Source organism: Cetorhinus maximus, chromosome 26, assembly GCF_964194155.1.
Source record: "Cetorhinus maximus chromosome 26, sCetMax3.hap1.1, whole genome shotgun sequence".
In the NCBI taxonomy this organism is placed as follows: domain Eukaryota; kingdom Metazoa; phylum Chordata; class Chondrichthyes; order Lamniformes; family Cetorhinidae; genus Cetorhinus; species Cetorhinus maximus.
The window spans coordinates 8,515,255-8,758,542 of record NC_135904.1 but is presented as its reverse complement, the minus strand read 5'-3'; the positions used below and the strand labels follow the sequence as shown (position 1 = coordinate 8,758,542).

The 243,288-nt window shown below is 45.2% G+C and overlaps 3 protein-coding genes across 3 annotated transcripts; 1 reads left to right on the top strand and 2 right to left on the bottom strand.

Moving 5' to 3' along the window:
* Positions 1 to 4,288: 4,288 nt before the first annotated feature.
* LOC144668263 (ceroid-lipofuscinosis neuronal protein 6 homolog) lies at positions 4,289 to 22,879 on the bottom strand. The gene is made up of 8 exons (XM_078530069.1): positions 22,753 to 22,879; positions 20,625 to 20,795; positions 14,507 to 14,621; positions 13,658 to 13,756; positions 12,763 to 12,951; positions 11,215 to 11,270; positions 8,923 to 9,045; positions 4,289 to 5,801 (listed from the first exon to the last, which is right to left on the bottom strand). The coding sequence occupies exons 2-8, from the start codon at positions 20,672 to 20,674 to the stop codon at positions 5,531 to 5,533; spliced, it is 903 nt and encodes a 300-aa protein (XP_078386195.1). The 5' UTR covers positions 20,675 to 20,795; positions 22,753 to 22,879; the 3' UTR covers positions 4,289 to 5,530.
* On the top strand, positions 22,775 to 39,997 carry fem1b (fem-1 homolog b). Its single transcript, XM_078530068.1, has 3 exons — positions 22,775 to 23,466; positions 30,362 to 31,775; positions 35,370 to 39,997. Exons 1-2 carry the CDS (start codon positions 22,910 to 22,912, stop codon positions 31,731 to 31,733), a joined length of 1,929 nt encoding a protein of 642 aa, XP_078386194.1. The 5' UTR covers positions 22,775 to 22,909; the 3' UTR covers positions 31,734 to 31,775; positions 35,370 to 39,997.
* A 9,444-nt stretch (positions 39,998 to 49,441) lies between these two features.
* itga11a (integrin, alpha 11a) lies at positions 49,442 to 188,111 on the bottom strand. The gene is made up of 30 exons (XM_078530067.1): positions 187,822 to 188,111; positions 170,289 to 170,400; positions 136,454 to 136,563; positions 135,575 to 135,666; positions 123,114 to 123,228; positions 122,777 to 122,904; positions 120,762 to 120,910; positions 117,950 to 118,100; positions 117,259 to 117,424; positions 115,949 to 116,022; positions 105,625 to 105,769; positions 103,360 to 103,508; positions 102,388 to 102,528; positions 99,349 to 99,552; positions 91,417 to 91,547; positions 90,694 to 90,860; positions 87,811 to 87,953; positions 86,642 to 86,752; positions 84,170 to 84,255; positions 83,322 to 83,463; positions 81,555 to 81,653; positions 77,497 to 77,573; positions 72,604 to 72,693; positions 70,493 to 70,583; positions 65,371 to 65,484; positions 63,761 to 63,865; positions 60,772 to 60,885; positions 57,693 to 57,788; positions 54,152 to 54,265; positions 49,442 to 53,206 (listed from the first exon to the last, which is right to left on the bottom strand). Exons 1-30 carry the CDS (start codon positions 187,910 to 187,912, stop codon positions 53,117 to 53,119), a joined length of 3,597 nt encoding a protein of 1,198 aa, XP_078386193.1. The 5' UTR covers positions 187,913 to 188,111; the 3' UTR covers positions 49,442 to 53,116.
* Between the last annotated feature and the right edge of the window lie 55,177 nt (positions 188,112 to 243,288).

The window sequence follows — 243,288 nt, the reverse complement described above, 5'->3', positions numbered from 1 at the left end:
TTACTCTGAGAGATTGGGTCAATTTAAGTAAGGCTTTTGTATTTTTAAAGGTAGGTGGTTAGTTTATTTCTCAGACGCTTGTTCCGGAGGTTAACGAAAACACACTGTCTCACTCTCACGACTCACCCACACAAAAACTAGATACAGTTGGAGGTAAAACAGTAATTATAAAAATGAAATTTAATTCAGTCTCTATTTCAGTGCAGGCCTGATGTTTCGTAGTCGAGTTGTTTACTTTAGCTGAAGTGAAGGTCTCGAAAATGCAGAGATTTCTCCGTAGTTGTGATGGTTCCTAGAGTTGATCTGCCTGGAGGTTGTTTTCACAGGTTGGCTTGAAGAAGGAACAGATTGGAGGAGAGAGAGAGGCTTAGTTCCTCTTTCAAGTTTTTGAAGGTAGTTTATTTTCTGCTTAACCGGCTGTAGCAGTCGATGACTTTACCTGTCTCTGATGGAATTCTGTCTGTGTCTCTGAAGATGTCTTTGAAAAGCAGTTTGAATTATCTGCTATATCTGTAGCAGGGAGACAAGATGGTCACTGTGTGATGTGACCTCACATCACTGTTGATTCATGGTCCCACGTAAGGGATTGTGGTAATTTAATTAACAGTCTAGAAGTCTTCTCCCACTTGTAGTGTTTTGGTGGCTAAAGCCTTTAGATTTGACAGGGCAAATTTGCATTTTTACAATGATGGTGACAGAGTTTCATTTGTCCCCTGCTCAAAACTATGAGTCAATATCAGAAAAGGTATCTTTGTCCTCTTGAGAAATAAGATGGTGTAATCCACAAAAACTGTCTGGTAGCTCTGAAGAGCCATCCTAAATTCCAGTTTATTTTTAAAATGTAGTCTTTTAAAATATGTCTCATACAGATCCTGTGTCATGACACTTCACACTGAAGATAGTTAGCATGTGCCATTCTCTGCCACAGAGTCTAGAAGCACTTTTTTTAAAAAGAGGAAAGTGAATATGTTGGTTAGCAATGGGAAATATTTAAACAGGATATGGAAAAAGAGCACACCATCCCCCTCCAATGCTGCTCCACTGACATCTAGCTAGCTGAGACTGCACTTACCCTGTTCTGCTCTTCCCTCTCCAGTCATAGCCAGAGAATTACCTGCAATGGCTTCTCCTCCCGCTTCTACACCGTTATCTCGGGTGTCCCCTGAGGATCTATCCTTGGCTCCCTCCTATTTCTCACCTACACGCTGCCCCTCAGCATCATCATCCTAAATCACAGCATCTGCTTTCACCTCAGCAAAAACAGAAACAGAAATACCTGGAAAAACTCAGCAGGTCTGGCAGCATCGGCGGAGGAGAGCACATTTGACGTTTCGAGTCCTCATCAACTGTGCTCTTCTCCGCCGATGCTGCCAGACCTGCTGAGTTTTTCCAGGTATTTCTGTTTCTGTTTTTGTTTTGGATTTCCAGCACCCGCAGTTTTTTTGCTTTTATATCTGCTTTCACCTGTCTGCTGATGCCACTCAGCTCTACCTCACCATCACCTTTCTCATTCCCGCTACTGACTCTAAATTGGCAGGCGGCTTTTCCAACATTCTGTACTGGATGAGCAGAAACTCTCTCCAATTAAATATTGGGAAGACTGAAGCCATTGTCACCAGTTCCTGCCAAAAACTTCATTCTCTATAGCCAGCAATTCTCTCCTTGTCCCTGGCAACTGTCTGAGGCTGAATCAGACTCTTTGCAACAGTGTTTGTATTTGATCCCAAGATGAACTTTCCAAGCACACATCCACACCATCACTCTGTAACCTCGCCCCATCTCAGCTCACTTACAGCTGAAGTCCTCACCATGCCTTTGATATCTCTTGAATTAACTATTCTAACACACTCCTGGCTGGCCTCCCATCTTCCACCCTCCCTGAACTTCAGGTCATCCAAAATTCTGCTGCCTGTTTTCCTTACTCACAAAACAAAATCCTGTGCTCGCTAAGTTGCATTGGCTCCTGGTTAAGCAATGCCTTGATTTTAAATTCTTGTCCTTGTTTTCAAATTCCTCCATGGTCTCTCCCTTCCCTACCTCTGTAACCTCCTCCAGCCCCACAACTCCGTGAGATATCTGCGTCCCTCCAATTCTGGCCTCATGCGTAGCGCCGATTTTAATCGCTCCACCATTGGTGGCCGTGCCTTCAACTGCCTGAAGCTCTGAAATTGCCTCCCTAAACCTCTTTGCCTCTCTTTCCTCTACGAAGATGCTCCACAAAACCTACCTCTCTAACCAAGCATTTGGTCATCTGCCCTTTATGTGACTCAATGCCAAATTTTGCTTTGTAACCCTCTGTCTTGAGTGCATTTACTACATTAAAGGCACTATATAAATAGTTCTGTTCTGATGAAGAGTCATACGGACTCGAAACGTTAACTGTGTTCCTCTCCGTAGATGCTGTTAGACCTGAGTTTTTCCAGCTATTTTCGTTTTTGTTTCAGATTTCCAGCATCCACAGTATTTTGCTTTTAACTATATAAATAGCATTGGTTAGTTAGTTCCTTACAAGAGGTTATAGTATAGGATATGGGGAAATAGGAGAATGGGACCAGTCTTAATGATTCAGTGGAGAGAGACACTGGTGCAAAATTGGTGGTGGATCTCCAATGTTCTATTGGGTGAATGTATTCTGAAGCGTGTCATGGGGAGCTGACACCCTAGTTTAATGGGTGTGTGACCACAGTGTCTCTGAGCTAGTAAGGAGAAAAGCTGATGGAAATAACGAGTGTAGATAATTGAGTGGGGTCAACATTGAGGTCATGTTTCCTCCGAATCATAACTTCCGTTCATAAGAAAAACAAAGTTTTGATAGGGAGGCAGAGGGAAGAATATTCGGGTTGGCAAGGGGGGCGGGGTCCACTTGCCGAAGCGTAAAATGATGCGTAGTGATGTCCCGACGTCACCGCGTGTCATTTAGATTGTCAGTTCGACGGGCGCACAGCCAAGTCAGCTGCAGGCCCACCGACCTGTCAAAGGCCTATTAAGGCCATTAAGAAAGTAATTAAAGTTGTTAAGAATGCTGCCCGTCCAACCTTAAGGTTGGCGGGCGGGGGGCAGGCGAAGAGCCCAGGCAGCTTTCACATTTTTCATGAAACCTCATCCACGGGCGGGATGAGGTTTCATGAAAGGTTTATTAATTAAATAAACATTTTTGAAAAAAATTAATGGGCATGTCCCAGCTCATGTGACAGTTTCACACAAGGGGACATGTCCTTAAATTTTTTTTTAACCTTTCTTCAATGTTTCATAAGTGAAAGTAATCTCCCTGAGGCACCGACTCAGAGATCCCCCCCCCCCACCGCCCGCACAGGGAGCACACAGCGCTTCCTAGCAGACGTCATGCTGGGCGGGCCTTAATTGGCCCGCCCATGTAAAATGGCAGTGCGGTGCTGATCGGGTTCCCACCCGCCCGGGTTCCCACCCACCCGCCCCTTGGGGCTGGGGGGGGTGGGGGGGGGGATTTCTGCCCAGAGCCACCAATGAACCAAGACCTGTGCCCATGCATGCCATAAGTGGGGCATAATGGCAGGAGACTAATAGTTACCACTTGACTATGAAACATTGCAGCAGCAAACATATGGGATGCATACTCCGTTTTCTTACCTACTCTGAAAGGTGGTAATATCATAATTGTTGGGAGTCAGGCCAAAACTAATGGTCAGATTTATTGGCGAATGAGATAAGTTACGAAATAAAGCGGTAAAGCACCATCAAGATATAAATAAATAGAAAAATTGAAGATTGAACCAGCCCACATGGGCTTAAATATCCTCTTTAGGAGGAATTTCTTAATCAGTTTTGATAATCTGAACTATTGGATGAAACACACTTCTGTAGACTTCCTGAAAAAGAGGTTTAGACACAGTTGGTGCCTGAATCTGTCCCTATGCATCACAATTCAAGTGAAATAAGGAGTTACAAGCAAAGCCCTCCGATCTCATACAAGTTCTAGGTCTCCAAAGATAGGTTAAATCCCCCGCCCCCTCCAAAAAAAATCACAGAGGATTATTGCATGACACATTAGTGAGTGATTAGATACATCTTGTGGCTCTCACATAAACAAGGCCATTAGAAAGTTACATTTTGAAATTCTCCAAGCACAAAATCCTCCTGATCTGCCCGATTAACAGATCAAACAATCTGGCACATTTACACAGATAACCCGGGCTACGTGCTCTGATTTGAAGTTTGGTAAACAAATCCACGGATGCCATTTTGATTTATTTTAAGGCAGCACATCATGAAATACAGAAATATTTCATATTTTGATGCAGGACAAGAAGTCTGGTTTTGTCACAGTTTTTTTTTTATTTTTTTAGGATTCGGGTGAGCTGGGTGTATCTGGCCCTGAGATGTCTCGTTCCATGCTCGAGATTAGCAACTCACAGCACACGGTCCCAACAATTCAATTCGGATCACGTGAACAAAGTTTAAGGTTCTGATTGCTCTGCAGCAATTGGCAAAACAAACTCAGCCGTGATCCCAAATTCGACATTCTCAAGCAATCGGCATAAAAAAACAGCAGCACAGAAACTTCCAAAACAAATCCCGTCAACAGAATAGAGACATGAACAAATAAGGTTATTTTTTAAACACACTCCAAACATAGAAATTACTATAGTGAGAGAACACACTGGGTAAACCTTCATTGGTTCAGTGATGGTGGAGTTGGCAGGCCTTTCTATCTCTCTTCTGATTTATTTTTATTGACTTTACTATCACCCATTTTATACTACTGTACACGGTCAAGATTGACTCCAATCTGTCTGTATATGTCTCTCTGTTCTCCATTCCAGTGATGTGTTAACCCAACTTAAGCTAATGAGTTATTGCATCTGTTAAAATAGCCGGCAGGAAAATGGTGGATGAACAGGTTAAGGACTGGATCACTAAGTATTGTCGATAGCAATTTCTGGCCTAAAGGTTTTAATTTCACAAGAGATGTTTCAGTCACCATCATACAGCACTGAAGGAGGCCATTCGGCCCATCATGCCTGGGCTGGCTCTTTGAAAGAGCTAACCAATTAGTCCCGCTCCCCAGGTAATTCGCAGTTACTCGCAGCCTGGATGTGCTTTAGTGAGTGAGTCAAGGTTTTCCCCCGACTCTGACTTGCTTTTACCATAAATGCAGCAAGGGCTTTTTCCAGATATTAGAAAAATTGCATAAGAAATTGTATCAAGTTTTTTGGGGTGGGGTGAGGTTGGGGTAAATAAAAAAAAGGGAGATTCAGTGGACCACCCGGAACACTTCTGAAAATGCACCAATTTTTGCATCAGACTGGTGTTATACTGCAGCCAGTACAAACTTGAAGCAGTGAGAAGCTGCCTCCTGCTGGGGGTCGGGGGTGTCTCACATCGCTTGGCACAAATTATACTGCCACTATTTGCATCAATGCCTACCTGAAACCACTGTGAATTGACGTGGTAAGAGTATAACTGCACCCTAGAGAAACACTCAACTATCAGTTATTTGGGGGGAGTTGGAGAGTTGACTAAAGCAGCTTCAGAAACAGCACCTGGCAAGAAACTAGGGTGTTTTCTTGATGTGCAGGGTGTAATATGCCCAGGGTTCTGGCACGTACATGACTCCGGGATACTTTTTCCGGAGAATTTTGTCATTCCACAGGAAGGCGACCCAAGCAGAGATCAGGACCAGCGCGATGCAGAAAGAGTAAAACAGGAAGAGACCGTTACTGTCCATCACCAGCCCTTTGCGTTTCTTGTGCATTACTGTCGCCATCATAGCAAAGGTAGTAAAGATATAGAGGACAAAGATCTGACCTTCAGTCACCAGGTACCTAGAAGAGAAAGAGATAGGGGTCAAAGGGGTATGAGGACTACAATCTTCATTTATAGCCCGGTCCTTCAGAGAGTCTGACCAAGAACCTCGACTAAGTCCCACTCCCCTGACATTAACCCTTGAACTCTTGAACCGGCAGCTTACATAGTATGGTTTAAATTCAATTGGGATAGTCGGACAGGTGGACAAACTAGTAAAAGGTAAATTTAAAATGGATAACGGGAAATGCTTCATCTCTCAAAGGGATGGGACCATTGTGACTTGGGAACGATAGCGGTAAACAGATGGTAGCGGGTTGACAGCCTGTTTTACATCTATCCTGATGACATCATTGGAAATAAATTCCAATCCCCCAAAGAGTGATCAACACAAGAGTGGAGGCAAACGTCCTTCGAACCATTTAAGGACCAAGCGGATGTTGAAATGGGGAGACTGAAGATCTTTCAATGGAATTAAGATGGACTGAATGGACCTTCCTCACCCATAATCAATTTGAGACACCGGAAGTATTCAGCCAATTGACCATTCTGTTAGCCTGGACAGCAAGTGTCTGCATGCTATTTGGCCAAGGGGGTTGTCACACCTCGTCCAGCCTGAGGCTTACCTTCCTGCAGTTACTGTATAACCAGCAGGAACTGCAGCTGATTTTTCTCCCACACTTTCATTCTTGGGACATGGGTGCCATTGGCAAGGCCGATGTTTATTGCTTACCCCTAATTGCCCTGAGAAGATGGTGGTGAGCCACATTCTAGGGGAACGGAGTAGTGGGTTGATACAAGTGAGTGGCTTGTTGCACAATTCCAGTGGATAATTAGGACGTGGGACTGGAATCATGTATAGGCCAGACCGGGTCAGGGTGGTAGGTTTGCTGTTGGGTTGAACTACTTTGTGTTTGTTTTTTTAAAACTGACAATCCGACAGCTCTTTGGTCATTTTTTTTACTGATGTCACTTATATTTCTTGATTTATTTATTTTTTTTTTAAAAACATAAACTGAATTTGAGCTGCCACAGTGAGTTTATGAACTCACATTCTCTGGATTATTAGGCCAGGTGTCTAGATGACTGGACCAGTACCATAACCATTACAGAATTGTACCTGTACCCCAGAATTGACCAAGTGATGTTTAGGGGAGACAAGAAAGACTTGCATTTATATAGCGCGTTTCCAGACCATCAATGTCTCAAAGTGCTTTACAGCCAGTGAAGTACTTTTGCAGTTTAATCACTGTTGTATCGTAGGAAACATAGCAGCCAATTTTCAAGCAGCAAGATCCCACAAACAGCACTGTGGTAATGACCAAATAATCTGTCTTTTGAGATGTTGGCCAGGACACTGGGGTGAACTCCCCTGCTCTGCTTCAAAATATTACACACAAACATACAAATTAGGAGCAGGGTTAGGCCACTTGGTCCCTTGAGTCTGCTCCATCATTCAATAAGATCATGGCTGATCTGATATTAACCTCAAATCCACATTCCCGCCTACCCCCGATAACCTTTCACCCCTTGCTTACCAAGAATCGATTTGCCTCTGCCTTAAACATATTCGAAGAATCTGGTTCCACTGCCTTTTGAGGGAGAGAGTTCCAACGACTCAGGACCCGCAGAGAAAAAAATTCTCCTCATCTCTATCCTAAATGGACGACCCTTATTTTTAAACAGTGATTCCTAGTTTTAGATTCTCCCACAACAGAAAACACCCTCTCCACATCCACTCTGTCAAGACCCCTCAGGATCTTAAAAGTTTCAATTTGGTCATCTCTTACTCTTTTAAACTCCAGCGGATACAAGCCTAGTCTGTCCAACCATTCCTCATAAGGCAACCCACCCGTTCCTGGTATGAGTCTAGTAAAACCTTCTCTGAACTGCTTCTAATGCATTTACATCTTTCCTTAAATAAAGAACCAATGCTGTACACAGTACTCCAGATGTGGTCTCACCAGTGCCCTGTACAATTGAAGCATAATGTCCCTACTTTTATATTCAATTCCTCTTGCAATAAATGATAATATTCTATTAGCTTTCCTAATTACTTGATGTACCTGCATACTAGCCTTTTGTGATTCATGCACTAGGACACCCAGATCCCTCTGAATCTCAGAGCTCTGCAATCTCTCACCATTTAGATAATAAGCTTCTTTTTTTATTCTTCCTGCCAAAATGGGCAATTTTACATTTGCCCATATTATACTCCATTTGCCAGATCTTTGTCCACTCACTTAACCCATCTATGTCCCTTTGTAACCCCCTTGTGTCCGCTTCACAACTCACTTTCCTACCTATCTTTGTATCATCAGCAAATTTAGCAACCATACCTTTGGTCCCTTCATCCAAGTCATTTAAATAAAACGTAAAAAGTTGAGGCCCCAGCACTGATTGATGTGGCACTCCACTCGTTACATCTCGCCAACCAAAAAAAAAGAGACCCATTTATGCCTGCTCTCCGTTTCCTGTTAGTTAGCCAATCTTCTGTCCATGCCAATATGTTACCCCCTACACCATGAGCTTTGATTTTCCACAATAACCTTTGATGTGGCACCTCATCAAATGCCTTCATGAAATCTAAGTACAGGACATCCTCCAGTTCCCCTTTATCCACAGCACATGTGACTCCTTCAAGGAATTCCAATAAATTGGTTAAACACGAAATGGGGCCATGGGACCTTTTACATCCACCCATGCAGGCAGATGGAGCCTCAGTTTAATGTCTCATTCAAAAGACGGCACCTCCAACAGTGCAGCACTGCCTCAGTACTGCACTGGAGCCTCAGTACTGCACTGGAGCCTCAGTACTGCACTGGAGCCTCAGTACTGCACTGGAGCCTCAGTACTGCACTGGAGCCTCAGTACTGCACTGGAGCCTCAGTACTGCACTGGAGCCTCAGTACTGCACTGGAGCCTCAGTACTGCACTGGAGCCTCAGTACTGCACTGGAGCCTCAGTACTGCACTGGAGCCTCAGTCTTGACTTTCGTGGTCAAGCCCTGGAGTGGGACTTGAAGCTGGAGCTTTTTAACTTAGAGGTGAGAATGCTACCAAACGAGGCACGACTGACACTAAAAAGTGGAATGAAATAAAATCATGACTATTATTTTCTAAATATTTGCTTATCTCTTACCAATAATAGAGACTACTTGGCCCGAGGAGCAGCCATGCTGATAGAGGCATTCTGCTGTCCCTGCTACTGCGAGTGAAGCAGCCAGTGAAATACAGGCTGAAAATAATGAAGAAAGGAACATACCTGCGGCACAAAAATAAGCACAACTATTAGTCAAACAGTCCTCATACTGCAGTGACCGAAGTAACAATTCGTACTGCAGCCTCACAAGCAGACTTTGTACACAAGCAACAGTTCGTCAGGCATCAGGGAACAAGGAAAGGTAAAACGTTCCTTGGAACACCAAGCTGCCTCTTGCATTGGTATATGAGGGACTCAGGAATCTCATGGCTGGGACCAGGTTTCCACAGGAGCCAGGATATTTAAACATGGGCTGCAGCATATTATGGCTGATGCAATCCAATCCTTACCTGATAAATAAACAAACTAACAGACACACACACACTCACACACAGTGACGAACAAGCATACATTAATACACATGTCACACTCTCACTTGTGCAAAGGTACATGCAAACATACACGCACTCGTGTACATAATCACAGGCATACTTTTCAGCAATAATTAAAAGTAAATACTGGACAACTTTTTCCCCCTCAGTCCAGGAGCTTTGAGATCAATGGGATCAACCAACTTAGCACAGACCGAGGACAAAGGTGAGCCTTTCCTGACCTCCCTGGCTTAGCTACCAACAGGGATGCTGCAGTTTCCCCACGAGTACTGTTGCACTATTGCCTGAACTGCAGCAATGAATAACAATTCATCTTGTTATTTGGGTGATAAAAGGAGTTTATTAAAACAAAATAACAGGTAGAGCAAAGTGCTTGGTAGTTTACCCTTTATACACTGTCCCAGAGAAAAGCTCGACTCAACAATGGTGCCGATTTTAAAGAAAATGAGAATGTGAGACTATTGCTGTGCTTCCAGGAATAGCGCCTACATTACTGGGCAAGCCTTAAATAAAGCAATGAAATCCACACAGGGATTTCACATGAAGTACCACCTGCATTCGTGGAAATAGGCAATATATTGTACACCATCCCATACCCCTAGGTCTGTGCCCACCACTATGTTAATGTATCATACGATACATCCTTTCACTGCTGAGTAACTGGATCCCTGAGAAAGAGAGAGAGAGAGAGAGGCGGGGGGGGGGGGGGGGGGGGGGGAGAGAGAGAGAGAGAGAGCGAATGGAAGTGTGTCAGGGAGCAAGAGTGAGCTCAGTGAAGGGTGAAGTGGACTAAGAGCCAGCTCATGTGTTTAAATTAATGTTCCACTTGATAGTTAAGCCCAAGTTTCATACAATCATCAAAAGTTAATGAATCCACATGAATGCTGCTCTGTTCAACTTTCTGCAGCAATGCTGCACTGAAACAAGATTGGGGGTCATTTCAGCCAAACCTCCCTCATTTTGAATGGGATAATTGCAGTGTTGTCGCCCTGCAGATACTGCCCTGCTGGGAATGGAGAATTGGTGGCTTTACTTCATAGTGTCCTGAACAAAAGAATAACACACGGACTAGGAGCAGGAGTGGACCACTCGGCCCTTCGAGCCTGCTCTGCCATTCAATAAGATCATGATCCAACTGTAACCTCCTGCCTACCCCCGGTAACCCCTTGCTTATCTAGAATCTATGTCTGCCTTGAAAACATTCAAAGATTCTGCTTCCACCGCCTTTTGAGGAAGAGAATTCCAAAGACGCACTACCCTCAGAAAAAATTCTTCTCATCTCTGTCTTAAACGGGCGACCCCTCGTTCTGGAACTAGAACATACAGGACCGATTCCAAATCTATTGTGGAGAATGCTGACACAATCTCACACACAGACTTGACTCAGCAATGGTCTAGTCTGACCAGGAGTTGCTTTATTTTTCAGTTGTTTCCCCCCCCAGCCCCACAACTTTTCCCCAGTTACAGGCAGCTGACTAGCCTGAAGGAGTCGACTCATACAGGAATGGGACACAACCATGAGACCTGGTGACCAGCCTTCAGGTGTGAACTGAGACATTGGGTAATCAGAGAAAACAACCAAACTCTCAAATTCCATGTGCCCAGGTGTCACTGGTGGAGGAACCCCATCCAGTACCCACTCCCCACTCCCTAACCCAGGGAGCTGAAGCTAACTACCATAGACATAACTGCTGCCCATGCTCTGAGCAACTGGCTAGGCAGAATGGGTCCTTCCCAGTTTATAGCAGGTGGCACCGTCAGCCACTGGCCATCAAGGCAGACTCTGACTGCCTTCTCTACAGTGATGGATGGCCATTAATTTATTTGTTAATTTACTTACCACATCAAGTGACCCAAGGATTCATCGTAGTAATATAGCAGCTCAAATGAGTCAATCTGTGGGTTTAACAAGAGAAATTACAACTTTTAAACTGTTGGGTTTTGTGTGAATTTTGTGCTGGGTATGGGAGGGGTGGCGATAGAAAATGGAACTTTACCAGCTCAAGCGCTCAGCATTAAGCATCCCAGTTGAAAAGCAGCCTGGTTGGGTGTACTGTGACGCTCCCTCTTCCTTGGCCCTGTAACTGTCTCAGGACAGTGACCCCAACACACATCACCAGTCACCCTGAGACTTCCCTGATTGAGATTCCTGAACTGGCTGAATGCCAATTAAGGACAGTTTTATGCTGTCAGCGCCATAACCTTCAGAGCTGGACTGAGGCTACCAAACTTCATTTCTTACCGGTAAATTTTCATAGTTCTTATAAAGGGTCAACCACTCTGAAACATTAACTCTGTTTCTCTCTCCACAGATGTGCCTGGCCTGCTAAGTATTTCCATCATTTTCTGTTTTTTTAAAATTTCATTTCATACAGGGGGAGGTGATGGCGCAGTGGTATTGTCACTGGACTAGTAATCCAGAGACCCAGGGCAATGCTCTGGGGACTTGGGTTTGAATCCTATCATAGCAGATGGTGGAATTTGAATTCAATAAAATATCTGGAATTAAAAGCCTAATAATGACCATGAAACGATGTCAATGGTCATATAAAAAAACCCTAGCTGGTTCACTAATGTCCTTTAGGGAAGGAAATCTGCCATCCTTACCCGGTCTGGCCTACATGTGACTCCAGACCCACAGCAATGTGGTTGACTCGTACATGCCCTCTGAAATGGCCCAGCAAACCACTCAGTTGTATCGAACTGACTGCAGGTTCAAGAAAGCAGCTCGCCACCACCTTCTTAAGGACAACGAGGGATGGGCAGTAAATGCTGGCCCAGCCAGCACTGCCCACATGCCATCAATGAATAAAAAGAAATCATGCAGATACCTTTCAACCATGGCCAGAAGATATTTTCAGTTTAGCATGGATTTGAACAACAGCTTGCATTTATATACCACCTTTCTATACCATTTATATACCATCTTTAACATAGTAAAACGTCCCAGGGCACCACAGAAATGATATCAAGCAAAATATCAGTCACTGAAACAAAAACAGTAAATGCTGAAAAACTCAGCAGGTCTGACAGCATCTGTGGAGAGAGAAACAGAGTTAACGTTTCGAGTCCGTATGACTCTTCTTCAGTCACTGAGCTATCTAAATAAATATTAGGACGATGACCAAAAGTTTGGTCACGGAGGTAGATTTTAAAGTGCGTCTCAAAGGAAGAGAGAGGAAGAGGAGGAGAGGTTTAGGCAGGGAATTCCAGAACCTAGGACCATGACAGCTGAAGGCATATCTGCCAGTGCTGGACTGATTAAAATCAAGGATGTGTAGAGGTGCAGTGTCAAACTCTCTGCAGCACCCAGTGCCCTTGACCAAGCTGAGCTTGCATAGGATTAATTTGATTGAAGCATTTTTCTTGCCGATGTGATGGTGCTTACCAATGTTTCTGGTTTCAAGTCCTTCATAATCGGGTTTTCTCGCACAGACAAATGGAGCTGGTATCCACTTAAAATCAGACGATGATTCACTGAATCACCAACAAGGTGAATGCTGGCTCCCATAACAAATGTTATTATACAGATGTACACTGCTGAGATAGGGAGAGTTTTAGGAGAACGTTCGATAAGCTGCAACAGAAGGTATTAAAGATTGAGTGAACACTTATGTACTCCTGAAATAAGTACTACTGAGAATTGACGAGCTTTCAATGCCAATCCTTATCATCTGTGACATGTGTCTATACAATGGTCTAATTCTGCCTCTGTTTTCAACCATTCTTTGTCCTTTTGCTGAAAGAGCACAAAATGGTTGCAAGATCCCTGGGATACTGGGTAAGCCTGGGATCATAAGCATCGGCAAACTATTCAACTGTGAAAGGCGACACAGGCAAGCCTGGTCCTGGCCTCTGCAGCAGAATTCACCCGAAAGCAATCAGCACTTGGCTGTATCGCTTCCCTCCTTAAAGGCAGTCACAGCCAGGATTGGCCAAGCACGTGGGAAGTCAGGAGATTTTCATGAATGCTTCCACAACACTATTTTTGGCATCGCCTCCCCTTCCTCAGGAGGATCCTAAATATTCCCAGACCTTTTTGGGGAACCTGGTCGCCCCTGGTTACAGCATCTCCAGTGCTAAACCTTGATGAAAATCCAACTCAGCAAGGGTTGTGAATCAAAGTTGGAACCTTTGTGCTCCTCAGGACCCAGGTCCAACACTGTGTTTGGTTGGTCAGTAAGCCATCAGGCAAGGTGCAATGGATTCTGCAAGGGGACAGTGGCTGTGTGGACACTCTTATTTTCCCCAGTCACAACGTCTGCAGCAGTCAGAGACCTTACCTTCAGTAGGAGGAAAGGTGTGATGATGTTATAGGCCATGTGAAAGTAATCACCAACACTCGGTTTATTCAATGGGAACCACTCCACTGGAAGGATAATCTATAAAGGAGCACATCAGACCCCTGTCAGTTTCTAATGAGAAAAACAGCAGATCTAGTATAAATTATAAATCTTCCCCACCTCCCCCATATACTCTTCCCTCCTCTCCCTAATGAGTTACCTTGTACACCTCAGGTGGTTTGCTAAAAAAGCCATTTTTCAAGCATAAAACCAGACACAGTGTATTAGAGCAGGAAGTGATTGGGAAATATCACAACCAAACACACCCAATGTCAACAGAATGCACTTTCCAGGTGGATTACACAGTACGTATAGCACAGAAACAGGCCATTTGGCCCAACTGTTTCATCTGAGTACTTATGCTCCACATGAGCCTCCTCAACTCAACCCATCAGCATATCCTTCTATCTCTTTCTCCAATATGTGTTTACCCAGCTTCCTCTTAAATGCATCTACACTATTTATCTCAACTACACCTTGTGGTAGTGAATTGCACATTCTTCCCACTCTCTGGGTAGAGAGGTTTCTTCTGAATTCCCTATTGGATTTATCAGCGGCTGCCTTATATTCATGGACCCCTAGTTCTGGTCTCCCCCCACAAGTGGAAACACCTTCTCTACATCTACCCTAACAAACCCTTTCATAATTTTAACATCCTCTATCCGCCCTCTGCCTTCTCATTTCTAGAGAAGGAGCCCCAGCCTGGGGTCTCTGGGTTGTGGGTGGGAGAGTGAGACCTGGCCCCTTTGTTTCTATTCAGTTAATACAATTTGTCAGTTCATGACTCACCATCGCAATAGGGCGGCCAAAATCCAGGATCCAGTTTTGCACCATGAAATAAAACCAAAGATCTAGGTGAAACTGAGGTTTTTTATCCACATTCTCCGGCTCGCTCCCTACATTCCTGTGAGATAAAAGGACAATGCATCTTACTTGGAGCTAAACACGCCCTTTAAAAACCGTCTCCCGCTTGATCTGTCGAGATACAATCGAGAGATGCTGCACCCAAACCTCCTAGGATTCCATCACTCGTGCCAAACTCCGGCAAAATCTCACATGTAGAAACGTGTGTTGACATATTTTGGGAGGAGGAATAATGAGAGGACGACAAACAATAAAGGGTAAACTTTAAAAGGAGTCGAGGTGTCTGCTGTGGCTCGGCCAATAACACACACACCCCACCGAGCTGAAAAGTTCCAATCCCACATCTTCTACCTGAGCAAATGATCAAGGCTGAAGCTTCAGAGTTCTGAGACATTAGACTGAAGAAAGGTGGGGAAAGGGGAAGCCTATTTAGACAGAGGGTTATTAGGTTGTGGATTGCCCTATGACCAACAGTGGTGGAAGCAGTATCAGCACCCGCTTTCAAAAGGAAAGTTGATCTTTATTAAGAAATAAGATTTTAAAACTACTTGGACAAAGGCCAAGAGAATTAGCTGCATGTTAATAAACACCAATGATCATAGCTCTCGGGCCATAGGCTGTGGTGAGTTTAAGGGGATATGGAGTCTGCAAACCTTTAGATGTCAAAACAGATGATAGATGTGTTCTAGATGTCACAAGAATCCAATGCCCATTTGTATCATGAATAATACATGTTAATCCTTTAGTCTTGCTTAGCTTTGTTAACCTGGTCCTCAAGTACTGTGGATTTACAGCCCACTATGCACTTGTTCTGATGCTTATAGTCTGAGTTAATACCTACATCAGTAACCCACCTACTGATCTACATGGGCCAGAAATTTCCCAGCCCCAACCCTCCATCACGCTGAGTTAGCTAATTTCGGTCAGGAAAAGAAACATTAGGAACTAAACCCCTGCTGGAAGCAGGTGTGAGCACACAAGCTGGGCTGGAACAGGATTGGGATCGATTGTCCTGTCTTCCAAAGCTCAATGGCAGAGCCGAAGGGGATTGGGATGGCGGGAGGGAGGGGGGGGTTAATCCCCCATTCATTTTGGGGTCAGCCTGTGCTGAGGACTGTCTCCATGTTGCTCCTAGGAATCTCTCTGGTCTCTAAGCTTCGGTTGGCAAGTCCGTGCAGTTCCTGGCTCGGGTTATGGATGATGTATCTCATCATTCCCCAGAGCACAGCTCCACCCCTTCCCGGTAAGTTGGCCAAATCTTGATTTCGACCCACCTCCTCAAGTTGGCCAAACCGAGCTGCAGCACTGTCAGAATTCACTGCCTAGGTTCACATAAAGACTGGCGATGTGGACAAAATGCTCCAAAGGCTGGTAGAACTGGACCTTAACAACAGTAACAGCCTTCAGGAGCTGAAAGGAGGAAATTAGGGCATATAATTGTAGCGTGCCTTTGTCACAGACATCTGTTTTCGGTAATAAACACTGGGGTAAGAATCTGTCTCCATTTTTGCAGTCACATGACACAATCTCATCACCACTGCTTACATCATAAAGGTTAAATCATCACCATTCCTGTCATATTTACTGACCTCGAGCACTCACTGTAGGTAAGTTGCATTTATGTTTTTATCTCTCAATAACCTGTACATGAGTTACAAATAATAAGTGAGCTTTATCCATTTGTGAAAGACTTGATGCCCAATTCTGGGGTTTAGGAATCACTGCTTTTTAAACATTTCAATCCCCCAGTGGCCTGAGGAAATGAACTCACTGTGGGTCGATCCTTGGTTAGTGCTGAGTTTGCTGTGCTCAGCAGGGTGATAGGCAACCTTGTTCTTGGATCGCTGAAGTCCGTGTGTTGTAGGTATGCCCACACTGCTGCTAGGGAGGGAGTTGCAGGATTTTAACCAAACGACAATGAAGGAACGGTGATATATTTTCAAATCAGGAATGGTGCGTGACTTGGGAAGTGATGGTATTCCCTTGGATCTGCTGCCTTTGTGCCCTAGGTGATTGAGTTGTGGGTTTGGGAGGTGCTGTGCCTTGCCTAGTTGCTGTAGTGTATCCTGTAGATAGAACACTCTGCAGCCACTGTGCACTGTGGAGGGAGTGGATATTTATAGTGATGGATGGGCTGCCTATTGAGTGAGCTGCTTTGTCCTGGATGGGATCTATATTGAATAGTTTGAAATATTTTTACACTCATTATTACACTATGCTGCAAATATTGTAAAATTAGTTACAGGTCTGTGACAGAAGTAGGTAGATGATCAGGGGAGTTCTCCCTGGTATCCTGGCCAATATTTATCCCTCAATCAACATGGCGTTAAAAAAAAAAATCTGGTCATTCTCACATAGTCACTTGTGGGCGCTTGCTGTCTGCACTAATCTTCAAAAGTACTTCATTGGTTATAAAGTGTTTTGGGACATCCTGGGGTTGTGAAAGGCACCAAAGAAATGCAAGTCTTCCTTTCTGAGAGGAGGTGCTTGTCCAGGTGCAGAATGTGGAGGAGCAGATTGAGCATCCAGCCCACCTTTCAAACAAACAGTCCACAAGGCTGCACTGCCAACATTTAGACCAATTCAGCAGTAAAGACTTGAAGAGGAACTCGTGCACTGTTTAGCTATCAAGTTTGTTTGCTCTAATAGGAAATTAAAACTCAAAGGATTTGGATGTCTGATATCCATACGAGAATGCCAAAATAACAAAAAAGTTAATTTAAGTGCAACATTCAATACAAACTACATAAGCAGATCATTTAATAACAACCATATTGTTGTTTACTATTTGCTTCTGATCATAGAATCATACATCACAAGAGGAGGCCATTCAGCCCATTGTTCCTGAACTGGCTCTTTCAGAAAGCTTCCAATTAGCCTCACTCCCCTCCAAGTATTTATCCAATTTACTTCTGAAAGTTTATCAAATCTGCTTCCGCCACCCTTTCAGACAACACATTCCAGATCAAAATAACTCAAGATCAAAAAGAAACTCATCATCACCACTTGGTCTTTTGCCAATTACCTGGTTACTATCTCTTCTGCCAGTGGAAACAGTTTTTCCTTATTTACTCTTATCAAAACCCTTTACAGTTTTGAACATCTCTATTTCAAACTTAGGAGGATGACTACATACACATAATTAAATACTAATGCTGTGCATCTAGAAATCAGCCCTGCAAAGTCAGAAAAAGGGCACTGTTCTGTTTCAGGGACCTTAACAATATGTATTCTCCTGTAAGCGGACCTGACATTCCCAATGAACAGGAGTGTGTCTTTATCGAGATCTATGTAATGAGACACAGGTGTCAAAAAGAGAAGTCTTGCCATAATACACTGGCTTATGGAATATATCACATGCTACATTGTGTGAATGGAAGAAAGTACATTCTGATTAGACTATGGCATGGCTATAAAGTAACAAACAAATTAATTTAACAGGTTAAAAGGAGAGTATTCTGTACAGTGTATTTACAAACATTGCTATTCTCTTCAAAATGTCAAAGCAATAAAGATACTTCTCATGTGTTAACCCTCAACATGCAATTGATTCTTAAAACCTGGTTGCTCACCTTACTTGGCAAAATGCTACTACAAAGCTCAGAATAGCTGCATTCCCCTGACACCCTCAGACTGGTGAGCTAAACCCAAACAACCAACATGAACCCCCAGTTAGAGGTTCCTGGCCCCAGAACTGTCAAAGAGACCATGAAGAATTACTGGCCAGGTTTTCACCCCCAAATGTATTTGTTAACCAAGCCCACAACACCTTTCCAGGGGATTAAAAAAAAACCCCAGGACTTCAAATCACACAAGATGCAAGTTCCAGCAACTTTCTATCATCCATGATTGCCGGATATTAATACTTTGCACACTCCTTGACGTAAATGGCTCTGCATTCAACAGATATTAGTGCACTAAGTCCTTTGTTTAACAGCAAAGGACATGCCACAGTATTGTGATAATGCCTCTGGTATTATCCAGCACTAGTGCATATTCAGTGAAAAACAAGCTGGCAGTAACCAATTTTAACCGTGTGTGTACCATTAGCAAGACGGAGGAATAAGATATAACACCACAAGTGAGGAAAGCTCGATTTTTGTCACAGCCTTGTCAGCTGAATAAATTCACTGGTCTGCATAATCTTGCTTCTGCTTCCCGTAGTCTATAGTAGGATTAATATCCTTGCCTATTACTTGAGCAGTTAAGCGGTTGTTAAACCATTTGAAGGCTACAAAACGAACATTGATGCAGGTGGCTAGGTTTCTGTCAGAAAAACAAATCGAATTACGGTGAGCAAAATTAGTTCTTGGAAAACTGACAGAATTAATACTTTCATAACAGCTTCAATTAACATAAAACAGATATCGACAAGGGATGCACTTGTCTTTCTGAAAGTAGGAAACAATGAACTAAGTGGGCAAGAAACAACTTCCGAAAGTTGACAGGGTGAATGCTGGAAGGATGTTTCCCCTTCTAGGGGAATCTAGAACTAGGGAGGCATCATTTCAGAATAAGCAGTTTCCCATTTAAGATGGAGCTATGGAGGAATTTCTTCCCTCAAAGGATCATTGATCTTTGGAATTCTCTATCCCAGAGAGCAGTGGAGTCTGGATCATTAATATATTCAAGACCGAGTTAGACAGATTTTTGAGTTATAAGGGAGTTGAGGGTCATTGAGAGGAAAATGGAGTTAAATCAGTCATGATCATATTGAAGGGGGAAATCAGGCTTGAGGGGCCAAATGGCCAACTCCCACTCCTGTTTCGTATTTTCTTATGTTCTTAAAATGCTGGAAAAAATTTAAGGTCTATCAGTATCTGAAAGATAAAGCAGATTAATTCTCATTTCTTTTCTCCTAAGAGGCTGATTGACACTGATGTGTTTTTCCAGAATGTTAGTTTTATTTATTTTTCAGATTTCTGGCATTTTCTGTGATGGTACCCAGAGGTGAATAGCTGACTGTTTGAGCTCCCTTTTTTAAAAAAAAGTGTGGTCACATAGGCGAGATACTGCGAGAGTGAGTGGAGCTGCAAAATTGGTCTTGGATGCAAGTGCTACAGGAACAGTTGCAAACTGATAGCTCGTTTTGCACTCCGCCAGTATTTTTCCCCTAACAATCAATGCATTATCACCCAGTGGCTGCTTTCAAGGAAGAGTCATTTCATCCCTAACGTTACAGGAAAAGTGGTCAGCCAAAAACAATATTATTCCCGACGTCATCATTCCTATTCATATCAGACTAGGGATTTGAAGACTATAAAAGGTAAAGGGAAAAAATCTGAGACTATTTTCTACAATAGCACAGATTAGAAAAACAGAATTAAATCCCATTTCTGAGCCGCATTGATGTCACTGCTAGGGAGTGCAGAAACCAGCCCAATCCGAGGTTTTTTTTTAAAAAAGGAAGTTAATATTGGGATGATTCTGGTTGTGGGGCCAAGTTTATCCCCGAAGCAAGGATTAAACATTGCGGCTCAGTGAGTAGGACTCTCGGCTCCGAATCAGGTTGTGGGTTCAAGTCTCATTCCAGGACTTGAACACAAAATCCAGGCTGACAGTCCAGAGTGTCGGAGCTCTGTCCGCAGGGGGAGGGGAAAGGGGTAAAGAGTTCTGCCCCATGTCTTGGCCAATATTTATCCCTCGATCAACATCACAAAAACCAGATTGCCTAGTCATTGCTGTGCTGCTGTTTGTGGGAGCTTGCTGTGCACAAATTGGCTTCTTGCATCCTACGTTACAACAATGACTACACTTCAAAAGTACTGTAACTGTATAGATGGTGGTTTGCGATTTCCCAGGCAGCTGGTTCAGCCAGTGCCGATGGAGGCGAGGCAGAGCTGGAGGGAGGAGAAGCTACATCGCTTGGCGAACATTAGTGAATTAACTGAAAAAGAATAAACACAATTGAATTTGCTGACGGGCCACATTAAGTGGGTTGGGTCTGTCCTTGGGCGGCTGCTGGTTTCCTCGCTGCGCTCCCTCCCTCTTAAAAAGCAAAAGCAAAGGCAACAACGAGCAAAATTCATCCCAGTAGCCAAACCTGGGGAGGAAGAAGGGAGTTTGCAGAGAAGGCGATTGTCGCTTCCGCATGTTGGGCTGGCTGCTGCCAGTTCCTTTTCCGTCTCTTGCTTTATTTTGTTCTCTCCTGTCTGGAAGGCACCAGCTCCCTTGTTACGAACAGAGTTTCAATTTTGCTTCGGTCTCTTCCTCGCTACGAGATCAGATTAAAACCCCCCACCCCCGACCTGTAAAACCACATCTGCAGCGCATGTGACTGTGGACCAGAGCAGCCAGGCTCAAAGTGACTCGCAACAAGCAAACGCCGGGCGTCTCCCGAGTTACGTTGTATCCATCAATATTCTCATTGATTTACACTCGTTTCCCCTTCTGCAGTTCAGGAAAGATTCAAAATGCAACAAAAGCAACCCAGTGGCTTTACTCCACTGCAAAGTGAACCCTCTTGTTGTGCTGCATCCGCTATATAAACGCCCTAAATCTTATCAGCTCTGAATCAACAACAACCCGTATTTAGGTAGCGCCTTTAACGTGGCGAAACGCCCCCAGTGACTTCCCCGGCACGTTTTAAAGCGAAATTAGACACCGAGCTCCATACATGGTAGTGTTAGGGCAGATGGCCAAAAGCTTGGTCAAAGAGGCGGGTTTTAAGAGTCCTCTGAATGGGATTGGGGGAGGGGGAGAGGTTTAAGGGAAGGAATTCCAGAGCTTAGGGCTCAGATAGTTTAAGGATAATGCTGGAGCGATTAAAATCAGGGATGCTCAAGAGACCTGAATTAGATCAGGGCTGAGAGAGGGAGGGTTGTTGGGGCTGCAGGAAATTACAGAGATCAGGGAGAGGAGGGATTTGAAACCAATGGTGAGAATTTGTGGATGAGATTTGTGTGAACACGTGTGCCATTGTCCTGTTCACACCATTCACTTTGGAAGTAATTTTTGGTATGTACTTTCAATTACTCTTCCTGATCACCATACAATAACTTCAATTAGACACTAGAGGACTAGATTGTGCTCAGCCGTGAAGCCCCTTTCAGTGGAATAACTTGATGTCCCTCATTGTCATAGCCTCTGCAGCCTTGCAAAAGAAAGTTGATGGGAGAGAGCTTGTGGTGAGGATGGGTGTGTATGGAGAAGCAGAACAAATACCTGGGTGAGCATACTGTGGAAGGGGAAAAGGTGAGAGAACAATAGCTCTGCCCAGAATTGATAATAATTGCACATGGTGTCTGATTTTTGGCAGTAGTTTCCATTTTGCATGTGGTGTACTCAATGGTTGCAGGGAAAGCATCATACTCATGATCAGGATCTGTGTAGGTGCATTGGGTATCAGTTGTTTCTGACATCCTTTTTTGTGGCTCTAGTGAATTATGGGGTGAGAAAACATTTTCAGGGCTATGAGGAGAGAGCAGGACAGTGGGCTAATTGGATAATGCTTATAAAGAGCCAGCACAGGCACAATGGCCTCATCTGTGCTGTACCATTTCATGGTTTTGCATTCAGATGTTTTTTGTCTTGTACGTGAAGGCTGAACAGGAGTTGGAAAGATGACATTTGCGTACAAGGTGGGCAGTTGGCAATCCATGCGAGCGACAGCGTTTAGACTATACACCAACATTAATCACTATTTGTAGGGGAATTGGGGTTGCCAACCCTCCAGGATTGTCTTGGAGTCTCCAGGAGTTAAAGATTAATCTCCTGGATGCAGCTGTGAGCAACCAGAGAGAACCAACATAAAAACATCCCTAAAAAGATGGTGTTTTTATTTTTCATTTTACTTTGAACGTTTTTGATTATTTATTACAACAATATTGCAGATCTGGAAAAAGGGAATCTTTGGGTGGCAGTCATGTGATGATTCCTCCAGGAATATGTCCAACCAGAGTTGGCAAAGCTGCAGGAAAAAGGAAGAGAAAGAGGAGAAAAGGTTTATTAAAAGTGTAAAGGGAGAATTTAGGATTAGGAAAGTGTAAAGGGAGAATTAGGATTAGGAAAATGTGCTTAAAAGTGTAAAGAGAGAATTAGAAGATTTATTCAAAGCATAAAAGGGGAAATTAGAAGGTTTGTTAAAAGTGTGAAGGTGAAATGGTTTGTCAGAACTTTGGAGAGTGAAGGGTTTGTCCCCCCCCGGAGCCAGTTGAAGGTTACACACTCACCTTCCGGAAGTGCCATGGGGAAGGTTAGAGGCGGTGCACCAGCGACGAAGAGGGGGCCGGAAGTGAGCGGGGTTAAAATCGGACGGGATGGCCGGCGGTGGCGGCGGCCTGAGGCAGTGGCGGGCGGCGGGGAGATGAGGAGAGCGGCCGGTGGCTGATGGAGTCGCTGGCGGCCTATGTGTACAAGGCGGCGAGCGAGGGCCGGGTGCTGACGCTGGCCGCGCTGCTGCTGAACCGTTCGGAGGCCGAGAGCCGGCGGCTGTTGGCGCAGGTGAGCCCGGGGCCTGGGGCCGGGCCTGGAGCCGGAGCCGGGGCCGGGGCCGGGGCCGGCGGGCAGAGAGCCACCCCCCTCATCGCCGCCGCCCGCAACGGCCACTCCAAAGTGGTGAAGCTGCTGCTGGAACATTACCGGGTGGAGACCGAGCAAACCGGCACCGTCCGCTTCGACGGCTACGTGATCGACGGGGCTACCGCCCTGTGGTGCGCGGCCGGGGCCGGACACCTGGACGTGGTCCGGCTCCTGGTCGCCAACGGCGCCAATGTCAACCACACCACGGCCACCAACTCCACCCCGCTCCGGGCCGCCTGCTTCGACGGCCGCCTGGACATCGTCCGCTACCTGGTGGAGAACCGGGCGGACATCCGCATCGCCAACAAATACGACAACACCTGCCTGATGATCGCCGCCTACAAGGGGCACGCCCAGGTGGTCAGGTAGGGGAGGGATCGATAATGGATAGAGGCTGTGGAGGGAATGGGAATGGGAATGGGGGTGGGGTTTGGAAGAGTGGGGGCGGGGGCGTGGGGAGCGATTGGGGCAAGGGGATGGATGCATATGGGGCGAAGGGGGGGGTGGGGGAGGAGGTGGGTAGGGGGTGTATGGAGGGTATGGGGGCGTGGGGTGGGGTGGGGGGGGGCTGAGGAGCAATTGGGGCAAGGGGATGGAGGCATATGGGGCGAGGAGGGATGGGGGGGCGATTGGGGCGAGAGTTGGAGGCATATGGGGCGGCGGGGGAAGAGGAGGTGGGTAGGGGGTGTATGGAGGGTACGGGGGCGTGGGGTGGAGGGGGGGGCTGGGGAGCAATTGGGGCAAGGGGATGGTGGCATATGGGGTGAGGGGGGATGGGGGGGCATTTGGGGCCAGGGGATGGAGGCATATGGGGCGAGGGGGGATGGAGGGGCTGGGGATGGGGGGGCGATTGGGGCGAGGGGATGGAGGCATATGGGGCGAGGGGGGATGGAGGGGCTGGGGATGGGGGGGCGATTGGGGCGAGGGGATGGAGGCATATGGGGCAAAGGGGTGGATCGGGGGCGAGGGGATATGGGGATGGATGGGTTGGGGATGGGGGGGCGGTTGGGGTGAGGGCATGGGAAGGGATCTGGGCGAGGGGGGATGGGGGGGTGATTGGGGCGAGGGGGGATGGGGGGCGATTGGGGCGAGGGGGGATGGGGGGGCGATTGGGGGCATATGGGGCGAAGTGGGGGAGAGGAGAGGAGGTGGGTAGGGGGTGTATGGAGGAGGGCATGGGAGGTGGGGAGGGGGGTATGGGGTGAGGGGGTGGAGGAGAGGGTGCGGGAGGCGGGTTGGAAGAGAGGGCATGTGATAAAGCTCTTTGTGTCAACACACTGAGTGATTCTCAGTCCATAGGCATAATTAAGGGTGTCTATTTGAGAATATCATTACATAGACAGGATAGGAATTGTGAATGTTTCTGATTAACAATATGTTAACCCTGGCATTTGCTTCTATATACTAAATGGGCTAATGCTGTTAAAATAATGGTGATCAGTAATTCAAGCTACAGTCACAGTGAAATAAAATCCTCATGTGCACACATACTGCAATCCTCGTGATTGCAAAATTATGCCTAAACATATCAAGGGCACAGTACAGTGATAGCTGCAAATAGCTGTGTGTCAAATATAGAGCCTCCTATTGGGTCAGTGCTCTTTGTTTATGGATAGGTGCCATACATAGATATTGAATATTTTCAGCAGCTGAGCTAAATATGCTGTTACTTTAAACAGTAATTTTTGTAAAAATTCTTATTTTTGTTTTCAAATCCTAGCCATGTAATCTCCTGTCTAATTTTGGCCTGTTGAACATCCCCAGTTTAATCACTCCACACTAAGCGTCTCTCTACCCCTACCTCTCGTTCCTTCTTTAAGATCCTCCTTAAAACTTACCTCTTTGATCAGGCTTTTGCTCTGACTGACTGTCCCTCTTCCAATGCTTTTTGCATGCCTCAGTATCCTTGAAATAGCAGGGTCCGCCATTAGGGCTGAAGTCCTTGATGGAACTTGTCCTTTTATATCGACATTGAAAACCACATTTTATTTTAATGCTTTGCGTGCATTTTTACTTTGGATGGACCAATTATACTACTGATGCTTCCTTTGAATAAAAAAAGAGTATTACTTGCCCTTGGGTATTGGCATATTGTGCATGAGATTTTTATTTATCATGCCTTTCCTCTATAGAAGCTCCATTCTCTTGTCTCTCCACCATTAAAATGGTCTCCTTTTTAATTCAAAAGTCACTTAATTTGTAATAGCCGCTGATTCAATTTTTTAAGCAAGCACAGGAAAGGTAAATGCTGTTCCAATTAAGTTGCTTACTTTGACTGCATACTCCTGTTGTTTTTTGCGTGCAAAAGGACAATTTTGAATTAACAAGAGCTTGCCCATCCACTGGGGAGCAGTTGGATATGAAAATAATGCACCAAGTGGGGTGAGGTTATAGCTTGTTAGCTGAATATTATTGCTATCGCTATAATTGCTAATTATTTTCATATATAAAAACCCACTGCTTCTAAGTCAGCACTACTTTTTCAACCTTGAAAAGGTTGCCAGTGGCACTGAAATAAACACTAATGTTGCAGTAATAAAGACACTAAAATGTTAATGATAGTCTAGCTGTAAATTTAACCTCTAAAGCAATTGTGTAGAAAAGTATTAATCTGTTTACGTGTATTTATCTTGTTCCCCTTTGCCTTCTCTCATTTTTTCTATCCATCAGATCTCCAGGTCACATTAAGGATGTTGTCTTGTTTTATGCATGTTGTAGTTTTATATCGTATGCACAATGCATTCTGTCAATGTGGAGACACTTAGTTGGACACTTAGTTGGACACTTGGAGTTTAATTGCTTGGCTAGAGGATTTGTTCAGTTGTAAATGCTTGTCCATTTAGTTTTCATTATAGAAGTACTTGGCATTCAATATTTGCTTTTCTCTTATATTGATTTTTGTCTCTTTGGAGCCTCTAGTGCAACAATGTCTGCACTTGAGAGCATACTATTTTTATACAGAAGCTTCAGCTCTTTGGTAGCATTCTTGGTCTTTGTGTCAGAAGGTCATAGGTTCAAGCCTCAGCCCAGGGGAGTAACACATAATCTAGGCTGATATTTCAGTGAGGTGCTAAGCAAGTGCTGATTTACTGGAATTTCTCAGATGAGATATTAAACCAAGGCAATGTCTGCTTGTTCAAAGGAACACGGTACTATTCAAAGAAGAGAATAGCAGTTCTCTCTATGTCCTGGCCAACATTTATCCCTCAATCAAAAAAAAAGCCCTGATCAACTGGTCCTTCTCATTGCTTTTTGTGGGACTTTGCTGTGTGTTTGTTGGCTGCAGGGCTTGCCTATAAGTCATCAGCGACTACATTTTAAAAACAACGCAATTTACTGTAGAGCAAATTGGAACATCCCAAAATATGTAAAGCGCTATGTAAATGTAAGTTATTTCTTGTTTTTTTAGACATTACAAACTGGAGGTTGTACTGGTGAATGTTACAATTGGGAGGAACCTTTTGTTTCTCCGAAGCTAGAAATGTGTTTTTTTGGGTCACTTTTGCAGACAGTAAACATCTTCTGTTTGGAAGGTTGACTTGTGTGGAACTAAGCTAACCTCTGCGCAAACTGCATCTGAACCAAGGAATGCTCCTGATGATTGAGCTCATGGGAGCCTCACAGAGCCCAGCAGTGTCTGAATACACTAGAGTATTTGGACCCACAATCAGTTTATGTAATACTGAGAGAATGCCACATAGCTGGAGGCAAGATGCTTTGGATGGGATGTTAAGCCAAGTGTACGTAAAATTCCATGGTACCCTTCAGAGGAGAGCTGAAGAGAGTTCACCTGGTGCCCTGGCCAATATTTCCCTCTTAACCAGCACTGTCAAAACCAGATTCATTGGCCATTCGTCTTGCTTACTGTGTGCAAAATGGCCATTGTTTGCCTACATAGCAACAATGACTACTTCAAAGTAACTCATTAGTGTGTTTGGTGGCAGATGTGAAAAGGTGCTATATAAATGCAAGCTTTCACAACTTCCAGTGTTTTGTTGGGTTAACTGTGGAATTGTTCAGTTAAAATTGTTGTTCATAGTTTTGACCTAAGTTGGGAAAGAAGCCCTGCAGATGCTTTAAACAGTCTGAGATCCGTTGATTACAACTGTAATAACAGGAACGCAGTGATTCCTGTGAGCAGTTACACTCTCGGCCATATGTTTTGAATTTGTTCCCTTGGTGTATTTCTCCATTCTGCCACAATTCATAGTTTGAACCATTTTAACTAGAATATTTTATATGGAGTGGGGGCGGGAGAATGAAGAATGAGCGCTTGGTGTTTTCCTACTTTTCCCAAGATGGGGCTTATCTGCTCATTTATTTTCTGTTTCATAGAAGTCTGTGGTAGTGGGGCATCTTTGAGTTTTGCGTTCTTTCCATGGGGAAGCATCTGATATCCAGTTTGCAACTCTCGCTGTCCTCCGATCAGAAGGCTCGTATGACATACTTCAGTTTCAGTCCCAGGTCTCGCCACTACAGAGCTCTTGGGCCATTTTTAAGAAATTTGCATTTTTATAGCACCTACTATGACCTCCAATCACCTCAGTACCAATGAAGTACTTTTTAGGTGTGGTCACTATTGTAATGTCAGAAATCAAAGCATGGATTCCGACAGTGCTAATCAATTAAAATAGTTAGTGACTGGCAGTGGTGGTGTTTTTAATCCCTCTGACTTGGGTGGTGATTCTGGTTGGCAGCAGCCCATCATTACTTCACCTAGTAGCCATTTTGCACATGTAAGTAACTCGGGTACTTTTTCCCATTGGGGAATGAATGACAATCTCCATTTTTTGTAATACTTTTAACAAAGTGAAAAATTACAAGCATCTCATTGGGGTGATTATCAGTTTAATCTTGACACTGAACCACATAAGGGGGATATTGGGGCAGGTGACCGGAAACCTGGTCCAAAAAGTATGTTTTAAGGAGCGCCATAAAGGATGAGGGGTTTAGGGTTGGAATTGCAGAGTTTGGACCTATAATGTTGACGACACGGCTGCCGATGTTGATGGTAAAGGAAATCGGGGATAGGCCAGAATGAGAGGAAAGCGGAGATCTGGGAGGCTGGAGGAGATTAACCTAATCCAGAATCACAGTGCAGAAGAGGCCCTTTGGCCCATCGCGTCTGCTCCGACACGTGAGAAACACCTACCTAATCCCATTTACCAGCACTTGGCCCATACATAGCCTTGATTGTTATGACGTGCCAAGTGCTCATCCAGGTACTTTTTAAAGGATGTGAGGCAACCCGCCTCCACCACCTTCCCAGGCAGCGCATTCCAGACCGTCACCACCCTCTGGGTAAAAAAGTTTTTCCTCACCCCCACCTCCCGCCCCATAACCTCCTGCCCCTTACCTTGAACTTATGTACCCTTGTGACTGACCCTTCAACTAAGGGGAGCAGCTGTTCCCTATCCACCCTGTCTATGCCCCTCATAATCTTGTACACCTCAATCAGGTCACCCCTCAGTCTTCTCTGCTCCAACAAAAACAACCCAGGTCTATCCAACCTCTCTTCATAACTTAAATGTTTCATCCCAGGCAACATCCTAGTGAATCTCCTCTGCACCCCCTCCAGTGCAATCACATCCTTCCTATAATGTGGCAACCAGAACTGCACACAGTACTCCAGCTGTAGCCTCACCAAGGTTCTATACAACTCCAACATGACCTCCCTACTTTTGTAATCTATGACTCGATTGATAAAGGCAAGTGTCCCGTATGTCTTTTTCACCACCCCACTAACATGCCCCTCTGCCTTAAGAGGTCTATGGACACAAATGCCAAGCACCCTTTGTTCCTCAGAACTTCCTAGTGCCATGCTGTTCATTGAATACTTCCTTGTCAAATTACTCCTTCCAAAGTCCTATTCTGACATCAGTGTACACTTTCTGGGAGGTGGGAGCTCAGTTCGTTTCTGCCAGAGCCTGAACTGCTGATCTAGATCATTAAATAGCTCAGTACAGTGGAGGGATCAAACCTGGGACCTGCTGGTTTGTGTGGTTCAGAACCAAATAGGCAGATTGGTTCTTGTACAAGTGAACTGTGGAAGTTAATTGTGCCTTGTGATTAACAGAATAGTACAAGTTGAATTATTTATCACTTGTGACAGATCAGACAATCGAGCTTTATCTGTAGTATGTTGATTGATAACTGAGGTTCTGAAACTGCTCCCTCAGGGCTCAACTAATTTTTGCTGCATGGGTTGAATGATTGGTACACACAACCACCTGCTGTCTTTATCGTATAGTTGTTGGTTTACTCATTTTTTAACATTATCCTGTGGTCTTTACTAACTTGCAAGGATTGCTGTGCAGGACCTGGATGCTTGCTGTGTGGCTCCTTCTGTGCTGAGAGATTCATTCAGCTCATTGTACCTGTTGTGGCTCTTTGAAAGGGTTATCCAGTTAGTCCCGCTGCCCTGCGTTTCCCCCATCGCCCTGCAAAAAAGGCACATATTCAGTTTACTTTTGAACGTAACTATTGAATCTGTTTCCACCACCCTTTCAGGCAGTGTCCAGTGTTTTCTCTCTCCGCTAATTCATTGTGGAGTGGAGTTGACAAATTATCCTTTTTTTAAGGCCTTGAATCTGGCTTTCCCTTTTTCCCCCTCACTCTAGTTTTCTTTGCCAGATTTCTCTGCTCGATTCCTCCTCCCTCCCTGTTTAGGAGGCACGGACTCCTCTCTGGGGGGGTGGGGGGGGGTATAGTTCTTTTTCACCTTCTGCTGCCATGCTCTGTTGACTAGGAGTCATTTGTGAGCCTTAGCAGTGAGTCTAGCAGATAACCTAACCTAATAGGAGAGCTGAGTCTGATCATACCCTTTCTGTGGAGGGCATCACAAGTGACCTACACATTGCAGATAGTATCACAGGGTAGAAGTCAGAAGGGAGAATCCTCACTTTTTAAATTTTTTTTTCATTATTTGTATATCTTTCTCCTCCCTTGCCCCTCCAGCGGTGCTGAGGCTATTAATGCCTCTGCTAACAGAGCAGCCTGGTTTGTACTTAATCTGGAACCGTTTCAATGTAAGATGCTGCGTTACATCAGTTGGTGCATTTCTCTACTGATCTGTTTGGGAATTTCCTTTGTTGTGAAATATGTGACTCTAAGGTACTGGTGATCTGAAATGTTAACTGTTTCTCTCCACGGATGCTGCCTGACCTGAGTATTTCCGGCATTTCCCTGTTTTGATTTTGGAATACCAGCATCCGCGGTGTTTTGCTTTTGTCCTAAGACCTCTGTTGTCTGTTTTCTCAGGTATCTGTTGGAGCAGCACGCAGATCCCAATGCCAAGGCACAGTGTGGGGCCACTGCACTGCACTTCGCTGCTGAGGCTGGCCACCTGGAGATTGTGAAGGAGCTGGTGAAGTGGCGGGCGACCATGGTGGTGAATGGCCACGGGATGACACCTCTGAAGGTGGCGGCGGAGAGCTGCAAGGCAGACGTGGTGGAGCTGCTGCTGTCACACGTGGACTGTGACCGGAGGAGTCGAATTGAAGCACTGGAGCTGCTCGGCGCCTCCTTCGCCAACGACCGAGAGAACTACGACATCGAGAAGACCTACCACTATCTGTACCTGGCCATGCTTGAGCGGCACCGTGACCCCAACAGCCCAATGGAGAAGGCCACCCTGCCTTCCATCGATGCTTACAGCGGGCGGACTGAATGCAGGACCCTGCCAGAACTCGAGGCTATTCGACAGGACAGGGACGCCCTCCACATGGAAGGGCTGATAGTCCGTGAGCGGATTCTGGGCTCTGACAACATTGATGTTTCACATCCCATCATTTACAGGGGGGCAGTGTATGCAGACAACATGGAATTTGAACAGTGTATCAAGTTGTGGCTCCACGCTTTGCACTTGCGACAGAAAGGCAACCGGAACACCCACAAAGATCTCTTGCGGTTTGCTCAGGTCTTTTCTCAGATGATACACTTAAACGAGCCGGTGAAGGCCCGGGATGTGGAGAGTGTCTTGAAATGCAGTGTCCTGGAAATAGAAAGAGGGCTGGCACGGATCAAAGACTCATCTGAAGTGGACGTTCACGCGGCCATGGACAATTGTGAGTCGAACATTTTTACCTTTTTGTACCTCGTGTGCATCTCCACCAAAACTCTGTGTTGTGAGGAGGAGCGAGCGCGCATCAACAAGCAGATCTACAAACTGATTCACCTGGATCCCCGGACCCGCGAGGGTTCCAGCCTGCTGCACCTGGCTGTGAACTCGGGCACGCCGGTGGACGATTTCCACACCAACGACGTGTGCAGCTTCCCCAGCGCTCAGGTCACCAAGTTGCTGCTCGACTGCGGTGCTGACATGAACGCCGTGGATAAGGATGGCAACGGCCCGCTGCACATCATCGTGCAGTACAACCGGCCCATCAGTGACTTCCTCACACTGCACGCCATTATCATCAGCCTGGTGGAGGCTGGCGCCCACGCCGACATGACCAACAAGCAGAAGAAGACCCCATTGGACAAGAGCACCACTGGCGTATCCGAAATCCTCCTTAAGACTCAGATGAAAATGAGCCTAAAGTGCCTGGCCGCCCGAGCCGTGCGAGTTCACAACATCAGTTACAAAAGCCAGATTCCTCAGGCATTGGAAGAGTTTGTAGAATTTCATTAACTCTCGAGATAGTCAGATGATTCTTTACCAAACTGGCACTAGGTATGTCATAGAATTGGTCCTTTTTTTTAGCTGTTTATTTTCTTACCATTTCCCATCTCTCACCATAACCACACTGTGCCATGTGGAAGCATCAGATACTTCTATCAAATGGGCTGATATGATGGACAGTGGCTGTAAACAAACTTCTGAAAATTTGTTACAAAAATTAATAATATTGTTTTTTTTATGTATTGGGTTAAGACCTACCCCAGTGTCTTCTAAAGACTTGGTAATCTGGAGTTACTGAAATGAGCTGTTCTTTCTGGCTGTAGAGACATAAATCAAGAGCTCTCTCTCCAACATTGTCTGCTGATTGAGGATTGGGAGCCCTGTTAATTATTGAGCGTTATCATCAGATGTTTGGACTTGTACCATTTAACTTGGCACACCTTCCTGTCCTCACACTTATTCATTGTTCACTTTGCAATACAAGCAAGATATTCTATTGAGTGAATCTCTGCTCATTCAGATTCAGACTATTCATGGGTTGCTTTAACATGTTGAAGATGCTAAATGTATGGTGATGTTGGAATAACTCTGTATGCATTAACTTTTCAGATTCAGTCACTGTTAATGCTGTTCCCATATTGACTGGCTCTGTGTTGGGTAAATGTCAATCCCAGCCAAAGTAACTGGCAGTATACTTTCTACTTTCAGCCAAGGATCAATTTTCAAACAAAGGACTTCTCAATTTATGATTTTTAAAAAATTAATTGGTGAACTTTTATTACTCTGTTCCTGTGAGGGCACAGCTAGTGAATAACTTGAGTGTGAAGATCTCCTATTTGACACTTGGTCTGTGCTGGGTTGTCATTAAGGTTGAGTTTTTTTAATTGATTTTTGTGATACGACTGTTGGGAATGTCAAGAACATCAGAGTGTACAAATGGTACCACAGATTCTAGAAAGCTACTTAGATGTTCCTTGTAGAAGGTGAGTACTACACACCACAGTTACTGTAAGTGCTCAGACTGGCAGTAAATCAGACATTTTTTCGTGTAATACATGCCAGAGTTGCAACTTCTATTCTTGTACAGTCTGTGTGTTTCACTGGCTAATAGTTTTGTTTGAACCGAAGGCCTTCTGCAGGGTTAGAGCCCTGACCCTGAGTTATCAGAATATCCAGCATGTTATTTTCAAGGAGGCTGCCTGTGAGCTGAGCACAAAGGGAATTGCAACATTTTACCTCTACCCTGCCACACTCAAACATTTCTCCTCATTTCACAAAAAAAAGCTTTAATGAATAAATGGATTGGAGTTGTTGCAACGCCATCTAAAATGAACAAAACCGGTACTGCACAGTAATCTTAATTCTTCCTTTAGATCAGCTTGCAATCATGTTGATGTTGCATGCTTTGAGTACGTTTGGGACATGGGTGTTTTAAAACGAATGGGAAATCAGCACAGCCCCGCAGCTGATTCTAGGACCTTGCGTGCTCTGTATGGCCTGGAGCTAATTAGGAATCCAACTCCCCCTGTTTGTGTGTAAGGTCACATGAGGATGGGACCCCACTTGGCTGGTGCCCTTTGTGGCTGAATACTCATCAACCACTCAGTCTGGGCTTACACATAAGGCATGACAAGTCTTGGGTGAGGAGGTAGTGTATGGCACCATGGAAGGATATAGCATGGTCAGGAGACAAATGGATGATGGACCTAATATCAACCTGCATTGATCTATATAATGTAATGTTTAATTAGAACGTATCTAACAATTGTTTCAGCCTGTGTTTTTTAAAGACCAACTTAAAAGAACATTCTTGGGGATTGATGATTAAATCTTAACTCTGGAATTGAGCATAGAAGTGAATTACCAGTGGGGATTAAGACTTCTGGGCAGATGGTAACAATTGGAATCATCTTTGCCCTGTTTATTTTTATTTTGTGAATAGCATTCTTTCTGCAGCTGCTCGTCCATGAGGGTTTTGTTGAAAACTGAGATTTTGCTCCTCTTTGCAAATAACTGTTAAAAGTTAAGTGTGACACTGTGTCCTGGGTCTCCGAGTGTACTTCGGTTCCTAGGATGTGGGCCCGGAATTCCATAGATCCCTTCAGTTGGTTTCAGCCTTTCTTAACCTTTTGCACATGTTGTGCTGCATTGAGAGGAGTTTTGGTAGTCGAGATGAACACTGAGTGCAAACAAAATATTCGGTTACTCCTACATTATCAATACCAGCAAATAGAGCAAGAATTAAAAAAAAAACAGTTTCTGTATTTTTAATTTTCTTACCATTCTACAAAAATGGTGCAGTGGTTATTTAATATACATTATTTTTATAGTTACTGTGCCATTTTAATTTGTTTTGCTTGTTCCTTACTTTTGAAATGCTTTGTTAGTCATTTTCCATTGGAAAAAAAATACTAATTTGTATGAAAGAAATTAATTCAGCAGTGCGACTTCTAGTCTCCGGGGGTTCAGATTGATGAGGTATATATTGTCACTTTGCAACTTAAATTGCTCAATTTAGATTTCAAGTTCAATTGCAGCATCCTGCTTGATGCTGACCTCCGATCTAGTGAAGCAGTGACATGGAGGACCGTACTGACTATAACGTGGATGTGTGTGAAGTTATTCACTTTGGCAGGAAAAACAGAATGGCAGAGCATTATTTAAATGGTGATAGATTGGGTAATGTTGACGTACAAAGGGACCTGGGTATCCTTTTACAGCAATTATGAAAGCAAGCATGCAAGTGTAGCAAGCAGTTAAGAAGGCAAATGGTATGTTGGCCTTCATTGCGAGAAGACTTGAGTATAGGAGCAAGGATGTCTTACTGCAGCTGTACAGGGCCTTGATGAGACCGCGCTTGGAGTATTGTGTGCAGCTTTGGTCTCCTTATCTAAGAGAGGATATAATTGCCATAGAGGGAGTGCAGTCAAGGTTCACCAGACTGATTCCTGGCATGGCAGGATTGTCATATGAGGAGAGATTAGGCCGACTAGGTGTGTATTCACTGGAGTTTGGAAGAATGAGAGGGGATCTCGTGGAAACATAAAATTCTGACACGGCTGAACAGACTGGATGCGGGGATGATGTTTCCTCTGGCTGGAGGGTCTAGAAGAAGGGGTCACAGTATCAGGATATGGGGTAGGCCATTTAGGACTGAGATGAAGAGAAACTTCTTCATTCAGAGGGTGGTAAGCCTGTGGAATTTTCTACCACTGGAGGCCAAGTCACAATATATTTAAGGAGAAAAGGCATCAAGGGGTATGGGGAGAGCGCGGGAGTACAGTGTTGAGATAGAAGATCAGTCATGATCGTGTTGAATGGCAGAGCAGCTCGAAGGACTGAATGACCTCCTCCTGCACCTATTTCCTATGTACTGGAAGTCTTCAAACCAAGGCCTCGTGTTCTTGTAGATCATTGAAACCTCTGAGTGCTAACTGTGAAGAACAGGGTTAGGCCTATATCTTGTGTTATAATGTAATTCAGTTGATAAAGCAAGTGTGTAACTGAGAGACACAGAGCAGAAGGCCCTAGTTTCAATTCCTGCTCTATGGAATGGTGACAAAATTTCGTGGACATCAAATCTTAGGTTAGCAAATTTTAATATTTAGAATATGCCACTGACTCTAAATTCCTATTATTTCACAGATGTGAAAGGCTCATAGCTCACGAAGGAACATAGGGACGAGCGAGGTTGTGAAAGTCTTTCACGCAGGGTGGAGCAGCAATTGGAGAACGTCAACGTTCACTGTGATATGTATTTGGCTGTTGGGCTGAGGTTTAAGATTAGTTCCACGTTGCCCGTATTCAGGAATCCGTAACTGATTCCTTGGCTCATGTTGCTGGCTATAAATCATTGGGGAAGAAATGGAGAAAATACCTCCCCCCCCATCAAGAATGCCAATGGAATAAAATCAGATCACGCCTCGTTGTTGAGCCTGTTGCTGCTTTAGATGAATTTGTTCACTCTCTCATCCAAATAGTGATCAAATTCTAGACTACTCCACTCACCGGGATCAGTCCTGGTGCCAGTTCTCTTCGCTTGAGAATAGACTGGGATCGTTTGGTAGATATTCAGATCACCCTTTGTATGGGTTCGAGTTTCTAATAATTGCTTTTGTTGTTTAGGTTTATCTGTTCATAAATCTTATTACTTTTTAATAGAAATATAAATATATATGTGAAAAAAGAACTCCAATCCTGTAACTGTAGGTTGAATTTTGGGAAAGAGAAACATGGGGGAAATTGAGAGATTATTGTCAATTGACCATTGAAAGAAGAGTGGTTTAATTTTTTATTACTTGAATTAACCAAGTTTCCTGTTGGCTTAAATGGGGAAGTGTTTGCAGAAATGGGACTCTTCACACTTTGCTATCTTGTAGCTAAAGAATGCTGCAAGAAAGGCAATGTTAGGAATAAAAATTCAGAAAAACCTTTGTCTGTTAGTCGAACTAATTGTTTTGGAGAGTTGAGTCGTGGAGGAATGGGCGATGAATCGTGTGCGCCCCAACATTGATTTGATTCTTCAAAGACCAATTTTATTGCCTTATTTTCTAAAAATTAGCATTTTTAACTTATTGTTCTCAATTTGAACTGTAACAGACGTTCTTTGACTTTGATTTGCAATTTTCAAACATTTCTACGTAAATTGACGCACTCTCCCATTTGTCGTCGCACTTCCAAAGAGACCACACTGCTATTGCACAAAATGGTTCCTTATCAGTGAAGGCGTGAAGCTGTACAGAATTACCAGGGCATTGGAACTGTAGAATCATGCAGCGTGGCAGGCATTAGATCCATCCTGCTCTTTGAAAGGACTATCCAATTAGTCCCACTGCCTCTGCTCTTTCCCCAGAGCCCTCTGAAACATTAACGAATACAGATTTTTGCCATGATTTTGTGGGTAACTTCTCATAAACTTATAGGGATCCATGGTCACCAGTTTATAAACAGCTGGTTTAGAGATGGTTGCAAGCTTAATAGCTGTACTGAAAGTTAAGATTCAATTAAGATATAGTGAGGGTGGAATTGCCCTGACTTTCTTTGAAGGACAACCTTGATTTTTATAAACAAAATTGTACTTGATGCCTAAATTATTAAAACAATACCTCACCCAAGTGATTTATATTTGTTTCTCACTTTCCTAATCTAGTCAGTGAAAACCATAATACGGTTTCTGTTGCTAGGATTATTTATGGTTTTACTGCCAAATGCTACAGGCAAAATGACCTGTGTTTAATGTTGATGCATTTTATGTGATGCTCATAATTTATCTCTACAACTGCTCCAGCTGTCGTCGTCATGAATAATCAACCTGTAATCGGCAGCACTTGTGTAACTGGAAGCACTGCCTCCAAGGACAACTTGAGCTTGAATGCGAATCTTTCTTTACTTCCAGTTTCTTCCTCCGATGAGCTCTTCCTGGGGTTTTGGTCCATTGGTGTTGGCAGCCCTCACTGAATTGGCCCTGCTTCAGGCTTGAGCATAGATGGCCAGCAGACTGATTCTCCACTGAGGCCCGAGCTATTAACCCTGTCCTATTCTCATCCAGTGTACCCACACACTCATTTTCCAGTGAGTCCCTGGGCGGTAATCCAAAATGGAAGTACTGGCTGTCTTTTCCTCCAGCCCTGAGGGATGAGACTGATCTACATTAACCTCCAACTGCTTTCCCCATTCCAATTCATGGCTCATTTCTACCCCAGGCAGTGTCATCTCTTGTTGGGGTGTGATATTTCTAGAGGGCTTGGTATGCACACTCTCACTGTCATGTTCACTGAAATCTTGGTGGCAACACTAATATGTGTTGTAAGATGGGGATACAAAGCCTACAGATCCAAAATTACTTGTTATTAACAGCTAATGACTAATGTAACCACCTTAGTGTCCTATTCCACACCTAGTTGTACTCCTGGAAAAGAAAAGGTGTCACCTTTCAACAAACAAAATTTTAAGCCTTTTACGCTTCAGAGCCTCAGCTAATTTAAATATTTTACCCAGAGGTCATTGCAGACTAGTTGGTGCTATAGTATTGTGGGAAACTTGGGCTGAATATTGGAACATTATTGGTGTAGGATATACTGTAGTGTTTGCATGCAAAGTAAGAATTCCACTGTCTTCAGCTGCTGTGACGTGGCTGATTTTAGTATAGGGTGGGACGTACTCTGGTGGTTGCGGATGTGGTGTAGCCGTTAACCTGTAATGAATTTTCTTTGGAAAGGTTGCACAGATAGCAACCAGAACCATTGCTTGTGTTTATTTCAGATCACTGACCCATGACCTTTTGTTCTTGCATATATTTAGCATTCTCTTTTAGGGCAGCAACGCTGACTTCTCTGCAAATTTTAAATTGGCCATTGTTTAAACAGAGTTTTGGATCTTTGACATTTTAAATGACCAAACAACATTTGAAAAAATATTTAATTTTTTAGATTTTAAATGTTATGCGGGTTGTCCTTGGCTCAGTGAATAAATGTGTATTACACTAAGCAGTTTTTAAATTATTTGTTCAAGGGATGTGGGTGTCGCTGGCTAGGTCAGCATTTATTGCCCATCCCTAATTGCTCTAGAAGGTGGTGATGAGCCACTGCCTTGAACTGCAGTAGTCCATGTTGTAGGTACACCCACAGTGCTGTTAGGAAGGGAGTTCCAGGATTTTGACCCAGTGACAGCGAAGGAACAGCGATTATAGTTCCAACTAAGGATGGTGTGTGACTTGAGGAGAACTTGCAGGTGGTGATGTGCCCATGCATCTGCTGCCCTTGTCCTTCTAGGTGGTAGGGATTTGTGGGTTTGGAAGGTGGTGTTGAAGGAGCTTTAGCGAGTTGCTAGTTTGGACTAGGAAAATTCCAGGTTTGGTCTATAATGCGTTAACTGACCTTTTGGCTGTTACAATTGGCCTCATCCATTACTAAGCTGTATTGGAAAAATGGGAAGGGTTTCCCACTCTTGGTGTGTATGTCACCCATCGGGAAATGTGTGTGGGGCAATTGGATGCGGGTAGGGGTGATTTGATTCCATGGTTGAATAGCATATGGTGAACTATACTGGGGAGCACTAATGGAGTTCAGCTTATGTCTGAACATAGTTCTCCAGGCGGGGAGTGAACTGCAAAAGAGAGAATCATATTTTAATTAAAATATTCATCAATATTACCAATTCTGTATTCACCTTGTTTTCAATGTTTTTTTACATTCTGTAAATCCAGATAGAATGGCAACCAAAAGGGCACTTTAGTACAGATTGCAGCCATAAATGTGGGGCAGACATTAGTTAATTGTAAAATGTGTTGAATGAAAATAACTTTTGACCAATACCAATTGTGTATCCAAAGAACAAATTCCTTAAATGTCATTAGTCTCTTAGCTCCTGTGGCAATGTCACACAAGTAACCAACATGTAGAGGGAGCTTGGAATTAAAATGTATCTGGGAACGTGCTTTTCTTTTTGGTTAAATTTTATTTTTCACTGGCCCATTGCTAAGGCTAAACTCTTCAAACTAATGGTTATGTAGAATTGTATGGAGCGAAACTAAATGGATGCATTATGGTACCACCAAACGCCTTAACAATGGATACAAAAAAGGAGGAGAGAAAAACTGTTAGGACATTCTGATATTCTTCGTCACTTTTTGACACAGCCCAACAGATCTGTCTGATTTTTGATTCTTGACGTACAATTTGTCTTCCTACACGAGCTGTGCTTTTGCAGGGTTGAATTTTTTAAAAAAAATTATACGTTGTATATCGGATCAATTCGCAGCTTCTGATTTCTGTCGTAATTCCTAAAATAAAATATTGGAACACTTGTGCCATCCCCTCTGTGGTTATTACGTGTCTATCGGAGAAGTCATTAGCTGAAAGAGAAGTTTAGCAGTGTGAATCAGCGACGATATTAATGAAAGTTCAGGATGGAGCAGAATCTATCTGACTTGTCTTGAGTTAAAATGCCATGGCACTTTGCACTATTACTCCTCAGGACATACAACTAATGTAACTGTTTTCACTCAATTCCCAAGATGCAGATTTATTTTCTCTATAATTTTAAAAGCGCACTGCTACTTGGAAAATTATTATTGGATTTTTAAACTCCCCTTTTTATCTGTTTTCCTCTGAATTACAATGTTGTACTGTCTGTTTTGTGGAAAGGGGGAAACATGTAACATTTTTGATTTTCTGTATCTTGTAAAATGTGACTGTTTTGTTTAAATAACCTTATAATGTACACACTGAAAACAAAAATCAGGACTTCTTGTCATTAAAAGTCAAAGATAGTGATTGTGTAGTGAGCAGTGTGTTTTGTTCTGCTTGGGTATTGTGAAACAAAAACTTGTGTAATTTAGAAACTGTTGGAGGAGGCAACTCATCCCCTTGAGCCTGTTCTACTCGTCAGACAACAATATGTATCTAAATTCCATTTGCCCTCGTGGGTTCCGTAGCCTTCTTGCCTGCCAGAAGTCTATTAACCCCGGTTTTGAAATTTTCAGTTAATCCTAGCAGCTGTTGCTTTTTGCAGGAGTGTTCCAAATTTTCACCACTCTATAACAAAGTGCTTCCCGACATCACTGTGAATGACTGGTCTCTAAGGGTTCTGCCCTCTTGTTTTGGATTCCCCAACCCTCTGACCACCCTCTAAGTTACTTTAATCACCTGAAAACAGTTTAATTTGATGACCGCTTTAATATTCTAGCTCATATCCTTTGAGAATATAAGATTAAGACAATTTGAGATAAACTAAGATTTGGGCAGAGAGGGTAAACTATGGAAATGGATTGGAAACTAGCAGAAGCATAAGAAATTAGTAACTATTTGAGGTGTTATGTTGGATTGATGGGAAGTGAGGAGTTGGGTATTGCTGTATTGAATGATTTAGTGCCATTGTTAATTGATATCAGTGAATTCTTTAAGACCAGTTGGGTAGACTAAGGTACAGGCCATTGGTCTGAAATCCAACAGCGGTGCATTCAGTTGTTTACTGTCTGTTAGGCCCAGATTTTCACATGATGAAGAGCCTCTCCTTCGTGGCGAAAGTAGCACAACTACCTGACAATTGTAAGTCCCGCCCAAGAACATAGCACTTCCCTTCTCACCTTTGGGAAAATGGGGGGGTGGGGTGGATTTCGCACATATACATTTTACAGAGGCAGCTGGCCATTTAAATTGGCAACTGCCTTTGCCCTAGTCAGATTTTGGTAGTTTGGGAGTGTGGATCCTGAACTGTGCAAAGTAGATCTGGTCAGAGCAGGTCTGAACTTGGGGCATTTCTTTGGATAACCAGGATACCCTGATCCCTTTGGAGAGGTAGGGTACCCCTGTGCAATTTGCTTTAAAAATTTTATTCACTGCCCCAGAATTCCAACTGCCTTCCCTTAACCCAGGGGAGTAGGAGGTTGGAACACCGGGTCTCGTAGGGCAGTTATTTTTGCCCCTACTGACTTGTGCACCTAGGTGCCAGGAAGAACTTTGTGCTGGAGAAGGACATATAGCATTTTGTGCAAAGGAACATAGAAGATGGGCATAGCACCCTTGCACATAGAAGCCAGTCTCTGAGAACAGCCAGAGGGAGGGCAGCAGGTCAGGAGAAAGAGGCTGCCACATGCACACCAGGAAGGAGGAGGAGGCAGAGGCACCTGGTCAAGGGTCAACAGTTGGACGGGTTACATCTGAACAGGAACAGGACCAACATCCTCGCAGGGAGGTTTTCCAATGCTGTTGGGGTGGATTTAAACTAAATTGGCAGGGGGAGGGGGGGAGGGATCCTGAAAAGTAGTTTGGAGAGAAACTGAGATAGAATTAGAAGTTCAAACGCTAGCAAGTGAGTCTGTTAGGCAGAGGAAACAGGCTAGATAAGAAAGAAGTGAGTTTAGCAAAGCTAAATAGAATATAATTTAATGCAAGGAGCCTGAGGAATAAGACGAGCTGAGGGCACAGAGGCACATGGGAGTATGATGATATAGCTATGAATGACTGAGACTTGGCTAAAAGGGCAGGGTTGGAAGCTCAACATTCCTGGTTATATGGTATACAGATGAGTTAGAGGAGGGGCAATTGCAATAATGATCAAGGAATCAATTATAGCAGAGAGGAGGGATGATTTCTTGGAAGGATCAGCAAATGAAACCATATGGGTAGAAGTAAAAAACACAAAAAGGGCAAACATGCTGTTGGGTGTGTGTACTATAGGCCCCCAAACAGTCTGGGAGAGATGGAGGATCAAATATGTAATCAAATTTCAGAGAAGTGTAAGAAGAATAGGGCAATAATAGTAGGGGATTTTAACGACCCAAATTTAACTGGGATAGTTTTAGTGTCCAAGGTAGGGAGGGAGCAAAATTCTTAAGTTGCATCCAGGAGAACTTTTTTAGCCAGTACGTAGAAAGCCCAACAAAGGAGGGGGGCAGTTCTGGACCTAATATTCGGAAATGAGCCCAGGCAGGTGGAAGGCGTATCAGTAGGGGAGCATTTTGGAGATAGTGACCATAACTCAGTTAGATTGAGGATAATTATGGAAAAGGATAAGGTTACACCGGGAATAAAAGTTCTGAACTGGGGAAAGGCTAGTTTTACTAAGATGAGATACACTTTGGCCCAAGTGGACTGGGAGCAACTACTTGCAGATAAAACTCAGAGCAGTGGAAGGCATTCAAGGAGGAAATAACGAGAGTACAGGGCAAATACGTTCCCATAAAGACGGGGTGGGGGGTGGGGGACCAGGTCCGGAGAACCCTGGATGTCAAGGAACATAAAGGTTGGGATTAAGAAAATCGGCAGATACCAAGGGCTCAATACGGCAGAGTCCTTAGAGGTGTATAAAAAGTGCAGAAGGGAACTTAAAAGGGAAATTAGGAAAGCTAATAGAGTGCATGAGAAAGCATTGGTGGGTAGAATAAAGGAAAACCTAAAGGATTTTTAAAAAATATATAATGAGCAAGAGAATAATTAGGGAAAGAGTAGGACCAATTAGGGACCATAGAGGTAATGTGTGTGGACCCGGAAGATGTGGGTGCAATCCTCAATGAATACTTTGCTTCAGTCTTCACAATGGAAAAGGATGACGCAGATATAGACAGCAGGGTGGAGGACTGTGAAACATTAGAGGAGGTACTAGCGGGTTTAGCGACCTTAAAAGTGGATAAATCCGAAGGCCCGGATGAGATGTATCCCAGGATGTTGAGGGAATCATGGGAAGAGATATCAGGTGCCCTGGCAGTAATTTTCAAATCCTCTCTGGCCACAAGTGAGATACTGGAGGACTGCTAATGTTGTCCCATTATTAAAGGGAAGAAGGGATAGACCAGAAAATTACAGGCCAGTCAGTCTAACCTCTGTGGTGGGGAAGTTACTAGAAAGAATTCTGAGGGACAGAATATATCTGCACTTGGAGAGACACAGGTTAATCAGGGATAGTCAGCATAGATTTGTTAAGGGAAGGTCTTGTTTGACAAATTTGATCACATTTTTTGAGGAGGTAACCAGGAATGTTGATGAGGGTAATGCATTTGATGTGGTCTACATGGACTTTAGCAAGGCTTTTGATAAGGTCCTTCATGGCAAGAAAGTAAAAGTCCATGGGATCTAAGGCAAAGTGGCACATTGGAACCAAAATTGGATGAGAGGCAGGAAGCAGAGGGTGATGGTAGAGGGATGTTTCAGTGACTGGAAGTTTGTTTCTAGTGGTGTTCCGCAGGGCTCGGTGCTGGGGCCCTTGCTATTTGTGGCGTACATAAATGATTTGGACTTAAATCTAAGGGGTATGATCAAAAAGTTTGTGTATGACACGAAAATTGGTAGGGTGGTAAATAGTGAGGAGATTGGCTGTAAACTGTAGGAGGATTTCAATGGACTGGTCAGGTGAGCAGAGCAGTGGAAAATGGAATTCAAACCAGTAAGTGTGAGGTAATGCACTTGGGGAGGGCTAACAAATGGAGGGTTAATAGGGCAAGGGGTTGCACTATGAATGGTAGGACCCTGGAAGTACTGAAGATCAGAGGGACTTTGGTGTGCATATCCACAGATCCCTGAAGGTAGCAGGGCAGGTAGATAAGGTGGTTAAGAAGCCATATTGGGATACTTGCTTTTATTAGCCGAGGCACAGAATACAAGAGCAGGGAGGTTATGCTGGAATTGTATAAAACGCTGGTTAGGCCAGAACTGGAGTATTGCGTGCAGTCCTGGCCACCACATAGGAAGGATGTGATTGCACTGGAGAGGGTGCAGAGGAGATTTACCAGGATGCTGCCTGGGCTGCAGGGTCTGAGTTATGATGAAAGATTGTTTTCCTTGGAGCACCGGAGGTTGAGAGGGGACCTGGTGTATAAGATTATGAGGAGCATAGATAGGATGGATAGGAAGGCACTTTTTCCATTAGTAGAGGGGTCAATAACCAGGGGGCATAGATTTAAGGTAAGAGGTAGAAGGCTAAGAGGGGAGTTGAGGAGGATTTTTTCACCCAGAGGGTGGTGGGAGTCTGGAACTCACTGCCTGAAAAGGTGGTTGAGTCAGAAACTCTCGAAACATTTAAGAAGTACTTAGGTATTCACATGTGTTGCCATAGCCTCTATGACTATGGGCCAAATGCTGGAAAATGGGATTAGTGTAGTCAGATATTTGTTGACTGGCATGGACATGATGGGCCAAATGGCCTCCTGTGCTGTAGACATTTAACAGTGTTGGCACATGCTGATGGGTGGCAAGAGGGCAAGTTGATGGGATAATGAGCATGGCATTATTCATCATTCATCCACCCACTGAGTCTTGGCAGCTAACTACCTGACTGCATGATATCCACACCAGGTAGTGGTGGCAAGACAATGCCTGTGCTGTGTCTTGAGAATCCACTTTCAATGGTTCAGTAGAGTACATTTTGAATAGGCAACAACAATTGTCCTATAAGGAAAGCCCATGATGGGCCATCTGTTCCAGGGTCAGCTAACAGTTGGACAACATTTACAGTTTGGGCACTCGCCTGACAAGGTAATGACATCTCCTCTGAGGCAGAGGGAGTTCACCATTGGCGACCTAGCTCTCAATGAGCCTTTTCTCAAGGCCCTCTTTTATCATCAGTGCTTGAGTCGCCCAACCTGCTGGGCCCACCTCCGATCACTCTCAATTTCCGAGGTGCCCTGCCCCAACTCTTATTGTAGCTTGTCACCACCCTGCCCCCTGACCACCCTGCCCCCTGACCACCCTCCAAACCGAAAATTTGAAGTTCAGGCAGATGTTTTTAGAGGTCAAGTTTGTGAAGCCAGGAATTCTCTTGTACCCAGAAGCGCAAATCTGGGCCTTAATTTTACGAAGGTGATTTTAGGCCTGCAGTGGTGTTGCGTGACCATTTTCACAACAAACCTGGTTAGTTTCTTACTCTGGAATTGCAGCATGTTGGCAGTCATGACATCATCGGGCACAATAGGCCAGTAATTGATTGATTTTTTTGTTCTGTTGACGACCAAGTACATTTTGATCTTGTTATCCAAACATTTGTACAATATGTTGTCTTCTGCTGATAAATGATTATTGTTTCCAACCCCCCTCAGATTTTGCAGACCCTTTCAGTTCTGCTATCCTGTGGATGTTCCTTACTGTTGTTTCAGATTAATGAGGTTATTGGCTGTATTGCTGTTTTGAGAGATCCCACTGTGTGCAAAATGGCTTCCACATTTGTCTACATAACAGGAGTCATTGCATTTGGAAGTAATTCATTGCATGAAGCTCTGAGATCTCTCTGAGATATAATATGGAACTATGTAAAAACAAGTATTTTTCTTTGTGTATCCAAACAGAAACCTCTTCCCTCTGCTATTCCATTCTCAGCTGATCGCTAAATAATTTTAAAGAGCTATTTTCTCTTAGCCTGTTTTCCTGAAATATAGCTCACTTTCTCCACTGATTTCTTCACAACAACACCAAAATGAGTTCCTTAGGTCATGGGAAACCTCTGCAATAAAATCTATCTGGCTGTTTCAACTAATGCACTGGGCACTCACTTTGTGTTGCCTTTTGTGATTCTGTAGTTTCTTGCTAGAAATTGGTTACTGGCAATCTCAATCATCATGACTCTTGCTCACTTCTTCCGATATATACCTTTCCAGAGTTAATATGGCCAATAGATTAATTGCTATCGCCCTTGGTCTATGTTCAAGTTCTGCGACTGAATCCTTAAATACAATTTGACTATCAACATCCTGCGGGTTACCACTGACCAGAAACTGAAACCGCACTAGCGATATAAATACTGTGGCTACAAGAGCAGATTTGAGGCTAGGAATCCTGCAGCGAGTCACTCGTCTCCTGACTCCCCAAAGCCTGCCCACCACCTACAAGGTACAAGTCAGGAGTGTGATGGTACGGGGAAAAGGAAGGAAAATGGCACTAGGTCATAATGCTCATTTGGAGAGCCGGTGCACACATGATGGGTAGAATGGCCTCCTTCTTTGCCGTTAAAATTCTGTGATTCTGGAATACTCTCCACTTTCCTGGATGAGTGCAGCTCCAACAACACTCAAGCTTGACACCATCCAGGATAAAGCAGCCCACTTGATTGGTACCCTATCCACAAACATTCACACCCTCCACCACCAATGCACAGTAGCAGCAGTGTGTCCCATCTACAAGATGCAATGCTAGAACTCACCAAGGCATCTTTGACAGCACCTTTGATTCCCTGACTGCCACCACCTAGAAGGACAAGGGCAATAGACACATGGGAACACCACCAACTGCAAGTTCCCTTCCAAGTCACTTACCATCCTGACTTGGAAATATATCGCTGTTCCTTCATGGTTGCTGGGTCAAAATTCTGGAACTTCCTCCCTAACAGCATTGTGGGTGTACCTAAACCACATGGACTGCAGCGGTTCAAGAAGGCAGCTCACCACCACCACCTCAAGGGCAATTAGGGATGGGCAATAAATGCTGGCCTAACCAGCAACACCCACATCCCACGAATGAATTAAAAAAAAACTTCAGGCCTGTCCTCATATCTGGGAATAAGAATCCCCTAATGCTTAACAGTTGATCAGGCCACAGTTAGTGGACACTGTGCAGTTTTGGACACTCTATAATAGAAACAATATTGAAGCTGTGGGAAATGTGCAACTGAGATTTGCTTGGTTGATAAGAGGAATGATTATGATGACAGGTTTTAGGACTAGGTGTGTCAGAGTAGTGTACAAAATTAAAGCCGGGCTAGATAAGGTAAAAGGTGCAGGATTAGTTTCACTTCTCGGCGAATCAGTAATAATGGACCATAAACTTTGGGTTAACATTAAAAACTTAAAGAAGGAGGTTAAATGGAATCCTATTGGGCAAATGGCTCTCACGACACAGAACCTGAGTCAATCACAGTGGGAACTGAACACGTGAACAAAAAAGATTTTAAATGGATGTAGGGAAAGAAGAAGGAAATGGGTTTGGATAACTGTTTTGCTTTGTCTTGCAGACTGCTTATTAATGCAACAACTTTTTCCCTCTGATTGTGCTCCCTTCATTCTTGTTGACGTTCATTCACTTCTGGTTTCGTTTGCACTGATATCAGCCACCCGCCACCTCCTCACCCTGATAGCCAGTTTCAGTTTTACTTTTTTATTCAATGAGGGTCTAGGATTGGGAAAGTGTTACCGATCCCAATGGCAGGCTTCAAAAAGGAATTGGATAAATACTTAAAGGAGGAAGGAATTACAGGCATATAGGGCAAGAATAGATGAGGGAGACTTTTGATTGGCCTTTGAAAGAGCTAACACAGAATCAAAATGACCTCCTTTTGTACTGAACTATTGTACTGTTCTATGATTTTACAATTTGTACCAAGGCTATGTGTGTTGGTGAGTTATTACATTCCTCCCCATCTGTTCCCCGTGGCTTTCTGTCCTTTTACTATTTATAATCTATAAGCTTTTACTTATGAAAAATCCATCCTGTTCCTTAAATCTACCAATTTGACTAAGCTTTTGGTCACCAGAACTAAGATCTCCTGATGTGATTCAGCATCAAGTTTTGCTTGATGATGTTTCTGTGAAGCACCTTGGGATGTTTTGCTCTGTTAAAGGTGCTACATGAATACAAGTTGCTGTTCTTGTAGAAAGGCCCGGACGTAAGACTTTGGATTCCAGTTAGCAGGAGGAGAGAAGCTGACTTGAGGGATAGGTCAAGAAAACATAACAAACATTCTACTCCACACATCTAGTTCAAAACAAACTACAAAGAACAGTACAGCACAGGAACAGGCCCTTCGGCCCTCCAAGCCTGCGCCGATCATATTGCCCGTCAACTAAAACAACTAAAACATTTTGCACTTCCGGGGTCCGTATCCCTCTATTTCCATCCTATTCATGTATTTGTCAAGCTGCCCCTTAAACACCACTATCGTACCTGCTTCCACCACCTCCTCTGGCAGCGAATTCCAGACACTCACTACTAGTAAAAAACTTGCCCCGCACATCTCCTCTAAAGTTTTCTCCTCTCACCTTAAATCTATGTCCCCTAGTAATTGACTCTTCCACCCTGGGAAAAAGCTTCTGACTATCTACTCTGTCCATGCCACTCATAATTTTGTAAACTTCTATCAAGTCGCCCCTCAATCTCCGTCGCTCTAGTGAGAACAATCCGAGTTTCTCCAACCTCTCCTCATAGCTAATAACCTCCAGACCAGGCAGCATCCTGGTAAACCTCCTCTGCACCCTCTCCAACGCCTCCATATCCTTCTGATAATGTGGTGACCAGAATTGCACGTAATATTCCAAGTGTGGCCTAACCAAGGTTCTATACAGCTGCAGCATGACTTCCCAGCTTTTATACTCAATACCCCTGCCGATGAAGGCAAGCATGCCAAATGCCTTCCTGACTACCTTATCCACCTGTGTTGTCGCTTTCAGTGACCTGTGGACCTGCACACCCAGATCCCTCTGCCCGTTGATGCACTTAAGGGTTCTGCCATTGACTGCAACCTCCTCCTTTTCCTGGGGAAGCCAATGCTGGATGAGTTGCAGCTTGAGAGATACTTACACTGATGCACAGATTGGTCCTGACCTTCTCATTCAGCGGTTCTGGGCAGCAATGCGAAAAGTTAAGACCAGGCTCACAATCACTGCAGTTCTGAGCCTGTGATTGCAGGGCTGACCCACTAGAGATTGAATCCACTCCTGCAAACTGGCCAGAACAATTGTCATCATTAGCTCACCGGGCCATTGTAGGTACCAAGCGGCAAACTGTGGTGTCTTAAAACCTTTGTATGCCCGTTACAAAAGCATCACTCATGACATCATGGACAATCTCTTACATCTTTGATGTTTTGTGATCAGGCATTAAGGAGTCTTGCTGGGTAGTACCTGGCCTGTTGTGTTGGCCTCTCTATGATGGCCTTCAGGTATGGACACTGACCAGCACTGATGCCTTGCCCACTGTACAGCACATCGTAAATCCGCATTCCCTGTTGTTGCCTCCCCCTCTCTCCATTTGCCTGTCATTTGCCATCTAGTTCCCAAAAGGATGACGGGGGACACCGGCAGCTTCCTCCCTTCCAATGGGCATACTCCGATGGCTATTTCTCAAGCGTGACCAAGGAACGAATGAATGTTGGTGTGCTGCTCAACTTTGGAAGCCCTCACAGCCAAGACTGATTATGCGCTTTGTAACAAGACTCACCAGATAGTGGCTGGTTTCCCCTCCCCACATCCACCCCCACCTTAATCCAGATGCTGAGGCTGAGGTAAAGGATCTCAAATCAGCTAATTTAGACTGTCCCTTTTTAATGAAGAAATGTGAAACTCCAGGCAGCCTGAGTAACAGTGTAAAACCTAGTTTTTTTTGAAGAACAGAACCCATCTTATGTCTCAGGACCAACATTACGACATACAAGTAAATAGTCTTTGTTCATATAATTACAAATTTTCAACACTGAATTACAAAGGCAAATTCTTTCCAAATATTTACATATACAAGAGATGTTTTACATATAATACAGAATCTGTAAATGTCCACAGCATTGAAATTTTACATATGCTTAATTAGGTAATGTTGAAGGAGAACTTAGTGTAAAATCTCTATCAGTCACGCCTTTATGGACCATTTTTACAAGCTCTAGATATCTGAATGTGATTTATACACTATTGAAACGCTGACCATTACAATGGTTCATTGGTTGTAATGTATATACTGGAATTTACAGTAATCAGTTTACAATTGTAAAGATAAATTGTGAATGCTGTAAATCTGAAATAATCAGAAAATGCTGGATGTACAGTGTAGATTGATAATGCCTTGGTTAACGGTTCGGGTTGGAGCCCTCGTCATAATGTTGAGTGTGTAACACTCTGTCAGAAAGTCCAAGGGTTCAAGTCCCAATCTCTTGATCTGAGCACAAAATGTAGGCTGATGCTCCAGTGCAGTACTGAGGTCTGAGTGGCAAATGGTCATGACAGTTAGGGTCCCTATCTCCTTGATTTTAACCTTTCCAAACTGCTAAGAATAGAGTGGATCTCTGTTTCGTGTCTGGCCCAACTTTATGTTCCACCAAGGACAAAATTGGAGCTTACGTGTCAGTCAACTTGCAGCCATGGACATCATAGTCAAAGCTGTCATTGCTAATTACTCAGCAGGGACCAGTAGATGGCAACCAGGAGCAGAAACCCTGGTTGAACTTTGCCCGTTGTTCTTTGACCCCAGATAACATCAACCAACCACAGCAGCGATTACTCCTTTGTCTGTTCCACAACCTGTGTCTGTCCCCCAATTACACTGCAGATTTGTACCCAGTGAGTGGCAGTTACCAAGAAACAACTGGGCCACGTGCAAGATTGAGCATGTAAATTTGGTCCCAGACAGCTCCTTCTGAGCCATGTTCACATTCCTCAATGTTAGGGTGGGAGGGGAATGGGGTGTGATGGGGGTTGCCAACTCTCCAGGATTGCCCTGGAGCCTGCAGTAATAAGATCCCCAAGATTCATAATCTTGGGACTCTATGAGATCACCCCACCCCAACAGCCTTCTCCTTTCTAGAGAAAACAGCCCCAACCTGTACAATGTTTCCTAATGGATGTTGATTCTAATTCTGATGTTTGTACAAAAACCACTTTCCAGCAAGGAGCCACTAAATAGCGATCAGGTGTGGGAATCCTCGGAGATTGCTCCTTGCCCAGGGACACTACGGTCCACGTTAGCGCCCAACCTTAGCTAAAATCAGCTGACCTGGGACCTCCCTCAGTGCAACATCAGTTGGTGCCTTGACCTACGTAAACTTTCAGGGAGCTTTTTCTTTAACCTTTTTCTGATAAGTCTACTTGTTAAGATCCATGTAGCTGAAGCTTTCCTGTAGCTGAAAGATGATTTCTGAGTGCCATTCTTCTAAGTCTGGGCGGGAAAAACTAAGATGTGGCTTTGTCAATCTGTGGGAGAAATTAGTACATCCTCTCCTACTGATAGAGGGGTTTAAAATAATGAAAGGGTTTGATAGGGTAGATGTAAAGGTGATGTCTCTACTTGCAGAGTAGACCAGAACTAGGGGCCATAAATAGAAGATAGTCACTAATAAACCTAATAGGAATTCAGGAGAAACTTCATTACCCAGAGTGGTGACAATATGGAATTTACTCCCACGTGGAGGGATTGAGGTGAATAGCATAGATATCTTTAACTGGAAAGCTAGATAAACACATGAGAGAAAGCGATAGAAGGGTATGTTGATAGGATTAGATGAAGAGAGCTGGGAGGAGGCTCGTGTGGAGCATAAACACCAGAATGGACTTGTTGGGCTGAATGGCCTGCTTCTGTGCTGTAAATACCTAGTAATACCCAACTGACAGCTCTTGCCCAGGACAGTTTCTAACTAACCCACAGGATTGAGGGTGCAATTGCTGGCTTGTTTTTGTTGATTATTCCCCTCCCCTCCTGAAAGTGGTATTTCTTGCTTAGCTGTAGTTCTACAAGTGGCAAGGCCAGCATTTATTGCCCTTCCTCGATTGCCCTTGAGAAGGTGGTGGTGAGCCGCCTTCTTGAATCACTGCAGTCGTGTGGTGTAGGTACACCCACTGTGCTGTTAGGGAGGGAGTTCAGGATTTTCACCCAATGACAGTGAAGGGACAGCGATATATTTCCAAGTCAGGGTGGTGAGACACTTGGAGAGGAACTTCCAGGTGGTGGTGTTCCCATCTATCTGCTGCCCTTGTCCTTCTAGATGGTAGTGGTTGTGGATTTTGAAGGTGCTGTTGAAGGAACCTTGGTGAATCCCTGCAGTGCATCTTGTAGATGGTACACACTGCTGCCACTTTGTGTCAGTGGTGGAGGGAATGAATATTTAAGGTGGTGGATGCGATGCCAAACAAGTGGACTACTTTGTCCCGAATGGCATCAAGCTTCTTGAATGTTATTGGAGCTGCACTCATCCAGGCAAATGGAGAGTTTTCTATTGCACTCTTGACTTGTGCCTTGGGGAGTCAGGAAGTAAGTTACTCTCTGCAGAGTTCCCAGCTTCTGACCTGCTCTTTTAGCCATAGTATTTATACGACTGGTCCAGTTTAGTTTCTGGTCAAAGGTGAAGCATTTATTAATAAGCTGGACATTAGGGGTTGGTTAATCACCTTTGGTTAGATTTAGCAGATGGATAAATCTACTTTCCTTTTTAGTATGAGGTAGGGGGACAAGTGGGGTTGTGGGGACAAATATCCAGACTGGGCTTTTCCCCTCAATGTTTAATGTGTGTGGTGTGCTAAAGAGGAACATGTGACTTGTTAGGCCCCGGCTTCCTCACATCTGAAAGAAGGTGTGCGTTGGTGAGAGATTTCAGGGGGACAATATAACAAAAAACATTTACAACCCATAAATCCTATCAGAATTGCTGCTCATTTTCTTAAAAACATGTCTTCGCGCCCATAAACAAAGATGATGGACAGCCAGTATTTCCTAAACAATGCAGCAAGGTTTTGCAAAGTTCCTGGTGTTTTACGAAGTAAATCACCTGCCTGCTTTGGGCCCTATATACCGCTTAAAGGGGGCGCGGGCTTAATTCCTGACAGCTGTAAAAAGGGCACTGGCTCATCTGCTGCCGTGTAGTTACACTGTGACTGCGCATTCTGGCAGCCACACTGTCAACCCAAGTTCAAGGTTCCAAACAGAGAAATCTAATCTACAGTGTGCCCCTGTTTAAAACATTTTTTTTTGAATGGGGGTGGAGGCGGGGATGCTTTGCGGATTAAAGCCTCTTGCTGCACCTTACAAAATCAATTAAAATGTCTGGTGTCAACAATAAAAACAATGGACCAGATAAGAAGGTGGATCTGGAGGCTGGCCGATGTCGGTGTACAGTAGTTGCCAATTGGTGCCCACCTGCTTAAGTCCAGTATTGCTGTGTGAATTAGCACCTTCCCTTGTTTAACATTTGACATTAGCGGCTCCCGAGATTTGAATCTTCTATGCTTTTGTCGATGTCTGTCCGATCGAGCCATTCCTGGCTGCCATGGCTTCCTTCCTTTTACGGTAAGCACTTTGGAAAAAGCCAAGCTGTGGGGCAAAGAAGTGACAAGAAAGGGTTAACCTGAAGGGGACTCGTTCAGGTCACAGAATTAATGTTTAAGTTTCAGCCTGATCCCACCCTCTCCTGCTCACCTCCATTATAAACGGCGCTGTCTTTAGTTTAATGGCCCTTTGCCTGGAGACTCAAGGGGAGATTTTTCTGATGACAAAGTGCCAACAGAGGAATAGGGTTGACCATTCAGTCCCTCAAACCCCATTGAATTAGATCACTGCAGATCTGTAACTTCATTCCATTGACTTCCCTCGGTCCTGTAACCCTTAATACCCTTACCTATCAAATAGCAATCCTACTTTTGAAATTTTCAATTGACCTCAGCCTCAACAGCTTTTTGGGGGAGAGGGTTCCAGATTTCCACACCCCTTTGTGTGAAGAAGTGCTTCCTGATATCACCCTGAACCGCTTTGCTCTAAGGTGAAAGCTATGGCCCCTTGTTCTGGTCTCCTCGTTAGAGGAAATGTTTCCTCTCTATCGACTCTATTAACCATCTTAAACATCTCAATCAACTCGACTTTAATCTTCTGTAACTCAAGGGAATATAAGTCTAGTTTATATGTAACCTGTTCTCACAATTTAACCCTTTTAGCCCCCGTATCTTTCAGCATTGCCAAAGATGAACACCTCCTGCCTGTGACACTACTACTGCCCTCCCTGATATTTTGGTTTATTGGTATCACCGGTCTATACGATGTGTGGTCTCGATATAACCCACTCAATTTTCCTGGGAGGCAGTCAACTGCAAATATAACTTTCATGTACACATGCAATGAAGTGATATACTGAATGTGTACGCCTTTGTCACAATCCCTTCCCTCCCCACTGGAAATCCATTAGTGGCTGAATGCATAAACTTGTCTGCAATGCCCAAAGGTATATTATTCAATATTCAAGTGGCATTGGAACACTGGACTTACCTTCCATAAAGCTAAAGTTAGCAGTGCAAGCAGAAGAAGCCCTCCTAACAAACTTCCGATTATAATCCAGATAGACACCTCTGACTCGTACTGCTTGGTCAGTTGAAGTGTAATCTGTGAAAAGAGGTACAAGCATATTATGACGGTTTCTACGACAGTATCTTGTCCTTTCCATCTCCAGGGGGTTTCCCTTTTCCATACGGCATTGACTTCCCTATTCTCATCCTTGTTTTTTGTCATAACTCCTCACAGTCTTGCCCTGCCTTATCTGGAGGATTTTCTCTTGCTTATCTCTCAGCTTGTACCCCTTTGCTCCTCGAACGGAACTAAAGCTTGTTCCTAGCTCCCTCCACTTGACCAGAGAAGTCTAATCCTTCAATCACTACATGATTGGGATTTGGAACTTTACACTGCTTTTGGATGCTAAGAAACTATTTCTCTGGTGGGAGAATCAAGATCAAGGGGACCTGATCTTAAAATTAGAGCTAGGCTATTCAGGGGTGAAATCAGCCAGCAAATTTCCTGCAGAAAGTTTGGTAGAAATTAGGAATTTTCGTCTCTAAAAGGTGGGGGATGCTGGGGGTCAAATGGAACGTCCAATACTGAGGTCAATAGTCTTTGTTAAACAACAGTATCAAGAGACACAGAGCAAAGGTGTAATGGGATTAATATCCTGGAACGATCAGATGCGAATTGACTCATCAGATAAGCTTTCTTTCATTCTTTCATGGGATGCGAGAGTCACTGGGAGCAGTTAAGAGTCTGGAGTCACATGTAGGCCAGACCAGGGAAGGACGGAAGATTCCCTTCCAGATAGGACATTAGTGACCATACCGCCTTTTGTGGGAATTTGGCTGCCACATTTCCTACATACGAACATACAAATTAGGAGCAGGAGTAGGCCTTTCGGCCCCTCGAGCCTGCTCCACCATTCAATAAGATCACAGCTGACCTGATTGTGGCCTCAACTCCACATTCCACCTACCTGATAACTTTAGATTCTTGATGGACAAGTAAGGTGATCTACCTCTACCTTAAAAATATTCAATGACCCTGTCCCACTCTCTGGGGATGAGAGTTCCAACGACTCGTGACCCTCTGAGAGAAAAAAGATTCTCCGCATCTCCACCTTAAATGGGACAATTATTTTTCAACTGTGTCTCCTAGTTCATGTCTCTCCCACAAGGAAATCTCCCACATTACAACAGTGACTACACTTCAGGAAAAAAAAGGTACTCCATTGGTTGTAAAGCACTTTGGGATGTACCGAGATCGTGAAAGGTGCTGTAGAAATGTACGTTCTTTAATTTCCTGTGATTAGGCCAATTTCATGGATTTGAGGTAATGTTGAGATATCCACTAGAGGTCAGCACTGCACCACCTGAAACCATGTCAGTAGAATGGAGATGGAGGTGGGCACAACTCCCAGTAATACTGGAAATGGGGTGTGGGGGGATTGCAATATCATTACTTTGGGAATTCCATGGATTATTAAAACTTAATTTCCTTCCTTGGGCTCGTCTAAACGCAAGTTGAGGAAAGGTACTTGTGTAACCTAAAGGCAGGATATTAAAAAACAATAAATTATTATTACAGACAGGTATCCTTTTCCAATGGAAGTGATGTGTTAAAGATATGACAGAGAGGAGGTGCAGGTCAGCAGATGAGGTTGTCATTTTATCACATTCTGGCGGATGCATTGTGAAAGGGGGGTGCTGGGCAGATGGTAGATTGGAAATGCCTGTGACACGCTTGTTGATGGAGTAATTGTGCTCCCAGAAGTAATCTCTCGGAATGGGTGTGGGAAATTGCCAGCTGCCTTAGGATGTAATTTAGGGTCAAACCCATCTGTTGGTTCAATGTCCAGTGACTGCGCCACGCCTGCCCATTGCGTGTCTGATGCCTGCTCTCCCTGGGGCGCTCTGCCAACACTCAGGTGCTCACTTTGGCTTCAACTGCACCCTCTTTTACCTTTCCTGCGCCATTGTACTCTCACTGCCCTTTCACAGTGAGGATGATGAACATGGGGCTCAGCAATTAGCGAACGGAGGCAGAGGAGATGGACCCGGAGGTCCCCAGCATCACAGATGCCAGTCTTCAGCCAATCCGATTCACTCCACGTGATATCAAGAAAATAGCTGAAGGTACTGGATACTGCAAAGGCTATGGGCCCTGACAATATTCCAGCTGAAGACTTGTGCTCCAGACCTTGCCGCGTCTCTAGCCAGGCTGTTCCAGCACAGCCACAACACTGCCATCTACCCGGCTATGTGGAAAATTGCCCAGGTATGTCCTGTACACAAAAAGCAGGACAAATCCAACCCGGCCAATTACCGCCCTATCAGTCCACTCTCGATCATTAGTGAAGTAATGGAAGGGGTCATCAACAGTTCACTAAGCGGCACATTCACTCCCTCCACCACCGACACACAGTATCAGCAGTGTGTGTACAATCTACAAGATGTACTGCAGGAATTCACCAAGCCATCTTAGACAGCACCTTCCAAACCAACGACCACTACCATCTAGAAGGACAAGGGCAGCAGATAGATGGAACACCAGCACCTGGGAGTTCTCCTCCAAGTCACTCACCATCCTGACTTGGAAATATATCGCTGTTCTTTCATTGTCACTGGGTCAAAATCCTGGAACTCCCTTCCTAACAGCACTGTGGGTGTATCTACACCACATGGACTGCAGCGGTTCAAGAAGGCAGCTCACCACCACCTTCTTGAGGGCAACTAGGGATGGGCAATAAATGCTGGCCCAGCCAGTGAAGCCCACATCCCAAGAATGAATGAAATAAAAAGCCCTGGAGACAAGCGAATATTGTTCTTCATTCTGAGATCAGCTAAGCCCACACTGACAGTGGAACCTGCTGCTCTCTGTGGCTCAGCACAACATTGGCCAACGATTCCCATTCCTTATATCTTCTCATCGTTCTTTGAGCCCATCATATCTGTGCTGTTCCTATGGTAGAATTATCCAATTAGTCTTATTCCCCCTGCTCTTTCCCCATAGCCCTGCAAAATCTTTCCATCCAAGTATTAACCTACATCCAGTTTCCTGTATTGGGTTGCCAACCCTGCATTCCTGGAGGTTTTGTCACATGACTGCCTCCCTCCAATTGTCCTGCCCCCTTCTACCATCATCGGTCAGGTAACATGTCCATCCTCACCTTCCCAGGCCAATTGGAAAGCAAACAAACCCAACAAAAAGCCCTTGCCTGTCAATCAAATATCACTTTTTATGACTAATAAACCAAAATGTTGAACGAGAAACAATGGTTTTGAATTGCCCCTATGATTTTCCTCCTGAGTTGTCCTGATGATTAAGCTTCAATTACTGGAGACTCCAGGACATTCCTGGCAGGTTGGCAACCCCTCCGCTGTGGCCATGAGATCAACCTCGGGCCATTCCCTTCCCTCCTGTTGCTGAGGAGCAGCCGAATATTGGGTCAGCTCCACACCTCGAGAGTCCAGGCCGAGACCAGGAGCTCGCTTTCCACGAGCCTATGTACAGAGAAAGCTGATTCACTCACCTGCCGGCTCCTTGCTTCCTTCTTTATAAACATGGCATTGGGCTCCCGAATGTCAATTGTTGCTGTGGTTATGAGTAGCAGCGACTTAAACTTGAGCTGAAAATAAACAAAACAACACAGAAAAATTCAACATTGGAAAGAAAATGAGGAAAGTTTTCATTCTGCTCCTCCTGGCCCTCCCCTGGCTCCTCACCCTCTCCCCTCCCCTGGCTCCTCACCCTCTCCCCTCCCCTGGCTCCTCACCCTCTCCCCTCCCCTGGCTCCTCACCCTCTCCCCTCCCCTGGCTCCTCATCCTCTCCCCTCCCCTGGCTCCTCACCCTCTTCCCTCCCCTGGCTCCTCACCCTCTCCCCTCCCCTGGCTCCTCACCCTCTCCCCTCCCCTGGCTCCTCACCCTCTTCCCTCCCCTGGCTCCTCACCCTCTCCCCTCCCCTGGCTCCTCACCCTCTCCCCTCCCCTGGCTCCTCACCCTCTCCCCTCCCCTGGTTCCTCATCCTCTACCCTCCCCTGGCTCCTCACCCTCTCCCCTCCCCTGGCTCCTCATCCTCTCCCCTCCCCTAGCTCCGCCCCCTCCCCTCCCCATAGTTCCACCCTAGCTCCTCACCCTCTCCCTTGCACACCCCCAGCTCCTCACCCTCTCCCCTCCACACCGCCTAGCTCCTCACCCTCTCCCCTCCACACCCCCTAGCTCCTCACCCTCTCCCCTCCACATCCCCTCTAGCTCCTCACCCTCTCCCCTCCACACCGCCTAGCTCCTCGCCCACAAGATGTGTGTTTTCCCCTTCAAGTACTTATCCAATATGCTTTTGAAAAAGTATGAGGGAAGAGCTGGGAAACAAATTGCCCGACTCTCACACTGAAGACAGCAGAAAGTCACAAAGAGAATTCGGTCAATGTGCGTGTTTTAATAACTCATTATCTGTATCATCTTGCAAGCCGACAATTCCAGGCAGCCTCCTAAATATAATATTTAACATTTTTCCCGTTTAAAGCTATTGTTCCCTGAGTAAGGAAGGAAAGCTCATATTGAATTCATTTGATAAATTCCACTGTTTTCAGCTTCAGTGTTGCAGATGTAAACTGAACTTAAGTGGTTTCCCTATCAGTTTCGATGATAGTTCAGGATTGTGGTTTTTACCATGAAGTCTGTTTTTCTTAAAACAGCAATAAAGATACATATCTTTCAAAGCAACTGCATGTCATCTTGTCTCATTCGGGATGAAGCAATGCTGAAGGCATTTGGAATTGTAAATTAAACCCAGACCTCGTCAACCCCTCTGCAACTCATCCTGAAATTAGATTGTCTGAAGATTCTGCGTGAAACCCCAATGATTTTATGTTTTGATATTTAGAAAGCAGGGTGAGGGTTCCGATCTTGTCAGTTCAATTGGTAACTCCCCTGCCGCAGGGTTTGAGACGCAGTCCTGAGAAGTGAGCACCAAATCCAAGCTGACATCCCTGAGGGAATACTGCAACATCTGTGGTGTTGCCTTTGGGATGAAATGTTAAACCGAGGCCCACTCTCTGCCCACTCAGGTGTGTGTAAAGGAAATACTTTCATTTATATACCACTTTTCCCCATCTCAGGGCACCCTAAAGCACTTTACAACTAATTTCCTCTTCTCCCATTTTGACTGGTCACAAGTCAGGGATGTTTTCCCTCTTCAGGGGCTCTTTGAGGACATCCCTAAAATGTTTCCTCCTTCCTCCTGGGAATCTCGTGCCACGATTGAGTTCGAGTAGAGCATTTGCTTCAGGAACAAAAACAAAAATAGCTGGAAAAACTCAGCAGGTCTGACAGCATCTGCGGAGAGGAAGACAGTTAACGTTTCGAGTCCGTATGACTCAAGAGTCATACGGACTCGAAACACTAACTGTCTTCCTCTCCGCAGATGCTGTCAGACCTGCTGAGTTTTTCCAGCTATTTTTGTTTTTGTTTCAGATTTCCAGCATCTGCAGTATTTTGCTTTTATCAGTTGCTTCAGGAACCTGGTGTCAGGCATATGAATGACATGTCCCCCCACAGCGAAGCTGTTTTTGAGTGATTAGCACCTCAATGCTGGGCATGTTGGTTTGGGAGAAGACATTTCTGTTGAACCACCTTTCTCTCCCACAGGATATGGAGGATCTTGCGAAGGCAGCACTGGTGGCAATTCTTCAAATCCTTTGAGGTGTCCAAGTCTCCAAAACATCTAGGAGCATGGGGCATCACTGCTGCCTGGTAAACCATGACCTTGGGCTTGGGTTTGAAATCCTAGTCCTCAAGTCCTCTTTCAAATACCCTGGCTTGTGACCGATCAAAATGGAGAAGGTTCATTCAGGAAGGCAGTGAATGCATCGAGAAATTTCCTTGGGAACATGCAAAGATAAAGCTGGAGAGAGTGCACATCTCACCTACCCGACCCTTCAAACACCACCTGCCCCACATGGGGCAGAGTCTGCAGATCACACATTGGACTTAGCAGCCATCTCAGAACGCACTGAACCGGAGTGGAAGCAAGTCATCCTCGACCCCCAGGGGCTGTCTAAGACAAGACAACTCATTCAATTTAGAATTGAGGTAATTGCTGTAATGTGGGGAAAATGGCAGCCATTTTGTGCACAGCAAGCTCCCACAAACAGCAACCAGGTAATCTGTTTTATTCGTGACGCCAGTTGGGGAATTGAGCAAGATACCAGAGACAACTCTCCTGCTCTTTTTCCAAATTGTGCTGTGTGAGATCTTTTATTTCTATCTGAGAGTGCAAAAGAGGCCTCAATTTCATGTCTTATCCAAAGGATGGCACCTCCAACAGTGTAGCCCTCCATCAGCACTACATTGGGACCATCAGTCTGTACCTTGTGGCCATGTCTCTTAGAACCCCTACCCTTCTGAATCAGATGTGACAATGCTTTGCCAATGAGCCAGAGCAAACACAGGCAAGTGGGACAGATATTACCTATTACAGAAGAAGATGTTTCTAATCGAAGAGCGTGAAGAAGATAATCTTTAAAACTGATTTAAGTTTTGGATGAACCTGGACTGTATAGAGACTTAAAGAGTTCACTTCATTTATTACGGAGGTAGGTCATGCACTTACTGCCATCAGTGAATCAGTCAAGAGTCTTCCAGAGATGTGAATGGTATATTCTTCATTAGTTTTAAGATTCTTCACGTCACACATCAGGAGGGTGAACTTAGAGTTGCTGGCATCCTGTCAGATAACAAGTATTCAAGGTTAAAACTTACCAAGTTAACACAGAATGTAGGAAATGCACCAATAGAGACTGGAGGTGGAGTGGCAATAAATAGTCTTCAGATCCAGACTTTGAAGATCATTTATTAACAGGAAATTGAGACAGCTCAAACTGATTACAGACTTCTGGATACTGGTTACGATTCTGGCATGAATTCATCATGAATTTATTTACAAGGAGAAAAAGAGAGAGAGCTTTTTTTTTTTGGTGAATGATCTTGTCTCATCTCAGGTTTTTATTTTTGGCTTCTGTCCCCTTCCATTTTATTTCCCATTCTGAGCTCCTGAAGGTCACTGACTCATGTCCGGGTGTAATTCCAGAGAGAACAGGATAACTGCTAGTTACTGTGGCCAACCAGGCATCCTTCATCTGTCGAGGCAGATGTTCAGCCTTGCAAGACATCACCACCACCATCCTTAATTGAACACCACACATGCACACACACACCCAACCACACACACCCACCCAGCCACACACACACCCACCCAGCCACACACACACCCACCCAGCCACACACACACCCACACAGGCACACACACACCCACCTAGCCCCACACGCCCACACACACACAGGCACACACCCACCCAACCACACACACCCACCCAGCCACACACACACCCAAACAGGCACACACACACCCACCCAGCCCCAGACACCCACACACACACAGGCACACACCCACCCAACCACACACACCCACCCAGCCACACACACACCCACACAGGCACACACACACCCACCCAGCCCCACACACCCACACACACACAGGCACACACACACCCACCCAGCCCCACACACACACAGGCACACACCCACCCAGCCGCAAACACATCCACCCAGCCACACACACACTCACCCACCCAGACAGACACACACCCACACACACCCACCCAGCCACACACACAGCCACCCAGCTACACACACACCCATCCAGCCACACACGCACCCACACAGACACACACACACACCCACCCACCACACACACCCACCCAGACACACACCCATCAAGCCACACACCCACAAACACATGCGCACACCCACCCAGCCACACACACACATATGCAAACACCCACACCCTCACTCAACCACACACACCCACACCCCCGAAACACACACACACACACACACACAATGACACACAAACTCACACATACACACACTTTCCAAAGTGTCATAGACTTCTAAACTCCTCCAGCACAGAAGGAGGCCATTTGGCCCACCCTACCTGTGCCAGCTCTTTGAAAGAACTAATCAACTCACCACCACCCCCATCCCCCATCCCCTCTGCTGTTTACCCAGAGCCTCATTTTTTTTTCCTTTTCAAGTATTTGTTCAATTCCCTTTTGAAAATTACTTGTGAATCTGCTTCCACCACCCGTGCAGGCAGCAGATTCCAGATCATAACAACATGCTGTATCGAAACAACATCCTCGCTGCTTCTTTGGCTGCACAGCAAACAGGCAGGTTCCCTGGTCGAGTTTTCTGCTCTGTAATCTGTGGTATTAAGACTTAAAGCTAATTCTAGCAACATGATTGGTGGAGTTTTATTGCAGGATCTTAGCAAGAGAATTTCACTGCTTACACTCGAATTATTGCTTAACACCCCCTCCATGGTGCAGAATTGTGGAGAGTGGTTTATGCTGAGGCATTGTATGGTCGCTCACAGACTATTGGTTATAATTAAAGGTTTCTGTCCCAGTTTGTCCCTGTCCCTGTTTGGATTGCTCACTGGAGTGAAGGATCCCTATATCATTATAGGATATACGTTAGCAAATTAGAAGGTCAAAGGGCAGACAGATGGAAAATTTAACACGAAAAAGGGCAATAGATTCATTCAGTAAGTTACCAGTGAACGTCATTAGAGGGGGAATGGAGGGAGAAACAGCCAGCAGGAGTGGATTCAAGATGCAATTAATTGTGTTCCTGGTGAGACAAATGACCAAAGGATATGGTGAGGAGGTGCGACTGATAAATCAAGAAGTGTTTGGCAGCAGGGCACATGCAGGGTTACGAGGAGAAGGTAGGGGATTGGGACTAGGTGCGTTACTCATTCAGATAGCTGGTGCAGACATGACGGGCTGAATGGCTTCCTTCTGTGCTGTAACAATTCTGTTTCTGACTGCTCATAAATTCCTTTCCTTGAAAATTCTTATTCTTGAAAAATTCTTGAAAATGCTGATATCATCCTGTGGGATAACATTTTATCAGGATTATCGCCTGTGTTAAAGAGGTGGAGGGAGGAATTTCAGATGAATGTATTAAGCATTCCTAGACTACAACAACAATTATACTTACACAGCACCACTAATGTAGCAAAACATGCAAAGATGCTTCCGAGGAGAGCTATCAGACAGAATATTCCAGAATGAAATGTCACACCCTGTGCTCTATTCTGTTGCTATCTTCCAGGTCCTTGTCTATCATTAATTAACTGTTCTCATTGAGGGCTTCAGTAGGGGTCATTTCAACTGTCCTCAGCACCCATGGGTGGGATGTTGGCCAGTGCTCCTGACCCCTGTTGGAGGGCGGGTTGTGTTGGCATGAGGTTGTAAGGGTGGGATGACACTGGGAGAAAACGCTAGTAATAGGCATGTGGGCGATGGCTGGAGGGCAAGGATGGGGACCCCCAGCAAGGGTCAGTGCCTCCGGGAGAGGAGTTGGAGTGTGGGGAAAGGAAATACAAGACAGAAGGATTAGAAAAGAAATTGTTTGCAGAATGTTCCTCTTTATGAATAGATGAAAGACCCTGGCTGAGATCAAAGGCTCCGACTTCAAACAGCTTCTTATTCACATTAAAGTTCTGATTTCACGAAACAACAAAGCCTTGTTACCAGCTTCTCATAGTGTCTCAGATCTTCTGCGAAAACTGCTCCTATGGGAGGCTGCCACTGCTGCGCTTCTGAGTGACCGGTCACACTGCACTGGATCCCGTCTTTCTGCAAAGCATCGGACACAGCAGCAACGTAAATACATAAAGGAGTGCGAGTGTCAAATCACTGTCATCGCCAGTAATAACAATCCATTGTATAGCGGCAAAGTCATTCAGGTTGGAGAGGTTGACCCATCGAGTGCTACAGTTAAGAGGTTTAGAAGAGATGAGGGAAGCACGTTTGAGGCTCTGAGGAGGTGTTTTAATAGCAGGCAGAGAAGTGGAGGTGAACAGAAAGAGGAGACCAGGGAATGGGTCACAAATGGCTGAGGGAAATCCGTACAGATGGGAAGCTAGATGAGTACACAAGAGAGAAAGGAATAGGAAGATATGCTGATAGGATCGGATATAGTAAGATGGAGGAGATTTAGGTGCAGCATTAATACCAACATAGATCTGATGGGCCAAATGACCTGTTTCTATGTTTTAAATCCTGTGTAGACAGAATGCCATAATACATAGGAGCAGAAATTAGGCCATTTGGCCTATCGAGTCTGCTCCGCCAAGGCTAATGCCAGTCTTTTTTTAACTTCCTGAACCCAAACTGTTGTCAGAAACAGAAGCAGGGTCACCTTCTGCTTATAGGAGTTACTAGGAAGCTCCTGAACAGTTTTTGTGCCATTGGCTATTGTCAACTGGGTTGAGAACATCTCAACCTGGTTCACACACAACCAATCACGGCTCACCAGCCTGGGCAAGGTTTGAACATGAGGTGAAAAGGCAGGACACACTGCACCACCCAGTGAAAACAGTTTGCAAAATACTCGGTTTAGGAAGTGGATTGTCACCAAGATTCCTCCTCCTGGTCAGTAGTTAATGATTCAGTTGGGTATAGGGATGTCAGTTGAGAACAGGGCTGTGAGACTGTGAGGCCCCAGTTGTTGAATGACATGCTGACACTCACTGCTCAGATTGAAATAATAGCCAGTGGGTCTATTATTCTCAGAGGAAGTGTACCACATTGAATCAATCCCTTCAGGAAACAAGGAGCAGAATTGGCAAGAAAAATAAAAATAAAGCTTTAACACTATCAACACATAAGAATGTTGAATCTTAATGCAGGACACTGGCAGATAAAATGTAAAACACATCACATTAAAGGAGGAATATATCATCTGAATAACATTTATAGAAGAGAGTGTCACTATCAGGATCTCTCTCCTAGAAAGGGCATTTAACCATCGGCACCAGCCTCATTCACAGAAACGGCTCAGGACAGACCCATTGGGCTGAAAGGCCTTTTTCTTTGCTGTAAATATTAGGTCACGATCAGGACCATACTCACGGAGCAAGTCTCATCACCAGGAAGCCTATTCTCCCCTCTCAGTGTGTTACCATCAAGACCCCAAACTTTGAAAGGAGTGCTACCATCAGCATCATTCCCATAGATGGAATGTCACTAGTGCGACCCATCTTATAGAGAGTGAGTGTCACCATTAGGGCCCCTCTCATTGTTGTACTGTCACTCTCAGGAACCCCTTTGGGCTCAGCACCTCTGCTTTTTGTACTCACCGGACTGGTGGAGTTGTTGGTCAGGACCAAGAGGAGGTTGTTGCCTTTGGTCAGTGTTGGAATGGTCACTTTGACCAGCAAGTGGCCAACAGTGAATTGCCCCAGATTCTGAAGCTGCAATTAAACCGAGATGAAAACATGAAAGGTTATAGAAACAGGAAGCGGCCAATAAGCTCAATAAGCTCATCCAATTTTCATTGACAAACCCACCTTCTCACTTATTCAAAAATACATCGCCCAGTCTCTTAAATCCATCTTCTCTTTCCTAATCTGGGGCAATCGTACCAATTGTATCTCTTTCAGTGGCAACAAGGCTGAGAGCAGCTATCCCCTTATAGATTGAGCATTGACCCTGGGCTACCCCTAGTCTATATAACCTAGTATGAGAGTATTTTTGAGGCTATACTCCAACTTGGCTTCGTTTGCAACATTCTTATATTGGAGTTGGAAGATTTATAGGTTCATGCCCCACAGGTGAGCCTGTGCTCTGAGGGTGTGTCACTTTTACCTGTGGGTGTAAAGAATCCCATGAGTACTACGCTGAAGAATAGCAGAGACTAAAAACAGATTAAGGATTCATTTGTATTTTTGTAGGATCTCACTATTGCTATTGGTTGCTGCTTTTCCATGGTGCATAACATGGACTGGATGGGCCGAACAACCTCCTTCTGAACCGTAATGAATCTACATGGTTTTGCAGTGCTTTCGCACCTCCTGAGGGTGTGATAATTTGCTATACCCTTCCATCAATATACCTGAGCACAACCCTTCTCTAGGACAACTAGGGATGGGAAATAAATGTTGGCCTTACCAGCAAAGACCTATGAATGAATAAAAAAACATAGCCTAGGCTAATGCTCCAGTGCAGTAATGAAGGAGTGCTGCACTGTCTGAGGTGCCGTCTTCTGGCTGAGATGTTAAACAGAGGCCCATCTGCCCTCTCAGATGCACACCAAAGATCCCATGGCACGATTTTGAAGAAGAGCAGGGGAATTCTTCCTGGTATCCCGACCAATATTTATCCCTTAACTAACACCACAAACGCAGGTTATCTGGTCATTACCATTTTGCTGTTTGCGGGAGTTGGCGGCCATGTTTCCTACATTACAACAGTGATTACACTTTAAAAGTACTTCATTGGGCTCTTGGTCCTTTGGGGTGACCTGAGGTTGTGAAAGGTGTTAATAGAATGCAAGTCCTACCTTTATGTTAATCAGCCACTGAGGAAGTCCATGCATTCAGAACATTAATAGGTGCAGTGTTGAATGAGGATTACAGAACAAATTTGACAGTAAATCTGTACTTTGACCCAAGTTATCTGAGTACAATCTTTGCGGAACTTTGAGTTTATGGGCAGCACCTGGTTTGAATTCATTAAATCCCATTCATGTACCAGTTGTCTCCAGCTGCCCCCTACTATATCTTATTTAACCCATAAAGAAATATTTAATTACAATGATTAAGAAATAAATTTGACTTTTAAAGTTTCATATTCTGAAGATAAAAATATGAAAGTTGATCTGAAGGGCATGTTAATACCAGATGGAATCTTTAGACTCCAGAATCCATTCCAATCTCTGTAGTCCCCCTTTCTAATGTTTCCATCAAAGCAGCAGAGAGGACTTTGCCAGAATTTCCATGCAGGCTCCTTGGGATATAGTGTGGAAATTCCATTCTAGTTCCTTAGGGATATGCTGCCAGAATTTCTGGAAAGGGACACTTTGTTGGAAATTCCATACAGATTCCTCAACATGTATTGTCTGTGTTTCCATACAGGTTGCTCAGGATACTGTGCCAGGATTAACTCACACAAACCCTGGCTGGAATCTCCATACAGATTCTCTGGTATAACACTGCCACAGACATGGGTTAAGACTTCCTGGGGCCCTGGACACTAATTATACCTGGGGCTCCCCTGCACCACCTGCCTCCACCCTCTCATGTTAAAATGCAAGTGTGCAGTACAATATGTAAAGAAAGAGGTCTGTTGAATATTTACACATTGTGTGAATAATAGAGCAAATTGTATCACAATGCATTACGCTGATCTAGCAGGTGTCTGCAGTTTCTCTGCTAAACAGTAGAGATCCAAAGAGACTTGGAGGGTCTAGATGCACAGATTATTAAAATGTCATGAACAGGTACAGAAAATATCCAAAAAGGATATGGAATACTGGCCTTTATACTCAGAGCACCAGAATACAAGGGGCTCGAGGTCCTGCTTCAGCTACACAAAGTCCTGGTTAGACCACACCAGGAGCCACTGTGAGCAGTTCTGGATAGTAACACCTTAGGAAAGGTATAATGACCTTGGAGGGAGTAGACTCATCAAAATATTATCTGGACTTCAAGAGTTAAGTTACGAGGGGAGAGGAAACAAACTAGGGTTGTATTCCCTGGCATCTAGATGGTTAAGGGGTGATTTGATTGAAATTTCCAGGATTTAAAGGGAACAGATAGGGTCGACAGAGAGAAACTGTTTTCGTTCGTTGACAGGAAAGGACTAAAGGACATAGGCCCAGAATTTCCATTCCACGGGTGGGGGTCGTCATACCCCAGAGGTACCCCAGATCCGCTGGGAGACCCCCGGAAGACTCTATGCAAGGACTGAGAAGGAATTTCCCGGAAAGTTGAAAATTCCAATAGGCAATTACCTTGCACTTGGAATTATCCGGTACAGCGATTTAAATCAGGGACTTCGGATGGTTCCGACTCTTTTAGCAGAATAGTTACCCAGGAAAAGTTAGAAGGATTAAAACCATTTCTAACTCCTGGGTAACTATAGTACAGACTGTACCCCATCCCCTTGACCACCCTCTGGACCTCCCCCTCCCTCCCCCAACTCCTGACCACCCTCTCCACCCCTCCCCTCACTACCCTCCCGGCCCTCCAATTACTCTTCCCACCCTTGACTACCCCAACCCCTTGACTATCCTCCTGAAGCCCCCCCCACTCCTGACTACACTTCCACACCCCCAACTACCCTCCGCACACCACACCCCTCGGCTACCCTCCTAACACCTCCCTCCCCGACCACCCGACCATGACCCCAAAGAGGGTGGCCCAACCACCCTAACCCCTGACCCACAGACTAAGGTAAGTAAAAAGGAGAGGAGTGGCAATCTGACGGTGATTACCAATCCACAGAAGTTCTGGCCCATAGTCTAAAGATTAGAGTCAGGCCTTTCAAGAGTGAAATTAGGAAACATATCTTCATACAAAGGGCAGTGAAATTTACAACTTTCTCCCATAAATGGCAATTGATTTTCGATTAATTGTTCATTTTAAAATTTGAGATTGATAGGTTTTTATTTGCTAAAGATATTAAGGGATATGGGGCAATTGTGGGTATGGAGCTAGGTCACAAGTCAGTCATGATCTAATTGAATGACAGAACAACCTCGAGGGGCTAAATGGCCTCCTCCTGTTCTTATTGTGCTCAGTTTTAGAGGCTGCGTCCTGGACCTGTGTGTTAGAAACTTCTGACAGTGCAGTGACTAACCCTTATAAACTCACAACCACGCAGATAGCAATCTATTCCCCTTTGCAGCTCCAACCTTCTGTAAAAGTTCCACTTCTTGCACACAAGGCTCCCACAGTTGGTTTAGTAGAGTTAATTATTAAGACAGTGTCTAAGGCTAAATTCATCAATCCCGTGTCTACCTGAAGAGAGCATGAACTATTGAATTGCAACTACTGTGCTATCTGTAGCCTTCCCTCTAAACTGGATTTCCTTTACTTGCTACCCCTATTAGCACCAAAAGGAACTGATGAATTTGCTTTATTGTCTCCAACCTCTGTCACAGGCTCCCTCTCTCCTTGATAATGGCCAGTGCTTTCATGATCTCTGCTACCTTGATCCTTCTTAGCTGGAAGCAGCCCGTCCAACAAACTCTTCCGCTGCCTCCATTCTCAGGTGTTGAGACCATCTCAACACCTCAACAACAATCCTTTGCCTGGGTCTCCAACTTGTGGAACTCCTTCAGAGGGCAGCTAGGAGTCAACAGTGTTGGTGTGGGACTGGAGTCACATAAAGGCCAGGCCAGGTACGAATAGGATTCCTTCCCTAAAGGGTATCATTGAACCAGTTGGACTTCAAGACAATCTAACAGCTTCATTGTCAATTGACTGATACTGGCTGTTTATTGACAGCTTTTTTTGTAACAATTCAAATTCTCAAACTACCCAAGGAAAGATTTGAACTCACATTCCCTGAATTATTAGACCAGGCCCTGATTACTAATCCAGTAATGTAACCACTAAGCTACAGTACCCAGAGTCATAATCTCTTCTTGCAAACGGTTTACTTGCAAAAGTCTGGAAATAAGGTGGTTTTATTGGAATATAAATCAGATCAGGAAGATCCCGGATACGATCCCCAATTTGGGCTGTTTGGTCTCAGTTCCCTCGGGCCCAGGCTGATGCTTCTCCTCCTGATCATTGTCGAATGATTCCTGCTAGAATTTGCACATGTGAGATAAAAAAGGACCTGCATTTATATAGCACTTTTCATGACACCAGATATCTCAAAACGCTTTACAGACAATGAAGTGCTTTTTCAAGTGCAGTCATTGTTAATGTAGAAAATGCAGCAGCCAATTTGCACACAGCAAACTCCCACAAACAGCAATGTGTCAATGACCAGATGATCATTTTTGTGATGGTGATTGAGGGATGAATATTGGCCTGAGGATACCATGGAGAACTTCCCTGCTCTTCTTCAAAAGAGTTCCATGGGATCTCTTACATCCACCTGAGCAGGCAGATCAGGCCTTGGTTTAACATCTCACCTGAACGACAGCATCTCCCATAGTGCAGCACTCCCGCTTACCACACTGGAGTGTCAGCTGCGATTGTTGCAATCAAGCCCTAGAGTGAGAACAAAGAACCTTATAACTTAGAGGTGAGTGTGCTACCCACTGAGCCATGGCTGAATGTATGGACGTATGTGACAAGACCTGACTTGAATGTGATGCTGTCACCATTGCATACTTGGATGACTGTCACTGGCATGAGCTTCTGGCACCAGTGGAACTACACTTCAGCCTTCCGGGGAGCACGGGATGCAAATGCAGAGAGGAACAATCTGGCAATAAGAAAAAATAAACAGAAAGGACCTTACCTTAAATGTGAAGTTAAATGGAGGATCGAGACCTCCGTTTGCCTCCAGCTCATCGACTGATTTCAAGTCGTAACGTTCAGGACTGGAATCCCTGTCACAATGAAGTCAGATCATTAAATATGCCAGCTGAAACTCTTCTCAAAGTACAGGAAGAATCACACACCATGCTTAGAAAACTGAAAATCAAGAAACTGGGTCAATAATTTAATAATCGCAGAAGCTTCACTCTCAATTTCAAATCCAGCTCTTTGGATCTGCTCCTTCTACCAATCAAATCCAGTTCTTTGGATCTACTCCTTCTGCCAATCAAATCCAACTCTTTGGATCTACTCCTTCTACCAATCAAATATAGTTCTTTGGATCTACTCCTTCTGCCAATCAAATCCAACTCTTTGGATCTACTCCTTCTACCAATCAAATCCAGTTCTTTGGATCTACTCCTTCTAATCAAATCCAGTTCTTTGGATCTACTCCTTCTGCCAATCAAATCCAACTCTTTGGATCTACTCCTTCTACCAATCAAATCCAGTTCTTTGGATCTACTCCTTCTAATCAAATCCAGTTCTTTGGATCTACTCCTTCTGCCAATCAATTCCAACTCTTTGGATCTACTCCTTCTACCAATCAAATCCAACTCTTTGGATCTACTCCTTCAACCAATCAAATCCAGCTCTTTGGATCTACTCCTTCTGCCAATCAAATCCAACTCTTTAGATCTACTCCCTCTACCAATCAAATCCAACTCTTTGGTACTTCTAGCAATCAGATACAAAATATTGTATCCACCCCTTCCACCAATCAGATACAGCTCATTGGGATTTTGTTCTAGCCTGTTTCTTTCAGTTTATTTTTTGGGGCTCGAATCTTCCGAGCAGCAGTAATGATGGCCGGATTCTGCTGCACTCGAAAATTCTTCCGACCCGATGTTGCTGCGCATTTCTACCGGGGTCTTCTGAGCCCGGCTTTCTCAGAAGTCGGCAGCCTAGCGTCTATCAGGCGTGCAGTAGAATCGTGGGAAGACAAAAAAAACACCCTCTTTTTACAGCTCTGGCTGCCATGTGGTAAGTTTAAAGGTCCAGTTTGAATGTTAGTGAACATGCGAGCAAATGGGTGAGTGAATGGGTAGGTGGTGAGGTGGGTAAGCAGGTATGTTGGTGGGGTAGGTGGGTGAGGTAGATAGGTGGGTGAGTGGGTACAGGGTATTTGGGTGAGATGGGTATGTGGGTGAGGTAGGTAAGGAGGTATGTGGGTGAGTGGGTAGTTGGGTGTGGGGGTAGTCAGGCCAGGGGGTAGCCAGGTAGCCGGAATGGTAGTTGGGGGGGGTTGGGGGAGGGGCAGTTGAGTCAGGTTGGAGGGGGTTGGGTCCAGTCAGGGGGTAGTCAGGGGTCAGGTGGGTAGTTGAGGGGTCATTTGCGTAGTTACCCAAATGTTAGACTAGGTGTTTTTTTTGCCTACAATTTCCTATGTAACAATTCAGGTAAGTACTAGGGAACTGCCCCATGTCTCTGACTCCAACTCAGAGTTGGAGATATTTGTGGAGGGTCCTGGGGAGCAAGGGGATTGCCCATTGGAAGTTGGAACTTCCTGGGCAATTCCCTTGGAGGTTCATGCTTAAGGACTTCTGCAGGGCCCTGGCACATATCTTCTGTCATACGCCTCATGAAAAAACTGGACATGGGCATTTACAATGGAAAATAGTTGACACAAAACTGTGGCAAAAACGTCACTACAGGAAGTAAATTTTTGTGTACAGAAGTTATGCATAATCCCATAATTTAAAATAAATTATAGACTTGCCTTGGTTTATAACAACAACAACAACTTGTGTTTTAAGTAGCGCCTTTAACACAGAAAAAGACTCCAAGGTCCAGCACAGGCAAAAATGGATGTCACACCAAAGAAGGAGATATTAGGATGGGTGGCTAAAATGTTAATCGAAGGAAGATGATAAAGGAGGAGAAGGAGTTGGAGATAGAGGCAGAGAGGGAATTCTAGAGTTTAGGGCCGAGGCAACCAGTAGCAGCTAATTTGGCGTATTGAGTGATCAGTTAAAGAAGCTGACCTGTCCTATTAGAGTATTTAGAATGAAGAAAGGTGAAAACTCCCTGTACCTTGTCAGGAGGAGATCTGCTTCATATTGCACAGGAACATACAGATGATAGGTGTTGTCATGAAGCGTTTCTTCTGCTTCTTCACTGTCACTGAATGAGATAAATATGTATAAATATATGTTGGATAACCGTGGACAACCTGCCTAATTCCTGTCATAGTAAAACCCAACAGAGGTTCATGGTACAATAAGCATTTAAATAGGAATACATAGGATATATAGCACAGAACAGGTCCATTTGGCCCAGCCAGTCTATGCTGGTGTTTAAGCTTTTTTGGATCCTCCTCCCATCTTTCCTCATCCAAATCTATCATCGTATCCGGCTATTCCCTTCTCCTGCATATATTTATCTAGCCTCCCCTTACAAAACATCCATACTATTCACTTCCAATGCTCCCCCTGCAACTCTCTGGCCTTAACATTGACTTTAACAACTTCAGGCCTCAACTTTAGCTCTCATTTTCTCTCTGGCAGGATGTACTAGTGATGTGGGATGGGTGTCTGGATATTTCTTTGGATGGGGTAAAGGAGTGAGTTGTTGATTGTTGGAGTGCAGACTATCACTTCAGAACAGCGTGCTGAAGAGCTGTTCAAGCCTTTGCTGTCATCCTGCCCTTTCCATCTCCCAGGCTCCTGTTACTATGGCCTTTTCAAGGCCACAGTCACAATTGATGCCTTGGTCAAGTGCCACTCTTGGCAATGCTGCAAGGTGTTGCACCATGACAGGTCACAGGGTTCTCACTCCAGGCAGTGGGTCCAATTTCAACCACACCAACGTGGAGGCAGTGCCACAATGTCAAGCCGAAGGCAAGATCACGGACCTTTTCATTTGCCATCAGGAAGCTGGGATAACTCTGCCTTCTAATATCAGTCTTTGTTTCACAGCAAAGCAGCATTAAATCCAGGTTTAGTCCCCTTCCCACAGCTAGAGAAAGGGAAAAAGAATGACTTGCATTGCTAAGGAGCCTCTCAAGATTTCAGGCCGTCCCAGAGCACTTATAGCCAATGAACTACTTTTTGAAGTGTAGTCACTGTTGTGAAGAAATGCTGAAGCCAATATACGCACAAGTCACCATAAACAGCAATGTGCAAATGACCAGATAATCTGTCTGTGATGTTGGTTGAAGGATAACTATTGGCTAGGAAAAAAGGCAGATCTCTCCTGCTCTTCTTTGAAATAGTGCTATAGGATTTTTTACATCCAGTTGAAGATAAGACCTCAGTTTAACATATCATTTGAAAGACAACACATATGAACATATGAACTAGGAGCAGGAGTACACCACTCGGCCCTCCTACTTCGCTATTCAATAAGCTCATGGCTGACCTGATTGTAACCTCCTGCCTGCCCCTGATAAGCTTTCACCCACTTGTTAAGCAAGAAACTATCTAGATCTGCTATTATGACACTGCCGATGGTAAAGGCTGAGTTGTTCAAATCCCAGAGGGAAACTTGAAACAACTGATATAATCTATTTTTGCAATTTGTAATTTCGAGATGCAACTTTGAATTCAGTAGGAATAAGACCACCGAGTCTCGTGGTTTTTATATAAAACTAAATTAAACATTTATTAATTTAGCAACAAATTAAACACATTCACATGGCTACAGATTAGTACTATAATAACTTTTTAACAAGTCCCCAAATTAATCACCCCCAAGTAAATCTCCACTAAGGCAACGGTAACCCATAAATGTTGAATAGACACTAGGCAAAGCACATTTGACCTTATGAATTCCAAATGAGGTTTCTTTGCAAGTTGGTTGGAGGTGTCCAGGCTGGCTAGGTCTTAAGTACCTCTACCTTACACACACAAACTTCTTTCTTTATATACCTAGCTTTCCCTTTGAATGTAAATTTTCCATTGTATCACTAGGTCTTTTGAACTTCAGCTCTTCTAATGATAAAACTTGTTTCATAGCACCAATTTTATTAGTAAGCTGAAAAAATAAACACATTGTTTGGCTTCTTCTAGCTAGGTGCAAGATTTTACCCCAAGTCTTGAATGGGTTTATTCAACAAATGCAAATGAACACTTTATCTTACTCTTCTCCTTACTGTTCACCCAATTAACATCTTAAAACCACTATACATCAAAGCACCCAGACTAGCTAGTTTTAATCCAATAAAGACACACAAACACACACCTGGACACAGACTCCACTAGAATTCTATTTTAAAATATAATTTCCAATAACATTATACACATTAATATCTTTTCATGACACTGCCTTAAAAATATTCAAAGACCCTGTTTCCAATGCCTTTTGAGGAAGAGAGTTCCAAAGACTCATCACCCTCTGAGAGAAAACATTTCTCCTCATCTCTGTCTTAAATGAGTGACCCCTTATTTTTAAACAGTGACCCCTAGTTCTAGATTCTCCCACAAGAGGAAACATCCTCTCCACATCCACTCTGTCAAGACTCCTCAGGATCCTAAAGATTTCTGTGGCCTCTTACTCTTCTAAACTCCAGTGGGTACAAGCCTAACCTGTCCAACCTTTCCTCATAAGACAACCCACCCATTCCTGATATTAGTCTAGTAAACCTTCTCTCAACTGCTTCTAAAGCATTTACATCTTTCCTTAAATAAGGAGACCAATACTGTACACAGTACTCCAGATGTGGTCTCACCAGTGCCCTGTATGACTGAAGCATAACTTCCCTACGTTTTATTCAATTTCCCTCACAATAAACGATAATATCCTATTAGCTTTCCTAATTACTTGCTGTACCTGCATATTAACCTTTTGTGATTCATACACTTGGACACCCAGGTCCCTCTGAATCTCAGAGGTCTGCAATCTATCATCATTTAGATGCTTTTTTATTCTTCCTGTCAAAATGGACAATTTCAGATTTGCCCACATTGTACTGCATTTGGTCATTGCCCATTTGCTTAACCTGTCTATGTCACTTTGTAGCCTCCTTACGTCCTCTTCACAACTTACTTTCCTGCCTACCTTTGTGTCATCAGCACATTTAGCAACAATACCGTCTGTCCCATCATCCAAGTCATTTATATAAATTATAAAAAGTTGAGGCCCCAACACTGATCCCTGTAGCACACCATTTGTTACATCTTGCCAACCAGAAAAAGACCCATTTATGGCTACCCTCTGTTTCCTGTTAGCTAGCCAACCTTCTATCCATGCCAATATATTACCCCCTACCCCATGAGCTTTTATTTTCCACAATAACCTTTGATGTGGCACCTTATCAAATGCCTTCTGGAAATCTAAGTACAATACATCCACTGGTTCTCCTTTATTCACAGCACATATGCCTTCTTCAAAGAACTCCAATAAATTGATTAAACATGATTTCCCTTTTACAAAACCATGTTCACTTTGCCTGATTGCCTTAAACTTTTCTAAGTGCCCTGCTATAACATCTTTAATAATAGCTTCTAACATTTCCCCTATAATAGATATTAAGCTAACTGGCCTGTAGTTTCCTGCTTTCTGTCTCCCTCCCTTTTTGAATAAAGTTACATTTGCTATTTTCCAATCTATTGGAATCTTCCCCGAATCTAGGGAATTTTGGAAAATGAAAACCAACTCATTAACTATTCCACTAGCCACCTCTTTTATGACCCTAGGATGAAATCCATCAGGTCCTGGGGATTTATCAGCCCACAGCTCCAGCAATTTGCTGAATATCACTTCCCTGGTGATTGTAATTTTCTTCAGTTCCTCCGTCCCTTCTATTTCCTGAGCTACAGTTATTTCTCAAATGTTACTTTTATCCTTTATAGTGAAGACTGAAGCAAAATACTTGTTCAATTCATCTCCTTACTTTCCATTGTTAATTCCCCAGACTCACTTTGTTTAAATATCTATAGAAACTCTTACTTTCTGTCTTTATATTTCCAGCTAGCTTACTCTCATACTCTAATTTTTCCTCTTTTTATTAATCGTTTTGCACCTTCAATATTGCAGCCTTCCCTTGGTATTGCACTGGATTATGTGCTCAAGTCTCTAGTGTGAGACTTGAATCCACAACCCTGTGACTCAAAGGCAAGAGTGTTATCTACTGAGCCACAGCATTCAAGCATGTGATGGAATGCTCTCCATCTGCCTGGACGAGTGCAGCTGCAACAACACTCAGAGCAGCCCACTTTATAGACACCCCATCCAACACCTAAAACATTCACTCCCTCCACCACTGATGCACAGTGGCAGCAGCGTGTACCATCTACAAAATGCACTGCAGCAATTCGCCAAGACTCCTTCGACAGCACCTCCCAAACACTCGACCTCGGCCACCTAGAAGGACAAGGGCAGCAGAAGCATGGGAACACCACCACCTTCAAGTTCCCTTCCAAGTCAGACACCATCCTGACTTGGAAATATATTGGCGTTCCTTCACTGTCGCTGGGTCAAAATCCTGGAACTCCCTTCCTAACAGCACCGTGGGCGTACCCACACCACGTGGACTGCAGCGGTTCAAGAAGGTGGCTCACCACCACCTTCTCAAGGGGAATAAGGGAATACGAGGTGGATAATAAATGCTGGCCTAGCCAGGGATGTCCACATACTTTAAATGAATAAAATAAAATAAAATGACAGGTCATGAATGGAGACACAAATGGGGCAGTCTGCCAAAGGCCACCACAGGCAAAGAGGAAGCAGATTGTTGATTTGAACTAGTATCTGCCAAATACTTCAGAGTATGTGTGTTTATGTGCGTGTGCGTATATGGACCAGGACTGTAACTGACATACACAGGCCAAGGAATACTAGATGCTGATGTTCAAATATTCCTGAAGTGTACATAATATTGGACAGTTATACAAGGATTCCATCAAATTGCATTTATACAAAGTGGAGGCTTTCTTTAAAATGTTAGTATTATTATTAGTTTTAATTTTATTTTTGAGAGTGTATTACCTGCTGGCAGTCAGGCTTATATCCACATTGTCCAGGAAGATGAAGCGGCTGAACTCAAACTCCATTCGAAAAGCCACCTAAGGAGATCAGAAAAATATCAGCAATTGGCAAAAACATAAAGCTAGCCAGTAGCAGTGATTCAACACACCAGACCCGTCAATCTCCCATAACTTTCAAACAAAGAACATTGGCACATTAATCTGGCATGAGCAGAAACCAGGCCGTCTCAGCTGCCCCTGCCTCTCCGCATTCTTTTCACTGTGTTATAAATCTTCCCTCGCCACAGTTTCCAAAAGTAACTTTTTTTTTTTGTTTAGTTTTCGGAAAGATCGGGTTGAATCATTAACTTTAAAGACCAGGAACAATCTATGGCAGCAGCACAGCTGATGCCTATTCTATGTAAGAGCCAGAACAGTCTGATGTAGCTATGGGCTCCACGGCTGATTTGACTGAACTTTGGCACTCATTACAGATCCCATTGCCACGCAGTTACATTCTTAGCTGCTGATCATTTGAAATTAAATCCAGAAAAAAAAATGACAGGGATTTGTTCATGCAGCTGAGGTTGTCATTCCTGAGAAGGCCCAAACCAATATTAACGGAAAATTTTGGTAACTCCATATGTGCGCAGGACCCTAAGCATCTCATCGAGATTGTTGTTACACATACACTGTTATATCAACTTCTCACTGTCTCTTCCTTTCCAATCGAGTTCACTTCTTTCCGGAAGACATTGATTCTTACTTCTTATTTAGTCCATAGTTGTGACCACCTACTCGCACCCGAATCTCTCCTCATTCATGCCTTTGTCACCTCCAGAATCAAAATTTCTAAAAACCCTTCATTTCTACCCCTTCCCTCCAAAACTTCAATCTAAGTAACCTCCAACTCCATCTGAGGTTTGCCATCTGCTTCCTATCCCCCCCGACATGCTCCTCACCCTCTGGCCAGTCCTTGCCCCTTTCCCAAGGCATCCTATCACCTATCTTCAGCAACTTCAAAATCTTCATTCCTGTCTACAAGCCCCTCCAAAGTCATTCTCTGCCCTATTCCGAAACTCTCTCCAGCTTTCTGCCTCTGCTTTTGATCCCAGCTCCACCAACCCCGGTCTACTGTGCACTGCACCAGCAACCACCACCCCCCCACTGCCAACGCCTGCCAATGCCTCTATCATCCATTGTAGAATATTCAACCATCATAGCTTCACACTCTGGAACTCTCCCTAAGACTCTCTGCCTTGAGTCATCTCTTGTGCCTTTCAAATCCTTCTTAACATCTACCTCTTTGACTGCACCTTCCCTACATCCACCTGACCCATCTGTGCAGAACTATTGGAATGTCTGTGGTGATATTATCTGTTTAATGGTTTCACTGGAGCGTTCTGCTTGTTGGTGGCTTTTTCAAATGGACATTCAGCATGGGTGAGCCCAGGGAGTAAACCTAGAAAATTGATTTCATTGTGAGAACATCAAAGATGAATACTGGTTTAGACGTCAGGATGCTCTCTTTCTAGAGAATAGTGGACGTTGGAACCGACTGCTGACAAATATGATGGGCACTAATTTGCTGAATTCCTTCAAGTGAAAACTATACCTGTTTCTAACTGGGTTGGAAATCACCTCGTACAAGAGGTCATTACTGTAACTCAGGGCCAGAGTGGTCTGCTGGACTGGTTTTCATCGAGGTCTGAGAGGAACTCCCCAGATTTTTTTCCCCCAGATTGGTGTGGTTTTTAATCTGTTTTTTTGCCTCTTGCAGGAAATCACCTGATTTCTGGGTATGATGTGGAGGCTGTTTATTTTGATACAAAGGCATCATACTTATCTGGATGGCCCAGAGGGTCTTTTCCTGTCTGTCATTGTTTGTACATTCATAGCATCTGCCTTAAACTATGAATTATTTGGCAGAAATCACTGAATTGCAATCAGGTGATGGAAAACTGCCGTGACTGCTTCACTCCCAAAACCCAAGGATAGCCGAGATTATCGATACCATCTCCAACTGTTACCCTGTTCCCATCAGTTCATTCAGCATAGACCAGCAATTGAACCTGAGGTCTCCCAGGTCTCTGTGGCTTATTTCCATGAGAGCACAAGAAATAGGAGCAGCAGTAAACCTCTCGAGCCTGCTCTGCCATTCAGTATCATCATGGCTAATCTTCTGCCTCAACTCCACTTTCCTGTCTGCTCCTCCTATCCCTTGATTCCCTGAGAGATCAAAAATCTGTCCACCTCAGCCTTAAAAATATTCAATGATGGAGCATCCAAAACCCTCTGGGCTGGAGAATTCCAAAGATTCACAACCCTCTGAGTGAAGGAATTACTCATATCAGCCCTAAACGATCACCCCTTATCCTGAGACTGTGCCCCTGTGTTCCAGATTCCCCAGCAAGGTTAGCAACATCTCGGTGTCTACCCCTTCAGACGTTTGTATGTTTCAGCGAGATCACCTCTCACTCTTCTAAATCCCAGAGAATATAGACCCAATTTACTCAGCCTATCATGAACCTCTCATCGCAGGAACCAATCTAGAGATCTAGAGAACCTCTCATGTATCCATAAAGACTTCACTGGGGGAAGGAATTGGGTGGGGGGCAGGGCTGAGGGGTAGTGATAATGGAGGGAAAGCTTTGAGTCATAAAATCAGAATTTCAAAGCACGTGGAGAAACATTTGGAACAGTTTGTGAGAGAGCAGTCCATGTCCTAATAACCTGTGGAGATGGTGGTGAACTGTTAATGTCACTGGACTACTAATTCAGGCTAATGTTCTGGGGACATTGGTTCAAATCCCGCCATCACAGCTGGTGGGATTTAAATCGACTTCATAAAACCTGGAACATAAAGTTGGCAGGCATGAAACCATCACTGATCGTCATAAAAATCCATGTGGTTCACTAATGAAGGAGATCTGCCATCCTTACCTCATCTGGCCTATACATGACTCCCAATCTGTGATTAACTCTGAACAGCCCTCTGAGATGGCCCAGGCCCAGCAAGCTACTCTGTTCGAGGACAACTAGAGCTGAGCAACAAATGCTGACCTTGCCAAGGATGCCCAATGAACAAAAACAGGGTAAAATGTAATACTCCAAACCTTTAATGGTGATGATTTTAAATTGATCCCCTCTAGTCATTGTCATCAACGAGTGGAAATAATTTTCCCCAATTTACCTTTCCAAAACTTCTCATTGTTTTAACCACCACTAAGATTTTCTCTCAATTTTCTTTATTCTAATGAAAAGAACCCCAGGCCAGGATTTTCCAGCTCCTCCATGGCGGGACCGACCCAGGGGGATGTGACGGGCCGGCCAAGAGTCCATTAACTTTCGGCGGGACCAGAAAATCCCGGCAGTGGGCAGGGCTGGAAAATCCAGCTCCCAGTTTCTCCTCATAACTAAATTCTCCTGTCCCCTGGACAAATTATTTTAAAAATTAATTCTTGGGATTTCTGGCATTTATTTCCCATCCTTAGCTGCCCTAAGAAGATGGTGCCTTACTGAAGGGTAGCAGTTTGATACAACAGAGTGGCTTGTTTGCCCACTTCAGGGGGCAGTTAAAAGTCAACCACTATTTCCATGGCCTTGACATACTTTCTAGAATAATTAGACCCGAGACTGTGTAGTATAAGGGCCTGGGACAGAAAGGGCTAATGTGGGACTCGGTACGGCTGTGATGTAAAGGAAAACATGGCACGAGTCTGGAGGACAGTCTTCTACTTGATAGAGACGTGTGTCAAGGCAAGCATGGAGACTGCTCCTGGCTTAGACCTTATACTGTATATATGTATATAGTTACTAGTAGTTAATAAACACTTACTATTAAACTATATGACTCAGAACCACTTCATGAGACTTACCGGACTACACACAACATTTTACAACAGACTGGACACCATACTCTAACCGCGGTCTCCCCAATGATTTGTGTAGGTTCATCAGTATCTCTTTGCTTTTGTGTTTTGTGCCTTTGTTCATAAAGCCCAGGAACCCATATTCTGAGAGTCCAGGTTTGGATTATGACATATTTATTGCCCACTTTTTGAAAGAAACATTTCTTACCTTGGACTGAGACCTGAACACTGGGTATGCGACAGTGCACGCTTTGCTACTGGGCCATCTCGGCAAATTGTTGCAGTCAATTTTCACCTCAGTATCATCCTGTAACAAGATAGGCACAATTGGCCGTCAATGTCCATGGCTCACAATGAGGAGCGATCACTTGGATTGGGAGCAACAGGCTTCCCAACTTCCTAAGCCCAAAGCTGGAGGGGAGAAAGTTTGGTAACTGCAAATGAATTCACTTCTTGGCCTAATGTCACCCAGCCTCCAGAAAAAAAAATGAGTGATAAATTTCATTTGTAAGACTGTTGCAGTGCCATAATAACTTAATTTCACTTTCCTTGGTGGCTTGGTGTCTGACTCTGATATACTGAAATAGAGTGGGAGGAGGTGCCTGTGGTGCATAGGCAGCAGCACAGGCCTGTTGGGCTGAATGGCCTGTTTCTGTGCTATAGAATTGATGTAATTCTATGTCTCTAACCTTTAAGACCTGAAGTTGGTCCACAGCTGAATCTGAGCCACAGCACTGTGGTCCTTCTGACAGGTGCGCCAGCCCACTGTAAACATTGCACGTCACAGACATGGGTCGTACACTCTGCACACACAATGGAAATAACAGCTGCATCAAACAGTGCCAACTCCCCCTCACAGCATCAACCACCCTGTTAAAACCCTGTCAGAGACTCAACCCACAGGGCACAATCTGAAATCACTCAGCACTTGACAGGGGCATTTTAACAGAAAGCATTCAGTGGCTGTGGTTAAATTCTTTTCTTTCAATCTGATTGTGTTTATAAAATTGACCTATTTAAAGGATCAAGTTCTTGTCAGTGGAGGGGATGGGGTGGTGGGTTGGGTGGGGGGGTGCTTGGGGAATGGATCACTTTGGATTAACATTCAGCAATGAGCAGGATGTGGTGTTGACCTTGTGTCAGTGTCTATTGGCTGGTTCAGCGCCAGATGTCAGCAGAGTGACTTCTCAGTGACAGCTGAACCTAAAACCTCAGGTTGCCACGAGGAGTCTGGAAAGGATTTAACATGAGGGGCAAGTGAGAGAGTTTAAAACAAAAGTTACACTGAAGACCAAAGGGGAGAGTGAAATATATTTTTGCATTGTAACTGCTCCCCAGCAGTGTTCCCCATGATTAGGAAACAATCCATCCCTTTTAGTTCAGGCTGACTTTATTCAGGAATGCAGCACAAAGTTCATGCACAGTCTGTCCATGAACGAATGCCCAGGTTTTTAAGCATTGTTTTACTCTTTAATACCAACTGTCTTTGATTTCAACACTTGATCACCAAGGACTAGAGGGCACAGTTTCAAAATAATTGGCAAAATGAGTAGAAGGGATGTGAGGAAAAATTTTTTCACCCGGGGGTGGTTGGAGTCTGGAATGAACTTCCTGAGAGGGTGGTGGAGGCAGGTTCAATCGAGGTATTCAAAAGGGAATTAGATTGCTACCTGAAAAGAATGAATGTGCAAGGTTACGGGGATAAGGCAGGGGAGTGGGATGAGGTAGAATGCTCTTTCAGGGAGCCCGTGCAGACTGGATGGACCGAATGGCCTCCTTCTGCACTGTAAAGATTCTGTGATTCACTGGCGAACGTTATAGTCAGAATTCTGAGGCTATGGTACAATGGACAAGGTGGACTGTGCTTGGCAGGGAGCTTTACTGAGTGACAGAACTCCAGGTAGTAAGATGGTTTCCTGCAATGTTATGACCTGACTGGGCAAGTGTGAGTGGAGGGTCTTGAAGAACATCTTACCTTCTGCACAAGGGTTGCAAACTGCAGGTTGCTGGAGAAGGTGACATTGAAGATGGTGCTGTATGCATTCTCCTTCTTATTCTCCAGCCAGACATCCACAGAGATTCTCCTTCTTGTATTTTCAGCAGTGAATGGAAATTGGCTGAAAGAGAGTCAAGTTTTGCTTGGGTAGTCAGATCACATCACCGGTGTTTTATGATTTTCTTATTTCAGGTCTCAGGAGAATTGTTCCGCAATGCAATACACTTCCACCATCTCTGGCCAACGTGCGGCCCTGTCCTGACAACTTTCAGAATTCCAGATGATAACAGAGGCTTCATTCTCTGCTGATTTCCTCTATAAATGTCACCTGAGGCCACAGGTGAGACGTGGCAGCTTGCCTCACAAGTTAAAGCAGCCTCATGGTAAAGTCTTACCAGGCTCAATGGGTGAATGCACCACCTGCTATTCCCTGAGGTCTAACCCCTGCTCGCTGATTGTAGCACTATGATACAAACACCGGTACCCTCAGTGTTCCTCCCCTCGGGAGGGGACCAATGTCAGCCAGGATTCCCACTCCTGAAAATTAAACTGTGAGCCCTGCTGTGAACATACATGCCGACATTAACTGAGCACAGGATCAGGCCCAGATATGAGGCTTCCCACAGCCGAATAGCTTATTAATCCTCATTATCTAAGCTTATAAGTGAAAAATGGCTGCAGTACCAGAGGAGACCTTTAGCAGAGGAAGGGAGGGGAGGGGAGAAAGTTGTATCCAAAAGGGTTCCATGAGAAATTCATGATTGGCTGATTGCCATATTGAAAGATGTTGAACTCCCCTACCAAATTGTTTAGAGCTAGCTACTCACCTAGAGCCATGAATATCAGCGCGAGCTCGTAGCACCAGATCAGGCACACAGTTTTCATCTTCTCCACAGTCACTCCAGAAGCTGAGCTGCATTGAAACCAAGGAGAACCAGTGAACCAGGGCCATTCTCGATATACTCATGATGCGCTTACCTATCAGAGTGGAGCAACTCACTTAGAACAGATCTATAGTGCTCAGCTACCCCCGGGGGAATCGGCCTCTAAAGGGCAGGGGGACACAGTGTATTGATTCATCGTGGCATTTTTCGGTTCAGTTCTCGTCCCTTGTCACTCCAACCCTGACCCACTATTGGCATGTAATGGGCCTCGCAATAATGAACAAGTTTATAGGAAAGACTTGCATTTATGTAGCACCTTTCATGACCTCAGGATGTCCAAAAACGTTTTACAGCCAATGGAGCACTTTTGACATGTGGTCACTGTTGCAATGTAAGGAGTGCAGCAGTCAATTTACACACAGCAAGATCCCACAAACAGCACTGAGATCAGTGAATATTGGCCAGGACCTGAGGGATAGTGCATCATCGAAATAGTGTCATGGCACTTTTTACATCCACTTGAGGGAATAAACAGGACCTCAGTTTAATGTCTGATCTGAAGGGCACTCTGACAGTGCAGCACTCCCTCAATACCGCACTGACAGCATCGGTATTGATGTTGGTGCTAAAGTCTCTGGAATGGGACTTGAACCCACAATCTTTGGCCCAGTGAGGCATGGCTCTCCACTGAAGTCCAACTGGAGCCACTGAACCGCAGATAAGAAGTGGGAACAAAGTGGGGGTGGGCATCTTTATCCCAGACGTAGTGACTGGAATGGCCTCACTGCTGCCCTAGGGAATTCCATTGGCGTACAGGTCAACATTCCAAGAACAAAGACACTATTTATCTCATCACTCTTTCTGGTGATGGTACAGTTGCAAAATGGCTGCCATTTGAGCCCAGCTTGTTACTTTGTACCAAGAATAATACGCAGTTCTTTGAGATATTTTAAAGAGGTGTTGAAGTGTTAAATAAATCCATGAATTACGTATTAACTAAGATCAGCTGACCCTGCGTAAACTGGGATCAGACCTAGGATTTTCCTAGTCTGAATGGCTCAATGCCACGCCACAGGGTGCTGATCTATCAGGGGAATGATTAAAGGACACTTTGACTGCAGAATTAATGTTAGACATCAATCAGAATGTGACTGTAAAATTCAGGCATGGGAAGAGTGGGGTGAATACAAAGTTGGACATCTGCCTCACTTGACGAAATCAGCCTAATTCAGCTTGAAGCACTTTAGATTCTGGCACTTGAAACCTTTCGATCAGTCAGTGGTCAGGGATCTGGGGCACCACGGAGACCGGTCCAGCCCAGCTGTGAGGGAGGGAGGGTGGAGGGGTGGTCGCAGAGGAATCACCTGCTTAAAGGCTGAGGTGATGGTTTGAATAGCTTCTCAGTGTTGAAGTCATTCTGCAAACATACTCACACTTCCTGCGTCAAGAGACAACCCATCTTTTCTTCTGCAAGCGAGTGACACATGTTGCAATTTTGTGGTGGGATAAATGTTTAGGGGTTAAACCATTGCTGGAGACTGAGACTGAATTCCCTTACAGAGGGCATTCTGTCAGTTTTCTGCTGAGCTACAATGTTGTATTACCAAGTTGTGGTGACTGACTTTTTGGACTTTATAACTCACAGCCTAAAGGGGATGCTCGACTCCCTGTCTCATCTGAAGTCACCGAGTTACCGATCAAGAGAGTGCACGTTGAATTTATTACAAGTCATGAGGTTTAATTCATTTTTAGTATTAATGCTTCTGGATGCATTAAAGTTTATTTGCAAGTTTGAAAACAACCAGAATGTGGGCACCACTGGCAAGGTTGGCATTTTTTAGACCAACCCTATCCAATTGAATAGTTTTCTCTGCCACTTCAGAGGACAGTTAAGAGCCAACTATGTTGGTGTAGGACCTGAGTCTTGCATGAGGCCAGAAATGGGAAGGACAGTGAGGGTTTTTACACCATTGCTAGAAACTTTTTATTTCCAGCTATTGAAGAAACTAAATTCTAATTCCCATGGTGGGATTGGCACTCACGCTGTCAGGATTGGTTAATCCAGGGCTGTGGATTACTAGTCCACTGACATAACCACGACATCACCACACCCCTGTTTTAGAGTCAGGCTTCTATGTGCAGCAACATCCTAAATATGTTTGTGACTATCTCCTCTATTTAGTGTTTTTTAGCAAATAATTACACGTTCCTCCCCACATCTGAGCACTGGAGTACCATTCCACAGTGAGAGCAGTTTGACGTGTGGCCATGCCAGTGTGCTAGGAAAGTGAGTTCGTGCTGTCAACCAAAATGTAATTGTAGCTTCCTTTTAGTGAACGTGTGACTACGAAATGCAAACCGCACCTCGAAACGGAATAGAACACAAGCACCATAAGTGGCCATCGGATCACCTACTGTGGCTTTTGTTGAGGTTGGCCACCCATCATCCAGTACGGGACCATATTCTGGGTCCAAGAGGCCAAAGTCCAATAAAAACAGAATGGGTCTCACATAATCCAGTGTATCCTGAGGGGAAGAAAACAGTTCACACGGAGATTTGGATATGCAGAAAAAATACAAGGGCCAGGATTTTATGGCCCAGCCACGGTGTGTCTCTCCCCACTCCCCCCACCCCCACCCCACCCCACCCCCTCCCGATGCAGCAATCCATTTACGTCTCCATTCAGTTCGGCGGGACCGTAATATCCCACCGGAGGGGAGGGGCCGTAAAATCCTTGCCAGGAGGTAGTAAAGGAAAGAAGTGATAGAGATAGAATGAACAAAAGGTCTTGGAGTTATATTACGTTAAAGCACTTCACCACCAATGAATGTCATGCAAGTTATGTGTGCAAACATGGCGAGGTCCCCTAACTAGCAGATTGGGTGAATAAGCAGTTAATTTGGTTTTGGTAGTATTGATTGAGGGAATAATGTTGGCCACGACACTGAGGCAAACGCTCCTGCTCCTCTTCAAATAGTGCTGCAGGGGCTCTTTTACACTTACCTGACTAGCGACACGGGGTCTCAGTTTAATGTCTCATCTGAAAGGCGACACGTTGAGCACTTCCTCAGTATTGCACTGTGAAGTTCCAGCTTAGATTGGAGCAAAGTGCTGCTGAAGTTTGCTGAGGAAGCTGTGTTGTGCATAGTAATGTGACAATTGGTCAATACCTTCAGTACACTACTCCAGGCAAGGCCTGTGTGATTACTGACACCCTCAGGAACTGTACCTCCACCTTGCTGTAGCTCTGAGTGGCCGAAAGGTGATGGTGATTAAGGTAGAAATAGCTGTTTTACTCAAATCCTATTTCTAAGAAACAAAAATAAATGGTCAAGGTCCAGAGTGTGTGGGACACCACTGAGATTGACACCAGACAAACAGAAGACAAGGTCAATCAGGCTGAAGCTAATTGGTTGTAGGATGATGGGAAGTCTGAAGTGGGTAAAGAATCTCACAGTTCTGAGGTCTTGAGAAGGCGTGAGGCAGAGGACCTGGTGTGACAAAGCCAGCATAAACAAGAAGGAAGAAGAATGTGTGGAATAGCTGAGGAAGAATAATTGCCAGGCCACTGCCTGGTACTTACTAGAACGTGGAAATTGAATTGATCACAAGTCTCTAACTCAGGCTCCACACTGATGTTGCTGTGGACGTTCTTCTCAAAGTTGTCATCAAAGAGCGCCCTGGGAATGTATCGGCGTTCGTCGATGGAAATGTTGTACTCTATGACTGAATAAAAAACAGAATAATTTCTCCAGTTTCAAACACAATGCGTTTTCCACAGAGCAGTCAGGTATTGTTTTACTCAGCATTCCGTGCGCATTGCTGGGACTGAGCAGTGTTGATGGTTCGTGATCAGCAGGCAGCTGTACAAATCGGGAAATCACAGCCATGCAGATTATCCATTTAATTACCCTTAAATGTAAGCAGAGCCTAAAGAAGTGAGCTGAGTGGGAGCGGGGTGGGCAGTCTGGGTGGCCCAGTGGGTCTGCACATGTACTTTGATCTCTGGGAAATGAGTTCAAATCCAGTTCAGGTTAATAGTAGGAAAAACTCTCTCTCCGCTTGCCGTAAACACATGAAATGAGTTTAGGTGATTTCAAACTAGTTCCAGCGACTTGTATAAATTGTGCCATTTTGTCATCCCTTTGGTGCTAAGTTATCTGAAGAGAGAAAAAAAATTGCAGGACTTTTTTTTATTCATTCACGGGATGTGGGCTTCGCTGGCTGGGCCAGCATTTATTGCCCATCCCTAGTTGCCCTTGAGAAGGTGGTGGTGAGCTGAGGGGGGAAAGGCTGGCAAGTGAGACTTGGTTATCTGCTCTTGCAGAGACCTGGCACAGACACAATGGGCTGAATGGTCTCCTTCTGTGCTGTAGCCATGCTATGACAAGTAGGCAAGTTAACTCAGAGAAGTCCACAAGAATGGTTAACTGTGGAAAATATCACACTGCTGCATCTCTATGGAAATTGGGGGTAAGGCACATTGATGGGGAGAAGGAAAGAGCCAATATTTATATAAAACTTTTCATGACCTCAGGTCATCTCAAGGTGCTTCACCGCCAATGAAATATTTTTGAACTGTGGTCACACCTGTATTGTAGTGAACAGCAGCTTCTAATCTGAGCACAGCAAGATCCCAAACAGCAAAAATCACAAATAACCTGTTTAAAGTGATGTTAGCTGAGGGATGTAAATATTGGCCAGGACATGGGGAGAGCTCCTGTGCTTTTCTTTGAAAAGTGACATGGGATTTGTTACATCCAGCTGGTTTAACATCTTATCCAAAAGACAGCACCTCCAATAGTGCAGTACTCCCGCAGCACCTGCACTGAAGCGTAAGCTTCAACCAAGCACTCAAGAGTGGGGTCTGAACTTTCTAACTCCAAAGTTTGCTCTACCACTGGGCTACGAGAGATTTAACCTGCTTCTAACGGTGCCGTTTTTTATCTGGAATGGCTGAAATGGGAAAGTGTGTCATTCTCAGCGCTAGCATCCTCATTTAACTTTCGTGTTTTACCAGGAACAAAAGGTGCTTACCAGCGTACTTGCTCGTGTGGTGAAGAGGCAACTACCACAGAGACAGACAGATAAGGAAATTCAGCTGTGGTATTCAGAAAGGAAATAAACTGATCCCTAAATAAGAAAAAGCGGAGGCGTAAAGACTTATTGCCAAGCTTGGAGAAAGGTGAGTCCATGCGACCCCTGTGTAATGACCTGAAAACCTGTGTGAGCTCTTGGGTCTTGTACTGTGCGGGCCGCCAGACCAAAGCTGGGATGTGTGGTATGTTTTGCTATGGAGAATCCTACCTGCAGGGGCAAGGGTTATGGTGGGGAGCATCACCAAGCTTAAACAAAACAGGAAGCAAGTCAAGCTAAAAGCTACTGCGGACGCTGGAAATCCAAAACAAAAACAGAATTACCTGGAAAAACTCAGCAGGTCTGGCAGCATCGGTGGAGAAGAAATCAGTTAACGTTTCGAGTCTTCATGACCCATCGGCAGAACTGAGTTCTGCCGAAGGGTCATGAAGACTCAAAACGTTAACTGATTTCTTCTCCACCGATGCTGCCAGACCTGCTGAGTTTTTCCAGGTAATTCTGTTTTTGTTTAGGAAGCAAGTCAAGGTAATTAGAGGATTTCAAGTTTTATTCACCTGCACATTTCAGGAGGACGGGGAGACTGAGGGAGGTAAGGAGAGGCACCACCTTTGGGAATGAATGAAGTAGAAAATGAATCTTAATAGGAACATAGTGATGAAAGAGAAGGAACATGTAAGATGGCATGTGCGGTGTCTAACAACAGAAAGAAGATGAGACTTTTAATCATTTAACATCTCAGAGAATGTGCACACCTAAGGCTCTCCCATTTGTCCTAATTTCTCATTTTGAAGAGCTCAGAAATGGGATTTGATTGAGGCTATAGATGATGAAATGAATAGTTAGGGATGGCCAGTCATCACAATTTTAAGGCCAGATCTAGATTAGATGTCAAGAGATGGTTCATTTCCCAGAGAGCAGTGGGCGTGTGCAATAGGCTCTTGGCCTGTGTGGTGAATTCTGATTCACTGAATTCCTTCAAACGAGAGCTGGAGCTGTGACCTGCTTTGGGCTGAGGCAGAGATTACCTTGTACAATAGAATTCTCCAAGGCCAGGGTGATCTTCTGGGATAATTTTAAGGGCGGCGGAGGGGGTGGTGGTGGGTGGGGGCGTTGGAGAGGAATTTCCCAGATATATTCCTCCCATAAATTTGCCTGGGTTTTTAATCTGGTTTCTCAGCTCTGCCGAGAGATGACATGGCTTTGGGTGGAGGAGGGAGTTTAGATACATGACACACAGGGTATCACAAATTATGTGAGGCAAGCTGGATGGATGAGTGGACTTTTTCCTGTCTGCCAAGATGTTTTGTTCAGAAACTAGCAGATTTTGAAATCTGCACTAATTATCAGTCACCGATAGCGTTGCACTTACTCAAACTGGCATTCTGAAGTCCAGGCGTCTTGGGCGTGACTGTGAAACAGATAGACATGGACATGCAGCTACACTCTTTGCCATTCCTCTTGCAATCCTTGTTGAAAATGTTGATTTTCGGTGGTTCGAACCTCATGCTGGCATTCACCTGGACTATGCTGCGCGACCTGAGGGGAATGGAGGACATTGCGTGGGTTACATGGCACCTCTGGAGTAACAAGATGCTATTCTTTCAACTGCAAATCCAAAAGGAGTCAGATTAGAAGGAAACTGCTGCATTGTGAGGTTAGAGCACATTTCTTACAGGCAGAGCAGGAGGTGGTTGGGATACATTACATAGGAACGCTGCATTGGACAATTGGAATGTCAGCACAATGTCCAATTGCGTGGGTGGTGATTTGCAACAGTCTCAGTTGCCCTATCCTGGTGGAGGCTGTATCAAATCCTTCCCAAGGGGAGGAGGAGATGTGTTAAGCAGCTTGAATTGAAATCTGCTAACTCATTGCAGGCTAGGAATCAAACCTTGAACTCTCCCCGGCCCATATGGGATTGCTACCAAGCCAGGCAGTGCATTTAGCTGCAGAGCCATCAAGGATCAGTGCAGGCAATCCATCTGAATGGATCAAACTGATGGAGAGTCAGTTATAGCAGGACACACCGCGGATAGATAACAGTGACAGACCAAATCATGGTGAAAGGCTTAGCAAGTATAGATTAACAAACCATAACTGAACAGCACTACCAAGTGCCCCCACTGCCAGATCCACCAGCCCATCGTCATTCATATCTAACTGTGCATGAAGACTGCGGCCAAAGTATAACAGTCCACGACTGACCTCTGAGGCTCCAATCCTCTGTAAAACAGCAAACACAGAAAGAGGTAAGTTCATTATATTGACCAGGACTGAAGTAAGCAGTCACATGCTGGGTTCCTTTTTTTTTAAATGAAGAAAGCAGCTGATGGGCCAAGGGAAATATTGCATCACACCACCAAGGTTGGAAAGAGGGACAAATAAGATGAATAACGAGTGGTGATGAAGTGACGCCATGTTTGGTTGTAAAATTTTGTAAGAGGTAGCGAAGAGACACAACTTGTGCTGGGTGTAATGTGCTTGGGAGGAACAGGTGACTTTGTACCTGTGGTTCCCAAAATTCTCCACCACTGGGCATTTTCCTCATCTCATGTCTGCATTTGTTGTCGAAGAATTGAAAAAGACTGATTGGCATTGTTAGTCAACAACTCTATTATTATTGTACCATGTGACCAGCAGAACCTTAATGGGCAAATCAGACAGACCTTGGTCTAGCAATTGGGGGAGATGGTGGCATAGTGGAAGTGTCACTGGATCAGTGACTCAGGGTAATGCTCTGGGGACAGGGGTTCAAATCCCACCATGGCACTTGGTGAAATTGAAATTAAATTAATAACTTTGGAATTTGAAAGCTAGCCTCAGTAATGGTGACTATGAAACTATCATTGATTGTCATAAAAACCCATCTGGTTCACTAGTGTCCTTTAGGGAGGGAAATCTGCTGTCCTTATTCGGCCTACGTATGACTCCAGACCCACAGCAATGTGGTTGCCTCTGAAATAGTCTAGTAAGATACTCAGTTCATGGGCAATTAGGGATGGGCAACATTGCCAGTGGTGCCCAGATCCCATGAAACAATAAAAAAATTCCAATTTTCCTGTGGTAGGAGAAAGATTTTCGGATTGGGATCCTCTCGGACCTGCACCAATACAGGTTGTGGCCTGCGAAGAGCCACTTCTGAGTGGCCAAGACTACGTTTAACTCCAACCATTGGAACTTGTGACACAGAACATGATAGCATTGAGCTAAAAGTGGGCCTTTAACATTCTCCGCAAACTAACTCTGAAAGAGTACTGGCGATAGGAGGTTAATCCCCACCTAGGTAACCCCATGAGAGCAGTGCTTTCAACTTTATCTACTTCCAAATACATTGAGATGAAGAGCATTGATAAAGAAGGGAAACTGAAGAAGGTAGAAATTGAAGGTGATGAGGTGAAAGGAGCTCTTTTCCTGGTTGGCTATGTGATCACTTTGGATTAAAACTGTCAAAACTGATTCCAGCTGCAGTTGTTAAATGATGTCATGGATAACACTACAACTTCAGCTCATGACCACCTGGCCAGAGTGTTGGTGCTGTAACCTCAAAGTAACTCAGGCAACTAAACCACTGGAATTTATGACTTACAAGCCAGTGATGGCTGCTTACGGATAAACTGTAGGTCACACAGTCACTGTTACTTGGATGGTGCGCAGGCAATACCATCATTGAAACCAATCACCTTGTTTAAGAGTCTCCAAAGCAAGCAACGGAGAATCCTCCAGTTCTGGATCATCTGTTTGCTCAGAATGCAGGAACAGGAAAAGCCCATTTAGTGCCTTGACGCTGTTCTGCTATTCAATGAGATCATGGCTGATCTGCAACTTAACTGCCTTTTCCCCATACCCCGTAATACGTTTGGTTAACAAAAGTCTATCAGTCTCAGATTTAAAATGAACAATTGATCTGCTGATAAAGGCAAAATACTGCGGATGCTGGAAATCTGAAACAAAAATTTGCTGGAAATACTCAGCGGGTCTGACAGCATCTGTGGAGAGAAAGGCGGAGTTAACGTTTCGAGTCCGTGTGACTCTTCTTGAGAAATTGACCTGCTGGTTGCGGGACAGAGATTTAAACTTCTACCACTCTTTGGCCCAGAATTTTCCAGCCCCCACTCCCCCACCGTGGCGGGGCTGACGAGCCATTGAAATTTCCGTTCACGTCTGTGGGACCGGAACTTCCGGTGTGGAAGGCTGGAACATTCCGGCCTTTGTTGTGTACAAGTGTTTCCTAACTTCAGCCCTGAAAGAGCTGGCTCTAATGTTTAAGTTATAACCCCTGGTTCTTGGCTGCCCAACTCAATCCAGTGAAATAGTTCTAGCCCATCAGTTCCCCTTAATACCTTGAAAACATTGATCAAATTATCCTGTAATCTTCTAAATTCCAAGAAATACAACCTTAATTTGTGTAACCCATCCACCAGACTGCTTAGGTGTGGGGTGGGCTTCCTAGTGTGTTCAGCAGTGGGTACTATTAGAAGTCAATCAGCTAAAATCATGTAGCTTACCAATATAGAGCATTTAGTTTTCCAGATGGGGCATTGACGTGTAGGGTTATCGAGAGGTGAGTGCGAATAAGCTCAACTCCCAGTGACAGGTCTAACCTTATATCTTCCACTAGTGAGTCAGACTATCTGATCAACAGTGCCCCGGACCACTGCATACCTGCCTGGTTCAGATAGGAAGATAGACTTGCATTTATACAGTGGGCAGGATTTTCGGGGGGTCAGGCGGGCGGGAAACGGGCAGCCACCTGTCAGATAGGCCCCCGACCGTGATGTCAGGCTGGCTGGCCAATTCCAGGCCACCCAGCGTGAAAGGTGCGCTGAGAAGCTCAGTGTTGCTGGGGTTGGTGGGGGTGGGGGGAGTGGGGGGGGGGGGTGGTGGAGAAGGGTAAGTGCAAAAATCTGTGCAGGCGTGGGGGGGGAGCGCGCGCTGAAAGCCCCCTGGAAGGCAGGGAGCTGCCTCAGGGAGCTGAAGAATTTTAAAATCAAAATTAAAGATTTTGAAAATCAGAAAGAAATTTCCCCACACAGGACCCACTCACCTGAACAGAAACATAAAAATTAGGTGAAAACATTTTTTTCACCATTAATGTCGGAAACCTCATCCCGCCCACGGATGACGTTTCCTAAAAAATCTAAAGGTGGCCCTGGCCAATTCGTCCGCCCGCCAACTGTGAGGTTGGACAGGGAGTGAAAAATAGCACTTCATTAATTGAAAACTGGCCTTCATGGGCCTCTTCATTGTCGGCGGGCGCGCTGCCGAATCTCGCGCGTGCCCACCGACCGAAATATCGCGCGAGTGCGCGATGACGTTGGGACGCTTGCCTGACACACGCTATTTCACACTCGGGCGTGTTGGGCGCCTGCCCGCTGGGCGATCAGAAAATCCTGCCCCGTGATTTTCATGAACTCAGGACTTTGCAAAGCACTTCACAGCCGATGAAGTAGTTTTTGAAGTCATATGGAGTAATTACAGCAACAGAAGAGGCCATCCGCGTAGTCACTGTTGGATTCAGATATTTGATGACTTGGTTTGAAATGCCCATCAGCTGTTGGAATCATCAGGGGAAGGAGGGGGAAATAGATCAGTGACGGGGGTCATATGTCACTATGATTGGCCGCATGTCAATGGGATTGGTGGTATTAGTCACTGGGATGGGTCATGACAATCGCTGGGATGTTACCCACAAACATAACAATGTTGTCCGGATGTGATGCCTTGGGCTGGGATTTTCTGGCCTCGTGGTGGGCGGGAGGTTTGGCAGCCCAGCCAAAAGTCCAATGACTTTCAGTGGGATGGCACGATCCCAGCAGTGGCCGGAGTGGCAAAATCCCGCTCTTGGTTTTCCCTGTGAGTTATGGTTATTGAATTGCAGATGCCGCCATCATCATGCCCTGTGCGTGATAAATATCACAAATACATTTCACTTTTGCCCCTTTAACATCTTCACTTTCTCTAAAAGATGACAATGCACCTTGAACTCTTTAGTTACCTCTGCCACAGCCTAGGTAGCAACCATTGACCAGAATAAACCAACTAAGAGGACCACAGCAATAAACACCTGCTCTACTTTTAATGCTTCAATTTTAATCAAAGTAAGAGTTAGATTTCGGTACAAGTGGCTTCATTGCTGCTAGATTAGGGACAGCAAAACCAACCAGGACTCTCACTCCTGATCATTGTCAGAGAGTGAAAATTTAAAATGGAAGTGTTTTTTAAAAATTCATTCAGAGGATGTGGACTTTGCTGGCTGGGCCAGCATTTATTGCCCATCCCTAGTTGCCCTTGAGAAAGTGGTGGTGAGCTGCCTTCTTGAACCGCTGCAGTCCATGTGGTGCCTAACAGCACAGTGCTTTTAGGGAGGGAGTTCCAGGATTTTAACCCAGCCTCAGTGAAGGAACGGCGATATATTTCCAAGTCAGGATGGTGAGTGACTTGGAGGGGAACTTCCAGGTGATGGTGTTCCCATGTGTCTGCTTCCCTTGTCCTTCCAGATGGTAGTGGTCATGGGTTTGGAAGGTGCTGTCTAAGGAGCCTTGGTGAGTTCCCGCAGTGTATATTGTAGATGGTACACACTGCTGCTACTGTGCGTTGGTGGTGGAGAGAGTGAATGTTTGTGGATGTGATGCCAATCAAGTGGGCTGCTTTGTCTTGGATGGTGTCAAGCTTCTTGAGTGTTGTTGGAGCTGCACTCATCCAGGCAAGTGGGCAGTATTTAATCACACTCCTGACTTGTGCCTTGTAGATGGTGGACAGGCTTTGGGGAGTCAGGAAGTGAGTTACTCATTGCAGGATTCCTAGCCTCTGTGATGTGCTAGACTGGGAGCCAGTCATGTTGGTTTGTAAGCACTGATGTAATGGTGACTATGGGAGTAGATATGTGGCCCACCATTCACTGACAAGTCCTGTAAATCTCTACAATTTCTGTGCCCACCTGGGTACAAACAATTTGGGATTGTAAATCCCAGACACTATGTGTTACATCCTGGCTTCTGAACAGATCCGAACATTGCCAAATCACTTGCTTGAAATATTGGAAAAGGAGGAAGAAGGGAGCAATGAGAAAAATATGTAAGGGCTATAAAAAAAGCAATGGAGTTCTTTTTGACTTACATTATTCTGCCTATTTAAGTTATTAAGAACATTTGTTTTCACTCAAGTAAACACAGAACCTCATAATTACCTACAGAAATTATTAAATACTAACAGTCTCAGCAACATAACTCACTCACAGTTCAATTACACCTGTCAATGTCACATTCTATTAATTGAGAAATTGTGACATTGGCACAAAAACCTTTGGTACTGTGAAAGTATGTTTAAGAATATTTATTGGACACTGAGCTTAATTTTGAATTAAAAAAGAGACTTGCATTAATGAAGCATTTAACCTCAGATGTCACAAAGCACTTCACAGGCCATGAAATATTTCTAAATTGTAATCACTGTTGTAATATAGGAAACGCAGCAACCAATTTGTACACAGCAAGCTCCCACAAACAGCAATGAGGTAATGACTAGATCACCCATTTCTTCTAGGTGTTGGTTGAGGGATAAATATAGGTCTTGACACAAGGGAGAACTCCCTTGCTGTGGGATCTTTTATATTTACCTGAGAGAGCAGATGTCTCACTCACTACTGTCCTTAGCGAAACATTAGGTGCCTAATGTACAATGTAGCCAGTATATTCCATTGATTGGATTGAATGGAGAGATTTTTCAGTTGAGTTACTGAAGAGAGGAGTGAGGACCCTATTTCACAGGTGAAGGCCCAGCCCCCTTGCTTTCTTAGACCTCAAAGTCCTCGATTCCTCAGGGAAGACTCCAGAATGTGTGATTCCTCACGATGGAGGCCCAGCATCTTCAGTGTCTCAGAGGCAATGAGACTCATTGCAGAGATACCACTGCCACAGACCCTCAGGTAAACTCAATCCCTCTGGTCAGCAAGTCTCCAGCACCCTGATTTTTACAATCGAAATCCCAGTACTGGATGCAAAGGGTGAAAATACAACCATTGGACGGACACATACAATGAACGGGAACCAAAGAAAGAGAAGTAAAGAGCCTTGCCTCAACATCTGGGTGAGTTAAAGCACAGGCAGAATCAATTACTAGTTTCCAGTAAATATGCTGGATTAATGTGAAATTTCTTCCGTCTTAATCAGCTCCAGTAAATCACATTGCAGCAAACCGAGGCTTCACACTGGAACACTCATTACCTCACAATGTGGTGTATACACTGCATCTAATTGTACAAACTTCCTTATATGATCGGCTCTGGAAGTCCCTCTCCAAACCTTTTCTCCTCCCCGCCCCCTCTCTATCACTTAAGATGCTGTTTAAAACCTGTTTGACCAAGTGTTTGGTTAGCTAGCACATAAGAGTTCTTGGAGCTGTACCTAACACAAAGGAAGGTGGTTGTAGTTCTTGGAGGTCAATCATCTCAATACCAGGACATCACTGTAGGAGTTCCTCAGGTTCCTAGGGCCAATCATCTTCAGCTGCTTCATCAATGACCTTCCTTCCATCATAAGGTCAGAAGTGGAGATGATTGCACAATGTTCAGCACCATTTATGGCTCCTCAGATACTGAAGTAGTCCATGTCCAAATGCAGCAAGATCTGGACAATATCCAGACTTGGGCTGACAAATGGCAAGTAACATTCGCACCACGCAAGTGCCAGGCAATGACCATCTCCAATAAGAGAGAATCTAACCATCACCCCTTGACATTCAATACCATCGCTGAATCCCCCACTAGGCCAGCATTTATTGACCATCCTTAATTGCCCTTGAGGAGGTGGTGCTGAGCCGCCTTCTTGAACCGTTGCAGTCCATGTGGTGTAGGTACACCCACAGTGCTGTTAGAACGGGAGAACCAGGATTTTGACCCAGTGACAGTGAAGGAACGGCGATATATTTCCAAGTCAGGATGATGAGTGACTTGGAGGGGAACTTCCAGGTGGTAATGTTCCCATGTGTCTGCTGCCCCTTGTCCTTCCAGGTGGTGGTGGTCGTGGGTTTGGAAGGTGCTGTCTAAGGAGACTTGGTGAGTTCCTGCAGTGCATCTTGTAGATGGTACACACTGCTGCTACTGTGCATCAGTGGTGGAGGGAATGAATGTTTGTGGATGAGGTGCCAGTCAAGCGGGGCTGCTTTGTACTGGATGGTGTCAAGCTTCTTGAGTGTTGTTGGAGCTGCACTCATCCAGGCAAGTGGAGAATATTCCATCACACTTCTGACTTGTACCTTGTTGATGTGGACAGGCTTTGGGGAGTCAGGAGGTGAGTTACTCGCTGCAGGATTCCTAGCCGCTGAACTGTTCTTGTAGCCACAGTATGGCTAGTTCAGTTCAGTTTCTGGTCAATGACCTTCCTATTATTATTTCCTAACATTATTATTTAAAATTACACGTCATCAGCATTTGAATGGGGATGGAAATTCCACGGTGGTGGGGTACGAATTTGCCTTGGGAGGAAGCAGAATTTACAATAGCACATTGGCTAATTAAAATGTCCTGAGAAACTGAAAGGAATATTAAAACTGTTGTAACCATTTAAATATGAGGAATTGCTGCAAAAATATGTCTATCAGATTACTAAAATAAACCACAAGTCATAGGCACCAATTATAATTTAAATCTCGCTAATTATGCTCACCCTGTCATCCTTTCTCCCAATCCTTCTTTCATGTTTACTCTCTGTCCTTATTTTTACAACTGTTTTCCGGTGTAATTTAAGCTAACCTATCTTTTCTACAGTTAGCTTTCCTTAGATAATCTTTTACAAGTCCCTCTTTCTCTGCTTTCTGGCTCACATAATGTGTAAGTGGGAACATCCTTCAGAACTGCCCCCTTGTTAAATAGGGATTCGGCTGCAGAAACAGTCCCACTGTGTTCCAGCCCAGTCTCCGCCCTGCATTCCCGTCCACGAGGTGCCAAACTGGGGACCGAGTCGCCCAAATCAGGTCCCTACGTGTTGGAACTGGAGGAGGAGGAGGTGCTGTTCACTGTCTGTCTTACCTGTTTGTAGTCCTTGAGGATGTTTTTCTCATATCCGTGAAACACATAAATTGCTCCATGATGATCATCCTCCAATGGTGCACCAACCACCACATCATTGAACGAGTCATGGTTGAGGTCACGAGCTGCAGCGATTGCAGAACCAAAGCGAGAGTTCTGGGATTTGTCAGAAATTTCCAGAAAACTACTGAAAATGAAAAACCTCTGTAAAACAAACCAATAGGTTCTGAATGTTAATGCAAAATCTTGCGCTAAAATTGAAGATACAAAGAATATATCCCACGGTGAGTCATAGCACTGTACGTACTTAAGCATAATATTAGAAGGGGTTTAAGTCACTAAGAGAAGGGGGTTGTCACTCTGCTGGATGTTACTGTAGCTGTGACTCTGGGGAGTTATTTCACCTTCCCCTGGCCTGGCCCTGTTCTATCTAAGTTCTGCTGTCCTGTCCGGACACTCTAACAGTGCCCCTCTCCCCCAGGCTCCCTGTCTCCCTCTGCTCTCGCTCTCATTTCTCATTCTCAGGGTCCACATTCAGGGTCCCTGCAACCCCCCCTCCAACGTCCCAGAAGGAAAAAATGTTAAAAATGGGAAAATAGGAATATTGGTCCGAAATGGTCTTATATACCTTAAAATGGAACACCAGTAAAAACTGGCGAGTATTGGTCCAAACTGTTCTTTTCCTTCTGGGGCCCTTCCTCTCTTAGACTTCCAGTCTCACGTTCCCTTCTCTCCTGCTTCCTGTCTCTTGATGCCCTCTCTCCACCTTCCCTCTCCCTGGATCCCCTCCAACCTCCCCACCACCCCCTCCCCTCAATGATGTCAGTGTGTGGAATACTGAACGCTAATTAAAACCGATTTCAACAGACGCCTGCAGAGACAGGGGCCATCCTGACCTGTGGGGATGGGCAAGTGGGAGACCTGCAGAGTGGCGCCTGTGTGAACTTCTGGCTGGCACATTGCAGCTGTCATGGAGAAGAGGTCATGAAAGGGCCCACAAAAAATCTTCTTTGCATCCCCCGCACGTGATGGATTAAGTGGGCTGCCTGGATCAATTAACCTCCCCTAAGCTGAGAACTGAGGCTTCTGAATAGCCCCAGAAAAGCTCATGTCAGGGTAGATTAAATTCCTCAGGGAGACCTTGGATCTCCCCCAGTCATGGCCTCTGACAAAGACCTGCTTACAGCTCCTCACCCCCCGCCAGAGTTTAAAGGCCCCACCCTCCCACCACTTATGGCAGAAAATGTCTTTTCCATTTCCTTCTAATTTATGGTTTTTAAAGGTAAATGTTCTTGAGATATGAGCATCGTTGGTCAGGTCAGCATTTATTGCCCACCCTTACTAGAAGGTGGTGCTAAGTCACCTTCTTGAACCACTGCAGTCCATGTAGCGTAGGATCACCCACAGTGCTGTTAGAAAGGGAGTCCCAGGGTTTGAAGGAACAGTGTTGATATAGTTCCAAGTCAGGGTGTTGTGTTCACAGAATCACACAGTGCAGAAGAGGCCCTTCGGCCCATCGAGTCTGCACCGACACGTGAGAAACACCTGACCTACCAACCGAATCCCATTTACCAGCACTTGGCCCATAGCCTTGAATGTTATGACGTGCCAAGTGCTCATCCAGGTACTTTATAAAGGATGTGAGGCAACCCGCCTCCACCATCTTCCCAGGCAGTGCATTCCAGACTGTCACCACCCTCTGGGTAAAAAAGTTTTTCCTCACATCCCCCCAAACCTCCTGCGCCTCACCTTGAACTTATGTCCCCTTGTGACTGACCCTTCAACTAAGGGGAACAGCTGCTCCCTATCCACCCTGTCCGTGCCCCTCATAATCTTGCACACCTCGATCAGGTCACCCCTCAGTCTCCTCTGCTCCAATGAAAACAACCCAAGACTATCCAACCTCTCTACATAAGTTAAATGTTTCATCCCAGGCAACATCCTGGTGAATCTCCTCTGCACCCCCTCCAGTGCAATCACATCCTTCCTATAATGTGGCGACCAGAACTGCACACAGTACTCCAACTGTGGCCTCACCAAGGTTCTGTACAACTCCAACATGATCTCCCTACTTTTGTAATCTATGCCTCGATTGATAAAGGCAAGTGTCCCATATGCCTTTTTCACCACCCCACTAACATGCCCCTCCGCCTTCAGAGATCTATGGACACACACGCCAAGGTCCCTTTGTTGCTCAGAACTTCCTAGTGTCATGCCGTTTATTGAATAATTCCTTGTCAAATTACTCCTTCCAAAGTGTATCACCTCACACTTTTCAGGGTTAAATTCCGTCTGCCACTTATCTGCCCATTTGACCATCCTGTCTATATCTTCCTGTAGCCCAAGACGCTCAACCTCACTATTAACCACCTGGCCAATCTTTGTGTCATCCGCAGGTTTACTAATCCTACCCCCCACATAGTCATCTTCTGTTTGGAGGGTTTCAGGGCCATCCAGGATTGTTTTCTTCCCCTCCTCTCTGAAGGCACTGACTCCTTGCTGGTGTTTGGTTCAAAGATGTCAACTGTCATCCAGCACCCTGTTTGAATGCCTATTTTCCCACGTGTTATTTTAGAGTTCGAGTGGTAGGCTATTTGAACGCATAATCCACAAGTCAAACTGCTATCCACACGGAGCTAGAGCAACTGCAGAATAATCAGAATGGGAAGTTTGACTGATTTCCTCCTCTCCTTCACTGATCACCCCCCCACCACTCCCCCTCCCACCCACCCCACCCAAAACTGACCAGCCTGAGGCACTGAGACCAATTGTTGCATGTCCCAACTGCATGCCTAACTTGGGACATGCGGCAGTGCAGTCAAACCCACAACCTTCTGGCCTGGGTGAAATGTCTATACACTGAGCAGCCTCTTTAGCCTCCAGCCTGGTGAGCTCAAAATTAACACAGGCTGGGAATTTCTTCAAATGGGCTCCTGCTCCATCGCTGTAACTTTGCTGGAAGTGCTATGGAAAGGTAATGGAGCCACAGCAGATCCCAGGAAAGTCCAGGCCATACAAAGAAAACATCCTAACAATTACCTCGTGGAGGGAATAGATGTAGACTTTACCCTTCTCTCTACCATCAGCGAAATACATGGGAGCACCGACCAATAAAACATCTGTCACCCCATCAGCATCCACATCCAATGGAGCTATTTCACTTCCAAAGTATGATCCAATCTGAAATAAATGTAGCAGGAAAATTATTAATCAGTGATTTATAATCTCTGTTTTTAAATGTCTTGCCAAAGTAAATATAGCTGTCAAGTCCCAGCCTCTGGGATACTGAACAAGGAGGTGAGGAGGACATTGTATCAGGCAATGCTGAGACCAGTGATGTGGCACTCAGTCCAGTTTTTGGGTACAATTACGAGGATAGTCGGAATGTGCACAAGGTCAGAGGCAGGAAGGACTGGGAATGGAGAGAGCGCAGGGATAGTCTAACTTAATTAGTTCCATATTTCAACTGACTTTAGCCTGAGTTGCAAAGAGAACTGCTGGTGCGCTGAATGGATTAATAATTAGAAAACATCAGGAGGAGATCAAATGCAGAAGGTAACGAAAGTGGATGCATGAATTCCCTTGAAGGAAAACTATTGCATGAAATTTATTAAAATTTATAAATTTATTAAAAATGGGAGAGAATTTTTCCCATTTTTCCAGACGTCCCAGGGTTTACAATAACACATGTCAGCACACAGCAGTGCTCGCCAGGCAGATACAAGCTCGTTTTTACACTGAAGCAGGTTGCTGTCAATCCTTTCAAGCAGAGTGGCAGATATGTACTACAATGATCTGGGTGTCAGCTGCGGCAGAAGAGGGTTGGGATTGGAACTTTGATGAGCCCAGTAACACTTGCCCTATAACAATACGGACTGCACACAACTGATGTAGGCATGTAATTGGGAATAGACTTGCACGCATGTGATCCACATCTGTCTTGCACATGTGTAGAAAGGCTGACATGGGATGGCAACATACCCTAAGCATGGATTCAGAAGCTTCACTAACCTGCTGCCCCTTCAGAGACTGTTGAATTGTGACACTTCCATTGTTCTTCATTGTGAATATAATGACTTTCCCGGTGTGATTGAATCTGGGAGCACCTGACACGTACCATCTTTTGCCTGATTTCGGCATCACTGAAGTAATGGTGTAACCTGAAAAATAAAACGCAGAGTACTAGGATCTCCTGGGTATCAAAGCCTCCTTTTGCCGTAACTCCCTCTGAGTCAGAAGGTTGTGGGTTCTAGACCCCACTCATGGAGAGCTGTGCACACCATCGGGGCTGACTCTCCAGTGCGCAGTACTGAGGGGGGTGCCGCACTGTTGGAACTGCCGTCATTCGGTTGAGACTTTAGACTGAGAGACTATCTGCTCACTCAAGGTACATAATCGATCATCGTGGCACTATTCGAAGCAGAGCAGGGGAGTTCTCTCTCAACATTTATCTACCAATCAACAACTAAAAAAGATGGTCTATAGGGTCGTTGTGGGATCTTGCTGTGCACCGATTGGCTGCTGCATTTCATACAGTACAAAGCTCACATGTTTGAAATCAGAACTATGGAACCAAAGTTTATTAAAGATGCTCCAAATTGGTCAAATCACTGAGGATTTGGAACATTGTTTCTCTGTTAGACATTTGACAACATTGCGCTAATTAACAAGGAATGTCCTGATAGAAACAAAATAAATCTTGAGGGAAAGAAACCACATTTAACAACTGCCGAGCTACAAGATCACATCTGAAGCTTCACGGTGCATGCTTCTCATTGTTTAGCAGCATTGCTCAGTTTCAGGTCTGCAATGTGCATAAAGAATGCAGATTTCAGTGAAGGAACTGACTCCCCCAATCTGGCACATTTTTACAAACAAGGGGAAGAAATGAGATGTAACAGTGAAAGGCAGGGAGATAAAGAGCACTGAACTCAGTAAGATTACACCTAGCAACTAACTCCAGATAAAGACAGTTCTGAGGAAAGGCAAAGGATCCAGGGGTGAGAAACTTCAGTTATGACGATGGATTGGGGAGGTTGGGACTGTTCTCCTTGGACAGGAGACGGCTAAGAGGAGATTTGATAGAGGTGTTGGAAATCATGAGGGGGCTGGATAGAGTAGATAGGGGGGAGCTGTTCTGTTCGTAAAAGTATCAAGAACGAGAGGGCACAGGTTTAAGTGATTTGCAAAAGAAGCAAACGCGATGTAAGAAAAAGCTTTTTCACACAGCGAGTGGTTCGAGTCTGGAATGCACTGCCTGGAATTGTGGTGGAGGCAGGTTCAATCCAGGCGTTCAAGAGGGAATTAGATGATTATTTGAATAGGAAAAATGTACAAAGATACAGAGAAAAGGCAGGAGCACTAAATCATAATGCTCATTCAGAAAGCCGGTACAGACATGATGGGTTGAATGGTCTCCTTCTGCACCATTACAATTCTGTGATTCTGTGATATTGTGTATCTCCAATATTAACTTGTGTTCTCTCAACAGATGCAGCCTGAATCATGGATCGGTCTCATCACAGGAGGAGGCCATTTGGCCCATTGTGTCCGTGCCGACTCTCTGCATGAGGAATTCACCTAGACCCACTCCCGTGTCTTGAATGTCACAAATCTTTTTTTGGTATTTTATTCAGCTAAAGGCAGGCTAGTAACAGAACAGGATATGGACCAATCCATCTCCCGTCTGTGTGGTACACAATTCCAATGGATAAACCATTTTACTGTTACTTTCCATTTCTTTCTCCCACGCAAGGAAATCAATGGATGAAACCATATCCCCCAAATTCCCATGTACGGAATTATAATGGGTCAGACTGTTTCTCATTCCCTCCCATTACACTTTCCTGCATTAGGATGGTGATTACACTCCAAAAGTTCTTCATTGACTGCAAAATGCTTTGGGATGTACTGAGGCTGTGAAAGGTGCTATATAAATGCAAGTTTTGCTCTCTTCATGAACGAAAGATCCAAGTTCACCTTCATTGTTATATCGTTCAACAATATTACATCGAAGCATGTTTCTGTAATTTAAATGGCACCATTGCATGTCATGAGTAAAAACCAAGATGCAAAGACTTGTCTAACCACTAACCTTACAAGGGTGACAATGCCCCTTTATACCTGCGTTCAGTGCTCCTGCAGCAGGCAGTGATATTGATGATTAACGATGTGCTCTGCCCGGTATCAGTAGTTTAAGAAAATCACAATGGGCTTCACAGAACAAGTTACATCTGAAGAGTGGTGACAATTACACAGGCAAATGATCACACTTACCAAGATAGGCCCCATGGTTCTTCAGTTCCTCTGGAAATTCCTTCATGTAGGCGTCCTTGGGAGGGATCACCCGTCCATGACTGGTTTGTTTTAAGACGGCACCTGTCCAATCATAGGCCCCCACAGCGCCAAGTAGTATCCCATCCTGCACATGGAAGGTGGAAATAATTGAGGTCATAATTAATACAGCAACGACTTGCATTTATATAGCATCTTTAACATAGTAAAACATCCCGAGGTGTTTCACAGGAGCGTTACCAAATAAAATTTGACACTGAGCCCCTTGAGCAGATATTGGGACAGATTGGTCAATGATGTAGGTTTTAAGGATCATCTTAAAGGAGGGGAAAGAGACAGGGATGGCTAGGGAGGGAAATCCAGAGCTTAGGAGGCAGGCATTGGAAGGCACGGCTGCCAACGGTGGAGCGATTAAAATGGGGGATTCGCAAGAAACCAGAATTGGAGGGGCATAGCAATCTCAGAGGGTTGTAGGGCTGGAGGAGATTACAGAGAGAGGGAGGGGGGAGGCCGTGGAGGGGTTTGGAAACAAGGGTGTGAATTTTTAAAATTGAAGCATTGTCAATGTAGGTTAGCAAGCACTACTGAAAATATTGAAGAACCAAACCATTCCCCTTTCCACTGAGAATTGGAACCAGCCGCAGCAGAATGGCAAACAACCCAAGAATGTCTGAACGATTGGGTACAGTAATACCAACAAAGTGACCAAGAAGCCTTTCTTCAATTGTTGCAGGACAACTCAAAAGAAAAAAAATTCAATTTCCCTTTTAAAAGCTACAGTTTCAAAATCAGAAAGAACCCTATACCCTACTTTATTTTGCTGAATTTGTTCCAAGAACACTATTAAATCAATAAATCTTTGATTATGTACATTTTTCCAGTTGGAGGAATTCACTCCACAGAGAGAGCTACATATAATCTTTTTTTTAAAAAAAGGAGCGATGCATATTTTAAAAGTTGGAAGAATCTTTTACTGTTGCTTAGATGAAACGGATGTCCCACACGCAGGAGAAATATGCCAAAGTGACTATTCTTCCTCTGCAATCCATCTGTTAAGGAAATGAACTCCTGATAGGTAGACTGATTAAAAGATTTTTTCCCCCTTGAAAATGTAAGTTGACCTTCCTAACAGGGTCTCACTTTCCTGGCGTTTGAGCTTAGAGAAGGGGCCAAAAAACATAGCCATGTCACCACAAGCCTGGAATATATATGGCAAATGTTCTCATCCTCTTTTTTTATTTTAGCAAGATATTTGTGGGTTTAATAAGACAGAAGATAATGAATGTGAACTGGACTGGGACAAACGGAAACTAGACTGAGGATCCTGCTTGTATCCTTTAAGGCGATTGGGGTGCAATTGCCAAACTCATGTCCTATTTCTTTGTTTAAAATTGTCTGTGGAGGGGCACAGGAAACAGGAGTCGTCTCAAACCCTGAACAGAGGATGTAAGGAAGAATGGAGGAGGGGAGAAAAAGATATTTGTGAGAGCTACAGTATAGTGTCTCAAATCCGACTGTCCAAAAACTGGATTGTCCAAAAACCAGACATTTTTAGTATGTGCCATGCTCTTAATTGAGTAAAATAAAAAAAAGACTTACCTGAACAATTCAGTTAGGTGCTGCCTTAGCGTGGTGTAGTGCCTCCCCTGACTAGCTATCCCCCTTCGCTGCTTACATGCCAGTCAATTCCCACGCTCCGAGTGACCCTTGACCATACCCGACCTGAATCACCTATGGTCCGAACTGCCCGGCCTGAAATCTGGCAAGATCTGAATCCTGGCACGTCCTCGGTCTTGAGGTTGTCGTTTTGAGACACTGTACCTTTTTATTCTTAGTTGGCTCTTCATGCTTTGCCTCAGGTTAGGAGAGCAGCGGGGAGGGAAAGGTGCTCCCGTGATATTGGTAAAACGAGAAACTGGTGGGAATGCACAGCAGGTCAGCTAACATCCGAAAGAGAGAGACTGGACTTGGACGCCAGGACACAATATATACTCAGCCCCACCAGGAACGCTTAGGTGTCCCTGGCCAAGGATTCCCCATCCACTTCCCCACCAACCCTACGTTTACTCCACGTAGCGATGTTAGCCTCTGTGATTTTCCACCACTTCCACTTCATTAACAAAATCTGGCCATGTTTAAAATTGGAGGTCCTACTTTTTCTTCTTGCTAAAATTAACGGAAGGAGAATGAATGCCCATAACCTCCCTTTAAATAAATGTTTATTTTCTTGGTATGTTGGCCTCTTGCCACCATTTCTCTCTCCTTCAAATAGGAGGTTGGAACAGTCACTTTTTCTGTGATTTGGCCACCAAAGATAGTTTTCTGTTGGTTGAGGCCTTCTGTTTAAAAATTATGAAAGCAAAAAGATGAGACAAGTCTGCTGGATAACAGCAAGGCTGAAATAGTAGGTAACGCACAAAATACGAGGCAGAATTTTTACCTCGGTGGGCGGGCGTGCGCCTGACCCGCTCGAGCGTAAAATGACGTGTGTTGACATCGGGTGAGTGTTCAACGGGCAGTTGTGCGATGTTTCGGCCGGTGGGCGCGCGCAGGAGTCGGCAGCGCACCCACCGATAATTAAAAGGCCTATGAAGGCCATTAAAAAGATAATTAACCTACATTTTTCGCTGCCCGTCCAACCTAATGGTTGGCGGGCAGGCGAAAAGCCCAAGTGGCCTTTGCATTATTTTGGAAACCTCATCCACGGGCGGGATGAGGTTTCCAACATCAAATAAAAATACAATAAAAACTTTTAAAATTCATTTCTAACATGTCCCTACTCTTGTGACTCTGTCACATGAGGGGACATGTTTTATAACATTTTAAAAATCTTTATTTGTTACTTTTAAAACTCTTCATCTCCCTGAGGCAGCTCTGGGCCTCAGGGAGATTCACAAGCGCTCAAGTTCCCCGCTTGCCCCGCACACCCTCCTCCCCCGCCCGCACAGGCAGCGCCTGTGGCCTTAAGGCAGCCTTAATTGGCCCACAACGTGAAATCGTGGTCTGGCCTTGATCGTGGGCGGTGGTCGGCTTCCCGACCACCCTCGTCTGCCCCCCTCTGAGCCCGCCCGACAAGGGCAAGATTCTGCCCATGGTGACGGGATCTTTCTGATCCGTTCAGGTGGCACAATGTGTTAATCTGCTGCAATCTTGTCCTGGAGAGGCCGTCAACAGCTGACAGGAATTGGTCAAAGACAGAGTTTAAAAATTAAGTCGAGGATTCAAAAATCGAAAACGGTAAATACTCGGCAGACCAGGTAGCACCTTTAGGGAGATTTGATGTTTCTGGTCGATGACCTTTCTTCAGAGCTGGGAGAAGTTAGTGATGAAAGTTTTTAGTACAGACCCTGGGAAAAGAGAAGTCTGTGGTCAAGTGGAGGGCAGGAGTGTTAAATAGCAATAGGGATGATGATCCAAGACAAAGGGAGGCAATAACGAGGCAAGTGTGGAAACAAAGCATGGGTCCGGAAGAAGGCTAAATGGCAACAGCAGAATAGGAGAGAAGGTGGAGTGAAGAATAAAAAATCCAGCAAAGAGTAGAGGCTCCTTTAGGATTCAAAAATCACATGACATGGGTGTAGTAGAAAGGGTTAACAAGAATGGATATGCTAATCTATGAGGCACATGATGATGTAGCACTTTTTAAAATTCATTCACGGGATGTGGACGTTGCTGGCTAGGGCAGCATTTATTGCCTATCGCTAATCACCCTTGTTCAGAGGGCATTTAAGAGCCAACCACGTCGCTGTGGGTCTGGAGTCACACGTAGGCCAGACCAGGTAAGGACGGCAGATTTCCTTCCCTAAAGGGACATTAGTGAACCAGATGGGTTTTTACGACAACCATCAATGGCGTCATGGTCATCAGGCTTTTCATTTCAGGTTTTTATTGAATTCAAATTTCACCATCTGCTGTGGTGGTGGGATTCATGCCCGGGTCCCCAGAGCATTACCCTAGGTTTCTGGATTACTATTCCAGTGACAATACCACTATACCACCGCCTCCCCACATCAGGCAGTCATTTGCTAGGTACTGTAGGCAGCTGACAAGTAGCCCTGAAGAGAGATATGCCTCCCCTGTAACCCACTATGAACATACTGTAAATAAACTATCTTTTAAGTAAATACACTGATATGCCTCCAGCTCTTCTTTACTAGAATCCTGGCTTAGCGCATTCTACAACAATGGGTGGCACCACAATGGCCCACCAGTAAAACATTATAAAAACCCTAACAACTTTTCATCTGTCAGAGAGGTTCATTTTCCAAATGTCTGTCTATCTTATTTGATGAGGTTGTAATGACTTGGGCACCACTAATAAGAACATAAGAAATGGGAGCAGGAATGGACCACATGGCCCATTGAGCCTGCTTAACCAATGGGAAAAAACAGCAAGAACTGGGAACTAAGAGTACTAGTCCAAACTGGTCTTGTATACCTTAAAATAGAATGTCAGTTCAGACCAGTACTCTTATTTCCCAGTGTTTACTGTTTTTTTTCCCATTGAGCTGCCATTCAATACGACCATGGCTGATCTCCATCAACACTGATTGAACTAAGAGCAAGAATGTGAGTCAACACTTCTCTCCGGCCAACTCCAGTGACTACTGAGCTAACAATAGGAAACGTCAGAAATACACAGCAGGTCAAGCCAGCACCAGGAAAGAGACAAGACAGGATCTCAAGCTTTGAGGCCAAATCCTCCGCCAGATTTTGGATGAAGGGAACACACCGGAAATGTAATGGGCCTAGAAATTGGTTTGTGGCAGCCCGCACCAAAAAGAGTAGGCCTGCACAGCACTCGATCTTGGGCCTCTGGCCTTACTAATTGAGACTGGGACAATGCATGATCCCAGGCAACTCATTGGAAAATTTGGGCCTCTGTGTCTAGCACAGCAGATATGAAATAAAAACAAATAACGTAAACAAAACATAATGGGACAACCAATTTGGAGAAGAGAAAAAGAGCCGATCCAGACCAGGGTTCTGATGAAAGGGGTATACTCAGCATCAGCTGTGACTCAATGGGAAGCACTCCTGCCTCTGGGTCATAAGGTTATGAGTCCAAGTTCCATTCCTGAGACTCGAGCACAAAATCTGGCTATCACTTCAGTGAAGTACTGAGGGAGAGCAACTTTGTTGGATGTTGTTATCTTTCAGGTGAGATGTTGAACTGATCGAGGCCCTCTCAGATGGATATTAAAAAAAACCCACAGCACTATTTGAAGACTTCTCCCTGGAGTCCTGGTCAGTATTTATTCCATAACCAATGGCACTAAAACAGCAACTATCTAATTATTATTACATTCTTGTTTGTGGGAGCTTGCTATGCATAAGTTAGCTGCACATTTCCAACAAGTACAACAATGATATCAATTCAAAAGCATTTCATTGACTGTAAAGTGCTTTGCGACATGCTGAGCTCATGAAAGCTGCTATATAAATGCAAGCCTTTCTTTTAATCTGTCTTCCCTCTTAATTTGCCAGGCATCGAACAATCTGGTGCATCTTTCTATATTTTCTGTTTGTATTTCAGGTCATGAGCTGATACAGTTTTACCCCTTTATTTTTCCAATCATTACTGACTCACTGTCCCCTGGAAACTTGGAAAGTGTAATTTAAACTGAGTGTCCCATTGTTTCCTTAACGGAAAGAGTGTTAAATTGTCTCCAGATAAACGAGCAAGAAGGGGGAGGAGGCCAGCTGCGTGTTTTGGATAAGAAATTGAGTGCAGAAGAATACCTCAAGGCAGCCAACAGTGGAGTGAAGCTAGGGTTTGGAGTGGAGCTCTTTAGCCATGGGAATCCAGCTGCACTTGTCTCAATGTCTTGGACCAATTGATCGAAGACATAATCCAAACTGTTCCATTCAACTACAAATTTACATCTTGCCTTGAGAACCGAAAAAAAAAAGGGATTTTTCACTCTCTTTGGAGTTATCAACAGTCACAGATTGCAACTCTTTCGAGTACAATCACAGTTCTTGGTTTCCGGGAGTGGGACATGAACACACAACCCTCTGATTCAAAGGCGAGGATGCTATGAACTGAGCCACAGCTGACACCTCCTCACTCTCTTTGAAGGTGAACCAAAGAGGCTGTGACCTTTCTTCTTGTGAGTCAGTTAGAAATATCAATAGTCTTTTAAATTATCTTGCGGGATATTAGAGTAGAAAGGTCTGAGCCCATTTCAATCCTTCCAAATAGCCCCATTCCCCTTCCCCCATACCCCTCTAATCATTTCTCCTTCAAGTATTTATCCAGTTCCTTTTCAAAAGCGGCTATTGAATCTGCTTCCACCTCCCTATTGGATAGTGCATTCCAAATTCTAAACTCATTATGCCTAAAGTTTTTTCTCCTGATTACTCTGGTTCTTTTGTCAATCACCTTAAATCTGCACCCCCTGCTTATTGAGCCTTCAGGCATTGGAAACAGTTTCTCTTTATTTATTCTATATAAATCCTTCATGTTTTTAAACACCGCTATCAAATCTCCTCTTGGCCTTCTCTGCTCTAAGACGAACAATCCCTGTGCCTACAGGCAGGAGTTAATTGCTCCACCTGGATTTCGATTGGGCGCAGGTCCAGGGGTGAAAGGTCTTTATCTGACTCATTGTACCTCATCTCACCTCACCTCACAAGTGGCTGCTGCTGTAGTGTTCAATTGTTCTGTGTTTATGTGAGTCTGGTAACTGATATATGCTCGCTTTGCTTGATTAGTTAAGCCTGCATGAGGACTCAGAGAAGAGTAAACAAAAGTGTAGAAAGAGTTTGAAGCCAGAGCTAGAAGTATAGTGTTGAAATTTTAAAAGCACTATAAATAATGTTACTACACACGTAGAAACTAGAGTATTGCTCAAAAGAGACATGCTATCAAAGCTTTTTGTCTTGCACTCATCAGGATAAAATTGCAAGAATACCAAATCTCAAGGGGAACAACAATTTATACTGCATGAGAAGAGGGTACTGATTATCTGGCCTGGCAATTGGACTCTGATTAGTAGAGGAATTGGGAATGCACCAGGGAACAGCTAACTGCCAAACTTTTGTTTAAATTCAAACCAGGCAAGTCGACTCTGATTGGTCATGGCATTGCCATGGGGAATGACCAAGAGAGTGGCTGTCCCCAAAGCTTTGTTTAGTTGAAAAAGGTGCAATGAGTGGACATGTTCTTTCTGTTTGTAAAGGTCAAGGCTCTGTGAGTAAATATATGTAGCTTCTAGCACGCATAAGTGAGCCACATTGCAATCTTCATTGATAATCTTAAATTGGTTGTTACTGTAATTCTTAGCACAATCGGGATTGTTTAGTTAGTGTTGTCCAATCATGGAATCACACCTCATATTGGACACTATGTTCTGAGTTTTGCAAGCATGGCTGGTTGTATACAATCAGTACTTTGCCTATTGCAAGCAGCTGAAAGGATGTACTATTTGATATGATCCACCAGTCATTGAGACATACTGCCTACGTACCTGGCATCACACCAGCACTGAAATTCACATACCACATTACTCATTTGTATGGTAGCAGAGCGTCTTTTTGGCTTGATAGCAGCATCCTGTTAGTGGAGAATGCCACTCGTACTGCTACTGCAGAGTAACAGTGTGAAATGGCGAGCTCTTCACATGTTGCTCAATTTTTTGAGATTCAAATTCAAAAATTTGAGCAACAGGAGAAGCTAGTTGTTTCATGTTGCTACTGTGCAGTAGCAACATGAGTGATGTTCAGTCCTGGTGTAATGCCAGGCATATAGTTCATGTGTCCCAATGACTGGTGGATCATATCAAACAGTATATGCCTTTAGCTGTTCATAGCAGGTAAAGTACTGACCGTACTCAACCAGCCCATACTTGCAAAACTCAGAGCATAGTGTCCAACAGTAGATGTAATTCCCTGATTGGACAGCACTTACTAAATAATCCTGATCATGTTAAGAATTACACTAACAACAAATTTAAGATTATCAGTTGAGATCACAGTGTGGCTCACTTACACATGCTAGAAGATACATATACTCACACACAGGGCCCTGTCCTTTTTAAACATGAAAAATAAATGTCTAAGCATTGTGTCTTTCTCAACTAAACAAAAGCTTGAGGACAGCCATTCCCTGGATTATTCCCCATAGCAATGCCTTGGCCAGTCAGAGTCGACTTGCCTAGTTTGAATGTAAACAAAAGTTTGGCAGTTAACTATTCCCTGGTGCATTCTCCATGGCAACACCTTTACTAATCAGAGTCCATTTGCCAATCAATCAGCACCCCATTCTCGAGTGGTATAAATTGTTGTTCCCTTTGAGATTTGGTATTCTTGTGATTCTGTCCTGATGAATGCAAGATGAAAAACTTTGACAGAATGTCTCTTTTTTCATCGAAACTCAATCTCTGTTACTGCCAAATGATTGCACGTAGAAACTAGAGTCATCTCTGCATTGCTCTGAGATATATAACAGGTGTAATCTCAGGTTTTAACAGAGCATCTCCTCTTAAACAGGTTAACAATATTTCCTGCAACTATCGCTAGGCTAGATATTACGTTGTGAAGTGCCACATATTCCAATGAAAATAGGCACCGAAGGGCCCAATATGGCATGACATACGTCCAAAAAAATGAACTTTTTATCATCAACGGTCTCCACCTGTCCGTTTAAGAATCACCAGTTTAGGCTGTTGTAAATGCAGAATGCTCAGCGCATGTTGCACCCAACTGATGCCAAATTTGGCAGCAGTTTCCCAAACCACATGTTAGGCCCTTGATTATTACATTCGAGGGACCAAAAACCTGTTTCAGGCAGATGGTCTCAGAAGCTACTGGCTTCCAATTTGTTGGTTGACCTCGTTCTGGGGAGATTCAGGAGCGAGCGATCGTGCCCGGAAATTGGTCTCCCCCATATTTATTTTTCACTGAAAGAAACAGCTGTTAGTTACCCAAGGTCTGATTTCTTCTCCAAGGTTCCCTCATCGTCTGCAAGAAGATTTTACACAGGGAAAATTCGGAGATTATTCATAATGTTTTGGCTGATTTACAGCGATGGGTGAGATTTATTTTCAGCTTTGAGCACAATAGTTCAGGTTTTAATACAATTTGAAGGATGGGTAATTGTGGATGTCATGAATTTAATACTTATGCTGTAAGTCAAGAATTTACTGGAATCCTAAAAAGCCAACATTAAATCAAAACAGTTTGATTTCTCACCCAATTTATCACAGAAATTCTAAAGAGTGAGTTCCACGATTTTGTATAATAATGCTGGCAATATGTGGGTCATTGGATATACTGGTCTTGTGATCCAACTAGCGATTTGAAGATGATTTGCTCATATTTGAGCTCCCCCTCCTTTGCTGCAGCTGCTCTTTCTTGCTGGATATGGTTCCTGGAGCACAGGAAACTCTCAGGTACCCATAGCAAAGGGGTCATTGGGCCAATATTCGTCCCAGGTAGCGAGTGTCAGAGACTTGTAGACCATGGGGTGGGGGAGGGACAAACTCACTTGTCTTTCCACAAGTGGATGCTTCAATGAGGAAATGCTGGATATCAATCAGCTCTTTGAATCTCACTGTTGCGTGTCACTGTGTTGTACCTCATTACGGTTTGTGGGAGCTTCCTGTGTGCGTTTTGGCTGCTGTCTTTCTTGCATTACAGTAGTGATTGCATTTCAAAGCTCTGTTAAGTGCTTTGGAACATCCTGAGGTTGTGAAAGGTGTTATATAAATGCAAGTTCTTTCCTTTCTTTCCCTGGCTGATCTCTGACCTCTTTAATCCAGAAGTGTTGGCACCGGTTATGCCCCCAAATTCAGCCCTGATTCAGACCCTCTTATTCAGCTGAATCTGGGATCTTTTGGCCTCTGACTGCTCTTTAGCCACAGGGGGGGATGTTGGCTTTTTTTTTATTCTCTCGTGGGATGTGGGCATCACTGGCAAGGTCAGCATTTATTGCCCATCCCTAATTGCCCTTGAACTGAGTGGCTTGCCACACAATTGCAGTCAGAAGTCAACCGCATTGCTGTGGGTCTGGAGTCACACGTAGGCCAGACCAGGTAAAGGTGGCAGATTTCCTTCCTTAAAAGTCGTTAGTGAACCAGGTGAGTTTTTACAATCGACCAAGGTTTCATGGTCATCATTATTGAGACTAGCTTTTCAATTCCAGATTATAACTTGAATTCAAATCCTACCCTGCTGTCTTGGTGGGATTTGAACCCTTGTCCCCAGAACATTAGCCTGGGTTTCTGGATTACTAGTCCAGTGACATTACCGCACTAATCCGGTCAAAAATGATAACAAACAAAATGATTTGATTCTTGCTTACCTCCACAAAATGTGTTGAGAATCCCGCTTGTGACATTTCCAGTTGAAAAGATGTTTCGTTCTGAATACTGGTTCCTAATATTAAAACAAGAGGGAACCATTCATCAATATTAACATGTCCAGTTATTATTCTGATTCAATACATTTACTTTTTTTGTGTTAATCAAGGTGAACAATGTCAAAGTGGCAAATGGAGGGCTATTCTATTTTTATCCAACAATGTCAAAAAAACATTCAGGCCCTTCACTGACGCACAGTAGCAGCAGTGTGTACCATCTACAAGATGCACTGCAGCAACTCACCAAGACTCCCTCAACAGCACCTTCCAAACCCGTTACCTCTACTACCTAGAAGGGCAAGGGCAGGAGATTCATGGGAACACTATTACCTGAAAATTTCCATCCAAGTCACACACCTTCCTGACTTGGAAATATATCACCATTCCTTCACTGTCACTGGGTCAAAATCCTGGATCTCACTCCCTAACAGCACTGTGGGTGTACCTACACCACATGGACTGCAGCGGTTTAAGAAGGCAGCTCACCACCACCTTCTCAAGCATGGGATGGGCAATAAATACTGGCCTTGCCAGCAAAGCCTGCTTCCTGTCAATGGATAGATTTTTTAAAACCTCCTAGAACAGGTGGAGTATGAATCATGTGCATAGCAAAGCTCCTTCTACACTGGCCCAACAATGCACCATATCTTCAACTTCAGCGTGTTCTCTACTGCAGCAGTACCACATTGTGGGCCTGCATTTTCCTGGCCTATAGTTAAAGGATTCTATCTGCTGTCATGACTTCAACTCAGTTAGCTGGCTCAGGGAGGTGTGTTGTGGCATTAGACATTCATGCCAGCCTCCTGCTGAGATCTCTGGCAGCATGTGGGAATGCCAGTAGTCAACTGGAGTATCCAGATTGGAGCCAATATAAATGGAGACAAAAAACATCCTGAAGATTGCAATGCTGAAGGACACGGCCACTGGGGTGAGTCACTGGTGGACTTCCACTGATAACAGATCTGATCCCCAACCTGTTTGTGGGATCTTGCCCTGTCCGAACCAGCTGCTGAATTTACTACATTACAACAGTGACTGCTTTTCAAAAGTACTTCATTGACTGTAAAGAGCTTTGTGTTTTTTTGGATCTTTCATGGGATGTGGGCCACTTGAACCGCTACAGTCTGTGTGATGTAGGGATACCCAAAGTTCTATCACGTGTCCCGAGGTTTTGAAAGCTGCGATATCAAAGCAATTATTTATTTTCTTTTAACGTTTACCAAAATCCCACAGGAGTACCAAAGAGTGTTTACCTTCCAAGCTGAAGATTCGTGCTCCGAGTGCATCCACAATATCCTTCAGCGCCGACTCGTCAGAGACATTGAAGAAATGCTTTTCATCTGGGTGGCTGGCAATCGATTTAATCTCCTTTAGGAAGTCACTTGGATTGATTCCTCTCCTGTTGTAATATCCAAGCACCTGCAGAGCAACATGAAGGTTTTACTAATTGAAAGAACCCTCTCTGTTCCTCTCCTGAAGCCACAGACAAAGGAGGTACCTTCCCCCAGATGCCCATTCCTCATGCCAGGTGGCAAGTGCCGGTTTGCTATACAACTGTGGGGAGCATCATAGCAGAGCCCTATCTTTAGCTGAGATCTGTACGTACTGCACTCTTCAACAAGACATGTGGAACCTTGGATTACTTTGCTACATTAAAGGTTTTATACAAATGCAACATGTTGCAACAAGAAACAAAACAGGAGCAGGGACCCTGGAGGATTTTCTCCATCCTTAAATCAAAGGTGTTGAAGCAAAGCACAGTGTCTGTACTGCTGTCCGGGGAAAGATGTCAACTTGTCAACTCAACCCAGGATTGGCCCTGAAAACTCCCCAGTGTATGGTTCAGTTAAACACTACATGATGCCGCGATAGCCACTAACCCAGTGAGGGACCTCTGTCTTGACTATGTCTAACAGCGGATCCAGCATTGTGTATATTGCCTACCGCAATGGCGTATCTGGTGATGTTGTCTCGCTCGCTGTCCTCAATCACTTGTTTTAGATGTGGGCTGTCGTGTGATTCACCGTCAGTTATGACAATCATCACCTTCTTGGCTTCTTTTCTTGCACCTCTTCTAATGTTGAATGCCTCAGAGCTGGCAGAGATAAAGAGAACACTCTTTAAATTGGTCATTCTTCCAACGAGATGTTAAACCAAGGCACTGACTGCTTGCACCAGCAGTCAAGTTCTCATAGCACAATTCAAAAGGAGTAGGGAGTTCTCTTGATGTCTTCATCCATGTAGTTAGAGTTGGTTAACCCTGGGCTTGTCTGTTACAATGCTCTCTTGGCTGACCTCTCATCTTCCATCCTATATAACCTTGAGGTCACCAGAATCTCTGCTGCCTATGACCTAACTTACACCAAGTCCCAGTCACCCATCATCCCTATGCTCTCTGACCTACATTGGCTCCCAGTCTGACAACACCTCGATTTTAAAATTCTCATCCTTGCTTTCAAATCCTTCCATGGCTTCTTCCCTCCCAGTCTCTGTAATCTCCTCCAGCCCCACAATCATCTAAGATCTCTGCACTCCTCTAATTCTGGCCTCTTAAGCAGCTTTGATGTTAATCATTCCACAAATGGTGACTGTGCCTTCAGATGCCTAGGCCCTAAGCTCTGGAATTCTCTCCTTAAACTGATTCACCTCTCTCTCCTCCTTTTTGACATTCCTTATAACCTACATTCCTGACTAAGCTTTTTGCAATTTATTGTAATACCTGCTCATGTGGCTTGATGTCAAAATTTGTTTGAAAACATCGTTGTACTATTAAGAAAATGTATAAATGAAAGTTGTTGTCTTAGGCAACATTCCTCCTTCAACCTTCACCGTCAGGAAAAACAGGAATAGATGAACAGCTCATTCATCTTGTTTGATGTTTAGGGGATCATGTTGTGCACAAAATGGTTTGACTATGTAACAATGGCAACTACACTTCAAAGCTCACTGGTTGTGAAGTTCTTTAGGAGAAGCTCTACAAACATGATTGACATGTAGATAGGATGATTCCTCTGGTGATTCCAGAACTCAGAATAAAGGGTTGGCCATTTAGGACTGAGATGAGGAGGAATTTCCTCACTCAGAGGGTGGTGAATCTTTGGAATTCTCTACCCCAGAGGGCTGCAGAAGCTCAATCACTGAGCATGTTGAAGACAGAAATCAATGTGGGGATATTGGGGGAAAAACGGAGTAGAGGTAGTTGATCAGCCTTGTTCTGTTTGAATGGCTCGATGGGTGGAATGGCCTGCTCCTGCTCCTATGTTCCTACAACAGCAACTTAGAAAAACAAGGGAGATTGAGTCAGATTTTTTTTTATGCATCTCTCCAAATGGGGCGTCATGAATTAGCAGAGATTGGGCTACAAGATTGATGGGATGTGTGCAACTTTTGGATGCAGCTGGGAACAGAATTCACCATAATTCTCTACTTTAGCTTATTTTTTCCAAGAAGTTTAACATTACAGAGCCCAGCCCTCTCCCCTTAATGTATTTTACAGGTTTTTAAAACCCACACTTGACTCCCAATTACTAATTGATTTATACCACCTTCTCGCTCATGGTTTTCCACCCTTGCATTGTAGACTTTGGCCCCTTTAGACAATAACACAACAGCAATTTGGACAGCAGGTGTGGACATCACCCAGCAAACACAAAATAAACTGGCAATGACGGAGGTGGCGAAAGGACAATTACATGTCACAATATTATTCATATCTGAAGATATTATATGAACTGCGGTTCAACAATAATGTGAAAATAGGAAAATGGGAGTCTCCGGCCTTTCATTACACGCACTGACAATGAGATCACCAAAAATCTGCAAGATTAGCACTAGTGAAAATGCTTGCAGTGTGTTTGGGGTGAGTTTGGAATCCTGTGGTCAGGATATGTGCAGTACAGTTAACCCAAAGCATTCACTATTCCCACTGTGGAATTGCAAATGAAAGCAGAGAATCAGGCAGGTTTATTTTCTATCACAGTTTCCAGTTCCTTCACTGCTGAACAATCTGTCCATTCAGCGTTGGACAGAATCAATTATAAACTCGAAAATCGCAGGGCTCTGCTGAGGGAGCTTGGCCCTAGCTCAGAGAATCCCTGTGCAACTCCTATGAGTATTTGCAGCTCCGCTGTGTGAGGAAGGTGGTGGAATGGCAGGGTGGTGGGAAGCGGGTGGGAGTGCGGGAGTGGGGGCACAGTTAGCACCCTGCTCCTGAGTGTTACCCAGCAACCAGAAAGTTACCGCCAGATAAGAATATGACTAGACTCAACTGTGATACTCTCCATGATAAGAAAAGAGAGATTTGCATTAATATAGTAGCTTTCATGGCCTGTGAAAAAGTGTATTTTTTTAAAGGCAATGAAGTACTTTAGAAATTTAGTCATTGGAGGAAACACAGCAGCCAATTTGTGCACAGCAAGCCCCCACAAACAGCAAAGATGCTGGAGTTGTTCTCCTTAGAACAAAGAAGATTGAGAGGAGATTTGATAGACGTGTTTGGTAGGGTTCAGAAAGAGCAAATAAAGAGGAAGTGCTCCCAATGGCTGAAGGATTGATAACCAGAGGGCACAGAGTTAATGGAATCGGTGAGGCAATAGGAGGCGAAATGGGGAAAAAAAAACATTTTCATGTAATGAGTGGTGAGTGTTTGGAATGTACTACTTGATAGGGTGGTATATCCAGATTCAGTAATAGCTTTCACCCGCTGTCTTGCGCCCATCTGTTCTGGAATTATAATAGGGGTTTGGGGAGCCATTACCGTGCGATCTCAATGCCGTGCGCAGTGTTGGTTTCCGTCCCTCCTCGCTGTTGAATGTTTCTGGCGGCCTTGACAACGTCAGTAACAGACTTGTAGTCCCTGAGCTCAAACTCGTGAACAGCGGTCTCTCCATACTGCACAATGCCCAGCTGCAGAACAAGCACAGCAGGTATAAGAACACGGCAGAAGCAGAGGGCACACTCTCCTTTACTCCCACCCGGCGAGACCCTCTCCAAGCTTTTCCTCCTGCTGATCACCTGAATTTCCTCTCCCGCTCACTAGGCAGCTGCCCAGTGCCAATGTCACGAATGGACAACTTGTTAGTTCTAAACTGTACAAACCAATCTTCAAGCTGTTGTTTATAAGCAAGCAGACGGCTTTTGTATGGGAAGTTGTTTTAAATCTTATTAAATCTACTTCCTTATTAACAACTCCTATTTCTAATCAACCCTAGAAATATAAGAACATTACACGCTGACTGGTATGTATTGCTGAAATTTTCTGTTTTCATTTACAAAACAAAAGTTATTTAAGTTAGAACTGATTCGTTGTATTTTGGAACAGTATTAAAAGGTTTTTGTCACTCAGAGGGTGGTAAGTCTTTGGAATTCTCTACCCCAGAGGGCTGTGGGGACTCAGTCATTGGCCAGAATTTTCCTGTCGGCGATTTGGGGGCGGGGCCTGCTCGCCGAGGGGAAAATGACACGGGATGATGTCGGGAGGAACCCCTGACGTCATCCCAGTCCCTTTAAATTTTCAGGAAGGTGGGCGGACAGCAAAATCAGCTGTCCGCCCGCCGACCTGTCAATGGCCAATTGAGGCCATAGACAGGGTAATTAAAGTAATTAAAGGCCCTGCCCGTCCAACCTTAAGGCTGGCGGCCAGGCCAGGAGCCCCAGTGGGCTTCTGATAACACGTGAAACCTCATCCACTGGCGGGATGAAGTTTCATGTTTATTTTTAAAAACTTTAATAAATGTAATATTATATTTATTAACATATCCCATCGCGTGTGACATTGTCACATGTGGGAGACATGTTAATAATATTTTTATTTTTCTATTTTTTAAGTTTTTTGGACTGTCACTAATCTCCCTGAGATAGCACTTAGTCTCAGAGAGCAGTGCGTGCATGCGTGAAAGAGCGCACTTTGACAGATGGGGATTCCCTCCCCCCACCGCACAGGGAGCACATAGCACTTCCTGTCGGGCAGGCCGCTGGGCGGGTTTTAATTGGCCTGCCCACTCAAAATGGCGGCAGGCCCCGTTTCGGTGGTGGGGTCGGCTGTCTGCCCGCCGCCGAGCCGGTGGGGCCCACACGCCATCCGAGGGCAAGATTCTGCCCGTTGAGTACGTTCAAGACAGAGACTGATCGATTTCTAGATCGCAAACATATCAATGGATATGGGGATTGTGCAGGAAAATGGCATTGGGGTAGAAGATCAACCATGATCTTATTGAATGGCAGAGCAAGCTCGAGGGGCCGAATGGCCTACTCCTGCTCCTATTTCCTATGAATCTTTATGGTTAAGCTCCGGCTTGAATTTATTGATCAAAGCTAAGAGATACAAAGTTTATAACCAGTAAAATTTCTGAGTAGAATGTTGCCATAAATTTAACAGGCTATCCTTGTATCCCCTGGGATTTGGGTTTAAATCTGCTTCCACCGTCCTTTCAGGCAGTGCATTGCAGATCACAACAACTCGCTGTGTAAACGTACTTCCCTGATGTCGTTTCTGGTTACTTTGCCAATCACCTTAAAACTGTGTCCCTCTGGTTATTGACCCTTCTGCCACTGGAAACAGTTCCTCTTTGTTTAGTCTATTAAAGCCCTTCTTGGTTTTGAACTCCTTTATAGGGTTAACCTTTAACCTCAACGCTTAACCTTCTCCCCACTAAGGAGAATTCCTAATGTCAGCGAGCTATTCATTGTAATAAGTGACAAATCTCATTCTATTGATGAGTCAGACTCCAGGCTGGATACACTATGAGTAGGAAAATCTCGTTGGATGCTTACCCGAATCTGCCCAGGTCCAATGTAAAATTTCTTCAGAATGTTTATAAGAAAGTTCTGGACTTCGTACCAGGGATAAATACTGTTGGAGCCATCTAAAACAATCACAATGTCCATGTATGTCTCACAACCTATGGAGAGAAGCAGGTCAATGTCAATGTCATGCCTTGTGGGTTGGTTAATCAGACGTCCGGCCAATAGGCATGCTGTTTCAAGCTGAGCACCTATGTGTTATTCCCTCTGACTGAAAGCAGATTATGCGACACAGGCAGGAAAGCTGTGTTCCTTTAACTACTTAAGCACGCATGCAAGTTGAGAGCAGTAGGGACTCTTGTCATACGCTGGATAGCAGGTGCGAAAGCCCGTGCGCTTCTGAAGTTGGAGCTGATCTTGCAGCAGATCCCGGTGCTGTAGTAGGAGCTCCCGCACTCGTGGGACCACAGCGGACCGCAGGTCTGTGGAAAAAGCAGGGAGTAAGGGAGAAAAATGAGGACCGGTGCTGGAATTTGGACACTTTGTAAACTTCTCCGAGACGTTTCGTTCCCCGTTAACCTCTACACGGCTGCTATGCTATCATTGTCATCAAATTCCTGCGAGGAATATCGATAATAAACCAAGTGTTACAGTCGCTCCTCAAATTCTGGCCTCCTGACCATCCCTAATTTTAATTGGTCCACCATTGGCGGCTGTGCCTTCAACTGTCAAGGCTCTAAGCTCTAGAATTCCCTCTCTAAAACCTCTCCAGCTCTTTTTTCCTTTAAAATGCTCCTTAAAACCCCTTTGACCAAGTTTTTGGTTCATCTGTCTGTCTGAAATGTTGGTTGTTAATACTTCTGTGAAATGCCTTTACTACTCAAAAGTTGCTACATAAATGCAAACTGTTGTTGTTGAAGTATTATAACTTGGGTTCAACCTTTCTGGATTTGACCCATGGGGGTCACTCTAAATTGACTCTGTGTCACCAAACAGGACCATAAAGTTGGTAAAATAAATGCCTTTGGACATCACTAATGCAATAACCAAACAATGAGTTCAAAGGAAATAGATATGCCCATTGGAGCAACAGACCACAAATAGCAAATACGTTCTAATATCATTGTGAGTGTATATGATATCTTGAGGAGTTAAGGCTATAGTTTTAATGGAGGGCTTACACTATTACTGTGAATGCTAGAACAGGCCCAACTCCAAGACCTTCTCTTATTTATTCTGGCTCTTGAGAGAGGAAGGTCTGGAGTTTGCAATCTTCCTCGTGATACTGTCGCAGAGTCTCCTTTTTTAATCTGCAGGGCTACATGAGGCTGAGGACTTCCCTTTGGCTTTGACCCAGGCATTTGAAATAGTCCATAAGATTCCTGTTTGGAATCATGCCCTTGTGTGAATGTGTAAAGGTTAGTGTTGCTGCATCTGACCCTGCTTCTCATGTTAGCCTTGGTCACTATGGCTGGTTAGTACCTCAGAGCTGGTCCCACTCCACCTAGGCAGGCTACTTTGTCAGGACCGGGATTCAGGCACGTGTCCAATGAAGGAACGCAGATTGAGTAGGAGGAATCTGCCAGTCTGTGATTTTATTCTGGAGTAATCTTCAATAATGTTTTTTTTAAAAATTATTGCCTAAACAAAAATAAAAATTGAAATTCAGAGACCATGACCAACCTTCTCAGGAGGAGTCATATTCAGACAGAGACGCCCTAGGTCGACATTGTTGAGGGCCACTTTTCACGCAATTGGTAAAGAGGCATCACAGCCCAATCCGGTTCTAATGATTGTTTCTCAGCACCAGTGACAGGTTCATAATCAGGAGGAGGAGCCCTGAGAGATTGTTCCTCTCTCCTGGCCAGCCACCCCTATCGCCAACCCGGCTGAGATCAGCTAATTCAGCACAGATGTTCTCAGTACAACAACAACTTGCATTTGCACAGCACCATTAAGGTTGCAAAATTTCACAAGGAGGTCTGCAGGAGCCATTCTTAAATAAAATTTCACATTGAGCTATATAAAGAGACTTTAGGACAGGTGACCAAAAGCTTGGTCAAAGGAGTCAGTTTTAAAAAAACCTCATAAAGAAGGAGAGAGGTATAGAAAGCCAGAGAGGTTTAGGGAGGGAATTCTAGAGCTGAGGGCCCAGGTAACTGAGGGCACAGCTGCCAATGAGCCGCCATTAAAATCAGGGACGCACAACAAGCTGGAATTGTGCAAGAAAATGCAACAGCTATTGTCTACACAGCAAACCCCTCACAAAGCAATAGGATGAATGTTTTAGGTGTTGGTTGAGGGAGGAATGTTGGCCAAGACATTGGATGGAATCTTCCGGTCCTACCGGTGGCGGGCATCATCACGGGCAGGGGGGGAAAATTTGGAGAGCGTTTCTGGTCCCGCCCACGGCAATGCAGGGGCCAGGAAACCCCGCCCGTTGTTTAAATTCCCTCCTTTGATTAAAATGCGATAAATGGAACTTTTCACCCCACTGGGGCAGGGAGACCAGGCTCCGTTTTAACGTTTCATCCATCTCAGCTGGTACCTCTGACTGAGCAGCACTCCCTTAGGACTAGACTGGAGCATCAGCCTGGATGATGCACTGAGGACCCAGGATGTGAACAACAAATTTGTGAGGAGACCTTGACCCAGTGAAACTTTGCCACTGTTAATTATGGCAAGTCATTTTTGTTTAAAGACAGAGTCTGCTCGTCAGGGTGCCTTTTAAATATCAACCAATGAGGGCCACCCTGGGCATCTCTTCAGATCAGCTGGAGTTCAGTGGGTCAGTCGCACACTTGCGTTCAATTCCCACTGCAGGGACTTGACTGCAAAAATCTAGGCTGACAATCCTAGTGCAGCACTGAGGGAGTGCCGCACTGTCAGAAATGCCATTTTTCGGATGAGATGTTAAACCAATATGTTAAACCTGCTCTCTCAGGTGGATGTAAAAAAAATCCCATGTCACAATATTGAAGACAAGGGGAGTTATCCTAACCAGTAGGGAATCCTGGCCATTATTTATCTGTCAATTGTTTTTTACAACAATTGATGATAGTTGTCATGGGGCAGAATTTTGCCATCGGCGAGCAGGGGGCGGGGCCAGCTCGCTGACGCGTAAAATGACGCGGGATGATGTCGGGCGGAACTCCCGATGTCATCCCGCCCCATTTAAATTTTCAGGAAGGTGGGGGCACAGCAAAATCAGCTGCGGGCACGCCAACCTGTCAATGGCCAATTGGGGCCATTGACAGGATCAATTGTACAATTAAAGGACCTGCCCGTCCGACCGTAAGGTTGTCGGGCAGGCCAGGAGCCCCGGCAGCAACTAGATAAAACATGAAACCTCATCCACCAGCAGGATGAGGTTTCATGTAGGGTTTTAAAAAGTTTAATAAAGTTATTATGTAAATTATGAACATGTCCCATCTCATGTGACATAGTCATGGGACATGTTAGGGAATTTTTTTTTTCAATTTTTCATATCTTTCAAAGTGTAAGCGATCCTCCTGAGGCAGCACTTAGCCTCAGGGAGATGTGTGCTCTTTCGTGCTGGAGATTGGGCCGGACCCGCCCGCCCGACAGACAGAAAATTCTGCCCATGATCGCTGTCATGCCAAGCAGACATGAGGGCATTACAATTTAAAAAAAAACTGTATTCCCACTTTCAGTGACCATGCCAACTATCATCGATTGTTGTAAAAACCCATCTGGTTCACTCATGCCCTTTAGGGAAGGAAATCTGCCATCCTTACCCGTCCTGGCCTACATGTGATTCTGAAATGGCCTTACAAAACATTCAATTCAAGGGAAATTAGGAATGGGCAACAAATGCTGGCCTTGCCAGTGACGGCCACATCTCATGAAAGAAGAAAGAAATCAACATCACCAAGAGATCAGCTTATCTGGCCATTATCACCTTATTGTTTGTGGGAGCTTGCTGTGCGCAAATTGGCTGCTACGTTTCTTACATTCAAAAAAAGTCCTTCATTAGTTATAAACTTCTTTAAAGTCATGAAAGACGTTATATAAATGCATTTTTTTTTTGTTCAAGGGTGAATGGTATTTAAATTGTCAGGTTAGGAGTTTGAAAGAGTCATTGAACCCAACAGTAGAATTAGAGTCATAGAATCATACTACACAGAAGGAGGCTATTCTGCCCACTGTGCTTTGAAAGAGCCATGTAATTCGACCCACTCCCCTGCTCTCCTGTCATAGTCTTGCTAAATTTTGCTTTTCGAATGTATATCCAAACTCTTTTCAAAGTTACGATTGAATCCGCTCTCACCACCCTTTCAGGCAGCACATCCTCGACCATACTAACCCTACTGTGTAAAAACAAAATTCTCCTCATCTGCTGCCTGGGTCTTTTAATAATTTTCTTCAATCTGTTGCTTTCTAGTTATCAACCCTCCTGCGAGGAAAACAGTTTCTCCCCGTCTAACTCTATCTAAACCCTTCATCATTTTGAACACCTCTATTGAATCTCCTCTTAACCTTCTCTGCTATAGAATAAGGAACAATCCCAGCTTCTCTAGTGAACTGAATTAACACACACACACACTCACACACTCAGCTGAAGCTCCTGGTGTTAACAGCAGCATCAGTTGATGTTAGTTTAGCTGCCTTGCTCTGTCAGATTCGGGAACTCTGACAGTTTAGACAAATGTTCATCAACAAAATAAAACCAGAAGTGGATGGAAAGAAATGGCTTGCATTTAAGTCAATTTTGGAAAATAAATTCTTAACCATGGTGGCTCAGTTGTGAAGGCTGCATTCAGGGTGGCAGTGAGGGACATTGTCCTAGCAATGGGCCAGATGCAACCTCCAGTCACTGGTGCGTTCGTTGGTGTCAGAGCCAGGGCTACAGTTCAAGCTGTTACACTCAGTCTCAATCTCCTTTGGGGCAGAGGGAGGAAATTTCAGCCGGGATTGTTTAGTTCCTGATTGTTTATCCAGTGACTCCTCCCAGAAATCATGTTGGGATAAGGATATAGGGTTGAGCTGCGATGTGATGCCCTCCAATATTCCCTCTCAAGATTTACGAAGGAAGTATGGTCACATGGGCACAGTGTTAGAGTGCAGCTGATGCTGGTAGAACTGTTAGCTAAGAAGGGCCTGCACTTAAAGGGAAGGAAAAATTGCTGGAGGAAATCTTGTTGGCAAGACTGCTTTGTTAAAAGGAAAGCACTTCATAAACAAACGAGTACTTATGAAGCAATTGACCTCATTAGTCATTGTGATCTAATGTTAAAACAATGTTTCTTCATTTAGAAACATAGAAATATAGAAGCAGGAGTAGGTCATTCGGCCTATCAAGCCTTCTTCACCATTCAATATGATTATGGCTGATCCTCTATCTCAATGCTGTACTCCCGCTCTCTCCCCATATCCTTTGATACCTTTAGAGTCTAGAAACCTACCTATTTCCTTTTTAGATTTATTCAGTGACTTGGCCTCCACAGCTCTCTGTGGTAGAGAATTCAACAGGTTCACCACCTGTTGAGTGAAAATGTTTCTCCTCATCTCAGTCCTAAATGGCCTACTCCATATCCTGTTTCTGTGACCCCTTGTTCTAGACCCCCCCAGCCAGAGGAAACATCATCCCTGCATCCAGTCTGTCCAGCCCTGTTAGAAATTTATGCGTTTCAACGAGATCCCCTCGCATACGTCTAAACTGCAGTGAATACAGGCCTAGTAGGCCTAATCTTTCCTCATATGACAATCCTGCTATGTCAGGAGTCAGTCTGGTGAACCTTCGCTGCACTCCTTCTATGGCAATTATATCCTTTCTTAAGTAAGGAGACCAAAACTGCACATAGTATCCCAGGGGTAGAATTTTCCGCTTGGCGTGTGGGCGTGCGCCGGACACGCTTGAGCGTGAAATAGCGCATGATATTTCGGTCGGTGGGCACGCGTGAGAGAGTTGGCAGCTCGCCTGCCGACAGTTAAGAGGCCTATTAACGCCATTAAAGTATCGATTAACAGGGATGTTTCGATGCCTGTCCAACGTTACAGCTGGTGGGCGGGCAAATTGGCCAGACGGCCTTTGCATTTGTCAGGAAACCTCGTCCAAGGGTGGGATGAGGTCTCCCTAATTAAATAAAATAAAAATCTATGCGCAGAATTTTTATAACGTCCATGCGCAGGTGACTCATTCTGAGACGTGGACATTTTTTCTGGATTTTAAATTCTGCCTTTATTGATTTTAAACTCGTCAGCTCCCTGGGGCAGCTCTCTGAGTTCAGGGGGCTTTCCTTCCGCCCTTCAGCACTAGCCCTTTTCCTACCCCCACCCTGGCAGCGCTGAGTCTTTCAGCGCGCCTTTCACACTGACCGGCCATTAATTGTGACATGCAGCATGAAATACTCAAGTCCTCTTGCAGTGAAGGCCAACATACCATTTGCCTTCTTAACTGCTTCCTGCACCTACATGCTTGCTTTCAGTGATTGGTGTGCAAGGACACCCAGGTCCCTTTGTACATCAACATTTCCCAATCTATCTCCATTTAAGTAATGCTCTGCCATTCTGTTTCTCCTGCCAAAATAGGTAACTTCACATTTATCCACGTTATACTGTTTCAAAATTGTCCCTTCGAAAGGCAAAATATGGAAACACTTCCTTTTCAATAGCTGCATCACATTGTCAAAAGCTTTCAAAAGCCTATCACACACTGAGGTAGATCTTGACTTTGTATGATGGTGTAACACAGATGATAGTGAGTCTGCAGCATGTTTATGTCTCTCTGGATGAATTCAATGGAAATGCTTGAGAGAGACTGCTGATTCACTGTCGTCCATTTCACAGCCTTGTGCCAAGACCTACCCCAAGTGTAGTGACCTTAGATAAATTGGCAAAAAGGTTCGGATGAAAGGTCATCGACTTGAAATGTTGACTTTGTTTCTCTCTTCACAGATGTTTCCTGACCTGCTGAGTATTTCCAGCATTTTCTGTTCCAATTATAGGCAAAAAGGCCATTTGCACCAGTAGGTCCCACAGACATCAATAAGATGGGCAACTGGTTAAACTTTTATTTGTAGTGTTGTTGATTGAGAGTTCAATGTTAGTCAGCTCATCAGAAGAGTTGCTCTGTGAGTAACACATTAGGATTCTTAACATCCACCCAACCAGGGCCTTGGCTTGGCTTAACATCTCATTGATATGGCAGCTACGAGTTGGATATTGGCCAAGGGCAGGCTCGGGGTTCTGGTATGATGCCCACATGGTCAAATACCGCTGCAACTTCCCCACCCCCCAACTTTATGGCCAGAATTTTACCTTTGGCGCGCGGGTGGGCGCCTGACATGCCGGAACGTAAAATGACACGCGAGATGATGTCAGGTGTGCGCCCTGATGTCACCTTGCACCATCGCGATATTTCATTCAGCGGGCGCACGCCAGAGTCGGCTGCGCGCCCGCCGTTAATTGAAAGGCCTGTTAAGGTCATTAGGAAGGTAATTATGTTGAAGTTTACACTGCCCGTCCAACCTAACGGTTGGCGGGCAGGCAAAAAGTCCAAGTGGCCTTTACATTTTTTAGGAAACCTCATCCACGAGCGGGATGATGTTTCTTAAAGCTATTACAAATTAAATAAAAACCTTCTTTTGAAATTAAAAACACGTCCCATCTCATGTGACACACGAGATGCGACATGTTTCATTGAATTTTGATTGTATTTTTAAATTTTTTTCAAAAAGCGCTTCAATCCCCCTGAGGCAGCTCCGTGCCCCAGGGAGACTGAAGCGCTCTTTCGCGAACATGCGAGAAGTGTGCGCCAGGCCTGCTCTCCCTCCTCCCCCCGCCGCCTGCACAGGTAGCACTCAGCGCTGCTGCTCGCTATCCATGCAGGGCCGGCCTTAATTGGCCCACCCACATAAAATGGCGGCGCGGAGCCGATCGCGGGTGTCGGTTGGTTTCCCGACTGCCCCGCTCGCTCACGCCCAGCCTGTCCGACGCGGGAAAAATTCAGGCCTATATATTGTGGCCAGTAACCCAAATGATTCTATAACTGGCTGATCCTTACAGCCCATTCCCATGATTCGATCCCAGTGCTGCTGCCGCTGTGAGTGATACATCAATCGCTTTCCCTCTCTTTTCCCCAGTCCCACAACTTGGTTAAATTAATTCCGGGACACAGATTTGACTTGAAAAGGAGCACTGCTAAACACGAGCCAGCATTTTGAACAGCTGGATCGCTTGGACAGTCAGATGTGCCTCATAGCGAGAATGCTCATTATACTGTGGATTTCCCTTAGCAATAAAATAAATGGATGGGAAATTGTGTGGGCCGAGATCAGGTGCGATGACCTCGAGGCTCTAATCCCCCAGAACGCTGCTATTGCAGGAAGCTCGATGCTGGAAATGCTGAATCATAGCTCACCCCATAGTATAATTACAAGTATTAATGAATGCAACAGCAGCGGATTTATTTTGACCTTAAAAGCATCACTATTGGAAACTGTCCATCTTCCTTCGTATGGTGGTAGCAAAGACCGGATCAATATTTTTATTTCAATAGATCAATTTTTATTTATTTTATTTCTTTTGTCCCTTTTCCTCAACTGCTCCCCCCTCCTCCACAGGGCCATCGGTCACTTGTTTCAATATTGTGCTTTCACAGAGCGCTGACCCTTGTTCTGTTATTAACACTTTCTGCTATTTTACCTTTATGGCACTATCAATACCTTCTTTAGTCTTTAACACTATCATTAACATTCCCTTTGCCTTGCGTCCATGACTCCTTGTCAAATCTCTCCTGAGCTCCCACCTACCCCTGACCTTCTATTTTGCTCCAACTGCTCCACCCCCTCTTAAACAGTATAAAATCCATCACATTTCTACTTCTCTTTAGCTCTGAAGAAGAGCCAGGTGGACTCGAAACATTAACCCTGTTTCTCTCTCCGCAGATGCTGCCAGCCCTGCTGAGTTTTTCCAGGTTTTTCTGGTTTATTTCAGATTTCCATGATCTGCAGTAATTTGCTTTTAGCTTGAATCAATATCTAAGTCAGAAATCCAGGCCAAATATTCCAGTGTAAAAGCATGGATTACTTGCAAGGTGCTGGTGAGTTTTCCTGGATGGTAATATTTGATGGTGTGCTCCAGGGTCTGATTAGGAGCTCCATTAGGATGGAGATGGTGCAGGGAAAAGGGTGGCCCACCAGGGGAGTGGTGATGGAATGGTAAAGTCATTGGACCAATCCAGAGGGCCAGGTTAATACTGCGAAGATGTGGGTTCAAATCCCATCACTGCAGTTGGGGGAATTTAAGTTCAATTAATAAAACTGGAATCTAAAGCTAATCTCAGTAATGGTGACTTACAAACAGGGGAGGGAGACAGACTGAAGCCCACTAATTCTTTTGTCTGTAATCAGTGTGGTTTAATTTAAATGAGGCTGAAGTGTGTTCCTGAAACCCCCTGTCCGTGTGTGCTCAGGTTTTATGAAGTCACTAGCAGCAGATTTTCATAGATATTTAAACCATGGGCATTGTTTATTCACAGATACTTATCCCAGAAAAGTTTATTGCCATTTCACACACACCACATACACACAAGAAAGATGCAGTAAAAGAAAGGTGTTTCACTTCTACAAATATTAAACTACCAAACAGAGTAGTTAACAGTTCGCGTGTTTGTAGGAGTCCAATGAGAGGGGCTTTTCCACTTGGGAGCTAAAGTTCAGACGAGTCCCGATAGCTGAAGACAGGATTTCATGGAGTTTCTTCAGGAATAAGAGATGCACTGCAAGTAGAGTAGACAGCGGTGATATCACTTGTAGTCAGGGGATCAGTTTCCCTTTTCCAGACAAAGTCGGGATATTTTGGAAACAAACTTTCAAGGAGGCTTTAAAACTTTATGCCTTTGTAACTTGTTAGAAGGCTACGTGTTCTCACCTGGTTTCTGCAGTGATGTTCCTTCTGCTGGTTTTGCAGCTGCAAAAAGCAATCAGGGCTTATAATAAATGGCTTTCAAAAATCGAACAGTTTAGGTCATGTGATGACTGACCATTGATGGAAAACAATTGATTCATGTTGACAAAAGAGCTTCCACCTCTCTTGGTCAAAAACCTTCAACATGCAATAGAGGAAGATATAGGTCCTTAGCACTTCCCTTGTGAGTTTTGTTTGATCTCCTTTGTTACCTGGTAGACCTGGAGACAGAAAACCTGATGCCTTACTGTCCTCGCTGTTTTGAGGTAAGTCCTGACAAGGGCAGGTGCAACATTCCACAAGGATGTGGTCTAGGCATTTTCAGTGTAATCCACTTTGAGAAGCTTCCAGAAGCTTGGCCAACTTGCAGCTCCAAATGTCAGGTGACCTCTGGCAGCTATCTTGCATATCAACAGTGCCCTTTTTAAAGTGGGCATACAGGTTTTTTAAAAAAAATTGTAATGTCCTCATGTCTGCTTGGCATGACAGTGACCATAAAAAATATCATCACTTGTTGTAAAAACCCATCTGGTTCTCTAATGCCCTTTAGGGAAGGAAATTTGCCATCCTTACCGGGTCTGGCTTACATGTGAATCTTGTAACTTCCCCCTGAAATGGCCTTACAAAACAATCAGTTCAAGGGAAATTAGGGATGGGCAACAAATGCTGGCCTTGACAGTGATGCCCACATCTCATGAAAGAATAGAGGAAAAATTTGCATGATGAGGATGTTTTAACCTTCCATCTACGCAGAGCATGGCAGAATCTACCTTGAGCGATTCTGAGGTGGTTGCCCGCTGTTTGCGGGGGAGGTTTGGTCTTTCAGGTTGTATCGTGAGGGCCTCTATAAGGAACCCATTTGGTTTGTCGCAGTTATTCCAAGCATTACCCCCTTGATCATAAGGACTGAGCGGGGGAGTCACTGAAGGTCCAGTGATGGTCCCAAACTACTTTCAATATTTGAGTAGGTTTTGTGCTGATCAATGAAGTCAGCCTGGGTTAGCATATCTTCACTGGTGCACAGGCTGTATTCTCTGGAGGCTACATAATTGTGGTAGAGGTGTGGTATACAAGAGCAGGCAGCAGGGGTGTTGGTGTTTACAAAACTGGACCGATGATAATTCTCACAGTAAAGGTCAGCTGGACACCAACCGATTTGACCTGTGGACTCAATAGCCATGCCAGGGAGCAATACTCTACATGTAGATGACACCAGAGTGAATGATGTTGTACAGGGATCTGCTCCTCATGTGGATCCACTGAATTTCTAGATCACGATGACCTTATTCCTTAGTTTCTTCCCAATGTTCTGGAGATGCTGTCTATATTAGAGCGTGTCGAGCGTGACTCCTAAATAGGAGGGTGTTTTTTTGGCATGGTTTAGCTCTATGGTACAGAAGGAAATTTAGACTCGGTTTGATTAATGGTGTTGAGGTGGAACGTCACAGTGACGGTCTTTTGTGGGTATGCTTGAGGTCACAGTCGGCAGAAGTGGCCTCCATCCTCTGTAAATCGCTGGTCAGGGTCTCCTGAGTGGCTGACAGATTGTTGTTTTGTGTGGCCAAGGCAAAGTCATCAGCACATAGGAACCTGCTGGTGTAAACATTGCATAACCAGAGTGCCTGTGGAAGTCCATTCTTCACGGTTCTATATCTTCTTTTCTAAGTGCCCGTGTACACATGATTGTGTCCATTGCTGAGCATTGAGTTGAGAAGATAGATTATTGCTCTGCGAGGTAAGATGGCGGAGAGGTTGAAAAGCAGCCCGTGCTTCCATACTGTGTCATATGGGCACCAGGTCCATGAGCACCAAGATTCCTGGGTTGGCATTGAAAGCCTGCTTCAATGTACGTTGTTCATGCCATAACTTGGTAGCAGCACTCATGGCCATTCCAGAACCTTGCTTGCTGCTTAAGAATTAGTTGGCTTGAAGATGGGGATAGTTTATGGAGTCTTTCCCGTTCTTACTTCTCCTAAGGCAGTCCCTCAGGATTGAGGATGACTTGCTTCCACTCTGGTTCGATGGGTTTTGAGATGGTGAATAAGTCAAGGTGTGATCTGCAGACTCTGTCACATGTGGGGCAGGTGGTGCTCGAAGAATTGGGTAGGTGGGTTGTTTTGAAGGCTGTGCACTCCCTCTGACACCTCGACTTCACCTCTGCACGTTTCTGGCAAAATGTAACAATTCTGGGCAAATATGTCTGGACCAGCAGCTTTTCCTGATTCAGTAACGATAGGTGAATGGGTCAGAAATAGTTGACAATCTTGATGCCATCATCAAGTTTCTCAAAAGTTGCCCCATCACTTGGCACTGAAGTCCTTTGTTCACCCGAGCCTTTGATGCACGTATCGAGCGGGATACAATGGTTGCTGCAGATTAACACATTTGGATTTTTTTGCTGAGTGCAACTATTTACAGTGTCAGCTTCACTCAGGGATTTTTCCCTCTGAGTCAGAAGGTTGTGGGTTCAAGTCCCTCTCCAGAGACTTGAGCACAAAATTCAGGCTGCCCCTTTAGTACGGTACTGGGGGTATGCTGCACTGCGTGGCTAGTGCCATTTTATGGAGGAGATGTTGTACCAAGGCCTCACCTGTTTTTGCAGGTGGATGTAAAAGACCCTGTGACACTTTTTCGAAGATGAGCTGGGGAGTGCGCCCTGGGGTCCTGGTCAATATTTCTCTCTCAATCAACCTCCAGATTAATTGGTCATGTATCTCATCACTGTTTGTGGGAGCTTGCTGTGTGGAAATTTGTAGCTGTGTTTTCTACATAACAACAGCGACTACACTTCAAAATTATTTGTTGGGACATCCTGACTATGTGGAAGGTATGATATAAATGTAAGTATCTTTCTTCCTTAGAAAAACATTTTTTAAAAAAACGACCGCCATTACTTACCACAAAGGAGTGGTCCTCGGCATTACTGGTTAAAGTCATTCCAAGCCGCATATTATCTTTATACTCCGACACATAAGGGAGGGATACTCTTCCTTGTGTGAATGAATTAACAGTAGATTAGATACGCCTGAAGCCAGCAATGGTTTATTTTAAATGGTTCTTGCCCCAAGTCTTATTTTAATCCCAATATTCTCCACCCAAAGATATCATTAGACAATAATAGTGACTTGAACATTCATTTAAATATAAATATCAATTTAATTAATTTTGAACCAAATGATTAAAACCTTCTTAAGTCATTTTTATTTTGTATCATTGGGCTATTATACCTGTGGGAGATGTGGTAAATATACTTCATCATATATATTTTGGTCAACTAAAGTATTTATTTTTTTCAGTCAATGCATCTCATATTAACAGTAACGCATCCAAGTGACCATTCCTCGATGCCTAAACAGCACTACTGACAGGCTCATGGACTGTAATGTCCTCACCAAGTGCACTTGTTGGCAGCGGATAAGTGAATGGGTGATGATGATCCAGATTTCTGGCTATTTTTGCCTCATGTAGCCTTGGGGTACCAAACCCAATTCTTACATCTTAACAGCAGTGTCAAAGAATTGTGTCTGGGATCATTAGGTGGTTTCATGCCCCACAATCTTAAGATCCCATTCGGGGGAGCCAAGTCACATTACTGGAGCTAAGAGTGAGAGTGTTGCATGTTAAACCCCTGCAAACAGATGCCCACCTCTCTTGTGTGGCCCAGTGATCTAGAGTTGAAACTGGGCAAAGTTACTGGTTCATTCATTTTGAAGAGGGATATTTTTTCCAACACAATTGGACACTTTACAATCAATGACACAACAAAGAATATGATACCGAGGTTAAGCTTCCCACATCCATAGCTTGTCTGGTTTTTCACTGGGCACCGGTACACATCCCCAGTCTTTTTCTTTCCAACACCAGCCCACGGCGCGCCAACTAGAAGCCTGGCACAGAGCAGGAGAGAAAAAAAAAGACACATCTGGAATTGCGCCAAAAAAATGTTGCATAGAATTGCAAAGAATTTACATCACAGAAACAGGTAATTTGGCCCAACTGGTCCATGCCAATCCATATGAGCCTCCTCTAACCGTTTTCATCTAACCCGATCAGCACATCTTTCTGTTCCTTTGCCCCTCATGTGGTTATTTAGCCTCCCTTTAAATGTATCTCTGCTACCCGCCTCAAATAGTCCTTGTGGTACAGTGAGTTCCACATTCTAATCACCCCTGGGTAAAGATGTTTCTCCTGAATGCCCTAATGGAACTTGGGGTGGAAGGGGGAGTGAAACTCATGGCGGTAAGGTCTGGAATTTGGGAGGAGAGGGTGTGTGAGGGAGAACAATGAACAATGAAGAGTGAGGAGGGGCAATATAAACTAAATAGTGTAATTTTTAAAAGGTGTCAGGAACAGAGAGACCCGCGGTTAAACATCAACAAGCTTCTGAAGATGGCAGGAAAGTTGAGCAGGCTGTTGAAATGCTTACGGGATCCTTGGTTTTAATAGTAGAAGCAGAGATTACAAAAGCAAGAAATTCATGTTGAATCCTTATAAATAGTGGCTAGGCTTCAGCTGGGGAACTGCGGCTAATTCTGGACACCACACTTAAGGAAGGCTGTCAAGGCCTTGGAAAGGGTACAGAGGAGAGTTACTAGAATGCTATAAGAATGAAAGACTTCAGTTACATGGAAACTAAAGAAACTGAGGCTATTTACCTTAAAAAATGAGAGTATATTCTGTGTTTCTACCATCATACATTACATTACATTCATATGTTATTTGCCAGACTAAGCTATTTCAGCGTTTTCCTGGTAAATCTTCCATCTTCCACCCTCTTTGTGCTTGAACTCATCAAAAACTCTGCTCCTAATTTGCACAAGTTCTGTTCCCCCATCACACCAATGTTCGCTGCACTGGAGGTGGTGCAGAGGAGATTCACCGGGATGTTGCCTGGGATGAAACATTTAAGTTATGAAGAGAGGTTGGATTGACTTAGGTTGTTTTCGTTGGAGCAGAGAAGACTGAGGGGCGACCTGATCGAGGTGTACAAGATTATGAGGGGCATGGACAGGGTGGATAGGGAGCAGCTGTTCCCCTTAGTTGAAGGGTCAGCCATGACGGGACATAAGTTCAAGGTGAGGGGCAGGAGCTTTAGGGGGATATGAGGAAAACCTTTTTTTACCCAGAGGGTGGTGACGGTCTGGAATTCACTGCCTGGGAGGGTGGTGGAGGCAGGTTACCTCACATCCTTTAAAAAGTACTTGGATGAGCACTTGGCACGTCATAACATTCAAGGCTATGGGCCAAGTGCTGGTAAGTGGGATTAGGTAGGTAGGTCAGGTGTTTCTCATGTGTCGGTGCAGACTTGATGGGCCGAAGGGCCTCTTCTGCACTGTGTGATTCTGTGATTCTGTGATCTTCATTGGTTATGGGTTCAGCAATACCTCAATTTTAAAGTTCTCCTCCTCATGTTGAAATTCCTCCATCCCTCATCTTGTCCTATCTGCATTTGGCAGTGTGTGCGCCTTATGAATGTTGCTAATCTGGGAGTGTGAGCTCTGTTGGTCCCTCAGAGCATTAGTATTAATACTGTGAGCAGGGAATGCTGCCTATAACTGGGTCAAATGACACAATGCAGGGACCTCGGGCTTAATTCTTAGCCTTCACTAGGACTGGGGTCAGAGGCGGGCTGGAGCTAAAAATAGCCCCACTGGCTGGCGTGCTGGTTCCCTGGCTCCATCATGCCCCTCAGGCCATTTTTTGTGGAGCTGGGATGGGGGTTGGGCTGCAGGGCTACTTGTCCGCACACAGCTCGTTAAGGGTCACTTCAGGCCAATTAACAGAGGCTGACTGAAATTCCCAGGCTGGCTGGGAATTTCAGTCAGCCTCCAGGTTCCTGCAGGTGATGGGGGCCCACCACTGCCTGGCTGAAACTGTGTCCCAATGCTAACCCGCTCTATTGAGCAGCTCAGTGGATCTGGCTGGGTTCAGACCGGTCACTGTGCGTCTGGACAGTAATGATGGCCGGCGCTCAAGGACCCAGGCTCCCTGGGTTCACTGTCCGCTTTGGGTCTCACACACTCGGTACCTGTTCACTTTCAAACCAGGGCCTCTGCTTCTGCAATGAAGGTGTAATTGTAGCTGAGAGGGTGTGACAGGGTAGACGGTGAAAGGCTGTTTCCTCTGCCTGGACTGTCTAGAGCCAAGGCTCATAGTCTTAGGTTAAGTGGTCAACCATTTAGGACTGAGATGAGGAGAATTCTTTTCATTGACAGAGTTGTGAATCTTTGGAATTCTCTATCCCCAAGAGCTGTGGATGCTCAGTTGTTGAGTATCTTCAAGACTGAGATCGATAAATTTTTTGGCACTAAGAAAATCAAAGGATATGAAGATACACCAGGGAAGTGGAGTTGATGTTAAAGCACAGTCATGATCTTTGTAAATGGCAGAACGGGATCTCGGGCCTGCATGGCCCACAACTCCTGCTCCTAATTTTTATGTAATACAGGCCAAAGAGATATCTTGAGAAAACAGCTAGGTTTGTTTCCCAAGGAGAAAGTATTCTTATGTTGTAAACCAGACTGAGGTCAATCAACAGTAAAAGAAAAGTTTTAAATCCAATTCCCTGCTGAGAAGCCTCCTCAGATTAAAACAGAACTCGACTTTACCGCACAGTCTGGATCAACAGGTTTCCCACCAAGAGCAGTTCAGGGCAGCATTAGGCTTTCCAGCTTATAAATAGCTTGTGCTCAACATCGAAACCTAACTTAGAAGCTGAAAGATATATTTCCAGAAAAGATCTTGGACTCCATCGTCTCAGCTGTGTAAATATACGGTAAACCCAAAGGAAATAATTCGGAGCATTAGAATGTTAACAGAAACCTTCATTTCACATAAATAGCTTACCAAGAAATTGTGTGTCCTTCACTGTGTGTCTCCCTCACTCTGCAGCCCCCCCCCAAGTTGTGTACCTCAGTCTGTGTTTTCCTGCTTGTTCAGTCATTCAATGATATCTGTTATTTTCAGCAATGTTTAACATTTTTGTTGAATACTGTCTGTGCGGATTAAGGAACAATTTTCCATGTTTAGAATTTCTTTTTCCAACTCGTGAAAATCATCCTAAGTGCACCCAGTGTGAACTTGGCCTGGGGACTATCGGAATTGAGGGTCAAAAGAGATTGCTGGAGTCAGTGAGTCTGGTCCCAGCTCTCAAACCTCTCCACCAGTTTCCCTGGCAGATATCGATCTGGCTCCTGTTTGGGTTTGCCAACATTGCCTGTCTCCGGCTGCTCCCTTGTTCTCCATATCCTCTGCAATCCAATAAACCTTGCTTCTGCTGAGGGTGAGACAATTGGAGAAGCAGGGGATGTGCTGCTTTGTGGAGAGCAGGCTAAGAGGAGATTTGATGGAGATGTTTAAAATCATGAAGGGTTTAGTTGGAGTAAAAAAGGGAAACTATCTCCAATGGTTGAATGAAGGCTCGATAACCAGAGGGCACAAATTTAAGGTGCTTCGCAAAGGGACAGAAGTAACAAGAGGAAAAAGATTGAAACGCAATGAATGGTTAGGATTTGAAATGCACCCCAGTCCTCCACACCCACCCCACAGAAGCTCCCAGGTAAAGTTTGCATGGCAATTGCCTGGGAAGTTCAAACTTCCATTGGGCAATTTCCCTGCACTGGGAACCACCCAATAATGCGATTTAAATTGCAAACTTCGGAGGGTTTGGCCTGTGTTACACCAATAATTACCCAGAAAATGTTAGAAGAATTAAAACCACTTCTGGCTTCTCGGTAGCTATTATAAAGACCACCCCACCTCTACCCCCCACAACCCCCATGGGCTATGTGACTCCCCCCATTAACTCCCACCATCCCCCCTCGACCCTCATGGGACCTCCTGACCCCTGGCTACCCAACTATGCACACCCCTTCCCGTAGACACCCTGACACCCCAGACATCCACTGGACTCACTGACTACACCCCCACAATCTGACTGCCCTCCCTACCACTCCCAACCACACCCCCACCCCCTTGATTGCATGCCCCACCCCCCCCAACTAGACCCTGGCCCCTTCCAACTGTGCTCCCCTCACCTGACTGCACCCTTACGCTCCTGACCTCGCTCTCCACCCGCCAACTACACCTCCACCCCCAACTGCCATCCTCACAGCCCGACCCTGCCACTGACAGAAGGTGCATGTCTATACATTACACCTTTTCCAACTAAACAAAAGCTTGGGGGATTATCATTTCCTGATTCAGTCCCCATGGTAATGCCTTGACCAATTAGGGTTGACCTGCCTGGTTTGAATTTGAAACAAAAGCTTGGCAGTTAACTGTTCTTTGCTACATTCTCCATGGCAATGCCTCTACCGATCAGAGTCCACTTGCCAACTAATCAGCACTCTCTTCCCATGCAGTATAAATTGTTGTTCCCTTTACTATTGGTTTATCATGTGTAGACATCCTGATGAGTGCAAGACAAAAAGCTTCGATAGTATGTCTCTTTTTCAGCAATATTCAAGTTCTGTACTACCAAATATCTATTTGAATGGATTAAAGTGACTTTCTATGTTTTTCTATGCATAGAACCAAACCACACCGAAGGAGACCATTCAGCCCATCATACTTAAGCTGGTTCTTATGCACAATTGGTCCTCTCCCTTGATTTTTTTTCCAGAGACCTGCACATTTTTCCTCTTCAAGTGTTTACCAAATCCCTTTATTGAAAGTTACTGTTGAATCTGCTTCCATTAACCATTGAGGTAGTGCATTTCAGATCATAACAACCTTCTGCGTGAAAAAATGTCTCCCCTCTGGTTCTTTTTCCAATTATCTTAAATCTGCGTCCCTTGGTTAATAAACATCCTGCTGGTGGAGACAATCTCTCCTTATTCACCCTATTAAAATGCTTCTTAGCACAGCTTCCAGAAGCATGGCTAATGGCCTCACATACTTCAAATTTATTTGGGCTGTAATGACTGCTATTGGGCCGGGAAATGCTGTACACAGCAAGGGCTCAGTACAACAAGAAAATAAATCTGTCCTGCGATGGTGTTCGTTGAGTGATAAATGTTGACCAGCACACTGAGTCAATGCCCTGCCAGTGTTCAAATAGTGACAAGGAATCCTTAATGTCCACCTGCACAGGGAGGTGGGGCCTTGCTTTAAAATCACATCTACTCTCGTATCCCCTCAGTCCTACGCTGGAATGTCAGCTTATTTTATGCGATGAACTCCGGATGTAGAACAAAATTCACAACCTTCTGATTCAGAGTCAGGAGCTCTTTCCACCAAGTTACTGATGGTTCTGGTAGGGTAAAGGGTTAACATCAGAAGCACACGATGCTGCTGCCATGATAATGTAATGATATGATAATGTAATGTAATGATACATGATAATGTCTGGACACTGAACACACGAGGAAACAACACTGATGCAACCATTTGTTTCCTGAGTACGGTAAGATACCTTGTTTTTTTTAACCACAAGGTGCTGCCCTTCAGTAATTAAAGTACCAATGCTGATGTGCTCCATTCCCAAGTATAAGAACTAAACTTGTTCTTTTTATATCATCACAACACGTTAATGGCACCACAGTGACCCTCTGCTTGTGGTTTATTTTACCTCATGCCTAGAGATTTCTGCATTATTATAGGGACAGTGACAGGCCTGGGAAAACCTCTCTAGTGTTTCTGAGTAGTTCCAGCAGATCCTGAATGGTAACTGCAATAAAGTGACATTTCTGTTCCTGTGCAACCATCCTCGTGACCTCTCCAGGCGATTCTGCCAATGGAAATTTATGCCAAGTTATGCCCGGATTTGTTCTGTGAAGTTGTGCCCACCTGCCAGGGGCTGAATTGGATACCCAAACATGGGAAACGTACGCCTAGGAGGAGGCAGCTCTCATCCCATCAGCCTGGGCTGCATTCCAAAAGATCAACCTCTTACCCGCCCAGCATCATCCAGACCAGCCCAGTGGGTTGGCTGCAATCTCACACATGAGTCATGTGCATTTTGAACAGGGATCCGGATCGTGTCATCTCTTAAGCCGCCCCACTATCACAGCGTGTTTACCAAACAGGGTCAATGTAGTATTGTCATGAAACAATCTCTTACAGAAAATCCTCCTCATGCCTTTTCCAACCATGAATAACCTGCCGGTTTATAGTAATTAACATTTGTGTAAAAACAACAGCAATAAGTTAAATGCTTGTGCATGAACTTTTGCCGGTCTGAGTTCCGCACTTCATGGTACCGTGATTGACTCAGGTTTTGTGTACATTACTGGTGGGAATGCTTTCAATAAAGCTCTTTTAATTGCTTTCTCATGATGTAACAACCGTCTGAGAATTTGGTAAAGAATGGCAGCCGGGCCAGAGTGAAGCTCAGCAAATTCAGGATGCAACAAGTAAACAGAATTGAAGCCACTCGTGCCGCTTAGTGTTTTTTCCATGTCTGACCTTTATCAGGCACATAATGGAACTTGGCAGCTGTGAAGTGGAATATTCTTCAGAAAGCCACAATGAGAGCTTAAGTAACATTGCCTCAAGGAGCATATGGTAAATAGGTTATAGCTGAAGAAATGCACTTGCCCCAAATGAAATGGAACATTTTCCCTGAGGTTGGTAGATTGAAATTGAGAAATCTAGATGAGGGGTCTAGGGCTACAGCGTCGAGCATCCTCTAGGTTAAAAAAAAAATTGGAGAGCAGATAAGGCTAATTATGAATCAATGGGGTAGATCTAATCTCTTTGCAACAGTGTAGAATGATGATAGCTGGTTCCTGGAAATAAAAATGGGGAAAGATGTAAATCGGGTTCACTCATTTCACAATATCACACCCAGTCTACCACAGTGACGGGGTAACAGCCTAGCTGGAATGTGAAGACTTGTAAATTATAGGAGGAAACAAAAACTCTAAGAGGTATGAAATGCCACAGCTTTGAGGCTCTTTGGAAAGTATGAGTTTGAATAGGATGCTTGATGCCTAGGTATCAGCAGTGGCTCATTGGGTAGCCCTCACGCCGCTGAGTCAGATGGTTGCAGGCTCAGGTCTCACTCCAGATGCTTGAGTACAGAAGTCTAGGTTGATATTCCAGTGCAGCACTGAAGGAGGCGCTGCAGCGCCAGAGGTGCTGTCTTTTGGATGCAAAGTTAAACCCAAAATCTCACCCTCTCCGGTTGGTGTAAAAGATCCCATGGCATAATATTGAAGAAGAACAGGGGATTTATCCCCTGGTAATCCTGGGCATCATTCATCCCTCAATCAATATCATTAACAAACAGGTTATCTGGCCTTTCTCACATTGTTCTTTGTGGGCGCTTTCTGTGTGTAAATTGGCTGGTGCGTTTCCTACAACACTGGATACACTTCAAAAAGTACTTAATTGGCTGTAAAGCGCTTTAGGGCATTATACAGGTGCTATATAAATTCAGGTTCTTAATTTCAATGCAGCGGGGATAAAGGGAAAGAGAAATGATGTAGGACGGCATGATTTTATTTTAAGGAGGAACAAGAGAAAAAAGTTTAGAAGAGCAATGAGCACAAGAAATGAAACAAGAAAGATTGGAATATAGAGAAAGTGGATGGTAACAGAATTCCACAACAGACAACAAGCTCTTTTAATAATAAAAACAGAAAACGTTGAAAAATCTCAGCAGGTCTGGCAGCATCTGTGGAGAGAGAAATGGAGTTAACGTTTCGAGCCCGTATGACTCTTCTTCAGAGCTAAAGAGAAGTAGGAATGTGATGGATTTTGGACTGTATAAGAAGGGATGAGCAGGTGGAGCAAAATAGAAGCACAGCATCACGGTATCTTTACAGTGCAGAAGGAGGCCATTCGGCCCATCGTGTCTGTACTGGCTGTCTGAAAGAGCATTCCACCTAGTCCCACTCCCATGCCTTATCCCTGTAACCTTGCACATTCTTTTCAGGGATAGGTGGGAGCTCAAGAGACATTGACAAAGATCTCATAGACAAAAGCCAAAGGGAGTGTTGATGGTGGTGTTAAAGACTAAAGAAGGTGCTGATAGTGGCATAAAGGGAAGATAGCAGATGTGTTAAGCGCAGAACAAGGGTCAGCGCTCTTTGAGAGCACAACATAGAAACAAGTTTCAGATAGCCCTGTAAGATGGGGGAGGGGAAGTGGGTGGGGTTGGGGGAAAGGATAAAAGGGATAAAATGTAAAAGAAAAACTGATTAAATAAGTTTTGAAAAATTGAGTTAAGAAAGGGGTAAAGATGGAGGAGAGAGTTCATGGTCTGAAGTTGTTGAACTCAATGTTGAGTCTGGAAGGCTGTAAGGTGCCTAATTGGAAGATGAGGTGCTGTTCCTCCTGTTTGCGTTGAGCTTCACTGGAACATTGCAGCAAGCCAAGGATGGAGATGAGGGCATGAGAGCAGGATCATGTGTTGAAATGGCAAGCGACAGGAAGGTCTGGGTCAAGCTTGTGGACAGACCGAAGGTGTTCTGCAAAGCGGTCACCCCCAGTCCGCATTTAGTCTCCCCAATGTAGAGGAGACCACATTGGGAGCAGCAAATGCAGTAGACTAAGTTGAAGGAGGTGCAAGAGAAGCGCTGGCCAGTGAGGAGGGAGGAGGTAAAGGGGCAGGTGTTGCACCTTCTGCAATTGCATGGGAAGATGCCATGGGAAGGGGATGAGGAGTTAGGGTGATGGAAGAGTTGACCAGGGTGTCACGGAGGGAATGGTCCCTACGGAATGCTGACAAGGGAAGTTGAGGGGAAGATGTGTTTGCTGGTGGCATCATGCTGGAGTTGGCGGAAATAGCGGAGGATAATCCTTTGAATCCGGAGGCCACTGAGGTAAAAAGTGAGGACAAGAGGGACCCTATCATGGTTCTGGGAGGGAGGGGATGGGGTGAGGGCAGAGGTGTGGGAGGTGGGTTGGACATGGTTGAAGGCGCTGTCAACCACAGTGGATGGGAAAGCTCGGTTAAGAGAAAAGGAAGAAATGTCAGAAGCACCATTTTGGAAAGTGGCATCATCGGAACAGATGCAATGGAGGCGGAGGCACTGGGAAAATGGGATGGAGTCCATACATAAAGCGGGGTGTGAGGAGCTGTAGTCGAGGTAACTGTGGGAGTTGATGCACTTGTAATGAATATTGGTAGACAATCTATCACCAGGAATGGAGACAGAGAGGTCAAGGAGGGGAAAGGAAGTGTTGGAGATGTGAAGGTGAGAGAGGGGTGGAAATTGGAAACAAAATCAATAAATTTTTCCAGGTCCAGACAAGAGCATGAAGCAGCACCGATACAGTCATCAAAGTACCGAGAGAAGAGTTGTGGGAGAAGTCCTGATTAGGACTGGAACAAGGAATGTTCCACATACCCCACAAAGGGACAGACATAACTGGGACTCATGCGGGTACCCATTGCCACACTTTTTATTTAGAGGAAGTGAGAGGAGTTTAAGGAGAAATTGTTCAGTGAGAAAACAAGTTCAGCCAGACGGAGGAGAGTGGTGGTGGATGAGGATTGTTCGGGCCTCTCTTCAAGGAAGAAGCGGAGAGCCCTCAGCCTACCCTGGTGGGGGATGGAGGTGTAGAGGGAATGGACAGTCATGGTGAAGAGGAGGCGGTTAGGGCCGGGAAACTGGAAATTGTTGATATGATGTAGGGCATCAGAGGGATCATGAATGCAGGTGGGAAGAGATTGGACAAGGGGAGAGAGAATGGAGTCAGAATAGGAAGAAATGAGTTCTATGGGACAGGAACAGGCTGACACGATGGGTCTACCAGGACAGTCCTGTTTGTGGATTTTGGGAAGGAAGTTGAAGCGGGTTGTGCAGGGTTGGGAGACTATGAGGTTGGAAGATGTGAAAGGAAGATGTCAAGAGGAGATGAGGTCAGTGACAGTCCTGGAAATAATGGTTTGATGTTTGGTGGTGGGGTCATATCCAGGGGGAGGTAGGAGGGATTGTCTGCGAGTTGGCGCTCAGTCTCTGCGAGGTAGAGGTCAGTACGCCAGACAACAACAGCACCACCTTTGTTGGCAGGTTTGATAACAAAATCAGGGTTGGACCTGAGAGAACTGAGTACAGCTCTGTTTATACATCGTCCAAGAGTTAGTGATTAGTGCTGGACGAGAATGGATGAAGGATGACAACTGAAGGGCAACATGTTCTGTAATGGGCTCCTTGATCTCTTAAAATGTTTCTGTGATTCATTATCATATGTTACAAGATGGAATAAAAATATGGAATAAAGCTTGTTATTTTTCTGATGAATAAATAAACACCGTTTCCGAAGTGTTGTAAAAGTAGCATATTGTAACTTATGTAACTATAATTTGCATGTCAGAACTACCACATTAATCCAAAAGGGTAAACAGTTGGTTTAAAGAACATACAACAAAAAGGACACAAACAAATCAAGCAGTGCATTCACAGAGGAAACTAAACTCCAAAGTCTTTCAAGGACAAACAATGTTTATGACGGTGAAGGCACATGTTGAACATTCCCAGCCTAACCCCATTTCTGAGGTCACATTTTGTAGAGCGTCACATGCAGTGAGATCTCAGGCTGACGTTGACGGAGATGGTGAGCTGGGCGGGAAGCTCAAGTGACCTAAGCATAGCCTCGCAATTTAACCATTGCTGGTGTCCTGTACTATTGGCGTTGGCCCTTCCTCGATTAAAAACTAAATAAATAAAAACACTAGCCACTGTTCAAAAGAAACTGTGGCTGGTTGTATCCAGTTAACCTCTTCAACAATCTCAAAACTGCATGGGCCTGAACCTGGAATAAAAGCAGAAAATGCTGGAAGGACTCAGCAGAACTGGCAGCACCTGTGGAAAAAGAAGTAGAGTTAACGTTTCAGGTTGATGACCTTTGGTCAGGATTTGAATTCCCCAAACCAAGATGTCTCCTGGGCTTCTCTTCCAAAGGACAATGTTACCTTCTTTTCTAAATGTCTCCCAGCCTATGGTACTCTGTGTCTGCTCACAAAGTAATGACAGGTATGTGAAAATAGGAGCAGGAGTAGGCCATTCGGCCCATTAAGCCTGCTCCACCATTCAATTAGATCATGGAGGATCATCTACCTAAATGTCACCTTCCCACGCTATCCCCATATCCTGTGATGTCACTAGTCTCCAGAAAGCTATCGCTTTCTGTCTTGAACATACTCAATGATTGAGCTTCCACAGCCCTCTGGGGCAGAGAATTCCAAAGATTCACCATCCTCTTGAGTGAAAAAATTCCTCCTCATCTCAGTCTTAAAAGGCATACCCCTTATTCTGAGACTGTGTCCCCTGGTTCTAGACTCACCAGCCAGGGGGAACATCCTATCTACATCTACCCTGTCACACCTTGTAAGAATTTTGTATGCTTCAATGAGATCACTTCTCATTCTCCTAAACTCCAGAGAATACAGGCCCAGTTTCCTGACTCTCTCCTCATAAGACAATCTCATCATCCCAGGCAATAGTCTGGTGAGCTTCTGTCGCACTCCCTCTATGGCAAATATATACTAGATAAGGAGACCAAAACCAAACACAATAACCTAGGTACTCCACCCTGAGGCTCTATACAATTGCAGCAAGACATCTTTACCCCTGCACTCAAATCCCCTAGCAATGAAGGTCAATATACAATTTACCTTCTTAATTGCTTGATGCACCTGCTTGCTGGCTTTTAGTGACTCATGAACAAGGACACCCAGGTCCCTTTGGACATCAGCACTTCCCAACCTCTCACCATTTAAGAAACACTCTGCCTTTCTGTTTTTCTTTCTACCAAAGTGGATAACTTCAAACTTATTCACATTATATTTCATCTGTCATGTTCTTGCCCAGTCACTTTAGCCTGTCCAAGTCCACTTGAAGCATCCTCTTCATAACGCCCACTCCCACTGTGTCATCAGCAAATTTGGAAATATTACATTTGGTCCCCATGTTCAAATAATTTATATAGATTGTGACCAGCTGTGGCCCCAGTGCGATCCTTGTAGCACTCTGTGAGAACAGCCTGTCACCCTGAGAATGGCACGTTTATTCCTACTCTCTGCTTTCTGTTGGTTAACCAATTCTCAATCCAAACCAGTATATTACCCCAGTCCAACGTGATCTAATTTTGTTTATTAACCTTCCATTTGGGACCTTATTAAAAGCCTCCTGGAAATCCAAATACACCACATCCAGTGGTTCTTCTTTATCTATGCTAAAAGTAACATCTTCAAAAAACTCCAATGGGTTTATTAAACATGATTTCCCTTTCATATATCCATGTTGACTCTCTCCAATCAGATCATTATTTTCTAACTGTCTAGTTATCACATCTTTAAAAATAGGTTCTAACATTTTCCCTGCTACTGACGTCAAACTAATGGGTGTGTAGTTCTCTGTTTTCTCTCTCCCTCCCTTCTTTCAATAGTGCGGTTAATTTTGCTACTTTCCAGTCTGCAGGAACCTTTCCAGAATCTATAGAATTTTGAAAGATAACCATCTATACATCCACTATCTCTATAGCCACCTCCTTCAACACTCTAGGATGTAGCTCATCAGGTCCAGGGGATTTATCAACCTTCAATCCAATTAATTTTTTGAGCGCCACCTCTTTATTAACACTAATTTCTTTTGGTTCCCTATTTTCACAAGCCTCTTGGTTCCCTAGTATTTCTGGGAGATTTTCTGTATCTTCACCTGTGAAGACAGACACAAAGTAATTGTTTAGTTTCTCCGCCATTTCCCTATTCTCCATTATAAATTCTCCTGTCTCTGCCCGCAATGGGTCCACATTTGTCCTTGCTAATCTTTTCCTTTTCACATACCTAAAGAAGCTTTTACAGTTTGCCTTTATGTTCCTCGCTAGCTTGTATTCATATTCTCTTTTCCCTTTCTTTATCAGTTTCTTGGCCCTCCTTTGCTGGTTCTATATTGCTCCCAATCCTCAGGTCCACCACTTTTCCTGGCAACCTTATAAGCCTCTTGCTTTGATATAACGCAATGTTTGACATCTTTTGTTAGCCATGGTTGATTCACCTTTCCTATTGGGTTTTGCATCTTACAGGAATGTAAATTTGTTGTAGACCATATAATAATTCTTTAAATACTAGTCATTGCCTGTCTGCTGTTAATTTTTTTAGTATATGTTCCTAATCCACCATAGCCACCTTGCCCCTCATAACATCATAGTTTCCTTTGTTCAGATTTAAGACTGTAGTTTCAGAATGAACTACATCACTTCCAAACTTAATGTAAAATGCTATTATAGTATGGTCACTATTTCCTAAAGGCTGCTTTACAGCCAGATCATTCGGCTTATTAAGGCTTCCCATTACATTGTCTAGTTGGTAAGGTGTTCCAACTCGGGCTGGACATATTCTGGGATACGTTGGCGGAAGTGATGTCACGGAAAGCCGACGGTGTGGCACGAGCGGGTGAATTTCTTCACTGGCCCAATTTCTCACCTAACCCATCATCTCACCCCACTTCCCTTGGCCACTACCCTAGATTCAGGTTTTTGACATTTATTTCTATTTTTGGTTTCTCCTTTCTTTCCCACCCACAACAACCATTTTGGGAACTCTTGAATGTCTAATTCTGGCTTCCAACACATCCCAAGATTAACATGTGTTTAACATCCCAAGATTAGAAGAAAACAAATAAGTTACACTGTGCCGACTGAGTTAATACTGCATCAAATTTGGCAACAGATGCAGCTGATGTGATGCTAATTATAAAAGTCCTCAGACTACCCCCGCAATTCAGTGGTACGAATAATTTAACCAGCGCTTTTAACGAGCAGACAGATCTCAGCATGGGTACAGAAAGCTCTGTCTGTCTACCTCACCTCCAGCTGATCTGCTCTAACAGACATGTTTGAAATGAAGATACTTAACTGCTTTAATCTCGCGTCCATACTTACAGCACCAACCGCCAAAGCTGCATGCTCCACCCTAGCAACATTTGCAGAACTCCGAAGCGTTCAGTGCACAAACCGAGCCCACAGTGCAACAGAGGCTCAGAACTAGGTTTCCACTAGGCCTGAGCCTGTCCCTGTTGGTGAGCTCTCTCGCTGCCATTTTGCAACCTCGAACCTTGGTCACATTTACCGCTCTGAGATTTCCTGAGCACCCGGCGAGGTGAATTATATTGTCTTGGAAATCCGTGTATTTCCCAAGATGCTGTGGGGAAACAATCCTATCAACTCAGATTTAGGCTTATGTCATCAATTTGTTTGTTCTTTTCCTGGCAACGGTTGCAAAGTGGGTAAAGGTGAACCTCTTGCCTTTAAAAATCAGGCAGGAGATTGACGGCAAATATGGCAGACTCCCGTCCATTTTGGGAGGGATGGCAATCCGACAGACGGTTGAATAATTCTTCGGGCTGGGATTTTCTGGCCCTGCCTGGACTGCTGCTGGGATCGTCCAATCCCACCAAAAGTCAACGGAGATGAAAGCAAAAAACTGCGGATGCTGGAAATCCAAAACAAAAACAGAAACAGAAATACCCGGAAAAACTCAGCAGGTCTGGCAGCATCGGCGGAGGAGAGCACAGTTGACGTTTCGAGTCCTCATGACCCTTGAAGGGTCATGAGGACTCGAAACGTCAACTGTGCTCTCCAAAAGTCAACGGCCTTTGGGCTGGGCTGCCGAATCTCCCGCTGGGATAGGGACGGAAAATTCTTGCTTGGTTTTGCTTCCATTCCTTCATCTGGGAGTCGATTTTGTGTATTGGTCACTCTTCCTGACAAAAAGAGCTTTTTGTTATCACTCCTAAATCAGCCTTTTACATTGTAGAATTACATAAAATTTACAGCACAGAAACAGGCCTTTTGGCCCAACTAGTCTGGGTTCATACCCCACACGAGATTCCTTCCTTTACTTTAAAATCATTTCAGTTTCAATGTTTTCCATATTATTGGTAACTTTGTACATTTCCATAAAGGCACCTGAAGGGTCTCTTGTGGTGCAGTGGACAGTGTCCCTGCCTCTGAGCCAGAACCTCAGGTTCAAGTCCCGCTCCAGGGTTGATGGTCAAGGAAGGTGCATTCATAATGTGGCCAAATGGGTCGAGTATTAACTTGTAAATCCTTCAAGCCACATGAGTGGCAGGCGGTAAGAGCAGGAGAGATTCCTGGTCAGCCATGAGATGGAAAGAATGTTGGATCCTCTACCATCACCATCCATAGCTCCAGGCTACAACATGCATGTAAAAGTGTATGTTGCCATGACAACTCTGGCTCCTTTTGGTGGAGGGGGGTTGTTGCTGGTTGGCTCGGTTGGCTGGACGGATCAGGTGTGGATCGGGTTGGTGCCAACAGCATGGGGTTTGATCCCCGTTCCAGCTGGGGTGGATTTGGGACCTACCTCCTTGCCCTACCCGTGGTGGAGGTCTTGGTGCTCAGGGTCGGATCTGCCTTTGGGAAGAGAACTAAAGAAGTAAGGCACCTCTCAGGCATCTTCTGTCAAGTTGTTATTGTTGGTAACCCTCTTGCCTCTGAAGGTTTAAAATCTCACTCCTGGATTTGAGCAGATGACCTAGCATTGCACTCCAGTGCAGTACTGAGGGGAGTGCTTGTCTGTCAGAGGTGCCATCCTTTGTAAGAGATTAAACAGTGATGCTGTCTGCCTGTTAAAGATCATAGGGCACTAGGGGCAGAATTTTCTGCCTGTCTGGTGGGCGGAGCAGGAGCGGCCATGGACCCGATTGGCGCCCGCGATTGGCGCCCGCGATTGGGGCCACGCCGCCATTTTGTGCAGGTGGGCCAATTAAGGCCCGCCCAGTGCATTTCTGACTCCCGTGAATAGCGGGAGTGTGCAGGCTGTGGCGGGCGTGCACACACTGCTGGGTCCAATGGCGACCCGGCTGTCTGTTTAAAGGAAGACCTGGAAGCCTCCTGTAGGCTGCTCACAATGGCCACATCCAGGTCACACCACAGGGGGTCTGAGCAGGCCAGGCTGGAGGGAAGGGCAGAGGAGCTGGGCAGGATGCAGGGTCAGCCACAGGAGCTGGGCAGGCTGCAGGGTCAGCCCCTGGAGCAGGGCCAGGCTGCAGGGTCTGGGACAGGAGCAGGGCCAGGCTGCAGGGTCTGGGACAGGAGCAGGCCAGGCTGCAGGGCCAGGCTGCAGGGTCAGTCACAGGAGCAGGGCAGGCTGCAGGGTAAGCCAGCGGGGGGGCCAATGTGCCCCTCGCTTTTCAGATGACTGCCTTGCTGCCCTCCTCGAGGAGGTGGCAGCACGGTGGGAGGTGTTGGTTCCCCAGGACGGGAGGAGGAGGACCCCCCCCCCCCCAACATGATGAAAAGTACCTGGGAGGAGGTGGCGGAGGTGGTGAGCTCCCGCAACATGGTGCGGCGCACCTGGACCCAGCATCGCAAGTGCTTCAATGATTTATTGCGTTCGGGAAGGGTGAGTACCATGTTGGCATTGGGCATTTAACCCAGCAGGTAGCCTTAGCCTTTGAGGGCCAACCCCCCCAAGACTTACAGTTGTGACTGCATTGAATCATGTTGGGCATTTCTCGTATGCTGGGTGGGTAAGCAGATAGTGCCCATGCTTACATCAGCCTGAGTGGTTCATGAGGAGATGAGTTCTCCCCCGCATCATGTGTTGCTCTTAGTCGCACATGGGGGCAACCTGCAGGAGATGCAGCTCGGTGCATACTCAGAACTCCAACACATGTCCTATTCACGGTGATCAGATTGTGGAAGGGGAGCCTCAAGGTCTCGTGGCCAAGAGCCATCTGCTGCCCTCGACACTGCATATAGTTGTGCCTCCTTGCTATGGGAGCTAAGACCATGTGTTTCCTAAAGTGTTGGATGCAGAATGTGTCCAAGGGGCCGTTGGGGGAGGTTGGGAGCAGGCGCACTATCTTTGTGTGACTGATCAGCAGTAGCGGGGACAGGAGGCACTGGAGGCCTGAGATGGGCCACTGTGGTTGGGGTGTGGTGTGCGCGTGCAGAGCCCGTGTGCAATTAGCCGCAATGAATGGTCTTCTCTGCTTTTCAGGAGAAGATGCTCACGATGCCTCTGATTGCTCGTGGACTGGAGGCGGCCAGGCCCAGCTCCTGATTTTAAGCCGCTTCGAGCAGGAGGCCCCGGAGCTTCAGAGGCAGGTCCACTGGTGTCGGTGAGGCTGGGGTGGAGTGGCCAGGTATTTGAGGTCAACAGTGACATCCGCTCTGTCTTCCCACCATCCACAGCACTGATGATAGTTTGATTCATTATTGTTGCAACATTGCTCATTCACAGACTGATAGAGTCAGACGCGTGGGTCATAGACAAAGGTCCCATGGCCCTTTGAAGATGCGCATGTCAAGCACCTTCCAAAGTCACCTTATCCCATTTCCGAGCACTATTCCCATGGCCTTGTATGCCATGGCATCGCAACTGCACATCCAAATACTTATTACATGTTAGGAGGGTTTCTGCATTCACCATCCTTTCAGGCAGTGTGTCCCACGTTACTGTGTGCAAAAGTTCTCCATCACCTCACCTGTCAACCTCATGCTCCTTATCTTAAATCTATGCCACCTGGTTATTGATCCCTCTGCCAAGGGGAAAAGTTCCTTTCTGTCGGCCCTATCTATGCTCCTCATAATGTTATAAAGCTCAATAATGTCACCCCTCAATCTCCTCTGCTCCAGGGGAAATAACCCAGTCTATGCTATGTCTCCTCATAAGTCAAACTCTCCAGCCCACTCCAATCACATCCCTCCCATGAAGCACAGATCACAACTGCACGCAGAACTATAGCTGTGGCCTCGGCAACGCTTTCTGCACTTGCAACATGACCTCCCTGTTCCTATATTCTATTCCTCGACTAATAAAGGCAAGTATGACATTTACCTTCTTAAACACCTTGTGTACCTGTCCTGCTACCTTAACGGGCCTGTCGACATGCACAGCAAGATCTCTCTGATCCTCTTTACTTTCCACGGTCCTACCATTCCTCGTGTATTCCCGTACCTTGTTTCTCCTGCCCAAGTGCATCACCTCACACTTATCCACATAACATTCCATTTAGCATTCCATAGGCCACCTGACCAGCCCGTCTGTATCCGCCTGTAATGTAAGGGTTTCCTCCTGACTATTTGCCACCCCACCAATATCCATCTCCATAGGTTCTGGAAGGTTGAGCGCATGATGAGCCTGGGGGAAAGGGATGAAGTGTGTCACTGTGTGCACGCTAACTGATCCACTGTCCTCGTTGTTAATTTCAGCATCATCAGAGCCTGTCGGCCAGGAGCAATTCCAGACCTGAGGGCCCTCAACTATCACCTGCGTCACACCATTTCTGCGAGGCAGGCACCAGCGCAGATGCTAGCACATCGGTGGGCATTGCAACATCGGCTAGTGTCCCAGGGCACAGTGGAGAGGGCACTTCAGTCGCTGGAGGAGCTGGCAGAGACAGAGAGTGCCGATGGCACCAGCAGTCGGAGGACTGTAGGGGACCAGGCACATGCTGAGTCGGGGCATGATGATGTGCCTCTGGATTCATCCGCGATACAGCAGCTGCAGGAAATGCAGCCGGGTGTGCGGGAGCATCTGGGAGTGTTGCATGAGACTATGCTTCACTTGGTGTCCGTGGTGGAGGAGTCCACGCGGAGCATCAGTGATGCAATGAGCCTCATGTCAGAGCGTCATGCTTCCTCCACGGGCCAGAGGACGGCCGCCAAGGTCATCGAGGCCAACAGGACAGCAGAGTCAGCAGGCTGCCTCAGATACCACTCCGAGCGATGGGGTCAGCACCAAGACATAGCACCCGAAAACATAAACATCAGGCACCTCAGGCACACCATGGGTTTCTCATTGGTGCTTTTGTGTTGGCCCGAGATTAGGGAATTATTATTTGTTTATGCTTGAAAAATGTTTTGGTTTGACTTTGTGTGACCTTATGATGATGGTAAAAATTAAAACCAGAAGTGTGACTATGGCTGAGGGTGGCTCCTTTGTTCTTCATTTGTATGTTTTACAAATATGTCATGAGTGTTTGAGTGGACATTGAAGTTTATGTCCAAAGCCCTTAGTTGCAGCTGATGACCTGGCAGGTTTAGCACTGAGGTGCCGAGTGTGGAAATGCCAGGCAAGGCTGGTCCTCCTGATCCATGTGTGTGGAGCGAGCTGCAGGTTTGTTGGATTAAAGTCTCCCGGTCTCCCTGCCTCCTTAGTGTAGTCCCGGGTCAGCGTTTAGCCCCTCAGCATTCCCCTGTGCTTCCTCATCCCCAGAATCAGTGCTGGACTCATCGTGTGCAGCCATAGCCACTGCGTCAATGTCTTCATCGTCTACTGTGTCCCCCTCTTTCCAGCGCAAGATTGTGGAGAGTGCAGCATGCAACCACTATCACCAAGACATGATCTGGGGGGTACTGGAGTGCGCCCCCTGAGCGGTCCAGGCATCGGAGGCGCAACTTGAGAACACAGATGGCTCTCTCCACCACAGCCCTTGTGGAGCCCTGGCTCCTATTGTACCGCTGCTCGGCTTCTGTTCTTGGATAGTGGAGAGGTGTCATGAGCCACCTTCTGAGGGGATAGCCCTTGTCACCCAGCAGCCATCCATCCAGCCAGGCTGGAGAACTGAAGAGCCCTGGCACCTGGGAGTGTCTGAGGATGTAGGCGTCGTGGGAGCTGCCTGGGTACCTTGCACAGACTTGTAGAATCTGCATCCTGTGATTACACACTATCTGCACGTTCATAGAGTGGAATCGCTTCCTGTTGACGAAGGCACCCAGCTCACCTGCTGGTGACTTGATGGCCACATGTGTACAGTCTATAGCACCCTGGACACGGGGGAAGCCAGCAATGGCCGCGAAGCCTCTGGCTCGCTCTGTCTGGCTAGCCTCATCCCAGCGGAAGTGAATGAAGGTCAATGCACGCCTGAACAGAGCGTCTGTAACCTGCTTGACACAAGTGTGGACAGCTGATTGGGAGACACCGCAAAGATCACCCACCGACCCCTGGAAGGAGCCAGAGGCATAGAAGTTGAGGGCAACTGTGACCTTCAGAGCCACTGGAATGGGGTGTCCGCCCACACAGTTAGGGGAGATCTCAGGCCCTATCATCTGACAGGTATAGTTGACTGACGCCCTTGTCAGTCGGAGCCTCCTTCGGCACTGCACCTCAGTCGTATTAAGGTAGCTGCTTCACCGCCTGTAAACCCTGGCAGCAGGATAGTGGCATCTTCTGCGGCCCCTTCCGCCTTGGACAACCTCTTGACCCTGCACCCCTTGTGCCTGTGTCTGTCCTCCCAAAGGTGGCTCCCCTGGAGGCTGATTGTCCACTCCTGGCCTCCTCCTTATTCTATCCCTCCCTTCCTCCTCAGAGGAGCTGCCTCCAGTGGACATGTCAGAACCCATACCCAGGATAAAGTGAGGCCTCCGGAAAGCTGCAGGCCCGATAAAGATTCCTGACTGCAGAGTGCTGAGCTGGAGGTTCAAAGTGCAGAGAAAGCTGCTGGAATTCACTCTGAACTGCTACAGATCACACAGGCAAGTTTAAAAAACTTTCTGCAATAAATACTTCACAGACCAGATTGACAACCCCACTGAGCCCTCTTATCCCGCCCGTGGATGAGTTTTATTAAAGAGTCGCTTACCCGCCTGCCCGTTGCGCCCGTGCGTCGACCCGAAGATCGCACGGGCGCCTGAAAATCGCCGTTGATTGACGAATTAAGGGACTTAACTAGCCCGTTAATTAATGGTGGGCGCGGGTCGAACTTCATCGCGCGCCCGCCCAGCGAAATATCGCGATGGTGAGCGGTGACATCGGGATGCTTGCCAAAGTCACCACGCGTCATTTTACGCGCTGATGTGCGGGGCCCGAACATCCCCCCTCCCCCGCGCGTCAAGCAGAAAATTCTGCCCCAGGTGAAGGGGAAGAGAGAGTGCTTCCCAGTGTCCCAACCAACAATCCCCCCCTCAACCAATGTCTGTAAAATCAGATTAGTTGGTCGCTTTCCTGATTACTGTTGGTAGGATAATGACGAGCAAAATGGCTGAAGCGTTTGCCCACATAAAAACTGTCCCTTCACTTCAGCTTAATTCATTACAGAAGTGAATCTGCAATCCTGCACATGCTCTGCATTTACAGAGCGCATACGGCAAAGGGCTACAAATCTATAGGGACTCCAGAATCCCACTTTACACGATAAACTTCGAGCTTTTTCTGAGAGATCTAAGTGGGCGCTATAGAAATGCTAGTCCTTCTCTTAAATTTTGCTCCATATTAAAATAATCCATGTATTCAGCCTCATTAAAAGTCCCACAGAGACTGTTTACCAGTAATGATAACATATGCTCTTTCTTTTGAAGTTGCAGGACAATTGCAGAGCTCAAAACAAATTTTGTAGCAAACATATTGCAAACATCATTAGCCATTCCCAGAACTGTTTGTAATGTGGTTTTTCTCTGGTCTGGACAGCAGTGGATTGTCTCCAAACCAGATTGCTCTACCCTCGAGCCTAGAGCACAATCGCATCTCCCAAACCTTAATGCCCAATAAGACATTAAACTGAAGCCCAGTCTGTCTGATCAGATGGATCCAAGGGGAACAGGGAAGTAAAATACAAACAAAATTCTGTGGATGCTGGGAATCTGAAATCAAAACAGAAAGTGCTGCAAACACTCAGCATCTGTGTAGAGAGAAACAGAGCTAATGTTTCGAGTCGAATGTGAATCTTCTTCAGTTCTTCTCAAGTCCTGGCCAACATCTCCCCTTCAAGCAACACCACCAAAAAATAAAACAGATTAACCAGTCAATCACTTCACTGCTGTTTGTGGAATCACTGCAGTGTGTAAATTAGTTGCTACATTAATCTGTTTAACAATAATAACTAGATTTCAAAAGTAATTGATTGGCTGTCAAAGAATTTGGGTTACCTTTGAGGACATGAAAGACACAACATAGATAAAGTCCTTTCCCCTTTTCCAATCCCATTAACAACAGCCATAGACTCACTTACAGACCCACAGCCCAGCTAAATGCCCACTGTGATGTGCATTGCAGCAGGAGTTGAAGAGATTAGTTGTCTCGTACTGCATTAGAATATTGGTTTGCCTGGTACCAGGTACCACATTAACAACACTGTGGGCTGCAGTGGTTCAAGAAGGTGGTTCACCGCCACCTTCTCAAGGGCATTTAATTAGGGGAAATAAACCCTGGTCTAGCAAGTGATGCCCACACCCTGTGAAAGAATAAAAAAAATTACACCTTTATAACCTGTGATCGAGAATGACCACAGTTATTTGCATCATCATTGACCTGAAATGTTAACTCTGTTTCTCCTCACAGATGCTGCCTGGCCTGTTGAGTATTTCCAGCATTTTCTGTTCTTAGTTCAGATTTCCAGCAGTATTTCATTGTTGTACAATTATTTGTGCTTTAGCAATTGATTTTACAGAAAGGATTTTTACTGCTACTTAACAACGTAGCCACGTATGGATCAGCTTTTGATATTTGAACTATTCCAGGGTTCACATGTTACTATATATTTATTTCCTATATTTTAACAGTGACTACACTTCAAAAGTACCTACTTCCCTGTGGAGCTCTTTGGGACATTCTGAGGTCATGAAAGGCGCTATATAAATGTAAGTCCTTCTAATAGATGTTAAGTTGGTGTGCGTTCCGGACATGTGTCCAGATTACACTCTCAGCTGCTTCAAATCAGGCCACAGAATATGTGCCAAATCTGATACACATGCTACCTACAGTCCCATCAATGTTGCAGGCCAGGGAGCCCAAGGTGAGAAGTGGTGCATGTATGTGACGGGTCAGAGACTCAATCTGTACCATAAGTGCAAAAGTATGAGAGACAGGATGGCAAAGAGATAGTGGGCAATATGTATTGAGTTTAAAAAATGGCAAGAATACAAACAATTATGCTTGTTGATTAGCCAGTTGGCAAACCAGCTGTACAGCTGGTTAAACTATTCCTTCAGTAGCCTCGAATGAGAAAGCGCTTTACAAAAAGCAGCCAGTTTCTACAACAGCCAGAAGTACCTGGCTACATTCGATACAGTGAAAACTGCAAGAGGAAGGTTAGGAGTTATTTGCGTTCACTGTGCGAGTGTCGAGATGTTGGAGCATCAGTACATGCCAGAATTCACTAAGTACTGCTGGAGGGTCACAAGTGCCATATGAATCAGGCTTAATGGAGCCTATGATTTGGGATATCCTGGTATCCACAGTGCTGGAGCTTTGGGCTGCCAAGTCAGAGGCTCAAAGTTACATCCCAACTTTGAACTGTGCACAAGCGGAATTAATTAGACGAACTAAAAACGATGTAAAAAGAAAGTAAACAGTGGACACTTCAGCACGGTTATCCAATCATTTGAAATACAGCAACAAGGGTTTCTAATTGGTCCCTGAACTTATGATAGTTACCAAGTGAAACGCACTCCTGGTTGTAAGGAGAGGGTGCACATTCATTGGAACAGCCTTTGATGTTAAGATCAAGGCAAAATTCCAGAAAATTGGCAATGACCATGCTTACCACTACCTGTTCAACAACTACACCTTACATTTATACAATGCAAAAATTCCAAAATGCTTCACAGCTGGAGTAGGATCTGGGCAGGAGGAGATTGAAAGCTGATGTGAGGTGACTGAAAACCAGGTAGAAGAAGTAGCTCTTAAGGACGTTGCTGAAAGTCGGGAGAGATATGGGGAGGGGCAGGATTTAAGGAGGGAATTCCAGAGTACGGGGCTAAGATGATTGAAGGAAGGGAAGGGTGTACAGCAGGGCGGAGTTGGATGAGGAGAGTAACAGGTAGAAAGAAAGACATTTAAATCGCACCTTTCACAATCTTGGGACATCCCAAAGAGTTTTACAGCCAATGAAGTATATTGGTTTGTCTGATATCAGATTTTTGCCAGAGTCAGTTCTTATCTTTGCAGCCTGTCACCATAGTGAATGACAATAGTCAGTGCTTTGGCAGGGGTAGAGCCTGCTGGTTAGCAATGTCAATAGCATTGCACAAGGGCAGGTGGCTGAATCATTGGAAGCTGAATTGGAAGAAGATTCAGAGAGCAGGTGGTGGGTCTCATGGAGGAAATAAGGGGCTGTGGAGGAGATGGGTGGGAGTGCGGGAGGTGAGATGCTGCACCATGTTGAGAGATTGGAGCTGTAATAGGGGAGTGAGCTGGATTAGATAGACATAAGCTGATGGGTTGGAGGAGATAGAGGCAGCTGAAGGAATAGTTTCAGTCTTGAAGCGAAAGAGATCCATGGGTACTTCACACCTGGCAAGGATGAGTAGGCAGGCGAGGAAGTCTAAAGGCAGCAGTTTGTTGCAAAAAGGAGGAGTTTGGAGTTATCTTTCCATTCAAGATGATCCAAGAAGAATGAAATAATTTGGCTGTAGAACAGGAGAGATGAAATTATTCCAAGTGATGGTGACAGATTTGATGATAACCATCCTGCTTCAGCATGCATCGTACACATTCCAGGCAGAGACCCTTGGATTTGAGAATCTATTCTTCAAGTGTGAACTTTGACAGGGCTGGCTATTTAACAGTGGGAGCATCACACTGAACCTAGTGCATTGCCCATAGGACAGTGCGGGGTTTTTAGGCCTTCTGCAGCATTACCAACTGCCCCAGCTGAGATCAGCACAGGCCTGGGACAATCTAGGCACTTCACATCAACCTGGCTTCATAAGTGAGGCAGCAATTGGGGCATCAGGAGTCCTCAGGGCAGTTATTCTTGTCAATAGTTACTATTCCTTCGGGAGTTGAAGTTAAGTTCACTGGGTTGAATTAAAATATTGGAAATGATAACGATCTGAACTTTAATTTTGTTTTTTCGGCCAGAAGGAGATTTGTTTGCCTTTCTCAGGAACCAAGTGACTGATTGGGAAAGAAGCTACATTCTTTCATCCCACTGCTCAGCAATGCGAGGCGATCTTAGCAGACAATCGGAAATGGGCTCTTCAGTGTATTCCCAGAGGGAATGCTGGTGCTGTCAAGGAGCAAAGTGTTTTGCATTTTATTTAGATTGGGAAAGCAATCAGAAAAAATACAAAAAGAATCACTTTCAAGGTCAGAATTAAGTGGCTTTTAAAAAAATTACGATTCACAACTCGAATATCTCAAGCGAGAAGAGGAGCAAAAAAAAAATCTCAAGTTAAATGACCGAATTCCATTGAGATCACATTGTCTTGCAGTTTCCAGGCTATGGGTCCAGTTCTGTTATGGGGGTGTATCTGGGGATTAAGTTGCATAAAGCCTCATGGTGTTTGTCAGTCTTCATTTAAAACAATAACAATCTGCTTTAAAAGTAAACCTGAGCTTTTAATTGAATTTTGGCATCGATCTCAGACAACGTACTTCAGCCAAATGATGGAGTCTTGGAAAGAGCTTAGAAGGCAAAGATTCTAGCGGTAGTCCCATTTCGCCAATCACTACTCATCACCTTTCTACTGGTTAACCTCTAATGAGGAATCCTCACTTTGCTTTTCAAACCTTTTAGCGAGCTCAAACAGAATATGGTGAATGAATCAGTGTTTAAAAGTCTTTTGTCCTTATTGGGATAACTTAAAAGAGGGGAACGTTATTGTTTTGGAGCCAGAACAGCAGTGATTTTTCCACGGTGCTCCCCTTCATCCTTGTAGAATCCTGCTTCGGACACCATGTAGTACACTTCTAGTCTGGAGTATGTCAACAGCAAGTCTTTATTAACAACTCATAACTATGTACATGTTTACAGTAGAAGGTACAAGTATGGGGCCGACCCCATCCTAGGTCTTAACCCAACTGTGTCCATCTCCAGACTGACCCTGGCTCTGGATCAAGTGTCTTCTTACATCACTGTGTGGACGGTATTGAATTCAGTCCCACAATAAGCCGTTGTTGTACCAGACCCTTCTACTACAATCCTCATCCTCAGGACCTAGCACTTTACAAACAACCAGATGAATTTTTTGAGGTGCCAGTCACTGTTGTGATGCCGACAAATTCAGCAGCCAATTTGTGCACAGCAAGACTCCAGAGGTGAATGGCCAGATAATCTGTTTTGGTTGGGAAAGGAACATTGGATGTTCAGGCAAGAGAGTTTCCTGTTCTTCTTCAAATAGTGCCATTGGCCCTTTAACACCCATTTGAACATGACCTTGCTTTACAATCTCATCTAAGAGGCAGGTCAAGTTAACAGATGCCACAACAAGTTGATTCATAAGAAAAGATACTACAATGAATCCACTGTGAGAATTAAGTTTTTCTTGGAATGGAACAGGGAGCATTCTTGCTGTGATGTTGCCAAAGCCTGGGAGGCAGCAATGCCTTTTAACATCGTTTCATGTTGTCATGCTCTCTGTTTATAAATAAATGGGAAAAGCAAACATCTGGTGAATATTGTTTCATAAATTTGCTGTCCAAATGCAGCAAGACCTGGACAATATCCAGGCTTGGGCTGACAAGTGGCAAGTAACATTCGCACCACACAAGTGTCAGGCAATGACCATCCCCAACAAGAGAGAATCTAACCTTGATGTTCAAGGGATGCCAGCTATGCATCCCTTACATCAGTATCTGTAGAATAACAACACCTTTGCAATATTATTAGACCGTTGCTATTTCAGGCTATGTTTTGTGATGTAATGGGACATTGACTAAAGTGCCTAAATGCCTGAGGACCATGTTATTAACAAGGAGGGAGGGCAGCTGAAAACGCACTGTGCTTGAATCCATAGGTTGGGAGAGCTGACCAACATCTAAAACTACACAGTTGGGAAGTTTTTCTACAGCATGGCTGCATTTGCACATCTATAAAAGCACAAAAATGTGTTGAAACCCTGAAAAGGAAAGTGTTTCAGGTGTAATTGTGAGGCTTCTGAGTCCTATTTTAACATATGGAAAAGAAAGTATTGGTTATTTTCTGTCTGACCATGAGACACCTTGGGTCAGTATTGTTATGAAATGGAAATGAGAAAGCAGTATCAAAAAATATAATAAAGGCAACAGATGCTCAATGTTGTTCCACTGTCCATCGATGGCTGGGTTATGGTGGGCACCGCCAGACTGTTGTGCCATGCCCATCTTTTCAAGCCAACCTTCTTGCCAAAAATAGTCACTGACCTAATCCCAATCTGTTTGAAGACTTGAATTCATCACCCAAGTTTAATTTAATTCCATCTCTGCTGGTCCTTCAGTGCAGTACTGAGGGAGTGCTGTGTTGGCAAGCTGGTGCCATCCTTCACATGAGATGTTAAACCAAAGACTGTTTTGCCTGTGCCTGGTGATTCTGGTGGTCAGGAGATACCATGATCACATTTGGAGAAGAGCAGGGAATTCTCTCAGTGTCCTAGTCAGCGTTATTTCTTCAACAACACCCTCCAAAACGCAGTAACCAGTTATTCATCTCATTGCTCTTTGTGGGATCTTGCTGTGTGAACATTGCTGCATAATACAACTGATTCCAGATGAAGGTGTTACTGAGAGACGTGACAAGGTGCTACATATGTGCAAATCTTTACTTTCTCTCTTTAGGCATGTTGCTCTCAATGTTACATTCAATAGGAGCTTCCATGTTGGTATCCACAGAAGTAAAAATCAGAGAGATGCAAAATGAGTTTGCAACTCACTATCACGCATTTTACATTATCTAACAAAGTCATAATCTACACCCTGGGTATATTAAGTAATTGCAACTCATGTTATTGAGCAGGCATTGCACAGGAACTGCACTTATGGAGCACCAATCAAACCTACGGATGAATAAAACTATCATAATAACACAAGTGACTTAAATTTTTATATAATTTATTGATTGATGGTATGTGGGCATTGCTGGCATTTATTGCCTATTCCTAGTTAACCGTGAGAAGGCGGTGGTGAGCCACTTCTTGAACCACAAGTAAATGAACGTTGAATTCTCCAAGTCAGAAAGAAACAACAGCAGAGAGTAGAGTGAATAATAACATTAATTATGTGGAATTTGACCTGAAGAGATGTCATTTTGGCATTTAGTGGAATGAGAGTAAAATAAAAGTGTATTGTCTACTTTCAGGCATCAATTGTTATTAGTTCCTCATGTACTGTATTGCAACAGTTTTCTTTCTATACGTTTCTGCCAAGAGATTTCCTGTGGCTGTATGGCCCTAGTCCTCTCCCTCTCTCTGACACTGGATTAACATTTGTCAGCAACAACTCAGTTGGTAACACTCTCTGAGCCAGAAGGTTGTGGATTTGAGTCCAATTCCAGAGATGCTCTGGCACTTCAGCACAGTACTGGGGGAGTTCTGCACTGTCAAGAGTTCTGTCTGTCAGATGAAATGTTAAACTGAGGCCCTGAGTTTCCTCTTAGGTACATGGAAAAGATCCCATAAAACTATTGAAAGAACAAAAGCACGGTCTACCAAATGAGCTGTCCAATATTTATCCCTCAGCCAACATAATTAGAACAGATGATCTGGTCATTATCACACTGCTGTTTGTGGGAGCTTGCTGTGCACAAATTGTCTGCCATGTTTCCTACATTACAACAGTGACCACATTTCAGAAGTACTTCATTGTCTGTAAAGCACCTTGGGACGTCCTGAGGTTGTGGAAGGCTCTATGCAACTGCAAGTTGTTTCTTTCTTTCGTTGTCACCCACCCCTTCACTACGGTTTCAATCACTACATCTCTGCGCCTTGGAAATATGCTCCAGAATTATTTCACTTTGTTGCCTTCGTTCAAAAGCCTTGTTAAAAAAAAAACCTTTCCCTGTAATCATACTGTCAGCTCCTCCAACCCATACCCACCACCAACCACCCCCTCCCCCACTTACCCCAATAAATCGTGTTTCCTCCTTAGTGATCTTCCATCGAGACGTTCCTCCTTGTGGTCTAAAAATGCTGTTGCTTGCCTATTGCTAACTGGGAAGCCACGATGTTACCGCTTCTTTTATTTATGACGTGAAACCGTGATGGTTAGTAAAAACAAATGAATAAATAGCAGTGATTATCTATGTGATATCCTTCACACTGATGCAGGATTATGAAATAACTCATGGGAGCAATAAAAACCATTAGCCACAGCGTTTGCAGGGAGTAAACAGCTTGGGTTTGAAATGAGAGCCTTGGCAAAGTCAACATCTATAGTCAACCCTGCTTTGGTGGTGCAAGTAATAAAATTCAGGATCATGATGCCAAGTAAAATTTCTTAAGTAGCAGGATGGAGTTGAGTATTGATAACAAGCAGGCTCTGTTTTCACAGGACAGGGGGTGAACCCTCAGGTCGGTTTTGGTACTCAGCCTTGGTTTTAAGGGACATTCTTCTCTCCAGAAGGTGCATTAGCCAGAGATTAACTCTACCGTCCAGAACAGTATTCATCCAAAATTCTCTTTCTGGTATTTTAAATACCTTCCAAAAGACACAGATTATTCTTAAATATTCATATTTGAGTCTTGAGCCTTTGCTTCTGAAGCACTCTGAGGAATGATAAGAAATATACATTCCTCTTTTCCAAGCTGCATTATGAGCACCGGCCCCTCAAAGATTTGCCTCAATAATTTTGGTTTTAAAACAAACTGTCACAGCTAAATTTTTGCCCGTTGAACAGGCAGGCGAGCATTTCAATGCTACGAATTCAGGCTCAGTGTGGCAACAGATGTCTTTTTTTGTTTTATTGGACAGTCCCCAACTCGGGTTTCCTTTCAGTGATTTGCATTTCAAACCAGACAGTCGACTGTGTTTAGGGACGGTGCAGTTCAGATTATGGCCAGAAACCTGTAAAGTACCAAAGCAGAAGGACTGTGTTCCTCATCAAATCCCAAGCACTTGGGAAAGAATTTGGCTCCACACATCATCCTTTCCAAGCAGCAGGTGTATCATTTCAAGTTTAAAAAAATTGACCAGTAAATTAATGGCTGTGCTGAATGAATGTAAATCTCAGTAACATCACATTTAAACTGAAAGATTTAAGGTCCATAAGGCTTCCTTTCTGGTGATCAGGGAACACTGAACTGACCAACACCAACTAACTTTGCTTCTCTCTCTTTGCCTTTAGAGAAACCCATCTCCTTGTGCACCCATCACCCGGACTTCCTCTTTCTACCTGGTAACCACAATGTTGAAAAAATTGAATGCTTCAGACTTGGGACATTTTAGTATCTGATTTTAAAATTCTCACCCTTGTTTACCAACCCCTCTGGGGCTGCCTTGTCTCTTTAACTTCCTCCAGTCCTACAACCATGCAAGATCTCTGCACCCCTCCAATTCTGACCTCTTGCACATCCTTGATTGTCATCGTTCCATCATTGGTAACCATGCTTTTCAGCTAAACTATGGAATTCCCTCCCTCATCCTCTCCACCTCTCTAACTCTCTTTCCTCTTCTCAGATGTTATTTAAAACCTGTCTCTTTGACCAAGATCTTGGTCACTTGTCCTCAAATATCTTGAGGTTTGGTGTCAAATTTTGTTTTAATAACACTCGTCTGAAGCACATTTGGGCATTTTGTTATGTGCTATATAAACAACAGTTTTTATTGTTGTTGGTGTAAAACCTGTTGAGTTCCTTATATGCTTGAGGTGCACCTTACAATACTAATCTGTTTTTTCAACTGAGCAAGGATAATTCACCATAAATCAATTAATCCTGAGGTTAAGTCATACGGACTAGAAATGTTAACTCTGTTTCTCTCTCCACAGATGCTGTCAGACCTGCTGAGTTTTTCCAGCATTTTCTGTTTTTAATTTCACGTTTCCAGCATCTGCAGTATTTTGCTTTCCTCGGTTATTTGGAACCTGCTTCGAATTTCCTCCTTCATAGTCCATCCGTAAAGTTTTGAACGAATTAAACTGAAGACAGTGATATAATCATATTAGTCATTTAACTAATCCATGCTATGGGTCAACTATTTAGGACAATGATATGTCATGAAAAAATGGGTATGGGAGGCTCATGTGGAGCATAACCACCAGCATGGCCTGTTCCTGAGCTGTAAATCTGATGTAATACTATGCAATCAATGGTCTTCTCTGAGCTGTTAATCCCACCAAATGTGATAATTATTCTTGCCCACGATCTGTGGAGTGTCAATTTCTGCTATATTGGTTCCAAACCAAGACAACTGCTGCAAGGGGAGCTAATCTTTTCATGCCAATCTACCCCTATAGACTACCTAGCAATGCTGGTTACAGTTTGGCACTGGTTCAAGAGGCCCATTTAATCACGTAGGAAATGTAGATAAGGGGAAGAATTCAAAAGACCAACCCTCTAATTGAAACCCCAACACTTAATCACTGAACCACTAACTCTTGGAGTTGGCCAGGAATAGCTTTTAAAATTTAACTTAAGCTATTCACCTTCTCTCAAGAGTCGAAATAAATGCGGTCGAATCCATGAGCACAAAAACTGCACAGGGTCTGTTGGAAGGATTAGGTTTGATGAGCCAACTAGCCTAGTCTCAATCCACAATTCGTTGGATTTTTCTGTCAAGTACACCTGCCAAGAAAGCAGCTTCTGTATTTTGGCTAAACTTCTCTGTAGTTAATCAGGAGCTGTTTATTAGCTAACACATGCCTGACATTGGCAGGAGCTATTGGCAAGCATGGTTCATTGCTTAGGTCCAACGTAAGTCCTGGAGAGGAGAGACCATCCCATTTTTGTTACCAAAGGTCAGTGCAAGGGTTCAGACCAGATTTTCCTTCAAACTCTGAGTGATGTTCCTCGAGTGGCTTACGAAACAAAGAGTGAAATTTACCTCTTTATGTCCATTATGGTTGAGCGATGTTAGTATTGAGGCCTGGTCACTTTACATTTCAGGATGCGCACTTCAAGGTTAGAGATAGGCTGGGGGGGCAGTGGGAGGGTTGGGGGGGAGTGGGATAAAAGGATATTATAGTGGGTTTTTGGTGAAAAGGAAAAGTCAGCAGGATGCAAAATGGGGGGATGGTCAATCCCGTTCTGCCCATTACACGGCTTCTGCCAACGTTGAAAGCTTTACCCAACATGTTTAGATGTGCTGCAAAGTTCCCTCCTCCTTGTCCTCATAAGGTCCTCTATCCTCAACCTCAGCAGCACAGCTCCCCTCCTGCCCCAGTAGAGATGTTTCCATTTCCCTCAACATTCGTGTGGCCTAAGAATGAAAGAAATAGGATCCTATTTCAAAGCTCGAGAGGGAGTACAGCTCCTGGAGTCTGTTCCACCATTCAATAAGATCATGATCATCTACCTCAACTCTCCTTTCCCATCCTATCCCCATATCCTCCTCAAAGCCAATCAGCTGCTTTTCACTTGTGCGCAATGAAAGTGGACAATGGTTGCGCTAAGGGCTTGACATTGACCTTTTACCCCCTAGAAGCTGGATTCACCCCTTTGCAGATACCAATTTAACACAAAATTGGTGCAGTTTTGTGTTATCAATCTGTAGGTTAAGGGGGGGTGGGGGGGGGTGGTCTCAGTGACGAGTAGAAACAGGAAACTTTCAGCTCATCCACCCAGGCTCGAGAGACTAGTGTCTAGCCGTCGATGCACCCATTGTCCTCATGTACTGTGCACAATTGAGAAGCTGCCGATTGTTTGTCGAAAAGGAGCTGTCTTTGGATGGTATTACAGAATAGTACAGTATCTATGACACAGAACAAATATTTTTTGCCACTGGGAAGAAGCAAAAGCTGCCAATTCCGCCAGTCATCACTGGCAGCATATACACATGACATGAAACCCACCAAGGATTCTGAAGAGCAAGGCCTTTGCGTTAATTCAGTTTGCTAACTTCTCAAAGGAGCAGCTAGTAATCACAACTCATCAACATATCCAATTTGTCCGTCTACTTAAGAACAAACGAACTAGGACCAGGATTAGGCCGCTCAGCCCTTCAAGCCTGCTCCACATTCAATAAGATCATGGGTGATCTGACTGTAACCTCCCGCCTACCCCAATAACCTTTCACCCCCCGTTAATCAAGAATCTATCTAGCTCTGCCTTAAAAATATTAAAAGGCTCTGCTTCCACCGCCTTTTGAGGAAGAGAGTTCCAAAGACTCACGACCCTCTGAGAGAAAAAATTTCTCCTCATCTCTGTCCTAAATGAATGACACCTTATTTTTAAACAGTGACCCCTAGTTCTAGATTCTCCCACAAGAGGAAACATCCTCTCCACATCCACTCTGTCAAGACCCCTCAGGATCTTAAACATTTTGATCAAGTGGCCTCTTACTCTTCTAAACTCCAGTTGGTACAAGCCTAACCTGCCCAACCTTTCCTCATAAGAAAACTCACCCATTCCTGATATTAGCCTAGTAAACCTTTTCTCAACTGCTTCTAAAGCATTTACATCTTTTCTTAAATAAGGAGACCAATACTGCACACAGTACCTGGTCTCACCAGTGCCCTGTATGACTGAAGCATAACCTCCCTACTTTTGTATTCAATTCCCCTCACAATAAATGATAACATTCTATTAACTTTCCTAATTACTTGCTGTACCTGCATACTAACCTTTTGTGATTCATGCACTAGGACACCCAGATCCCTCTGAATCTCAGATCTCTGCAATCTCTCACTATTTAGATAATATGCTTATTTTTTTATTCTTCCTGCCAAAATGGACAATTTCACATTTGACCACATTGTACTCCATTTGCCAGGTCTTTGCCCTTTCACTTAACCCATTCACTTACTTCCAATCTTTGCTATTCCCTTTTCTCTATGACAGTATATTTAATGCCATTTGACAACTTATCATAGATATCAATATAAGGGTTCCTTGTTCTTACCATTTCTGTCCATTTGCTTCATGCTGTTGCACTGTGTACCCAAACTGTGCATCTGCTGACCCCCTGATGATTTTTGGCCACTTGGTGCCGATGTTAAATGAGTCACATGGAACTGTTGGATGTAAGAAGCACAATATTAGTGTTCACCATCTTCTACATGACCGGCCCTAAATCACTCCCAAAAATAATTTGCAAGCATGCGAATGAGGCAAGCCATATCTTGCTAAGTTTAAACCTGGAGTGGAGAAGCACATAAAACACTGAGGTGAGATACTAGCTGGTCATGGGGTGAGATACTGGGTGGGTGCAGGGTGGGATACCAGGTGGGCGCAGGGTGGGATACCGGGTGGGCGCAGGGTGGGATACCGGGTGGGCGCAGGGTGGGATACTGGGTGGGCGCAGGGTGGGATACCGGGTGGGTGCAGGGTGGGATACCGGGTGGGCGCAGGGTGGGATAGCGGCTGGGCGCAGGGTGGGATAGCGGCTGGAGGCAGGGTGGGATACCGGGCGGGCACAGGGTGGGATAGTGGCTGGGCGCAGGGTGGGATACTGGGTGGGCGCAGGGTGGGATACTGGGTGGGCAAAGGGTGGGAAACGGGGTTGACACAGGGTGGGATAGCAGCTGGGCGCAGGGTGTGATACTGGGTGGGCGCGGGGTGGGATACTGGGTGGGCGCAGAGTGGGATAGTGGGTGGGCGCAGGGTGGGATACTGGGTGGGCGCAGGGTGGGATGGTGGCTGGGCGCAGGGTGGGATACTGGGTGGGCACAGGGTGGGATACTGGGTGGGTGCAGGGTGGGATACTGGGTGGGCACAGGGTGGGATACTGGGTGGGCGCAGGGTGGGATACTGGGTGGGCGCAGAGTGGGATACTGGGTGGGCGCAGGGTGGGATAGCAGCTGGGCGCAGGGTGGGATAGCGGCTGGAGGCAGAGTGGGATACTGGGTGGGTGCAGGGTGGGATACTGGGTGGGCGCAGGGTGGGATACTGGGTGGGTGCAGGGTGGGATAGCGGCTGGAGGCAGGGTGGGATACTGGGTGGGTGCAGGGTGGGATACTGGGTGGGTGCAGAGTGGGATACTGGGTGGGTGCAGGGTGGGATACTGGGTGGGCGCAGGGTGGGATACTGGGTGGGCGCCGGGTGGGATACTGGGTGGGCGCAGGGTGGGATACTGGGTGGGCACAGGGTGGGATACTGGATGGGCGCAGGGTGGGATACTGGGTGGGTGCAGGGTGGGATAGTGGCTGGGCGCAGGGTGGGATACTGGGTGGGCACAGGGTGGGACAGTGGCTGGAGGCAGGGTGGGATAGCAGCTGGGCGCAGGGTGGGATACTGGGTGGGCGCAGGGTGGGATACTGGGTGGGCGCAGGGTGGGATACTGGGTGGGCGCAGGGTGGGATACTGGGTGGGGGCTGGGTGGGATACTGGATGGGCACAGGGTGGGATACTGGGTGGGCGCAGGGTGAGATAGCAGCTGGGCGCAGGGTGGGATACTGGATGGGCACAGGGTGGGATACTGGGTGGGCGCAGGGTGGTATACTGGGTGGGCGCAGGGTGGGATACTGGGTGGCCACAGGGTGGGATACTGGGTGGCCACAGGGTGGGATACTGGGTGGCCACAGGGTGGGATACTGGCTGGAGTTAGGGTGAGATATTGGCTGGAGTTAGTGTGAGATATTGGCTGGAGTTAGAGTGAGATATTGGCTGGAGTTAGGGTGAGATATTGGCTGGAGTTAGGGTGAGATATTGGCTGGAGTTAGGGTGAGATATTGGCTGGACACAGGGTAAGATACTGGCTTAAGTTCCAAGAGTTCTTTTGCTGCCATGAAAATTCATTAAATTTATGACTTCAATAATTTGAAACACAGATGTCAATGGGAAAAATGGAATTTAAATATTAGACAGGTAGAAACCCCAATGCAAACTAAACACAATAATTCCCTGGCAGCTGTTTCCAGAGTTAAATAAATAACTTTGACAGACAAGCAGTAGTTTTATGAGTGAATGAGCCCCATTGAAAGACCAGAACATCTGAGGGTAAGTTTCATTTACCCTGCCCGTCCTAGCAAGCTACTCTTATGATGCTTACAAGAACGCGCCTGGTCAGTCATTAACATTGAGGCTATGGTAGCAATTTTTAACAGTAAGGAATCTCAAAATATAACCCAGGGAGGCCACTATTGGGCATCACTGTCTTACCTTATCTACTTGCTGGCCCTCATTGACACCATCTAAAGATATTAGAGTCAGCTTCCAAACGTACCCTGATACCCAACTGCCTCTGCCTCTCTGATACTGCGAAGACTACAACTATCATCACCGATTCCATAACCTTGCCACCAACTTCATTCCCCTCAACAGCCACCGTCTCATAAGGACACAAGGGCAAGCTGACACAGACTCTTTTTAATCTCACTGCTCTGTTCAATGCTGAACTGAGTTTCCAACACAGATGCTCCTCATACTGGGGCTGGTAGCAGGGTGGGAATGTTACTGGACTCCATGGTCTGGAGACAAGAGTTCAAATCCCACCAGGCACTGGGGAAAATTTAAATTTGATCAATAAATCTGGAATAAAATACTAGTCTCATCAATAATGAACTTTAAACTACCAGATTGTCATGAAAACCCATCTCATTAATGCCTTTCAGGGAAGGATATCTGCCATCCTTACAGGGTCTGACCTACATACGACTTGAGACCCACAGCAGTGGTTGACTCTTAATTGCCCAATTGTATCAAGCCACTCCAGATGTGGGGGTACCTATAGAACATAGACTGCAGCAGTTCAAGAGGGTGGTTCAATGGCAATAAGGGATGGGCAATAAATACAGGCCTGGTCAGCAACACTCATATTCCAAGAATAAATATAAAAAAATGCTCCATTGCAAACACTGCCTACTTCCACATCAGTAACATCACCTTCTTTTGCTCAGTACATCTATCACTGAAGCCATCACCCCTGCCTTTTGTCACCTGTCGGCTTGACTGTTTCAATGCTCTGCTGGCTGCTTTTCCATTTTCTAACCTCCAGAAAGTTCAGCTCATCCAAAAAGGTGTTTGTCAAATCCCACTTTGCCCACTCATCAACCTGGTTATTGACTCCTGATCCACCAAAGTTTTAAATTTTCATTTCGTATTTTCATATCTGAATGCCTTCATGGCCTTATACCTTCATATCTCTGTAGCCTCATCTCCAACTCTCCCCCCACCATACCCCGTGCACTCTCCATTAACTGAGTCTGACCTTTTTGTCTATTGACTCGCTCCTTTTCCCCACAATTGCTGGTCCTTGTCTTCAGCTGCCTGGCCGCATTCTGAGGAATCCTTTTCTCAAACTGCTTCACCTTCCTCTTCTCCTTAAAGACCTTCACTAAAACCCACCTCTTTGACCAAGCCTTTCGTCATCCCTCCTAATATCTCCTTCTTTAGCTCAGTCTCCACGTTTTGCCTGCTTTTGTCTCTCTACAGCATCGTGGGATGTTTTCCTATATTAATTACAACTTATAAATCCAAGCTGCCATCATAATTAATATTTGTTTTAATGTTAATAATTAAATTATTGGTGAGGCCATTTGTTATGCTCAGAATGGAGGCATGTGTTCTCATTGTATGTAGGTCAGATTACATTCCATATGACAGGCCTCGTATATCATGTTCAGTTAAAGAGTGTTAGTTGTTATAACATACTGCAAGTTAGGATTATATCAGAATCAAATCTCATAATCAAACTGTGAAGACGTGAATTTGATATGAGCATATTCTAAACAAAAATATAGCTGACAGTCATTTCCTGTCTACTGTTTTGAGTAATGGTAAAGAATTGAAAATCACAATTAAAGTTCGGACAGATGACAAGTTGGGGCCTTCTCAAAACATGTTTCCTAATATCACTGAAACGTCACAAATAACAGATTTGCAGGTTGCCAACAGGGTAAGTAGACCAAAAGGAATATCATGAGCAGGACCAGGACTGTATATCTTCCTGGGTGACTGCTTTGCAGAACACCTTCGGTCTGTCTGCAAGCATGACCCAGACCTCGCTGTCGCTTGCCATTTCAACACTCCACCCTGCTCTCATGCCCACATGTCTGTCCTTGGCCTGCTGCATTGTTCCAGTGAAGCTCAACGCAAGCTGGAGGAACAGCACCTCATCTTCCGACTAGGCACTTTACAGCCTTCCGGACTGAATATTGAGTTCAACAATTTTAGATCATGAACTCTCTCCTCCATCCCCACCCCCTTTCCGATCCCCCTTTTTTTCCCAATAATTTATATAGATTTTTCTTTTCCCACCTATTTCCATTATTTTTAAATGTATTTCCATCCATTATATTATCTCTACCTTTTAGCCTATTTCGATCCCTTCCCTTCACCCCACCCCCACTAGGGCTATCTGTACCTTGCTTGTCCTGCTTTCTACCCTTAATTAGCACATTCCTTAGATAATATCATCACCTTCAACACCTCTTTGTCCTTTTGTCTATGACATCTTTTGGCTATCTCGACCTATCACTGGCCCTCTATCCAGCTCTACTTGTCCCACCCCTTCCTTAAACCAGCTTATATTTCACCTCTTTTCTATTTTTCCTTGGTTCTGTTGAAGAGTCATACGGACTCGAAACGTTAACTGTGTTCCTCTCCGCAGATGCTGTCAGACCTGCTGAGTTTTTCCAGGTATTTTTGTTTTGTATATCTTCCTGTTTTATTAGGATGGATAAGAAAGGAAGGGAAGAAGATAACTGAAGATTTACAGGGTGTGTAATTCAAAAGTTTAATGCAGTGTGAGACTTGTTGAGTTGGCTTACTTAGGCCATTACATGATAAAATCCTGTGCTGTAGCATTTGTCTGTCTGCTGGCTTCTTGCCTTTTCTCCAATAGTCACTTCCATTAAAAAGATGTCATTTTAATTTTTGAAAAGGTGCCCTGCGTGAAGGTAAATGGAATTTTCCTTCATAGTTCATGGTTTGCTGGTAATCCAACTTGACAGGGTTAAGGAAAAACATTTTCTCTTTAATTTTTTTGGAGGGACAGCCAGTTCATCCCAGAAGTACTGGATTAACTGAAGTAGTGACTTGGTGCTGGGCTCTCTCCAGCTAGACAGCACTCCAATCCAAACCCAAACTAGATAAACAAATCCCCATTCCACACTGCAATGTGCTGCTAGCCTCACTGAATTGAACTGTGCTATCATTTTCTAAAACTTATCGTTCATTTCTTGGCTTATTCCATTCCTCCAGCTCCCCTTTCCTACATTGTATGAATTTAACTGGATTGCTCTGCAGCGAGCTGGCATGGATGCAATGGGCCGAATGGTCTCCTTCCATGCCTTAATGACTCTGCGACCCAAAGAATTTCAAACAGCAGCAAATAAAAGCTGAAAGGAGGAATTAAATCAAAGTCACAATTCTCAAATGACACATCAAAAACCTTCAATCAGATCGTCACAGACCCCAGTACCTAAAACACAGTCTAATCAGGTTTGTGCAAGTTCATTGATGCTGAGCAGGAAATCGTTAGTCGTGTTGACATCTTATGATGTGCTCAGCTGGCTAACAGGCAATTCACCTGTGAACAGTGTGACATGCCTGGTCACAGGCCAAAACTGATCCGAAGTGTGCTCGCCTCCCACGCACACACTTTCGCTTTCACACGCGCTCCAACAGACACAAACTCACACACTCTTACTCTCAAGCACGTTCACACACTGGGATTTTAATTTTATTTTTATCTTTCAATTGTCAGTGTCAGATTGCCAGCCAACTCTGCAGCTCAACTGTTCAGTTTGAACCAGATGATTTGGCCAACATACAGGCCACTTCCAGATACACTCCATAGCAGCAGTAGGTGGCACATGAACAGATAACTAAAGACTAGACATTGACTCATGGTACCATTCCCAGGATGATACAACACCTTCAGGAGAGGAGGAACAGGGAAAGAAAGACTTGCATTTGCATAGCACCTTTATATAGCATCCCAAAGTGCTTTACAGCCAATTAACTACTTTTGAAGTGCAATCACTGTAGGAAATGTGGCAGGTAATTTGCATACACTATCACATTACTAATTGTGAGAGCTTAATGACCAGATAACCTGTTTTAGTGATGTTAGTTGAGGGACACATATTAACCAAGACACTGAGGAGAACTCCCGGGTGCTTTTTTGAAATAGTGCTGTGAAATCTTTTATGTGCATCTGAGAGATCTCTGATTTTTAAAGTCTCATCCAAAAGATGGGGCACTTCTGACAGTGCAGCATTCCCTTAGTACTGCACTGGGAGTGTCAGAATAGATTTTATGCTCAAGTCTTTGGAAAGGGACTTGAACCCATTAACTTTAGGCTCAGATGGAAGAGTGGTACCAAGTTGCTGACACCAAAGTGAAAGGAGTTTTATAATGCTTAAATGTAACAACATTGCTTCTTGGGGATGAATCCACGATGAATAAGAGCGACAGGCCAGGAGAGTATCAGAATGATGCTTGTCCAGTCAGCGGGTCCGCTGACTCTTTGGAAGTCTTGTCCAGTGTGTGCTTGAGCAGTTATGCATAGTTTGATTGGAATGATTCTCACACGGGTTCTGGGAGTGCCAGCCTGAATGAGCTGTTGTTGCAGAAACAGAGAGTGAAAAAGTGCAACAGTTTTCTGAGACTGTCACTGGGATAAGGAAGTCGGAGCGAGCAGCCAGGAAGTCAGTTCTATGACATTGGTCTCCCAGACAGTTAAAGCCAACGAGAGTATGAATATTGTTGAGCATTTTATCAAATGCAGTGTAAATTTAAGCAGACAAAAGTGAGATTTGAAGCACATCAATACTGGGTAAAAAAAAAATAGAGAGCTAACATCATGCTCCTCCAGCAGATTTCTATTTCTATTTAATTTGTATTTTAAAGGCAAACTGGACTGAAATTTCTCCTCAATAGTTTTAGCAAAGCAATAAATGTTGACAGATGGATTTTATCTCCTGTATCTTTTGGTTTTCATAAAGAAACTTTCCACCATAGCAGATAAAACTACCACCTCACTTGCGCCACACAGGTTACATCAGTGTTACAAATAAACCAGCACATTATAGTCAGAAACACCAAAAGAACAACAACTTGCATTAATATGGCATCTTTCACACGGTAGACTGTCCCAAAACACTCCACAGGAGCATCACCGAGCCACATTAGGAGACGTTAGTTGACCAAAAGCTTTGTCAAAGAGGCAGGTTTAAAGGAACGACTTAAAGGAGGAGAAAGGAATGGAGAGGCAGAGTGGTTTAGGGAGAGTATTCCAGAACTTATACCCTTGGCAGCTGAAGGCACGGCCACCGGTGGTGGAGCAATAGAAATCGAGGATGCTCAGGAGGCCAGAATTGGGGGAGTCCAAAAGTCCTGGAGGGTTGTAGGGCTGAAAGAGGCTACAGAGATAGGGAGAGATGCAGGAAGGATTTGAACATGAATACTGAGGCGCTGCCAGTACTGGGAGCCAATGTAGGTCAGTGACCACAGGAATGATGGCTGAGTGGAACTTAGTGCAAGTTAGTATCCGAGCAGCAGAGTTTTGGATGAAACTGTTTCAGGCAGCCACTGACAGCTCCTCTAGCTGTTGGTCTGCAGTTTTGATTTGGTGTTTGGACAGATTTATCTTAAGTCTTCTTCATGAGCCTCTGTAATCCGTGTGGCAAAGGTGCTCCCACAGTGCTATTAGCGCATGAGTTTCAGGATTGTGGCCCACTAATGGCTTATCTCTCATCAGTTATCCAGTCAGTCTTGTGATTTAAGAGACGTTTATCAGATTTCTCTGCTGACCAGGGTATGGTTATACTGCTCCTGGACTATTAATTTAAAATAACTGAGGAAGCCAAATTCTTCTGATATTACTTGGAATCCCTGGCTTTCTCCCAGCATTCTAGGGAAACCGCGTTCTGTGATTCCATCTTTTTTTTTTTCCAATGAAAGTCACAAACAAGTGGCCTTGGTTTTCCTCTCTTCCACTCCGGCTTCCGTCTGCACCTTCTCAGGGCACACCACTGGATTCCACAGCCCCCAACAGAGTTGAGTCACACAGGATTTATGAACAAAAGTTGAACGCACTTGGAGAAAAGTCACTTTCTGATTTGGTTACCTTCACTTCCAGCAGCTGAGACTCTCAACCTGCCTTGTATTGGGATTCATGTTGGATCTTGAGCCAACTCCAACTGTGCACACCCCAACATGCTCCCTTTGCTAACTCCTTTCTTTCCCCCGCAAAGAACAATTAAGGACTGGAACAACCTCCCACAAACCTTAATCCCCATCCCCACTAAGGACTCATTTAAGGAAAATCTGATTGATGTTTTTTTAATCAATGCAACCATCGACTATACTTGTTCTGCACCTCCTGTGAAAATGCCCCAGTGAAAGACTGCGGAGGGAAACCTTACCAAGTGCCAAGTAAGAAGGAGAGCAATTTGCTGTAGAAATGGCACATCAGGATTTTTGGATGGGACGCGAAACTCAGGTGGGCACAAACGTTTCCACGGCAACATTTGAAGAAGAGTGAGGGAGTTCTCCTGGGGGTCCGTGCCAATAATTATCCCTGAACCAGCATCACTAAAACAGATTACCTGGTAATGATCTCATTGCTTTTAGTGGGATCTTGCTTTGCATAAATTGGCTGCTGTGTTTTCCTACATTACAACAGTGACTACTCTTCAAAAGTACTTCATCAGCTGTAAAGTGCTTTGGGACATCCTGAGGTCATGAAAAGTGTCACATAAATGCCAGCCCTGCCTTTATCTCAGGTGATTCTAATGGTTGGGAAAGTGTCGCTGCTTTGGTGTTTAATGATGGGACCCCTGCCCGTCCTCCTAATAAATGGGGCTGTACAGAGACCAGCCAATGACCAGTGTCCAATTTACCAATTGTCCAACTGTCCAATGACCAGTGTGACTTTAGGCAAATTAAAAAGGCCTCAATGCCTCTCAAGCTGAGTTGATATTTTGAACTAATTATGAATTAAGTTAATCAGAGTGAGATTTATTAGGCCTTTCACAGCCTGTTCAGAGTATATCCCAAACCACAGCCTGCACACACCACATCCCTTTCTCATTAAATGGGTTCGTTTTGTGTTTGCTGCAGAGCCACTTTACATCTCATTCCAATTCACCCTCAGCATGTGTCACATTCTTAAGCGTTCGTGAGCAAGAAATTTGCCCAATTTATTTTTGTTAAACAGATACATTTTCCAAAGAAAATGGCCCTTTTGGGCATAATCCAGTGGGTTTGCCAAATACAGGGAATGGGTGAAGGGAATAGTATAGATTCATTTAAGAGGTCTCCAGACAAGCATATGAGAGAGTGGGGAATAGAGGGTTATGATGGCAGGTTTAGGTGAGGATAGATGAGGGGAGGCTACAGTGGAGCATAAATGCCAGCATGGACTTATTGGGTTGAATGGCCTGTTTCTGTGCTGTATATCCTATGTAATCCTATGACGTGACTGTGCAGTCACCAAACCATGGGCCAGCTCATTCAACTACATAAGGGGCGGGTATGAAAATGGTATGGATAAACCCTTACCCTTCCTCAGGTCTGGAAATTCCCGGAGGAAAGGGGGTAGTCCAGTTCCGGATGGGTGATTGCATTATCTGGTAAATGTGGGCGTACGTACAGTGGGAAGAGGTTGTGGGACCCACTGAGTTCACATTCTGCAGTGCGTAACCAAATCACATGGCTTGTGCATAAAGAAATGCCTTCGTTTATAAAATACCACTTCACACTGAGGAAACATCTCAAATCTTTTCACAAAGTACTTGCGGAATACTGTGACTGCTACAAGGCTACATAAACACGATGGGGAAACATTTTACATCTGGTCCTTTCCCCTGAATGGTATAGCATTTTTCAAAACTAATTCACAGGGTGTGGATGCCGCTGGCTTTCTTGAACCGCTGCAGTCCATGTGGAGCAGATAGACCCACAGTGCCGTTCGAGAAGGAGTTCCAGGATTTTGACCCAGTGACAGTGAAGGAACGGCGATATATTCCCAAGTCAGGATGGTGAGTGGCTTGGAGGGGAACTTCCAGGTGGTGGTGCTCCCATCTATCTGCTGCCCTTTTTCTTCTAGATGGTAGTGATCATGGGTTTGGAAGGTGCTGCCTAAGGAGCCTAGGTGAGTTGCTGCAGTGCATCTTGTAGATGGTACACACTGCTGCCACTGTGCGTCAGTGTTGGAGAGAGTGAATGTTTAATGAGTAAATGGACACAAGTGTACTGCAGGTACAAGAATGGCCTGCCAAGATTACCCAACTCACTCAGTGCTGGTCACTGGCCAAGAACAGGTGGGTTGCAGCACTGAGGTCCTGGCTCACCACTACCTGAAAGGCAGGTGAATTTTAATGATAATGAAGAAAACTATGGACCATTAAGAAACTGCTGCTTGTTCTCATTCTGCAGCAGGTGTGAAGTTGACGTGAAAAGAAAGAAAGACTTGCATTTATATATCGTCTTCCATGACATCATGATGTCCCAAAGTGCTTTACAGTGAATGAATTACTTTTGATGTGTAGTCACTGCGGTAATGTCAAAAACACAGCACCCAATGTGTGCACAGTAAGCTACCACAAACAGCAATGTGGTAATGGCCAGATAATCCTTATTTCTTATGTTGCCTGAGGGCTAAATGACCAGGACAATGGGGAGAGCCCCTCTGCTCTTCTTCAGAATAGCACAATGGGATCTTTAACATCCACCTGAGAGGATAGGCAAAGACACGGTTTAACATCTCATCCAAAAGGCAGCACATGCAAGCCCGCCACCTGCAAGTTCCCCTCCAAGCCACTCACCATCCTGACTTGGAAATATATCGGCCGTACCTTCACTGTCGCTGGGTCAAAATCCTGGAACTCCCTCCCTAACAGCACAGTGGGTGTACCTACACCACGTGGACTGCAACATGGTTCAAGAAGGCAGCTCACCACCACCTTCTCAAGGGCAATTAGGGTTGGGCAATAAATGCTGGCCTATAGCCAGCGACGCCCACACCCCATGAACTAATTAAAAATAACATCAGACGACGCAGCACTCCATCAGCACGGCACCGCAATATCATTGCCTGTTTTTGTGCTGAAGTTTCAGCAGCAGGAGCTGAATCCGTGAGCATCTGACTCAGAGGTGAGAGCGCTACCACTGAGCCACAGTTAACAATCGAAGTGATTGTGAGGCTACCCTGGGGAGAGGTGGGGGAGGGCTGGTTCCACACAATGTGCCAGTATTCTCTTTGAGTGAGTGGAGTTAATACCACAGAGTATACGTGAGGTGCCAAACTCCAACTGTTTCACAAGGAAATAAAATGACTGCAAATAATTTGTTTGGAATTTAAAAATTCTAACTATTTTGGCTATGCTCTTAAACTGGCCCTGCGGACAGGGAAGCCAGACAGGCAGGGAGAGGTGGCTAAAATGAGGTGAGCCACTTACCCCCACTGATCCCGCTGTCTTCCCGCTGTAACCCAACATTAACCAGCTCTTTTGAACGGGCAAAGAGGAAACTCACATGAAGGGAGTGAAGTGTGACTTTATGCGGATAGGGTCTACTTATGTCATTGGGGCCCAATTCCCAATTTCAGCCTGAGACCTGGGTGGGGAGTGTCAGCCTCCCTGTCAGGCAGGCCTATTGGGGACCACAAGAGGCTCAAGAGACATGTTTTGAAGTTATATTTCCAGTTTCTTTGTCAGCTACGAGGAGCAGGCTTGTGCCTGGATTCCACCACTCCCCTCCTGATTGTGGCCACGAGATCTCCGAACACAACCCATGATCGCTCCAACCGGCTTCTCCCCACCAATTCCCGACCCCTTCCAACATCCTTCCCCCCTCCCAATATCCTTCTCGCTCTCCCAATCCTTCCACAGCCAACCATATAGAAAATACCAACAACAACTTACATTTATAAAGCACCTTTAACATAACAAAGTGCTTCACAGGAACATTATAAAACATAATATGACACTGAGCCACATAAGGCTCTATTAAGGCAGGTGGGCAAAAGCTTGGTCAAAGAGACAGGTTTTAAGGGGCATCTTAAAGAAGGAAAGTGAGGCAGAGAGACAGAGAAGGTTAGGGAGAGAATTCCAGAGGTTAGGGCCCAGGTCGCTGAAGGCACAGCTGCCGATGATGGAGGAGTTAAAATTGATGATACTTAAGAGGTCAGAATTAGAGGAGGGCGGACATCTTAAAGGGTTGTAGGGTTCGAGGAGATTACAGAGAAAGGAAGGGCTGAGTCCATGGAGGGATTGAAGTCAAGGAAAAGAATTATAAAATCAAGGCATTGTCTGATTGTGAGCCAAAGTAAGTTGGCGAGCACAAGGGTGATAGCAGAAGGTGATTTGGTGTAAGTTAAGACATGGGTGGGAGAGTTTTGGGTGAGAACAAGTTTACAGAGGGTTTAATGTGGGGATCCAGCCAGGAGAGCATTGGAATAGCCCAGTCTAGGGATATAAAAAAGGCATGGGTGAGGGTTTCAGCAGCAGATGAGCTGAGGGACAAAGTCAAGTGATGTAATGGAGGTGGAAGTAGTGGTCTTAATGATGGTGCAAATATGAGGTCCGTCTGTTATCATCGTTGTGGGTCTTAGCTTGTGTTGTCCTTGGTCGGGGTTGAAAGAGATTGCTGGAGGCAAGGCTGCTGATAAGCTTTACATTTTATTAAACATTCTTCTAACTATATACAGGACAAGGCTTCACGCAGAATCATCTCTCAGTAGGCTCTGTTGTGGCCTTACATCACTGATGATGTAGACTGTCTCTTCACATATTTAATATTAACCTTTTGCACTACCTCTCCCCCACCGCCAAGTTCCTGACTCCAATCAATATATTATTTACATTATTTTACAGCCAGAAGCTCATCTCTGGGACCAAAAATATGATCCCAAAGTAGCAAAGAGACTTTGTAATAAAGGAGGTCAGAGAGGAAAGGAACAATCCCAGCGTTCCTGAAGCACTGACACTGCAACTGTGAATGTGTTTCAAAACACTTGAGAAGGTGGATGGGGTAGTTATGATTCAAATTCATTAAAATAAACTTAAATGTCAGCTCTGTTCTGTGTACCTGTTGTGAGCTTTCGGGGTGTGGGGTTTGCTGCAGCCTGCGATGGATCTATTGCCCAAAGATTACATTAGACGCACCATGTTAACACCGGTATAGTCGCTATGAATTGTGAACTATGATTGTGGGTGCCTACACTGGCCAAACCGACCAATGTGCAACCTGCTCATCACACAAGAAGAACCATATTGTCAAAATAGAGACCCAAAACAGGCCAACAGTGGACCGAGACACAGATAGTTCTGGATTGCATGTCCAGAAGATGCCAGTTAAAGCTTTATCTCCTCGGTGGCACACAGCGAAATGGGTCTTGCTCAATTTGACAACAGGGAAACCATGCTAAATTCCCGGGCCTTTGTCGGAAGTGAGCTGAGGGCTTTAAAACTAACCTGTAAATGCTTTCAGCTCGTGTCAGCTCAGTAATTCAAAAGCACAGGCGATGTGTGAACATGTTCGCCAACTTTCGGCAGCTGCTGGTGGTGTACCACTGGCAGATCTGGACCATTCACGATTACCTGCAACCCCTTCTAGCCTGGGACGATGGCGCTTTGGACATGGGACCAGGGGGCAAAGTTGCTGAGATAGCTACAGATCTCTGGCAGTCGATTCTTTCAAGCCTGCTTCAGAGTGGCTGCAATTAAACTGCAGTGGGTGCATTACTCAAGCCGTGGGTTGTTACCAGGAGAATGTGAGGAAAGAGCTTTACTCAGAGGTTACAAGAGCACACAGCACTTTGCCATGGAGGCATAGGCATTGTATCATTTAAAGGAAAATCAGATAAACATTTGAAGCTAAGAATGGTGCAGCAGGAGCAATGGGATTAGTTTTGGATTGTGTTAGCAAGGAGCTGGTACAGACTCAATGGGCCAAATGGCCACCTTCAGTGCTGTAAGCCTCTATGGAAACTACCTCCTGTCTCTTCCCTAAATGTGAATCAGACAACTCCATACTCAGATTATACTGTGACAATATGAAGTCAAAACTGACCTGTTATTGATTGTAAAATGTGTCATATAAGTGAGCTGTAAATCTCTCTAAGGCCATGGTTTCAACCAGTGTGCTCGATCTCTAAGATGTTTCTTGAATGATTGAGGAACCTGATTCACAATTGATGATGCGCGTGGGTAAATGACGACACAGATGACGTCTCAGAGCACTCCCACACTCCAGATGTGGAAAGGCACCTTAGGGCTGAGAAGTCAGTAGAATATGCCATGGCAACCCATTCTGATATCGACGCTGTCTTTAACTTCAGCCTTTCCTGTGGGGCGTTTTACTAAAGGGACATTTGGATTAGAGCCTGAGGTCGATGTTGATGCCTCAGTGAATCATGCTGGGTGCTCAGTAGCTAGGAAATGGTGAGCCAGATAATCAGGTCATCTGTTTTAACGATGTTGGTTGAGAGATAAATATTGGCCGGGGCGCCAGGAGAACTCGTGGTTCCGGCTCTCGCTCAGCCCAGAGATAAAGCAGTTCCATGCAGGGATGGAAACCTAAACAGAAAAAGAACTCTGCCCTCAGAGTATTATTCAAGAGACAGCTGGCAGTACTCTCTGCAATATCTTATTCCCGAGAGTTAGGTTTAAAGGCAGTGTCCATGTGATCCAATAGGCTACTTTATTCCTGCTCCCCAACCTCCACTCTTGGAATCACTGATCCCAGCACTTTTTAAACAGGATGTCACACCGGACTCTGCTACAACAGCTGTTCAAGCGACGAGAGACCAGCTTTTGGAGTTAGTCTACAGGTCAGATCACAGACCAGGTTAGACTGGTATCCAAGACTCAATTGATGGCACTCTCATCCTTGAATCAGAAGATGGGTTCAAGTCCCACTCCAGAGACTTGAGTACATAATCCAGGCTGATACCCCAGTGTAGTACAATACTGAAGGAGTGCTACACTGTCAGAAGTGCTATCTTTCAGATGAAACATTGAACTGAGGCTCCACCTCAGGTGGATATAAAACATTCCACGGCATTATTTTGAAGTATGGCAGGGGAGTTCTTCCCGGTACCCTGGCCAAAGTTTATCCCTCAACCAATGTTGTGGGAGCTTGCTGTGCACGAATTGACTTCTTTACAACAGTTACTGTACTTCAAAATAAAACACTTAATTGGCTGTAAAAAGCTTTGGGACACCCTGAGATTGTATAAGGCACTATATGTAAAATCTTTCTTTTACTGCCCCTTAGATGCACAATTCCAAAACGATCAGTGTGGGTAGTAATACAATTCACCGAAGACTTTGAATGCAAATCTTTCTTTTTATTCTCTCTTTTACCTTTGGTGCCTTGACAATTCTGTTAAACATTGTCAGTTTGCTCCTATTCATCCCATGTGTTTAACTCATGGATTACTGAGTCTGCCATATTATCCCCTGGCCCTTCACCTAAGTGGTGATTTTTCACCCATGCACCTTGACAATGACAATGAGCTATGCATCCATGGGAGCCATCGCCTATGAGTCGAGTTTTCCCATCGCTGTCACACCTCCAGTTTTCAATTAGATTGTAACCAGGAGTCCAAACTCTGCTCAGCATAGGCCAGGGAGGCTGGGTCACATTGGCAGCTGGGATCAGGCAGCTTAGCAGAGGTCTGAGACAGGGTGACCAACTGTCCTGTATGTATTTTAAGGGATTGTCGCTTATTTTGACTGTTTGTCCCATGTCTCTTAAGGGAGGCCTGTTTCTAGGGCTTCCTGTGGGAGACAGATCCTGGGACCCCCCCCAGCGTGAGTTTGAATGATCTCAGTGGGACCTCAGCCATCATGGTGTCAGTAGCCCTCACCCCAACCCCCCTCATGTTGAAACTCCCCTGCCCCCCTCCACCCCACAACCCTGTCCAATGCTCGAATTGTTCCTTAATTTACTTCATAAGAGTTGGTCACTCTGATCGGGGATCAAACTTGGGATCTTCCTGACCTGCACCACTGAACCCAGTTTTTAAAATAAATATTAGAAAAAGACACAGTCTCCCAGGGCAGGATTTCAAGCCCCCATGGGTGGGTGGCACCCGACCCGATAAGGCGTAAAATCGTACACGATGAGGCTGGGCAAGCGTCTAGACGTCATCGCGCACTTGTGCGATATTTCGGTCGGTGGGTGTGCGCGAGAGTCAGCAGCGCGTCTGCCGACGATTGAGAGGCCTACGAAGGCCCTTAATCAATTAATGTAAACCTATTTCCTGCTGCCCGTCCAACCTTATGGGTTGGCAGGTGGGTGGATCAGCCAGGCGGCCTTTTGATTTTTTTTTAGCAATCTTCATCCACGGGCAGGATGAGGTTTTCACAATTAAATAAAAAAATAAATATAAATTTTGGAGCAGAGTTTTTATTCTGTCGATGTTATTGCGAGTGAGTCCCATGTCGGGACGTTTTTTTTAAGGGTTTTAAAACCTTTCATTTTGGAGTTAAAATCGTCCAGCCCTCTGAGGCAGCCCCCTGCCTTCAGCGAGCTTTCAGTGCCCGCTCCCCCTGCGCACGGGCAGACTGTGGCGCTTGCCCTCCTCCTGACCCCTTCGGCGCGCCTTTCACGCTGACTGGCCGTTAATTGGTCAGGCAGCATGAAATCACGGCCAGGGGCCAATCATGGGCAGCGGACTGTTTCCTGGCCGCTTCCCTGGCCCGCCCACCGCACCCACCCAACAACCCGAAAAATCCTGCCCTCTGTTCTTTGTTGTGCTGTGGAGGTCGTTTCTAATAACTCAAACTCAACGCAGAGCTTCTAACTTCCTGCCCCATTGATTAACTCCTATAGGCATAAATTAAAGAGCACACCTAGACTGCTATTTACAGAGTATCTCTCACTGTATATGCAGCAACGGGAATCTAGAGAAGAGAGAACAGTTCTGTATGTTGGTCTTATGAGTTGAGAGCCTTTAAAAGCCAAAAAGAAAAGCCAGGGACTGTTCCTTTAAAAATGGTCCCACCAAACCTAACACTATAATAACATAATCCAGCCTCCTGGAAAAGTCTTCCAGTAGCCACATATGCGAATGCCTTAATAGTGACAAGAGACGCACCACGTTTACTGGTGCTCCCTGAAGTGTGTGCTGCATACGCCACTGCAGTTAAAACGCTCTCTCCCCCCACTTTGGAATTTGGAATTACTTAATGAACGAAAGACTGTCAATTTGAGCAAGCGAGGGAGAGGGACACGCAAAGAATACGTTAATTCGCCAACTTCAGAAAAGTTCTGCATGTTGTTTTTTACTTGTTCTATTTTTCCACTTTTATGTAAAACTTGGCTGACTTCAATGCAATTTCCCTATAGGAAACCAGGCTAATCAGAACCTTGCATTTCTCTCTCCCCCTCTCTCTTTCTCTCTCTCTTCACTAGCAAGTACACAGGTCCTTCCCTACAGCTAATAAATCGATTTGTTTTAAAAAGTCTATTTTTTCAGGGAGACTGTTCGCTGCTCTACACCATCAATCCCTGGAAAATACCTTTCCCCTTCTTACCTGGCACCAGAGTAAAGATCCACAAAACAAAGGCACATCTGTACAGATCCATGCGTATAGGAATGTTCAAAGTCCAATTGCTGAATCCCATGCTGCTACTGCCACCGATCTACACTTGAAGAGGTTTCTTTCTCTCTCTGACTCTCAACCACTGTCACTGTGGGAGGTAGAAGGGTTCTTGTAGGAGTGTCTCTAGGATTAGGAGGTCTTGAGGCTGCAGAGAGATTTGTAGATTAGGGACCGTGTTTCCTCCCCTTCCCCTGGTCCCTCACATTCAGCAGAAGCTCAGTGTTTTGAAGCAGCAGCAGCCAGTGGCTGGAATTAAGGAGCAATGAATTGAGCGCTTATTGCTTGCCTGCATGTGATGTCAACGAAATGGAGAGGAGGGGAAACCAGACACTGGCTGTGCACTAACACTCAGAAACCATTAGCTTTCCTCTGTGCGCTTCACCACAGTGTCACAATTTAACGTGACAGCTTGGAGGAAATAATAAACAGCAACCAGGAAAAATTAAAGGCACATGGTCTTTCAATGCCAACATATTACCTTTATTATAACTGACTAAAGCACACGGGAAAAAAGTTTTAGCTGAATTCCTTTTAAGAAGTAAAAGTTACTGTTTACATTTTTTCTGAAGATGCTAAAAAATTTAGATATTCCAAAACGATGCATTGTTCTCCCTTACCCAGTGCGTAGCTATTGACCTTGGCCAGCTGTTGACCACTCAAGTTGAGTCTGGCAGAGGTCTACCTGCCCCATGCCCTAAACACTCCCCTGCACACACACCCCCACCATTTCTCCCCTCCTTTCTGCAGGGCAGCTGCTTAGTCTTATTTGGTGCTTCTGTTGGACAGCCCAGACCGGTTTGACATAGGTTCTAAGGAGATTTGTGTGGTGAGATTGTACTTTACCAAATCAAAACCAAAAATGCTGCAAATACTCAGCAGGTCAGGCAGCAACTGTGGAGAGGGAAACAGAGTTAGCGTTTCAGATTGGTAACCTTTCGCCGGGTCAGGTTAACCCTGTTTCTCTCTCTACAGATGCTGCCTGACCTGCTGAGTGTTTCCAGCATTTTCTGTTTTTATTTCAGATTTCCAGCATCCATAGTATTTTGCTTTTGTATTTTACCAACTTGCTCTGCCAATGTCTGCCATTTATTTTTTGAACAGTCACTTGCTAGTACAGAACTTGAATATTGCTGAAAAAACAGATGTGCTGCCAAGATTTTACCTCTTGCACTCATCAGGTCAAAATCACAAGAATACCAAATTTCAAAGGGAACAGGAAATTTACACTGCACGAGAAAATGGTAGTAATTGGTTGGCAAGTGGACGCAGATTGGTTGAAGTATTGCTGCATTCTCCTTGGCAATGCCTCGACCAATCAGAGTCCACTTGCCAACCAATCAGCATCCTTTTCTCATGCAGTATAAATTTATTGTCCCCTTCGAAATTTGGTATTCTTGAGGTTCTGTCCTGATGAGTGTAGGACAAAAAGCTCCAACAGCGTGTCTCTTTTCTCAGAATTGCTTATTTTTTTTTGGTGAATTTTGCATCAGGGCGTCAGTAATGGGACCATTTATTTCCCCCAGTCTCAGCCTTAAGACAGGTCAGATGTGAACTAAAGTTCCGCATCCTCTACCCCTATAATGTTTTGTACCTCCAATTTCAAAATGAAGGGGAGACTTTGCATTTTTATAGCGCCTTTCATGATGTAAGGATGTCCCAAAACCCTTTAGAACCAATTAAGTACTTCTGACTGTTTGAACTTAAGTACGATGTATTGTAGGAAATGCAGGGATAATGATGTTTAGTGATGTTGGTTGAGGGGTAAATTTTGACCAGGACTCTGAGGAGAACTCCTCTGCTCATCTTTGAACTAGTGCCACGGGGTCTTTTACTTTTTGTCAGCTGTGACTCGTTGGTAGCACTCTCGCCTCTGAATCAGCAGGTTGTGCAACAAGTCTTAGTCCAGAGACATTAGCGCAAAAGTCTAAGCTGACCTTCTTGTGCAGTACTGGGGGAGTGCAGCACTGTTGGAGGTGCCGTCTTTTGGATGAGAAGCAAAACCAAAGCCCTGTCTGTTGTCAGACGAAGGGCTGCGTTTGCTGCCAAAGCCATGCATGCGCAGTTGTACTTTTTTACTCCGTGACACTATTGCGAGCGATGGAGTAGGCAGCAGCCAGAAGCAGAATTGCTTATCAAGCAGCCATTAAAGACGGTGATTAAAAAAGCCCTAGCTTCCCTGAGTCAGTAGGGAGGAGGGGACGAAGGAGCTGGGGATCGAGATGGGGAGGAAGGGAAGGCTTCTGATCCACCCGGTACTGGTTGCAATTCCAGATTACAACCTCCGTACCCCGCGTTTGCAATGCCTGAGTTGGATCTTATCCCAGATGCTGAAGCTGTTCACTCAGCTTCTGAGCCCTGCGGTGGGCTAGCAGCTGGGGTGCAGCCTCCCCCACAGTTTCTGAATCTCCTGCTCCAGAGCCTTTTCCCTTTAACCCGGGTCTGTCACCAGGAAGAAGCCCTGGAGTTGCAAACGCGGGACATGGAGATTGTAATCCGGAATTGCAGCCATCACCAGGTGCATCAGAAGCCACCCCTCCCTCTCAATGCCCACCTCCAGAAACTGGGGGGAGGCTGTGCCCCAACTAGGTGAATGGCTTCAGGGCCTGAATACGATCGAACCGGCACTGTGTCACCTTCAACTGATATCATTGGTTTTCTGCGCATGTGCAGACGGGTATCAACGGCCATCTTGTGCGGCCATCTTGTGTTGGCAGGAGACACAGTGCAGGCGAGTGCAACAAATCCTATGGCATTACCTCAAAGAAAAGCAAGGGAGTTATTCCCAATTTTCCGCCCAACAGTTATCCCTCAACCGACATCACTAAAGCAGATTATCTGGTCATTATCACATTGTTGTTTGTGGGAGCTTGCTGTGCGCAAACTGGCTGTTGTGTTTCCTACATCACAACAGTGACTACACTTCAAAATTAATTAATTGGCTGTAAAGCTCATCGGAATGTCCTGAGATCATGAAAGGCTCCAGATGTAAATCCTTCTTGAGACCCGATAAGGTTTTTGGTTAATTCTCTTAACTCTTTCTTTCCTACTGGCTGTGATTTCCTTCCCCACTTCACCCAGTGAAGCACTTTGGAACATTCTTGATATTAAAGGTACATCAATGCTAGCTCTATGTTTGGAGATGACAGCATTATTAAACTGCAACCACTGATTGATTATTCTGTGAAATGCAAAGAGAGGATTTGAATTAAACATTTAGCCCCTTCCGTCCTCAGCACTGTGCAAGTTATTATAAAATAATTATATTTGATGTGTTTTTGAGAATATTTGTTTTAATAAACTATCGCATGAAATGCCCTATTGCTCACAATCCAAGGCAACCCTGGTTTATCTTTTCTCAGCTCTCAACTATTCACTGAGGTATTGTGTTGACTGGAGGCTCTAACTCCATCTATCCCTTCTGTGTGTGTGAGCTTTCATGTTTGTGGGAAACGGTTTCATCTCTGGGCTGGGTGAAACCTGGAGCCAGAGTTCTCCCCGGTGTCCTGGCTAATATTTATCCCTCACCCCACATCACTAAAACAGGCGATCTGATTATCCAGCTCAGCTTTTCCACCTATTAACCTGCTCACGCGATCCATAGAGGCATTGCCATTCGCTACAGATATAAAAACAAAAAACTGCGGATGCTGGAAATCCAAAACAAAAACAGAAATACCTGGAAAAACTCAGCGGGTCTGGCAGCATCGGCAGAGAAGAGCAAAGTTGACGTTTCGAGTCCTCATGACCCTTCAAGGGTCATGAGGACTCGAAACGTCAACTTTGCTCTTCTCCGCCGATGCTGCCAGACCTGCTGAGTTTTTCCAGGTATTTCTGCCATTCACTACAGATTCTATCTCCGACAGTCCCTACACTAAATACTGCACAACAGGACTGGAGTTAACGGGAACATTGACTCCAGAAGGGGCTGCCTCACAACTTTACAATTCACTTTAATGGCTTCTCAGCTCCAAAGTGCCCACCTGAGGGATTCCACTGATTTCACTGCAGTGATAACCAGCAAAAAGAGAGAGAATAAATCCTTTTTATGATGCACCTTTTCACCTGGCTCAGAGTAATGCTTCACATAAAAAGTTTAATTTGCCAATCTTGTGCTCTTGCTGTGCATTAAGGGAATACTGATCAGATAATCAGTTTCACCATTTCGCAGTCATGTCTCCACTGTCTGCTTCCTATTGAGTGCAGGTTTCTACCGGGAATGTGAGTGGCTGAATCTACCACAAGGAATGACCTTGAACTTCAGTAACTGCTACCATCTAATATTCTTCATATTGGGATTTTGCCTGATGTAGCTGGTCATAGCATGGGGATAAATTCAGCTACACCAGAGCAATGACAGAAACAGCAGCGAGTTCCATGTTTAGGGGCCTCCTACCCTGTCAGACATAATGGCTGATCTTGTGATGGAGGAGCATTGACCCCTTTCCCTCTCTACCAGAAGCCCACCTCAGCTCCATATGCAGCCTTGATTCAGGGAGAAGGGACAGCTTAGAGGAGGAGTAGAAAACACTACTCCAAACTGCCCCTATTCCCCTCCCAAAGTAGAAATTCCCACCCACAATATCGCCATAAGATATGGGCAGCACTCTTAAGGAATTAGGGACATTTGAAGGGGTCAGCACAGCGCCAAGCAATACCGTTTAACATGGCATATCTGCTCCCCCTATGGTCCACTGGCAAATGCATTTTCTGCTGAACTATACCATATTTAAGTCATGGTTTGGTGGGTAGCACTCCTGCCTACAAGTCAAGGATTGTGGATTCAAACCCCACTCTAAGTGCTTGGGCACAAATCCTTGGCTGATACTGTGGGAGTGCTACAGTGTTGGAGGTGCTCTCTTTCACATGAGCCACTAAACCATCCAACCAGGTGGGTATAAAAGATCCCAAGGCACTATACAAAGAAGAGCAGGGTCGTTGTCCCTGGTGTCCTGGGCAATGATTATCCCTCAATCGCATCACTAAAAACTGGTTATCTGGTGATGATCACATGGCTGTTTGCGGGAGCTTACTATTGGCTGCCAGCTTTCCTACATTACAACAGTGACTACACTTCAAATAAAGTACGTGGTTGGCTGTACGATACTTTGGGATGATCTGAGGCCATGAAAAGTGCTATATAAATGCAGGTTATTTCTTCTACCAACCAGGGATGACCCAGCCTCAATCCTGCTGAGCCTGCTCGGGATGGCAGTAGGGATGTAACACTCGGTCCTGGGGTTGTGGGGAAAATAAGTCAGGGTTCCTACTCCCAGTTATTAGATGAAAGAGGGTAGGGCCAGGTTTAGCAATGCTGACCTCCCCCCCACCAATGATGGACTAGCTGCCTCCACACTCAACTGTCTGTCACATTCACACAGCTGTCGAAAGGCTGCTTCGGGGGTGGGGGGTGGTGTACGATGGGATATTCTCATTTGGAAGAGTGCATTACTCCACTACAACAGGGCAATTACAAAGCACCCTTAAAAGTTTTGCTGAATGAAACTCTCTGCTACATTTCCCCAACCACTTTACCAGTCTGTAATAAAATCCTTGTGACCTCATCAACAAATGAGATTAACTCCTTTTTGTAAAGAAAATGGAAAAATGTCAATTTCCATCTCTCATCATTGATGCATTGACCTCACAAAGTCAAAAAGCCTAATTCAGCAAAACAACATCTTTCACATCTTTATAGGCAGTCAGGATAATATATATCTTTGTGTTGCCCCTTGAATCGTCCATTCTCCTGAGGCTGTTGCTGTTACAGGTCTATGCTGGGCTTGTTGTCCACTGGCACCTTTGGTTGAGTGACTGTTCCTCATGTGTGAGTTTTGATATTGAGGGCTGAATTTTCGGGCCAAACTGGGGGTTGGAACAGGGGTGCACAGGGGCCTGAAAATACCAGCGCCGGCCAGCGTGCTGCTTTCCCAACCCTATTCCCAGTGTCGGCTGTTTCTGCTGAGCTGGGTTTGGAGCTGACGGGGCTACACACCCCCATGAGGCGGGTAGCCAATTAGGCTTGCTAAGAGCCTTCTTAGGCACACTTAACGGAGGCTGACTGGGATTTTCCAGTCAGCATCTGGTTCCCCAACCCACCAGAATGGGGGTGGTGGGGGCAGTTTAACTCCAAGGAGATGGACATCTAGCCCTCATGCCAGGGTAGGGGGCAGACTCTGGCAGAGATGGTCTGCAGGCCGTCCCTGCCAGCCTGGGCAGACAGCTGAAGACCACCCTGAAGAGAGAGAGTGGTCCCCACCAGCACCACCACACCAACACCCCTGCCCCTCCCCTCCCCCCCAATCCCCACAGTGGTGACCTACATGTTGGATCAGTTTTTCATTTACAATTTTAAAAATGGTTGTTGAGAGGGTCTCCAAGTTGATGTGCCCTCTCGGTTACTTACCTTCCTTTGCAGCCTGCTGCTCCTCTCAAGCTGTAAGGCCTTTGATTGGCCACTGACTGTCTCCACGCCAATTAAGGAGACTTCTCTGTGAAAATTCTGAAAGTGGCCCCTGGGGTGGATTCAGGACCAGGAAACACTCCTAACTCCCGTTTCCCTCCCCAAAACGAAAATTCGGCTATTTGACTTTTGAAGGCCACCATAGACAAGCCAACGCCTGCCCCCAGTTAGAAATCCACTCATACACTTGCCAGCAGTTGTCACTGGGAGGTGTCAAGGATCAGAAACACTGACTGATTGCACTCCGCACTCTTGCCTCTGTGTCAGAAAGTCATGGGTTCAAGTCCCATTCCAGGGACTTGAGCATATAACCTGGGTTAACACACAATTGCAATAGCAAGGGAGTGCTGCCCTGCTGGTGATACCGTCTTTTAGACGAGACATTGAACAGAAGCCCAGTGAGCCTCCACAGGTAAATGCGAAAGGTATCATAGCACTTTTTCAAAGAAGAGCAGGGATTATTTTGGAGAACAGCAGGGGAGTTACCCCCAGTACCCTTGCCAATATTTATCCCTCAATCAACATCACTAGAAACAGATTATTTGATCATAATCACATTGCTGTTTGTGGGACCTTGTTAAGTGCAAATTGGCAGCTGCATATCCTACATTACGTACGATCATAAGAAATAAGAGGAGGGCTAGGCCATCGGACCCCTCGAGCTGCCATGCTATTCGATAAGATCATGGCTGAACTCCCACATCAGCTTCACTTTCTGTCCTATCCCCATTTCCTTTGACGCCCTTAGTATCGAGAATCTATTAATCTCAGTCTTCAATATACCCAATGACTTAGCATCCACAGCTCTCTGCATTTGGGAATTCTAGCGATTCACAATCCTCTGAGTGAAGAAATTTTTCCTGACCTAAGTCCTAAAAGGCCAACATTTATCGGAGGACTATTAGCCATCATTAGCCATATAAATACAGTGGCTAGGGAGTAACTGACATCCTGACTCCACAAAGCCTGTGCATTATCTACAAGGCACAAGTCAGGAGTGTGATGGAATACTCCCCACTCGCCTGGATGAGTGCAGCTCCAACAACACTCAAGAAGCTTGACACCATCCAGGGCAAAGCAACCGGCTTGATTGGCACCATATGCACAAACATTCACTCCCTCCACCAGCAACGCATACCAGTGTGCACCATCTACAAGATGCACTGCAGAGACTCACCAAGGCTCCTTAGACAGCACCCTCCAAACCCACAACTGCTACTATCTAGAAGGACAAGGGCAACAGACACATGGGAGCACCACCACCCAGAAGTTTCCCTCCAAGTCACTCACCATCCTGACTTGGAAATATATCGCCGTTCCTTCACTGTCGCTGGGTCAAAATCCCTTCCTAACAGCACTATGGGTGTACCTACACATGGACTGCAGCGGTTCAAGAAGGCAGCTCACCACCACCTTCTCAAGGGCAATTGAGGGTGAGCAATAAATGCTGGCCTAGACAGCAAAGCCTACATCCCATGAATGAATTGAAAAAAAAGAACCCTAGTTCTAGCCTCTCCAGCCAGGGTAAACATCTCAGCATTTACCCTATCAGGCCCTGGAAAAATGTTACATTTTAAACTCTCATCCTTCTAAACTCCAGAGAAAAAAGTCTAATCCACTGAATTAAAACTCAGACAACACTAATAAAGTACTTAACTGGCTGTAAAACACTTTGGGACATCCCGAGGTTGTGAAAGGCGCTATATAAATGCAAATCACTTTGACTGTCTGTAGAGTAGGGGGCTGGAGGTCAGCTGTAGCACCCCTTGGTGCCACTGCTAGCAATAGCTTGAAACTGAAAGCGGGGCAGCTCTGCGGGGACGGGCCAATTTCTATTTAATATTGTAAAGGGAAAGGGCAAATAATATGGAATAAGTACAGGAATGTTAGTTTAAAAGTTACATCAGGTAAACTCACAGTAAAACATATTTTAACAGGGGTCGAAACTGGCTTGCAAAAACAGCAAAGGTGATTCCCTTCACAACAAATGTGAATTCACTGATAAGAAATACACACACCTATAGTCCTTGCTGGGACACCTAGCACCTAAACCACAATGCCAGCTCCAATGAGTAAACCGCAAGACAGATAAACGCAACACTAAGTCCCAAACTGGACACGGTACCTTGACTAACCCCACATTAACCAACATGACTGTACCGTATGGTCCAGTTTTCAGTAACAAATTCAAAGTAACATTTCCTAGAAATCGAACAGGCAGCCTCAATATAATAGGTGGCCCTGCTACCAAATGCAGGACACTAATTAGGGGTGGTCTATGATTGAATAAATGAGCACAGTGCCCTTAATTATACAACCCCAAAATTAATGTGCTCTCCAAAATGGGGTTTGGGGAGGGAATTCGAAATTGGATCCAACTGCTCTACACTAACATCAGTAGCGTAGTCTCAATCAATGGGTGGGAAACAGATAGCTTTCTGATTAAATCTGGAGTCAGGCAGGGCTGTCCTCTCTCGCCTGTTCTTTTCGTGTGTTGCATAGAACCCTTTGCCGAGTCCATCAGGAAGGATCCGGGCATAAGAGGAGTGACGATCCCAGGCAGTGGAGGCACTCAGGTAAAAGCCTCCCTGTACATGGATGATGTCGCCGTCTTCTGCTCAGACCCGCTGTCGGTGCGCAGACTGATCCACATCTGCGACCAGTTCGAACTGGCCTCGGGAGCCAAGGTAAATCGTGGGAAGAGCGAGGCCATGTTCTTTGGGAACTGGTCTGACCGATCCTTTGTCCCCTTCACTGTCAGGGCTGACGGCCTGAAGGTGCTGGGGATATGGTTCGGAGGGACCAGGGCATGTGTTAGAAACTGGAAGGAGCGAGTGTCTATGGTGAAAAGGAAACTGGGCATGTGGGAGCGACGCTCCCTCTCCATTGCGGGTAAGAACCTGGTCATCAGGTATGAGGCACTCTCGCTGTTGCTGTACGTGGCACAGGTCTGGCCCATTCCAGACTCCTGCGTGGTGGCAATCACTCAAGCCATCTTCCGCTTTATCTGGAGGTCAAAAATGGATCGTGTCCGCAGGGACGCGATGTACAAGCCTCTGGATGAAGGGGGAAAAAACGTGCCCAACATCGCCCTCATACTGATGGCCACCTTTGTGTGCGGCTGCATCAAGCTGTGTGTAGACCCTCGGTACGCAAACACCAAGTGTCACTATGTGCTGAGGTTCTACCTGTCCCCAGTGTTGTGAAGGATGGGTCTGGCCACGCTGTCGCGGAACGGTCCAAGTAGTTGGACCGTGCCGTACCACCTGTCCCTCATGGAAAAATTTATGCAGAAAAACACCTTTGACCACAAGTCCATCAGGCAGTGGTCGGCACGTAACGTCTAGAGGCCCTGTGGGAAAAGGAGAGGGTGGATCCTGTGGGATGGTTCCCCGAGCAGACTGTCAAAGTCATTTGGCAGAATGCCTCATCGCCAGAACTTTCCAACAAGCACTAAGATGCGGCTTGGCTGGTGGTGAGAAAGGCCCTCCCTGTCAGATCCTTCCAACACGCCAGGAGTCTCACCCCCTCTGCACGTTGCCCTCGAGGTGGCTGTGGTGGGGAAGAGACCGTTGTTCACCTCCTTGTGGATTGTGCCTTTGCAAAGAAGGTCTGGAGAGAGATGCAGTGGTTGCTGTCGAGGTTCATCCCGAGCAGTTCTGTGACACAGGACTCTGTGCTCTACGGGCTGCTCCCAGGGGCACACACCGAGACAAACATCAACTGCAGCTGGAGGATCATCAACTCGGTGAAAGACGTGCTTTGGTCTGCCCGAAACTTGTTGGTCTTCCAGCACAAAGAGTTGTCCCCGACCAAGTGTTGCAGACTGGCACATTCCAAAGTCCAGGACTACGTGCTGAGGGACGCACTAAAGCTTGGGGCAGCTGCTGCAAAGGCGCAATGGGGAAGGGTCGCTGTCTAAGACCTTTCTACCACAGCGCACCGAGGGACTGGGAACTGTTTAAATCCCCTCGGGCTGTACAGCTCAAAATGAAAGGCTGTAAATGACTGTAATATTGTTTGTACTGATGCACCTGGTGATACATTTTGTAAAAGTTGAACCGGATTGTACCCTTGTAATGGTGTTTTTGAAACGGTTTGGAATGTGGTTGAAGATATTTTATGAATAAAGTATATTTTTGCAAAAAAAAACCCCAAAATTAATTATCAATATCTCAAGCCAAACTTGAATCTTCAGATTAGTTTGGGAGACCCGTCAGATTGGCTTCAGACCTGTTCAGTATCTAGCGAATATCACTCGGGGATTAAGGTAATATCACTTTAATATTTAATAGTAATCCTTACTTAATTACTTTTAGAGTTCTTATATCTGTAGTAAGTAAAGTTTAATTGTTGGATTTTCTTATAGAAATAAGAACTAGCTATCGTTTCTTATCGGGATTTATTTAGCTTTGTGAATTATACTCATTGTGTAACAACCATCTCGCATGTTTTCTCATCAAAATAAATTTGTTTGTATTCTTAAAATTTAAATTGTCTCACCGAATCTCCTGTATCAACCATTCAGTGAGCCCAACTCCTGTTCCCATATTGGTGGGGGAATATTTTCTCAGCGGTTAACCCGGACCCTTATAATATTAGGGGAAATTACAATCTAGCTAAAGCATTATTGAAATTTAAACTATCGGGAGGAAGGTAAGCCTCTTGGTTGACTTTCTTCCTTTGGCCAAGTGGCTTGTTAGATTCACTGGACCCAAAAACGTGTTCGTGAGTCCGGCTTCCTCTGGCCAAAGCTGAGGGAAATGAATCGGGAGGTACACCTGATTTTGTTAGCTCCAAAACGAGGGGCTAGGATTGTAAAAATACCACAATATTAAATAAGTCAGTGCTCCCTGTTAAATAATTGAACATGTGAAAATGATACAGACTTTGTCTACCATCTGTGACACGCAATGTGAAAATATTTATGTTGGCAGGAGTTTGACAAAAATACATTTAAAAGATCAGTTTGCGGTCTCTGACTCAGAGTTATTAGGTGGGGTGAATACAATACTAATTGTGCAAAAGATGAAAACAGAAAATTTCAACTCATACACACACATACACGCACACAAACAGACACAGACACACACACACACATACAGACACGCACACACGCAGGTGAACACCCGCACAGATATACACACACAGGCATACACACACGCCCCCAGATTATACACACATACATGCCACAGACATACACATGGACACACACACACACATGTGTGCAGAAACATACACATACACATGCACACACATATGCACACACGCACACGCGCATATATATTACTTAAAAGGCATTAGCAAAATCGAGAAAAGAACAGTTGGTCTCAATCCAAGAAGTTTATGGAAGATTCCGACACATTCAGCAGAATCCAATTTAATTGGATAGGAAAAAGAAATGTTCTACTTTGTTTTGCCGGACGGGCAATTTTGGGGAATGTCTTAATAAAGTAAGATGCTTCAAATGTTTACAGGATGTCTTTGCATTTCTGTCAGGCACACACACAGGGCTGCTGGGGGTCAGTTAGCTGCACAATGAATCTCGCTCCACTCTCCATATTGAGATTTACACAGTGATAGCACATATTTATGTGTGAGGGGCAGTACTCCCCAGTTTATGATCATCGAATCATTAAATAATGATCATTAAATCATCAGATGGAGGGCCACTCAGCCAGTTGTGCTTATGTCAGCTCTGTGGAAGAGATATCCAATTAGTCCCACTCTCTCCTGCTCTTTCCCCTAGCCCTGAAATAAAATGCCCTTTGTGATTACAAATCCAGTTGTTGTCTGCAAGCCTTGCCAAGGACGGAAATATATGAGGGCCACACGTTAATGCTCCTATCACTCTCGATTCTGCAACTCCTGAAATATAACCCCAATGTATCCGAAATCCAATATCAGAAGAGCAGGGGAATTTCCCCCTGTGCTAGCCAATACTTAACCAACTTCGTTAATACAGATTATCTGGCCACCTGTGGAATCCTGCTGCTTGCTTATTGGATGCCCTACCTCCTACATCACTAAGATACACTTTAAAAGTACTTCATTGGCTGTAAAGTGCTTTGGGATATTGTGAGATCGTGAAGGTTGCTTTGTAAATGCAAGTCCTTCTTTTTTACTTTTAACACCCTGACGATGCCAGTGAGACTTTTCCACATCCTGTGTTTGCACTGAGCACGCCCGCACTCACTGGGTTTGAAGTTGTGTCAGCATTTGCAGTCTTGGGCCTGCCTTGTTGGTCTCCAGAGGTCATTCCAGGATGTTCTGTCATGAGTTGGGTTCATTTCTGGGCTCCACACCTTAGGAAGGAGATACTGGCCTTGGAAAGGGGTACAGCGTGGATTCTCCTGAATGATATTGGGGCTAAAAATATAAATTATGTGGACAGGTTTCATACGCTCAGGATCCCTTGAGTGTAGAAGGCGGCGAGGTGATCTAAGCGAGGTGTTCAAAATGATGAAAGGATTTGGTAGTGTAGATAAGGAAAAGCTATTTCCCCTTGTAGGGAAATCCAGAATAGGGGGCATAATCCTTAACTTTAGTTCTGATGAAAGGTACCAACCTGAAAAGTTGAGCAGCTCTGCCCGGTGCCAAGCTTGGAGGTGGGAAGGGTGTGTAATTAAGCGGAATAGTGGCATACCTGAACCGCGCCATCTTTCCACTTCCACCAGAATTAAGGTCTGGCTGGGAAGGCCCATGGTCAACCTTCCCCTTCTGCTGCCAATTGAGGCCCTGAAGCTGCCAATCAATGACCACTTAAGGGCCTCATCTCCTCACTGTTGGTATTAACCCAGCTGCAAGCAGGCCTGTTACCAAGTGGCATGCCCAGCAAGTGAACCTGTGCAGGCTGCTTGTCACCTGGGGGAGTGGGGGGGGGGTGGCGGTGTTGGTGGGAGTCTGTGCATCAGGAAGGGGGACATCCATTGAGGGCCACCACCCCCACCCTTGCTTCCGACTCCCCTGCCTCCTCCACCTGTGAGCCCCACCATGTGAAACTCACCCCCTACATTACTTACCTGTAGCCTGGGTCATCTGTGATCCTGGGCTTCCGGGAGGGTGGGTGGCACTGCTGAGTGCAAGAGCTGTTGGCCCCTAATTGGCCGGCAGCTCCCGCTAGGCAGGACTTCCATCCCCGGGGTCTTGATTCCAGGGAAAGGCCTGCTGCTGGCCTCGCCACTGCCTGTTGAGCATAGGGTTTGGCGGGTCTTCCCGAAAAAGAGGCAGCCTGGGTCTTTCGCTGACTCTCCAGCTGGCGGGCAAGACCCCTGATGCCACATCAAGATTCTGCCTGTTAACCCTGCTTCTCTCGCTACAGATTTTTAAAAACTTTTTCTTTGGATGTGGGCATTGCTGACTAGTCCAGCATTTATTGCCCATCCCTAAATGCCTTAGTTTAGGGGGCATTTAAGAGTCAAACACATTGCTGGGGGTCTGGAGTCACATGTAGGCCAGACCAAGGTAAGGACAGCAGATTTCCTTCCCTAAAGGATATTAGTGAACCAGATGGGTTTTTACAACAATGGTTTCATGGTCATCATTAGACTTTTAACTCCAGGTTTTTACTTAATTCAAATTTCAAACCCAGGTCCCCAGAGCATTACCCTGGGTCTCTGGATTACTAGTCCAGTGATAATACCACTACACCACTGCCCCTCTGACCTGTGGGGGCAATCCAGACCTGCTGAGTATTTCCAGCATTTTCTGTTTTTATTTTAAAATTAGAACAATGCAATTTAAGTGTAAAAATAAGACATGTTTTTTTCACACAAAGGGTAGTGGAACTCTGGAACTCACTTCGTCAAAAAGCTGTGGGATAGGGTCAGGGGGCAGGTTCAACTGAAATTTTCCAGATTGGATTAATGGATTTTTGTTAAATGAGGATATCAAGAGATATGGAGTAAACAGAATTGAGGCACAGATCAGCCATGATCTGACTGAATACCAGAAGAGAATGAAAAGCTGAACGACCTCCTCTTGATCGATGAACTTCCCCTAAAAACTGTCTCTCTTTCTCTTCCAAAGATAATTGAGTAGAGTTCCACGGGCAATAGCAGTTAATGCTCTGAAATGGCCTTGTGAATGGTAAAAATTCTGGAACTCCCTCCCTAATACTGTGGGTGTATCTACACCACATGGACTGCAGCGATTCATGGAGGCAACTGACCATCACCTTCTCAAGGGCAATTAGGAATGGGTAATAAAAGTTGGCCTATCCAGCCATGCCCACATCCCTTGAATGAATAAAAAAAAACGCTGGTTGCTATTTGTTCCTCTGTCCTGGTGTATCGCAACTGCTGTAGAAAATTTAATTTTTTTTTTACTCGCTAAGACTTCCACACGCAGAGGAGGAATTTCTCTTAGGCATAAAGCAACTGGTTTTTTAAAACAACATATATGTATACAGCTTCCTCAAACTAATGAAGCTGAAATATGTAGGAAATTACGTGAACGTGGTAGGGGGTAACGAAGAGCAGATTGTTGGTCACAATATGCAGTCAGAATTTGAGTCTAATCAAATTCCTTTCTGTCATTACACACAGTTTTTATATGATGGTTCTCCAGATAATACCACATTAGGATTCATGGCTATCAGGGGAATGTGTGAATATTAAAGTAAAAAGCAGTGAATGGAATTTGAAACAAAATACATACCAAATGTCCAATTTATTCACCAACACATGGAGTGGTTGAAATGAATAGCATTTAAGGGGAAGCTTGATAAGTACATCAGAGTGAAAGGAATAGAAGGATATGCTGATAGGGTGAGATGAAGAGCACTGGAAGGAATCCCGTGTGGACCGTGGGCAGATATGTTGGGCTGAATGGCCTGTTTCTGTGCCGTAATTTTCATGTCATTTGTACAATTTTGTGTCAACCTTTTTTTTAATCAAGTCATGTCTCCTTGCCAATGTTTATTGAATAAAAGTTCCTCCTGATTTAAACTTACTGCCCTGCTTAGCTGCTCCACATAGGCTACCAGAAGTTTCCAACCAAGCATTGATAATGTGGCCATCTGGAGAAACAGATATCTGGTCTTTTGTTCTGGTGACGTGTTATGAATGCTTGGCTGAGTTCCAAAACTCACAAATTGAATCAGCTCAGCAGGGGTATGTTTACATCGGCTGAAGTGGAGTGTTAGCTTTGATTGATTGGCATCTTTATGGTATTATAATAAATTATTCTTTCTTTGATCTTTTTTCAATGTTTGTATGTTAGGACAAGATTAAGAGGTATGGACTGGGGTAAAACTTCTGTTATTGAAACTATGAATGACAGAGTCTGATTGACAGTTTTATAAAGTTGTAAGGGCAGCAGTTTTTTTCAAAGAATATTTCTGAATGTGCATAACTTTCCAGTTATTATATGGCTCATTGGTTCTATACACTGTGCATACTGGGTGAATGAGCAAGGGGGGACATGGGGCATGAGGCGATTATGAATGGGGCATGTGAGGTATGAGGGGGAATGGGGAATGTGTGGAGGGTCTGAGGGTTGAGGGCTAGAGAGCCTAATAGCCTTTAATACAACAGGGCCGAAGGGCCAGAGGGTCGAGGGAGGCCTTCGAACCAGCATCTGTGGCTGCCTCTGAGTTGCTTGTGGGCTTGGTGGACCCGACTTGATCCTGTCCCCACCTCCCTGCAGTAAAAATAGTGCATGTAAGGACCATTTATATAGAGATAGGTCTGCAAAGTCAGGACATTTTCAGACTTGAGCGTCCCTCCTGGTTAGTGAAAATCCAGCCCGTGTGTAAGGATTTTAAACTTTCAGTGGCTGAGCAAGTGAATTGCACAGGAGAGTCTCCGTGGGTTAAAATGCACCAATAGAATATGCGCAACAGAAACTGAAGTAAATTACGCTGGAGAAAGACGGAGGTAAAATACACTCGAGAGCGTGATGTGTAATGTAGTGGGGAGAGCATTCTACTCTTCAAAAAGACATCATTACAGCTCAACCCAAAATGCTGGAAAAATAATGGAGTAAAATTTTCCTCAGGAAGGAGGTGGGTTAGGTTCCCACATAACACCAGCAAGGAAACATCGTGCCTTTTTCAAAATTTGTTCTTGTATTGAGAGTAACATTAGATATTCACTGGCTTATGCTGACTCCTGGTCAAGCAATAGGCCTATTTTAAAATTCTCACCTTGTTTACAAATCTTTCCATGGCCTCGCCCCTCCTCGTACTCTCCTCTATCCCCAAAACCCTCTGCGATCTCCGTTCTCTAATTCTGGCCTTTTGCATATCCCTGATTTTCATTGTTCCACCATCAGCGGCTATGCAGTAGCTGACTGGGCCCTAGGCTCTGGAATTCTCTCCCTAAATCTTTCCACTAGCACCCCCCCTCTATCACTCCTTCTTTAAGTTGATTCTAAAACCTGCCTCTTTGACCAAGCTCTTGGTCACCTGTCCTCCTATCTAGCTCGTCCGACTTGGAGTGATCATTTCGTTTGATAATGTTCCTTTAAAGTGCCTTGAGACGTTTCACTGCATAAGAGGCCCGATATAAATGCAAGTTGTTGTTGCATTGGGCATTCCTAGTTGCAAACTGGAGTTAACCACGTGATGTGGGATTGGTGTCACATGTAGGCCAGGCTGGGTAGGGAGTGGTAGGTTGAAGGATATTAGAGAATCAGCTGGACCTTTATGAGAATCCAGTAATTTTTTTGCTGTTAACCCGCAAAATGCTAGATTGATTGAATTCAACTTCACAAATGACCATGCTTCGTCTTGAAACCTCAATTCTAGTTTGCTGCTTTGGTCCCACAACCACTAGGCTACCGGGATATTAAATACTCAAATCCCTTTGGTAATTTCTCAATCTGTTATAGCAATATACATGATGGAATATTGGGGATTTGCGCAGCGTTATTTAGGACAAGCCCCAGCCCTGCTGCACTCTCAGTGTAAATACTGATGTCCACGTGTGCATAGGCAAAGCCATTGAGTTCCCATTTTCACAAAAAAAAACAATCAAATTGTAGAATGTGATTAGAAAAATACTGGTATCATATGTAATAGAAATGATTTAACCAACCTGAAGCAGGTCTAAATGTCTGAGCCCTGTGGATAGGTTTTGGATTGTCAGACTTCTGAGTTTTTTTTTAAAGGCTGCTTGTAAGAATCTGCCAGTTTTCCAGGCTGAAAGGTATGACATGGATTGCAACACTCCAGCTGTTGTTATGATCCCCATAAAGACCGATAAGTTTAAAAAAAAATTAAAACTTCCAGTTGAAAGCTGAAAGAATGACATGACAAAATTTCATGCTTTAAAGTTTTACTGTCACAACAAACTAAAAGCACTATTGATTAAACACTATTTTTGTGAGCAACTTTTACTTCAAACTACAGAGCACAACTTTCCCCCCCTTACCTTTAACACAACCAAAAACCCAATTCACAGGAATACTTTACAATATCCCTTAAGTAGTCATTCAATTTTCATGACCACCCCCCCCAGTGCAAAGTGATTCTTAGCTCCCAATGGTTTACTTCTGTTCCTTTCCTCTCCCAGCCTGGTAACCTTTAACCCCCAAACTCTTTCTCACATGTGAGAGTTTTTACTGGAAATACTCCCACTGGCACAAGCTAGACAAATCTTCCAGCCTTGTTTCAAACCCTCACGAATTTGGTCTTTTCAATCTGAGTACAAGCTCCCACCCGCATCCTTGCACCATAAACTATAGAGACTTATGGCTTCTAGCTGCTCCCTCTTGCCTAGATTCTGGCAAACTGCCTGTGACTGTGAGTTTCAATAAGATCTTAGAAATCCTTCACCTCTCAAAGCCCATATCCATGGCAACATGATCACATGGGCCTTGTATCCATGTAGAAACGCTGATTAGCTATCCTTGGGATCCTAACTCTCTTTTATCTTGGAAGTAAATGGACAGTTAAAACATTATTGTTTACAACCTGACATTCTCAACACCTTCCTGGTACTTTGGTGACTGTCAGTCTAACCACTGCAAACACAAATGCTGCTGCGATCACCTCCAGGTGTGAACAGCTTACACCTTCTTTCCAGCAACAATCCGGGCCTTCCTCTAATCATTGACAGCTACATCACCCAGGCTTGTTGTTAGGCAGACTTCAGAACAGGTCACATGACCCGCTTCATTTTTATCCCAAAACATAACAATCTTACAAATCTCATATTTGTAACACTGTCAAAACAGAAGCAGGAAAGGAATTGCATTTCTATAGCACCTTTCACAACCTCAGGACATCCCAAAGCATTTTACAGCCAATTAAATACAACTGACGCACAGTAATTTTTGTAACGCAGGAAACGCGGCAACCAATTTGCACATAGCAAGCTCCCACAAACAGTAACATGGCCAGATAACCTGTTTGGTGATGTCCATTGAGGGATAAATGTTGGCCAGGACATCAGGGGGAATTCCCTTGGTGATCTTCGAATAGTGCCATGGGGTCTGTTAGTTCCACCTGAGAGGACAGACGAGGCCTCGGTTTATTGTCTCATCTGAAAAATGGTACCTCCAACAGTGAAGCACTCCCTTAGCACTGCACTGAGATGTCAGGCAGAATTATGCACTCAGGACTCCAGGATGGGACTTGAGCTCAACCAATGGTAACAGTGATACTCACTGAGCCAAGGGTGGCACCTTGGAAGTCATGAAGGATGAAGATATGACGGTGAATAAAACACATTCTCCACCCCATCCATACCCAACTTGTCACCCGTAGTCTCAGGCTGCTGAACTTTATAAGGTACTTTCTTAAGCTTCCAACACTAGCATAAACAGTTCGCAGGCGAGTCTTCACACAAACTCCTCCAACCTCCAATTTACACATTCTCGTATTTCAACCTTACTAATCTGCCCTAGGCACTGAAGTGGGTCTTAAAAAGGCAAAATTTCAGTGCCTGCTGTGGTCGTAAAATAATGCCACGTCTCCATTTGGCATGCTCACCATCTTATGTGGACTGGGAAAGGTTAAAAAAAGAAAACACTTTTTTTCTCATTCTATTCTTTGTACAATCTGAACATTAGACCAGTTTATATGGGTGTGACCATTCCAAATACTTTGGCATTTCCTGACCAGCCTCAGACAAGCCACAGCACTCTAATTTGACAATTCAACTTTCCAAAACATACAATATATCAAATACATGCACTTCACTGGGCATGTTGGCTTCAGATACTCTCTCTGAACTGCAGGGAGTTGGTCTTATGATGACTTTAAGCAGGGAAGACATGCAACTTTTCACAACCATCATCTGTAAATAGTTCAGTCCATTAATAGCACCCACGCATTGTGTGAGTATCTTGATTGTGATGCCAAATTCTTGGCAAGTTTGTGGGATTCTCATTTCCTTAAGAGTGCCTCTTAAAGAATCACCATTGATGTCTGTCTCAGAAGATGTCATAGTAGGTACAAATGGTTTGTATGTTAAACCTTTTACGTGTGCAATTTGCTGTCGCTGTCATTTTGGGCATACTAGTGTAATGGTTCCAATACTTACCTAGTAACTTGGAAGTGAAGTTAGGAACAGAGGAACGGGAGAGGCGATTTGACCCCTCAAGCCATCATTTGATTAGGTCATGGCTGATCTGTATCTTACCTCCCTTAACCTGCTTTCATTTAGTAACCCTTTATACCTTTGCCCGACGAAAACCAATCTCAGTTTTGAAATTTTGAATTGACACTCACTTCGCCTCACCAGTTGTTTGGGGGACAATGTTCCAGATTTCCACTACCCTTTTGTGAAGAAGTGGCACCAGGAAAGAAAAGATCATACGAGCCTCAACATTGTTGTAAAAACCCAATTAGACCTCTAATGCCCTTTCGGAAAAGGGAATCTATTACTTGTACATGGTCTGGCCTACACACGCCATCCTGACTTGGAAATATATCACTGATCCTTCACTGACTCTGGGTCAAAATCCTGGAACCCCATCCCTAATTCCTTTACCACATGGACTGCAGCAGTTCAAGAAGGCAGCTCACCACTACCATCTCAAGGGCAACTAGGGATGCACAATAAATGCTGGCCTAGCCAGTGATGCCCACATCCTGTGAATGAATTTTAAAAAGTTTCCAGGCCCACTCTATGCAGTTGACTCTAAGTGGGCTCTAAAGTGGCCTAGCAAGCTCACTCAGTTGCAAACAATCACTACAAATAGAATCACCATCACCTGTTCAGTGTGGCTGGAGATGGGACATTAATGTGGCTTTGTCCGTGTCACCAACATCCCTTGAACATTCAAAAGAAACGTTTCATCAGCTTACTCTCTATATCTGACATCTGGACTGGACAATTCATCTCATGTTGTTCGGGTGCCAAAATATGTGACAAACCATGAAAAAAAACCTCATGGACAAAATGCATTGAAAAAGGAAAATGGAATGTTAATCTTTATCTGAAGGAGTCTGGAATACAAAAGGGAGGAGGCGATTCTTCAGTTGTACAAAGTCTTGGTTCAACCCTATCTGGACACTGTGTTCAGCCTGTTACAACCAGTCCCCAGGTGAGGTCTCCCAATTTGGTAACTTCCTGAACGGGACCCTAATTTTGTTATGCTCCCGGGTGTGGAGGAATGAGCTGGCACCCCATCTGCATTCAACCCCCTCAGTTGGTCGCAACAAGGTTAAAGTAAAAGGGATCCCTTCCCCCATGGATACCTTTTCCCAAAGCATTTCCAAATGCATTTTTTTTTAAGAAGGAGCCAATTTAACCAGGCTTTCTTGAGTCAAAGAAAGAGTAAGCTTATTAGTTACTAAAAACCTGAGAAAAATAATAAAAATGCAACACACATACACACAGATCAGAAATGAGAAGTTAAGAGTCCGAATAAAAATTTAAGAAGATCTACAAATCAGTCTTTGGCTTATTCATGAGGCATAGATGGCGAAACATTGCAGTGGTTAAGTTGGGTGATTCCGGTAGAGTTGGGTTCGGCAGTTTTGCAGTTGGTTTGGAGACACTTGGTTCTGCAGGATAGTTGAAGAAGTTGTCCTATTTCCTTTTTGATTGTGGCTTCTGCTGAGCCTTGCCTCCAGCAACAGAGAGAGAGAGAGAGAGAGAGAGACTTTGCCTGCAACTACAGGGTTGAGTAGTTGGTTTTCTTCTTGTTGTCACACACAGCACACCAGCACCAGCACCAGCTTTTTAGCTGATTTTGCCCTGTGTATTTGGAAGGGAAGAACTGTGATTTGCACCCAGAATCTATATTCTTTTCATCTCAGACCATTTACACATCCTGTGGTATAAATCAACAGGAGGTGGATTCTAGATGACTGCTGAGACATGGTAACCAACCTGTGCCTCCGCAACACAGGAGATTAAAGTTCAGCCTTTTGCATCTTTCCGATCACCTTTTCAAATGTCTCTGCTTGAAGAAGGCCATGACACCTTCTCAGATGTGACATTAGATGCTCTCTCAGGACAGCTCTGTCAGTACACTCCACATAGGAATTTTCCAGAAAGCAGTCACTTTACATTATCAGCCATCTTTTGCTCTGTGTCCTCGCTTGTACTTCTTATAAAAACACACACACACACACACACACACACACACACACGTCTTCCTTAAAAAGTTCAGTATGCACGAAAGTAATTCGTGGCTGTAATTAGCTTTTCATGGCAATCCTTAGGCACTGAACCTCAGGAAATGTATTCCGGCCTTAGAGATGGTGCAGCAGAGATTCATCAGAACAATAATTTATGCATCCTGGTTTTGACTCTGCGTGTCTCAGTGAGGATTCTGCAATCGAGTTGGGTGCAGATATATTGTTGCTTGCCCTGCTCACATATGTCACAGGTCCCCTGTAGGGGGTGCTGTGCTGGGTCAGGAGGCCAATGATAGCAAGAAGGCTGTCACACGCCTATAAAATCTCTGCAGGCAGATGCCAGAGTAGCCGATGGTACATACCATTCCTTCATCAATTACCACAAAATCCAGGTCAACGTGTTTTTTAATATTGAATTAGCAGTTTAAAGGGGACACATTATTATTTGGATTTCTGAACACCTCATCATATAGAGAAATCAGAAAACCCCACACACTGATTTACTTTGACATTCCAATGGCTTTTCCATGACTGGTTTACAACAATAACTCCTGATGTTAGGGCATCTTTAAAGTATTGCAATAAATGTTTATTTCAATGTCACAACAGTTGGGCTCGTGGGGGCAGTACGTTTCTCAGGAATTCCAGCAGCCTAAGCAGGATTAAGGCTGCATGTGAATTGTATCCTCTTTGGGCACTTTTCCCAGATTTCCTAATGGAGAGAGATGTCATATTTGTCCCTGTTGGTGAGTGCCTGGAACTGTGAGAGGCCAAAAGGTTCGCAACTTGTATTAACCTTAACATATAATCAGATCAAAGTGACTTAAGGAGATTGTCTGGTTAGTACTAGTAATAACGTTCCTACAGCAGAGGTAAGCATGTGAGTTCGATGAATAATGGAAGCACATTGTGTATAGTGTTAATCCTCATGGTTTAGAAGGTTTGGCATTCATTTCCCACGCTGTGCTCAGATAAATGTTCTTAGTGGGAAGGACAGCAATCAGCTTGCAAAAATTGGGCTTTTCTGAAGAAGCCTGCCGGAAGGTTTGGTTTTTGATTGGCTGTGATGTCAACAACATAGATTTGCATTTGTGTAGCACCTTCAATATAGTAACCATCCCAAGGCGCTTCAAAGGAATGTTAGTCAAACCAAATTTGGCCTCGAGCCACAATAAACAATCTTCGAAAGGAAGCAGGACCGCTCCTACACTGAAACCCAGAGCTTGCATCAGAAGATAGTTGATCAACAGATGATTTTCCTTTTTTCTTTCATGGGATGTTGGCAAAGCCAGCACTTGTTGCGCATCCCCCTGATTGCCCTTGAGCTGAGGGCAGTTAAGATCCAACCACATTGCTGTGGATCTGGAGTCACATGTAGGCCAGACCAGGTAAGGACGGCAGATTTCCTTCCCTAAAGGGACATTAGTGAACCAGGTGGGTTTTTACAACAATTGATGATAGATGTCATTGTCACCATTATTGAGACTAGCTTTATATTCCAGATTTATTAATTGAATTTAAATTCCACCATCTGCTGTGGTGGGATTTGGAATCCACGTCTCCAGAGTATTAGACTGAGCATCTGGATTAATAGTCCAGTGGTATGACCACTAACCCACCACATTCCCCCAGATAGCACACAAATTATCAGTGTAGCCTCTGGGACTGACTTCAAGGGGATTGCAGGGAAATTTTCTCAAGATTCTTCCCCCCCACCCCTGTCACCATCAACCCAGGTTTTCTGTTTTTTGCCTCTCTCTGCGATGATACGGATGGAGAGGGCGGTGCATGGAAAATGTTTATTCATAATGCTGTAAGCATCTTGCTGGACCAGCTGGTCTTTGCACAATGTTTTTGCATGTTCCTATGTTTATATAAAGCCTTTAAAGTATTAAAAAGCTCCAAGGTGCTTCATGGAGATGTACCCAGCCTAAAGGAGGTGTGACAAAAGCTTGGCCAGAGCGCTGGGTTTTAAGGAGGAGAGGGGGTGAGGTTGAAGAGGTTTAGGGTGGGAGTTCCAGAGTGTGGAGCCGAGACAATTGAAGGCCTGGTCACCACTGGTGGCGTTAAGGAAGGAATTTTCCTTTAAAGGCCAGAGACCAGAGGATGGATAACTTGGGGAGGGGGTGTTATAAGGCTGGAGGAGGTTACAGAGACAGGGAGGGAATAGGCAATGAAGGGATTTAAACATGAGGATGAGAATTTTAAATGGGAGGCATTGAAGGATGTGGGGTTAATGCAGGTCAATAAGAATAAGCAAACAGGGTTAGTGTTAGGGTTAGGAATATGTCCAGGCAGCAGAGTTTTAGATGAGTTGAAGCTTACAGAAGGAGGCCAACCAGGACAAAGCAGCTCACGTAATTTTCACCCTATCCAACACATTAAACATTCACTCCCTCCACCACTGACACACAGTGGCAGCAGCGTGTACCCATATACAAGATGCACAGCAGGAACTCGTCAATGGGCCTTTGACAGCCAAACCCGCAACCTCTACCACCTAGAAGGACAAAGGCAACAGTGAACAGCAAGTTCCCTTCCAAGCTGCACACCATCCTGACCTGGAACTATATCACCGTTCCTTCACTGTCGCTGGGTCAAAATCCTGGAACTCCCTCCCTAACAGCACTGCTGGTGTACCTACACCACATGGACTGCAGCGGTTCAAGAAGGCAGCTCACCACCACCTTCTCAAGGGCAATTGGGGATGGGCAATAAATGCTGGCCCTGTCAGCGACACTCAGATCCCATGAATGAATAAGAAAAGACTGCATTAATAAAATGATAAAATGGCAATATTAATATAAGCTACAAGCTAGCAAAGCTTAAAGCTTAAAATTACCAGAAGGGATTTACAGTTGGTTATGTTTCAATGGCTCACAAAAGGTCAAGTGTTCCCACAGACAGAAAGAGATAAGGTGGATGGAGATGGCTCTTTTTCCTTTCCCTTGCTTTTCTAGAAATAACAAAGCCACTTGGATGCAACCCCACTCTGCAGCGAGCAAGAAATCCAAGGCAGTGTGTTTCATCGGAACCAAGCTCTTAGAGAAAAGCTTTGGGTAATATAACTCTTGAAATACCCGACCTCTCAAAATACCCTCGCAGTGGTTCAGTTGGTAGCGTTCTCACCTCTGAGTCACAAGGTTTAAGTCCCATTCCCCAGGCTTATGCAAGTTTGACACCCCAGTGTAGTACTGAGGGAGTGCTGCACTGTTGGAGGTGCAGCTTTCAGGTTAGATGTACAGGGAGGCTCCATCCCTCTGCTTGGGTGGATGTTAAAGATCCCATTCCACTATTCCAAAGAAGAGCAGGGGGGGTTATCCCTGGTGTCCTGGCCAATATTTATCCCTCAATCAACATGACAAAAAAATAGATTGTCTGGTTGTTATCGTATTGCTGTTTGTGGGATCTTGCTGTGTGCAACTTGGCTGCCGCATTTCATGCCCTACAACATTGGCTACACTTCAGAAGTGCTGCATTGGCTGTTTAGAGGTGCCTGGTGGTCATGAGAAGCGCTATATAAATGCGATTCTTTCAAAAGCCATATTCTCACAAGGGAGTGAATCAATGGTAATTGTGTGGTGTTTGGGCCTGGCATTGAAGATATTGGTTAGGTCTTCTCAACTTTTAAGGATCTGAAGAAAACAGTAGTTGGTCTATAATGGGCCATTGGTTCAAGCAATCTGAAAACACGGAGGCACTGGAGAAGTGGAGAGCCGGTGAAGAGGTTTTATGGTTCCATTGTGGTGGGGGCTGGGCTGTAAAATGCTGTGAGCTGTTCAAAATTCCATTGACTTTGCCAGGACTGTAAAATCCCGCTGGCGTCAAATTCCGCCTGGTCCCATTGGTGACGGGCATCATGGTGGGCTTGAGCGGACAATATGGAGGGAAGGCCAAAAATCAGTTTCACACAGTCGTGAAACCAGTTTGCGATTGTCCACTCCTCTCGCCAATGGCGGGCTGCATTTCTCGCCATCCAACATATGGAACTTAACTTTAATGCACTTGCATCTCATTATTGTGCCTACACCCCGGATTCATCTGCCCATGTCCAATTTACCGCCCACGTTGGCAATGACCTCAGAACAGCCTGCTTCACGACTGCCAATAAAAGGCGTGCACCTGGTGAGCTGAACTTTGAGGGGAACTTAGAGGTGAGTGCACACAACCTTGTACAGCGCTCGTAAGCATCGCCCGTAGGGCATCAAGGAAGAGGTGCCGCGCATTTTGGGGAAGGCACAGGTAAGTCGCTTCTTCTCAGCTGGCTTTCAGTGCGGTGCCAGTGAAAGGTCGGGGGGTGGTGGTGGGGTGGCAGTAGAAGGCAGCACAGACTGAAGGAAATACTCAAGCACATGCAGGGGGTTGGGTGGTGGGGGGTTGGGTGAGGGAAGCAGCCGCACATTTGGAAAAGCTTGTCAAAAGCCAGCATTCTTCCCCAGCTGAGACCGTTGAGCAGCAGCTCCATTGACAGGTTTGGAGTCGGAGCCTCTGAAGCTTCTTTCCACTCAAGCTACGCAAAAGCGTGAAAGTGCCACCAAATGTTCCAGAACTTTTCACCCCTTGGGCGCTAACTGCAAATTAATGTGCGTTTTAGGGGGGCAGCAGAACAATTGGCCAACTGGGCAAGTTGTAGAATCCCCTTGTGAAAAGTGGCCATGGCACAGAGACTGGTAAGGGTGCTCACAGACCCTTGCAATGTCTTTATTAAGGTTTGGAACAGTATCTCTCATGGTTCAAGCTAACAGTGCAGCCTTGCAGTGCGGGTTAGGAGCTATGCCTGAGCTGAGAGCACAGCATGCAGTCCAGTGGCTGAAGCTGCCATGAATCGGTCAAGTGGAGTGGGGTGGAGGTGGGTGGGGTTTTGGACAGCCAATGAGCGCAGTACACACTGGCCATCCAAGAGGTGGCCAGCACTGTCCGGCATGCATGAAGGGGCCCTCATACTTAAACAAGAGAGGTTCTTAGGACACATATGCCAACCCACGTGTCTTTCTCTTTGACCCTGCAGGAGGAGAGCATCAGGCTCATGGAGCCTGGTGATTTAGTGGTATGTCTCATGGCTTACAGGGAGCAGAGAAGAAGAAGAGAACGGCAGAGGCCCCTGGCTCAGCAAAATGGAGGAGCACCTCCCTCAAGATGAAGGGGCGGCAGAGCCTGCCTTGCATGCTGTTGAATAACCACAGAGAGCCATTGCTCATAGGCGCTTCACTGGATCCAGGGTCTATAGATGGCACCTGTCATTCCTGCAGATGACTGAGAACCAGGTTCACTGAAGACTGCGCATGTCTAGTGAACTGGTCAGTCACAGATGCCACCTGCCCCAGGATTTGGCGCCATGGGGACATGGAGGGCATCCACTGCCATTGGCCTTGAAAATAACTATGGTGCTCAATTTTTATGCCAGTGGCTCCTTCCAGGGTTCTACAGGTGAGCTGTGCGGGATCTTGCAAGCCTTCATGCACAAATGTATCCAGGAGGTGACGGATGCCATCTTCACGAAGGCATAGAACCACGACTCCTACATGCTTAGCAGGACTCAGATCCCTGTCATCTTCCAGGGTCCACAGAGACTGCAGGGTTGGCTCCTTGGGGACAAGGGCCATCCACAGAGGACGTGGCTGACGACACCCGTGCGCAGCCTGAGGCTGCAGCAAAGCGACGGTATAGCAAGGCTCATGCTGTGGCCTGAACTTTGGTGGCGTAAATGATAGGCATCTTGAAAATGAGGCTCTGGTGCCTCAACAGGTCTGGTGGAGACTGCAATACAGTTCCCAGTGGGTGTCGTGCATCATTGTCGCTTGCTGTGCGCTCCACAACCTGGCACTGCAGAGAGGACCTGGCTGAGGAGGAGATGGAAGAGCTACAGGTTTCCTCCGATTTGAAGGACTTCAAAGGGGATGATGGTGATGAGGTCCTCGAAGTCGAGGATGCTGGTGATGAGGCCATCGCACTGACCAGACAAGTCAGGCACGCTCAGGAGGCCCTCAGAGCCACAAGATTCGTGGAGGGTGATGACAAGATGCAGTGAGGACAGTCCTGACATCCTCATCTTGCACCTGTGAACATTTGACTCCTGTGTGACTGATGGCAGCGCACACACCCTCAGTGCTCAGGGTCATGTCATGGAGACGCAGCAGAGGCCCTAATAGTCAGTAGATTCCAGGAGAATGATGACAACATGCAGTGAGGACACTCCATAGATCTTCACATTGCCTCTGTGAATGTTTGACTCCTGTCTGGCCGAGGGCAGCTCGCTTGTGCCTCTGTGATCAGGGTCATATCATAGAGACGCAGCTGTGAAACTTTAAATGCACCTGATCCTTTGTCAGCCTTCAGCACCTGACCCCTTCAGGATTACAGTGACACCGGACACAGATGCTGAAGAGATGAGGGCCAGCCCCACCTGAAAGGTGCTGAGAGCCACACAGAGAGAATGACGGAACTCTGTGACACCTGCCCACAACATTCTGGCAGCAATGACCAGCACCATCGAGGTGCAGGAATCACTAATGTGTCCAGTGAGTGTGAAGCTGGACCCTCACTTTGGTCTGAAGGTTACACACTGCACAGGGAAGAGGCCCTGGACTGAGACAACTGCCTTTATCTTGTGCAGGAACCAAGGTTTCACATCTGAGTAACAAAAACACTGCTTACCATAACAAGGAGCCTTAGGCAAGGAGATATCTTGGGTGTTTATTTACAATAGTGAACATTATGTACATGTGATTAACACCTTTGCCCAGGCTGTGCAACTACATCTTCTTAACCTTCCTAACCCTGCCTCTATGGCTTGCTTCTCCCCCGACATCAACAGCAGAGGTGGAGGCAGCCTGCTGACTGCTACACCCTGTCTGTGATGACTTCGGCATGCGTCCTCTGGAGGGTCAAGATCTAGAGGGCCCTGGCCTGCTTTGGGGGTCCTGCTGTGGACCAGCTGCACCCTCCTTGGCCTGTGGAACTGGAGCTGCGAGGGTCACAGGAAGAGGGGATTTGGATCGACTGGACATTCCCAGTCACCTGGGTGGATGTCTCTGGGTTGTTGAGCTGAGGATCCTTCTCCCTATGGGTGCCCGACAGCCCCTGGCTGACTCCTTGAGGAGAAGGGGGAGCTGGAGTGAGATCTAGCTGCGCCACACCCCACTCGCATTGACACTGTTGGAGGCCAACTATGGTGTCAGCGATGGAGTTCAGCCCGCGCACCAGTGCGGAATTGATGTCCTGGACTAAGGTCTCCATGGTGACCATCATCCTGACCTCGGTGCATCGACATGCTGGCGCCATCAACACGGACTCCTCCATCGCCCCTTGCAATCTGAGGAGTGCACCAGACATCCCTTCCTGACGTTCCCGTGATTGTCTTTGCAGCTCCAATAACTGATTGAGGACTGAGTCCAGGGGCTCTTCATCTGATTTGGACTCAGCAGATTTCTTGCCTCTAGCAGTCCTCCAAGCGTCAGCGACCCAAGGATGTCCCTTCCTCCACCTGCTGTGGAACAGATTGTGTGCTGTGCTCACTAGATTGTGATCCCAAGGATACTCTACATCTAGGTCCCACTGAGGTGTGTGCAGCTGCACCGGTGGAGGGCGTGGGTGAGCGTCGTGATGGGTATTCAACGGTTCTGCCCCCAGGGTCCTCATCTGACGTGTTCTCGGCATTGGGGTCAGGGTCAAAGTTGCCTGAGGGTGACATGTCAGATGTGCCTAGGTTGGAAAGTGGAGATTATTGGTGCTTGGTCTCTGCGTTGACCACTGCACAGCGGACTCAAAGTAGCATTGACAGAGGGATGATGTGGATCAGGATCCACATGGGTGTTCGCTGCCGACCTCACCAATGCCACAGAAACAGTCCACGTCCTCTCCAGCCAGCTCCAACACGTGACTCTCGAATAGAGTGAGGGCCTTGATGTCCAGCACTCCACCCCTGGTCCTGTGGATTGTGCACAATCTTGTCCCGAATAAAGGCAGATGGAGAGAGCGTGGGCAAGACATGTGCCAGGCCAAATGAGAATGATACCAGGCATGTTTGTGTGCTGAGTGGAGCAATGGATGGGCTGAGGAGGCAGTATCCAGAGGAGATGAGGCCAAATGGAGATGTGAGGGTGTGTGAGAGAGTGAGTAGTGATGTCCTTTGAGCTGGCAGTGAGTGAGATGCCAGTGAATGAGCCAGATGGATTTTTACAACAATTCAGAAGTTTTCATGATCATTTTAAGACTAGCATTTTATTCCAGATTTATTAGTTAATTTAATTTAAATACCACCAGTTCCCATGGTGGGATTTGAACTCATGCTTCTAGGCCGTTAGTCTGGGCCTCTAGTTTACTAGTCCAGTAATATTAGCACTATGCTACCATCCCATAGACATCAGACAGTAGTAATTCTGTGACAACAAGGTTGGGTTTGAAAAACTGGTAGATTGTAGGGAGAAGGGCTTGTGAGTGGGTGAGTTGAGAGTAATGAGATGGTTGCCTTACCCTGATAGCACGGATGAGATCATTCATCCTCTTTCTACACTGGATGGCTGACCTCTTGTGTGCAGAGTTGGCACTGACCACTTCAGCCACCGCCTCCCAAGCCGGAGTGGTGAGACTGAAGGGCCTCCTACGGCCAGAGCTGGGGGGTAGAGGACATCGCGGTGGGCCTCCATGGCATCTGGAAGGCATCCCAGGGATGAGCCACTGAATCGGGAGGGGCTGCACGCTTCACCGGAGCAGTCCTGGGCTGCAAGCATTGAGAATTCCTCATGGCTGCAGTTTAAGTATGGTGCCCGGCGTCAGGGAGTGGCGAGGTAATGGAGTGGCGGGCGAATCGGAGGCCAGCAGCCAGCGATCTGGCGTGTTTCCCGTGACTGCGTAATTTCTGAGACAGGTGGGGGAATGATGCGGTGCAAAAACCCACCATTACGTCTTTTTCCACACCTCTACCGCACTTGGTGCAAATCGGGGACGATTCCACCACCATCAAACTCATTGGGGATTGTTGATTCGCCTGCCCACTGTCTCCTGGCATCTTTCCATGAGTAACTTTGTTTGCTCAGAGCATGTCCTTTAATCTTTAATCCTTTTCAACTTTTATTTAGCCTTTCTTACTTTAATTAAGAGCAACCCTAACCCAGGAATGCTGAGGTTTATGTTAATTACAGAAAATATTTTTTTGGTTAAAGCAACACTATAGATTGTTCCGGTTCCGTGAACAAGGTTCATGTCAAATGGGCTCTCACAAAATAACATTCGCCCGAGAACATTCTTTGGTCTAAGGAAGAGAGAGAACTTGGCAGAAAAAGTAGCTTACTAATGATTCTATGAAACCTTTAAAAAGATTAATACAATGGCCTTTATTGAAATTTTTATAACCAATGTTTGTTGACTCTTAGTCAAACCATAGAGATTGACTTGTAGAGTGGGAATGAGCTCAGACAGGATTGTTTGTATCTAAGAACTTCCACATGTATTTCTTACCAAAGTGACATTGCATCCAGATTCAGAAAAGATAAATAGATAACATGGATTCTTCCCAGCACAGTAATTGTCTGGCTATCAGAACAACCCCATCCCTAACTTGCTGTTATTAATGATGTATTAATTTCCTGTTATGTGTTGAAATCGAGACTCATCAGATTGCTTACAACTCTATTGCTTCCATTTCCGTGACCTCAAAACTGTGAACCTCCTCACCCTACTCTTCACCCTTCTCCCTACAAACCCAACCTTGTTGTCATAGAATTACTACTGTCTGATGTCTATGGGATGGTAGCATAGTGCTAATATTACTGGACTAGTAAGCTAGCGGCCCAGACTAATGGCCTAGAAGCATGAGTTCAAATCCCACCATGGGAGCTGGTGGTATTTAAATTAAATTAACTAATAAATCTGGAATAAAATACTAGTCTTAAAATGATCATGAAAACTTCTGAATTGTTGTAAAAATCCATCTGGCTCACTTAATGCCCTCAGGAGAGGAAATTTACCAATCTAAACATGACTCCAGATTTGCAGGAATATGGTTGAATACTAGCAGCCTAACAAGCTACTCAGTTGTATCAAACTGCTACTGAAAGAAGAAATGTGGGTGTATCTACACCGCATGGACTGGTTCAAGAAGGTAGCTCACCAGCAAGCTTCTCAATGGGCAACATCCTGAGAAAGAAGACCTTATTTTCTCTCCTGCCCTCTTCATCCCACATGGTGTTCTAGGCTTTGTGTTCCTCCAAATTACTTATAAAAAGAAAGCCTATTGTGATCAAATCCTCAAAATTAACCTCCTGGGGCAGCCCTTGGTAGCCCAAAAAGGCAGGAATACAATCTTGACAACAGAACAGGCAACTAAGGACTGGAGGCTGCACCTGTGAAGATATAAATGCATTTCTTTGTTTTACATATCAAAACCAAGGAGAAGTCCTGGACTTTGTTTTAGAGAATGAAGCTGGACACGTGAAAGGGTATCAATGGGACAGGTTTTTGGTGGGAGCGATTATAATTCAATTAGATTTAGCGTAGTTATGGAAAAGATCTAAGTCAGACCAGGACTAAAACTTCTCAATGGGGGAAAGACCAATTTTATTCAGCTGACTGATAGTGAGGAAGAAAGGTGTAGACTGCAAGATTAATAGACCGGTCAGTTCGACAGAAAAGTAGCAAATACAATTCAACTGTGAGGGAACACATTTGGGGAGGAGAAATAAGGCAACGGAATACGCAATAAATGGCACAATAATGAGAAGGGTGGGGGAACCAAGAGATCTTGGAGTGCAAGTCAGGTGCAGCCTCCAGTCTTTAGTTGTCTAATTTTGTTATCTACAGATCCCTATAGGTAGCAGGGCAGGTAGAGATGGTGGTTAAGAAGGCATATGGGGTACATTCCTTTATTAGATGAAGCATGGGATCGAAGAGCAGGGAGATTATGCTAGAACTATGTAAAGCACTAGTTAGGTCATAGCTAGAGTATTTCGAAAAGTTCTGGTCAGCACATTACAGGAAGGATGTGACATCACTGGAGAGGGTACAGAGGAGATTGACAAGAATGTTAACAAGGATTAAAGAATTTCAGCTATGAGAAAAGATTGGATAACTTCGGGTTGTTTTCTTTAGCAAAAAGGAGGCTGAGGCCAGGTTTAATTGAGGAGTGTAAAATCATTGAGGGGTCTAGATAGAGTAGATAGGACCTATTTCCTTTAGCGGCGATGTCAATAACTTGGGGGCATAGATTTAAAATAATTTGTGGAGGGATTAGAGGGGAGTTGAAGAGATTTTTTTCACCCAGAGGGTTGTGGGGGTCTGGAATTCACTGATTGAAAGGGTGAGAGAAGCAGTAACCCTCATTGCATTAAAAAAAAAATGCACTTGAGGCATCATAACCTACGAGGCTGCAGACAAAGAGCTAGAAAGTGGGATTGGGAGGTATAGCTTTTTTTCAGCTGGCACGTGCAAGATGAGTTGTGTGGCCTTTGTCTTTGCCATAAATTTCTATCATATATTATTTTTCTTCCAAAGCCCAAATGAGACTGTATTTCAGTGGCCAAGAAGCTGTGGGATGAAAGACTGCTAGCTGGAAGGATACTATGTGATACGTGCTTGAGAATTCAGTCCCACATAAAATAAATAGATTTTTTAAAAATCAAAATTACTCCAGTCGTAAAAAATTTAACTTTACTATTTTATAAATAAGGCCAAAAACCAATAATGAATATATTTCTACCCTTGTTGAACTCAACGTATAAAAATGATGTTGGAGCATCTCGTCCCTAAGTCAACTCAGTCCCCGCTCACTCGTTTTTCTAATCAGTGAGGTAGTGCATGGCACAAGTAATTCCATTGCAAAAAGCTCACCACATCTGTCCACAGATTCAGACAGTAGCCTGGAATCTATCCAGAATCAATCTTTAAAATCTCCAGGGACAGCTGGAGAATGCACTCAGCTGCTATCCAATTACTGTGGAATGTTTTCCTCAACTTCATATTTCTGTCTGGTTTGTATATCTTGACCAGCTGATGGAAAGCAACAAAGTAAAATGTCAAAACCAATTGAAACTGCTTAAGTCACAGGGCACCCTCCACAACATAGCCCTGAATAAAAAAATCATCGGGGGATTAACAATGATGGCTTTTTAAAAAAAAAATGATCTTTGAACACTATTTATTAGAATAATATCAGATATGATGGATTGTGGGGATAAAAGAGATTATTTTTGACTGATCTGCTGCCCATGTCTGAACTGCACTAAATCCTGTTCCCCTATCACCCCTGCATCCTCTGACCTATATTGGCTCCCAGATAAGCCACACCTCGATTTTAAAGTTCACATCCTTGTTTTCAAATCCCTCCATGGCCTCACCCCTCCCTATCTCTGTAATCTCCTCCAGCCCTACAACACTCCACGATATCTGTGCTCCTCCAATTCTGGGATCTTGAGCATCCCTGATTTTAATTGCTTCATCATTGGTGGCTAGGCCTTCTGTTGCTCAGGTCCCAAGCCCTGGCATTCCTTCCCTGCACCTCTCTGCCTCCTTATCTTGCTTCCCTCCTTTGGGACGCTCTATAATGCCTACCCCTTTGTCCAAGCTTTTGGTCATGTCATAATATTGCCTTATGAGGCTCGGAATCATATTTTGTTTTATAATGTCTCTGTGAAGCATCTTGAGACATTTCATTATGTTAATGGCACCATATAAATACAAGTTGTTGTTGATAGTCAAGAATCATGCAATCAGAAAATGGCAAATGCTGGCTTTCCAATTGGCCATGGAAGGCGAGGCAACCAGAATACGGACATGTTGTCTAACCAGCGATGGGAGTGTGGGGTGATCATGTGATGACAACTGCAGGAAGACATCCAACCAGAGTTGGCAACCTTAAACAGTCTGACCAATAGCAGGCAGATAGTACTCCTTTATGCTTGGGGCCCTTTTCTCTACAAAGCCTAACTGAGGGCTTTAAAATTATGAAGGCATTTGATAGGGTAGACATAGAGTAGATGTTTCCACTTGTGAGGGAGATCAAAACTAAGGGACATAAATATAAGCTAATCATTGATAAATCTAAAAGGGAATTTGGGAGAATCTTTTTTTCCCAGGGAGTATTGTGAAGGTGGAACTTTCTTCCACATGGAATAGGTGAGATGAATCACAGAGATGCATTTAATGGGGAGTTAAAGGAGGGAGAAAGGAATAGAAGGGTATGTTGATGGGGTGAGATGAAATAGGGTAAAAGGAGGTACAAGCAGAACATGGGCATCAGTATAGATCAATTGGGCTGAATAACCCATTTCAACTCTGTAGATATATGTCATTTGCAAAGCCTGGGCTGGAGGGATCTCCATGTTCATTCATATAAAATATATATTTCATAGATAAAATATTGTGGTGGATTGTATTTAACTCCCAATGTGTCTCTGTTGAGAAACTGCACACGCTGGAGAATTAGTTTCCCATGTCACAGCAGCAAAAGATCTTGTTTTTTTTTTATTCATGTACATGATATGGGCATTGCTGGCTAGGCCAGCATTTATTGTTCATCTGCAATTTCCATTGAGAAGGTGATGGTGAGCTGCCTTCTTGAACCGCTGCAGTCCATGTGGTGTAGGAACACCCACAGTGCTGTTAGGGAGAGAGTTCCAGGATTTTGATCCAGCGACAGTGAAGGAATGGCGATACATTTCCAAGTCAGGATGATGTGTGACTTGGAAGGTAACTTCCAGGTGGTGGCGTTCCCATGTGTCTGCTGCCCTTGTCCTTCTAGATGATAGTGGTCCTGGATTTGTAAGGTGCTGCCTAAGTAGCGTTGGTGAGTTTCTGCAGACATCTTATAGATGGTACACACTGTTGCTACTGTGCATTAGTGGTGGAGGGAGTGAATGTTTGTGGATGTGGTGCCAATCAAGCGGGGCTGCTTTGTCCTGGACTGTGTCATGCTTCTTGAGCATTGTTGGAGCTGCACTCATCCAGTCAAGTGGGGAGTATTCCATCACACTCCTGACTTGTGCCTTATAGATGGTGGGCAGGCTTTGAGGAGTCAAGAGGTGAGTTACTTGCGACTAGATTTCTAGCCTCTGACCTGCTCTTGTAGCCATAGTATTTATATGGCTAGTCCAGTTCAGTTTCTGGTCAATGGTAACCTCCAGGATGTTGATAGTGGGGGATTCAGTGATGATAATGCCATTGAACATCAAGGAGTGATGGTTGGATTCTCTCTTGTTGGAGATGGTCATTGATTGACACTTGTGTGGCGCGAATGTTACTTGCCACTTGTCAGCCCAAGCCTGGATATTGTCCAGGTCTTGCTGCATTTGGACATGGACTGCTTCAGTATCTGAGGAGTCGCGAATGGTGCTGAACATTGTGCAATCGTCAGTGAACATCCCCAATTCTGACCTTATGATGGAAGGAAGATCATTGCTGAAGCAGCTGAAGATGGTTGGGCCGAGGACATAGTGTTGGAATAAATGAGGAGTGGTTTCCATGACAGGAATTTTCCAGCGCCCCCCCCTCCCCCACGGTGGGTTCCCTTGTGGTGGGGCCGGTGAACAATTGAAACCTCTGTTCACATCAGCGGGACCGGAAGATCCCGCTGGCCTGAGGGGCTGGAAAATCCTGGTCCATGCGTGGGCCACTCACCATCAGGGAAGTGGGAATGTGACATGGGGGTTCGGGAGGGTCTTGCGGGAGAGGGGAGAGGAGCTGGGGGCTGACAGAGGCTTAATCTTTCCCTGTCTGGCACAGGAGGAGCACACCTGCCCCTTTTGGCCCCAGGAAAGACAAAAATACCTCACTTCCTCTTCTGGCTGGATCCAGCCTCAGGGAGAGTCACAGTGACTGCCCCCCCCAAATTAACTTTGAATTCGGGGCCCAGTAAGGGGCATGTTTGAAGGAGGGTTCCACTAGCTTCAGGAGCCTGTCTCTGAGTGCCACTCGCTCAGGTTCACATCAATTCACCCCACCTGGTTTCTACTGGGAAAGCCGGGTTTCAACCACCTTAGGCAGTGGGAAGAGGAACCCTGCCTGTTATCATTTCACATATTGGCCCTAATCTGAAGGATAGCACATTTAACAGTGCAACATTCCTTTAGCACTGGAGGGGCAGCCGAGGTGACGAGATCAATTCCTGGTGTGAACAAAATGTATGACAGCTGGTCCACACACTAATGTGCAAACCAGTGTAACATTTTGATAAAGTACTCTTTCACCAAATCGTGCTCCAGAAGGAACTGAACTGACAATGATGGATTAAGATCTGCTGCTAAATATCTAGGTATGTGAGAGCAGGTTGCCAGTATTCATTACAGTGAACGTTGGAATCATTTGAGGAAAATATTACACCGAGACAGCATTAGGCTTGAAAGTGTTACATCTGGATTCCGAATGATGTGTCAGTCAATGGGAAATGATTTGACCCATTGGGATTCTGTACTTGGATTAAAATCTGTTCTCATGTTAAATCAAGTGTAATTGTAAATACTTCAACAATTGGATAGATCATTTTTAAGTTCACCTGCTCCTTAGTCTGTCCCCTGTGAATCTGCATTCATTTATATTAATAGTAATGACACAGGGTGGGTTTGGTAAATGGTCCACAAGGCCCCAAGGTCTCCACAGTTTTTATTACCAATTCATTATGCTCTTTACTTCTCTGTTTTTCTTTATATATTCATTCATGGGATGTGAGCTTCGCTGGCTGTGCCAGCATTTATTGCCCATCCCTAGTTGCCCTTGAGAAGGTGGTGGTGAACTGCCTTCTTGAACCACTGCAGTCCATGTGGTGTAGGTACACCCACAGTGCTGTTAGGGAGGGAGTTCCAGGATTTTGATCCAGCGACAGTGAAGGAACGGCGATATATTTCCAAGTCAAGATGGTGAGTGACTTGGAGGGGAACTTCCAGGCGGTGTTGTTCCCATCTGTCTGCTCTCCTTGTCCTTCCAGATGGTAGTGGTAGTGGGTTTGGAAGGTGCTGTCGAAGGACCCTTGGTGAATTCCTGCGGTGCATTTGTAGATAGTACACACTGATGCTACTGTGCATCAGTGGTGGAGGGAGTGAATGTTTGTGGATGTGGTGCCAATCAAGTGGGCTGCTTTGTCCTGGACAGTGTCAAGCTTCTTGAGTGTTGTGGGAGCTGCATTCATCCAGGCAAGTGGGGAGTATTCCATCAGACACCTGACTTGTGCCTTGTAGATGATGGACAGGCTTTGGGGAGTCAGGAGGTGAATTACACATCGCATGATTCCTAGCCTCTGACCTGCTCTTGTAGCTACAATATTTATATGGCTAGCCCAGTTCAGTTTCTGGTTAATGGTAACCCCAAGGATGTTGATAGTGGGGGATTCAGCGATGGTAATGGCATTGAATGTCAAGGGGCGATGGTCAGATTCTCTCTTGTTGGAGATGGTCATTGATTGACACGTGTGCCGTGAATGTTACTTGCCATTTGTCAGCTCAAGCCTGGATATTGTCTAGGTCTTGCTGCATTTGGACATGGACTGCTTCAGTATCTGAGGAGTTGCAAATGAAGCTGAACATTGTGCAATCATCAGTGAACATCCCCACTTCTGACCTTATGATGGAAGGAAGGTCATTGATGAAGCAGCTGAAGGTGGTTGGGCCGAGGACACTACCCTGAGGAACTCCTGCAGTGATGTCCTGGAGCTGAGATGACTGACCTCCAACAATCACAACCATCATCATTTGTGCTAGGTATGACTCCAACCAGCGAAGAGTTTCCCCCCTGATTCCCATTGACTCCAGTTTTGCTAGGGCTCCTTGATACCACACTGGGTGAAATGCTGCCTTGATTTGAATGGTTCTTTAGATGCTTTGAAGATTTGCTTTTAAGGAATTTGACTCCAACCACCTTATTTCTGCATAGGACCTAGTGCGTAGCTGTGAAATTCTCTGCCTTTGCAGCTTTTGGTTTCCAACGCCTCTGAATAACCAGACATGGCTAAGGAATTGTCCACTGTTTGAGTCTCTGTGAGAACTCCCCATCCTGTATTACATTTAGCATTCATCTGCCTATTCTCCACAATCAGCCTAAGGCATGTCTTGTGCCTTGGGAAATTGGTTTCTTTTAGGCAGGCTTTAGTTAATACAACACCATCCCAAGAAGCATGACACCATCCAGGACAAAGCAGCCCCGCTTGATTGGCACCCCATCCACAAACATTCACTCCCTCCACCACCAATGCACAGTAGCAGCAGTGTGTAACATCTACAAGATGCATTGCAGGAATTCACCAAGACAGCACCTTCCAAACCCACGACCATTACCAACGAGAAGGACAAGGGCAGCAGATAGGTGGGAACACCACTGCCTGGAAGCTCCCCTCGAAATCACTCACCATCCTGACTTGGAAATATATTGGCCATTCCTTCACTGTCGCTGGGTCAAAATCCTGGAACTCCCTTCCTAATAGCACTGTGGGTGTACCTACAGCACATGGACTGCAGCAGTTCAAGAAGGCAGCTCACCACCACCTTCTCAAGGGTAACCAGGGATGGGCAATAAATGTTGGCCCAGCCAGTGAAGCCCACATCTCGTGAATTAATTTTTTTCAATGCCCAAGCCTTTTCAAGAAAAATGACCAAATAATCCAAAAACATGACAGTGTCATTAAGGCCAAAAGCTGCTGCATGTAAGAGGGGATAACACGATCATACAATGGCATTAGGAGCTCGATACAGTCAACTTCACGTGGCATGCGCTGGGTGGTACTGTGGGTTGCAACCTGGCCTTGAGTTCAATCCAGGTTTCAACTCTCTAACATTTAGAAAATCCAAGAGTGAAATTACACTGAGCCAGTCTTTACCAATTTCTTCTGTGGATGGAGTGAAACAAGGAAAGGAGAGAAAGACAAATAAAAAAAAAATTTTTTAATGTATTTATGTCACACTTTTCAGGTTCTCAGGATATCCTAGAGCTACAGACAATGAATTACATTTGTAGTCCCTGTTGTTATGTGAGTAAACATGAGAGCCAGTTGGTACACAACAAGCTCCCATGAATAACAAATAAGATGAATAACCAGTTAATCTCTCGTGACGGTAAAGGGATAAATATTGGATTGTATTTCATCAAATAACGTTGAGCGTTTTGACTGCAATATGATAGAAGTATCATCATACCACGCTAACATTTGACGTTGCATCTACCCATCATATGCCTGACACTCTGGCAGTAAGTAGGAAAGTGCAACATTCCTCAGGCTCATTATGCTTCATCTTGATCAATACCAAAACTTATTTAGGATAATTTTCATCATGGGTGATGGTGTAAAATGGATGATATTGAACTGGCTGCTTATCATAAATCCTGTCCAACTTCCTGTCTCAGTACAGGATGTACAAGAGGTTTGAGTTGGAGAAACACAGGGTTCTTGGAGGGTTGTTGGGCTGGAGGAAGTTCCACTCCACACCGTCCACCATCCTGACTTGGAAAAATATCACTATTCCTTCACTGTCACTGGGTCAAAATCTTGGAACTCCCTCCCTAACAGCACTGTGGGTGTACCTACACCACATGGACTGCAGCGGTTCAAGAAGGCAGCTCACCATCACCTTCTCAAGGGCAATTAGGGAAATGCTGGCACAGCGACATCCACATCCCATGAATGGATAAATAAAATGACAGTAGAGTCAGGGTAATCGGTGAGCAGGACTTGGTGTAAGTTACAATACAGGCAGCAGAGATTTGAATGAGTTAAGTTCATGATGGCTGGAAGAAACCAATAGCATTTATCTGAATGTTTCCTATTTAAATATGTGTGCACAATATTCCTGCAGTTAAACGCATACATGCACTACCTGGTGTAATGCTGAACCATATAGAACTGGAAGATTGATCCTGCTCTGTGCCTATTTAGCTGCCAAAGAACTGGGCTGGTAAAATTAGCTCAAGTTCACTTGGGCAAAAGGAGGGGAAAATTATCTAGGGCTCCTGCTCCTGATCACTGTCCAATGACCTTTACCGGGTGAGGACAGAATTAAGTTAGATAATGATGCCTCTTGCTGCCTAATAGCCAGTTGACAAGCAAGGTCCAGAGTTGCACATGGAGAATGCCCTTTTGGATAAGTTAATGGTGTGCTGCCCAAACCTACTGAACCATCTTCCAGCATCAAGCTCCAAGAAAGAAATAAAACCTATAAGGGCCAAAACAGTCACAGACAATTAAATGTCTTTAAATTGTCTTGAGTATTTATATCCTACCTGAAATAGCACTGGCTATACTGATTGTTATCCATAAATCTCTGAAGAGCTGAGTGAGTACTTGGCAATCTGAACCTCAATAAGTGGCACAGTTTAATCCTCCATTAACCATAATCCTGCTCCCAGAAATAGATTGTGAAACCAGTGCAGGGACAGGTAGGTCTGTTCTTGTATGTCGAGGCATTCATTGAACAACGTGAAATGTTCAGCCAGAACCTAGGTTAAACTGAGGTCACATTTACGCACTTAATCCCCAACAAAGGTCCTTGCCAGCAGTGTCAAAGTTGTTTATAAACAGTCAGTTGCTACTATTATTGGCAGACAGAACACCACTCTACACTGCTAAATGCAGTTTTCCAATAGCTGCTAATCTGACTCCCACTACAATTGGTTAACCAACACCCCAGTCAACTGTTAAATAGAATTAACAGCACAGAAACATTGGCCCCACCTGTCCGTGCAGGTGTTAATGCTCCACACGAACCTCTTCCCACCCTACTTCAACCCACCCATTCAGCATATCCTTCAATTCCTTTCTCCCAGGTAAACTTATCTAGCTTCTTAAATTAACCTACGCTATTCACAACATTATTGTAGCGAGTTTTACATTCTAACCACTCTCTGGGTTAAAGGAGTTTACCTTGAAGTGAATTTATAAGTGACCATCTTATATTTATGACCCAAGATCAAAGCAAACTACCCTGGATGCTGGAAATCTGAAATAAAACAGAAAATGCTGGAAAAACGTAGCAGTTCTCGCAGCATCTGTGGAGAGAGAAACAGAGTTAACGTTTCGAGTCCGTATGACTCTTCTTCAGAGCTAAAGAGAAGTAGTCCTACTAAAAAGCTAGATGATTGACCAGGACCCAACATGGAAGAACAGCACCAAGACTGAGAAGATACAATGCCAGGCACAATAAGTCAAGAAGTAATGGGTAAAAGATAACCCACAGTCAGAAGGACCTTTAGAGTGAGCAGATAGTTTGAGGGGGTTTTTACCTCACTCACCTGGGGTTGGATGAAACCCAGGTCCCAGAGATGAAAGGCTATCAGCCAACCCACTGCACCACCCAGTCTTCCTCATTGAATGAAAATCAAAGTCCTAGAACAGCTAAAACAAAAACAGAATTACCTGGAAAAACTCAGCAGGTCTGGCAGCATCGGCGGAGAAGAAAAGAGTTGACGTTTCGAGTCCTCATGACCCTTCAACAGAACTGAGTAAAGTTAGGAGAGGGGTGAAATATAAGCTGATTTAAGGTGGGGAGGGGGTGGTGGGGGAGAGAAGTTGGGGGGGTGGGGGTGGTTGTAGGGACAAGCAAGCAGTGATAGGAGCAGATAATCAAAAGATGTCACAGACAAAGGAACAAAGACGTGTTAAAGGTGGTGATATTATCTAAGAGAATGTGCTAATTAAGAATGGATGGCAGGACACTCAAGGTACAGCTCTAGTGGGGGTGGGGTGGAAAGACTGACAGGGCATTACAGGTATAGATTTAAAAATAATGGAAATAGGTGGGAAAAGAGAAATCTATATAAATTATTGGAAAAAACAAAAGGGAGGGGGAAGAAACGGAAAGGGGGTGGGGGTGGAGGAGGGAGTTCAAGATCTAAAGTTGTTGAATTCAATATTCAGTCCAGAAGGCTGTAAAGTGCCTAGTCGGAAGATGAGGTGCTGTTCCTCCAGTTTGCATTGAGCTTCACTGGAACAATGCAGCAAGCCAAGGACAGACATGTGGGCAAGAGAGCAGGGTGGAGTGTTAAAATGGCAAGCGACAGGGAAGTTTGGGTCTTTCTTGTGGATAGACCGCAGGTGTTCTGCAAAGCGGTCGCCCAGTTTGCGTTTGGTCTCTCCAATGTAGAGGAGACCGCATTGGGAGCAACGAATGCAGTAGACTAAGTTAGGGGAAATGCAAGTGAAATGCTGCTTCACTTGAAAGGAGTGTTTGGGCCCTTGGACGGTGAGGAGAGAGGAAGTGAAGGGGCAGGTGTTGCATCTTCTGCGTGGGCATGGGGAGGTGCAATGATGCATCCGCAGTAGTTTTTTGTTTTTATCCTAGAACAGCTAAACTAAGATTTAATTCCTGGTAGGATGGAGGGAAGATGGAGGGTTATGGTAACAGTGGCCTAGAAGTTAATTGGTACTGCGTCCAATTTACAGGCACAAACTAGGTGCCGAACACCCAAAATGGCAGGTGGCACCTGAGTACATGTGCTCATTCTCTCACCATTATATTGAACCCAGTTACTTTGTAGGTGTCCATGTGGTGCAAATATGTTAAACTCTAATTAAAATATTTAAATAGAGTCTTACACTTATCGTCCTACTCTTTTGTGATACTGGACTTACCCAGTACCTGACCTGTCATGTGATAAAATTCACTCAGCAACTCACTGAGCTATTATTTAAGGGGTTCCAGAGTATGACATTATGTGCAGCTTTGTCTTCTTTTTGGCTAAAATAAAAGCAACATACTGGGGATGCTGGAAATCTGAAACAAAAACAGAAAATGCTGGAAAAACTCAGCGGGTCTCACAGCATCTGTAGAGAGAAAAACAGAGTTTGTGGTTCAAGTCCCTATGACTCATACGGACTCGAAACGTCAACTCTGTTTTTCTCTCCACAGGCGCTGTGAGACCCTGCTGAGTTTTTCCGGCATTTTGTGTTTTTGTTTCTTCTTCTTGGCTGCTGCTTGATTTCTGGGCTTTTCTGCCTGTCTCAGAATGTGACAACATAACCCTGACTTCTGAGAAGTTTTTACTGGTGCTGCATCATTTTTGGCAGCTTTCAAAGCCATCTCGCTGTCAGTCGTGGGTGGGCTGGTGGATCTAACTTTGGGGCTGGAGGATGAGGGGGAGCAGCAGGGAGGCCAAGAGAAAGCAGGAGAATGCTGGGAGAAGCGAGAGGCAGAAGAGGCCACTGGGCAGGAGACCCTGTATAGTGGGGGGGGTGGAGGGGGGTTGCTGGTGGTCATCAAGGGGAATAACTCCTGTCCAAATGTCTCGTAGGATGAATGTCTCAGGCCCCTTCCTTCACAAAGCTGCTTCTCAGAAAGCCATGTCACTTGTTATGGTCACACTTCCTGGGAGCAACAGGATTAATATTTGAGCACACAAGACAGGCACTAAGGGTTTGCATAAGATTCGGAGGCAGTCTTCTGTTCCACCTGCTTTGATATGTCCATGGTCCACTTGGGGTGGGTGGGAGCTTGGTGGGGGTGGCGGTGGTAAAGTGAGTAGGTGGGCTTGGTCTACTCAGGTGGTTGTCTTCGGTCTCAAACTGTGCAGGCACCTTCTCCTTTAAGAAAGAGGGGAGATGTTAGTGACCATCTTGTGAGATGTTTAAAGAATGCGCCTGTCATGGAAGAGTAGTTGACATTGCAGTGTGTCGGGTCAGAGGTGTGAGGAAGTGAGGGTTGCAATGTTGGTGACTGTATGAGTATTAGGGCAAAGAGACAGAGTGGTGCGTGGTGCTGTGATTGTAGGAGAGTAAAGGGAAGTGGGGAGGGGTGTAGTGTGAAGCTGGTGGTGGTAGAGTTGTGAGAGAGCTAAGACAGTAATACTCTTACCTTGACAGCTCTGGTTAAGTCATTGTACTTCTTTCTGCATTGCAGTCATGTTCTGGGAGTTAAGTATTGGCCATCTCTGCAACCCCTTCTCACTGGTGTTGGACTGTTGGCTGGAGGCCTTTCTCCAGGCTTAGGGTGTCCCAGAGGATTCTTACCCTAAGCATTAGCCCACACATCCAGTGTTTTCAATACAACTATTCTCCATTAACGGTGGTGGTTAATGTAGAATAGAGGGTTAATATCAGAAGCATACATATTGTTGATATAATAATTATGTCAGATCACATGACTGCGAAATAACAGAGATCTGGAAGGAAGAGAAGCTCCAACCTCATGTGGAGATCCAAATGTGTAGATACTTATTGTAAATAAAGAGCAATTGTTTTAAGAAACTACAAACCCAGCCAGAATACTTTGGGAGAATAGACAACTCCCAAAACTCCTTGTCTAGATCCTAACCACACAATGAAACATGGTGGCAGTGAGTAAAAGACCCAGCAGACCTTAAAAAGAAGATGCAGGGCTGGCAAGAAAAGATATCCATGAAGGAAGAACAAAAGAAAAAAAAATGTTAAAGACTCACCAAGACATCGGAACATCGCGGGAGTAGCAGATGCAAACTGAGACACAGACCGAGAGACTGGACAGCAGTGAGCACAGGCCCGAAGCAATCAGCAGCAGCACAGGAGTAAGGACAATTCCCGGACTCAGCAGAAGCATGGGATCCACACTACCACTGCTGGAACCATTTCAGAGCGCAGACAGCTCACAATGAGCTCAGAACTGGGACAACTGGAGAAAAAGGTTCACAACATACAGAACTGCTTCAGGATTACACACAAAAGATCAAAATGACCAGGTCAGTACACTACTCTGCGCTGTAGAATCTATCATTGACAACATGATAGCAAGTCAGGAGGTTGATAAGACTTCAATTTCTTATGAAGAAGTCCTATAAGTTTTTGACTCAGCAGGCCATCTGGATTTAATCATTGAGAGGGCTAAATTTAACAAAGGAAAACAAAGGCCAGGCGAACGCATGGATTTATTCATCAACGATCTCTATAAGCTGGTAGGGAACCGTGAATATGAATTCTTAAAGGATGAGCAGATTCATGACAGAATCATTGTCAGGGTCTTGGATGAAGCATTATGGGATCTCATATGGACAAGAGAAGGTTTACCACTAGTCAAAGCAATGCAGATTGCAAGGCAAATGGAACTCAGGGAACAGAATCTGGCATTTGTTCGTGAGGAATGAAAGGCCCTGTGTGATGTAATGTGCCTTTAAAGGATAGCAGCATGACGTCACTAGAAGGGAAGTGTGTCATGCGATCTAGTTTTAGTTTCACTTTGGCTATGAGCAGAACACAGCACACACAGCTCTGCTGCTGATGTCTTCAAACTTTCTGTCTATGTGTATATGTTCTTATGCGCCTAGCCTAAATAGATGAACTCACATTGTGTGTACCCAATCCCTTATGAGTGATTGGTGCTTTTCTATCATTATAAAAACATGACATGGTGGCAGCAGTGGCCAAACAGCATGGCCGCGAGATTGAGTACAGGTACGACATGGTGAACAGCCTTAGATCATGCAAAGGGATTGGGTAAACATGTTGTGAGTTCATTGTTGTGAGAACAAAAATGGGATCGCATGACACACTTCCCTTCTATCATGCTGCTACCCCTTAAAGCATATTACAACACCATGGAGGAGATTGAGTGATGCCTTTGTAGGTCAGAGAGAAGATGTGCCAAAGCTTAAGCATGGCAGAATGGGGAAAAGCTCGCCAAGTGCCATTTTGACATGTCTTGGTGTGGCGGTAACAAACTGCACAAGCGAGGAGAATGTCCAGCAGTGGGGACAGAGGGAAAAAAAAGAGAAAAGGAAAGAGTCAGAGGCTTGAATTTTTAGCTTGACGGGTGGACACGACCGGCAGGTCCGAGAACAGTCGGGAAATGGACCGCTGACCCTGATCAGCCCCCGACCGCGATTTCATGCTGGCTGCCCAATGAACGGCCAGCCAGCGTGGAGTGCGTGCTGGAAAGCTCAGCACTGCCGGGCCGGGGGGGCGGGAGGAGTGTGGGTGATGACATTTCGGCGGGCGAGCGCTGAGAGAAAGTTCCCTGAAAGCAGAGAGCTGCCTCCAGGGGGCTGCAGGCCCGAAAACCATGAAATAAAGTTTTGAAAATCAGGAAAAACATGTCCAAACAATCAGGCACCTGAACATATAGATAATAAAAATGCTGCCCACATATTTTTTATTTTATTTTATTTAATAACGGAAACCTTATCCCCGCCCCCCCACCCCTTGGATGAGGTTTGTTCAAATTCTGCCCGGCTGATTCACCAGGGCCACGAAAAATCGGAGACGATTGCGCCGTTAATGGGCTTAATTTCCCTCTCGATTGCCGGCGGGTGCACTTGCGTCTTTTGTGTGTGCTCACCGAGCGAACTATCGTGCGATTTTAGGCCCGATCGGTTCGGGAGCGCGCCTGCCTGCGGGAGGTAGAATTCTGCCCAGAGAGTTTCAAAGAGAGAGAGAAATAATCAAACAGTTTGAACTGGCTAAAGGAAAGCTTCAGATACCAGCTTTAAGAGAAGCTGATCCAGTCCATAAAAATGACAAGGAACCAACTTTCACACACAGAAGGTGAGTTTGCTAATGACAAAGGGGAACTGGTGAGAACACTAGAATGTCAGTCACAGGAAGTGGAACACTTGAATAAGGACTTTAAACTTGTACAAGCAAATTCAACATAGACAGATCTTCAATTAAAACTTCAAGTATCAGGAGTCTCCAGTAAGTATCGTGAATAAAGCCTTGAACAGGAAAAGGAATTGGTGATGAAGTTGGTTGAATGCCGAATTAAAAACCAAGACTGACGAACTATTGGAACATCGGCGTGAAAAGAGCAATGAAATTCTTGAACTTTGATGCAATCTGGGGAACAAAAAAGGTGAGACGTGTGGTATGACAGAGCAGAGAAGCAACCAGGCTTAGGACTTTAATCATAGGCATTAAGCACATGAGATACCAGTGCTGAAGACCGGGGAGGGAGCATGGGTCTGAGATCAACGGAAGAAAGGTGCAATCATTGAGAAAACTCCACGTCCAAGATTGTGCAGGATTGAGACAGACCAGGGTATCATAGGGAGAAGCCGCAGCACCTTACTATCCTCAGAGAGAAAACCAATAGGTACTTGGACTTACTGCTGAGATCCTAACGAAGAAGAAGAAAAAGCTTACCTCAAGCTCTACAGCCACCTGAGAAAAGAGCACTCACCCCGATGGAGGGAGAGTAGGGAATATCCTCAACCTCAACCAGAGGTCAGAATGAGATCAGGGGGATTGGTCAAGGCACCTCAGACACTGATCCTGTGAAGTCTGAGACTTTGGGGGGAGATATAGGAGGATGTAAGTATGATCGGGGTAAAAACTTGAGGGGGCGATGTAGAGTAAAGGGTTAACATCAGAAGCTTACATGATGCTGATGTAATAATGATGTCAGATCATGTGACTGAGAAGTAAGCGAGATCTGGAAAGAGAATAATCTCCAACCTTGTGCAGAGGTCCAAATGTGTAACTACTTGCTGTAATTAAAGAGTAAAGGGTTTAAGGAACTACAGACATGAGCAGCACACTTTGGGAGAACAGACAATCCCCAAAACCCCCACAAAACAAACCAATTAAACTCCCCAGGTCTTCTTTGGAAATGGCAGCACATGATCTTTCACAACCACCTGAGAGGACAGATGGCTCTGTGGTTTAAGACGACACCTTCGACAGGGCTCAAGTCCCTGATGAAAGATGTACCCACAGCCCCTTGACTTAGAGGCAGTTAGAGACCATCGAATTACAGCTGACACCTGCTCTGCTCAACTGAGTCACGAGGAGGGTTTCCTGCTATGATTAGTGCTGATTTGTTTACTGTCAATTAAACACAGGAATTTCTTTTCTAAACACAAAGTTTAGGCTCGGACTTCAGCTCACAAAGAAGATGAGCAGCAAAGACTGAGATGGGAGCATCACGTCTCTCTGAACCTTTGGGCTTACAGACAAGTCACTCTGAGCAAAGTAAAGATAGAAAACGAGGGAAAGGCTTTGGGCAAATTTCCCAATTAAAAGTCTAGTCTGATCTTTAGACAGTGCAGAAAGAGCCAAACTATGAAGTAACTGATGAATGCGCACCGTGGAAAATTAGATTGATGCAGTGTAGACAAATATCAAATTCTCCTTTACAAAATATTTGATCATGTAATTTCAGTTCGCTAATAATCTACAGACCTCCTCTTCAATTAAACTTGGAAGCGGTACACCTATGAGCCTGTGTCCAATATGAGGCATATTTATGACTATTACTTGGCTCGGTGCCCTATTATCTAAAATTAATATCAGACATATATACCTCTTTCTGCCACATTCCCAGCAGTAGCGCATTGCAGGTCTCAGCTGTGCTGATGAAAGGATGATCCACATTTTTCTATCTATTGCCAAACAAAAATATCACCCTGGGTTATTATTTTAAACCACAGGAAGGAACTGAGCATCAGCGTCTGAAAGGAAGCTGCTCAGGATTTTCCAGGCACTGCTTAATGTTTTGGCAACTTTAGGTTCTATAATAAGTCGATGATTTATTAACTACACCCGGGAGCTGTTATCTATTGTGCACCAGCGTTGTTGGTGCCACTCTATAGCGATACAGACACATGGGCCAGGATTTTGCCCTCGTCGGGCGGGCTCAGCGGAGGTGGGCGGGAGCGGTCAGGAAGCCGCCTGCTGCCCGCGATCAGGGCCGGACGGCGATTTCACGCTGGTTACGCCAGTTAAGGCCCGGCCCAGCGTGAAACACGTGCTTCAGTGCTCAGTGCTGCCTGTGTTGGGGGGGTGGGGAAGAGGGCGAGTGGGGAACTTTGCACATGCCCGCGGGTGGGCGCAGGCAAAGCTCCCTGAGGCACGGAGCTGCTTCAGGGAGGTGAAGGTTTTAAAAAATAAAAATAAAGAATTTTGAATTGTTAAAAAATGTGTCCCCTCGTGTGACTCTGTCAACATGAGCAAGGACGTGTTATTAATGAAATGTTTCCATTTTTATTTAATTTTTTAATAGTTGTTGGCAACCTCATCTCGTCCGTGGATGAGGTTTCCTAAAAAATCCAAAGGCCGTTTTGTCTGCCCGCCAGCCGTAAGGTTGGACGGGCAGCAAAAGATTTAATTCAGTTATTACTTTAATGGCTTTAATAGACCTTTTGATTGTCCGGGGGTGAACTGCCAACTCCCACGCGCGCCCACTGACCGAAATAGCGAGCAAGTGCGCACTGACGTCGGGATGTTTGTCTGACGTCATTGCGTGTGGTTTTAACGCTTGTTCGGGTTGGGTGCGCACCCGCCCGACGAGGTAAAAATTTTGGCCGTGAAACTGACGTGTCGGGAAAGGCCAGCTGGCCCATCAAGCCTGTCCCACACGCTCAGGGTGGCCAGGGGATTGGAACTCAGCACCTTCACCTCGTTCCCATAGCCCCAGCCTTGCCCCTGCCTGTAACAATATCATCTCCAAGACCCAAAAACAGAGTTAAAACCCAGGGCCAATAAAGGAAAAAAATTACTGTGAGGAACTCCTCTCTGGCCCCCATTACCCTCAGGCAATCAACAGAAGCCCAGGAGTAATAACTCGCTCTCGTCTTTACGAGTTTTACTTTGGTTAGTGGAGCTCCTCCACTGATTCTCTGTGAGTGCAACTAACAGTTTGGTGCAAAGACTTAAAAGAGCCAGCACATTGTGGCTGAAGGACCCCCCCACCTCCAAACTCTGCCTGCCCCCCTCCCCACCAACCAACCACAGCCAGTTAGTGTTCATTAAATTACCCCTCAAGCTCGATGACTGCCTTGTAGGAACATAGGAACTGCAGGAGGCCATTCAGCCCCTCAAGCCTCTTCTGCTATTCAGTTAGATCATGGCTGATCTGTATTTTAACTCCACCTATCTGCATTGGCTCCATAGCTCTTCATCATCCCCCCGAATAAAAATCTCTCCATCTCAGCCTTGACATTTTCAATTAACCTCCAGCCTCAACAGGTTTTTAGGGGAGAGAATTCTAGATTTCCAGTACCCTTTGTACAAAGAAGCACTTTCTGAAATGTCCTTAATCTAATTTTAAGCTTGTGGTTGCTTGTTCTGGACTCTCCAGAGTAAATAGATTTTCTTCATGTGCCCTACTGAATCCTTTTATCGGTTTGAACACTCCAATTAGATTATTTCTCAACTGTCTAAATTCAAGGGAATGCAAACCAAGTTTACATGACGTCATAATTTAACACTTTAACACCTCAAGGCGATCTGAGTCAGAGCGGCTGCTTGAATTGACATCAGTATTTCTTGGGCTAGGAAGAGAGGAGGGTGAGGGGGAAATAAAGACCAGCCAGGGTCAAGGTGCACCCTATGGACATCAGTGAGGTCAGGTGCTGATTCAGGTGTGTCGTAACCTTCCCCCTCTCCCTGTTCCCATTACTGCAAAGGTGGCTGATGCTCTTGAAATTGGAAAATTGGAAAATACAGGCCCCAAGCTACAACAAGCGAGTTCAGGACAGAAGGCAAGGAAACTGAAAGCTAATGAAATCCATTTAGAAGTTAAGTTCAAAATATCTCTTGGGCATTTTGCAATGTGCTCTGTTCCTTACAATCACAACTCTTAGATGTGTCCTCCAGTATCACTCTTCTCATAGTCATTAACATCTCAAAACTAGAACATTGCTGAAAAGAGAGACATATTGCCGATGCTTTTTGTCTTGCACTCATCAGGACAAATGCAAGAATGCCAAATTTCAAATGATCACAACAATTTATAATACAGGAGAAAAGGTGCCTATTGGTTGGCAAGTTGACTCTGATTGGCCTAAGCTTTGCCATGGAGAAAGCAATGGGGAAATATCGGCTCACCAAGCTCCCGGGTAATTCAAAAAGGTGCAAGGTTTGAACATTTTCCTTACGTTTGCAGAGAACGGCTCCCTGTGTATGAATGTATGTCACTTCTAGCAAGTGTAAATGAGCCACATTACGAGCTTGATTGATTATCTTAAGTTGGTTGTTAGTGTAGCCATTTGCGCACTAAGGATTGTTCAGCAAGTGCTGCCCAACCACAGAATCACATCCAACAGTAGATGTTTTGTTTTGGATTTTGCGGGTCCAGGCTGGTTGAGTATGGCCTGTTCTCTGCCAATTATGAGCAACCAAAGGAACATACTTTTTGACATGCATCTCCAAAATAATGAAACAGCTGGCAAATGAAATTTGTTTTTTCCAACTTGAAGGATTATGTAAACTTTCTGGGACAACATTCCAAAAAAACCACAATGGATCTTCACAAGTGACACATTCCTCCCGTTATGTTTAAAGCTGCATATAAACAAGGAGCTGCTGATCACCAGAGGGTCAATATTAAGATTCTGGCAGGTGAGTCCACTGTGTGTGTGTGTGTGTGTGTGTGTGTGTAACCGTGGGCAGAGTTTTATGTTCCCCCATTGGCGGGTTTGTTGGATGAACTTCCCACCAGGTTCCCGCCCCTCCAGCCCTCTCCGCAATTTTTTGCTGGGCTGGGTGAGGCCTAGGCTAGCCCGCCCACCCTTGCCCCAATCGAGGTCCTCAAGTGGCCAATTATTGACCACTTGAGGGCTGGCAGGAGGAACTCAAGAGAAGTGGGGGGGTTGGGGGGAAGCCCAAAAAGTAATCCTGTTCAGACATTGGGCGGGGTGGGGGGGGGCGCGTGTGGAGACCCTCCATTAGCAGCCTCCTTTTAACATCGGGCTACGTGCCTTCCACCCCCCCACTCACAATAAAAGGACTGGCCTCTCCAGGTCATATCCCCACCCCCCCACCCCACCCTGAATGACCTCTCCATCAGCACCCCCACCCCCTCATGCCACCCCCTCTGGTCCTCATCCCCCCCACCCCACCCCAACTCCGCCCTGAGACCCCTCACACTTACCTGGTCCAGGAATGCCGGGATTGGGACTGTGAGGACTGTTTGCAGTTGTAGTCCTTCCCAGCACAGCTTCTGGTGCCGCAGGGGCCAGGGAGCTGCCGGTCAATCCGATAGGCTGGTAGATCTCTGAGGCGGGACTTGCTCCTGAGTGAGGGGCGGAAGCCCAGCCTCCAGTCGGTTAACGCCTGTTGGAGTGGTAAATGGCTGCGGGGCAGCCAGTAGTGGCGGGGATGTGTTCCCTGCCTACTCCTCAGATGGAGGGTAGGCAAAGCCTGCCCTCCTAAAAACCCTGGCCCATCTGAGTATGCAGGTGTGATACCGTGTATGTAGCGTGTGTCTAGGGGGCATGTGTGCAGGTGTGTGTGTGTGTGGGAGTGTGTGTGTGTGGGGGGGTGAGTGTGTGTGGGGGTGAGTGTGTGTGGGGGTGAGTGTGTGTGGGGGTGAGTGTGTGTGTGCAGGTGTGTGTGTGTGGGGGTGAGTGTGTGTGGGGGTGAGTGTGTGTGTGCAGGTGTGTGTGTGTGTGCAGGTGTGTGTGTGTGGGGGTGAGTGTGTGTGGGGGTGAGTGTGTGTGGGGGTGAGTGTGTGTGTGCAGGTGTGTGTGTGTGCAGGTGTGTGTGTGTGTGGGGGTGTGTGTGTGTGTGGGGGTGTGTGTGTGTGGGGGGGTGAGTGTGTGTGGGGGTGAGTGTGTGTGGGGGTGTGAGTGTGTGTGGGGGTGAGTGTGTGTGTGCAGGTGTGTGTGTGTGTGGGGGTGTGTGTGTGTGTGGGGGTGAGTGTGTGTGTGGGGGTGAGTGTGTGTGGGGGTGAGTGTGTGTGTGGGGGTGAGTGTGTGTGGGGGTGAGTGTGTGTGTGGGGGTGAGTGTGTGTGGGGGTGAGTGTGTGTGTGCAGGTGTGTGTGTGTGGGGGTGTGTGTGTGTGTGGGGGTGTGTGTGTGTGTGGGGGTGAGTGTGTGTGTGGGGGTGTGTGTGTGTGTGCAGGTGTGTGTGTGTGTGGGGGGGTGTGTGTGTGTGGGGGTGAGTGTGTGTGGGGGTGAGTGTGTGTGTGCAGGTGTGTGTGTGTGGGGGTGTGTGTGTGTGTGGGGGTGTGTGTGTGTGTGGGGGTGAGTGTGTGTGTGGGGGTGTGTGTGTGTGTGCAGGTGTGTGTGTGTGTGGGGGGGGTGTGTGTGTGTGGGGGTGAGTGTGTGTGGGGGTGAGTGTGTGTGGGGGTGAGTGTGTGTGTGCAGGTGTGTGTGTGTGGGGGTGTGTGTGTGTGTGGGGGTGAGTGTGTGTGTGGGGGTGAGTGTGTGTGGGGGTGAGTGTGTGTGTGGGGGTGAGTGTGTGTGGGGGTGAGTGTGTGTGTGGGGGTGAGTGTGTGTGGGGGTGAGTGTGTGTGTGCAGGTGTGTGTGTGTGTGGGGGTGTGTGTGTGTGTGGGGGTGAGTGTGTGTGTGGGGGTGAGTGTGTGTGGGGGTGAGTGTGTGTGTGCAGGTGTGTGTGTGTGTGGGGGTGAGTGTGTGTGTGCAGGTGTGTGTGTGTGTGGGGGTGTGTGTGTGTGTGGCGGTGAGTGTGTGTGTGGGGGTGAGTGTGTGTGGGGGTGAGTGTGTGTGTGGGGGTGAGTGTGTGTGGGGGTGAGTGTGTGTGTGCAGGTGTGTGTGTGTGTGGGGGTGTGTGTGTGTGTGGGGGTGTGTGTGTGTGTGGGGGTGAGTGTATGTGTGGGGGTGAGTGTGTGTGTGGGGGTGAGTGTGTGTGGGGGTGAGTGTGTGTGGGGGTGAGTGTGTGTGTGGGGGTGAGTGTGTGTGGGGGTGAGTGTGTGTGTGGAGGTGAGTGTGTGTGGGGGTGAGTGTGTGTGTGGGGGTGAGTGTGTGTGGGGGTGAGTGTGTGTGTGGGGGTGAGTGTGTGTGGGGGTGAGTGTGTGTGCAGGTGTGTGTGTGTGTGGGGGTGTGTGTGTGTGGGGGGGTGAGTGTGTGTGGGGGTGAGTGTGTGTGTGCAGGTGTGTGTGTGTGTGGGGGTGTGTGTGTGTGGGGGGGTGAGTGTGTGTGGGGGTGAGTGTGTGTGTGCAGGTGTGTGTGTGTGTGGGGGGTGTGTGTGTGTGTGGGGGTGAGTGTGTGTGGGGGTGAGTGTGTGTGTGCAGGTGTGTGTGTGTGTGGGGGGGGGTGAGTGTGTGTGGGGGTGAGTGTGTGTGTGCAGGTGTGTGTGTGTGTGGGGGTGTGTGTGTGTGTGGGGGTGAGTGTGTGTGGGGGTGAGTGTGTGTGTGCAGGTGTGTGTGTGTGTGGGGGTGTGTGTGTGTGGGGGTGAGTGTGTGTGGGGGTGAGTGTGTGTGTGGGGTGTGTGTGTGTGTGGGGGTGAGTGTGTGTGGGTGTGAGTGTGTGTGTGCAGGTGTGTGTGTGTGTGGGGGTGTGTGTGTGTGTGGGGGTGAGTGTGTGTGGGGGTGAGTGTGTGTGTGCAGGTGTGTGTGTGTGTGGGGGTGTGTGTGTGTGGGGGGGTGAGTGTGTGTGGGGGTGAGTGTGTGTGTGCAGGTGTGTGTGTGTGTGGGGGTGTGTGTGTGTGTGGGGGTGAGTGTGTGTGGGGGTGAGTGTGTGTGTGCAGGTGTGTGTGTGTGTGGGGGTGTGTGTGTGTGTGGGGTGTGTGTGTGTGTGGGGTGAGTGTGTGTGTGGGGGTGAGTGTGTGTGTGCAGGTGTGTGTGTGTGTGGGGG

What these genes read in the sequence shown, in the direction of transcription:
- LOC144668263 (XM_078530069.1), bottom strand. Translation starts at nt 20,674, where the DNA reads ATGCGGAAGCGACAATCGCCTTCTCTGCAAACTCCCTTCTTCCTCCCC. An exon ending in TCCTTGGGTCACTTGATGTG is followed by an intron (nt 9,046 to 11,214) that starts GTAAGTAAATTA and finishes TTTGTGCCGCAG; the next exon opens with GTATGTTCCTTTCTTCATTA. An exon ending in CCAAGTAGTCTCTATTATTG is followed by an intron (nt 5,802 to 8,922) that starts GTAAGAGATAAG and finishes TTTCTCTTCTAG; the next exon opens with GTACCTGGTGACTGAAGGTC.
- fem1b (XM_078530068.1), top strand. Translation starts at nt 22,910, where the DNA reads ATGGAGTCGCTGGCGGCCTATGTGTACAAGGCGGCGAGCGAGGGCCGG. An exon ending in GGGCACGCCCAGGTGGTCAG is followed by an intron (nt 23,467 to 30,361) that starts GTAGGGGAGGGA and finishes CTGTTTTCTCAG; the next exon opens with GTATCTGTTGGAGCAGCACG.
- itga11a (XM_078530067.1), bottom strand. Translation starts at nt 187,912, where the DNA reads ATGGGATTCAGCAATTGGACTTTGAACATTCCTATACGCATGGATCTG. An exon ending in ACGAATCTTCAGCTTGGAAG is followed by an intron (nt 116,023 to 117,258) that starts GTAAACACTCTT and finishes TTTTAATATTAG; the next exon opens with GAACCAGTATTCAGAACGAA. An exon ending in ATAAGCCTGACTGCCAGCAG is followed by an intron (nt 72,694 to 77,496) that starts GTAATACACTCT and finishes TATCTCATTCAG; the next exon opens with TGACAGTGAAGAAGCAGAAG.